General features: G+C 42.3%; 5 long non-coding RNA genes across 10 annotated transcripts; 3 read left to right on the top strand and 2 right to left on the bottom strand.

The window, feature by feature from the left end:
• Positions 1-9,934: 9,934 nt before the first annotated feature.
• On the bottom strand, positions 9,935-21,497 carry LOC310767199. The gene is made up of 2 exons (XR_014550717.1): positions 21,343-21,497; positions 9,935-10,219 (listed from the first exon to the last, which is right to left on the bottom strand). It is a non-coding gene; the product is annotated as an uncharacterized lncRNA (long non-coding RNA).
• Positions 21,498-21,577: 80 nt separating this feature from the next.
• Positions 21,578-147,379, top strand: LOC310767192. Of its 5 annotated transcripts, none has more exons than XR_014550704.1 (8): positions 21,601-21,655; positions 23,093-23,805; positions 24,198-24,348; positions 71,632-71,798; positions 139,686-139,763; positions 141,191-141,329; positions 143,669-143,747; positions 147,178-147,379. It is a non-coding gene; the product is annotated as an uncharacterized lncRNA (long non-coding RNA). The 5 variants fall into 5 exon arrangements; XR_014550705.1 differs by lacking the exon at positions 23,093-23,805 and adding an exon at positions 23,928-24,043 and having other exon boundaries at positions 21,606-21,655; XR_014550701.1 differs by lacking the exon at positions 23,093-23,805 and having other exon boundaries at positions 21,578-21,655.
• On the top strand, positions 128,502-134,047 carry LOC310767263. Of its 2 annotated transcripts, none has more exons than XR_014550815.1 (2): positions 128,502-131,003; positions 133,751-134,047. It is a non-coding gene; the product is annotated as an uncharacterized lncRNA (long non-coding RNA). The 2 variants fall into 2 exon arrangements; XR_014550816.1 differs by lacking the exon at positions 128,502-131,003 and adding an exon at positions 131,025-131,245.
• On the bottom strand, positions 143,769-154,136 carry LOC310767267. Its single transcript, XR_014550821.1, has 3 exons — positions 154,105-154,136; positions 146,010-146,076; positions 143,769-144,660 (listed from the first exon to the last, which is right to left on the bottom strand). It is a non-coding gene; the product is annotated as an uncharacterized lncRNA (long non-coding RNA).
• Positions 154,137-154,263: 127 nt separating this feature from the next.
• LOC310766361 lies at positions 154,264-157,637 on the top strand. Its single transcript, XR_014550094.1, has 3 exons — positions 154,264-154,415; positions 154,932-155,046; positions 157,529-157,637. It is a non-coding gene; the product is annotated as an uncharacterized lncRNA (long non-coding RNA).
• The last annotated feature ends 130,721 nt before the right edge of the window (positions 157,638-288,358 follow it).

The following is a 288,358-nucleotide window of genomic DNA, read 5'->3' on the forward strand; positions in this document are numbered from 1 at the left end:
TAACTAAAATGATAACATTCAAGGAAGGTATAATAGCAAATCTTGGAGTGTCTTAGACAAGGAGCGGACAGCGTTTTTTTCAGCCGAAGAGTCACATTTCCTCATGGCCAAACCTATGGGAGTCACATGCCTGTGCTGGATGGGGACAAAGCCAAAAAGTGGCTGGAGCAATTGATGTGACTCTAATCTTTGTATGGCTATATTCCAGCCATACCAAACTCAGACACAGATCCATCAAGGTAAGCAAGAGTTCAGGGACACATTCCAGACCATTAAAGCACCTGAAGAGAAGGCAGGGTTAGTCCAGTAAGGGACATGGCTTGGGAAGAATCCTGAGATTTACACAGACAGGTCTGGAGAAGTGCATTTGGTCCCCACACCTGAGGATCGCATCATTTCCTTAGCTTTAAGCCTTGCTCAACTCTTCAGTACCTACAGATACAGAGTATGGAAAGAGGATTCCAAAGAAGCAGCTGGCTAGCCTCACTGTCAGGCTTCGTGGAATCAGCTTCCTCCCCAGTGACCGTAAATGAGCAGATCAAACGAAAGGAAATTATTACCAGTAAGTTTCTTTAATAAATACAGCCAAGGACAAAGGAAAGCATCTAACCAGAATGGTAGTGCTCCCAATTAAGGTGACTCCCCCCTCCGCCCCTATTAATCCATGTCACTCCTATGTCTTGCAATCTGAGCTTGTAGCCTCTGTGCTTTCTGTTCTGACACTTTCGGAGCTCTCTTGTGACTTTGGAGAAGGGGGGGGGGTGGATGCTATCCAGATACTGCGAATCTGTTAACCCTCTCTCTTCCAGTGTTTCTTCTTCTAGCTGTTCGCCATCCGGTATTTCCCAGCTTCTGCCTTCTGAACTATTCCCCTCTGCAAACCACTCTTCCAAATCTATACTCTTCCTGTACCTGGGAAGATTCAGGAGCAGAGGTAGGGGGTGGCTCTCACCATTCTTTCTCAGTGAAGCCTTCCTCAGCACGGTCCCTGACACACATATTCCAGAACAGGGATGGGGATCTGGATCAAGTCAGCAGACCAGTTCTGATCTCCACAAGTATGACATGAGGCCACTCACCTGTCAAACACTTTATGTCCTGATGATATCAGGTGAGCCATTTTGCCTGCGTGGCTTGAAAACAAATTTCAAGAAATATGTGCAGTGCTTTCCAAGTGCCAACAATCAGCTGACTGTTGGTGTGGGTGCCAGGGAAATCCTAGGCAGACTCTCCCCAAATGATACCTGTGCTTGGGAAACACTGTGCATAAAGCTTCTTAGTGCTGATAATCAGTGACTGGCAGTGTCTCCAAAGCTGATTTTGTCCAAGCCCTGCCATTACCTGCTGCATACATGGCCTAACATATGACATCATTGCTTGGCTGAATTGGCCTGCAGGCCAAATGGGGAGGCCTGGTGGGTCCTAAGTGTAATGATCTTTGGCAGGCAGGCAAGCCCCAATAAGAAGCAATGACTCTGTGACAGTTTTATGGATGTTTATTTACAGAAAGACACATCCAGAGCACGGCTTCTCGCCTGCTCACATTTACGATAGTTGGTCAATCTGAATTTTCACCTCTCCAACACAAGAAAGGACTCCAAACTCCCGCTTTTCCCCTCTTGTCCTTCCTTTCCCATCTGATCTTTTCCAGACGCCTAGAATGGAGACTAAGAGGCTGGGCCTGCCCCCTCCCCACTTCCACTCGACACAGACTCAGACCTCTGCTTATCTGCTGATTGCCTAGCAACGCTCTGGCTGCCTTCCAACTCTTCCTCTTCTTGAGAGCTAACAGAGTCTTCCCCAAGAAGGGGGCTTGAACTACCCTTTCTCAACTCTGTCAGTCATCTGCAGAGTAGGTCCCTCATTCACTTAGTTCAATTTCTGAGTCTTACACTTCCCCTGTGCTCTGGGGGGCCATGTTCCTGACCCTAAGCATATATAGATGTGTGCACATAGGACCATTTTCATGGGAATGCAAACTCTGATCAACCAGAGTTTGTGTACTCATGAAGGATACCTTACATAGATGCATTTATATGTGCTAAACTCCTTCAGACTGATGCTGATGACATGATGGCCAAGGTGTGTGGCCATCAGAATGCACATTGACTTTGAGAGTGGACGAGACTAGACAGTTTTTTAGAAGCCCCTTTGTGCTGTCCGTGACTCCTTGGTACTGAAGACCTGACAGGGCTATGGTTTTAAAACTAATCTGGAATAAGGACAAATGTCTGTTTACATGTTATATATGCAATTTATCTCATGCAGAGTGCTTCATCTCTGTAGTGGACTGAGAAAGTGGAAAGCATAAGATAAAAGATAAGATAACAAAGGACTCCTGTCGGCCTGTTTAGATTGCTTTTTTTTTTTTTTTACATATAACCTAATTTTATGGTAATGGAAAATAGGGCAAAGGTTCTGCCTTGCATTAGATAACAGAATGATTTGATAACAAAATGATATGTTAATGACACTGTTGCAGCATTTAAAGTGTTAAACCTGAGAACAAGGGCTTTGAAAATGTGTTCATAGCTTTTTCCAGAAAGGACTTTGATATATTTTAGCCCCTCTTTTTTTACTGCATTATAAAACATTTTGTTTGTTTCAATGAGTCTAATTTCTATTTGTTCAATTTCCTGCTGTCCCAGGTTTTCTTTTGTATTTTGCGCTATTCATTCCTGTGCCTTTTCAGCAGTCCCTTGTTATTTTCCTTTTCATTTGCATGTTATCTTGTTGCATCCATACTTTTGATTTCAGTTTTATTTTCTCCCCAGCCTGGTTTCTTTTTGTTTATCTTGATGCCTTCTTTTATTTTACAAATTGTTCTCTCAGAGTCTTTTGTCTTTTGCTTTCTAGCTTTAAAGTGTGTTGCTTCTCCCTCTTCTAGTTTAATACACATCTGACCAGCTAGAACGCCATATGGCTGACTGATGTATTTCCAATAAAGTTACTGAAATATACTCAGAGTCGCAAAGTGATTTCATGCTCTTTATTCAGCTCATAGTGGTGAGGAGGAATGAATGAATGTCCCCTCAAAGTATCTGCTTTATATACATTATTTACACAATGGGCTGCACATGATTGGCTAATTCCGGAATTCTACTGTAAGCCAATCAGGTTGTGGATTCACTTCTATCTGGAGCATGATTGGGGGGTTCCTGCCAACCAATCATACTGCTGCATTGTTCTAGGACCAATCAGACTGCTGCATTCTGAATCCTATTGTTCAAGGACCAATCAGACTGCTGCAGTTTGGATCCTATTCAACTCAGTACATAACAGTTACTGTGTGCCTGTGTGTAAAATGGTAGGTACCCAGATATCATTTATCCTTTTCCTTTGTTTACAAAGCTATTGTACTACCAACCTTACTGTATGCACATGAAACATGGACCACTTATAAATGCCATCTCCAGCTCCTCAAAAGATTCCATCAAGGGTGTCTCTGATAAAATTTCACACAACACTTGGGAAGACAGGCAAACTAATGCCAGTGTACTGGGAGAAGCAAAGATCACCAGTGTCAAAGCAATGATTCTTCAACATCAACTTCGTTGGACTGATCATGTTGTTCAGATGCCTGATTATTGTCTTCCAAAGCAACTACTCTATCTGAACTTAAAAATGGAAAGCATAATGCTGGTGGTCAACAAAAGAGGTTTAAAGACTCTCTCAAGGCAAATCTAAAAAAATGTAGTATAAACACCAACAATTAGGAAATACTGGCCTGTGAGTGCTCCAATTAGAGAACAGCCTTTAGTAAAGGTATCATGGGCTTTGAAAACACTCAAACTGAGGAACTGAGGAGAAATGTTCCAAGAGTAAGGCACACTTGGCAAACGCCACCATGATCAACTCCCGCCCGGAAACTTATGTCCCCACTGTGGAAGGACATGTGGATTCAGAACTGGCCTCCACATTCGCTTAAGGACTCACTTTTAAAACCATGTTTATGGAAGACAATCTTACTCGGCTACAAGTGATCGCCAAATAAGAAGACTAAGTCTGCCATACTATAGATTGCGGCTTCATGCATTTTGTAGCTTGTTCAAGGTGCCAGCAAATTTTGCATGAGGAATAGAAGTGGCAAACCTAACCCCAATGAGCTCCAGGTTTTACTCGTGAATAGACATAGTTAGTGTTGCCCTGTGGGACTCTTGTGCCTCCTTTGCCAGCTGCCTTCAGTTGGACTCTGAGTGTTTGGTCACCTTCAGTACAAATGGCACTGGGAGCATGGAGGTCATATCTGCTCAATAAAGATAGCTGATACCAGGAGTCTCTCTCTTTCTCTTTGTGAAATAAAGATCTGATTGGGGGGTTCATCCACACTTCTGCTTGTGCCAGCTGTTTCCTGCTTGACTCACACTTTCTAGTTTAGCCTCTATGACATGGGTAGGCAAACTAAGGCCCGGGGCCCGGATTCGGCCCAATCGCCTTCTAAATCTGACCCGTGAACGGTCCGGGAATCAGTGTGTTTTTACATGAGTAGAATGTGTCCTTTAATTTAAAATGCATATCTGGGTTATTTGTAGGGGATAGGAATTCGTTCCTTTCCCCCCCCTTCAAAATATAGCCTGGCCCCCCACAAGATATGAGGGACAGTGGACCAGGCCACTGCTGAAAAAGTTGGCTGACCCCTGCTCTATGAGAACAGGATGCTGGAATTGATGGGCCTGAAGTTCTTACTCTGCCTGCTTTTTGGAAACCAGAAGAAGTGGTAAATGCAAAATGGTGCAACAATATTTTATATAATGCAGATGATCATTCATCTTGATGTGTTTGAGCCAAACATTGTCATCTGTGATTTATGATTCAATGGTCTTTCATAGTAAATAAAAAAGGGGGGGCGTTGTTCACAACTTGCAGGTAATTTCTGGCTTCAAATATGTTAGGATAAACAATCCCCATGTCATAGTCAATATTTTTGGACCTTTCTGATTTGATGCAGCACCTATTCTTTTGGACTACTTCTTCTGGTGCAAGAGACCATGGCAAAACCATATTGAGTGTTGTATGTATAATGTAATGCACACTTAAGTGGTATACTATCTCATCCTTTCATCTTGCCCTCTGACTCACATGAAAAAAGCTTGGCCAATTCTACTGATGTATGCCAAATATCTTCTTTGGGATTGACATCTCTAGAATGCACAGAAAGGAAACAGGGGTTTGCATCTAGGATTCCATTTGGATTCTTTTTTTCCCAGACTTAAAGCAAGACGCTCTCAACGCAATCATGTAGCATTAACTTATATAAATAACCTAGGCGTTTTACTGTGACACAATATTCTGCAGACACAAATTGTACATTCAATCATCTTGTCAGCCAAAGTAAAGAAAAACATATTTAATAGAGCCCAGAGCCTCAGGGACAGAAATAGATGCCCTTGCTAACCAAATTTGCCAGCAACAAGAATGTTTGTATAGAGTTTAAATTCAAAACAATTTTTCTCAGACAAGTTTTCTCCGATGCAGTATGCTGTGCCGTTGGAGTATGTAGTGCTCTATAGTATCTTAATATACAACTTCAATATAACTTTTAGTAAAGGTCTGTCTCTGCATCAGTTGTAGTACACTTTTCCATTTAATGTAGCCAAAGTGCTTGAAGTGTCAAGAATAAATGCTTAAAGTGTCAATAGAGGAATCAACTGTTATAAGGGGAAGAGAAAGATGCACCACCACACAGCAGTTTTGATTGCCTTTGTTCTCCTTGCTTGCTTATTCCCCAGAAGATGCTGATGTAGTCATTGGGATGATAGGCTGGTGGTTGAGTTCATGGCTAAGAATAGGGATGTGGGTGGCACTGTGGTCTAAACCACCGAGCCTCTTGGGCTTGCCGATCAGAAGGTCGGTAGTTCAAATCCCCATGACAGGGTGAGCTCCCATTGCTCTGTCCCAGCTCCTGCCAACCTAGCAGTTCAAAAGCACACCAGTGCAAGTAGATAAATAGGTACCACAGTGGTGGGAAGGTAAACGGCATTTCCGTGCGCCCTGGTTTCCGTCACGGTGTTCCATTGCGCCAGAAGCAGTTTAATCATGTTGGCCACATGACCCAGAAAGCTGTCTGTGGACAAACGCCAGCTCCCTCAGCCTGAAAGCGAGATGAGCACCGCAACCCCATAGTCACCTTTGACTGGGCTTAACCATCCAGGGGTCCTTTGCAATTAACTTTACTTCACGTCTGAGTGGAGATATGAAACTTGGTCTCTGAGGTCATAATCTGACACTCTAAATACTACATTTCCAGCATATGTTTTCTGTTCTCTGGTTGATGAATCTCAGAAGCCTGAAGTCTGTGCACCCTTGACCGACATCCTATTGATTTCAATGACAAAGGAATCCTTGGCTTTTTAACTAGCTGAAAGTAATGTTTTCGGGCAGGATGATGCTTCACTCCAACTCCCATCAACTCCAGCCAACTGCCAGTGGTCTGAGATGAAGGATGCAATAGTCCATCAATATCTGGAGGTCCATAGGTGTCCAGTCCCTGTTTGGGGAGAATTCTCCAATTTTGCCCTGTCACCTTTGATTTAGATATGACTTAAGTAAATGTTTTAGTTGACATTCCTGCATCACAGGGTCAGAAGGGGATGACCCTCGGGTCCCTTCCATCTTTAGAGATCTGTGATTCTTTGTTGCCATTGATTACTGAAGAAAGAGCAGTAGCAGGTGAGTCATGAATGCCAATGGATAAAAACTGAAGACAACCACATGTAGGCATGATTTAGTCTCTTCAGGAGAGGAGCAGATAATGTAGGACTAGGTTGAATATCACCCTATATAAAGTCTTACCTTGGAAGCAGAACAGAATCAGTTCCGGAAGTCCGTTTGAATTCTGAAACATTCGACTTCCAAAACATGGCTTCTGATTGGGGGGGGGGCCACTAGGGGTGCATTGGAAGATGACTGACAATAACATCTCTCCGACCCACACGAGGTAATTAAGAGGCTGTGATGGGAGTAAACAGCCTCCCCCCCCCAAGTGTGTGTGTGGGGGACTGCCCTTGCCTGCTGTGCCCTATACCACCCCCGAATGTAAGGGGGTGGGGGCCCTAGGCAGAAAGCCCTTGTGCGGACTTCAGCGCTCCTGGACGCTGTCTCTGATTCGCGCCTCTAGCTGCAGCAACTTCAAAAGAAACAATTAGGAGGAAGCGAATGCACATATTTCAAGGAAGAATGGGGAGTAAAGACTGCTAACCGAAGAGATCTCTGAGAAACAAGACGGGTCGGAGGAACAGGAATAAATCATGAGAAGACACACTAAGGCTCGGTATGTCCAGCAACGGGACTGGATGGGGGAGGGGAAAAACTTTCCTTTCTTTTCTCTATGTGATTAACCAAGAATCCCCCCCCACAAGTCACAAGTCAGAAATGCCATTTAAATGACTTAAGCTGAAGATTTAAGACTGTGTGGAGATAATTTTCTAACCAAAGCATGTTTTAAGGAGACCGTGGAAAGTATAAGAGCTTTGGAATGATGCAGCAAAAAATAGCGTCGCCATTTTGGCAAGTTCTGTCGAGAGACTTATGTCTGGGAGGAGGAATAGTTTTGTTTTCATACCGTGGGTGAGCCTCCTCAGAGGGACTAAAGAAGGCGACAGATCAGAGAGACTGATGATGGAAAGAGTGCTTTTATTTATTTATGAAAGTGATGATATACGGATACCATCTCAACATGATGATTAGATGAATGGAAAATTCACACAGGATTATAACTGGTGTTTACCTGCTTAAGGAGATTATTAGAAGAGATCATAAAGAAAAAAAGAAAAATATACGAACAAGATGAGACGTGAGAACAGCAAGATAGGACTGAATAGAATTATGAACATTATTGGACAGATTTGTGGATATTAACGCAGCAGCAAGAAGATGATTGGAATCCCCTTCGGAACTTGAAATATGGGTCCCCCCAACAAAAAATATAAAATTCGGCTTTGTAATTCGGAACTTATGTGATGTGATTTGATTTGATTGGTCGGTTAATAAAAATTATTTAAAAAAAAAAACATGGCTTCTGATTGGCTGCAGGGAGCTCCTGCAGCCAATTGGAAGCTGTGGAAGCCCCATTGGACGTTCGGCTTCCAGAAGAATGTTCAAAAACCGGAATACTCACCTGAGGTTTCTGATTGTCTGGGTGCTAAAATGTTTGACTCCCAAGACATTCAGGAGCTGAGGTACAACTGTATTTATATGCCTGTAATATTAAAGTCATACTTCATGGGTGGGGAAACTGAGGCCTGGGGGCCAGATCTGGCCCAAATCGCCTTCTAAATCCGGCCTGTGGACAGTCTGGGAATCAGCGTGTTTTTACATGGGGAGAACGTGTGCTTTTATGTAGAATGTATCTCTGGGTTATTTGTGGGGCATAGGAATTTGTTCATCCCCCCCAAAAAAAATTATAGTCCGGCCCCCCACAAGGTCTGAGGGACAGTGGACCGGCCCCCTGTTCAAAAAGTTTGCAGACCCCTGTCATACTTGAGGGTCAAACTTGATAGGCACTAAAATAAGCAGTAGATACCTGTGGGAAATTTTTCCTCAAAGGCTTCTATCCCCACACAGAAATGGAGGTGCAGGAGGAAATATCCATTCTAATGTTAGTAGATAAATTCCACCTTCACAGTGAGAATCAGAGTGCATTCAGCTATGCGGGTTATTGCATTAGTTTTCTTGGTCATAATGTTAGTGCTTCTTCCAGCTTCTAGTATTCCTTTTACACTGCATTACCTGTTGTATTATGAACCTTTTGTCAATATGCAGCCATTTGCACCGCATTTCACTCACATCAGTGGGCATGGCAGGACACAACAGCAGATATTATTGGACATGTTGACATCTTTTATTCCCCAGATTCTGGTCATGTAAAGTAATAAAGGCTTTCTGGGTGAAATGAAAAAAAAATGTTTAAAATGACCTTTGTTAAAAAAAAATCAGAAGTCCTTTTATTAGGAATTCTACGTACTGGCATCCCAAAGGAACAGAAAAGACTCTTTATGTAAGCAGCAACAGTAGCATGGATACTAGTAGCGCAGAGATGGAAAGAAGAAAGAGTCCCCACCAGAGAGGAATGGCAAGCCAAGCTGTTAGACTACACTGAAATAGCAAAACTGACCGGAAAGCTCAAGAACCAAGAAGACAAAAACTTCAATAAAGAATGGGGGGAAATTATAATTTACTTAGGAGACCACTGTAAGCAGATGAAAGCGTTAGCAGGATTTTAATTTCACTTGTGATGTAACAAATACTATGGTCAATATGGACAGATATAAAATATAGATTATGATATAATATGCAGTTGAAAATGTTGGCGTTAGGACCCATGGAGGGGATGGGGGTCTCGAGATTCAGAGAAATCTCTTTAAATGGATATGTATTTGGCTTTGCTAGAAATTTATATCTGTAAAATCAAATAAAAACGTTTTAAAAGGAATGCTGCCCCAAATTCCATGGTTAATGAGGTTACAAACAGAATTTCTTACTGGAACCAATTAACATGACAACAAGCACTACATTTCCACTGGATTCTGCTAGATTTCCAGACATGGCTTTTAAGCCATGTGAAAAAGCACATAAAACATGGAAATTATCAGGTAAAGAAACTTCAGGAAAATGGAATAAAATGTTGTCTGAACAGAGCCTCAGGGCTCCCTTTCTCCTGTAATTAGTTAAGGGGGAAAAACCTGAGCTGCCTGTTAGGCTCATATCTAGTTAGAGAAAGAAAAATAAGTGCCTAGTGAGAACAGAGAGCTACTGTATCATAATGACAAAGAACATTTGCACGGAACATAAACATTTTTAAAAGCGCAGAATGTTACATCCTATTACTTAATTTCGTTGACCTGTGACTTTGTTTAGCAGCAGCAGCACAATATCAGGGAAATGCAGAGTTTCAATTAATGAAATATTAAAACAAATGGTCCAATCAACAGCACAGTTGTTGCATTATTTAGAATAATATTTAATTCATCACAATTGCTCCTCTTTCCGAATTATGTTGATATTTTTATATGGTGCACTTGCTCGGGAAATTCACCTTCCTGCAGAAGGCTGCAGCAATGACGACGAGGTACCACTGCCTGAGTATGTTCGCACAATTGTCAATGAGAAGTGGGAAACTTCAGCCTTGGCAGAAGGTGGGTGGGATGGAGGACCCTCTGCCAGCTTCAGTGACAGCTCAAAGCATCGGAGATGAAGGGAGATACAGGGGAATCTCTGGCACCTCAAACAACAGAGTACATTTTGTCATGCAAGCTTCCACACAACGTGATCCTCAGCTCCCAACTTTTGTTTGACACTCAGAGAGAATAAATTACATAAGGCATATGTGTTTGCCCAGACAGGCACATCATGTGACCCATGAGAGCAGCAAAATAACCAGACTGTACAACGGTGGTGGGATAAAATCAGGCCAAATCTTTATCAACAGCTGCAGGCAGGGCAAGGCTTGGTATGGCATTGGGTCCCAGGATCAGTTCATCATTCAACATGCCTCATGTTGATGGAATGGATCCACTGGGTTTGGACCGCTGCAACTCTGTATGATGGGAGTTGGCCAGTGTTGAACCTTGCCATGGTGCAAGCCAAGCAAGCAAGGTCTCACAGGGGACCAGGGTGCAGATTCCAACCGGGCAGATATCAAACCCATGCTTGGGTTTGCCATGGCCAGTCCTCTCCTCAGGCCCCTATACAGTTTTACCTCGGGTTAAGAACTTAATTCGTTCTGGAGGTCAGTCCTTCACCTGAAACTGTTCTTAACCTGAGGTACCACTTTAGCTAATGGGGCCTCCCGCTGTGCTGCTGCCACACAATTTCTGTTCTCATCCTGAAGCAAAGTTCTTAACCTGAGGTACTATTTCTGGGTTAGCAGAGTCTGTAACCTGAAGCGTCTGTAACCCAAGGTACCACTGTAATATGTCGATCCTGACCAATGCCAGTTCCACCCATACAAACAATGTTCTTCTGCCTAACAGAGGAAAGCCATAATTTCATTGAGGGAAAGCGGGGGGGGGGGGGCAAACCAAGTGCCAATCAGGTTGAGGGGGGCAGGATTTTGTGTCAACCAGTGACACAAAATTGCTCAGTTGAAGGCTCTAACTTGAGGCTGAATGCGTGGGAAGCTCTCAAAGCAAAACGGTTGTGAATTCCAAGGGAAGCAGCTTTTTATAGCCTTTCCCCTCCCTCTTCTGCAAGGGCTCATGGGATAGTCCCCCCCCCCCATGAGGCCATCACAGAGAGAAGGTAGACCAACTGTCATCCTTGCCTCATGATGCTGTTTCAGTTTCTCTCAGACAGTATGTTTTGGCGTTACCATTTTCTTTATTATCCAGGCTTTGTCTGACATAGACATTAGGCCCTTGCTTCTCTGAAAGGAAAAAAATGCTGCAGAAGAATGGAGGAATATCCTAAACTGGGTGACTGAGGGGATATTCCCAGTCTGACAGGAGGACTGGTTTTTTTTAAAAAATCACCCCCACCCTCCACAACAGTCATCCTAGATGAATCAACAGCCATATGTTGTGTGGGGAGGGCACAGATGCCTAACAGCATCCCTGCTTTTTTCCACATACCCTCCACCTTTTGTTCTGATAAAAATATGTATGTCCCTTTCCATAATGATAATTTTACTACCGTATTTACTCAAATCTAATGCTCACCTCTTTGGGCCAAATTACGTTGCAAAAATTAAAGTGTGCATTAGATTGGATGGCACATTTATATTTGATAGCAAATACTTTTGTTTGTTTGTTTCAAGGTTCTGATTCAAGTAAATATGGTATTTCTACCCCACCCATCTGACTGGGTTGCCCCAGCCACTCTGGGCAGCTTCCAACAAATTTAAAAGCATAATAAAAATCAAATATATATATATATTTTAAAAAACCCCTTCCCTATACAGGGTTATCTTCAGACTACTTGCAGGGGGGGGGGGGGTCAGATAACTCTATACCCTCCAACATTTCTCCAATGAAAATGCGGACATCCTAAGGAAAAGCGAGACTTTCCAGGATCAAATCAGAAACCAGGACTGCTTCTCTAAATCAGGGACATCCCTGGAAAATAGGGAGACTTGGAGGGTCTGTTTTCAGTCCAGACAGGAATGGCTCTGCCCTTGTGAACTGAAGAAGGGAACCCTCCTAACGAAAGGGGGGAATAATGGCATCACCGTCTTTGCTTATTTTGGTCCTCCAAACCAAATCGGCCAGCACTCAAGCAGCAAAGAGTGAAGCCTGCAGAGTTAGTCACATGACAACCCAGGGCTCTCTAATGTCTAATTGGAATATAGTCAAACTACAATGCCCACACTATACTTTTAGAGCTCGTTTCCACCCTTGAGAATTCTGGGTATGGTAGTTTATCCCTCACAGTGTTACAATTCCTAGCAACCATTAACCATGGAGGATGGGGGTCAGTGCACAGGAACCAGAGCAGCAGGAGCCATCAGCATAGCCAGAGGGGACCCTGTCTTTATGAACATGGTGAGCTCTGAGGCATAGGGAGCAATGGGCAGAGAGCTCCAGGAGGCTGGGGTTGGCAAGAGCCCACAGCCCAGCTCCCTAGTTGGCCAGGTGGGGCTCGCTAGCTCTGAGAGGAAGTGTGTGATTCCTCAGCTGTGGTCGGCTTGGAACAGGTGAGAGTCACCTGCCTCATCAAGCCCAGATGCTGCAATCAGCAGGCAAAGTATAAAAAGGGCAGCACAGCTGAGGTCTGCTTAAATGCCCATGTTGAAGAATCTCAGCTCTGATACTTCATTATCTCTGTGGGACTGAGCTTTGCTTTGGACACCTGGATTGAGCCTGGAATGGGGACTTGATGTACTGACCAATTGCCAGGTAGGCCAGAGGTTTAGGCCAGCTGCTGAAAGACGCTCTTGTCCCATGGATTCTGTGTTTTCTTTCTTGGTCACACGCTAGCGTGACAAAATGCAGAGAGCTTGTTTTTTTAGATAAAGATCTTGCAAGGGACGGCTGAATATTCCTGCATGGCTGAGGATTGGCCTAGGTGGTCCTCAGAGTCTTTTCCAACTCTACAATTCTGTGATTCTAAGTGAAAAAATAGCATCCAAAAACATACTTCCTGCCTCTCATGTCTTCTTGTGCATGTGAATTTTGCTCCGTAACAAAATATATTGCTGTGGGTTGTTGGTTGGGGGAGGCTGTAGGCCCGAGTCCTCTCTGATTCCTGGATCTAACAAGGATCTGACTGCAGGAATAGCCAGACATGTTTCTTTGGAATGGCTCCCAAAGTATGGGCCACAAATGTAACAAAGGAAATAGCTCTGTGCCACAGAACAGATGGATGGGACCGCTGTCTCCCTGAACTGTCCGGTAGTTAAAGACAAAAGGCCAGAGTTGGGTGGGCTAGAAACTAGAAGCTGCAGGCTGGGCAGCTGAGAGACAGAGCCATGACTGATTTCTGTTTTGAATCTGAGGCTGTGGCTATGGTAGAATCAAGACCCTCTTGGTGTGTTAATGCTGTGAGCCCCTCCATTGTAGGCTCAGGTTGTTTGTGTGTGTGTGTGTGTATACAGTGGTACCTCAGGTTAAGTACTTAATTCCTTCCGGAGGTCCGTACTTAACCTGAAACTGTTCTTAACCTGAAGCACCACTTTAGCTAATGGGGCCTCCTGCTGCTGCTGCGCCGCCGGAGCACAATTTCTGTTCTCATCCTGAAGCAAAGTTCTTAACCTGAAGCACTATTTCTGGGTTAGCAGAGTCTGTAACCTGAAGCGTATGTAACCCGAGGTACCACTGTGTGTGTGTGTGTGTGTGTGCATGTATGTAAATAAACCCTATATCCTGAAGACACTATAGTCTCTGCTGTTCCTCATTCCAAGACAGTATGGAATTTGATACTGCTCAGAGATGCAACAATATGTATACAGCTCTATTCTCATGCGCTCTAAACATCTCTGCAGCTAGAATGGAGTTATATTGTTTTTATTTTCCCTAGCTCCCTATTTCTGATGTTTTTGTTTTGTTTTCATAACTCCTTTCAGGTTGATTTGTTCTATCATTTATCTTCTGACTATGCCAGAGGCAGAAAAGATGGAAAAGGAGTGAGTTTTGAGGGGGAAGCATTATGGAAATGTATATATAAAAAAATCGAGCTTAAAAAGATACTAGTTGAAGATTTCTGGAGTAAAGCTTTAATTCTCTCCTCTAGGCTGTATTGTGTTGTGAGTTATGTACCATATTTCTAGCAATAGATTTCCCTCTGATGGAGGGGGGGGGATGAACAAACAAATAACTTTACTAGTCCCTTGTACCATTCAAAAATAGTAAACTACTAAATATCTAAGGAATATTAAAACAAATATTTTATTGCTATGTTGTGCAAAGGGATGCGGAAATAGCAAGGAAAACAGTAGGGTAGAATAAATTAAAATAAGTTAGAGGCCACTGAGGCACCGTTATGTTTTGTTTAATTTAAACAAAATATGAAATTGTTATGGAAAGATTCTGATGTGATGAGTACCATCTGCTGTTATTTTGTTATATAACAATTTGCATAAAATCTATTAAGTTTGTGTATTGCATGCTTCAGGAATTTAATAACCTAGAATTATGTGCGACATGCATTACATGCCAACAAATTGGAACAGTGTGGATGGTCCTAAGTCAAAACACATCCAGGAAAGAGCGTTGGAGGTTGCTATAACTGGAACTCTCCCTGCTCCAGAAGTGGTACCTTTATCGGAGACTGGAGAGACTGAGGACTCATCTAAACTTTGCATTTAAAGCAGTATCATAGAATTGTAGCACTCGAAGGGATCTTGAGATTCATGTAGTCCAACCACTTTAAACAGTCATGGCTTCCCCCATAGAATTTTGGGAACTATAGCTTGAGAACTATAGTTTAAGGGTCCTGAGAATGGTGAGGAGATTTCTTTTCCTGTCCCAAGTTTTTTGGGAAGAGGGATTGACTGTTAAACCAGTGTTATAAGAATTCTAAGATCTCAAATATCAGTTAACACACATAAGTATATAAACCACGTGTCTGAAATAGTAGGCTGCAGGAGAGCAATCCTGAAGCCATTTTGACTCTCCCAAATTGACCTCAAATATTTCTCTGCAAGGAGGGAGGAGGTGGGAAAGCCTCCCCATTGCCCTTTTTGCTTGCAGATCCTGTCTTAAGGGCATATTTATGTATGAACAGGGTGAGCCTGTGACCTGGATTCAGGAACTAAAGTATTAACTATCAGAAAAAGAATGGTCAGGCTGCCCACGTAATGCAGTCAGTGACCATTATCAGGTATCCTGGCAGACAGGATTTCTATTGAAGACCGCCTTCTCTGCTGTAGACCGCCTCCTTCTGTGATGTATGTATGATTTTTAGAGGGGTAGTCTTGGGCTACAGGGTGGGCAATTTCAAAAGCCTATATAAGGACTTGTGCACCATTGTTCAGGGTTCTCTTCCCTCCTGCATGTGGTGAGTGGCGACCCTGTTGCAACAGTTTAATAAAGATCAGGCTTACTAGCCGCTTTGCTTCTCAATATACTCTAGTTGGCCTCTGTTATTTTCTCCTACCAATAGGGAACCCACTTAAGGACTCTATACGGGCTCTTGAATACGCCATTAGGGAAAAGGAGCAGTTTTTTCTTATAATACCTGTTTGAGAACTGTAGCTCTGTGTGGGGAATAGGGTTCTCCTAACAATCTTTGGCACCTTTAACAAACTAAAGTTTCCACGTTCTTTGAAGGAAGCCATGGCTGTTTAAGATCATCGGTGGTGTGAAATTTCTGAGTCTTTTTGCCCCCTACCCTGGTCACATCCTCTGAAGTGAGGAGGGCAGTGACTGGAGAAAGGGCCTTTTCAGTTATTTTCAGGGGGGGTTTATCAGCCGGAACTAGGCTTTCCTTTTGGGAATTATAGGGACAAAACCTCTCAAACTGTACAGAAACTTATTCATGTGTGCTACTACAGCAGCAAGAGCGTTACTTGCCCCAAAATGGAAAGAAGTCCTAGCAAAGGAAGAATGGATGCAAAAACTTATGGAATATGCAGAAATGGTGACAATTACTGGAAAAATAAGAAATCAAGATAACAAACTTTTTATAAAAGAATGGAGATCGTTTATTGAATATTTACAGATAGATTGTAAACAGATAAGAACATTGGCAGGATTATTGTAATAACCTGCAGTTCCATAAGAAAGTAGATGAATAAATGATTAAGTTAAGTTGGATATGCAGAAGATATTAAAAATAAATTTAAGGAACCACATAAAGAGGGGGAAAGATGTCAAGTTTTGAAATGGTAAATTAACTGTAAAATTATTGAAATGGATAAACCTGAAATATATAAACCTATGATTAGCCAGAACTCATCAGAACTCAATTCTGGCACATCTTAGGTATGCACCATTGTAAGAGCACCTGTTTTTCTAGAAAAATAGCACTGATTATCAGTGGCGTAGCGTGGGTTGTCAGCACCCGGGGCAAGGCAAGTAATTTGCGCCCCCTAACCCGTGGATTTGCGCCCCCTAACCCGTGGATTTGCGCCCCCTAACCCATGGATTTGCCCTAACCCCAGATGTTGCGCCCGGTGCGGCCCGCCCCCCCTGCACCCCCCACGCTACGCCACTGCTGATTATGTTAACTAATTTATAAGTGCCTTTGTATACATCTCTATAGTTGTGGTGTGCTGCATGTGGCATGTCCTCCTCAAGGAGGCTCACCCGGTGCTCTATTCAAAGTCTTTGTTGCACCAGGCGAAAACTTTTCCCTGTTGTTTTTTTTAAAAAATAAATAAAAATAACCTGACCTTTCAACACAATACTTAAGCTGGCTTGAAAACAACTGGTCCTATTCTTTTTTAATCACCTGGGTTTTTTCTTCTTCTTGCTAAACTATGTCAATATACAATATTATTATTATTTTAATTGATACAGCAAGGAAAAAAAAACACAAATACCAAATCACACACAGGAATAACCATAGACACATAATTTTCTTAACAAACAATAAAACAAAAATTGGTCTTAACTCTAAAGACCCAACCTCCTGTCTATTCCATATTTTGATTTCATATTACTTATTGCCAATATACTTTTATCATAATTAAACTTTTTCTTAATATATCTAATTTCTTATATCTACCTTGCAACTATTACTGAAGTTCCTCAAATGCGGCAACAGAATTTAAACTACTATATTTATTTTTCAAATATTCTTTGAAAACCTCCCATTTTGAGACAAATTCCTGTTTTGATTTATTCTTTACTTTTTCTGATAGACCGTCTAATTTGGCATATTCTGTCAGCTTTTGGATCCAATCTTGTATAGAGGGGATTTCATTACTCTTCCATTTTGCCGCAATCTGAACTCTCGCATATATAAAGGTACCCTTCCTCTTTTGCGGAATATCCAGATCTGTTGTTATACATTACACTATACATTATTTTAAATTAGCATTAGTTTTACTCATCAACCACTCTGGGGGCTTTGTTAAAAAGCGGACACCCTAAAACATTATAAAGAAAGAGAGACAGAATAGGGCTGGCACTAGGATAAAAGCAAGCTTTCTCCTCCCTTCCAACCTTTCTGCTTTTTTTCAATGTCAAGCCCCTATGTGCAGTTGAAGAGGAAGTGATCTCTGTCCTATGCATTCTCAAACCTGAGAGATGAAGTGTCCTATGATTCTAAGCACGTTCCCTCAGAAGCAAGTCACACCGAGCTCAATGTTACTTTCTCCCCACTAAGTGTGCTGAAAACTGTAATCCTATGCACATTTTCTAGGGAGGGTTTCCCATTAGACCCAGTGGGACTTACTTTTCGGTAAATATAGATAAGTGGTTGGCGTGTTGTTTTAGTTTCATATACTTGGCGGAGAGAAAGAGAGAAAACATCTGATAGGCTCCCCTATTCATCCTTTCTTTTTGTTTGTTTATAACGCAGCAATGCTACTTTTGTCATATTGGATTTTGTGCAATGTGCAGACACGAAACAAGCAACACCCTAAAATGTAGTAGTCGAATAATAATCATAATCATAATAATTTATTATTATTTATTCCCCACCCATCTGACTGGGTTTCCCCAGCCACTTTGGGTGGCTTCCAACAAAAGATTAAAAGTACATTAAAACATCAGTCATTAAAAGCTTCCCTAAACAGGGCTGCCTTCAGATGACTTCTAAACATCAGATAGTTGTTTATTTCTTTGACATCTGATGGGAGGGTGTTCCACAGGTCAGGCACCACTATTGAGAAGGTCCTCTGCCTGGTTCACTGTAATCTCACTTCTCACAGTGAGGGAACCACCAGAAGCCCCTTGGAGCTGGACCTCAGTGTCCGGGCTGGATGATGGGGGTGGAGACGCTCCTTCAGGTATACTGGGCCAAGGCCGTTAAGGGCTTTAAAAGTCAGCACCAACACTTTGAATTGTGATTGAAAATGTACTGGGAGCCAATGTAGGTCTTTCAAGACCGGTGTTATGTGGTCTTGGCAGCTGTAAAAAACAGTAGATAACATCTTCGAAAAGGCAGAGAACTCTTTGATCTGAAAAGTGTTTTTGTCCGGTACACAAAGGATGACAATTCTAATTCTATTAGAGTTTAATTGCTTTTTAAAAAGACCATACTTTATGTTTTTAGCTTTTTGGATTTTGTTCTTGGTGTTTTAATTTGTGCAAGGCGCATGGAGTCTGGGGAAGTTGGTGCCAGGCAAACGCATTTGGAGAGGGCATCCCATAACTGGGTCAACGCTGCCATTTAAAAAGTCCTCTGGCTTGTTCAAGTCTACCTCACCTCTAATGGGAGAGGTGCTTGGAGAAGGGCGTCGGCAGATGTTATTATAATATGAGAAGTATACACTTCACACATCCAGTCACTTACTCTGTCTTCTAGACCAATGGTCTGGGCAAAGGAAAATGGCCTACAGATAAGTTAATGTTATTTTAAAATTTGTGAGAGCTGCCTGGGGTATTGTTTAGGGGGCGTTGTTGTTGTTGCTGCTGCTGCTACTAATTTTTTGTATCTTAAGATTTATGAGGAAAGTTTCTGATTTTGTTGTATACTTTTTGACGTTCATTTATTGTTTGACTACTTTTGTATGCCGCCTTGAGCGTGGCTACAACTTTGGAAAAGCGGCAACCTTAAATTCAGTTTTCCACATTTCCGCACCATTTTGTCACTTGTTTGTTTTTGTTTTTTTTAAAAAAAGGTCCTTATGTAATTCCATCAGGATTTCAGAGTGAATTTCCCCTAATAGACACATTGGGATGCAATGCTGCCTACCGTAAACATTTTTGCAACGCAGGCTCCCCCATTGTAAAGCATTTCTGCATAGTTTTTGCGAATATATGCCTGTTATGAACACTTTACCTCAGGTTGTACAAAAAGAAGAAGAACCACACTGCAAAATTTGGGAAAGGTGCAGATTTTGCTGGGTGGCTATGCTTTGTGTATGTTTTTCAGAAAGTGCTGACTAAGTAGGCTTGCCTTAAAATGTGATCTGAATCAGATTCCCCCCCCCCATCCCTTCCACAGGGAGAGAGACCGATCAAAAAAAGAATATTTCACTATACAACGTTGTACACGTCTATCAGTGTGTTTAATGTAGTTGTTTACAGCTAGCCCTTTCCGACTAAAATGGTTACATGATGTCTCATCCTGGCTTGGCAGTCTTACAGACAGGCAATTTTGTTTCAGGCTACATGTGAGCATTCCTCGGGAGCATATCTGTTTGTGGTTGTTATGAGGAAAAGTAACTGAAACACATGTTTTGGAACTGCACTTCTCTCCCACCTTCAATTTAAGCAAATACATTCAAGAACAGACCTTGGATTGTTGGTACAAATGACATTGCTCCTCCCCCCCCCCCACTGCGTTTTGACTACATATCATTATTTCTTAGGTGCACATATATTTTTGGTTGTCACGAAGAAATGCAATCACAATAAACATTCTACAATGCACTGTATTGTTGAAATTTAAATATTTTTTTCATCTATACATCTCTGATCCAGTGAATACTGTAGTTTTAAAAGTGTAAAATAAAGCTGGATTGAGGGACCAATTCTTCTTTTTTTAAAATGGATCTATTGCAATTAGCTTCCTTAATATATTAGTAATTAGTTTATTCTAATGGCCGAGAGACTCCATTCCACAGTTCCATATTTGGAGTACAGTAGAGTATAAAATGATATTAGATTTACTAGATTTTTTTTAATGACTGGACAATAGCCATGTTGCTGTTCATCTAAAAAAATAACCCCACGCCCAGAAAGCACAGCTTATTGAAACATAGTTATGGGGGAAGAGCTCTTCATGGGGAAAGATGTCACTTCATCCCCACAGTAATTCCAACAAGTGTGAATTTATAATTAATTGCAAAGAATTTGAGAAGTGAATATTTCAGTTTAAATTAGATGGATCAGGGATGTCAAACTTGTGGCCTTTGGGGCTCTGCAATCTGGCTCTCTTGGGTGATTTTGTTAATTAAGCACATATTTTCTTAAGGGGGAAAGAAGTGTTTTGCTTGCAGTCGCAGCCTGACTGTGCAAGAGAAGTGTTTTCATCACCCGCTTGCCACAGGGAAGCTGTAGGGAAGCTGCTTCGCTTTACTTTCCCCGAAGGCTCAGGGGGACAGTGTGATGATGTGAGCTACGAGTCCATCGAGCAACTGCCATCCCTGCCCTTGTACAGATGTTCAGCAGCTTCCAAGGAAACCAGCCTGTTGCATAAAAAGGAGAAGCAAGATGAGCATATGCAAACAAGGTGAGCTCAGTCCAGGCTTCTCTGTTAGCCGCAGTGAAAACAGGATGCTGGAACCTAGGGACATTTGGCGCGATCTCACAGGGATCCACCCCTATCGTTCACTGAGGTCCAGCTCTGAGGGCCTTCTGGCAGTTCCCTCACTGCGAGAAGTGAGATTACAGGGAACCAGGCAGAAGGCCTTCTCGGTAGTGGTGCCTGTGGAACGCCCTCCCATCAGATGTCAAGGAAATCAGCAACTATCTGACTTTTAGAAGACATCTGAAGGCGACCCTCTTTAGGGAAGTTTTTAATGTTTGATGTTTTATCATGTTTTTAATATTCTGTTGGCAGCCGCCCAGAGTGGCTGGGGAAACCCAGCCAGATGGGCGGGGTATAAATAATAAAGCACAGTAGTACCTCAGGTTATGGACGCTTCAGATTACAGACGCTTCAGGTTACAGACTGTTCTGGGAGATGGAGGGTCTGGAATGCTTTCAGCTGGGTGTTGTCCTGGCTCTCCCACGATTTCCCAGTTTCCCCCCTCATCTGCCTCTGAGCTGCTCAAACCCTTGTTGTAAATCTATACTGTCTTCCTCTTCCTCCTCCCTAGAAGAGTCACCATTCCTCCTCTGCTCAGTCCTTAACAATTAGTTTTCTTTAACAGTGGAAGCAGGTTTTCAGATTATACACAAGCTCTTCTTCAGACTTCGATTATGAGAGCAAAAATAATAATTAGTCTAACTAGAAACAACTGGGTAGTCGGGCTGATGGTTACTTGGTTGCAGAAGTTTACTGGCCATTGCTGTTGGCATGGAGATAGTCTAGGCTGAATGCAAACATGTCATTCTGATGTCATGTGTGATGTCACAAAGAGGATATGCTTTAAGTCTTGGTAAAGCCAGAAACAGTTAACAGTCAGACTGCATCTCAGCCCTGTCAAGATGGATCTCCATAACAGGTGATGAATATTTTTATTTGGGGGATATATTAACTTTTACTATTGGGAAAAAGTTTTATATTGGTTTGCCAGTTTGTAACCCATCAAGTTGAGGCCAATAGATATACATTCATAACCCCGTACCCATCAAATAATCAACTTTATGTGTGACTTTGGGACTGATTCATACAACCACATTTCCTTTCTCCACTTGATAGCAGCCTTTTCTCTGTATTTGAAAAAAATAACCAAGAAGGAGAAGATAAGGAACCAGGAATAAGATCTAGATAAGTATGGAAAGGATCTAAGCTTTACAAGTGAGGGGGCTAAGAAGATGGCTTTGTGGTCCAGCATGTCCTGCTTGGGATACTGGACCAGCAGATCCTTGACTCACTAATGCCTCCTGTTTAGTATACCTCCCATTTCCTCTCCCTATCTTCCCCACCTATCCTGACTCCATGCTAGACTGCCATTCCCAAATGCCAGTCCCAGTAGTGAGGACTAGTTGAAAAATGTGAGACCCAAACAAAGATTTCACATTTATTGTTGCAAGGAGAGGGGGCAAATGTCTTTTTTCCCTCTTGCACAAATGTTCTTCTTGATGCAATAAACATCTGAATGGGGCCATCACAGTTCTGATGCTGAATATAAGAAGAACAGGCTCTAATTCCCACATATAAGTCTCCCTATGCTCTTTAGGTAGAATGTAGGCTTATTAAATGCATACTTGACATGCAGCGGTAGTGGGAGGCCCCATTAACTAAAGTGGTACCTCAAGTTAAGAACAGTGTCAGGTTAAGAACGGACCTCCAGAATGAATTAAGTTCTTAACCCGAGGTACTACCACTGTATTAGTATTAGTATTAGTATTAGTATTAGTACCCTACCCATCTGACTGGGTTGCCCTAGCCACTCTGGGCAGATTCTGACATACCGTACTTTTCTGCGTATAAAAATAGGTTTTTTTCTTTAAAAATTAAGCTAAAAAGCGGGGGGGGGGGGGTCGTCTTATACATGGATAGTGCGTAGTGCAAATTTCTTAAATCTGAGTCTCCCAAAATAGGGGGCGTCTTATACATGGAGTGTCTTATATACAGAAAAATATGTTATATAAAAACATAATAAAACATTAAATGAGAAATGCTTCAAACCATAGAACCACCTCTTTTTGCCAGGCTTGAATGCACTCCTCTGCCTGGTTATACGGCATATTCTTTTCCTCTGCAGCAGCCTGTTTTCTGCTGGTTATAAAAAGCCAAGGGAGCGTTTGTTCTTTTTGGGTAAAGGGATTTGCAAAACATCTCCGGTTGGCAAGATGGTATCAACAGTTCAGAATATGCCTAAGCACTTGCGGGGTTTTGTGGGGGAATGGCAGGCTGTGCACTGCGTGGTGCTTTTACACACATTTGCAGGCGCTCATATGGGTGCGCACTAAGACAAGATGCATCCAACCCACAGAGATTTAACACTGAGTCCCCCGGCAGAAGCAAGTCAGCTGGATTCTGGATCGGAATGCTACCAGCTATCATGAAACATCGAAAGCCACCTTTCGAAGAAAAGAGGGGCAGGGAGACCAAGATTTTGACAGGGATAGGAGCTGCTGCTCAACAGGGATAGTCCCTGGTCAACAGGGATGGCTGGAACACATGCAACAGTTCTATTTGAAAGACAGATACAATATATTGATGCCAAGCCAGTAACTGCACATGTTGCCAAAATACATCTGAGCAGAATGTGAGGGAATTAAAGAGAGCAGGCAGCTGCCTGGCGGGGCACACCAGAAGGAACACCGCCTTACCTGGAAATGCCAGGGATTCAGCCTGAGACCTTCTGCAAGCAGAGTGGATACTCTCCCACTGACTCACAGCCCCTTCCCATCATGCCAGCAGCAGCTCTGGTGCTGTTTCTCACAAGGCCAGCTCCTGATGCGAACTGGGGCTTCGCTCCAGACATGGCAGGGGATGTGGGGCTGCACTGTCAAGGGCTGTCAGCACGATCAGGCCACCGTGCGCAGGTCAGAGGGAAGACGCAAGACTGAAATGCAGTTAAGTTCCTTCTTTAGAGGGTCTTGCACTTTTGGATCCTCATGCTGTTCCGCCAACCCAACACCACTTTGTGAGGCTGGAACGAGTGGTATCAAAGGGCTCGTGGCTGTTGTGTCCTTCTCACTAGTAAGTTTAAAAAATGATTGCTAACCCAGGGTTATTAAAGCATGACAGTACTTTTTCAGGAGGTGGGGGAAGTGGCTGGTGGAGCTTCCTGTGGGCCCCGGCCCTTTTGCACCTTGCCCCAGGCACGGCAACTGATGCTACACCACTGCCTACAAGTAACCTTCACAGGAGAGGCCGAACTCATACATTGCAACCAGGCTGTGAATTTCAGCATATGGAGAACATAAAGACTTTGTAGGTGTGTGTAAAATGTGCACCAAAATCCAAGTAGACTCAGTACCCTTTCACAAAAATAATTGATTGCTCAATTATTTGGTATACACTTGGTATGCATTAGCAAACAAGGAAGCTGAACTGCTGATTAATTGTGCGGCATTGTCTCAATTGTGCAGCTGCCAATTGTGGCCAAGAAAAGCAACCTGATACCTCATGAATTATACAGAATGAAAGGTCAGCCCTTAACACAAACAGCAGGAGGCAAATGAGCAGCCAGTCACAAGCTTGTAGGTGGGCTGGAAATTCTTCTGATTTGTTGGGTAACAGGTAAATATTTCTTTAGGCCTTATGCATTCCATATTTCCCATACAGCATCATCTCCCCCTCCAAGAAAGATGACTGCGCTGGCAATTTGCCAATTCATTTACAAGTCACCAATTCAAAGCTGGATTTCCTTCGCATATTCCTCTAGCAGAGGCCATACATAATGTAATCAAAGAACAAGTGGGAAATGCAACGAAGAATGTGGTGTGCTGCTGTTCACTATCAGCCAGTCCCACCCCCGTAACAGTCCATTCCACTCCAGGGATGTGGGTGGCACTGTGGTCTAAACCACTGAGCCTCTTGGGCTTGCCGATCGGAAGGTTGATGACTCGAATCCCCATGACGGGGTGAGCTCCAGTTGCTCTGTCCCAGCTCCTGCCAACCTAGCAGTTTGAAAGCATACCACTGAACGTACACAAACAGATACTGCTGTGGCTGGAAGGTAAACAACATTTCTGTGCGCTCTGGTTTCTGTCACGATGTTCCGTTGCACTAGGAGCGGTTTAGTCCTGCTGACCACATGACCTGGAAAGCTGTCTGTGGACAAACACCAGCTCACTTGGCCTAAAAGCGAGATGAGCGCCACAACCCCATAGTCGCCTTTGACTGGACTTAACTGTTCAGGGGTCTTTAACCTTTACCTATTCCATTCCACCCTTGCACATGATGACCCAACGCTCTGCACGGCACTGCCACCAAACGACCCATCAGCATTCTGTGTCTATAAATTGTGCTCAGTTCTTAGTGGGTTTTTTGAGGGGTTCACTGCATTTTGGGTTACCCCTTGAACATTCTTTCATATTTCCACAAACCTTGGGGTTTCTGAGTCTGTGGGTACTAGTGCTGTGACAAAAAACAAACAAAAACCTCCCACATTTGTTTTTTTTTTTTTTTTTACCATTATTCATCAGTAAATGAGACAAATTGAATTCAAAAATTATCAAGGGGTGTGTGGTAAATGGTGAACTTCTTGTTGGTGGGATGCTTACCTAACTTTTGTGGTGTTCTGAGTTTGTACCTCGATATGTGGTTTATTGTTTCCTCTCTACCCTAACAAAAGTTTGCTACCGCTTTAAGGTAAAGCAGCAATGCTGCCCCTTCCTGGAAACTTTGGAAAACTCTTTTCCTCTCCACTTATGATTTTTTTTTTTTGGGGGGGGGTGAGTTTTTATTTCACCCTGCTCTAGCCTACTCAATGCATTGTCACAAAAGACATTTCCACCACAGCTCTAATTTTACCTGCTTTCTCTGGCTTTGGAAAGCCATCGTTGTTTGCTATTGATTTGTTTCTTTTTCATGTTTGCTTTAAGGTGCCCTGAAGTTTTTTGTTTGTTTGTTTTCTAAGGTGGGGTATAAGGAGTGGAAATAAAAAATAAATAACTACTGCACTACTCTAGCCTTCTTTCTCTCTCCCTCCCTCCTTTCTGTGCATGTGTGTGTGCACACATATGCACAAACACACACCCTATCCTGCAGTGTGAGCTATGTTATCACCAATGCAGTTAAACACTGCTAATCCAGGCATGAATTGTTCTAAGGAGTGCTTTTCTTCAAAACAAGCATATATCATCCGACTTGAACTATCCATTGTCATCCTCCTTAGACATGAGATGCTACAGGCTTACTATGTCAGAGAGGCAATTTCTGCCTAACACAGCATCGTACTCCCGTCACCAAGAAAGACGGCTATAGAAATCCTTTGTGCACTCTTTGTGCCTTCGTATCTTTTCACCCGCACCCAGAGAAGTACTTCTGCGAGACAATTGACTGCTAAACATAGGGCCTTGTTTTGCAATTGCCCAAGAACTGCTTTAGCAACAGTCATAATGGGAAAACTTGAAAATGAACAGCAGACAGATTTGAAGGAATGAAAGTGTCGGCACAGAAGAAAAGAAGGAAGATACTAACCCGGGGAATATAACAAGGGTCAAGGGTCAGCAAATTATGCCCAGAGATGTAGCTACCCGCCTACAGAAATATATTAAAAGTGCCTCTGAACACATGCAGAGTCTTCTTTTTGCCAAACAAGCTTCACCTGCCCTTCCATTCCCACACAAAGAAGGGCTTAAAAGGCAGATGTTGTTTCTTCCCCCTAATTCTGAATCCCTGAACTTTTTGTCAGAAATTGAGTACAGTGGCACCTCGGGTTACAAACGCTTCGGGTTACAAACTCCGCTAACCCGGAATTAGTACCTCAGGTTGAGAACTTTGCCCCAGGATGAGAATGTAAATCATGCGCTGGCAACGGGAGGCCTCAATAGTGAAAGCGCGCCTCAGGTTAAGAACAGTTTTGGGTTAAGAACAGACCTCCGGAACGAATTAAGTTCACAACCCGAGGTACCACTGTAATTCTTCCACTTCCCTTGCAAGTATTCAAAACTAGAGAGCACTGGACTCCCCCACAAAAAAACCTCGGTCCTAATTCTTCCCCTACCTCACCAGCTCTGATCCAGCTGCTGTTTGCAGTTCGCAGACATTTCCCACGACTCTCTGGCTCTCTTGCTGCAGGCAGAGTCTTCGTTCTGTGCCAGAGCACATTGTAGTTGAAATATGTTTCCCTCCTAAAAGCCTTCTAGGTTAAATACAAATTAAATGCTTTTATAACAGCTAGTCCCCTAGAGATGCATGGAAAGGGAGAGTGGAACAAGGACGAGGCAGAGAAGGGACATCAGGACAGGACAGAGTGGAACCCATCAATAGTAGTGGCAGTGAGAGGGCAGACCCAGAGATTTGGGTGCTTGCCAGGAGACTTGAAATCAGGGACTGAGACTTGGAATTTCTGGGTGAAAGGAAGAAAGCTGGAAACCTATTAATTCATTGTAATTTCTATCCTGTTCTTCCTTTCGAAGGAGACCAGATTGGCATACAATAAAAATAGTAAAGGAAAAAGAGAGGGGGGGGGGGACTATAATATACAGTACAAATAGGGAATGTAGCGGCCAAAATATCTAGGACTCAAAAGGCTGATTAAAAACAAAAAGTTGTAACCAAGCTAAGCAATGAAAGCAACCCCAAAAAGGCACAACATCACCTTACAAATACCTTAGGGACAGGGAGAAGGGCCTCTGTGGAAGATTTTGATTCTCAAGAAGAATTGAATGAAGAAAGGTGGTATTTGGGGAAACTTGAAGCCATTTCTGTGAACCGCCCTCAGACCCCCCCAGGTATAGGGCAGTATATAAATTCAATTAATAATAAATAATAATAATTTTTGGGGTTTTATAGGCCAAAGCCAGCACTTAGAGAATTGCACCTGGGAACAAATAGATAGCCAATGGAGTCAGTATAAAACAGGGAGGGTTTGCGATGTGAGCCCTACATTTTACCCCTGAAAGTTCTTGGATTTAAAGGGATCTTGCCCAACATTGTGAAATAATTTCTTACACGACATCAGCAAAAAGTTCCACCCCACTTCCATGGGAGATGTGCTTCCTAGTGTGCAGTTCTGGGTGAGGGGTGCATTATTCTCCAACATTATTCTCTCTCATTAAAAAAATCTGCAATCATCTAGTTAATCCTATGCATATGTTGATTCCATGTAACATTTCAATATTGTGGAACTCTGGCTTATATTTCATTGCTAATTGGAATTAGTTTTATCTTATGGCATTTATTGTTTTTGTAACATGTTTTGAACATTTGGGAAGGTGAAAACCTTAAAACAGCATTTGGGAGTAAACAGAGAAAACCTTCAAATTTTGTAAGGCACATTACCAAATTCATTATGCCAATGGAGATTTCCAGTAAATCAGCACTGTTTTTGCCATTAACAGTGGCAAAACAGTGCAGGTGAGCTAATGATCACCTGTTTTCCTCGCCTCTTATTTAGGCAACAGTCTTTGAGTTTTTCCCTTTACACTGCAACCCTTTTACAATGAGGCAATAACATGAAATCCATTTGTAATGGCCCTTAAAGCTCCAACTAGGTACTCAGACAAAGTGATACACTTACAGTCATACACTCTGAACATTATAATGCCATTACGAATGCTACCGGTCCTATTTCTGGATGCATTGCCAACTATTGACATTTGTTGTAATCACGCATCCATGTTAAAATCCCAGAGAGAGAGAGAGAGAGCGCTGGGGGTGGGTGAAATTCACACTTCTCGCTACTTTTGTTTAAACATGGGATGTCATCTGTGCACAGGTTTTTGCAATCTGTTCACGTCTGGAAAAAAAAAAGTTTCTGGCATATGGACTAGATACTCTGCTCTTGCTTCTGCATTTGGTTTTAGTAGCAGAAGACAACAGCGAGCCACAGCCATTTGTAACTGTATTTCGCCCCCTCCTTCCTTCACAAATTGTCAAAACAGCATCCAATCTTGCAGGTTTGGTTAGTCATAACAGTGCTTCATCACTAGGGTTACAGTGGAACCTCAGTTTTCAAATGTAATCCGTTCCAGAAGACCATTTGACTTCCGAAACCAAAAACTGAAAGTGGAAGCCTCAATACAATAGCGAAACTCAAAATGGAAGCCGTGTGGCACGTTCAGCTTCTGAAAATAATTCAAAAACCAAAGCAGTTATTTCCCGGTTTTCGGCATTAGGGTTCTGAAACTTTCGTCAACGGAAACATTCGAGAACTGAGGTTCCACTGTACTACAAAATAATTTCTTCCCTGAACTTTCCCCCTTGTGGTTAGAGAAGTTCTGAAGTTCAGTATGATCTCCTTTTTCTTTTCACTTTTGATGATGAGCTATGAACTTGATCTATGAAGGGCATTCTGGTCCATGGTAACACTTAGATAGAATGATGGGTGAGTTATACTTACAGAATAAGGCAGGGGACCTGTGGAATTCCTGATGCTGTTCAACTCCCATCAGCCTTAGTCAGCATGGCCCAATGGTCAAGGATGATGGGAGTTGAGCAACATCTGGTGGTCCACCCCTCCATCTTCTGATACAGAAGGAACTTAAATGCACGTCATAGGTTGCCTGTAAAAGCTTGGCAGGAGGGGTACGGAAACTTGTTGGGACATCTTTATTGTCACCATCCAGTTCTGAACTTCTTGCTCTGCTCTTGAACTCCTGAATTATAACTCCTGAGCCCTGAGCCTGCTGTCAATTCAATACACCTTTTTCCTCAAAGGTCTCTTGCTTACTCATATGAACGTCTGTCTGCATGTGTTGGGCAGGAGCTAGGAGCGGGTCGCAGGCACTAATCTCTTATTGCGGCAATTGGAATGGACAAGAATTTTCATCTATGTGGCATCTTTCTTAAAAATAAAAATCCTATCTCTTCCATCCCCTATCCCGTTTGTGCCTTGACTGCTTGATTACAACCCACATTTTATTTAGTGTTTGTTTAGCATCAATAACTGAAGGGCATCTGCACACTTTCAGAGATGTCTGAAAGGCCACTGTGGAGGTTTTTAAGCAGAGGCTGGATGGCCACCTATCATGGATGCTTCAGTTGAGATTCTTACATCGCAGGGGCGTAGACTAGATGACCCTTGTGTGCCCTCCCAACTCTACAATTCTATGATTCTATATTCTTTAAGAAAGCAGTTTACGAAATTATTAAAATACATCCAAACAAAGGAAACACAGCAAACAATTATAAGGAATACTAAAACAACACCATCTTAGGATCAAGAACAGAGTTCCTAATGCATAAGTGCCCATTTGACAACTAATTCCTGTAATTCAGAACTCCAAAACCAGGGGAGGCATTCAGATGATAATTAGTCTGGAAGCATCCCTAGATGATAGGAACTTTATAAATAGCAATTAATGCTACTATGTGCACAGGTGAAGCTATTAAAGAATATTCTATTTTGGTAATAACTTGTTGCTGTAATTAAAAGAGAAACATCTATAGGGTAAAAAAAGTCGTGTGCTTTTTGATCTAACCCCCCCCCCCTTTACTGGTATGTTTAATTATATTTCATATATTTATCCATTTCCTCCCCTCCCATTTCAGTATGATACATTTTCAGTAGGAAGTTGCTATCTTTTTAATTGTGTACAGGGCACCCAAACACCCACACCCATGTGTGTGTGTGTGTGTATGTATATATATATGGGAAAGCTGTTAGCAAACTGGATACGTTTCCGAGCACAATTCAAAGTGTTGGTGCTGACCTTTAAAGCCCTAAACGGCCTCGGTCCAGTATACCTGAAGGAGCGTCTCCACCCCCATCATTCTGCCCGGACGCTGAGGTCCAGCGCCGAGGGCCTTCTGGCGGTTCCCTCATTGCGAGAAGCAAAGCTACAGGGAACCAGGCAGAGGGCCTTCTCGGTAGTGGCACCCGCCCTGTGGAACGCCCTTCCAGCAGATGTCAAAGCGATAAACAACTACGTGACATTCAGAAGACATCTTAAGGCAGCCCTGTTCAGGGAAGTTTTTAACGTGTGATATTTTATTGTATTTTTGGTTTTTATGGAAGCCGCCCAGAGTGGCTGGGGAGGCCCAGCCAGATGGGCGGGGTATAAATAATAAATTATTATTATTATTATTATTATATATATGAAAAATATCCAGTTTGCTAACAGTTTTCCTTTCTGTGATGCATCTCCGAATGACTGTTGCTAAGTGCTAAGTAATCTTTTTTGTCCTAAAGACAAGGGAAGTAATGTGATATATATATATATATATATATATAGATATAGATATATATATATGCATAAAGTAGGTTTTAACTTGGAGAGATTTTTTTTTTCTTCAAAAGTCCAGTGGTGCTGTTTCTAAAGGTCCTCAAGTGGTTTTACTCTTCAACAAAATATAGTACTATAGTGAAGGAAGTACATTACTATTACTATTTTATAGTCTAGTAATAGTAGGATGAGTAACAGCAGTAGTAAAATGTGCCTCCCACTTTTCCCCAAATAGACCTGTACCCAAAGTTCATTAAAAACTGTTTCCTTACAAGGAAGAATAAAAAGAAAGAGACAGGTGCAATGGATTAGTGCGGCAAACATTAATGTGCAGCTTTGTTGCAATGTGAAAAGATGTTAAACAAATGGAAGATGTGCGCTTGCTGACATTCATGAGTTTGATCCACTGAATCAAACCACATTTCCTACAGTGGCTATAGAAACAACATGTTGAATCCCTATTCAGATTAATTAATTCACATGATGTATGAAATGACTGAGAGATTAATCTGCCTTCAATACATTATCCATAACGGTGGTGAAATTAATTCATTGAAACTTTTGACCACCATTACAGATAATTGATTTAGGAGGCATTAACCTGCTGAACACTATGTCTCATTTTCTACATTGACATTGCTCATAAGGAAGAAGGTTGCTCCAGAGAAATCCAGTCACTTCAAACCATTATTGATGCCTGTTCATATTTTTGCTAGAATTAGTTCTACAGGTATTATGTTCTGTTCTCATATTGGATTGCAAAGCTGTGGCAGTGATATATTATACAGAAGTGCCAAAATGACATTGGATTGATAATTGCAATGTACAGTGTTCTCCTATAAAATGCAAAACAATGCATTTGGATTTCTGTGGGGATGAAATGAGTTCTGGAGTTATGTAACACTGTGGGAACAGACACAAATCTGAAATGAAATATTGGAAGCATCAATGAACCACAGAAAAAGAATAGCTGAGATTGAGTTATATATCTGATTAGATGTTATGATGTCCCAAATTTACAGCACAAACATATCCATTTCTACTCAGTAGTTCTACTGAGTTCAAAGGGGCTTACTCGCAGGTAAGTGAGTATTAAGCTAAGAGCCTTAAGTTTCACCACATTAATTGAAGGTGCGCATTTTATATATTCATCTTAGTTTGTGGCTCCGAAAGTTAAGATTAGTACTGATATATAGCACTATTAATTACATTTCACAGTAAATTAATTAAATTAGATCAACTACAGCATTAATGACATGTTTATTCTACCATACCGCTTCTCAAGCAGAATACATGCTTGCTCTGTCTCACCAGCTTCTGTATCCAAACCAAATAAAACCTTCCCTCGTCAGGAGAAATTAATTGCTAGTCCTACCTTCTCTGGTCTCACAGAGAGACAGCATATTTCTCCACCTCCAGTCAGCACATTTCCCCCTCTGCAGAGGCAGCAGACCAAGAAGGTGGTCTGCCTTCAGAGGCTGATGAATCCAATGGATTTCCAGATATCTCTGGGGGATTTTTTGGCTGATATGACTGGCGTGCCACTCAAAGCCCTGGCCAAACTCTGGAACATCCGAGCAGCTCAGACCATTGACATGATCATCCCTAGGTGCCCTCTCCCACTTTGTGCAGCCTGTTTGGCTCCCTGGTGACACAGGTGGCGCTGTGGTATAAACCACTGAGCCCCTTGGGCTTGCCAATCAGAAGGTCGGTGGTTTGAATCCATGTGATGGGGTGAGCTCCCGTTACGCTGTCCCAGCTCCTGCCAACATAGCAGTTCGAAAGCACGCTAGTGCAAGTGGATAAATAGGTACTGCTGTGGCAGGAAGGTAAACAGCATTTCCATGCACTCTAGTTTCTGTCACAGTACTCCGTTGAACGAGCAGCCGTTTAGTCATGCTGGCCACATGACCCGGAAAGCTGTCTGTGGATAATGCCTGCTCCCTCGGCTAGAAAGTGAGATGAGCGCCACAACCCCATAGTCGCCTTTGACTGGACTTAACCGTCCAGGGGTCCTTTATTTTTTTGCCTTATATCCCAGAGCTTCTGTCAAGGAAACAAGCTGAGAGATGAACTGTTAAGTCCTGTTATCCTGGATAGTAAGGCCATGGTGCTGGGATCGGTCCAGGTGAATACCTCACTCTTGCCCCTCTTGACTGATACAGAGTAGCAGGAAGGGGACAGCTGGCTGGGCCAGGGAAGAGACTGATGCCTCCTTATTAGTAGTGGCGGCTCCTGCCTGCTGGAAGAAGGCAGCAGTACAACCGCTTCTCAAGAAACCCTTCCTGAATTCAGAAAATCTAAGTAGCCACCAGTGGCAAATCTCTTCTTCTTGGGCAAGGTTCTTGAGCAGGTGTTCCTGAATCGGATCCAGGTCCTCTTGGAGGAAACTGGTTTTCTAGATCCATTTCAATTTAGGTTTTGGCCCTGTAACAACTTTGCATGCCCACTTTGATGACTTCTGTCAGGAGAAAGCTAGGGAAAATGTGTCCTTGTTAATTCTCCTCAGTCCCTCAACAGCTTTTATTACCATTGACCATGGTATCCTTCTGAAGCAACCATCTGTATTGGAGGCAGGTGGCATCAATTTGTGGTGGTTGCAGACCCACTTGGATAGTCATTTCCAGAGGGTGCTGCTTGCGGAGTGCTCTTTGGTCCTGTGGAGCCTTCTAAGTGGAGTTTCTCAAGGTTCGATTTTATTGAACTGTTTCAACACCTGCATGAAACTGCTGGGTGGAGGAAGGCTGCTTGCACACAGAGCTGTAAATTGTGGACTATGTCCCCTCTACAGTGGAGTAAGTGGGCATCCGTTTTTTTGGAAGAAAATAGAGGTGTGTCCAGTTACACGTTAAGAGTGGGACTGATCATGGAAGCTGTGTCAGTTTGCATTTCTTAGTGCAGAAAGTATTGATCTCATGTGTAAAGATCTTTCCTATTCTTCCCTATTCTGATTAATACAAGGAACTATTAGAGGCACCTCTGTGTGAGAGAAGCAGAGGCAGAAGGGTTAATGATTGTTTGGGTTATACCTTCTGGGAAGGTGCTTTGAACTACAGTGGTACCTCGGGTTAAGTACTTAATTCGTTCTGGAGGTCCGTTCTTAACCTGAAGCTGCTCTTAACCTGAAGCACCACTTTAGCTAATGGGGCCTCCCGCTGCCGCTGCACCACTGGAATATAATTTCTGTTCTCATCCTGAAGCAAAGTTCTTAACCCAAGGTAATATTTCTGGGTTAGCGGAGTCTGTAACCTGAAGTGTATGTAACCTGAAGTGTATGTAACCTGAAGTGTATGTAACCCGAGGTACCACTCTAGTTCTCTTATCTCTATTTTTCAGAGTCATGCTGACTATAAATATAGGCCAAAAGGAGCCTGGGTCTTACTTTTCTCTTTCTCTCTCTTCCTTCTGGTGTGGTGTTTCTGTACATAGGATGCTTAGTGCTAAGGTTTAGTCTTATTATGAGTTAAGTCTATGAATGCTGCAACTGGATTTTTGTGTGGACTGAGCCAATCCTGATTGTATTGGATTTGATAACCATTACACTACATTTGCCTTCAGCACAAGTAAACCTGTGCTGAATGAAGTACTATTGCCTCTGGTCTATTTTTGGGAACTCTGCTGAACTCTGCAACATGTTTAAGATTTTCCTCCACACATATGACAACATATGACAAGCTGTTACTGTTGAACCCAATGTATGGGCAGGATTCAACCCCTTCTCATTTACCCTTGATGCAGCCTATTGATCTACCTGGCAGCAGCTCTCTGGGGTCCTTTCTTTTCTTAGCCTCCTTTTCTAAGATCCTTTCAATGGAAATGCCAACTATTGGACCAGGGACTTTGCATGCACATGTGCACAAATGTGCTCTATCAGGGAGCTAGGCTTTCTCCCCACACACACCTCAAGAGGCATTCAGTAAACAGAGCCTAAACTGACTGCTTCCCTTCATTTTTAGATGCCACCCACTTTACATTTCAGAGGGAACGGCTAATCTGTAGCTGAAGAGATAGCATGGAATTGCCAGCCCTGTGAAGGAATGGTCAAACTGCCTTCATTTCTTCTCCCAAACTTCAATACGTATAATAGCCTTCAGCTCTCCTATTTAGACATAAAAGTCAATAAATATGACTACGGCTAATACAGTAATTCTGTACAGCACAAATCTATAATGTAGCCACTGACTCATACTGGGGAAAAAAGGAAGAAAATAACTGGCACACTGAAGGTATATGGAGACATGTCCGCGACTTTAATTATAGCTTTGATTTAAAGAAGTTAATGGAGTTGGCAATAGACTTCAGTTCTAATAAGTTTGAAGCATGGACCTATAACTTTTCCTAAGGCCAATTCTGGCTGCATGTAAGACACTACAAGAATAAAAATGATTACTGCACCATCTATGAGTTCCTATGACATAAATTGTAATGGGCAAAAACAGAGACTGCAGCCTGAATCCCAAAAGCCTCTTCAGTTGGCACAGAAGAAAGGAAAGGGGTGCATGTTCTGGTGGGGAGAATAGAAAGAGAATGAAGTAGGCGTTTGTGTTCAGCTCTTTCCTTCTCTGAAGCTGCAGTGCTGATTTGAGAACATGTGCCACTCTGAGCAATAATCAAATACTGTGCCTTGAACATGGTGCACACTAAACAGCAAGCAGATTTCTCTTCCCCGCCCTCCCCTGGCACATGCATGCACACAAACACAAATAAATGAAGCTTTGACTTAATCAAAGGGTTGGATAAGTCCTGTCATCCCTTAAATAGTCTTAAGGCCTAAAGAAAAGAATGTTTCAGGAGTTTCTCTAAAGCATCCGATGTGTTTATAGTACGCAGCAAAGCTGATCGGTTGTACGATGGGGTTAATGTGACCAGATCTACAGAACGACAAAGCTTGTGCACCCTGTCAATATGAGGAGATTTCTGCAGGCACAACTGTTCTCCCTCCTGTATGACAAGCTGTCAAATTGTCCTTTCCTACAAAACGATTAAAGGTATAGGAGCCTCTTCCCCCAGCATATCCAGACATTCTAAAAGGCATTATGTAAATCCTGTGGAATTTCAGAAACTTAAAAGGGCTCAAGGGACGATTTGGAAAGCTTGGCAGACAAGTGATCCAAAGCTTATCAGACACCCTCTCTTGGGGTAGTATCACAGGTTTTTGCCTCTGCACTGAGGCAGCAGCAGCAGCTATGTTGTTGCTGTGGTAAGAATTCACTTCTACAGCACCTTGTTCTAGCCCAGGTGAGGGAACAACTTTAAATATGCAGGCTGAGATCCTACCTGCCCACGGACTGTCTCGCCAGAGCGGTGCATGCTCTAGTTATCTCCCGCTTGGACTACTGCAATGCGCTCTACGTGGGGCTGCCTTTGAAGGTGACCCGGAAACTACAAATAATCCAGAATGCGGCAGCTAGACTGGTGACTGGGAGTGGCTGCCGAGACCATATAACACCAGACCTGAAAGACCTACATTGGCTCCCAGTACGTTTCTGAGCACAATTCAAAGTGTTGGCACTCACCTTTAAAGCCATAAACGGCCTCGGCCCCTTATACCAGAAGGAGCATCTCCACCCCCATCGTTCTGCCCGGACACTGAGGTCCAGCTCTGAGGGCCTTCTGGCGGTTCCGTCACTGAGAGAAGTGAGGTTACAGGGAACCAGGCAGAGGGTCTTCTTGGTAGTGGTGCCCACCCTGTGGAATGCCCTCCCATTAGATGTCAAGGGAATAAACAAATATCTGACTTTTAGAAGACACCTGAAGGCAACCCTGTTTAGGGTTTTTAATGTTTGATGTTTCATCGTGTTTTTAATATTCTGTTGGGAGCTGCCCAGGGCAGCTGGGGAAACACAATCAGATGGGTGGGGTATAAATAATAAGAGATCCAACAGTCTCAGCATCCTGTAGGAACCTGGTTTATTAGAGCTACTGCAATAGGGCAGCCTTCCCTAGCAGCTGCTATGCTGCTAGTTAGAAGGATTGCCCCTAGGTACATCAGAACAAAGCTTATATAGGTTACTAATACACAGCACACAAAGAGTAATCAAAGCATCTTTAAATGGTCAAACCAATAGTTCATTTAGTTCACGATAATTTACACTGACTGCAGTTGGCTCTCCAGGATTCCTATCCAGGTTCTTGCCCAGTCGTACCTGAAGATGTTGGGGACTGAAGTATAACACTGAATTATGGCCCTTCCCTGATTACAGCTTTCAAAGAACTGCAGTGTTGGAAGGGACCCCAAGGGTCTTCTAGTCCAACCCCCTGCAATGCATCCTCTGTGTAAACAGATATATTTACTTACTTGGAGAAAATCACATTTTTAAAAAAACAAAACTCTCAGCAAAGAACATCTGGTGAAGGGGAAAAAAATCCCAAGAGCTTTCTTGAATGTTTTTGATCTATTTCTCATTTTACTTATAGCTCTTGTCCTTGGGAAGAAGGATAAAAAGTTTAAAAACTTCATAAAATTTATGCTTCATACCATGTTAACCTTTTAAGTATGATGTGTTTTGATAGGCCAACCATTTTTTCCCTTTTATCTTTTGCTGGTTTCAAGCATTGTAAAAGCAAAGTACATGAGTGGGCACCCATTAATACAAAGAATACTGAAAAGGTCAGTATAGCTTTATAGAACAGGATTTTCACCTGCTGATCTATCTGTCTCTCTCTCTCTCTGCAGGTGTCTGTGTATTTCTGTATATATTTCAAAACCTTGCAATGATAGTAAATGGAAGAAAAACAAGCTTTTGTGCATGTAAGAGTGTAGTTGGGGCCAGTTGTCTGCAATCTGGACCAGCAGTCAGATTTGTGTGTGTGTAAAGCTAGCACTTTTGCATCGTTGCTAGAATTTGTTTTTAGTAAAATATAAATACAAGCACATTCTTTAGCTGTGCAACTTATACAACACTCTGAAAAGCTCAGCCTAAACTCTGTTCGTGCTTTGTGGCCTGGCCTACACTGAACACCTGGGCTCCCTTGCATCCTGGCTAATATATAATAAACCTTTTAATTTATTTTCTTTAATTTTCTTTATGCATTCTTGTATGCATTGCTGGAGAATTGCGTTGCAAAATTCAAAGGTTAGTTTTTCTTTGTCTCTTTCATTATTTTAGGAAGTGCAAATTAGGCAGGTTTGCCTTTAAATACAAACTGAATCTAATTCCCACCCCCCACCCCTTCTCAACTGAAAGATAAGTCCCACTGAGTTCCATGCAATTGCATGGGATTGCAGCCTTAGCTACAAAACATACCTTGGTTTCTTTGCCAATATGAAGACAGGGGAAGCTGAGTTTGAAATTTCAGTAATCAACACTGTACAAGAGAGGTCAGGTGCCCCACATTTGGATTTTATTGCTTCCCAAACCCTTGTCCTTGAGGCAGCATGTTGTAGCTGCCTCACAAGTGCATCCTATGTCCATTGGGATAAAACAACCAAAAAATGCAGTAGCCCTGCCCTTGATGGCGCTAACAATAAGGCACTGTCAGTTCAGCTTGTTAATTTGCAGTCCTTGCCAAGAACACATTTTGTATACAGTGGTACCTCAGTTTAAGAACTTAATTCATTCTGGAGGTCCGTTCTTAACCTGAAACTGTTCTTAACCTGAGGTACCACTTTAACTAATGGGATCTCCCGCTGCAGTCGCGCCGCCGCCGCACAATTTCTGTTCTCATCCTGAATCCAAGTTCTTAACCTGAGGTACTATTTCTGGGTTAGCGGAGTCTGTAACCTGAAGCGTCTATAACCTGAAGCGTCTGTAACCCGAGGTACCACTGTACAATTGTGGGTGCCACTGAACTTAGGTTCACGGCACCCAGGGATGTGCAGAAAGTGGTGTAAATAGCCAGCGAAAGGTGTTTCTACTAAGCTTCAGAATAACCAAGGAAACAAAGTTCTCTTGAGAAACATTTATGGAACAGAGAACCCTTCAAATGGAATTGTGGCATTTCATTATCAATCTTGTCAGATATGCACAATGAAGACCCTCACAAGGAATTGTTCTGCTAGGAATTTTGTCCTGAATGGATAAAAAACATTACCAGGATAAAGTTGCTGCTTCCATCGGTTATCAGTGAAGGATAGCTCAACTTTAGGTTGAGATGATATTTTCCAGAATTTCCCACTTGCTCGATTTAGATGGAACCAGAAGGTGATAAAGCAAGTTAAGGTTTTTATAGGACTCATAGTTTGGTAATTACAAACTGCAACCTTGGGGGACATATCCAGTATTTACTCTGGGAAGAGGTGGCCAAACTTAAGATAAATTCATTTGTTTGCTACCCATGGCCTCTTCCTGAAAGGCATACAACAGTACACAAGATCTCTGCTTCTTCTAATGTGCTGGGAAATCATTCTGAGCTGCCCTATTTTTCTTTACTGCAATTTCCTTCTGTTCCTTTTAGTTTCCCAGAGGTTGATGAGGAGAAAAATTGGACTTAATTAACGAGCCTATTGCATTTTACTTTGAATGCTTAGCTGCTATTGTAATTAAGGGGCTTTGATGGTATCAGCAGCTGTCCTGTTTCCTTTGATGGCCTCAGCCATTTGGCACAACGGCAGGATATCGGGAGAGGGAAAGTATGAGGGATGTAAGCCATTTTAATGCCAGCTTGTTCCAGCTCACCCCTGAAAGAGAACTCTCCTGCCAACTCCCCTGAAGAGCCATTTCAATCTGGGACCATAGCTTCCAGCCTAATCCAAAGAGATGGAGAGGTTCCCTGGCTGAGGACCAAGCTGGAAGAACATCCACAAACTCAGTGCAAAGGCCTAGCCTAACTTTCGATAATGGTGGGTGAATACAGATAGCCACTTACCCAGTACTAACACCGTGAAGGACATACTGAATCAGTGGGGACCTAGTTTCCTCACTGAAAATGATCCAAGGAGAGAGAAAACATCAGTGAAATTCTCATGTGGGGGGGGGCATAGGATTTTTCTCATATTTGCCTTGCTTTTGCAGTGGCTGGAGTGTTTGTCAGTGTCTTCCTGTCAATTTTTGAAATCATCTCACCAGTGATATGCACCGTTCAGTCTCCCTGGGTGCTTCCATTATAAAGTAGCTCCTCCCATGGGGATTTTCAGAGCAGGAAGCACAGGCACCTGGAGAGGCTGAATAAAAACACACACCCCACCCTTTACTATGTCTCAGCAACCAGGTAACCTCAAAACCCTACCCCAATGGAAAAGTCCTAAGAATGCAGCATGGGGGGGCGGGACCTTTGGAGAAATTTGAGGGTACAGAGCACTACCCACAATAAATAGAATCCATCAAATCACAGAAATTTTGCTTAAAAATCTCCAAGGAACGGAGAGTCCACAACCTCCCGAGGGAGAGTGTCATTGGTTCAAGTCTGACCTGATCCTGTTCAGATGGATCTTCAGGAGTGACTGCGGGAGCTGCTACACTGTGGAATGGGTGTAGACACTGGAACAACAATGGTAGACCAATAGGATGAGTGTTATCCAACCTTTCAGAATCTCTGCCGCCTTTCAGAAAGAAAAGATAGCTCCGCTTTGTGTATTGAGATTCCCACATCCAGCCTTATTACCAGGACTGGGGAATGCAGTGTTAAGAAGGGAAAGGGAGAAGAGAAAGAGAAAGAAGGGATTTCATAGAAAGGAAATGGGTGTTACCCTGCCCCACCCACTTTTGGCTTTGGCCCTGCTCATCACCAATGTTTGCCCTAGCAATTAGTGGCATGTGCCCTCTAAGAGACTTCCTTGTGTGAAGTTGTTGTTGTTGTTATATCCTACCCATCTGACTGGGTTGACCCAGCCACTCTGAGCAGCTTCCAACATATATAAAAACATAGTAAAACATTAAACATTTAAAAAGCCTCCCTGTACAGTGCTGCCTTCAGCCGTCTTCTAAAGGTTATAGAGTAAGGTTACCAGATTTTTTTCAGTGAATCTGGGGACACTTTCCAACTTCCTACTAAATAGATGGATTTTGTCAGGGGACTGATTTGTAAATCCGGAGACTGTCGCCAAGAAATGGGGACTCCTGGTAACCTTATTGTAGAGATGCTGTATCTCCTTGACAGCTGATGAGAGGGTGTTCCACAGGGCAGGTGCCACTACTGAGAAGGCCCTCTGCCTGGTTCCCTGTGACATCACTTCTCACAGTGAGGGGAAAGTGCCAGAAGGCCCTTGGTGTTGTATCTCAGTGTCCCGGCTGAACAATTTGGGTGAAGACGCTCCTTCGGGTATACTGGGCCGAGGCCATTTAGGGCTTTAATGGTCAGCATCAACACTTTGAATTGTGCTCAGAAACGTACTGGGAGCCAATGTAGGTCTTTCAGGACTGGTGTTATATGCAGGAATGCAATCCTTGACTTTAAAATAAGATTCGCCATTTCCTGCTCTGACATTTTTCCAGTAGCAATGGTAGGTTGGGGTGGAAACACAGATCTATCCACCATCTTTATATTCAAGACCACAATATGGTACATCTAGAGATTGTATGTAATGTGAAGATTATGCGTTGAAATATTTTAGTTGATATTTTAGAATGTAAAATGTTATTTTATTTATTGATTGGTCTTACCTTGTGGGCTTATAGCCGAATAAAGTATTATCTATCTATAAACACAGATCAGTGGTGGAGCCCATGCTTTCCATACAGAAGATGTATGGTTCAATCCATTATTTTTATTGTTTATTTGGTTATTTATTTTACCACAATAATAATAATGGTTCAATCCATGGCATCTTCAGTTAAAAGTATCAGATCATAGGTGATAGTAAAGGCACCTGCCTGGTTCAGGACTTTAAAAGTCTGAATTCACCTACTTTACTGACAGAGACAAAGACAGAATTACCTACGGTAACCATTTCTAATGATTATATAATCCGGTTAATCCTACTGCTCTTCATTCGAGAAGCAAAGACTGATGCTAGACTGATAAAAATAATTTTATCATTGGCCAGTAATAACTGTACCAGATTGTCAAAATGCTTTTACAAAGTGAGAGTTTCCTCCTATCATTCTGGAACAGCCACTCTCAGGGAACATGCTGATGGGAAGGAGTGAAGATAATAGTCAGCCATAGAGTTTAATTTATCAGCAAAACATTTGATTTCTCAAGCGTGCTTTTAACATACCTCATTAATTCACTTAATTTCTCCCTCTTAACACTGAGAAGTTACTTAATAATGTTAGCTGATGTTGTCTTAATGTAAGCAAGGAATGTGTGCCTCCAATTCGTAAGTCCCCCTGCCCAACCACAAACATGCAGAAATTCAACAGGAAAGGCTTTCTCCTTCCTACTTCATCTCCATGGCTGGAAAAAAGCAGCATCTGCTGGTATCATGCCTGTCATGCAGCTAAGATGGCTGACAGTTTGGGGGGGGGGAGAGAGAGAGAGTGAAAACCCTACTTGTTTTAGGCTTTCTTGTAACAGGGAATTGATTTGAGAGGGCAATGCTGTTCACTTGATGCAAAAAAGACTATATAAAATACACAGGGAATTTTATTAATCCTAAAAAAAAGCTGCATAAATCCCAATGCACCTGGGACTTCTGAGGCCTTCTTCAAAAGAATGACTTGGGAGGGGGAGATCAAATACTTATATTAAAACTAGAAATGAGTGAGTTTATCAAACTTCCCCTTAGATTAATTTGGAGATTATCTGAGATATTCTATCCCACCCCCCTCTTTCAGAGGCTAAGTCATGATGAATGCAAGCAACCTTACCCTCAAAGTATCTTGCATATGCAGCACAGCAAGTTACTGAGATTAAGCCCAATATACTGATTCTGCATTTGAAATCCTATTGCTGAAGCTGTGTTTGGCCAAAGAGGTGAAGAGATGCATGTATCTCATTGTATCAGTATATCTTCACCTCTGCAGTTAATAGCAGCTTTGGGATGGGGTAGGGGTTTGTTGTTTTGTACTGGGGCCCAAATACAACTTTCTTTCTTTTCTTTATAAATGCATTTATTTGGTTTTTCAAATTAACGTTTTACACTCACGTGGGAGGTGCTGTAGTCTAAACCACAGAGCCTAGGGCTTGCCGATCAGAATGTTGGTGGTTCAAATCCCCACGACAGGGTGAGCTCCCGTTGCTCGGTCCCTGCTCCTGCCAACCTAGCAGTTCCAAAGCACCTCAAAGTGCAAGTAGATAAATACGCACTGCTCCGGTGGGAAGGTAAAAGGTGTTTCCGTGTGCTGCTCTGGTTCGCCAGAAGCGGCTTAGTCATGCTGGCCACATGACCCAGAAGCTGTACACCGACTCCCTCGGCCCGTAAAGCGAGATGAGCGCTGCAACCCCAGAGTTGTCCACGACTGGACCTAACGGTCAGGGGTCCCTTTACCTTTACATCTAACATACATCATAAAATCAAGATTCCAAAGAATCTCCTGGACTTCCCTCCTCCTCTTTGTGGGTCCTATTGTGAGTCATTTCCTCCTGCATCTTTGATAATAACCCAAATCTTGTACATCTCCATTACATCCAAAATTCACCATTAAACTACAAGTGTTATTGCAATCCTACTTATGATTTTAACTGTTTACAATGATTTTAAAGACAAATTATACCCCCCCCCCATTCCTTATTAAAATTCTGGTCTTCCTGATTTCTTTCCCTTTTTTGCAATTTAATCTTTATTGATTTTACATATTGAATCCATTCACCACAAAAAGCACAAAAGAAGAAACAAAACACATCAAGTACAAAGAAAATGTTGAATATAAAATAAAACTCTTCCATACGTTGAGATTTCCTTCTTCCTCAGTACGGGGCCTTCATTTCCTTGTTGACTGCATATTATCTTTGTAGCATATAACATTGCAGAAGTTAATCAAAGCATGTCAAAGATTTCATATGTGAACAATGTTCTTCTTGATTTCTGATTCTTCCGGTCATTTTTGCCATTTTAGCATAATCCATCAACTTAATCTACCATTCTTCTGTGGTCAGGACCAAATACAACTTTCTGTCGCTTTATGCAAATGACGCAGGGAGCTCCAATCATGGAAATTCCAAGTCAAGTCTACATTTTCTCCCAGTTAAGCAGTTCACACATTCGACCAAAGGAGGACTAGGTAAGAGTGATTTGTCCAAAGTCACAACACAACCACACAGATGTCAATCCTGTAACCAGATCTGCATATTTCTACCCACTTCTCTAACACTTGAAGCCTCACAGTAGAATAAAACACCATAATTGAAGCTGCATCTTCATGCAGACCTTTGTCTGTTGCTTTGCTTGCTGCTTCTCCTCTATCTCTACATCTCTCCGTCTTTCTGCCATTCTAACTCTTCACGAGGCCATTTAAATAGTCTGTCCTCCTTTTTTGGCTCTCCTTCCAGAGCCAAGATGATCAAGGGTCCGGAAACCAAGCCTTATGAGGAGCAGTTGAAGGAGCTGGGTATGTTTAGCCTGGGGAAGAGGTAACTGTGAGGAGATATAATAGCCATCTTCAAATATCTTAAGGGCTGTCACATGGAAGAAGGAGCAAGCTTGTTTTCTCCTGCTCTGGAGGACAGGAGATGAACCAATGGTTTCAAGTTACAAGAAGGGGATTCTGACTTAACATCAGGAAAAGTCTTTCAGACGGTAAGAGATGTTTGACAGTGGAAGGGTTTCCCTTGGGAGATTGTGGGCTCTCTTAGGTTGTGGAGGTTTCAAAGCAGAGATTGGGTGACCATCCGTCATGGATGCTTTAGCTGATATTCCTACATTGCAGGGTGTTATGTACTGAGCTGAATCCTAGAACAATAGATCCAGAATGCAGCAGTCTGATTGGTCTGCAGGAGCCACCCAATCCAGCTCCAGGTGCAGGAGCAGCCAATCAGGCTTCTGGAGGAGGTGAATCCGCAACCTGATTGGCCTACATGAACAGCCCGGAATTAGCTAATCACGCGGGGGCCATTGTGCAAATAATGTATATATAGCTAGGCATTTTGAGGAAAGTTTCATTCATTGCTACTATGAGCTGAATAAAGAGCATGAAATTCACACTCAACTCCGAGTATATTTCACTGGTGACAAAGATGGGATTCCACTGAGCTGACTGCCATGCACAGCACCACAGCATTGCCGCCTGCCACACCTCTGCATCGCACCGTGCATCCAGGCTTCAGCTTTTGGACCCAAGGAACTCAGAATGGCAACCGACAGCAGCTTCTTGCCATTCAACCCAGCATCAGGAGACTAGAAGGGTACGCCACCCATTTCAACTTCTTCCTAGAAGCTAAAGAGATAACCAACGACGCCAAGAAGAAGGCAACATACTTCAGCGTCTGCGGAGAGAAGACGTTTGAAATCGCCCGGGCTCTCCTTGCACCTGAAGACCTCGCTACCGTTTCTTACAAAACAATAATGGAATGGCTGAAGGGGCACTTCTCACCGCAGCCCTCCGTGGTACCTTGCCAAAATGCCTTCTATGCAAAGCGGCAAGCCCCCAGGGAAACCATAACCGGATTTGTGACCTCCCTCAGCCAAGCCGCCTGGCACTGCAACTTCCCACGGGTTCCCTGACACCCTCGGCTCGGACAACAGAACTGCATTTACGTCAGAGGAATTCCAGATCTTCACATCCGCCACATCCGCTCGGCACCATTCCACCCCACCACCAATGGCCAAGCAGAGCACATGGTGCGGACCACCAAGGACACCCTCCGCCGCGTGACACAAGGGGACTGGGAGTACCGCCTCACCACATCCTTCTAGCACAACACAGCATCCCCAGCACAACGACTGGCCGGAGCCCAGGTGAACTACTAATAGGGGGTTGGACTTAGATGAGCCTTGGGGTCCCTCTCTACTCTTCAATTCTATGATTCTGAATGGCCACAACTGTGGTCTCTTGTCTCTTTTAAGTGACATCAGTAGCTCATAGCCAGCCCACTCAGCCCTCCATCAGTGAAGAACAGGATGGCCTGGCAATCCCTGGCAGGCTCTCATGTGTTTTGTGTGCCAAATATTTCTTGTGCGTTACCGTAGTAATATTTACAGTACTATCATGCTCCTATTGCACTTTAGGGAGGTAAGGCCAAAGGGCCAACTTGTGGGGCTACCTTTGGAGGTGACCCGGAAACTACAATTCATCCAGAATGCGGCAGCCAGACTGGTGACTGGGAGCAGCTGCCGAGACCATATAACACTGGTCCTGAAAGACCTACATTGGCTCCCAGTACGTTTCCGAGCACAATTCAGAGTGTTGGTGCTGACCTTTAAAGCCCTAAACAGCCTCAGCCCTGCATCTCCACGGCCATCATTCAGGCCGGACACTGAGGTCCAGCTCTGAGGGCCTTCTGCCTTCTGGTGGTTCCCTCCCCGTGATAAGTGACATTACAGGGAACCAGGCAGAGGGCCTTCTTGGTAGTGGCACCTGCCCTGTGGAAGGCCCTCCCATCAGATGTCAAGGAAATAAACAACTACTTGACTTTTAGAAGGCACCTGAAGGCAGCCCTGTTTAGGGAAGTTTTTAATGTTTGATGTTTTATCATGTTTTTAATATTGTGTTGGGAGCCACCCAGGGCGGCTGGGGAAAGCCAGCCAGATGGGCGGTGTATAAACAATAAATTATTATTCTTCTTACTTGCGAGTTTATAGCACAGGTAATACTTGGACCAGGGACACCATGGTTTCTTTCCAGTTCCGTCTGTTAGCCGCTGTAATACATAAGCCACAGTGGCCTGCTATGCCGCTCTGTATTAGCATCAGAATATCTGCCAGGAAGACGGTGTTTTCAAGTTTGAGCTGTAGCTATCTATAAAGGTGCACCATCAGCACAAGCAGCATTTGCAAAGGTAAGACTCATTTTGTTCTCTCTCAGCACCCAGCTTTTATCATTGTGAGCCTGCATGCACACACACTCAGGAAGTAGCTTCTATTCAAGATGGGTATGAAGCATGAGGGGATTTAGTCAGCTATCATTCCAAGAAGTAAAAGCAGTAGGATTTCATGTTTATGTATTGGAAATGTGTGTTCGAGAAAGACTGTTAGCTGAACATAATGTATTCCCGCTGACTGTGCAAGCCTGCAAATTTGAATTGTAGCCTTTTTGAGAACACACAGAAATAGACGTATTTGCATTTCTAGAATTCCTGTCATATCTAATTCACTGTTTGCCTCTGGGCCTATATTAATTAGGGAGCAAATCCAAAGGCTAGAGACAGGGAACCGTATTTTACTAACAACACACAGGTATTAAATATAAACTATATAAACTAACATTTTAATTAAATATAGTGTCTTGAACGTTAAAGCCACCTAATGCATGCTGAACTCAAGCCACTGAAAATAACCACCCCAGATGAACATCACAGTATTTTCACCAGAAACATCTGAATTTAGTTAAGAGCCTACAGTTTGTGGTAACAACATAGTCATTAGCGAAGGGTAAGCATTTGTGATCTGAAGAGTTTCAAAGGTTTCAACAATGCCATTTCAAAATAACTCAGCCCATTCTGAGCGAAAACCACCAGAATGCATTTCCTACCAGCTGCCTTGTCCTAAACAAGCAAACAATTTTTGAAGGTAGGGGAAGATTCGCTAGAGGTAACATAGAAAACATTGTCTTGCTTCTCCCAAACAAGAAATGATGCTCTTGAACAGTTACAAACCTACACACACACAAAGGGTAAAGGACTCCTGGACGATTAAGTCCAGTCGAAGGTGACTAAATAGTTGCGGCGCTCATCTTGCTTTCAGGCTGAGGAAGCCAGTGTTTGTCCACAGACAGCTTTCCGGGTCATGTGGTCAGCATGACTAAACTGTTTCTGGTGCACAGAAAACCTTGACAAATGCCAGAGCGCATGGAAACGTTGTTTACCTTCCCACTGCAGTGGTACCTATTTATCTACTTGCACTGGCATGCTTTTGAACTGCTAGGTTGGCAGGAGCTAGGACAAAGCAATGGGATCTCACCCTGTTATGGGGATTCGAACCTCTGACCTTCTGATCGGCAAGCCCAAGAGGCTCAGTGGTTTAGACCACAGTGCCACCTGTGTCACACACATGGGCTACCCCTCCCTGTTCTCAAAATGTTAGGCTTGCTTTTAAAAAAGGGAGAAGGCAGTCACACTATGGTCATTTGGTCCCCACCCCCAAGTATCACAAACAGATCCAACAAAAGTAGGTCCAAAAGCACTGATGGTTTTCAGGGTGAGCTGACAAACCATTGCTTCCACCTCCACACGACAGCTACAGCTTTCCACAGTTTACATTATTTACTTATTTTTTTAGTACATTTATAGGCCACCTTTATCTTCCAACGACTTTCATGGTTCTCCTCTTCCCCATTTCATCCTCACAATGACCTTGTGAAGTAGGTTAGGCTAAGAGATGGTGACTGGCCCAAGGTCACCCAGTGAGCTTCGTGGCTGATTGGTGATTCAAACCCTCCTCTCCCAAGCTCCTAGTTCAACACTGTAACAATTCTGCATATGCAAACCTGTACAAATCTAGTATGCATATTTCTTTCAGGTGGGGTTTAACTATAACTTCATTCCACTTCTGCATCAATCTTCAAATTAAATATTTCTCTCAAGACACATATTTCCAAACGTTTCCCATTTTTTTAAAAAATATATACACAAACTGTTGAGATGTGACTTTCTATGATCAAAGCAATAAGTGTGTCCCGGTGTTCATATTTATCTGATAGGTGAAGTTCAGAACATTTTTTTTTTATAGATATTCACAGAGATTGAATTCCTCAAGCACTACTGAGATTTCTGGAATTAAGACCCCCAGAGAGCCAAGTGCAATAGTATCTGCATTGTGGGAAGGGGGCAGGATAAAACAGGATGTCCTGTGGCAACTCAAGAACCAGCAAATGTCATTGTGGCAGAAGCTTTTGTGGACTAGAGCCCATTAGAGTCCCTGAAAACTTATGCCACAACAATTTTCTCTGTCTATAAGGTGTGACAAAGCTCTGTTGTTTTTGCTGTGACATATCAGCATGGTTACACCCTAAAAATATGATTTCCCTGAAAAAGAATATTCCGAATAGGGTGCAAGGGATCAGGCATCTGTGTGGATAAGTTAGTTGATACATTACTTTCCACATTCAGCGCAAGGATAAGGCTGCTTCATGTGGGGAATTTTTTAACATATGACCTTAATAAATCCTACATAAATCAGTGGCCTCAGTACAGGATGAAATTGTACTGTTTTAAAGGTATGAACCTGAGCTATGGATTGTAGCCCAAGTAATGATCAAAGCAGGGAAATGGAAGCATAAGAAACTCCTTAAAATGGATTAAAATTGAACAAGATTTTTTTTAAAACAAAACAAAACAAAACATTAAATACAAATGTTGACAAGAGGTGTTCTGCTAGGAATAAAATTGCCCAAGGATAATTGTCATCAGGACCAGAAGTCTACTTTCTCAAATAACCATTCATTGGTATTTTAGACAGATAGCACAAATTGCAAACTTGCTTTAGTTAAAAGATTAAAACACCAGATAAGTTTATAACGGATGACTATAAAATTAAACAGAAGTTAGTAATAAATGAAATGAAATAAGTGTAGTACATAACACAAATACCATAAACATGTTGCAATGGTCCGTATCCATCAAAGGAAATGCTGAGAGACATCTGAACATATAGAGAATAAACAGACAAACCACTTTCTAAAACATATAATCAATATTTTATATAATTTTTCAAAGGCCAGGGCAAAGAGGTATGTCTTCAGCATATGACATAGCTTTGGCATCTCAGAGTGAAAATACATACTTACAGTGCTTTTTCTCTTAAAAAATGTTTAGGGATACTCTCATTTTGACTCAAGAAAATCACCATTTTATAGTTCAAATTGGGGGGAAATAAACACTCAGGAAACACTGTGACAGGAAAAGAGGCTGCCATCGGGGGTTGCAACAGAACTGACAATTCACCATGCTAGAGAAGAAATTTTATTTTATTTTTTTTTAATTTAGTTTCTTCTCCTGTTAGATTCACAAAATGTTTAGGGGTATGTGTACCCCTGCGTCCGCCCAGAAAAAAGTATTGCGTACATTTGTACATACATAATTATATTTGTATGCCTCCTTTCCACAGTTCAAACTATGCTCAAGGCGGCTTGCAACAAGAAAGAATGCATAACTGTGATGGAACAAAAGTAGTCCAAAACAATTAACAAAACATAAAAAACTGAACAATTTCCACATAAATCACAAGATCTGAAATAAGGATTCAAGAAACCCAACAGCAACCCATCAAGAACATCCCAGCCCACGAGTCTCTTCAGTACACATACAACCCCAACCAACCAACCAATTTGTTCATGTTATTCGCAAGCCTTTACTTGTGGGTCTGCCTGTCAATGCGCAAGAAAGGTTAGCAAATATATTTAAGGACACCTCACAAGTTCTTTCAAAGCATTGCAAAAGAACTGAGAAATGTGTGTGCTTCAGGCTATCCAGCAAAGGTCTGGTGCTGAACTACATTTCAGTAAATCTGGAGTGAGAGGAATGTAAACATTGGAACCATTCCAGCTATTGACAATATATTTACTTGCACTGTACAATGAACACCTCCGCAAACACATTTTATTCCTGCCTGAATACTTTTGACCAGAAGGGTCTAATTAATTGCCTTCATGATTCTGTGTTTGGTCCATTATTTTTCACTTGCTCACTGCGCGGAACCCTTTTTAGTGGATGTTATTGATCCCTTGATACTGTTTTCTTATCTTTCCTTTATCTAACAGGGAGTGAGAGAGAGAGAGAAAAATGAGTAAGACGTATATATCAAATCAAACAAATCAGGTGTGGTTAGGAATATTGAAGGAATGACAAAGAAAACAACGGAGGGGGTTAGTTTTCCCCCCCAACTCCAAAAGCAGCTTTAAAAGGTACCAACCGCAATAGCCCCAGACCCATTCTTCTGCAATTAAGCGGACAATTTTCAGATCAATTGTCCACAAAACACTAGGGGAGATTAAGTGACTCCTGTTTCACACGCTCCAAAATGGTCACAGCTGTCTTTGCAGGCAAACCACTGCAACGACCCTTCTGAAATTTTGCAGGATTCATGCCTCAAAAGGGGTGACCTTGTCTGAAATGTACATATATCGGCCAGAGATAAGGCAGCTGTGGCTTCACCTGCCTGTTCTCTCTCTGCCCTTGTTATCCACCCCTCCTCCCCAACTTGCTATAATTGATCAAGCCTCCACTGTTGAGCTTCTGCAAGGGCAGCCTGGAATAGTTGGGAACACAGTAAACAGAGTCTGAGGGTCTGGTCCAAACTGGACCCCCTTCTTAAATGCTTTCTGAGGAAGAAAAGAACATGTAGCTTGCCATGTAGTAGAACTCTGACGTAAGAGAGAGCTGCACTAAATGCCAGTTTCCTCCTGGGTCAGGATCAAAGCAACTGTGTTACTACTCCACAGAGTCCTAAACAGTTCAGAACCAAAGTTCAAATCCTGCCAAAGAGAGCCTGATTCCTTAACCTCCACCTCGATCGCCGGGGTCCTCTGATGGGTCAGTTCTGGTGGTTCCACACACTCCTGAGATTTGGTTGGCCTTCACTGGGGACCGAATCTTTAGTGTGGCAGACCTTGCCAGCTGAGGTTTAGCAGAAACCACCCCTCCCTTCTTTCAGACACCTTTTTATTTTATTTTTTTTAGATAGGCCTTTACACACACAATTTATAATACACACAATTTCCTGGTAACTAATCAGTATTTATTGATGTTTTTTGGAATATTTTGGATTTTTTTAATTCTTAATTTATGATTTTCAATTTTATACATTTCAATAATTTTACAATCATTTTAACATTTTGAAACTCTACTTCCTCCCCCCTCTTTCTGTATATTTCAAATTATTTCAAATTAACTTAATCATTTATTCATCTACTTTAAATATATACTCTTATAAAACTGCAGGTTATTACAATAATCCTGCCAATGTTCTTATCTGTTTACAGTTTGTTTGTAAATATTCAATAAACCATTTCCTTTCTTTTATAAAAAGTTATATTGATTTCTTATTTTTCCAGTAAGCTTCACCATTTTTGTGTATTCTATAAGCTTTTGCATTCATTCTTCTTTCATCGGGACTTCTTCTTTCCATTTTTGGCTAAGAAACATTCTTGCCGCTGTAGTCACATACATGAAGAAATTTCTATACAATTTGGGTAGTTCCGTCCCTGTAATTTTTTTGTTGATATTATTCTATGCCTATGAAAGTGTGGATTACAAATTGATAAATTACTAACATGTAGTTTGTCACTTAAATCAAGGTACAGTCATACCTCGGGTTACAGATGCTTCAGGTTGAGTTTTTTTGGGTTATGGACCCGCTGAAACCCGGAAGTACCGGAACGGGTTGCTTTCGGGTTTTGGCGGTCGCGTATGCGCAGAAGCGCTGAATCGCACTTTGTGCATGTGCAGAAGCCCCGAATCGCAATCCACACATGCGCAGACGTGGCGCTGCTGGTTGTGAACGTGCCTCCCACACGGATCACGTTCGCAACCCGAGCGCCCACTGTAATTTAAACAACAAGAAAAAGGCCAATTAAAGTTAACCGTTTTTCTGATTTTTGGTTTTCTGAACAAGTGTTCCAAGAAAATACATTGGTTTGCAGCTAAATAGACTCCAGAAGGCTAATCCAAAATATCTGGTCATGTAGACCATATACATTTTCTCCCACAGAGTTTATCATGTATACAAATGGCAAACTCAAGTTTCTGAGTATTAGGTTTATTAGAGAAAAGAAGGGAGGTAGCAGAAGGCTTGGGGAAAACAAAAGGTTTGCAGAAATAAGAAGAAAAATATTTAGAAAAACAAAAGAAAGCTAGGGAGCATGCCCTGCCAAATAGCCCTGTGAAGACTGGGCATGCTCAGGGATTGCAAAATGCTGACTGACTGTGGAAAGTAAAAAATGAAGTCCTGGGGGGCAGAAGAATGTAAAAGAGCAACTAGAACCTTTCCCAGAACAATTCCAAACTGTAACATTTTATACAGTTTTTTAAATCCCTTGTTTAATTCAGTTTTTAACTATTATGAATGTAGACTTTAATAAGCTTGTTTGTATTAGGTCAAGTCCTTTTTCATTTTAAAGCAGGTTGTTTTTAAGGGATAAATAATATGATTCTTTTTAATAAAATTTTAAAACGTTATTCACATTCTTACAATCCTCAAAAATATTATTATTATTATTATTTATTCCGATCCATCCTACCCAGATAGCTTCAGGGGCAAGTTGGGATTTCAAACATTAGAGACATGTACTATTTCCGAGGGCTGAATATTTGGTTCATTTCCCCCTTTTTCCTTTTCACTCAGCTAACTTGAATAGAAAGCTATGAACTGCTTAAAAGACTTTACAAATCCACACAGCTGGTTATTCCCACCCCTCTTTGTATAATGGGGATGCTAACTTCTTTTGTCACCTCAGCATATACCTGACTGTCTCATATGACAACCACTTGGAAAAACTAACAGCTGTGCAGCGTATTATGCTTAAATTCTTCAGCAGGGAGCCATCAGTGCAGTGAGTTCAGAGCATCATTTCATGATCCTCCATTAGCTCATACAAGCAGCTGTCCCAAATGAAAAGGAGACATGATGATCTGGAACTAGTGACATTAGTTTACAACCTGCAGATACCAGCATGTTGCTGCTTGAGCAAAGCCACGCACGTCAAGTCAACAACTCAAATGCAATCTCTGTATCTATTCACCTAAAACAACATGCTCTAACCAGCTGAGCTATCATCCTGTTTATGGCTGATCGTCGAAGAATTGATGGGGTCACAAAGAGTCGGACACGACTAAACAACAACAAAGTCAGGGGAAACATTTTGCTGAAGATTCTCTGGCAGTGGATAAATGTTCTTAATGATTTCTTGCTCATCTTTATCAGCGACACGGCTTCTTTTCCTCCTACATTTTGTTGTTTCTGCTGCCGCTGTTGTGTGGCAAGGTCCCAGTCCCTCCCAGGAAGTGGAATAAAGACACATGAAACAGTATTTTAGGTTAATGGGTGAAAAAAGGCCACAGCTTTATTGGTTACAGAATGTGAGTGGTATTGGCTTAGGCACCGGAAACCACACGACTATATCTGACTCCTACCCATCTGCAGGAAGTCTTGGAAGGGTTAACCACCAGAAGGGGGAGCCCTGCTGATGGGAGAAAAGGAACATAACCTCGGCCGTCGGCAGTTTAAATAGCCCATGCCACGCCCCTGGACCGTCCGGATTGGACAGCCCTGGGATGACGTGGCTGAGAACCAACCAATGGCACAGGGGCTATCCCGCCCCATGCGCATGGGAAGGCCTTGCTCCCCACCCACAACGTGTAGTGTAGTGGTTAAGAGCGGTAGACTCGTAATCTGGTGAACCGGGTTCGCGTCCCCGCTCCTCCACATGCAGCTGCTGGGTGACCTTGGGCCAGTCACACTTCTCTGAAGTCTCTCAGCCTCACTTACCTCACAGAGTGTTTATTGTAGGGGAGGAAGGGAAAGGAGAATGTTAGCTGCTTTGAGACTCCTTCGGGTAGTGAGAAAGCGGGATATCAAATCCAAACTCTTCTCTTCTTCTTCTCCCTGGGGACGGGAAATGGCTCTCTTGCAACTGGCTTCAACTTCAGCAACTCTGACGACAACCTTGCCACTCCTTTGCATCCTCCACAATGCTTAGCACAGTTCCAGGGAACCGGGTGGAAGGAAGCAGAAACTACGGAGATCTTTTGGCAAAATGGCTTCTCTTTTTTGGAGGGGAGGAGAAAAGATTCAGAAGTCTATTTTCAGAGAAGTTTCAGCTTGGCTCTAATTTGCACTAATCAGCCACTTCTTTGACAGGAGTCTCTAGCACCATTTTCTATGTGAAGCAAAACCACCCCTCCTGTCATGAAACCCTTTATAAGGGAATAGCTGTTACCGTGTAGTCTCACATCAGGCACGTATGAAATTTCTGTAGCTAACCCTAAATCCTTTGGGACCGGAGGTGGTGATTAGAATCAAGGGGCTTGTAATAGAAATGTAATAGAAATCCTACACTGAAACAAGGCAGAGGAAAATTACATGGAGGGGGTAAGGAAAGCAATATATTTCAACAGCATGGATATGCATTGAACAAGTAGGTAAATGACAGATTACCTCAAATCTGCATTAATGTCATTCCCAGTTCTTCATTCAGTTGTTGAACTGGCTTGAGAAAACAGATATTTCTTGTAACCTCAGAGTAGCATAAATAGAAATTGGATTCTGCATGAGAAATAATGTGGGTAATATTTAAAACATGATTCTCATTAAGAGCATACCCATTTGGCTCAAGGAATGCAGTTTTGATGGGGAAGCTTTCCAATGTGGATTTGATCATCTGTCATTTCTCTGTATTTAAAATATTTTCTACCCACATGTTCCAAAGGCTGTTTCCTTATAGACATGCTTGTTTGCAGTGCAGTACCACCAGTATTTTTTCAAGGGCAACTGAATTATGGAAATTTGACACCACAAAATATGGCGGTGACCAGTAGATGAGATGGCTTTAAACTATAAGTGTTTTCGAGACTTCCGGAGGCGGCGCGAAACTGTAATGGCGGTCCTCTTCTAGTCTGAAGAGGGGCTCCGCAGGAAAGGGTCGTTTCGCTGCGGCACAGCGACGACCCATCAAGAAAAACCACGAGCAGAGTGAGCTCGTGGCCGTGGGACTCGGCGGGCACCTGGAGCGACCCCGAAATCGCGAAAGGAACCCCGTAAGGGGCTCCGGAGTGAAAGAGGGGTAGCGGTGCTGTGAGTTCATCGCTCTTTCTGCGGGAGTGAAGCCGCGCAGCTGTTGCAGATGAGCGCCGACCTTTCTTCCTTTAAAGATTCGACTGAAACAACAAACCCGTGAGTAAGGACGTTAAATTCGGCAGTAAATTCTTGAAAAAAATTTTGGCTGTAACCGGGAGACGTTAAAAAGGAAGTCCGCCTCCCGGAGCTGCTTACAAGATCAAAGCAAGGGATCAGAGAAGCGAAAAGCGGCTGAAAAGGGATGTTTTAAAGAGGGACTTTCATGCACTTTCAGAAGTGACTGTTAACGAGAAAAGATAGACTTATTTGTGAGCAATTTTTTAAAAGGAAAATTGGAGCGATCCTCCCCAGTAAGATCATTCAAAGCTAAATTCCAAATCGTCGGGCTGCTGGAGGGGAAACTGTTTAACTGCGGAACTGTTACAAATTGTTACAAACTTTTACAGACGTATGGATACCCTTGAGCTTTTGAGCTTTAACAAGCTGGACTGGATACAAATTGTAGGCACCTTTTTGAAACTTTGTTAAAAGTTTAAAGTACTCTGCAGGACTTGTTTATTACCATTTGGGACTATTGCATTTCTGTTTTTTAACATACAGGGGACTTTAATGGCGGAAAAGTTGCCTTCTTCTTTTTGAAACTTTGGTGGTACTCCCCCTAGAGGATTTTGGGAATATAAGGCCTGGGAACAGCTTTTTATGTTTACTCTCTCTCACTGGATTGTTTTTAAATTGGATCTGTCTTTCCCATGGGACAATAACAATTTGACCTTGAACATTGACTGATGAGTGGTACAGGAAAGACAAGAGCAGCCAAAGCCAAGGAAGCTAAGGAGAAGGAAAAGGAAAAAAAGCAGGCACAGCTTGTACAAACAACTTTGACTCAGGGACGCAGATCATCAGTTCCAGCTGTGCTGGGCGTACAAAAGGCAGAAGCCGAAAAGTCTAAAATTCCAGCAGAGGAAGATATGGCAGCAGGAGCATCTGAGGGAGTTCTGAAACAAATCTTGGAGCAGTTGGCAGCTTTAAATCAAAAGGTTGACAACCAATCATCAAAAATTGACCAAGCTACATCTTCGATCCAGAAATTGACAGATCAGGTTTCCCAGCATACACAAGCAATTGAAAAATTGCAAGGAGCTACACAAGAAAACCGTAATTTGGCTGGGGAAGCTGTTCAAATTGCAACGGCAGCTAGAAAAGAGGTCGAGGAAGTTAGAGGTGAAGTTAAACCTTTGCATAAACAAATTGGTGAACAACAAGCCTACCTCTCGATGGTGGAATTGAAAAATCGTGAGAATAACCTCAGATTAAGAGCAATCCCAGAAATTGAACAAGAAGATTTAATTGGATTTTTGACAACAGAATTTTCAAAATTCTGGGGCATTAAGGAAGAAACTGACTTTAAAATAGTGTCAGCTTTTCGGCTGGGAAGATTGGTAAGGAAGGACAGACCCAGAGATTGTTTGATAATTTTGAGATCAAGGGAAGAGAGAGACAAAATATTAGGCCTACATTTCGCAAATACATTGGTGATACAAGATAAAAGGGTGGAAATTTACCGAGACATCCCAAAACAGTTATTGGACTTGAGAACCACTTATTCAGAACTGGCAAGACTGCTGAGAATCAACACAATTCGTTATAGGTGGGAGTTTCCACAAGGGTTATCATTTACTTACAAGCAGAAGAAGGTAAAGATAAAAACACCAGAGGATTTACAAAAGTTCCTGCACGATCACGGTGAAGATCTCCAAAAAGAAGCAGCAGCACTTTGTCCTCTACCACAAGTTGGGATTCCGCCTGGAGGCGGAGCAGGCCCTACACCCTCGGGACCAGAAGATACACCACTCTAGGTGTAACAAAACAGTACAGGATGTCTCTGCAGCTACTTAGTTGGAATATAAATGGCGGAAATTCTCCGGAAAAAAGAAGGAAAATATTTCACATATTGAAGAAAGAACAATTGGACATTATTTGTTTACAAGAAACCCATGTGACCAGGCTTCACAGAAAAGTCTTAGTTAACAAAAGACTAGGCCAAGAATTTATTTCATCAGACAAGGTTAAGAAAAGAGGCGTGGTGATATATGCCAAGGAGAGCCTGGCACCAAAATTTGTATTTAAAGATGAGCAAGGAAGAATCTTGGCGATTGAAATCCAGACACAAGGAGAAAAAATTTTGATATTAGGAATATATGCGCCAAATGACGGGAAATCAGAATTTTTTAAGAAGCTGCATGAGACCATGCTGGACTATATGGACTACAACAACATCATAATGATGGGAGACATGAATGGAGTGGTATCTACACATATGGATAAGTCTCAAAATCAAAACTTAACATCAGATGGCAGACTGCCTAAAACTTTCTTTGAACTGATTGACAATTTGGATCTGATTGATATATGGAGGACAAAAGACCCCCTAGGTAAAGAAGGAACTTTCTTCTCTGAGGCCCACCTGTCATGGACAAGGATCGACCAAATCTGGACATCTAGAGGGCTGGCACCCAAGACTAGAAAGGTGGAAATCTGCCCAAAAACATGCTCCGACCACAATGCTTTGAAACTAGAACTTAGACTTACCCAAACCGGTTCCTTCAGATGGAGAATGAATGACACCTTATTAAGAGATCAAGAGATTGTGAAAAAGGCCCAAAAAACGTTAAAGGACTATTTTGAAATCAACCTGAACACTACAGTTGAAAAAAGAATGATCTGGGACGCAAGTAAAGCCGTTATGAGAGGGTTTCTGATACAACAAAATACAATCAAGAAAAAGCTCTGGAATGGAAAGAAGGATAAAATATTGGAGAAAATATATCAAGGTGAGAAGAAACTGAGAACCAATCCCAAGTCAAAGGAAGTGCTGAGAGAAATCAAATTCCATCAAGCACAATACTCTAAACTGATAAATCAAGAGATCGAATGGAAAATCAAACAGATGAAGCAAAGATCGTTTGAATCAGCAAACAAATGTGGAAAGCTGCTAGCTTGGCAGCTGAAAAAAAGACAAAAGTTAAATACAGTGACAAATCTAGAGATTGAAGGAAGAATGGTTCAGAAACCAGAAGAAATCAGGAAGTGCTTCCACAGATACTTCAAAGAACTTTATGCACAAGGGCCTCAGAAAGAGTTGGAGATAGATCAATTTTTAAGGATAAATGGACTACCAAAAATAACCCAAGATAAAAGATCAATCTTGAATTGTAAAATAACTCAACAGGAAATTGAAGGTGCCATTCAGAATATGCAACTTGGCAAATCTCCAGGCCCGGATGGGCTTACCTCCAAATACTACAAGACTTTGAAGGACTACTTGACACAGCCTTTGATGGAGGTATGCAACCAGATCATGGAGGGGAAGAGGGCACCGGAAACGTGGAAAGAAGCATTCATCACATTGATACCCAAGCTAGAATCTGAAAAGACCCAGCTTAAGAACTACCGTCCCATCTCACTCCTGAATGTGGATTACAAAATATTTGCAGACATTTTAGCAAGCAGACTTAAAAAGGTCTTAAATGAAGTAATTCACAAGGACCAAGCTGGCTTTCTCCCTGGTAGACATTTATATGGAAATACCAGAAACATCATTGACATTTTGGAACTATTGCAAACCAATAGGAACACAAGGGCGGTTTTAATCTTCATTGATGCGGAGAAAGCATTTGATAATATATCTTGGAAGTTTATGAAGAAAAATTTGGAAGGGATGGGAGTGGGACGGGGGTTTGAAAATGGAATAGAAGCAATCTATTCAGAACAGAAAGCTAAATTAATAGTGAACAATGTGGTGACGGAGGAATTTAAAATTGACAAAGGGACACGACAAGGGTGCCCTCTATCCCCTCTTTTATTCATTTCAGTCCTGGAGGTGCTATTGAACATGATTAGGGAGGACCGGTTGGTACAAGGGATAGAGGTCGGAGTGAAACAATATAAACTGAAAGCTTTTGCAGATGACTTAGTTTTGACATTACAGGAGCCAGAACCCAGTACAAAAAGAGTTTTAGAACTTATTCATGAGTTTGGTCGGGTTGCAGGATTTAAGTTGAACAAACAAAAGACTAAGGTTTTGGCCAAAAACTTGACATCTACAGAAACAGAGGGGTTTCAGAGAGAAACAGAATTAAATGTGGTTAAAAAGGTGAAATACCTAGGGATCTATTTGTCTTCCAAAAATTTGAACTTATTTAAAGACAATTATGAAAAATGTTGGTCGGAAATTAAGAAGGACTTAGAAATTTGGTCAAGATTGAAACTTTCCTTGTTGGGTCGAATAGCAGCTATAAAGATGAATGTATTGCCGAAAATGTTATTTTTGTTTCAGACCCTACAGATCGTGGACAGAGTGGAATGTTTTGGAAAATGGCAGAAGGATATATCTGGGTTTGTCTGGCAGGGCAAAAAGCCTCGAATAAAGTTTAAAATACTAACTGACTCGAAAGAAAGAGGAGGGTTTGCCCTGCCGGACTTGAGGTTATATTATGAATCTGCAGCCTTCTGCTGGTTGAAAGATTGGTTTTTGTTAGAAAACACTGATGTCCTGGATCTGGAAGGGTTTGATAATGCTTTTGGTTGGCATGCATATCTATGGTACGACAAGGTTAAGGTTCATAAACTGTTCAAAAATCATATTGTCAGAAAATCAATTTTTGCAGTCTGGATGAAATATAAGGACTTATTAGAGAGTAAAACCCCGAGGTGGCTATCACCAGTGGAGGCCAAGGCTCGAAAAAGACCCAATATGGAGGCCTATTGGCCGAAATATTGGGAAATAATCGAAAAAATTGGAGACAACTGGAAACTGCAGAGTAAGGATAAACTAAAAAATAAGGTGCGAGATTGGTTACACTATGCTCAAATTCAAGAGGTTTTTAAATTGGATAAAAAAGTTGGTTTCCAAGTGGAAAAATCGAAATTGGAGACAGAATTGTTAGAACCAAAAACTAAGGTATTATCGAGAATGTACAACTTGCTGCTTAAGTGGAATACACAGGATGAGACAGTTAAATCTGCCATGATAAAATGGGCACAGGATGTCGGACATAACATTATGTTTGAAGACTGGGAAAGGTTATGGAACAACGGGATAAAATTCACGGCATGTAGTGCCCTGAAAGAAAATATTATGAAAATGTTATACCGGTGGTACATGACCCCAGTCAAGCTAGCTAAGATATATCACCTGTCTGATAACAAATGTTGGAAATGTAAGGAGGCAGAAGGGACATTTTTTCATCTCTGGTGGACCTGCCCAAAAGTGAAGGCCTTCTGGGAAATGATTTACAATGAACTGAAAAAGGTATTTAAGTATACCTTTCCCAAGAAACCAGAGGCCTTCCTGCTGGGCATGGTAGACCAGAAAGTGTCAAAGAAAGATAGAACTTTGTTTATGTATGCTACCACAGCAGCAAGAATACTCATCGCAAAGAATTGGAAGACACAAGATTTACCCACGTTGGAGGAATGGCAGACGCAGTTGATGGACTATATGGAACTAGCTGAAATGACCGGCAGAATCCGAGATTTGGATGAAGAATCAGTCGAGGCGGATTGGAAAAAATTTAAAGACTATTTGCAAAAATACTATAAGCTGTATGAACTTTAAGACAGTGCATGTTTTTGGAAAGGTTACGCTTTAGCAAATATGATTAAGCAAATGGTAAAATTAATGACAAATGAGAAAAGAAGTCAATGTGAATCAAACATTTTATGTTTATTTTAAAAGGTAACAAAGTTAAGATACAATATACTGAATATGGGTACATAATAATGGAAAGTTCCAACAAGGTTTGAAATAAGGTAACAAATTGCTGATATTGCTACTACAAAGAACGCAGATCTGGAAGGTGTGGGGAAGTCCAATGGTTTTCTTTTTTGTTAAAAAAATCAAAAATTGTTTCTTGTATTTGGGTTTTTCTGTATTGTATTGAATTGTCAAAATTATGAAAAGAAACGTAATAAAAATTATTTAAAAAAAAAAAAAAAAATAAACTATAAGTGTTTTCTTTCAGTTTCCACATAATATATTCTATAATATATTCCAGTGAAGAAGAACCATTTTCCTTGTCTACCAGTTGAGGAGCTTATTGCTATAAGAAAAAAGCCTATAAGGGTGGAGCTTTGCCACAGCCCATAATATTAAGAGGCTCTAAATGTAACCTCTAAATGAGCAGATTACTACAGTATGCTTGAAGGTCTTTTATTATTGAAAAGTTGTACTCATTATCTCTGAAGCGGAATCTTGATTTCCAGGTATGAATTTGTAAACAACGGAGGACTTTGCAGGCATAAAAGCAACCCAATTTTCTCTTTAAACAGCCAAGCGTTTGTTTCCCTAAGAGAATGAATCCAAACAGAGGGGGAAATGTTTTAATGACTTCTTTGAAACAACACCGTTATCACTCAGTATGAATAAACTTATAAAACTGAGAAGAACATTGAAATGTAACCATCTCGCTTCCTAACCAAAGAGCCTGGAAGTAGTAAGAAGCCGGTGCAGCAATGCATGGGGGGTAAATTGGGGTGAGTTTTACTTCCACCACTAATTTTGACAAAACCAACCGGTCTTATTGCAGTTCACTTTAATGCACATTTAAAGATGAAAGCAATTTTCTTTCTTTCTTTTGTATATATTTTGTATTAAATTTTATGTTTTACAATTTAAAATACTCATTTTACATCCTTAAGATATCAATGACTTCCCTTCTTCTCTTTCCATGGTTCATTTTACATATCATAAATCCCTGCATATTTTACAAAAACTATACGATTCAGTATTCCATTATTACGTTCATCAAAACTTCATTACACTGTTGCCAGTGTTTTCAGCTGTACACAATTATTTCCCATATATTCTATAAACGCTTTTGCTTTAAATGTATGTTCTTCTTGTTCTCTTATTCTATATGTTAAATCTGCGAGTTGTGCATATACTGTCAACTTAAGTTGCCATTCTTCTTTAGTTGGGACCATTTTGGGGCTAACAAAACACAGGCCACAGTAGTAGCACACAGAAATAACCTACCATATTTTTCGCTCTATAAGACGTACTAGACCATAAGACACATCTAGTTTTTGGAGGAGGAAAACAAGAAAAAAAAATTCTGAATCCCAGAAGCCAGAACAGCAAAAGGGATTGCTGTGCAGCGAAAGCAGCGATCTGTCTTGCTGTTCTGGCTTCTGGGATAGCTGTGCAGCCTGCATTCGTTCCATAAGACGCATACACATTTCCCCTTACTTTTTAGGAGGGAAAAGGTGAGTCTTATAGAGCAAAAAATACGGTATTTTGACACCTGGGAATTTCAGTCTGAATTATCCCCAACAGAAGGGACTCTGGGTTTTAGGAGAAAGTACTTTCAAATATTTTTTTCAATTCATTATGGATCATTTCCCAATTCTTTTACCCTTTTACAAGTTCACCACATAAGAAAGAACATTCCCTCCACGTCTTTGCATCTCCAGCACTTACCTGATTCAGTCTTATACATCTTAGCAAGCATACTCGGAGTTAAATACCATCTGTAAATCATTTCCAAGTACGTCACCTTCAAAAAATAACGAGCAATTTTCCCATATTAAGCACTTGGTCAGTTGCTTGTCTGAATTTACCTTGTGTTTGTTATAGGTGCTGAAAATCACTGGAAAAGAGAGTCACTTTCCTCTTTGTTTCTTATAATTGGACTGGGTAACAAGGGACAAACAAAGGTCCATATACTTAAAACGATGGTTTTCCCAGTAGTGATGTATGGAAGTGAGAGCTGGACCATAAAGAAGGCTGATCGCCGAAGAATTGATGCTTTTGAATTACGGTGCTGGAGGAGACTCTTGAGAGTCCCATGGACGGCAAGAAGAACAAACCTATCCATTCTTAAGGAAATCAGCCCTGAGTGCTCACTGGAAGGACAGATCGTGAAGCTGAGGCTCCAATACTTTGGCCACCTCATGAGAAGAGAAGACTCCCTGGAAAAGACCCTGATGTTGGGAAAGATTGAGGGCACAAGGAGAAGGGGACGACAGAGGACCAGATGGTTGGATAGTGTTCTCGAAGCTACCAGCATAAGTTTGACCAAACTGTGGGAGGCAGTGGAAGACAGGAGTGCCTGGCGTGCCCTGGTCCATGGGGTCACGAAGAGTCGGACATGACTAAATGACTAAACAACAACAACATTTCAGCTTTAAAGGCTTTTTTTTTGGGGGGGAAGGGGTAGAATTTTGCATATTGGTACTATTTTTTGTAGCAACCAGTTTATAATATATACAATATATAGCCTTGGAAACGTAGAAGTGAGGAAATGGACAAACCAGAACTGTTTTTCATTCAAGAGTTTCTAAATGCAACTGCTGCATGTCACATTCAAGCCAATTTTACATAAATTACATTTCTTAAGATGGTGTGCTATAAATATTGGATAAAACTGCTTTCCTGCTTGTTGGTTTACAGTTCTAAAGATATCTCACTTATCAACAAAGTATATAAAAAACACTTTAAAAAGACTCAGGCACATCACACATGGAAAACCTCTCATTTTCTTCTGAATATTTTTGACAGCAAAGCCTTCTTCCATTGCTTTTGAAAAAGAAATGTTTGCCAATTGTATTTGCATTTTCTTAAAAGCTATAAAATGATATGTTTGGTATTCCTCTTAATTTGAAAAGTCATAAATAAAAAGTCTGAATCTTAACATTTAAATAGGTGCTTTCTTCTCAGATGAAGTACATCAAATTCATGCACGTCTACATTAGGATTTGGTACAGGAGAACTATGTTAAAATAAACAGGCATAGGTTCGATATGGGAAGATATAATCTTTACTTACTCTGGGTTGGATCCAAATTTAAGGGAGTAATCTTATACACAAGAAGATGGCGTAAAGCAAGCTGGTGTGAGTTAAGAAGGCCTCGCGGATCCAAACTCCATTCTGTATTGGGGCAGTAGTTGGATGAGCCAGCCTAAGTTACACCACCCTTTTGCCAGCTTAATTTGTGCTGGGCTGCCAGATCATGTGGCAAAGCTGAACAGGTTTAGGAACCAACTGAAGACCCTAATTTCAGCCGCAGCAATGCCCTTAGAATGCTGCTTTTTCAGGACTTAAGATCCACTGTGCTCAGCTCGGCCATCTGGGTCCTGGGATGTAGCAGATACCTCCCCATGTCTCCAGCTAAATCAAGCATGAAGGAGTTAAACCAGCATAGCCCGGTTGTGCGGAGAACCTCTCACCTCAGCCAGAGATCTGCTGAATCCTAACCCACTCATCCCAGCAGATCTTGTTATAGGATTGTTCCCAAAGGTAGGAATCCTGTACCTACTAACCTGAACATAAATCCGTTGAACTCAGTGGGACCAACACTGCAATCGTATACAGGTCTACTCAAAAAGTAAGTTGCATTAGTTCTCATTTAAACCTGTTGAATGTCATTCATGACTAGCTTGTCCCATTGATTTCTGCGGTATCTCAATTTAGCTAACCGTCTGGATCCAATTATCTGTCTGTAGCAGGATTGCCCAAACTTAGGTCTGCAGCTGTTTTTGGACTACAACTCTCATCATCTCTAGCTAACAGGACAGGTGGTCAGGGATGATGGGAAATGTAGTCCAAAAACAGCAGGAGGCCAAAGTTTGGGAAACCCTGGTCTATAGTAAGCCCAAGGCTGACTCCAATGAGGTAGCACCATACATGTTCTCTCACTGTGTGTGGTGCACGCAACAGTTTCTTTGGTTTGTGCTGGCCGAAAAATTGTTTGCACTGGTCAAAAAAAGTTGGCAATTCCTGGATTACAAAGATTGTTTGTGGGTTGCATTTGTCCTGGCGAGGCGATGTTGTGAGAGTGTGGGTTGTACTGACTGACACATTCCTTTATCCTGCAAACAAATGTAACATTGTTAACTGCCTAGATGACATTGTTAATTGGACAGCATAGACATGATATAAATAAATGCATAAATATATCTTTTTGCTTTTATTCAGTTGCTAGCTAAAGTGACTTGACTTAATTTCCCCTACTTGACTTACTTTCCTATCACACCATCTGCAATCCTTGTGCAAAGGCTAGAGTGGCAGAGGGAACAAAATAGGATATTATTATGCAACAGCAGGATAATAATAATAATAATAATACTGAATGAATGAATGAATGAATAATACTCCTCTGTCCATCTGACTGGGTTGCCACATCCAACAAAAATGCATGAAAAACAGCAACAACATCAAACATTAAAAGCTTCCAAAAAACAGGGCTGCCTTCAAATGTCTACAAAAAAAATCTCATTGCGTGTCGAGGTCCCCAGGCCACCCCAAATAACTCACACAACAAACAGAATTTTTGTTTAAGGTTTTTGGCATAATCTTCGCCACAACTTTATTAAAATACAAAAAATGTGAGTGGTTGCTTAGGCATTGGTTGCGACTATCTGCCCCCCAGTGTGGGACAGACTGACATTTCGCAAGCCTGTGAAAGTCAGAGAAGGGGAATACATTTTGAGGTAGCGACGGAGCAGGGAACCTGCCCTCAGCCTTCCCCAAACGCAACCAGGGACTTTTGCGTGGCCCTAGCCCCTTGACAGGGTTCGGACAAAAGCAATAGTGAGCCCCTGTATTCCTTTAATGAAATCCCTTGCAGCAACAACATTAGAAGGGCAGGCACAGCCAATCCATGCCCCTCAACCAACCAACCATAAGCCAATGCCTAACCACAACCTTACAAGTTGTGACGATTTGCTACGCACTAGGCAAAAAATCAAGTGGCCCCAGCCAATCAGCCAGATGGACAAAATTCCTACCGGGCCCCTGCCCCAAGAGCAGACGACCCCATGACAGGCATAGCAAGGTCAAAGCGAACAACCCTAAATATAGGGAGGGAGGGACGGGCAATCCAATGCAAGGAGTGAAAAGAGGAAGCTCTACACCTCGTGCAGGGAGTTTTAACATTTCTGGCTGTCAATCATCAAATGACAACATTAACATCTTCCTAACAACAAGGGAAGCCTGCCCCACAACTTTGGAGTGTCTTGTCGGCCCCCACCGCAACACGTGCTCTCCATGAAGGAGAACATGCTTTGTTGCTTAACTCTTTGACGTATGCTGGGAGAGCATTCTACAGAGTGGGTGCTACTACCCAAAAGGCCTTCAGTCTGGTTCCCTGTAGTTTCATTTCTTGCGATGAGGGAACCACCAGAAGGCCCCAGATCTGGACCTCAGTGTCCGGGCTGAATGATGAGGATGGAGATGCTTCTTCATGTGTGATTTAAAACAACAACAACAAGGTCTCTATGGCACATAATTTTGATTTTATTGTTCTGTCTTTTGTATGACCCTCTACTTACGGTCCTCAGCTTTCTTTCTGCTCCAGTGCTTTTAACAGTGGCATGACAAGCATAAATTCTGAAACATGATATTCCTGGCGAGAAGAGGCTGTGATGCGAAAAACTTCTTGACTTCTGGCTCTCAAGCTGCTGTTAAAGGCACAGGTGCCCTGCCAAAAAGAAAGTTGGCTGCCTTACGTGTGAGTAGAACGTTCATTACCATGACTTCATGCACTATTTGGCAATGCATTGCATTGAAAATGAAAAGCAACATGCTCCATTGCAGACTCAACAGTTCCGCCAAATGGCATGTTCCGTTGCTCTCTTGTCAGCAGAACATCTGACTGTTATTCAATCAATACGTTTCAGAAGTTACTATCTCCTTCCCTTCACAAAGCATCCGGTTAAGATTGAGAAGGTGAAATATTTGTGAAGGTTCTCTTCGGTGCAAGGAACAAAATAACACAAGGGTGATTGTGCTCCAAAAGAGAGCATAAAAGCACAGCTCCAGGTGGTTGAAATAAAATTCAAGAAGAAAACTGTGAAAGCCACGGCCAAATTGCAGTGAAAACAACTGCGGTCAACAGCTGAGCTAATTAGTACAATATTCTGTGGCCAATTAGGCTACAAAAACTCCTCTCCCAATTTGCGAGTGGTGAAAATGCTGCTGGATATTATCTGGGGGAGAGTAGCAGAATTCTCCCCAACCGTTTTGGGGCAGGTCGTTCTACAGAAAGGAAACATTCAGGAAATTATCCTCTGTTAAATTTTGGCTTAGTCAATACTGAATGTTAGGGTTAGTTCATACTGGGGAATGAAGGGAATGATGTGGTAAGGGAGGCAGATTGAAAGGAGTAGGAGCCACGTTTCTTCCTTCCATCAACAATATGAAAATGATACTAAACATTTAAAATGGATCCACAGATGCAACTGGAAGTCTCTGTCTTATTTATGGGTGGTAGAAGGCATATATTCTCTGTGGCGGCGGGAGTGGAGGCGCTGCAGAAATTCACCAACAATTCAGAGTTTCACCTGTTAGCATTATGTGATTTCCTTCCATGCAGAAAATCAGATGCCAAAGAGAATAGTTTTAGCCTAGCCTTCCCCTCATAACAATAGTTTTCTATTTTTTAAGTATGGAGGCAGATTTGTGACCTCACTAAGAATTAGACATTTCCCTCATCCTCAGAGCAATAATTAAACTAGCATACTTTACAGACGTGTTATGATGATCACCTAAATAAAGTACAGGTAACTCACATCTCATGTGGGGGTTACTTTCCCGGTTATCGTGTGTGTCTGCAAAATCACAAAAAGCCAGAACAACCACTAGAAAACCTTTAAAAAAATAGCTGGACTTACCAGTGAGGGATGACAGCAGCTTAGTCTTCCTCCTCCCCTCCATCAGGAGATGAAATTAAATTATTATTTGGCAACACACAGAAGTATAAGAATAAGATGTGAGTTACCTGTAAGTGAAATGTACATAATAAGCAGGTTATTTTCCTTTAAAAAAATGTTTAAGGGTGCTCTCATTTTGACTCAAGAAAATCACCATTTTATAGTTCAAAGCAGGAGAAATAAACATTAAGGAAACACCATGACAAGAAATAAGGCCGTCATCGGGGGTAGCAATGGAAGTGATGATTCACTGTGCTAAAGAAGAAACTAAAAAAATAATTTTTAACATTTCTTCTGTTAGATTCACATGTTTAGGGGTACGCATACCCCTGTGTACACATACCCCTGTGTACCCCCAGAAAAAAGCACTGATAATAAGTATTATCCTTAATTCTGTTTTCCGAAATAGCATGTTTAGATGCAAAGTGAAGAGGGTCTCATTCTTTGAAAGTTGTGTAGAAAAAAATAATAATTTTAAGTATGTGCAGCTTTTCTTCAAAGTTCTTGGTGACAAATGATGCTTCTTGAAATTTTCACTTCTCCACAACTAAAAGGTCCAGGGACTTTGTTGCTCTTTGCAGATGGTTACCTTGCATGCTAAGGCTGTCTTAACTCCTAGTCACTGGCATTTGTCCCATTCTTCATGGAATCAGATAATTCAGATGAGTTCCACCAGCACATCTGCTTCCAGCCAGTTCCATGTGTACATTGCGTGCAGTTGTGGAATTTTCCTTTTGCTGTTTAATTAAATCTGGTAAACATTTGTTTCATTTGATGCTAACCAGTGTTTGCAACTTTCAAAGGGCTGAAGCAGCTCTTTTCGTTGCCTTTCTTTCAAACCACCCTTTAGAAAACTCAACAGATTGCAGCGCTCTCCCATCAACGTACTGATTAGGACTGGGCAATATATTGATATATTGCCCCAAACCGGTTTGAAGTCCATATGGTGATGTTATGTTTCCATCGAGAGCAAGCAGGCAAATACCTCCCTGCTCAGCTGTAAAGCCTTGCTTTTGCTGCAAAATAAACTTTATCTGTCCAGAGCACCACTCTCCCGTGGCTGGCTCAATCACTGGCAGAATCTGTGAGTGGGCGGTTCTTAAACTTTCCCCAGCAAAGCAATTTCGTGACGCCCAGTCTGCGCCTCCCCTCTCTGCGTGGAAGCTTACTGCGCAAGGAGGGCAAGGGTAACGGAGGTCCCCTTTCCTCCCCGCTTTGCCCAGGCAAGGTGTCCTGGCACCACCTCACCTCCTCCGAGCCCTGCAGCTCCTCTCCACTGAAGGCGTGGTTACTCTCCTCCGTTGAAGAGGAGCTGCTTCCCACGATCCTTGGGAGGCTCTCTATAATCCGTTCGGCTTTTCCTCTCTCCCTCCTGAACCGATGGCAGTTCCCTGACAGGTGATATCAGTTTCATAATTTTTGAGCCAGCAATATTCTGTAAATCAGGGATGTTCAACTTACAAGAGACTATGATCTACTCCCACTTTAAAATACTGCCAGTGATCTACTCATTGGATTGACAAGAGTTGTTGAGCTTTCTTTGGGGGAGGGGGGATCTCACGATCAACCACGATCTACCATGGACCCACCGTGATCGACCAGTAGATCGCAACCCACCTATTGGACCTACTGTAAATCATGTGTGTATGTGTGCATACTACACATGCAAAAATCACCATGTGAGGGGAAACTGAAGCCAGCAAATGCCTCTACATAGCTCCATCCTTATTTGAGACACTCTGATACATTGGTATATCATGGTGTTTAGCTGGCGATACATCACGATGCTGAAAACCAGTTATCGCCCAGCCTAGTACTGATTTGATCATCAGTATCTTAATGACAGCAATGTGACTGGATCAGATTCTCCCAGGCTATTCATTCTTGTATCCTCTCACTTGCTCTACAGTTGCCAAATATTTTACTGTTAAGGCTCTTGTGTCATCAACAGCAGCTGGACACAGAGAAATCCAGCACATGAAGCTTTCCCAACTGGCTCTCTTGGTGCCAGAAAAATCTTCATCTGCTAAGGACCAAACTAAATGTTGTATTAATATCATATTTGTTGTGCAGAGTGTGTTTTTTAATTAAAAAATGCAGATAGCACTAAGTTGGCGAATGGGCTATTAATTATTATCCCTGTACTGTTCACCTTCAAGTCTGAGGTCAGTCAAAGAGGGCCTAATCCTCTTTTCACTTCTGTAAAAGATGCTAGGAAAGGGACAACATGGGACAGCCCCCACTTTTTTTTAGTGCTCCTCAACTCTGGAACTCCATTCCTAGAGAAATATGGTTTGTCCTTGCGGTGGATAGTTTTAGAAATGAGCAAAAATTTGTTTATTTTTTAATTCCTCCCAGGGCTTCATTAAATAATTTTTGCCTTTTTTTGTTCTCTGATCTCTTACCCTGTTGTTTGTTCTGTAAAGTTCTGGGGGTTTGGGGTTTGGTTTTTGGTATTTCATGTGTGTGTGTGTGTGTGTGTGTGTGTGTGTTTGTTTTTGTAAGCTGCCATGGGTGCCAAATTGAAGGAAAGACGATGAATAAGTATAACTAATGAATAACTAAATATCTGTGAAGCACCCTGGGATCTCTTGATAAAGGGTGGCATATTGAATTTAATAAAAAAAATAAAAAAATATTAAAATTGTAGGACTATCATTCCACTCTTCCCACCAATATCTTTAAAGAAACTCCTTTCTTGTTTTAAATCAGAGCAGGACAGCCAGCGGTGGAGTGCCCTGGTACTGACACCACAGAATAGTGATAGATGTGGATGAGGCTGTGGTCTAAACCACCGAGCCACTTGGGCTTGCAAATCAAAAGGTCGGCGGTTTGAATCTCCATTATGGGGTGAGCTCCCATTGCGATGTCTGAGCTCCTGCCAACCTAACAGTTTGAAAGCATGCCAGTGCAAGTAGATAAATAGGTACTGCTGCGGCGGGAAGGTAAACGGCGTTTCCGTGCACTCTAGCTTCCGTCACAGTGTCTATTGAACCAGAAGCGCTTTAGTCATGCTGGCCACATGACCCGGAAAGCTGTCTGTGGACAAATGCCGGTTCCCTCGGCCTGAAAGCAAGATGAGCGCCGCAACCCCATAGTCAAATTCAACTGGACTTAACCATCCAGGGGTCCTTTACCTTTTCCTTTTACCTAGTGATCTTTACAGCCCTGCCCTATGTGTGTTTAGTCAAAAGTCAGAACTGTTCAAACCAACAAGATATGCTAGGGCATTTCAAGTGTAAAGCTGTATCAAAACTCTTCTTGATACAGGTGGCCTGAAATGAATTTTCATTTACACCTGAAAAGTGTAGTGTGCATGGGGGAGGCAAGATCAATGGATGAAGGAAGGGATGCAGCAGAAATTTGTTCACACCACTGCCTAGATTTCCCTAATATGGAAGTAATGGGATTGTGACTTCTCTTCTAAACTCAGCAAGGTCTGGTAACTTTTCTCTAATGACAGCCATTTTGTGGCCAATGTGATAGTGATTTTAAGGCATTGTGTACTGTTTTTCTTGTAAGTTCAGAGTGTGCCGATGACAAATTTAAGTTGTATTTTTGTGGTTGGAAACTTTATATCTCATATTATATATTTGATCTCCTCCCTCCAATTGCTGTAGTCTATTTTGAACTGCAGTATGTGGGGCAATATGTTGCCTCTATTTGTGGGTGCCTATTATTATGGGTCATGTGTGCTCTGTTTTTAGAATAATTTCCATAACTATATAAAGAAAGATTTATGTCAGTAATTAAAAAATTACAAAATGTGACTTTGAATTCTGCCTGAGTTGGGTAGAAACATATTTTTGTGAGTCTGACTTAATTTATAGTGAACTTCATTTAATTTTAAACAGGTTTGGTTGTAGCTCTGCTGGAAAACCCATATGTATTTTTTAATCCACATATTTAGTGATTGTGGGGCTTGTGAGTGTGTTAGATCCTAATTTCTTACATTACTGTTGAGCATGTGAGATGTTTTCGTGCTGTGCAAGTGGAAAGAAGAGAAATATTAATTGGTCCCAGACTGGAAAATGGTTTTGGTTTCTTTGAAGAATAATTGTGTTGTGGGAAAAATCCTCATCTGGTTTTTTAAAAAATTATTATTATTGTTCTACTTATGGGCTTGTAAATAATAATAATAGAAAATACACGTTCAATAATGTATCACACACTGATGAAGGTTCTGCTTATGTGGTGTGTTCTCCATTTATGTTGCAGTAGTTCAGATTGTACTTGATTCTGGAATAATAGCAGCTAAAAAACATCCAGCAGTATTTACAATCTGGGTAGTCTTATTATGGGCTTGGGCATTGGCTAAGAATATGGTTTGGGTGCTCTGGTGAAGGTGAGCAGGGGTACACCTGGTCCCTTAGATGAGAGAGGCTGCAAACCCCATATAAGAACTTCGTGAAAGCGAAACACATGCAACACTTATTTATTTAAAAAGCACTTTCAAAATGTCCCCTGAAGACAATTCAGGGAGAGTGGCTTACCAGGAAACAGGTAGGGGGAAAAGGTTGAGCTGTGTCAAAATGTCTCAGAAGACATATTTGAGTAAATGTTGTTTTACAAACCCCTCTACAGAATTGGCACTATGCACAATCTTCTATTATTATTATTATTATTATTATTCAGTGGCCATCATTCTTTCCATCCCCATATGCCTTGGAATGGTGTTAGGTCCAGGTCACTATGGAAATCCAGTTGTGAAAGCCAGGGCTCTGAAACATTTCTGAGGTGTGACCCTCTGAGGAAGACATTCGAAACAGAACCTTACCCAGAAATCTGTCTGTTAGCAGCTTATCACATTCTTCAATATCGGCACCTCCCCACTGACCACTGACATGCGCACCATTTTTGGCATCAAAAGAGAGCATGGTGTAGCAGGCCGGAACTTGCTTGCACATGCCCCATTGATGTCTGCAGTGACCCAGAATGGAACCCCCACGTAAGCTGGGATTCCCCTGTAATACCATTGCAATAGTCCTAAATTATAGGTAGAGCTATGAAATATTCTTTGTGTGTGGTCTAAACCACTGAGCCTCTTGGGCTTGCCGATCGGAAGGTCAGCGGTTCGAATCCCCGCAACCGAGTGAGCTCCCATTGCTCCGTCCCAGCTCCTGCCAACCTAGCAGTTCAAAAGCATGCCAGTGCAAGTAGATAAATGGGTACCACTGTGGCGGGAAGGTAAACAGCGTTTCTGTGCGCTCTGGCTTCCATCATTGTGTTTCATCGCACCAGAAGCGGTTTAGTCATGCTGGCCACACAACCTGGAAAGCTGTCTGTGGACAAACACTGGCTCCCCTGGCCTGAAAGCAAAATGAGCACTGCAACCCATAGCCACCTTTGACTGGCGCTGTGGGTTAAACCACAGAGCCTAGGGCTTGCCAATCAGAAGGTTGGCGGTTCGAATCCCCATGACGGGGTGAGCTCCAATTGCTCTGTCCCAGCTCCTGCCAACCTAGCAGTTCGAAAGCACGTCAAAGTGCAAGTAGATAAATAGGTACCACTCTGGCAGGAAGGTAAATGGCATTTCCGTGCGCTGCTCTGGTTCACCAAAAGTGGCTTAGTCATGCTGGCCACTTGACCTGGAAGCTGTACGCCGACTCCGGCTCCCTCGGCCAATAAAGCAAGATGAGTGCCGCAACCCCAGAGTTGGTCACGACTGGACCTAATGGTCAGGGGTCCCTTTACTTTTAACCATCCAGGGGTCCTTTATCCCTTTTCATCTTTACCTTGTAAGCCTTGCTGAAATGTGCACTTTGCAGTTGGTAACTCCTCATCATCACTATATCATTGCCACAGTCATGTAGCTTTCAGCACTTTTTGCGGTTGCTATAAAGAAATGTGCCTTTGTATGCAATTTTGTGCTGCTCAACATCGTTTAGTAGGTACATAGACCAGTGGTTTCAAATTGTGCTCTTCAGCTGGATCCCAGAAGCTTACAAGGGATTTGTCATTAAAACAGGTAATGCCAATAAAGGGAGACAGGTTTTCCGGAGAGGGAGGGTGGAGGACAGCTTGGCTGTCACTGCTGATCTTGGGACATGCAGCCACAGCGGAAGCTGGGAGTGCTTTTTATTGCGTATTCTAAGGTTACAATGGCTTAGCCCAGGGGGTCTCTGCGATACCCTACAAGAACAGAGTACGCATCCTGGAACATGCTGTAGTATTCTCAGCAGTGCTCAGGACTCAGTTAGTTTTCACCCATAACTCTCTTTTTGCTTGCTGATTTTCTGTGCTACTCCCCTTCCCAACTCCACTGGAAAATTGGTTTCTGAGAGAAGAGACAAGGAGAGATAAACGATGGTTGGAGAAAGGGAACTGGGAGCTGTGTGTCTAGTTTCTATTGCCACAGGCCGTTGGAGATTTCAGAAATCTCAGCAGATACTCTCAGTTTTAATGTATAGCCAGGATCTCTGTCATTGATGGGGGACACTTCCCAGTGCTTTCCAAACTGAGATCTCCAGCTGTTTTTGAACTACAGTTCCCATCATCCCTGACCACTGGTCCTGCTTGCTAGGGTTGATGGGAGTTGTAGTCCAAAAACATCTGGAGACCCAAGTTTGGAAAGCACTGACTTAGCCTTTCAGATGTTGGTGGACTTCAACTCGCATCTGCCCCAGCCAGTATGGCCATAGGTCAGGAATTATGGGAGTCGTAGTCCAGCAACCTATCGAGGCCAACAAATTCTCCATCACGTAGACTCCATGGCGCAGGTCCCCTGATATTCTAAGTTGTTAATATGGAAGTCTGTTAAGTAAACTGCCCAATGGAGGAAATACCTACTCTGAAGTGTACAATTTTAGCAAGTGTAGCAGAATTGTCAACTGTTTAGGAACACTTGCAGCACATTCTCTTGTACCCTGGTGTTCCATAACAGGTGTTCACTTTAATTCTTCCTAATTTTAATGGTATCATTTTTCTGCCTCTTCTGAAAATTACCTTCTCCTTTCTGTAATTTGGGCCACTCGAGATCTCCCATGCTGTTCCAGTGGTGGTTGGAGTGATTGTTTTCTTTGAAGTGGGACCATTAGAGTGTCAGCTGGATGACGTTAATCATACTCCCAATTTAGGAGCATGGCTGCTTGTGTCTTAAAAAAAAGACCTGCTTGATAGTTGACGACAGAAGAGGCTGCCTTTTAGCATAGCTGATGTAGGCAACTAAGCAGGCCTTTGCAACTGCTTTAATCCTGATTAATCATCAGCTTCTGGTACCCTTCAAGAATGTCACCTGTATCCACAAGCTATGGTAACATCAGCACACACACAAACAAACAAACAATTTGGGTCTTGGAGTTCCACAGCATATCAGTGATTTTACTGCATCTGTTTGTTGATTTATAGCAACAGGGAATAGAAATGGGCTGGCCTGTGTTGTACTATTGTTCCCCATACAAAAATTTTCCCACCATAAATGGATGTGCAAAGCCTGTGCTTTTCTTTTCTTTTCTTTTCTTTTCTTTTCTTTTCTTTCTTTCTTTCTTTCTTTCTTTCTTTCTTTCTTTCTTTCTTTCTTTCTTTCTTTCTTTCTCTCTCTCTCTCTCTCTCTCTCTCTCTCTCTCTCTCTCTCTTTCTCTATCACACAAACAAAGAGAGAGAGAGAGAGAGAGCACAGTTGCAACTGGAGCCAGGATGAAAGAGATGAGATGCTTGAAACTGATTGAACCAGGGCCAGATTATATTAATAACATAAAGGTAAAAAAGGTAAAGGAAAAGGACTCCTGGACAGTTAAGTCCAGTCAAAGGTGACCATGGGGTTGTGGCACTCATCTCACTTTCAGGCCAAGGGAGCCGGCGTTTGTCCACAGACAGCTTTCCGGGTCATGTGGGCAGCATGACTAAGCCACCTCTGGCACAACGGAACACCATGATGGAAGCCAGAGCACATTTACCTTCCTACCTGACCTATTAATCTAATTGCAGGGATTCGAACCGCCGACCTTCCAATCAGCAAACCTAAGAGGCTCAGTGGTTTAGACCACAGCGCCACCCGCACCCCTCGTTTACCAGGTAGAAATGAGGAGTGCAAGGAGTTATTTCCGCCATCGACCTTGAGTTGAGCACAACCTTGTGCATGGGAAGGAGCACAATGAGGGTGGTCTTCTTGCCCCCACTCTCTCCTGGGACCCACAACACTGGGCAGGTGCAGTAGGGTGCCCTCAAGAATGGCCCCTACACCTAGAGCAGCTGGTTTCTAGAAATGCCCTTCACCTTCAAGGGTGCTTCACCTATTCCTCTCTCTGCCTTTCACTTCCATTGTGCCTTCCTGCCACAGGAGCTTGGCACACCTCCGTTTAGCTCAACCACCACCTCACCTCATGGAACACCATTATTGTAGGCTCCCCTGCAGGCTCAGCAATAAAATAAAATAAAATAATAAATGTCATTGCTCTGTCAGTGCTGAACCACTTAAGGGTCTGACACTGGAATTTGCGAAGATCAATTCATCAAGCATCCCTTGGCAAACTGTGGACAATCTGGTGTTCTAGGTAAGATAGGCAGGGGGTGATGGGACTTGTGGCAACCACAACAAAGGCACAGATACTGTATCCAATTTGAATTGAGTATTGACAATACTCAAGAATACAATAAACTGTGTCCTTAAATGTGGCAATGGAAAACTGGTAGTTAATACATAATGGTTGTCTTCCAGCACATCAGTTTTGCTTTTCAGAGCTGGCAATACTGGTGATGTGGCTGAGTATTTAAAAACAAAGGTATGTATCCCTATTAGGTGTTAAACTGGGCAGTGACGTCCACAGCAAGCTTGTTTCTACCAAGAAAGCCTCACACTTGGTTCCTGCCTTTGAAAGGGCAATGCATGTTCGTAACAGCCTCTCAGTGCTGTTCTCAGTGGCTTGGGAAATGCCTACATGATACACCTTGTGGGAACACTCAAATTTATTCTATTACTTTTTGCCTCTCCCGAATCTTAACAGGCTACTGTGATGAGGGTGGGAACAGGCTGGGGGGAAAAGATTACGTTTTATGTTGGTTGGAATATGCGGCGTGTTTTAATGCTGCTTTAGTGCCTGCCATGGAGACCATGTAGCAGAACGTCAGAAGTTCCCTCCAAGTTTCTCAATATGCTTTGCGCCCTGCTGGGAATGTTTGTAAGAATGGCATTATTAAATGGAGCATTCCAGTGATTTCTTGAATGAAACATTGAGGATGGCTGCTATATTTGTTGCCAGCATGGCAAACATGTATTATAATCTGATGCAGCAAATTTATGTGAGCTCCTTTATTTAACACAATATTAGTTGGCCAGACAATAACTATTTTGTTGAACTGTCAAACCGTGATAGCTGGAGGCTGTCAATAAGTGATGTCATGTGTTTCCCTACACCCCTCTGAGGATTACTTGCTAATGAATGACATTGTAGGAACAAAATTGGAGAGGGTGCTGCTGCTGAGAATTGGAACCTTCTCTGTATAAAGTCTGTATGGTCTTTTCAGCTTAAATTCCATTTCTGCTGGCATCCCTTTTAAAAAACGGCTGGTAGGAAGGTGGCGGGGAAATAACATTTCAAAGCAATTCTTTCTATACTCATATTTCTGTTGCCTTCTTTATCAGCTTCTCCACACCCCAAATCTCCAAATACAAGCAGGTGCCCTCGAGACATCATTAAATTTATTCCCTTTCACTTACATTTTTTAAGACAACACTTAATCTTCCTTTTTGGTTTAATGAATAATGAAGCACCTGGCCTTGCCATTGAAAAAGCAAATGTCAGAAGCTGCTTATCCTAAGATTTACGACCTGTAGAGGTGCCCAAGCTGTGCTGTTTTTGCAACAGCATGGTATGAATGTTGGTGAACAGACAGGCCCATGCTGCTAACCAAGGCTGCTGTAAACAGAAGAACCATCTTGCTAAGTCAGGCCCACCTTGTTTACTCATGGTTCCCCACATCACGAACCCTGTGAAACTTCCACTATTTTTATCTGAATATCTTTGGCTTTCCATTGGAGTCGATCAGATGTTCAGCCTAGGGACAACCATCCCTCACCTAGCCTGGGATTTTGTTAACAAGCAACTCTAAATAGCAGGCTGATAATTATTTGTCCTTCAAACCATGGTTCATGGATATGAACCTCATTTCCTGGCTCCTGCACAATATCTAGTGGACCACGCTGGCTTTTGGAGGGAGTCTAGCAAAGATTGCAAAATGAACAATCTTGTTTCCTGATCCTTAGCATTCTAAACTTCAGGCTGATTCTGAGCTTTCTAACTTGCAGAGATTTCTAAAACTGCCCAACCAGTTTTTTCAATCTGTTTAACACCAAAGCCAACGGAACCCAAAAGATGGCTAATGTATTCTGGGATATATTCACTGATACTGACATTTCATTTCACAGGTTCAACGGGATAGCTTTATATATGTATATTAAGTAAAGAGGGCAACAGGCTGACTTATCCGCATATGGTACTCTTGACAGTACTGCAATGCTGTAGGGTTGGCAGATGGTGCAATTACATCTTTCTGAGCTAGGAAGTAACCTTAAAAAAGAAAAATCACAGGGGGGGGGGATGGAATGTGCAGTATTTCAAAGAAATACCTTCTTGTATTACCAGTGTAGGTAGTGACTGTAGGAACAAAGACTTTTGAAATATAGCTACGTTTATTTTTGGAGTATGTAAGAATTATCCACCTGCAGTGTTTGTTTGTTTGTTTGTTTGGAGACTACTATCTCTGTCTTTTAGAGGGCTTTCTAGGGCAGAGAACCACATTGCCCCAGTGCAGGGTTTCCCAAACTTAGGTCTCCATATGTTTTTGGACTACAGCTCCCATCATCCCTAGTTAGAAGGACCAGTAGTCAGGGATGATGGGACTAGATCAGGGTCTCCCAAACTTGGGTCTCCAGTTGTTTTTTGGACTACAATTCCCATCATCCCTGACCACTGGTCCTGCTAGCTAGAGATGATGGGAGTTGTAGTCCAAAAACAGTTGGAGGCCTAAGCTTGGGAAACCCTGCTATAGACAGAGAATTGGATCCAGATAGTTAGCTAAATTTAAATACTGCTGAAATCAGTGGGACAGGCTAGTCATAAATTACATCCAATAGGTTTAAATGGGAACTAATGCTAACTAACTAGCTAGAGATGATGGGATTTGTAGTCCAAAAGCAGCCAGAGACCCATGTTTAGGAAACCTTGATCTAGCCCAACCTCCTGCAATGCAGGAATATGCAATTGTCCCATATGGAGATAGAACCTGCAACCTTGGCACCACACTCTTAACCAACTGAGCTATCTTCTGAATGTGTGAGAGAGTAGTACCCTCAATCTCATTGAGGCTGCCTTCTGAACAGACCTACATTGGAATTCTAATCTCAGGTAGCCATGGTGAAAATGGAAGCTGAGTGGTTTTTATTTCTGACTCCACTCAGAATGGACTCTGGCTAAACTGAGTGCTCACTGGAAGGACAGATCCTGAAGCTGAGGCTCCAATACTTTGGCCACCTCATGAGAAGAGAAGACTCCCTGGAAAAGACCCTGATGTTGGGAAAGATTGAGGGCACAAGGAGAAGGGGACGGCAGAGGATGAGATGGTTGGACAGTGTTCTCAAAGCTACCAGCATGAGTTTGACCAAACTGCGGGAGGCAGTGGAAGACAGGAGTGCCTGGCGTGCTCTGGTCCATGGGGTTATGAAGAGTCAGACACGACTTAATGACTAAACAACAACAAAACTCATTGAAAGCATGCAGCTTCCAACAAATATTCCCACCTGCCAGGGGAAAAGCTGTTGACAAAAGAAAAATTACCCACCTAATGGTGGTATCTTGGACTATCTGTCCACCTGATCCAGTTTTGTGTAATCCAATTGGCTGAAGCTCCTTCTTTAACTGCAGATGGGAGGGATCAAACCCTGGAACTTCCTGTAAGCAAAGCATGTCTTCAGTCACTGATCAAGGATTTCTCCTTTTACTCTGCCGTGTGTTGCCAAAGCATACTCTGGCTGTTACTGGGATGAGTGGGTGGGGGGGTTTTTTGTATGTTGTATGAAAACATTAATGCATTTATGTTTATGTTTTTAAATGTAAGTTGCTTGGGGATGTTTCAGGTGGCAACCGACTAAGTCTAATCAGTAGTGATAACAACAAGCAACGATAAATGATAAATTGGACGAGGATAAAGAAAGCCTTCGGAGAGAGTCCAGGATGCCTTTAAAAAGAGCAAAATGAAAGCAAAACAAACTACTACCAGATACTATACCAATCTTGGTCCAAGAGTCCTTTGAAAATGCATGTGTGTATTAAAATAGGTTTTTGAGAAAAGAATTAAAATAAAGAGTTGGGAAGCATCCTCACAGCTTGGCATGATTTGAAAATCGTTTGGTCTTCCTGTAGCGCCTTGTTTGTTTTTCCTGTGACAAGAAGGCTTAAAAGAAGCAGAAAATGTTTGCTTTAAAGGGTACTGTATAAATAGAGAACTCATCCGTTCTGTCTAAAGAGCCCTTATTAATGTGGCGGCTCCATAGCCGGAGTGCATGCATATGTCATATTATATGACAGGGCATTGTTTGCTATACAGCCTTCTGGGTTCAGACATATGTCATTTCAAATAACCAAGCTTAGAGGGCTAGCGCAAACAATTCCTTTCGACATTAGGTCTGTGGTCAGGAAGTCAGCCTATTAATGCACACTTGCAAATATTTTTCTTGTGATTTGCTATTCATGTGGGCCAATTCAAACCACCTTTTATAGATAAAATGAAGAAGTCCTCTCTTTTTCCAGCTGCTGTTGCACTAAAACCAACTTGCTTGTTTTTCTCCTGTGCCTGTCTTATACCGCTCTGCACATGAGGAAACACTGAACAGCACATGAATGTGCAGTGTGAGGTGTCTTGCCACTGCTTATCTCTGTAACTCCCTGTATGCCCCCCAAAAGTACAGTGGAATATCCACTCCCAGCTCTTTGGGGCAGATTTTTGGTGCATATCTTATTTCCCCATAAAAATAAACACAGGGCAATGGTTTACATTGACCATAGGGAACACCATATCCATATGATTTCACCTGCTTTTTTGGAATGGGGTTATTTTTTAGTAATGGGGAGGTGGGCACTTCTCAGGGTACCCACTTTCAGAAATAGGTATCCATTGTAGAGGTAAAAACTGAGGCATATTGCCTATTGGTATCCATAAATTATCTGGAAGACTTTGATACTATGAATTGTCTTTGTATGGGCTTACAACTGAGCTTTAATTGAATAAGGCATGTTTTAGAGTGATTTATAATTGCCCATTCAATGTAATCACATGCTATTTTCATGCAGAACATTTGTAGTGACACCTAGATAGTGTAATTTATAAGTACAGGTGCACATTTAGAAATAATTAATACAATTTTAATGGAAATGCAATGATCTAACCCTAGTGGGGAAGATACCAGGTGATTTGTGTGCCTGCTTAGTCTTCTGTTCAGGTGATGCTAAGTGCTGAAGTGTTTATATTGTTTCTTATCTTCAAATCAGGCTTCAACTGGATAGCTCTCAAGCAGAGGACACCTTCAAAGAGGGGGCTGTCAAAGAGAAGGCATTCTTTACCTAGTGTAGCCTGGAAGATAGGAAGTTACAGTCAGGTTTCGTTTTGAAAAAAGAATAAATATTGATTCTCATGAAAATTTCTCAGTATGCCATCATTCAGTTTACTATTTTATGTCCATCATTTGAATCCATGAACTGGCCATTAATTAATTGTTTAATGCATTTTTACCATGCTTTTCAGCTGAAAAGGCTCCAAGAGTGGATTACAGAACAAGGCATTATGACTTATAATGCCGTCTAAAGACACAGCACAAAAGAGGAACTGAACAAGGAGACAGTTGCTTCTAGGGAGTGATGAGCTGTGTGCTTCTGATAAGAATAGCTTTCCACATGCAAATTACTACTTGATATTGCAGCATCATGTGTCAAGCATACGTGTGTGAGCTTGTCCCTGAAAAAAATGATGACTTCTAATTTACAGTAGCACAGCCAGGAACAAATCTGGCTCATTATGATCCGCAATTCATTCTGAGAATTGCAAGAAACTGAAGGATTTATTTATGTCCTCTTGCTTCCTTTAGCAAGGTCCTTGTGTTTCTGGGCACCTGACGCATATTGACAGTGAGGCAAGGCCACACAGCATGCATGTATAGTAATTCCACAGGAATGGCAGTGCCATTTCGATAAGAGGTGGGCAGAAGTTCGATTAGAATCTACTGACAGATCTTTTGCTGCTTTGCAATAGAGTGCTAAGGGGTTCTTAAGTGAGAAGGGGACTCCCCTCCCTCTTTGCTTTTAAATGAAGAAGCTGAAATCAAGAAAGCTTGGGCTGGCTGGATGGGTGGAGAACTGGGAGTGGCCTGTTGTGTGAAAGGACTATGAAGTCGATTCTGCTACTGAGAATGAACTCCTGGACTAAACATGTTCTCAGGGGCACCCTGTTCCTTAATTCTGTGTCCCACTGAGCCATCATTTTGCCCCTAGCTGCAATCACTGGACCTTTAGAGCAATAGTATTAAACACACAAGCCTTGGATATGTTTTGGACATGATTTCTTGTCCCTGGGAGATAGCATCAGCTCTTCTAACCATACTGGAGACCAGAAACATAACTCATGTTGACTCACTCATGTTCTGGGGCCAGCAGATTCTGTCAGCGGCATAAGATCTCATTGTACCTGGGATCTTAAGTTTACTGTACCAGATTGCTGGTACAGCAATCCTACTACTGTACCTGGTACAGCAATCTCCTACTACCAAACTCATCCTGCTTTTGCCTAATAAATACCATCAGGAACCTAGGTTTTCCTGTACAAACACACATCCACACTAGCTTTCAGATATTTGCGTGTCAAGGTCCCACAAGCCACCCCCCAATAAATCACAATTCACACATAATTTTTGTTTAAGGTTTTTGGCATAATTTTGGCCACAACTTTATTAAAATACATAAAAGTGAGTGGTTGCTTAGGCATTGGTTCCGACTATCTGTCACCACCCTCGGGACAGGACTGACTTCTGGATTCCAGTGAAAGCCAGTCGGGGAAAGCAATATTGGGGAGAGCATGGAGCCAGGCACCAGACCCTCACCTCCCCCCGCATGCTCCCAGGGGCTTGCATGGGCCAAGCCCCAACCAGGGATTTGGACGAAAGGATGGGAAGCCCCTAGATTCCTTTAACGGAATTCCCTTGCAGCAGCAGCATTGGAGGGGCAGGCACCGCCAATCCATACCCCTCCACCAACCAATTCTTTAACCAATGCCTAACTGCAACCTTACAAGTTATGATGATTTGCTACTCCGTAGGCAAAAACCAGATGGCACCAGCCAATCAGTCAACTGGACAAAATTTTTACCAGGCTCCTGCCCCAAAAGCAGACGACCCTATGACAGGCATAGCAAGGTCAACGCAAAGACCAATACCTAGGGAGGGTGGGCGGGTGTTCAGATGCACGCAGCAAAGAGAACAGTCAGTGCTGCATATCTTACATTTAAAACCTTTTAGCCCTTCCCCTTCATTGGCAACATCAACATTTCCCTAGTAACAGGAAACTACCCAATCCTTGCTAATGGCTATCCAAACAATCCCGCCCAGCAACAAGGCGGTGGCATGCCAGACCCCACTGCAACATGTGCTCTCCAGGAAGGAGAACATGCTTTGTTTCCATGTATGTGCTAAATGTGTGGGAGAAGGCACAATGGAATTGTTTTTGTTTGCTTAGTCCTGGCATCATGTACCCCATGCCCATGCATCCTCTCTTTGTCTTAAAAAGGCAGCCTATGTGCATATAGTTCATTTTTAATGCAGTAAAATATATTTCATGTTAAAAGGTAAATCCTACAATCAATTCTTTCCCTTTAAAAGAACCTGTGTCAATCTCACATTCTGAGATGAGCCAAAAGAGTGAGGAACTGTAAATGCTTTATGTACTTAAGGTGTTTGCTGGCCTACAAACAAAAACACAAAGGTGAGAGCTGAAGTGTGTCTGTGCTCTTGTTGCAGAAAGCCTCAGCCATTCCTCCCTGGTGAGTTTGTAAACATGCATTTCCAGGTCACATTTTATGGCATTTGCGACTCTACACACAAGTGTCAACATGCCTGGAAACCTTGTTGTGGAAAGTGTGAAGTGGCACTTAGTTTTTGAACTGAATTTTACAGTGTTGAGCTTTGAGAACCCTTGTGCAAACAAGTGAGCCTTACGAAGGCAGCGCTTATAAACTCATCTTTCTGATAACAAGGCTTGCACTTCTGAGGAAGAAAATGGCTCCTGCTAGCAGGCTATTTCTGACAAGGGACTGACGGAAACCACCATGTTCTGCAAAACAGACTCTGAATACTGTTACTTCTGGCTAAAACTTTTAAGCAGCAGTCAGTTATGTCAAGCCCCTCTACGTGAAACAAATGTGAAGGGAAAGCATCAATTTGAGAAGATAATATGGATGTTCTGAAAATAGGGTTCTATTCTTTTTCATGCTACTTTTAAAGAGACCTTTAATCCTCAAGCAACCTTGTAAGATAGGTCAGTATTGTCTGCCATTTTGATTTTGCAGATTGGGCTGTGTGTATGAAGCTGATGGCAATCCAATGAGCTGTTGGGGAATTCCCATCACCATGTGAAGCCTAGTTAGTGGATGGTACCTGGAAGACACACTCAACCACTGAATTTGTTTACATTCATGTAGCATCTAGTAGAGTTTCTCTACCTGTGAGCAGTGACTTAAAAGTGGGTCGCGGCATCTGTGCAATTGGGAGGAGGAAAGACACAAAGCCCAGATAATCATTGCTTGTAATCCTTAACTAGTATGATGAACACCTCTTCCAATTCCAGACTTATACTTAAAATGCACAAAACTGATAGCTGCTGAAGACCTAAAGTCCAAAATCAAAATACCAAATTTTTGGTATTTTGGTAAGTGTTTCTATGAGAGATAATCAATTCCAGGTGATATGGCCAGTGAGGCACACCGTGTGTGTGTGTGTGTGTGTGTGTGTGTAATTTATTGATATTTTTCTTATTTTTTCTTAACCAAGGTAGCTATAGGAATAAGGTAGCTAATGAAAAACTTATTTTCCTTGGCCTGGGAAAGAGGCCCACTACATCACAATATTAACACTGAATTGTGGCATAGCTGCCTTGTTTTTGGTATTTATTTATTTTTAATTTTGCATAATATTGACCAGGTGTAGTACATCAAGAGCAGTATAATTACACACATTTTATTTTATTTATACCCCATCATTTCTCACACAGTTCAAGGAAGTGTCAAAAATGTAATAAAAGAAATTACTGCTTTGCCTACTAACACACCATCATCATCATGAACAGGGCTATAGAAGTGATGTTTCTAAAGTGCTTAAGAAAGTGAAGTGTTTGGAGTGCTGCGGAATTAAATTTCTTTTTAGCATTTTTTGGCAGCTTACCAGACAATGGTGGGGAAATATATGGTTGCTAAAACTCCACTGAAGTGTTGGAGATCACTGTTAAGGAGAAGGTGGTCAAAGGTATCTTTTCTATGCCACTCCAGAATGTTGACTTGGGACGACGACAGCATATTTCTGTTTTCATTTATATTTGCATTGTATTTCTTTGTATAGTCACAGAGTGACTCAAGTAAAGGTCCAAGGACCTTTTTTTCAAAGGCAACATTGAATACAGGGGTGATTTTAGATGTCAGTACCATATGAAAGGAAGCTACTGGAATCTCTTTTTTAATAGCATTTTTAATTAATTTTTACATAACAAATTTAAATTCAAACACATCAATCACCTCCATTTAGGATTCTTTGAATCCCTTGACTTCCCTCCACCCTTCCATGGTTATCATTATCAATCCAATTTTCCATCGGCTTATATTATTTCCTCTATGTAAAAAGAATATTATCCATTTTCCCATTTTTTGTACATTACAAGCATTACTCAAATCCTGCCAAATTTTTTAGTTGTTTACAATGTTCTCTGAAGTACCTTACATTATAAATTTTTCCCATTCCTTCTTAAAATTCTTCTCTTCCTAGTTTCTGATTTTCTCAGTCATTTTCGCCATTTTGGCATGGTCCATCATCTTCATCAGCCATTCCTCTCTGGTTGGAACTTTGTCTTCTTTCCATCTCTGGGCCAGTAGTATCCTCGCTGGTGTCGTCACGTACATGAATAGTCTTTTTTGCTCTCTCAGAATTTGTGTACCTAAAACGCCTTACAAAAAAGCCTCTTTTTTCACGAATTTTATTTTAAACATTTTTTTCAACTCATTAGAAATCATTTCCCGAAAGCTACTGGAATCTCGGGGAATTAAAAGGAGTGGAAACACATTTCCAGAGGGGAAAAAAATAGCAGAGCAGAGCAACAGGGACACAACATGCCAATTGGTTTCCGCAGTACAAGCATGACCATCATTGAATCCATTGGCAGAGCTTCATGCTCCGGCACAGGGGGTGGTGGAGAGCAGGTGGGGGCGGGGCTGGTGTGCGTCCTGGGAGTTTGGTGTGCTGCCCACAGGGGCGTGGCGCACCACTCGTAGGGGCGTGGTGTGTGTCCTGGGGGCGTGGCGGTCAGTGCGAGCGGGGGGCAGCCGCGATGGCACTCCACCGAGATCACACTGCCAGGGGTGGTGCGCTCCCCTCACACTCCTCTTCCTCCTTCAGTGATTGAATCACAAAGATGGCTGTTCTCTAGGCTAGTCCTTTCTGTGATTTGTGCTGCATTCATGTTCTGAATTTCTGTGCCAGAACTGATTAGGAATTTGTTGGAAGGGGAATGGATTACTAAGATGTGGTCCAGGGGTAGAGCTGTGCATGCTTCCATATGCAGGAACAGCATAGCTGTCAACTTTTCCCTTATCTTGCAAGGAATCCTATTCAGAATAAGGGAATTTCCCTTTAAAAAAGGGAAACATTGACAGCTATGAAGAACAGATCAGGTATAGTGGTACCTTGGTTTTCAAATGCCTCTGTTGACGAACATTTCGATTTTCGAATGCCTTAAACCTGGAAGTAAATACTTCGGTTTTCGAACACACCTCGAAAGTCGAACATGTCAAGAGGCTTCCACTGATTGCAAGATCCTGAGGTCTAGCTGTTGGCTATTGAGTTTTCGGTGTTTGAACGTTTCAGAACTTGAGCAGTCTTCCGGAATGGGTTACGTTGGAAAACCAAGGTACCACTGTACAACCCAATGTCTTCTTGATAGTGTTGATTTGTGATAAGATTACCGTAGTTTTACTGCCTTGTCTATAAGGGCCGCATACCATCTTGCCGGTGAGCGGTGGTTGCAGCCCAATGTAGTGCCTCCTCTCTAGCCCGGATGGGCAGCACCATTTTAGAATGTTTTCTCATCCTCTCCAGCCGCCGTGAAGCTTCACAGGTTCCCACCAAACTCGTTCTTCAAATGAGCCAATCTGTGGTAGCCGGGCTGACCACTCAGCACAGCATGCTCATAGAGGTTACTTTTATTGGTTGTTTTTTAAAAGGTCCATGCATTCACATTTAATGCACTTCAATGTCTAAAATCCCTGGTAGAGGGCAAGGATCCTGAGATCACATTAAGGATAGCCAAATTCTGTGTGATTGCCATAACACTTAGGAAACAACCTGTGCTATCATAATGATTAAGGCCTTAAATGATAATTGTAGGTTATATGTTAGTGACTAAGTTTTAATTTATATATTTTTAAACTGTTGCTATATCTGTATTGTCCCTGTTATAGCTAACTGTAAATTCAAATATATCCCTATCATGTTTTATGACTTCCTTGATATTGTATGTGGGCTGGAACTGGTCTGTGACCGAAATAATAAAATTCATTCATTCATTTAAATGCATATTGAGGCATATTCTCTGACCCTACCCCTTTTGTTAGGAAACCCATGTAACAGATGTGAACAATATAGCAACAAATACAAGAGTTATCCCTACAGCTGGAAAGAATAACAGTGGCATTGCAAAAACTGTTGTTAACCTCAGCAGTTTAGAATCCTAGAATTGTAGAGTCGGAAGAGACCCCAAGGGTCATCTAAAGAATCCAACTTCTGCTTAAAAACCTCCAAGGAAGGAGAGTCCACCACCTTCTGAGAGAGTCTGTTCCACTGTCAAACAGCTCTTGCTGTCAGAAAGTTCTTCCTGATGTTTAGTTGGAATCCGCTTTATTGTAATTTGAAGCCATTGGTTTGAGTCCTACCTTCCAGAGCAGGAGAAAACATCCTTACATAATGTCCTTACAAGAACCTTGTAAATAGCCATTTCTGTGATCACCTGTCAGAAGTAAGCAAGTGCCTACATGTTACCAGGAGGAGGAGGAGTTTGGATTTGATATCCCGCTTTATCACTACCCGAAGGAGTCTCAAAGCGGCTAACATTCTCCTTTCCCTTCCTCCCCCACAACAAACACTCTGTGAGGTGAGTGAGGCTGAGAGACTTCAGAGAAGTGTGACTGGCCCAAGGTCACCCAGCAGCTGCATGTGGAGGAGCGGGGACGCGAACCCGGTTCACCAGATTACGAGTCTACCGCTCTTAACCACTACAACCACACTGGCTCTGAGAAGCTTAGGCCAGGTCACACATAGCTTTGTTAGAAGGCAGGCAATGGTTTTTTTTTTTAAGTGTTTATTTAGGGCTGCCATTATGTTCAGAATTTCCAAGACATATCCAGAATACTCCATTCACCAGCAGCGTCCGGGTGGAAATCATCCCTGACATATGGCAGCTCATGTCGGCAGTGCTGATTTCCCCTTAAAATAGCTCCTAAACATCAAATTGGTTTGTGGTTTTGCCCAAAAAACACACAAAAAACTCAACAACTTTTTTCTCCGGATTTTCACTGTTGGAAATATGGCAACCCTAGTTTATTTGCAAAGCTGCCAAATGTATTTCAAAAAGGGTTCTGCATCTGAAGCAGAGTTGACACTGTCTCTCATGCTATAGCTGAGGAACTATCCTGCTTCATGTATTTTCATGAAGTTGCCACACGATGCATGTGGGAGCTCATCTGTTGAGCTTCTTTCAGTGCATGTAATGTGCAGATCCTGTGGCAGTTGCTCATGGCATGGAGCTTGTGATCTGATGTTGTCCGTGCTATGGCTGTGTGGAGGAAATGCTTAGATTCCTGTGGTGAGATGAGATGCTGTTCGTGTGCGTATTGCCACGTGTTAACAATGCCCTGTTAATTGACTGTTGGTGACCATAGCATTGTAAACCATCCCTTGATAATGTTATGTATGATATTATGCGTGGAATAATACGGTGTTGGCACTGAATGAATTAAATCCAACTCTAGAGAATTCTGCAAGCTCCCTATGGCAAATAATAAATTGCTTATGGATACAAGAGCTGAACAAATAGTAGGCCAAGCTTATTTATCCTATTCAGAATAAAATGGAAGCTGGAATACTAGAAGTTTTCAGTGGTGGAGATGTTGGGGCTTTAGAAGCAACTATTGTGGTTGTGCTTTAGCCTTTGCTCATTCTGATATGCTCATTTCATAGTGGCTTGTAAGTGGTTAATTCAGAAATGCAATAACGTGCCTTGTCCGGTCAAAATTGCATTGTTTAAATCATATTCCTGGTAAATTTTCATTAGGAGCCTGTGACGATAGTTCAGTCAGCATAGCATTTCCAAACTGATTAACTACTCCAAAGTTAAAAAGAAAGAAAGCAAGTATAGGCCGCAGGTAACCTATTAAGGTTTAAATTGCATCTTTCTATCTTCTGCATGATATTTGCAAGTTGCAAATAAATTGGAACAAACATCAGAAGACTATCACGTAGGAATTTGTAACTTAGAAGTCTGTATTGCTAACAATTGATGCTCGTACGATAAATTCTTCCAAGTTGCTTACCTTCCATAGGTTAATGATGAACCCTGTGGTGGAAGGTCTACATCTCTGCTGTAATTTGCAACATGGCTTTTCATCATGGGATAGAATTAGAAAGCTGTGTCAGAACATATAGCCAGAGGGATCGCTGAAGATATAAAGGCAGTCTGCTTTCTTCCTTTCCATAAACAAGCCAATTGTCTGCCCTGTATAAGAGCCTGTTATGTGCCATAGACTTTGTAGTACTTTCTTACAATATGGTATTTGAATTCTGGTGAACTTGGGAAATGACTATATTAAAATATCAGCAATAGTTGCCTTCCTTCCTTTTGTAAGCAGAGCTATGTGACCTTGTCTAGCCTTGCTAAAGAGGATAGGTCCTTCTTGGTGGGAGGTGTGGTAGGAATGCCTCTGTATTAATGTTGTTTGAATAATATGCTTAATTGCACCAAATTAGTGACTTTTGACAGAAACACATGTATTAGGGGAAAGTATGCATACAATTAGTGAACATAACATACTAAAACGTATTCTGTTAGGGGAAATAGCTCATAAAAATGTATAACAAGAGAAATCTGCACCCAAAGGGCAGATAATTTTGTGTGTGGAGTATTGTTGTTGTTGCAAACTGACGGGGAAATGTGGATAACTGAACCGATATCTGGAAAAATGAGAAACTGGAAAAACAACAACCCAGAATTGTCAGATTAATCTATCCCTAGATGAAGCTCTACTTGCTTTTATGTCGTCATCCCCCCCTTCCAAGTTGCCTTTTTCTTTAATATGATGAAGCGATTAATTGGAATAAGTCATAATGTCCTGCCTCACATTGCCTCACAAGTTTCTTAGTTACTGAAATCTAAATTAGTTTCCCTACCCAGCTGTCACAATTTATTCCCCCTATCACAATATTTTCTTAGTCATTAATTTTAGCAAGCATTTGCGAGGCTCCGGCTTAGGGAATCTGAAGTGGAATTACAGTGTATTTGTATGGATAGTAATATCATCTTAGAGGAGCACTGTGACACCAGTATCAAAAGATACCAAATTCAATTCTGCAATCCCCAAATGGAGTTGGAAAAGACTCCAATCTTAAATGTAGAATACAGACATTTAGTGTAGACATTACTGAACTAGATGGGCTGGTGGGTTGACTCAGACAGATTCCTATGTTCCTGGCCCCAAATATAAGCATTTTTGAAACCAGATTAGTGGCTAGCAATTGCGTGTCAAGGTCCCCAGGGCCACCCCAATAACTCACACATTACACAGAAATTTTTGTTTAAGGTTTTTGGCATAATTTTGGCCTCAACTTTATTAAAATACAAAAACGTGAGTGGTTGCTTAGGCATTGGTTGCGACTATCTGCCCCCCCCCCCATGGGGGACAGACTGACATTCCACATGCCTGTGAAAGTCAGAAAAGGGGAATACACTTGGGGTAGCGACGGAGCAGGGAACCTGCCCTCAGCCCTCCCCAAATGCAGCCAGGAGCTCTTGCAATGGCCCGAGCCCCCTTGACAGTGTGAACAAGCAATAGTGAGCCCCTGTATTCCTTTAACGGAATCCCTTGCAGCAGCAGCATTAGAGGGGCAGGCACAGCCAATCCATGCCCCTCAACCAACCAAACCATAAACCAATGCCTAACCGCAACCTTACAAGTTGTGATGATTTGCTATGCAGTAGGCAAAAATCCAAATGGCCCCAGCCAATCAGCCAGATGGACAAAATTCCTACCGGGCCCCTGCCCCAAGAGCAGATGACCCCATGACAGGCACAGCAAGGTAAAAGTGAACAACCCTAAATATGGGGGGGGGGGGGGACGGGCAATCCGATGCACGGGCGAAAAGAGGAAGCCCTAGCCTCGTGCAAGGAGTTTTAGCATTTCTGGCTGTCAATCAACAAATGGCAACATTAACTTCTTCCCAACAACAAGGGAAGCCCAATCGCATCAGTGGCCAACGATCAATTAGCCCGCCCCACAACTTTGGAGTGTCCTGGCGGCCCCCACCGCAACACGTGCTCTCCATGAAGGAGAACACGCCATCTTGGAGCTCTTAAATGGACAATTCTCCCAGTGGAGTTCCCCAAGAACTGGTATTGGGACCAACATTTTAAAAGTTGTTCATAAATGACTTAGAGTGGGGGATGAGCAATGTATCCCAATTTGCTGATGGTAACAAATTGTTTAGGCAGTGTGCAGTGGCCGGGGGTGGGGTGGTGCAGAGGCTGGGCACCCACAGGGAAAAAAATTGTGGGTGCCCAGGGACCCTTGGAGTTGGCATTGCTGTTGCTCAATGTAGGAAAATTGTGGGTATAGCAAGTGTGTGCAGTCTCCCTCTCAACTTTATTATTTTCAATATAAGAAGACTGCAAAATTGGAAAGCACTTCTCCTGGAAGTTTTTAACCACAAAAGGAAACCTACAAGAGCAATGTTAGACATGTCTACACAGAGAGAAGGGCCATTGAGTTTGCTGGAGCTTACTTTTAGGTAAATGGCCATACTTTTGCAGCTTGTCAGTGCAATCCTCTGCATGTGTATTCAGAGAGAGAGAGAGAGAGAGAGAGAGAGAGAGAGAGAGAGAGAGAGAGAGAGAGAAGTTCTGATTTCAATGGGACTTATTGCCCTGTAATGTGCATAGGATTGTGGTCTGCATTGCACTGCTGTTCTCTCTCCAAATTTGTCTGGATCTTGCTCTGTGTGCATTCAAATCACCTTAGACCTATTTGCAAAATGAGAACACACCAGCTGCAGAAATCTGAACGTACAGCCATCTCCTATTTGATCTGTACGGCAGCAGCTCGCTTTAAAAGTAACCTAGTTTAATTTCCAACTTTGCTGTGTTAGAATTTTCTTCCTTTCAGGGGGAAGAGTATGCTTTGACATAATTGCAAATGACATCAGAGTGACAAACATGGAGCCAGTTACTGTATGCTTGGGTTGCCAGGCAGGAAAGAGGCACAAAACAATAGTTCGTTGTTAGTGCTGAAAGGAATCTGCTTTTCAAGTCCTTGTATACTCAAATTCCAAGGCATGCTCCTTGAGAACTGAACTTTGAACAAGCTGAGCTTTAGGCTACATTTTGTGCCAACTTTGTTGTTAGCTTTGTTCAGTTCCTTTCCTTTCAGGCAAGAGAATAAATAAATCTTCTCCTGCACCTTACCCTCTGTGGTCTAGTAAGCAGCATTTGAGATATAAAATATAGATGCCAGGAATCAGCTCAGTTTTGAAGGGGACACGGAGAAAACCACATGTATAAGGTGGGCAGAGCTATCTTGACATAACAAAGCACTTCTATCGAAGTGCACAGAACAAAGAAAGACAAGTGGGTTGAGAAATGATTGACAAGGACAATGCCATCGTACAGAACAATGCTGTATCCTTGAACAGGTATACACTGGATTCAAAACTGAAAAGATAAACAGATGAATGCTTTCTAGTAAGGACTCCATTAACCTATTAAGAGATAAATACTCATGAGCCTACACTATGGTTCTTAAATGAGCTCATGTTCTTTGGTTGATGCTGCATAGCAGAGATGAAGAAACCATAGCCTTCCAAATATTATCGGACTACAACTCCTGGCATTTCTAACCATTGGCTGTGCTGGGACCAAGAGAATCCAACAATACATGGAGGGCCACAGGTCTCTATCCCTACTCTTCAGAACAATATTGTTGTGAGTTTGGGGGATTCCATTGTTGAAGCAGCCAGGCCAGGTTTTTGATAATGGCCCCAGGTACAGGTCCTTAGTATAAGAGAGGAGTTTGCTTTGTGCCGGAGAGCAAATGGGTGGGCTGCCTCCCTCACCTGGCTGGTAGTAGCTGAACTAGAAGCAGGCTTCAGGCAGAAATCTGAGGGTGAGAGCCATGATTGATTTCTGCTTGAATCCAAGGCTGTGGCTTTGGGAGAAGCAAGACCTTCTGGGGTGTTGTGAGCCCCTCCATAATAGTCTCAGGTTGCACATATGTGTAAATAAACTATGCAGTAATACCTCGGGTTGAATATACTTCATGTTGAGCGTGTTCGAGTTGCGCTCCGCGGCAACCCAGAAGTAACGGAGCGCGTTACTTCTGGGTTTCACTGCTCGCGCATGCGCAGACGCTCAAAATGACGTCACGTGCATGCGCAGAAGCGGTCAAAAGCGACGTGTGCGCAGACGTGCCGTCACTAGTTACGTTTGCTTCTGGATGTGAACGGGGCTCCGGAACGGATCCCGTTCGCATCCCGAGGTACCACTGTATGTCATAAAAACTGCACTCTCCCTCATTCAGGGAAGCAGACCCCTGGGTAAGTGCCCAGAACCCCTGGTTAAAAAAAAAAGAAAAAAGAAAAAAGGTAAAGGACACCTGGACGGTTCAGTCCAATAAAAGGCAACTATGGGGTTGCGGCGCTCATCTCGCTTTCAGGCCGAGGGAGCTGGCATTTGTCCACAGACAGCTTTCCGGGTCATGTGGCCAGCATGACTAAACTGCTTCTGGTGCAACGGAACACTGTGATGGAAACCAGAGCTCATGTAAACACTGTTTACCTTCCCGCCACAGTGGTACCTATTTATCTACTTGCACTGGCATCCTTTTGAACTGCTAGGTTGGCAGGAGCTGGGACAGAGGAATGTTAGCTCTCTCCGTTGCAGGGACTCGAACCGCCGACCTTCTGATAGGCAAGCCCAAGAGGCTCAGTGCCACCTGTGTCCCATGAATCCCTGGAGTCTTGCATCACACAGAGATTGAGGTGGTGTACAACAATATAATATATAATTATAAAAGGAGATGAAACCATTATGTTATAAAACAAGTAAAACCATTATAAATGGAACAGAACGGTTTGGCCAATTCTATTCAGTCCCAAAATATGGAGTCTTTCTCATAAGCACCACCTCTGTCTTGCAGTCTACTATTGGTCCACTCTCCTCAAAACGGGGGCTGTGTCACTGCCAACACCTTCAACAAAGATGGTGCATGGTTGATGGAAGGACCCTGAGTGAGAGGCAGGGTATTGAAGATATCCCAGGGAGACCTGGGAGGGTCCACCATTTTCTGTGGGTGACAAGGGTTAAGAGCTACCTTGGAGAGAGGACTCTGTGTTTTCTCTTTCTCTGTTTTTATTCAGATTAGTTTCTTTTATCTTATTGCTTCAATAAATCTTATAAACGAAGTCTTTCCTTGGCTCAGAAGGACTATAGACCTGAGGGTTTTGTAGTAGTAGATTGTGGGGCGGACAGGGGAGATGATAGTCCGTGGAAATAGTTGAGCTAATGGAAGGGGTCTTATAATTTCCATAGATGTCTATACAGAATAAGTGAAAGAGAAGGTGTAGTTGGTGGGGATCAATTCCATGGTGCATTAGGAAAATGGAAGAATAATGTAACAATGTGAAAGGGAAAATGGATTATGGCCAGGAGCCAGACCATAATGAACACTTTTCCACTCCGATCCACCACCCAGGCCCCGCTCCCTAGCTTGCCCCTGATAGGGCAGTTTAAATTTGTGGGTGGTGGGCTATCCCGAGTGGCCAGCCAGGAAATGCACAAGTGGACGGCCACTATGGAAGAGATTTTCACCCTCCAGAATTATGAGGGGCCACCATGCTGGGCTGCAACCGCTGCCCACCCCCTCTGGACTGGGTGAGCGGTCATTCCATGGTGCATTATCTAACAGTGTGGAAGGGAAAGTGGAATCGGATGAGACGTTTTCAGTATAAGTGAATTTTGGAGGGGCTGGAAGAAGATAAATCTGTGTTTCCTACCTGAAGTGCAACAATGCATTGGATCTGCCTTGGTTTATTTGCCCTTATCTCTAGAACATTTTGCACGGTATGGTGTTTATATATGCGTATATGATTTTTGTTTCGTTTTGTCTTGTCTCGTTTTCATTTGCTTTATTGCCGTTTTAGCTTTTTGTGTGCTTGAACCCTGCTGAAGGGAGAGGCATGAAATCTATTTGATGAATAAATAAATAAATAAATAAATAATCCAGATCATAGGCCTACAAAATCAAAGGATGAATGATGGAAAACAAGAACAGAGAGCTGAATGAGGAAACCTTGAAAAGCTTCAGGCCTTGACTTATTCCCTGGGGCTCATGATGTTTCCTTCCCAATGTGCTAAGGGAGGTTTCCAGCCCTATTCTGTGCATGCTGATTCAAAATAAAAGTCCCACATATTACAGTGAGGCTTGTTCCCAAGGGAATGTACATTGGTTACAGTAAAGGTGACACACTCTTAAGAAGAATAAGAACAAGTTGCAGCACTCTAGGCAAATGCTATATTTGTCATTCCCATACAGTGGTATCTCGGGTTAAGAACTTAATTTGTTCCGGAGGTCCGTTCTTAACCTGAAACTGTTCTTAACCTGAAGCACCACTTTAGCTAATGGGGCCTCCCGCTGCTGCCGCACGATTTCTGTTCTCACCCTGAAGCAAAGTTCTTAACCTGAGGTACTATTTCTGGGTTAGCAGAGTCTGTAGCCTGAAACGTCTGTAACCAGAGGTACCACTGTACATCTAAATTGGACTTACATTGGAAATGTATGAATCTTTCCACATATACAGTGGTTTGAAAAATGCTTTGATTGTGATTCGCAACAAAATCCTCTAGTTTTGATGCACTTTTTTAATGCACAATGATATGTCAGTGAAAACAGTATCAGATGAAATACTACATGTGGTATATTAATTATGCATTTTTGGTGTATTAACCTAATTGTTCCAGCTGTTACAATGCTTTTTGCCTTGCCAGTACTAAATAGCCTCTAATGTTGGTGTCAAAAATGCTGTTCCTGACAGATGTTTTCTCATGACTTCTAAAAGCTATCTGCATTTGTAGCGCAAGTATTTGTCTTATCAAAGACACCAACATGAAATAGCTTTATATTTTGTAATGCTGCAGAATGTTAATGCAAATAACAAGAGAGGCAACATCTTTCATTGGACATCTTTAAATGAAATACTGGGACTCAGCTAGAAAAAGTGTTTTATATGCGCTGTATGTGCAATATAACACTGTGACACCAGATGGCGCTGTGGAGTCCCATCTTTCCCAACTGGATTTCCCTGTATGAGTTTACAACACATTTAACTGAAACACTTGTATGATGTGTCTAGATCCAGCCCAGGCTTTTTTCTTCAGGTATAGGTAATAATGAGCATTCCCCGCATTAAACGGGGGGCGCCCTTTGCGTGGTCACGCACAGCACCTGGGACCCTATGTGGCACCATTAGCACAAGCTTGGCTTCGCCTTCCCCAGGTGGGATACCTGGAGGTCTCTGCCTACCTCAGCCAGTTGCCCAATCCCACCTGGGGAGGCGTTGTCCAGGTGATCAGGCCAGGTAGGGGGAGGGACCAGCCTGCCCACACAATAGGGGGAGGATCTTACCTAGGAATTGTCAGTTGGCTCCAGAGCTTTTCCCACCCTGCCCTCCCTCAGTTAAGACTTCTTTTGCAGGTTAACCTTTTCTCCACAGGTACACAGGCACTGCTACATCAAGGTCGCTGTTGAAGGGCCGGAAAGGAATTCTCCTGAATTGGAAGGTTTGCCTTTCCCATAGCAAAACATCACAGCTTTGGCGGTATCAGGCCTTGGGTGGAATCCTTTAGTCTATCTTCCCTAAATGGGGGGAGGCGTGTAGTGGTGACCCACGCCCCCCTTCTCATTGCGGCGGCAATACCAGGGTTCCCCGTTAAAGGGGTTGTCTAGAGGGGAGGCTTTGGCCGTACGCCTAGAGGTTGTGATTGCTCTCCCCTGTGATGGTGGCGTAACGGGGGCAGGCTCTCTCTGCTTGAACATATGTTCTCCAGAACCAGCCCATCCCCACCCCACTGGATAACCTTGATGTTTTCCAGATCCCCAGCAGGGGACGGGGAGGGATGAACGCCCAATGCCTGAGCCAAGGTCTACCCACATCTGAAACATAATAAAGTTGTGGCCAATTTTAATCCCATAGCACGTTGTTTTGAATAGTTATTCCACATGGGGCCACCCAGGGTTTGGGGGACTCCACCTGTCCATGCAAAATAAAATAAAGAAATATCCAACCAATAACTAATGAGTTGCAGATGCTTATTGGCCACTGCAGTTGGCATGGAGACAGTGTAGGATGAATGCAAAAAAATTACACTCTGATACCATGTATGATGTCACAAACAGGATAAGGTTCAAGTCTTGGCAGAGTGAGAAACAGTTAACAGCCTGTCTGGCTGTTACACAGTCAGGATGTACATTATTTGGGGGCTATATCAGAGGGACAGTTTACACTGAGGTCCAGCTCCGAGGGCCTTCTGGTGGCTCCCTCCCTGCGAGAAGTGAGGTTACAGGGAACCAGGCAGAGGGCCTTCTTGGTAGTAGCGCCTGCCCTTTGGAACGCCCTCCCATCAGATGTCAAGGAAATCAACAACTATCTGACTTTTAGAAGACATCTGAAGGCAGCCCTGGTTAGGGAAGTTTTTAATGTTTGGTGTTTTATTGTGTTTTTAATATTCTGTTGAGAGCCGCCCAGAGTGGCTGGGGAAACCTAATCAGATGGGTGGGGTATTCTTATTCTTATTCTTCTTATTTCAATTCATGACGTACCAAAAATTAGGACAATTAATACACATTATAAACATTTTGTCCATCAAAGAGTCAACCTTGTATGTGACTTTTGGAGTTGTTTCACAAAACCTTGTAGGAGATCTAAATTATCTGTATTGTAATATTTCCGCCCTGGTTCTGGACAGCCAACCCCACATGACAACATATTTTTCAAATACGGTAACTAGAAATATTATCATACACTGGCACATTCACAATAACTTTTTTCAAAGTGGTTGTACCTAGGTGAAAATTAGAGTTAAGCGAAGATGGCTGTCCTAATGTGAGCAGTGGGGCAATTTGCTGCATATCTTGGTGGTATACGTATACAGCAAATTGAGAAAGTTTAGCTCACTTAATCTACGATATATTATGGAGAATGGTTTGTCGGTTTGTTTGTTTGTTCTCTCTAGGTTCAGCTGCCTCTTGAGATATCACTGGCAAACTTGACACAAGGGTTCCTGAGCTAGGTATGGTGATTTTTGTTGATGTATGGATGCTGGCCACCATTTTGAATTAAGATAGCGACCACCAAAATGCCACTTTGGTGTGACTTCACTCATTTGCTTTGCTGCTTCTTGTCACCAAATTTGGCGTAATGCTTCCTAGGGTGGGGGTGGCAGACTTTGTAACTCTTTGGATGCTAGGCACCATTTTGAATCAAGATGGCTGACCAAAATGTGACATTACTCAACTTTAGGCATGAAGGATCCAACGCATAGATTACACTATCCATTTAAAAAACAGAATACTTTGTGGTTTCTAAAAATTCCTGGCCAGTGCTGCGCATTCCTCATGAGTATTGAATAAAACTCCGTTGTTTAGTTTGCCTTGTACAACAAAAGCAAAGAACTCAGAAAGGAGGACAGAAAGAATTATGGGCCAAGGATCTTGACTACTTAAAAAAAAATATTATTATTAAACAATGTTAAATATAGAAAAAAACTGTTCTATTCATGGATAGTGAACATTTGTGCTCTCTCCTATTGAAAACCATCTCAAATGGTTCTAGGAATGATCTTTACAGACCTCACACAAAGTAATAAAAGGAATGTGGCTGCTTATTGTGAGACACTTCAACATGATTGTGGGTCTAACACAATGCATTCACATGCAATAACAGCATTTCCTCTTTGAATTTTATTCAGTTTACATTTAAAGATGATCTTAATTATTATGCACGTTCCAATACAATACATGAACTGAAACACAGAAATCCTTTGAAATTCAGTTTTCCAAATTTTGCAATGTTGTTCTCCCGTCAATTAATGTGTACAAAAATGCATATACTAGAATAAAGTCCTCCTAATTATGCATAAATTAGTGAAAATGATGTTACCCTTAGATGGACTTGTTTTACATAAATTTGTATAGCAGGAGAAATTTGATATAAAATGCTGAGGAAATTCCTGAGGACTTATATAAAATCCACAAATTGCTGTAGAGAACTGAACTGTTTAGAAAATGAGAAATTGAGAGAAACCCAAATTGAAAGTTTCATCCATTCCTATTGCTTTAAAAAGTACCTCTCATACCACACACAGAGAGATAACTTTACATCAGAGGATTTGTCCCCAGTTTTTACCATGCAAAATAGGAAATATTAGGTTTGAATTTGCAGCTTCTCCATTTTCCTGTGCCTGCACTTCTCTACCTCTGTTTCTTCAGCTTTTGGTCATACTCCAATCAATGAATCAAGCTAGCAGCCCTGTAGCATCATCTGGGGTGTTACCAAGTACTTAAAAAATTTGAGACATGGGCCATCGACACAAATTTGCATGTGCTAATTTAAATATATACATGCAAATTAAAATGCCATGGAAAGCAAGCCAACTGGTTTCCCAGACAAATCACCCTGATTAACACTTCAATTAATTTGTACCTCGGCTCAGATGACCCCCAAATCAGATTCTCTTCAATTAATTTAAACCAATTACTTTCCCAGCAGATCCTGCTCCAAATAACTTCAGTGCCCTTCAGTTACCCCCAATAGTAATTTTCAATTATTTCCCCAAATTAAAATACTACCCAGTAACCCTGATCACTTCCCCATTCAGTTTCCCCCAAAATTCATTACCAACCCAAAATCACTCAGGGCACTTGTGTGCCATGACACCCAAGCCACAACGTTCCCATAAAACACACTGATATGGAATATTTTGGTTTATGGGTTCAAATAGGCCACAACTTTATTGGTTACAGATGTGAGCAGTTTAGCTTAGGCATTGGGGTGAAACCAGGCTGTATCATGACTCCAGATCATCTGCTGGGAGTCCATGGAAGGGTAAACCACCAATAGTGCCCTTACATCAAATAGGGGCACCCAGAGAGGTCCCGGTAGGGGCTGTGACATAGCCTTAGCCCACGCCCAGGCTTCAGACAGTATTCACACCCTGGATCCCTTTAACAGGATACCCTTACTGAGGAGGGGGAGGCAAAGGCAAACAACCTCCCCTCCAAACAACCAAAAGCTTACCCAATGCCTAAGCTCACAAAAGTTGTGACAATTGCTAGAAGGTAGGCGAAAACCAAATGGCTGGTGTCAATTTGCCAAGTGGGGGAAAAATCCTACCCAGCCCCAACCATAGCTGTCAACTTTTACCTTTTTTTAAAAGGGAAATTTCCTTATTCTGAATAGGATTCCGCACAAGAAAAGGGAAAAGTTGACAGCTATGGCCCCAACATGGCGACCAACAATTGCAATACGCTTGGGTTGCGAACGTGATCCATGCGGGATGCACGTTCGCAACCCGCAGTGGCGCATCTGCACACACACGGGTTGTGATTCGGCGCTTCTGCGTATGTGCGACCCCTGAAACCCGGAAGTAACCCATTCCGGTACTTCTGGGTTTCGGCGGGTCTGTAACCCAAGAAAACGCAACCTGAAGCATCTGTAACCCAAGGTATGACTGTACCAAGTTCATTTCAGAGCAAAGCATGAAAAGAGGGCGGGTGATCTGACAAAGAGGCAAGAAGAGGGTGCCGGCTGGCCACACCACAATTAAATTACCTGCAGCCACACCCACCCTGCCAGCTGATTGACTGGGGCTGTCCCCCAGCACAGATGACGCAGCCAGCCATAACGTAGGGGGGAGGTGGCATACCTACACCCCTAAGCCGTAAAACTATTAAGGCATGGCTGCCTGGCCACAGTGCCACCCAGTGTGGAGTAGTGGTTAAGAGCGGTAGACTCGTAATCTAGTGAACCGGGTTCGCGTCTCCGCTCCTCCACATGCAGCTGCTGGGTGACCTTGGGCTAGTCACACTTCTCTGAAGTCTCCCAGCCCCACTCACCTCACAGAGTGTTTGTTGTGGGACAGGAAGGGAAAGGAGAATGTTAGCCGCTTTGAGACTCCTTAGGGGTAGTGATAAAGTGGGATATCAAATCCAAACTCTTCTTCTTCTTCTAAAAGGTGAGGTGACTTAGATAAAGATCTGGGGCATTCTCCCTATGGATCCACTCCAGCAACTCCCCTGTACATCACCAAGCCCTGCCTTCTGAAATCAGCGACTCCTGACTCTTGGTTCTCAGACTTTGTGAATTTTTTACCGAGAATCCTAACCCACCATTGAAAGTAAAGAGACATCTCCAAGAAGCATGTGTTCACAGCAATGTTTCAAGGACGTGTCTTAAATTAAGTTGTTTATTTACAATTTAGTACTGCATTCCCCTTAAAAATGGATGCAACAAGGAGGAGAAAGGGTCCATTAATTTATCTTTATGTTTTCTTTACAGCTTTTCCATCACCATGAATGCCCAAGGCAATGTATAGCAGTAATTTCTTTTTCTAAAAAAACAAACAACTTGTCATAAAAAGCAATTATCCCTAAAATCACAACTTTATATGTTTTGTGGTTTTATATTTTTATTTTGTTCTGTGAACCACACTGGGACCTCTGGGTATAGGGTGGAATATAAATTCAATAAATAAATAATAATAACTTTATCAATAAAATTGGCGTCTTTCCAATATTGACAACCAATCCTGATCAAGTTGCTGAATTCTGCATTTTATCTATAGTGATAAAGTTTTTAGGTTATGAAGACATGAGAGTGATGGTATTATGGGATCCCAATAAGGTAGGACATAACTGGGGTGGGAATGTGGCAGGAACAGTCACTAGCAAGTATTTCAAGACTGTTTTAAAGAAGAGAGGAGAACCTGTCCCATTGTATATCGGGGGGGGGGGGAGGGAGGCTGTGTGGAGAGAGTCTCCTCCTTTAAATTCCTGGGAGTTTACCTTGGTGAGGACCTCACTTGGAAAATCAGCATAACACAGGTGGTCAGAAAGGCCCAACAGAGATTCCATTTCCTCAGGGTCTTGCGAAAGAATAATGGTAAACAACAACTGATGAACTCCTTTTAGAAAGTTTCCTTTCATATTGTATCACAGTGTGGTATGCTGGCCTGACAGCCATGGACAGAAAGTCTCTACAGAGGGTGGTGAATACAGCACATGATATCATGGGCTGTCCCTTGAGTCCGCTAGATGACATGACAAGGGATCATTGCCTTAGGAGAGCGAGAAAAATTCTCAGGGATGACTCACACCCCAGCCATCACCTCTTTAATCTTTCTACCCTCAGGCAGTAGATATAGAAGTATAATCAGCCGTACCAACAGGCTAAAAAATAGCTTCTATCCGTGGGCTGTTAGGCTGCTGAACGGAAAATAACATCGTGTGTTGTTTGATAAGAGATTGAGTGTTGGGGGGGGGAGGATCATTTAATTTCATTGTACACAGGTTGCAAAATGACAGTAAATGTATATTATTATTATTATTATTATTATTATTATTATTATTATTATTAAATATGAAACATAAGGACACTTGATTCTGTTGAACAGGAGGTCAGGTAATTTATGTTTTTTAGTATGTAATCATTTTGTATCCATTGCTGCAGAACTAATAATTGCTTCCATTTTAAATGTGTAAATATTTTGTTTTGCTCCTTAGGCTCTAATCCTAAATGCCAGTGCTTTTTTTCTTTTAAAAAAAATGTTTAGGGGAACTCTCATTTTGACTCAGGAAAACCACCATTTTATTGTTTAAATCTGGAAAAATATGTACAGTAAATGGACAAAAGTACAAAGATTCACAAAATGTTTAGGGGTGTGCATACCCCTGTGTCCCCCCAGCAAAAAAAGTACTGCTAAACACATTTACTAAATAACAAGCCCCATTGAATAAAATGGGGTTTATGTCTGAGGAAGCGTATGTCGGATTACATAGTTAGACCTGTTAAATGTTATATTAATGGACAGCCATGTTGGATTTCATGTTCTCTTAGGTAAAGGTAAAGGGACCCCTGACCATTAGGTCCAGTCATGGATGACTCTGGGGTTGTGGCGCTCATCTTGCTTTACTGGCCAAGGGAGCCGGCGTACAGCTTCCAGGTCATGTGGCCAGCATGACTAAGCCGCTTCTGGCGAACCAGAGCAGCGCACGGAAACACCGTTTACCTTCCTGCCAGAGCGGTACCTATTTATCTACTTGCACTTTGACGTGCTTTCGAACTGCTAGGTTGGCAGGAGCAGGGACCGAACAACAGGAGCTCACCCTGTCGCAGGGATTCGAACTGCCAACCTTCTGATCGGCAAGCCTTAGGCTCAGTGGTTTAACCCACAGCCCCACCCACATTCTCTTACACACACATAAACAAGCAGTTTATTTTGCTTGCTCCCTAACTCATTTTTAAACTTGCACAGCTATCTCCAAAACACCACATGGACATTACTTAACTCAAAGCAGTGCTGATAAAGTCAGTTAATTACATCAATGGCAATTCAGCCATGATCCTACTCACACCAGCTCTGGATGATATGAATAGGGCGCCTGGTGAGAACTACAGTAATACGACAAAATTAATATGCAGCTTGACCTGTTTGTGACTGCACACACCTCATTACAAAATGTAGTCCAAATTGATTGGGTACAATGTCCAAAATGTTCAGGGAGCCATGCATTTGAAGAAACAATAATTTTTGTTTTGCATAGGCCTTCAACAACGTGATGCACCCTTTATGAATTTTGCAACATTTTACAAAGGATTTCAAGTAGAGGGGTCGTGATTTTGCCTTCTCTCGAACAGAAGTGTAAAAAGCAAGAGGACAAAATAGAAAATGAGCTTTTGAAGATGTACCCCTCCAAATTGTGGAATGCTGGCATCCAAAATGCATGTGTAAAGGGTTTGTTGCAAGAGCTGTAGAACTCTATGGCTTCTTCTTCTTTGGTGATCACTTGTAGCCAAGTAAGATTGTCTTCCATGAACATAGTCTTAACAGTGAGTCCGTAAGTGACTGTGGAGGCCAGTTCTGGATCCACACATCCTTCCACAGAGGGGACATAGGTTTCCAGGTAGGAGTTGATGACGGTGAGGGTTTGCCAAGCGTGCCTTCCTCTCAGAACATTTCTCCCTTTCCTCCTGAGTTTGAGCGTCTTCAAAGCCCATGACACCTTCGGTAAAAGCTGTTCTCCAATTGGAGTGCTCTCAGACCAGTGTTTCCCAGTGTTGGTATTTATACTACATCTTTTTCTGTGGCATCATACACTCTGTGGCAGTTTGGTTCAGCTGGTAGAACAGTCTTAACCAAGGCTCTTTTGAGCTGCAACTCTGCCTTCTCTTATAATAGCAATGGCTGCCATTGCCATTAGAAGAGAACAGGAGAGACAAGACATCCATGGTGAGTTCCGGCAACTCTTTTTCTACAAAAATAGCACTGGTTTTAACAGTTAGAGCAAAAGGCATGTTGTGTTGTGCTGCTGTCTGCCTCAGAGTATCAGTCTTTAAATGTTAGTCTGTCTTAGATATATATGTAAGTTCCCAATATTCAAGAGTGGCTGGGGAAACCCAGCCAGATGGACGGGGTGCAAATAAATTATTGTTATTGTTATAGCACCTTAAACATCCGCCTGCATTGTAGATTTTAATCTGCAAGTGCAAGCACACTAAGTAAAAGTTATATGTTATTTAAACGTTAAAAGAGAGTGTTTTGTGTCGTTTTTAAAGAAGGTGCCATTTTGTGGCAAGGGATCTTCAGAAAATTGTAGGTGGATGCAGCAGGAGATGTTGTGGTAGGCCTCTGCGTGAGCTCTCCACTTAAGTTGTCTGTAAGGCGCTACTAGAGACATTCCAAAGCTATCTGCTGTCACATGCAAGTTCCCAGAAAACTTGCCACCAAAGGTAGAGTGTCTCATCCCAAGTCCCTTTAATGTTCTCAGTGTCACACAGTTCATCTTGCCCTACCCCAGAAGGTGTACAGATTATCCCAGAAGGAGTACAATTTGCCCCCCCCACCAGAGGTACTACCCCTCTTCTAACACCCTAAATGGAAGGTATATAGTTCTGGTTTTGTGTTGATTTGGGTTTACTGGTTTCACACTTTGAATGGTTTTTAAAATGTTATTGCTGCCTTGGAAACTCAGGGATAAATAATATTTGTATTGGAGTAAAAAAAGACAAATGTCCTTTTTAATCCACTGAAATGCACACACATACGAATGCTTCTAATCTAACATGAAAAATAATTGAGCTGTTAGAACTCTTTCTCCATATTAATACTGTGTTTCAATTTATACTTTTATGTTCTATATGTAGTTCTCCTTGCATCTTCCTGCTGTTGCTTTTATCCAAGCTGGGCTGAATACTGTTCCTTCCAAGGGACCATTTCATTCCCTGCAAAAGTGGGGGTATATGTGACTTCTGATGGGCAAAATTAATGAAGTTTCCGTGGGTGGGCTTGCCTTTAAAGATGAGTTGTTTCATTTTTGAAAAAGCAAAAAAAGAAAGAAACTTTGCCACTACTTTAGGCTGTTGTTTGAATGCCTTTAGCAAACAGATAGTGTTCACTTTCTAACTTTAAATATAATGTGCCTACTTTTCTCCTTGCAAAAAATAATATATCAGTAATAAACCTTGTTGTTGTTGTTTAGTCGTTTAGTCGTGTCCGACTCTTCGTGACCCCATGGACCAGAGCACGCCAGGCACTTCTGTCTTCCACTGCCTCCCGCAGTTTGGTCAAACTCATGCTGGTAGCTTCAAGAACACCATCCAACCATCTCATCCTCTGTCGTCCCCTTCTCCTTGTGCCCTCAATCTTTCCCAACATCAGGGTCCTTTCCAGGGAGTTTTCTCTTCTCATGAGGTGGCCAAAGTATTGTAGGCTCAGCTTCAGGATCTGTAATAAACCTAGTCCAGTATATATATTTTACTTCGTTTAATGGCTGGCAAACTGGTACAGAAAGTGGGAGGAGGGGAGAGCAACACAGTCTCAGAGAAGAGCAACAAATAGATTTCAAAGGCATGTGTTGGACTGTTCGGGTTAAAATACACGCAGCTGATTGCTTGAGCAGATCCTGTGCACCTTTCAATGCATTTCTGAGGGACTCCAGATTGGCTTGAACTTTAACTTGCAACTTCAAGTCCATCCAGAAAAGTAGAAAATAAAATCAAAATGGCGTTTCAGAGGGATCCACTGCCCTCTATAAACAACTCCTATTGGAATTTATTCTTAAAAAAATGTTTTGTGTTTACATTTGGGGTGGGGCCATATGAATGATTGTGATTGGCTGTGCTATCTGGAAAAAAGATGGTCCAGATAAATTATTGTAATATATGATATAATATAATATAATATAATATAATATAATATAATATAATATAATGGGCAGTTGTGGTAGCAGATCAAGGAATGCAACAGAAATATCACAGACGTAAGGATGGGAAGTCTAAATAAATAAATAAATATTGAAAGTGAATTGAATATTGCGTGTCAAAGCCCCAAGCCACCCCCATGAGAATAAAGACACAAGGACACAGAATTTTAGGTTAATGTTAATGGGCAAAATTTAGGCCACAACTTTATTGTAAGGTTACCAGATTTTTTTTCAATGAATCCGGGGACACTTTTCAGCTTCAATGGATTTTGTATGGCGACTGATTTCTAAATCCGGGGACTGTCCCTGAGAAAAGGGGACGTCTGGTAACCTTACTTTATTGGTTACAGAATGTGAGCGGTATTGGCTTAGGCGTTGGCATCAACAGATTATATACGACTTCTGCCCGCCTTTCAGGGAGTCTGGTAATGGTAAACCACCAGTAGGGGGAGCCCCGCCGGTGTGGATCAACTCGAGCACCCTCTGGGTTCCCGCTAGGGTCGTGGCATGGCCCTAGCCCCTTCCTGGGCTTTGGACGAGATCCACAGCCCTGGATTCCTTTAACGGAATACCCTTGAGCACGGAGGGGCAGGTGATGGCTGCACCTTGCCTCCCCCCACACTATTCCAATGCCTAACCACACCACAAAGGAGCTGGCACCATGTGGAAGGTGTCGGAATCTCCGCTGTGACCGAGCTGATAAAGCTCATCTTCCGGAATTGCCCTCCGACGTGATTAACGACCTGAGCCTTTGATGAGGCTCCAGGCACATTCCCATTCAGCAGAGAATCAAAGCAGCACGCGGAAGTGATGAGATTTATGGCTACATCGCTATGCTTTATTTTCTAGCTACGCAAACAGAAAAGAAATCATCCTCTCTCTGTGAAAGGCAGAGAGCAACTGAAAAACAAAGGAACAGGAAACCAGTAACATCACATCCATTTCCCGTGAGACTTCCAACAGCCTGGAATGTCTCTGGATTGTAAACAGAGTCTTGTGACTCCAAAACACTGCACAGTGGCAAACAGAAACTAACAGAAGGAAGTAAAGAGGAAGGGGCTGAAGCTGCAGATCCATGGCGCGAGACTGAAAAGGGGTGATTCAGCATTGTGCCATGGTTTAAACTGACCCCAGCCATGCCCCCAAGCTGCCTGATTGGCTGCTTGGCAAATTGGCATGGCCAGGCTTCCCCAACGTAACGTGGGACACAGTCCCACCACCCACACTGAGGGGGAAGGCTCGGCAGCTCACCCCCAACGCGTCCCCACAAAGAGGTGGAGCCAATATGTCAAATTTTATGGGGGGGGGAACGACAAACCTAGTAAAAATTATATATATGAAACAGAAAAGATTGTCCAGTACCAGAGATTGACAGAAGCAAGTCCAAAAAAATTCATTTCCTCCTTTTGCTGATGGATAATTGTCCACCCTGCCCACTGTTTAAGAGCATGGTTTTGGTGGGCTCCATGTAGTAGATACAACATTAAAATCAGCCCATAGTCAGATTTGCTTTTGTATCACATATTCCATCACCTTTTATTTCAGTTCTAATAGCGTATTCTCAGATTTAGTGCCGGCTGCTCTAACTTGTATGTGTCTTAATATATATACTGATATAAAACACTTCTGAATGGCACAGTGCTGGCTAGAACCTTTTAAAAAAAATATTTATGCCCCCTTCAGATTTTTTTTTTTAAAGCTTTTAAGTTTGTTATATAGCTTTGCCATTTCTGCCACAGTGTTATACCGTTTCTAGAAATCATTGCAGTAAAACTTCATGTTAACGTCACTGAGATATTAAAAGTGAGATATAAAATGTCTCGTGATATTTGATATGTGTGTGTATACCAAAATAATTCTATGAAATGTTTGCAACACTTTTTGTCCCTGCTGAATGGAACTTTTAAAGTTAGGCTTTTGGAGAAAAGTACTTTTAAGTGAAAATATGAATTGTGTGCATTGTGTTACTAATTAAGTAGTGCTTAAGTCCCCAAGAAAAATTAATTGCTTCTAGGCAAAACTACACGGTACGTTATAAGTAACCAAATTAGGGACACCCCTTTTGTTTTAGGAAAAGTTCCTTCACGATGGGGTGATTTAGAAGAAAATAGTGACCGGGGGAGGGATTATCAAACTCCATCCCACCCCCATCATCCTCCACTTCAAATAGCCCTCTCAGAAAACCCTTTGTTAAAAAACCAAAAGCACTGTCAGAACTTCATTATATGCATTTCTATGTAAGTTATAGTTAGCCCCTTAGACATCTTATAAACTAAAGTATGAACTGAGTCTTTGCCATGCTGTGAATTCTTTTTAAGTAAACAATTTGCCAACTGAGATTTGTTGACCAGATTGATATATTGGTGGAGAAGTAAATTTGGGGAATGATTGGATGAATGCAGGAATGTAGAATTTTAAGAGTTCATATGAACGAAGAAGATACCGTCCTCTCATCTGAGTAGCTGAGAACTATCTGGAAACTCACAGGGGGGTGGGAAACAATTTCACCATAATTGAAAAGTTGAGGCGAGATGCATATGCAATATCTGAGGTATCACAGAAACTCACACTATTTGTGTGAGTTCCACTGACCACACTGTGACTCTCTTTTTTGTAAATAACTGGCTTATTTTGTTTCACTTATAGAATTTTTTGAAATGGGTGGAGATGACAAAATATTGTTTTAATTATTATTTTTTTGCCACACTTCCTGTAGCAGATGTCTGCAGGAAACCCACAAGCAGAACCCGGGTACCAGAGTACTCTTCCTTCCTGCAGTTTCTAGCAACTGATACTCAGAAGCACAACTGCCTCTGACAATGGAGAAAGCCCACTAGAAACTGCTTTGCATGTTGCTAGGGTCGATTAAGGTTCCCAAAACAAAATCTTAAATCTTCCTGTAGAATATGCAGCCTCTCCAAACCATTTGATCCTACTTTCTGTGAATTGACTTATCAGCCAAATTCAAATGAGCTTCCATGTGAAAGGAGGTTGTGTTTGGAGCACTGCAGATTGGATCAATATCTAGGCGAAAAATTCCCCTTTGTTTACTATGAGTCCAAAAGCTATTTAATTCAAATCTCTCCAGCAGGACATTAATCTCTGGGACATTAATTGCCTATTTAATAACTCTACATTGCTAATTAGGCTACTAGAGTGATAGCTGGTATTTCTGCAGTTTGGTTTCTAGTGAAGTGTGTTCATCAAGGGAAATTTGGAAATTTTCATTCCATTCCTTGCTTGAAAGAATATGGATCTACTACTTAGTATAGTTTTGTATAACTCAGCCCTCTTTAGATATTACAGCTGCAAAGGGCAACAAGAGTAGAAAAGAGCTACAGAACTGCACTTTTCATCCTCCCTTCTCCTCCCATGTTCAGCCTCCCCATACCCATCTGTAACTCCTACAGTGGAGACCCTTTTCTACTTTTGGGGGCTCCATGTGTTCTTGATGAAGGACCTTGATCTCTCAGGCTTCAAAAAAACAAAACAAATGGGGAACCTCCCTGCTGCAGAAATTGCACCAAGCACAGAGAAGCTAGAAGGAGCCATGCAACGATGAGGCAGGACTTGATGTGGGGACCCATGGCCATTTTCTACTTGTGTTGTCCTTAACATCTATGAGGGCTGAAGCAGCTGAAAAAGAGAGGCGGTTTTGAATGCAAAGCTGCAGGGGGTGTTCCAGGCACCACTCCATGGTGGGAGTCCTCATCCTACTTAAACTCTGAGGCAGTAAATGCCGTATTTACAACCTCACATCTGAGATGAATAGCTAAACCCCCGCAGCTAGTGAGCAAGAATAAGTAAATCCATAAATAAAACATCTTGAATGGAAAGGTTTTGGTTCGTCCTTTAATTTGTGTTTCTAGGATTTATAAACAAAGTGGAATTTCCAAATTCAGAACTGTGAATGCAAAATCCTTTGAAGTTGTCTGCTTATGTTAATTGTAATCTAAACTTGATTAAACAAATTCTACTAAGCAGAACTTTCTCTCCATCTACCTACTAGTTGCACTCCAAAGGAAGCCTAAAGTTAAATTCTCTTCAACATGGGGTAAGGGGATAGCTTTTATGTGTCTTCTTAATCCAAATATTCATGGGTAAGATCAATTTGTGGCATTCACTTCTTCTTTTTTAAAAAAGAAATGTTAGGTAACAATCAGATTCAATACACATGCTTAAAATACATTTGGAAGTGAAGTCTGTTTTCATTGATGTAGCAGATGGGTTTCTGGAAAAGATAAGAGGAACTCGGTTGGAGGTAGACCAGAGGCTATTTTTGACATCTTGTTAGAGGGACAGATGATGCAACAGTAACTTAAATAAAATTTTTGTAGCCTTGAGTCATGTTTAGCAGAAATCAATTCAGAGTTCAAATGAGTTGAAAATGCTTCATGTGTGTTTTCAAGGTTGAAATTGTCTTTTACATTGTGAAAATTCCTTGAAGTTTCCTGCCGTACAGTGGGATTTAGCATTCTTGTTTACCCTTCACTCATCCAAATTAAAAGCACAAATGCAATGCTATGTTTTCAGAATAGCAATTTGGTAACCAAACTTATATTTATGTTTTCTGCTCCAAAGTATTGTCCAAGGTCTGCAGACATGTGAATAATAAAGTTTTGTTGTTGTTGTTTTTTAAAAAAAGGTGAAGACATTCTTGCTCCTGGCTGCCTGTGGGATATGTGGATAATTGGGCTGGTTTAAAATTAGAACTCTTAACAGGGGTTGACATGTACACAGACTGGGGAAGTCTATCTATATGATTGAAAGAAACCTCTTATTTTCTAGAGTTCATTATCACATGGCAAGAGCCCTGCATTATGCACACACTTGTAGTATATACAGTGGTACCTCAGGTTACAGACGCTTCAGGTTACAGATGCTTCAGGTTACAGACTCCACTAACCGAGAAATAGTACCTTGGGTAAAGAACTTTGCTTCAAGATGAGAACAGAAATGGTGTGGCGGCAGCGGGAGGCCCCATTAGCTAAAGTGGTACCTCAGGTTAAGAACAGTTTCAGGTTAAGAACAGACCTCCAGAATGAATTAAGTTCTTAACCCGAGGTACCACTGTATAGACATGTTCTGTGAAATCAGGGTGTAGATCAGGGGTGTAGATGATGTGCACATATCCTCTCACCTGCCTGCCATGTGTTCAGTGATACTTTGAACTTTCCATTGCACATTGATACGAATGTTGCATCTTGTGGTTTATTTACCTGTGGTTTCACCTACACAGATTTTCCTGTCACTCTTGTGTCATCAGCTGATGGACTTGCATGTGTGAACATGCATACTTTCCTTACGGATACCATTCTTGTTTCTTGTATGGGATTGGAGGAAGGCTACCCAGTTCTTTATTTCTTTCATAATTTTCTGTCCTTCCCTTCCTCCCACAGGAGCCCTGAGTGGCAGATAAACTATTTAAAAGGCAAATAAAATGAAATAAAGACATTGAAAAACAATAGGGAGTCCTAAAAACAGTCACATACCCTTATTAATAATAATACCAAGGTTGCCAACAACAGTTTCTTTAAACCATCAAATACCTGGTAACCAGGGTGAACATTTTTCCTGAATGAAGGAGACACAGGCACAAGATGGTTTCTATTGGAGGGGGTAGTACTCTTTTGGGTACTTGGACCCCAGATCTTTTAGGACTTTATGTCCTAGTCCTGACACCTTGAATCAAATCTGGTAGCTACCTTGCTGACAGCCAATGTGCTGCTTTCAGGTTTAGTGACACATAGTCCCATCAGGTTGCTCCTATCACCAACCTAGAGATGATATTGTGCACTAGCTGCAGCCTTCGGACCATTTTCAAGGGTAGCCCCATATACAGCATGTTGTATTAGTCCAAAAGGGAGGTCACTAGAGTATGCACAGCTGAAGCCAGGCTGTTGTGGTCCAGGAATGGACATAGGTGGCAAACTACCCAAAGCTGGGCTTAGGCACTCCAGTGGGACTCCAAACACAGATTGGATCCTCCAGTACTCCCATACTATAAACCAGTTCCTGCAGAACGAGTGCAACTCCTTCCAGAACAGATTGCACTGGTCCTGATACCAAAATTAGAAGTGTGGCCACAAATGTCTAGACCAGCTTTTCCCCGTCCTGGTGCTGTGCAATTTACAAATCCCATCATGTTATTGGAGTTGTAGTCCAAAGCCTCTGGAAGATATCAGGTTGAGAATACAGGTCTTCACTGCTCTGAACCAGTTAATGACAAAAATGGGGAACTATGCCATGAATTGGGGCCAAAGGAATTTTCCCCCTTCCACTCACATTTACTAGTGAATGTGACAACTGTGAAACCCAGCTGTGGTCACCTGATCATGTGAAACAATATGTTTTGAAACCAATTGGATCTGCTTAAGTTGTTGGAGTTTTCTCTTCAGGATTTATGACAACTCCCCAATCAATCAACCGCCAGTGTTGAAATCAATGCCACCTTCTACTGTGATGTTTGGACAATGGATTTATGAAGTGGAGTGGACTTCAAAATAGCCACTTGCTAAATCATCTGTGATGAGTAAAACAGTGCTTTTGGTGAACAGGCATAAAAGGAAAACATATAAGATTGTTGTTACCTCAGCTCCCACCAGCTTGAAATGACTAACATATGCAGCTATGACCCAAACCCATAAATCCTCATACAAACCTCCATACCTACCTAAGTGCAAACAGCAGTGGGGAATGGATTCATTCCCATCCTCTCAGAACAGATGATTAGGCCCAAGTCAATATTCCTAAATGTCTTGCTTAATAAACTCTCAGGTATGAATCCTCAAGCGCAGGTCGACTCTAGTCCTTCTGATGTGTCAGGTTCCAGAAGCTTGATTCTTTGAACACTTGTGCTATCATACAACTGACTTATACTCCTGTCAGCATCCCCTGTGACCATTTGAAGAGCTGGGTAATGTGCAGGTTTTGCCCTGTCTCACATTAATTAGATTGCTCTACAGAGGCTACTTTTTTTCCTGGAGGGCTGCCTAATGACATTGTAAAGAGCAGAAGTGGTGGCGCAACCATTTAACTCCTGCATGGTTAATTAATGATACAGAGGCAGCAGAGCTTGAAATAATAATAATAAAAATAGCCCCTTCACTTCGCTGCAAAGCCAGAACAAGCTGAGGTGAAATGGGCAGCTGGAAACCCAAACTGTAATTATTTGCTGTGTTTGCAATTGGTGCAGATTTTGTTCACACAGGGCGTGTTTGGGTCTTTTATCTGAGGGCAGGGAGAAGGGAGCCTCTTAAAGCTGCTGTCTTGTTCCCTCACTTTATTCGCACTCTGGTACTCCCCTTAATGAGTGCAAGAGGGGATTCATCGTGTGGAATAATAATCTGAGTATTTGGTAGTTGAGAGCAGCTTCCCATGACAACTGTGTACATGATCATGAAACATAATTGCTGTTGCTTCTCCACTCTGAATCTGTTTGTTTGATTTTCAAGGCATTTTGTACAGCTTTGAAAAGCAATGTTCTCTCTCTCTCTCTCTCTCCCTCACTCTCTTGCTTTTGCTTCTCCCCGCAACCCCCGTTAATGCCATGTTTTTGACAGCTATTCTTATATTGCTCTTCCATGGATCCATTTCATGCTGCCTTCAGGTGGCATGGAAAGAAACTGCATTGGTATCGTCTCCCAAGCCATCTCAGCCATTCTACAGGTACTGGGGCAAAGTAGGAAATGGGCAGGTGGGGGCTGCCATTTTCAGGCTTCTCAGAAGAGAGGCTCTAAGTCCACTTGCTAGTTGTGGATCATAACAGAGGCCATGGAGCATTCATGGAGAAAGCCGTTTAGGTTCAGTGATGTGTTTTGGTGAATTCAACCATTTAAGGAGGGGCTGGAATCCTTACTGTGCTCATTCAGCTCCCATCAATACTAGCCAGCATGGTCAACAGTCAGTGAAGAGAGAAGTTGTAGTCTAGCAACTTGGGTGGGGATGAGGGGAGTGGCATTCTGGCAATTCAGCCAGAGGCCATACACCTTGTCCAGCATGAAGGAGGGACAACAGCAATATCTTATCAATTTTTGTAGAATTTTTACTTGTTCTCTGCCTTGTCTTGCTTACATACACTCTTTCCCTTTCTTTTGAGGAGCATACTCAGAAGATATATACATTAACTGGACCCTTGTCTGTTGCTTAAAAAAAACCACCAAGCTCACATATAAACTTATTGGCAGAAATATCAAGGAGATTTAAGGTTTATGTAGTAACCCAAAAGATTAAAGCATTGAATCAATAATGATTTATATTAGTTGCATCTTCTTCTTCTTTGGCGAGCACTCGTAGCCAAATAAGATTGTCTTCCATGATCACGGTCTTAACAGTGAGTCCGTAAGTGGCTGTGGAGGCCAATTCTGGATCCACATGTCCTTCCACAGTGGGGACAGAGGTTTCCAAGCTGGAGTTGATCATGGTGAGGGTTTGCCAAATGTGCCTTCCTCTTAGAACGTTTCTCCTTTCTTTCTGAGTTTGAGCGTCTTCAAAGTCTATGGCACCTTTGGTAAAGGCTGTTCTCCAGTTGGAGCACTTGCAGGCTACTGTTTCCCTATTGTCAGTGTTTATACTGCATTTTTAAAATATTTGCCTTGAGGAAGTCTTTTAAACTCTTTTGTTGACCACCAGCATTACACTTTCCATTTTTAAGTTTAGAATAGAGTAGTTGCTTTGGAAGATGATAATCAGGTATCCGAACCACATGACCAGTCCAACAAAGTTGATGTTGAAGAATCATTGCTTCGAGACTGATGATCTTTGCTTCTTCCAGTAAACTGGCCTTAGTTCACCTGTCTTCCCAAGTGATATGTATAATTTTTGGGAGACACCATTGATGGAATCTTCCGAGGAGTTGGAGATGGCGTTTATAAGTGGTCCATGTTTCACAAGCATACAGTAAGGTTGGTAGTACAATAGCTTTGTAAACAAGCATTTTGGTTTCCCTGTGAATGTCCTAGTCCTCAAACACACTGCACTTCATTGGGGAGAAAGCTGCACTCACAGAACTCAGGTGATGCTGGATTTCAGCATCAGTGTCGGCCCTTGTGGAAAGATAGGAGAAGTGACCAACACTTTCCAATGTTGCACCATTGAGTTGGATTTGTGGCGCTGCAGAGGGGTTGTTTTTGTGCTTGTTGGTGCAGCACTTTGGGGGTTTTTTGGATGTTGAGGGATAGACCAAGCTTTTCATAAGCTTCTGCGAAGATATTTAGGATGGCTTGGACGTCATCTTCTGAGTGTGCACACACTACATTGTCATCAGCATATAGAAATATGGCAGTAGTTTAAGTACTAGCCAGTGCTACCCTTGTGGATACATCTAAGTGGGGAATATTTCTATTTGCTCTTTTAAAATAATCCAGCACCATTGTGAATTTGAATTCCTGGTCATAGATTTTGATGGTGTACTTCAAATGTGGGATTAGATGAATTCAACATTTAAGCAAGTCACTGTCTCTCTCACCGTAACTCTCTCAGGGGAGCCACCCGACTGTCATGCACAATATGACGAAAATTATAATACTGGCCTACTCCACAGGGTTATGGTGAGGATTATAGAGATAATATATATAACTTTAAACCACATGGGGAAATGCCCACATAAATGCTAAAGTTTATTTCCTTGCTGCTTGCTTTTCTGAACTTTGACTATCTATATTATACTGTGCTCTGTTATGCAAGGTGTCTATCCTGGGAGATTTTTTTTTCCTGCAGCCTTGCATGGATCAGGATTTACACCAATGTGAATGAGAGTAAAATTGGGCCTTTAATTATCTTTCTCAAAGATAAAAAGGTCTGTTGACTTGGAAACCGTGGATAAAAGCATAAAGCAATTAGTGGAGACAACATGGAGGTAATTCCTAGCAATGTCTCTAGGGGGAAAAATGTTTGGCTTCAATGCACAAATTGTTTATGTACATTGCCCTGAAGTTTCTACTTCTGTAGCAAGAGAAGACTGATAATAAAAGCTGTAAAAAAATTCAACCCCCCCTCCAAAAAAGGCCTCAAAAATTGGCAAAGAACAAGCAGACATACATAAAGTATTAGTCTTGTGTATTAACAGACCTCTACATCTCATGTGTATGGTTGGGTAGACATGATAATCTCACTTTTAAGATCACACAGATTAGCAGGGGAAGTCGTTTGCAGGAATGTGTGACTACTTTCTACAGATATTTCTGCTTTACCAAAAATATTTCATATTCAGGGCATTTATCCACAAAAGTGAATGCATAATTTTCAGAAGGGTGGCATTTTTCAAAGGTTTTTCTCAGTTCATATCCTATCGTAAGATCAGCCCCTTTCAAAATATTAATTGGTTTTCTCTGTGTTCCTACCTTCCCTTGTCCAAATGTTGTCTGTCTTGCTGCTGCAGATGACATAAGACTGTTACTAAAAGAGCACTTTTGTGTTCTGTTGACTTATTTTTTCCCTTCCCCCCACCCCCCCATGGATCCACAACAACAGTTTGGAAACATGCAGTTTTATTTGGGATGCTAATCTGTAGTTGTAAATATCTTTATTCCAAAAATTGAACCCTAGAGGTACTCATGGCATCTGCATCCCTAGACATTTGGGAATAGAAGAAGGAGAAAGTTGGTTTGTTGAAAACCAGATGCTTGTGAAATGTTGTACAAAGTCACTGGTTCTCATTGGTGGAGAGGGAGCCTGGCTTAAGATTGAATCGGGTGTCTTCCGATAATTGGGCAAGTTGTGTAACTGTCACTTCTCTATTCAATGTATTGAATAGGGTTGCCGGACTGTGGCAGCCAACATATGAGTGTCATTTATCAATGGTCATCTGAACTGGCTCTGAAAACTTTGCTATCTATAATGCACTTCACATTATGTTGTGTTCTTGGCTTTATATAAAAACTGGTTAAATTGAAGGCCTGGAAAATGCAGCCATATTTTTCTCAGCGGGTGGCATTCTGGATTGAGATACATGCAGGATGAGTTAGAGTGGGTTAAATTTAGCCCCCTCCCCATTGATTATAATGAAACCAAATGTAACAAAATGCAAAGCTCACTCTTTGACTGTTGCAAGTAAATCCTATCACAATCCCACATTGAGGCTACTAGCCTTTACTCACTCACCTGGAAATAATCCCTACTAAACTCAGTGGGTCTTATTTCTTGTAGAAAGCAGTAGAGGTATGGGGATGTTCCAGAGTACAGTGGTACCATGATTTAAGACCATAATCCATTCCGGAAGTCCTGTCTTAAAACAAAGCGGACTTAAAACAAGGCATGCTTTCCTATAGAAAGTAATTGAAAATGGATTGATCCTTTCTAGACAATGAAAAACACCCCCTAAAACAGCAATTTAGCACGAATTTTACTGTCTAACGAGACCACTGATCCATAAAATGACAGAGATGGGTTGTCAAGAGGAGATTTTTGGATTTGTGAGACACTGGGGAACATTCTGGGACAAGCTGGACCTGTACAAAAGTGACAGACTTCTCATTAGCCAGGATGGAATTGGACTACTGATGGTTTACATAAAGAAGACCGCAAAGCAACTTTTAAGCTGATTGTAGGATGAATATATTTCTTTCTTATGACGATCTTAAACAATGGGGCATGCCTCATACAATAAATTAAATATACCCAAAGTGTTCAGGTTACTGGATGTGTACAGTGGAGTTTTACAACATTCTCTGTTTTCACATGCATTGTTGACAAAGTTCATAAGGAAAATCTATTTTGTAACAGAAAGAAAAAATACAGAAGTGCATTAACAATGTTTGCGCTAAATGTAAGAATGAACAGTCGTGTCGTTTTACCCAGCTACAGTTCATATGACAAATTCCATAATAGATTATGAATCAATGAGAAGATCTAAACTACTATCTGGCAGAGCTCTTTTAATGGCTAATAAAAGATGCTTTTTGAGTCGAAGTATGTAAAGAACTGTAGACTCAAGCGTGAGACTGCAATTGTTCATAATGAAATAAATTGGTACGCTAAGCTCTGCAGGGCCAGTGGAACCATTTATGCTGTAAAAAAGAAGAGGAAAAGAGGTGAATTACTCTGTTTTCAGTGTACTACTTTACTGCTCTGTGAGGTAGTGGGAAAGCATAAAGGAACCTGGAGTGTGAAGGTTATAAAGCTTTTCAATTTCTTCATTGAATTCTGACTACATCTAATATGTAATTCATTTGTTACCATTTTGCTTGAGACACATGTTTATGTGCCATGGGTGGGGCACCTGCCAGGCATATTGCCAAGCTTTTCAAAGCCAAGGGCTTTCAATGCCCCTTGCTCTGTGGGTCCCAAGCTTGGGAACCCCATGCAAAGGATTTTGACAGGTGGGCATGGCAATGCACCTGTCTGTCATGTGATGTTATTATGACATCATAAATATCTGGATTAAAAAAAAACCTTTTAAACCAGGCCTTTGGTTGATTTGATTGACATCCTATGCCCTTTTAAAATGTGGTGGGTTTTTTTTGGGGGGGGGGTTATTGGGTTTTTATTTTTATTATATATTTTGTGGTTTTATATTTTGATTTTATTCTGTAAACCACCCTGAAATCTCCAGGTATTATCATCATCATTATCATCATTATCATCATCATCATCATCATTATAATGTATATACAGCCCTATATCCAGGGGTCTCAGGCCGGTTCACAGAACAGGGTGGTATAGAAATTTAATAAATAAAATAAAATAATCCAGAAATAATGCTGACGTTGATTCAGTTGCAAAGGGCACACATTGCTCTGAAGACCAGTTGTTGGAAAGGTAGGATGAAAAATGTTTTAAATAAATAAATCTTCCATTGGGGCACAAATAAAAGATAAAAACTGTATGGGTCATACCCAGCGTTAGTCAAACTCTAAGTATATGCACCAAAATCAAATTTAATCCACTTATGTTGATGTGTTTGCTTTGAGTATGACAGTTGGAAATCAACCTATGAGTGTCAGGGGTGTCCATCTGAATTTGTATCACTATCTGCAGGATTCATTAATACATTTTTGGAATTAGGTGACTAATACATAATTCAGGACCGATGACTTTTGTGAGCAAGCCATTACAGATCAAACACCAGATGTGCACATTCTGAACAGTGCAAAGACTGGTCCCTTGTTACTCCAGAGGGCAGGGCTAGACATACTGGATTTAAAATACCTGGGATAGATTTCAGTTGAGCAATGGTAAAGCACTCTGACAATGAGACCAACTGCATACACGGTCAGTGGCTGTGCTGAAGGTTTTTCAAGCAGAGGCTGGATAACCTGTTGGGGGATGCTGAAATTGTGGGTTTTTTGTTTTGTTTTTAAGTTAGCAGAAGGATTAGATTAGAGGAGTAGACCTTCAGGGTCCTCTGCAACCCTAAGATATCAGCGCAATCAGTTGAGTAATTCAGTTGCAAGGTGCAATCAATTAGTGGGCATTCAAATGATGAGAAATCACGTGACATACATGCATCTGCAAACTACCCCTTTGTCTGAAACTAATTAGTAAAGTATCTGATAATAAAGGCGGGATGATTTATTTTGAAATCTCTCTCTCGATAGTCAACTGTGCATTTGAACGTCACAATGTTACGTTTTAAGAACATGAAAGAAACAATCACACCCAGTGCTTATAAAGTAAGTTGAAAAACAATGCAAGATGGAGAAACCCAACCAAAATCGGTCCTTTAAAATTCAGAACATTTCAAAGCTGTACTGCATCTTTTGGAGAAGAAAGTTCTTTTGACAATGCTCAAGAAAGGGGATCCAATTTGGTACAAAACTATTTCAACTTTGTCCTGAATCTTTTGATGTCAGAAAAATGTGTCAGCTTAGACTTTGAAGTGAATTCCCAAATTTTATCTATTCATCCATTCATTAATAATGGGTGTTACATGAAACCTCCATTTCCTTGCCAACAGCATTCCTCCTGCTGCTACTATGCATGAAAATAGTTTTTTTGTGTTCTTTCCTTATTGAGTCATCAGCATAATTTCATAATAATAGTAGAGGATCATATGGGATTTCATAACCTAATATACCAAATTGCACTTCCACAGCATGCAATAATAGTATCTTCCAATATATCCAACATTTAGTTCTTATTTATTTTACTTAGTATTTCTGGAGTTATATATCACCTTAGCATTGCTTTAGAACAATTTCCCCTTATATTCATATTTAAAGAAGACCTTTGTGCCCTTCCAAGTCTTCATATGTACAGTATATTATTTGCTACGTCTTGTTCCCACGTAGTCATGGTCCCATTTTCTGGCACTTCTTCAATGGCCACTGCTTTATTTGTTGGGAAAACTCACAATAATGCCTCATCACACATTTTGCATTTCCAGATGTTACCAAAAGAGAGAGCAGAAGATACCATGAGCTAGCTGTTGCATGCCTCTAACATTGAGTTATTTAAGGAAAAGAATGGGCTTCTTATCTATAGATGTTATATGCCTAGTGTCATATTACAATAAAGATTATATTGTTGTTAATAGTACTTGTTTAGTGCCTACACTGCTAGCCACTGCAAATCAATAAAGCACAATAAAACAAACAACTCTGTCATTTGTTAACTGCACTTACAGTTTTATAATAGATAAATAATAGATAAAATTATTAAAGAAGAGAAAGAGGAAGGACAAAGAAAAATGGTAGATTAATTGATGGTGAAGAGGAAAAATAAATGAGCCAGAAACAGAGAGGAAACTTCAGAATGTATCTCAAAAAAATAATTAATAGTAATAGAATATGCTCAGGCATGAAATGAATGTTGAACCAATGAGTTTTGAAGTGTTTTTAAGATATAAAGTAGGGCAGGTGCATGTCGCGGGTAGAATTCCTGAAACAACCATTTCCATTCTAAATGTCAAAAAAGCAAAGTTGTGTTCAGTGTATTAAATTATCAGTCTAAGTTGTTAAATGTATTGACCATGAAGGATAGAATGACCAGCAGAATTCTAAGATGGCAGCTTGCTAGCCAGCAGCCAAACTACATTAATCATTTGAGGCTGCTGGTGGTGAAAGGTTTCCACGCCTAGTGCAGCATAAATGTCTGTAGGGAATCCATGGTATCCCAATACACCCCCAAACACCCGCCTCCAGAGGAGGTTGAAATTGGCTGTCACATTGAGCCTCATTTACCTTACAGGATTGTTGTAAAGAATAAATGTGCGATGGGAGGGATCATGTTCAACACCTTCAACAAAAAAATGGAATGAAGTAATATTTCAGCTATAATCTATCTTGAGTCCCTGTCAAGGAAAAAGGCAGGAAATAATAATAATAATAATAATAATAATAATAATAATAATAATAATAATAATAAAATTATTTATACCCTGCCCATCTGGCTGAGTCTCCCCAGCCACTCTGGGCAGCTCCCAATCAAGTGTTAAAAACAGTACAGCGTTAAATATTAAAAATTTCCCTGAACAGGGCTGCCTTTAGATGTCTTTTAAAGATAGGATAGCTGCTTATTTCCTTCACATCTGAAGGGAGGGTGTTCCACAGGGTGGGCACCACTACCGAGAAGGCCCTCTGTCTGGTTCCCTGTAACCTCACTTCTCACAATGAGGGAACCGCCAGAAGGCCCTCGGCGCTGGATCTCAGTGTCCGGGCTGAACGATGGGGGTGGAGACGCTCCTTCAGGTATACAGGATATACAGTGGACCCTCTGGATACGAACTTAATTTGTCCTGGGGGTCTGTACTTACTCTGAAAAGTCTGTATCTGGAAGTGCTGCTTCTGTGCATGTGCGGAGAGTGCAAAGCACTTCTGCACACACACGCATGGCGAAACCCGGAATTATACACTTCCGGGTTTGCCGCGTCTATAACTTTAAATTACATTACCCGAAGGTAACGTAACCTGAAGTACCACTGTAATGATAAAAACAATGATAAAAATAAATTAAAAAATAATGTAATTGGCTCAAGGTGACAGGTATATGATGCATTTGTGTGCCAGGAGATCATACGTGAGAGGGACACGAGTGGCACTGTGGTCTAAACCACTCAGCCTCTTGGGCTTGCCAATCGGAAGGTCGGCGATTCGAGTTCCCATGACAGGGTGAGCTCCCATTGCTCTGTCCCAGCTCCTGCCAACCTAGCAGTTTGAAAGAACACCAGTGCAAGTAGATAAATAGGTACTGCTGTGGCGGGAAGATAAACGGCGTTTCCGTGCGCTCTAGTTTCCATCACAGTGTTCCGTTGCACCAGAAGCAGTTTAGTCATGCTGGCCAAATGACCCAGAAAGCTGTCTGTGGACAAACATCAGATTCCCTCGCTCTGAAAGCGAGATGAGCGCCGCAACCCCATAGTCACCTTTGACTGGACTTAACCATCCAGGGGTCCTTTACCTTTACGTTTACATGGGAGAAGCTTCTTGATGTAGAATAGGATGTTCCTATTTTCATTGGAGAATTGTTGGAGGGTATGTGACCCATCTCCATACTAGAGACTTTTCTTTTTTGTTACAAGTGACCAGGCAAGCTTTCATATGTTATCATTTTGTTATTGTGATTATCATTATTATCTACAGAAATGAGCTCCCTATAAGTTCTTGTTTGTGGTTATGTATCTGCATACGAAATCTCTCCTCGCTGTTTGCAGTTCTGAACAGTTTCTCAAAAGCAGAAAGGCTTTTAATATAGTATCCTGCTGCTCAAAATGCTAAATATGGAATTTCCCCCTCCATTAGTTTAGAAGTTAGCTTGTGTGCAAGTGCTTAGAAGTTGTTGTGGCCAGGCCATTTGTGTACTTCGCTTTAGTGTCTTTGTGTGTGTTCTCAAGCTTTTCCCGCAAGCTCACAATTGATCATGGCTGAGATGTCAAATACCTTGAGAGGACGAGGGAGGGAGAGATTGTTTAAAGATAGGAAATAAACTGCTGCACAAAGTGCACAGCAGGAGGCAAAAAGGGAAATTGAGTTCTAAAGCTGCTTAGAAACTCTAGCTTAACTGGGAAGAATGAGTTGGTTTGTGGTAAGATGAAGGGGTGCTGAACAGTGTAGAATCACATTTATTCCTGTGGGCTGGGAAGCCTTCATTAAAAAGGAATATGTGAATTAAATTGTAAACAATTATGGAAGGACAAATGTCATAAGGCTGTGAAGAACAGGGTAGCTTTGTGCATGCATGTACAAGGGCAGAAATGATAGAAGGTCACTCTCAACCAAGTCCCATTGAAATGCTTCCCTGATTCCCTCAGATGTAAGACTTACAGAAAATACTGTTTTGCCACCAGGGCAGAACTGTGGTGCAGAAGTCCAGGACCCCACTCCACAAAGTGAGCAGCCTAGCTCCCGAAGAAAGCAGCATTGGCTTATTACATTGTAAGGCAAGTTAACATATTGTTAATTAAGTTACATAATGCATATTACTTTTTGAATTGGGGAGGGGTGGCAGCAGGGAGGCTAAGACTATTAAAAGTCCAGAGTAAAAAAAACAAAAAATCACCAGAATCTCCTGGTCTTGGTTTCCTGATGGGAAAGTGGTTGAACTTCGCCAGTCCTAAAAGAGATACTGTTTTGGAATGCATCAATAATACAAGATCATTGCAGTGTTAAGTCTGGAAGGAAGAAGCACAGTTATAATTTTAGCAGTGCTGTTTTCTAACATCTTGTCATCTCATAACTGCCGCAAAGCTGCATTAAGTTTGAGATGACATCCGCTCGCGCCCTTCTGCATTAATCATTCAAAGTGATGTCACCTTCTTGTTTATAGCTGTAAATCACACAGTCAGATTGTGACTGTTCTTAATCTAAAAAATCTACCAGGCATTTCCCTAAAGACATATTAACAGCCTGGCGGGGTACTGGGAGGTGGTATTGCATGTTTGCTTGCCTACAGGGTTATTTAGCATGTGCACAGTGAGTGGAGTTACCAATTCTGTTCTTTAGTCATTTAGTTGTGTCCAACCCTTTGTGACCCCATGGACCAGAGCACGACAGGCACTCCTTCCTTCCACTGCCTCCCGCAGTTTGGTCAGACTCATGTTTGTAGTTTCGAGAACACTGTCCAACCATCTCGTCCTTCTGTCGTCCCCTTCTTCTTGTGCCCTCCATCTTTCCCAACATCAGGGTCTTTTCCAGGGAGTCTTCTCTTCTCATGAGGTGGCCAAAGTATTGGAGCCTCAGCTTCAGGATCTGTCCTTCCAGTGAGCACTCAGGGCTGATTTCCTTAAGAATGGATAGGTTTGATCTTCTTGCAGTCCATGGGACTCTCAAGAGTCTCCTCCAGCACCATAATTCAAAAGCATCAATTCTAGGGTGCTCCAAAACTTTCTCAAAAAGTTTTCTTTCCCAACAAAAAGGCTTCTGCTTCTCTGTCTCTTCCAGTGGGTGTGACACTGGGATGACTGGAAGTGGGGGTGGGGCTGTATAGTCTTTCTTTCCATTAAGCATACATCCATTGAGAGCCAGTGTGGTGTAGTGATTAAGAGCGGTAGAATCGTAATCTGGGGAACCGGGTTCGCGTCTCCGCTCCTCCACATGCAGCTGTTGGGCCAGTCACACTTCTCTGAAGTCTCTCAGCCCCACTCACCTCACAGAGTGTTTGTTGTGGGGGAGGAAGGGAAAGGAGAATGTTAGCCGCTTTGAGACTCCTTCAGGTAGTGATAAAGCGGGATATCAAATCCAAACTCTTCTTCATTGCTCTGAGGCCTCCATGGCCGCCCCTGTTTTTTGACCTGAGGAAGTCCCAAGAGAGGAATTACTTCATGATGTCTTCCCTGGGTTTAACTGAAGCATAGGAAGACAGCAATGAAAGGCCTAAGATCTGTGGCAGAAGAATAGCACATTGGAAAGCCTTTGATTCAAACCATTGTCATCTCCTGGAAGCAGTGCTACTTTTCTACAAACAAACAAACAAACAAACAAACAAACAAATGAGGTACCGGTACTGTGTACTGTTGTGTTATGCCAGGAAAAAACCAAAAAGCGCACTGCTTATAGAAAACCCCAGCAAGGATGTCATTTGGTTTTCAGTAAATGTGCATATCCAGGAAGGCTGTAGAATGCAGTTCATAAGGGAGATGATTTGCTGAATGGGAAAAGGTGACTTATTAAATTCCTCTGCTACCTCAAAAGTAAAGTAAGTTGAACACACACACATCCCACGTATGAGAAATTCAGTGAAATTTCCCCTCCCCTTTGATAATTTTAAAAGGCAGTATTTTTATACAAATATGTATAATGTGCTGAGAACTACAATAAACTACACCAGGCTTCCTCAACCTCGGCCCTCCAGATGTTTTAAGACTACAATTCCCAGCATTCCTGACCACTGGTCCTGCTAGCTAGGGATCATGGGAGTTGTAGGCCAAAAACATTTGGAGGGCTGAGGCTGAGGAAGCCTGAACTACACTTACAAAACAGAAATATTAATAACAAAGAACACTCCAGGTCTGACAGCTGAGCTAATAAAATATTATTTCTCATTGTGGAGTTAATATTCAAGAAAACATATTCTCATATTTGTCAAACAAAGGAAGTTAAGGCATCATGGAAAATGTTATCTGATGATAATTTCAAGATACTTGAATCAATTATTATTATTTTTCCAAATCATTGTATTGGGCTAGATGTGTCCTTGTACTGACAGACTTACCAATCTTGGGGAGGGGAACCCTAAATCATACTGCAAAAATAAAAAATAAAAATGGTTTTGCTTGTCCCTTAGTGATGCGGATTTTATGCATGCAATTCTCAATGCAATTTTCCAAAGTTCCCCTCAAATCTATTGTAAAAGTCCTATTGCTCTTCCATGATTGTGTTCTTATTGGTCTGGAAGCAACTGGCGTGAATCTAACCAACTCCTTAAATAGTACATTCCCCACCCCCCACCTCCCAAAAAACCACCAGTAATAGCAGTATTGATTTTGACATTTTGACAGTGCCCAGATACAGTATGGCATTCATCTTTTTGAGTATCTCATCTCAAAATCTTACTACTATACTTGTAGACACTCCCGCCACAGATGAATATAAGTGCCCTGTTGGCTGCAACCCCTCCAGCAGCTCTAGAGACATTTTAGCCATCATGTGTATCAGTCTCACTGGGATATAATACCATTTGTGGATTGTTTGCAGATACACATCGCAGCGGCTTCACATTTCACATGCTGTCCCAGTTTCTTTTAGTATCATTAATTGATGGAGAATGGTAAAAAAAAAAATCAGCACAGCCGTTGTTACTCACCCACACTAGTAATTAGCTTGAAGAGTCTGCTGTAATTGGTCCAAACTCTTCCTGAACTTCCTAATATGCATTTAGACAAATTGGCGAAGATAATTGCTAAAGCAGTATAAATTACAAACAACAATTAGTAAAATATTTACCAGGCTTCTGCAATAAAAAAATGCAAAAATAGAAAAGAGTGTGCCTGCCTCCTTGACTTAAATAAAATATTCATTCCATTTTTTCTCTCTTCCACCAACATTTATTTCAAGAAATCAAGCTAATTAAATTTAAGAGACTGAATAGAGGGAAATCTTTCTCACTTCTCAACAGGTTAAAACTTGAGGTCACAGGAACTTAAGGGCTATTCACACCACTTTTTGTCTCATTGCTTTCCCCTGGGGAAAACTGCTCTTTAGTGCTCAATCAGAGCAAACAGCAACAGGTTTCCCACATATTGTCCTTTATTCCACTTTAGAGCTAAAGAGCAGGTTTTCACCCCAAATGTTGCAGGGCAAGGTGTACTCCTCTCAGACCTGTGCCTAGAAAGTACAGGTCAAACACAAAACCACTCAAAACAATGCTTCCTGGGCATGGGACAAGTTTTACAGAGGATCTAGCACAGTGCAGATTCCAAAGCAGACCCCCCAGACCAATCCACACATTGCTAGGGAATGTGATTGAGTGATGCCTTTGCTTCAAAGTTGCCTTTTGTCAGATCCCTCCCTATCTCTAATGGCACAGCAAAAAAACCCTACTGTATGAAATGGTCCAGATTTAGGCTGGAGGTAAAGTTAGGTGGGTGGGATGCAGGTGGCGCTGTGGTCTAAACCACAGAGCCTAGGGCTTGCAGATCAGAAAGTTGGTGATTCGAATCCCCGCGGCAGGGTGAGCTCCTGTTGCTTGTTCCTTGCTCCTGCCCACCTAGCCGTTCAAAAGCACGTCAAAAGTGCAAGTAGTTAAATAGGTACCGTTCCGGCGGGAAGGTAAACGGCGTTTCCATGCACTGCTCTCATTCACCAGAAGTGGTTTAGTCATGCTGGCCACATGACCCGGAAGCTGTCTGCGGCCAAACACCGGCTCCCTTGGCCTATAGAGCGAGATGAGCGCACAACCCCAGAGTCGTCTGCGACTGGACCTAACGGTCAGGGGTACCTTTACCTTTAAGGTTAGTTGAAGCTATTGAAACCCTGCTTCCAAGCAACATATGGTGAATTAGTAAAAAAAAATAAGATTGTTTAAAATACATACTACTGGATATGTAAATTAAAAGATCTACAAATCTAAATGAACTTCTTTGGGGATGTGTTGGATAAATCCCGCTGTTCTATACAAATGTTTTAAAATTGCTGCTGAAGTACAGTTAAATGAAGCTGTTATGTGTACTACAGCCTATATTTGCATATTTGACAGCATCATTACCATGTGCTGAAGACAGTTGGATGGGATTAGAATGTATTGGCATTCTAGTATTACATATTCTTCTGGTAAAATTTTATTAGTAATGTTGCTTCTTCTTTTGGGATGCCCCAGCTGCACACTGGAGTGTTACATTTCTGATGTTAATGGAGTTTTTATAGAGCTAATTTCAGGCTGTCAATCCCAAATCAGGAGCTAACCCATGAAAAATAAGCAAATTGGCTTAAAAGTGATCAGATTTCTCAATTTCAATATAGCGTCTTTAGTCTGCCTCGGCACAGTGACATGAAAGCACGCTGTAGTTGTTTTCATGTCTCTGCCATTATTTTTATATGCCATTATCACAATAGTTTATAATGAAAGACTTAAGAAGGCTACAGTGGCTTGATGTGCCATTAAGTCACACAAGCCAACAATATTGTATTGCCCTTTTGTGTTGGCTCAAAAATTCAGCAACAAATGCATATACAGTGGTACCTCGAGTTAAGGACTTAATTCGTTCTGGAGGTCCGTTCTTAACCTGAAACTGTTCTTAACCTGAGACACCACTTTAGCTAATGGGGCCTGCCGCCGCTGCTGCGCAATTTCTGTTCTCATCCTGAAGCAAAGTTCTTAACCCAAGGTCCTATTTCTGGGTTAGCGGAGTCTGCAACCTGAAGTGTCTGTAACCCGAGGTACCACTGTAGTATGGCATGCTCATCTCTCCCTATAAAGGGACGCGGGTGGCACTGTGGTCTGAACCACTGAGCCTCTTGGGCTTGCTGATCAGAAGGTCGGCAGTTCGAATCCATGTGACAGGGTGAGCTCCATTGCTCTGCCAAACTAGCAGTTTGAAAGCACTCCAGTGCAAGTAGATCAATAGGTACCGCTGTGGCAGGAAGGTAAACGGCGTTTCTGTGCGCCCTGGCTTCCATCACGGTGTTCCGTTGCACCAGTAGCAGTTTACTCCTGTTGGCCACCTGACCTGGAAAGCTGTCTGTGGACAAACGCCGTCTCCCTTGGCCTGAAGTGAGATGAGCACCGCAACCCCATAGTCACTTTTAACTGGACTTAACCATTCAGGAGTCCTTTACCTTTACCTTTTATCTCCCTATAGGAATTCTCTTTTTGTGAGCAACCTTGATTCTGGGTTCTGGGGAAAAGAATAATCACCATCACCATATATTCTTACCTTGTGTATTTGACCAAATGTATGTCATGTCCTCCATGCCAGGGATGTAAATCTGATGGCACGAAAGAGCAAAGAGCAACAGGATTTTAAGTCTGTCAGATGGACTGATGCTAAGTGTTGTTTTTTGTGCGTGTGTGTGATCGCTATATCAGGGCTGCAACACTTTAAACAAAGCTTCATTAAACACAGGAGTCAGCCTGAAATAAACTGTTTGTATGAACACAGCCTTTATTTATTTTTCATATTTGTTAGCCGCTTTTCTTGCCAAGAAACTCACTGCACCTTTCCTTAACACTCAGACTGATTTTCGTTAAAAGCTTTCATCTGAAACCAGTCTGGGAGATATACTGTTACATGAAACTGTATGATAAATATTGGCAGAAGGGGGAAAAACTTCATAGTCAAAAGTAGGCCACTAACATTTTGGGAGACGACACTGCAATAAATATGACATTAATGGCCGTGTCTTAAAACTTGGCTGTCTGAGCAGATAAGTACTTAAAATGGGGGGGTTGCTGACCACTGTGTCATTGCAATGTCACAAACCATGAAGTTACACTAGCAATGAAGGCAGACAATGTCAGCGCAAATGTCATCAATCAGGGTGGCGGCTGTACTGCTGAGGAGCTGACAAACCTACTGACAAGGCATTTAGAAGGATGGCACATTAAGATTTCACTTAGGAAAGGAGGAGGAAATAGTTCAAAATTTGATTGTGCAAACCTTGTTTGTAGTCTGGCCTGAAACTGTGCTGTAAAAAGGAAGCTGTATCCATTCTGATAGCTATTCACTCGGGTTCATGGGCCATCTCAGAATGTTATTTAATTCTGTTTGGCAGCTGACACCTGCTGCGTCATTGTGAGTGACTCAGGTGAGTGGGCACATATGATCAAGATTAATACCAGCTGCTGCCCACTATGACTGATGCCTCGTCTGTTTTGAAATGCTTTTTTAACCTTTATTCATAAAGAGGGTTAACTTCACCTTCTTATGACGATTCTCTGATGAATTTTTTGTTGGCGTCTGTCTGTCTTGAGAGACCATGGAATCTGCCTCCAGGGGTGAAGCCAAACCACTGGAGAATCGCAACACCCGCAGTGGCTGCAGAAACTGGTAACTGCTGCCTCCCACGTTGTTTTTGCTGCATTAGCATCAATGTGATCTTTCAAGGGGTGCAAGCCTGGGCTGTGTGTATGGGCTGCCCAGATGACAACACCTCCCACCCGGCCTCACTAATGTGGTCCAAAGGAAAGCAGAGCAGTACGTTTGACACCAGCTTGGCTGTGGGAGTTGCTGGAAGGAGGAGTACAATAACCTGACTAAATGCATGAGTTAAAACAAGCAAGCAGCTGAGTTGAGGCTGAAAAAGCCCACAGAGCCATACAAGTTGTCTGTTCTTGGCTACGAATTTTGGAGATCTAAAAATCCCTTTGTTCATTTCCCTCTAGCTAACGGATTCATTGCTTAAGATTCATCCTTTGAGTTGTTAACATATGAGAAAAGCTGATGGGCTCTTCATATTGTATCTGATTTGTTCAGAAGGGACCTTATTAAAATGTGCACCTAAACTGAGATAACTCCCACTGTCTGAATATATTGAGTGTTTTGAAGTTCATCAGGTTTCCTGAAGTCATCCATATTGCTGGTTCTCAGGCAGTACCGCATAGGTACTAGTAAATTCCAGGCCATTTAAATTCTGTAGCAAACTTGCACACTTCTGATGCACAGAGTTAAACCCAATTCTCTGTATATGGCAACTGACATGGGGCTGGACAAACTACATATTTTCTGCTGACTTTCCTAGGATAGTTCAGTGAGCTGTGTTCATCTTGGTAGGTTAGAATTGTGTAAGGGTGCTCTCATAGGAATGAAAAGAGGAGAGTCATGAAGTGCCATAAAAATTTCATAGACAGGGTAGGCTGCTGAGAGTGGGTTTGGGACCCGGCGAAAAAAGAAAAGTAAACCCCACCCAGCAAGGGTGAACCAGCTAAAAATCCTTACTCTGGGATATAAAATAAACGTGTGATCTCATTTTTATGTTAATAATAAGATAGTATTTGTACCTGTTGGGGATATTAAGATCCCAATGGTGAATATCAATAATACAGTGGAACCTCGGTTTTCGAACATAATCCATTCCAGAAGACCGTTTAACTTCTGAAACATTCAAAAACTGAGGATCAATGGGTGGTCTGCAAAATCCATTGAAAAATGCAGAAATACTCCTTGGAAGCCATTCAACTTCCGAGCCACGTTCAAAAACAGAAGCAATTACTTCCGGGTTTTCAGCGTTTGTTATCCAAATCATTCGGCTTCTCAGACGCTCAAAAACTGAGGTTCCATAAGCACCCAGATAATCGTTGCTGAACTAACTGTACACTTCAAACTTGTATGTGTAGCACCACAATAATGTCTACCATTCAACAACTTTGTTGCAGTCACATGGTGTTCACTTGCTAAAACGTACAAAGATGATAAGACGACACTGCAATGTTGTACTGTCAAAGTGCAAAAGCGAATGTTTGTGTAGAGTTGTGAATTCTCGGAAATGCTCGGCGCATGCCATAAGCTTGCAAACCGTTATTCAGAATTGTATGTGCATTGAACATGAAAGACATATTTTGTAAAGAATTACATGAAATAGTTGCAAGATAATTGGTCGCTGGGGCCCCACTCAGAGACCAAACCCCAGTAATTTATACCAGCTCTCCCACCCCATCTTGTCAGGCCTGTATATTTTAAATGCCATACATTGTTTATTCAGCTTAAGAGGAACAGTTTCTCCTGGTGCCTAAAAATAGGTCATAAAGGCATCATACAAGTCTCCCTGAGGAGAGCATTGCACAAATGGGAAGCCACCACAGAAAAGGCCTGTTCTTGTGTTGTTAACCTCCAGACTATCAGCCCCGTGCCACTCAATGCTGTTCTAATTTGCCATCCATTTACTTTGCCCATTGAGCTTGCCGGAAGCCACCAAGAACCCGAATAAACATTGGCATTGTTTTCGCCGTCCCTCGTCCCCCTTGCATCCATTTGCACTTATCAATGTGGATTATCATTGGATAAAGGTAAAGGTAAAGGGACCCCTGACCATTAGGTCCAGTCGTGGCCGACTCTGGGGTTACGGCGCTCATCTCGCTGTATTGGCCAAGGGAGCCGGTGTACAGCTTCCGGGTCATGTGGCCAGCATGACTAAGCCACTTCTGGTGAACCAGAGCAGCGCACGGAAACACCGTTTACCTTCCCGCTGGAGCGGTACCTATTTATCTACTTGCACTTTAACGTGCTTTCGAACTGCTAGGTTGGCAGGAGCAGGGACTGAACAATGGGAGCTCACCCCGTCGCGGGGATTCGAACTTCTGACCTTCTGATTGGCAAGTCCTAGGCTCTGTGGTTTAACCCACAGTGCCACCCGATACTGGAGAGAAAATGCTGGTCCCAGTATGTGCTTATTAATCACCTCTCCCTTTAAAGATGTGTCTGTATAAAAATAGCAGTGATAAGAACTCAGAGGAGTGACAAGAGCAAGGGCTATTACTCCAGTGAATAGTGTTATGCTGTTAGACATCCTTTGGCTTCTGAAAATGTGATGTGATTTATCTCCCTTTGTTTTTGCAGACCTTTTAAAAGTGAAAGCATTCCTATCACATAATGTCCATGTTCCAGGAGCCCAGGAATCCATTTTCACCTAAATAGGACCATATGTAGTCCAGAGGCACATTTTCTGAACCTGTTAATGCGCTGTCTGACAGAAGAGAGGCTAGAGGAGTGTGGATTCCAATATCTGCTTTTCGATTTCTGCACTATTGTTCTACAGAAATTAGTATTGCCTCTTTTTAGCTTCTCGGGGGAGAGGGGGGAGTTATGTCCAACTGTCAAGCTGTTCGCAAGGAATAAAACATCCCTTGTGCTTGATTCAGACCTGAATGCATGATCTAAAAAACCCAAAAAACCCCAACCTCCAACAACTCTCTTAAATGAGAGTATTCTGCATACAGTTTCAGTCCTCTTACGTCCAAGGTGTGCTCGATTCCCCCTTGCACTACAATGTATTCTTTGAGATGAAATGTTTCACCAAGTTATGTCTAGGGACAGATACAGCATCTCCCCCCCTAAAATAGATACTTTCTGAATTTGTTTTTCTTGTCGGTGATCATAAATTTGTATATACATCCAAGGAAACTCTGAAAGTAATGTTAAGCTAATGACAAGAGAGACGAAACACCTTTATGGACTGAAAAAAAATGACTTCCAGAATGCCAAAGGAAAGGTTTATCTTGCTTATTGAGGTTATTGAGCCATAGCTTTGTGACTACAATGCATCAAATTGTTTTGAGCACATGAAACAAACAAATCACTTAGAGAGACTAAAGCAAACCCAGTATTGCCGCAAGCCACGCCTGGAGTGCTCTCTGAGACCACCCTCCATAGCCCTGCTGTGGGTTTCTTAAACTTTAATGCAGGCATAGGCAAACTTGGCCCTCCAGATGTTTTGGGACCACAACTCCCATCATCCCTAGCTAACAGGACCAGTGGTCAGTGATGATGGGAATTGTAGTCTCAAAACATCTGGAGGGCCAAGTTTGCATATGCCTGCTTTAATGTATTTTTCTACCTCGATTTCCCCCCTTCGTCTTAAAATAGCAGGAATCAAGTTACTTTGCAAAACATTAGAGCTTCCTCGTGCTGTCTTTTATCTTTCTAATATGTTGTTGGTCCACGAGAGCAATGTAACATCTGATACGAGGCAAGTAACAGAAGACCTAGTGGAAGAATGATTGACAGGAGTAGAGTGGGGTGCTGGGTGGAGGTGGAGGCAGAGTTAGAGCGTTTCAGTTGTGGAATGGTTACTACTTCAAATGACACATTATGAACAAATGCAGGCTGTTTGTCTTACTCTGGAAAGAAAGAATTTGGATTCCTGCCCGGAAGAGTGGAGCAAGTTGCATGAAAGACTGTGACCTCTTGGAGTTTGGGAAAGGCCACTTGCCAAGTTTAATGTGACATGCCCACCATAGGCATGAAATGTTTGTATGACCATATGGCCAATAGTGTAAATACTGGCTATGTATGAATCAACAGATGGTCTGCAAAGCCTTTAAAGCTGATGCATGCTACGTTTTGTGCCCAAATTAAGTATTTTGGGCTGACTTTCATGTTTAAAAATTAAACCTTCCCCTGAATTCATTCACATACTAGTATGCAATGAGTGTGGGGGAGATGATCTCTCAAGAGCAACGGTTTTTTATGTGACAGAAATGAAGTTGAGACTTATTTCCCTGAATTGCCGGAATTTGATGGGGGCAGGAAAATGCACCAGAGATTTCAAGGAGAGCGGCAACAGCTAATTGCTCCCAGTTATGTGTCAGAAGAGGGCCTTTTAACTTTCAATAAGTTTCCTATCAAAACCTCAAAACAATTAGAACTGGCCTCCTTTTTTTTGTCCTTTAATTATTATTGAACTCGGCTTCTAAATCCCATCAATCAATGGCAAGGAAGGCTATGCATAAAGGGAATGCATGCCTTGCATTTGCAATGATGCACAAGTGCTTTTTGGAAATCATCTCAAAACTTAGAAAGTATTATATCAGGTTAAATTTTGAATCATTCTTGGCTACAAGGTAAATCTATACACCAATTATTCTTGTACAAAACTCCTGGGAGGGCGGAAACACCATTTTCTTTAAACACCTATGCACAATAAGTTTGTATCTCTTTAACATTCGCAGAGGTGAGTTGCGGTAGGAAAGCTGGCAGTTTGGTAAACCCTTCTAATTAAAGGACTTTGACCTATAGCAGAAATTGTCGTGGATAAAGTTACCCAATTCCTCTCTTCTGAAATGAAGTTGGCAGTATGGTTGTGGATAAAGTCAGGTGTCCCCAGGGGATGAGGAAGGGGAGTGCGGTGGGGGCGGGACGCACCGGGTGTCTTCTCTGAGGGGGGTGACATTTGGCGTGCCGCCCTCTCATGACTCCTAAGCCTACCTTGAGCAGCAACATTCCTTTTGCTGGAGGCATTCCCCTCTTCCCCCTTCATTTTGATAGCTCGGGGGAGGCTTGGGAGTCATGGGTGGGTGGCGTGCTGAATGTCTGCCGTCGGTGGCTTGGTCCGCCCCCATGGGTGGCTCGCTCTGCCCCCTGGCTGCAGGGTGCGCATGCCGCTCTATGCACCCAAGCAGTTATCCGGTGCCCAGGCGGGCACCCTCCGCCTCCCCCTTTGGGAGCACACCTGCCCTGGGCAGCGTGGGCATATGCTCCACTGCTGGGTGTCTCCAGCATGTATTGGCCCAAGGAGCAAAAGACCAAGGTAGTAAGTATCATGGCAGCTGCCATCTTCTAGATCACTTACAAATGAACAATTTTGAAATCTCTGCCTGGGCTGGGAAACGCTGCTCATCCTCCCCCTAGAACACATCTCGAGGTAACTATCTTTCTAGTAAGCACTGTGCAAAACTATTTTAGATGCTTTCATCTCTGCCGTTGCTTTGCCCTTGGCGGCAGCAAATTGAGAACGAGCCAAATTAATCAAACCATCCCTAAGCCCATGTCTGAATGCTGCACAAGCCAGTGCGGAAGGAGTTCTATATTAAATCCCTGCAGCAGCTCCAAGGCTGTATAAACTCCAAGGCTTTAATCCGCATGTCTTTACACTGATAAATAGGAGCCATTGTATCAGCAGAAGACTTGGGCTGCTTGACCTCAAGGTGCAATTGTGAGCTAAGGGAATAATAAGGTCAGCAGCATAGGCTGGATTGATTTGATACAGTGCCTTGTATGTAAAAAGAGCAATTTTAGGCTCACCAGGTCAGAACTTATTATTCTGGGCATCTACAAAGGGAATAGAGCACAGTGGTGTTGATAGTGCATAATCAGGGCAAGACTTATGGTTGCAAAGGTTCTCAACAAAGTGAAATGTGTAACGGACTTCTTAAAGTGAGATCTATTTTGCCTTTGTTTCATCAGCTTGCAAGACCATTGGAAACCCAAAATGGTGAATATACTGGGAATATCTATACATTTTAGGGCATTTAAAAAGATCTAGCACATATTGTTGTATTGATGCCTGGGGGTGCAATGGAAATAGCCACCATTTTTGTCTCCTTATTTAATCTTATTTAAATTACTTTGTATTCTTTCAAAATTGCTTGGATGTTCAGCCCCAATACCCATGTTCCAAATGCATCTTGAAATTTTGCTTTAGGTGGAATCTGGCAGCAGCCTGGAGGTGTGTAAAACCTCCCAGGGAAATGTTACTTGTCTTATTAAAACATTTAGCTCACCCTCTCTCAGCTACCACCATCTGGGTTTGAGTCAGTGGAGTATGCTGTGGATCACCAGTGGAAACAAAACATGGCAGATCCCTGTATTTTTCACCAGTAAGCACCAGAGCTTGCCTCCTTTTTGATTGGCTCATTATGGTACTTTCCCCACTCTACCTGCTTGCTACTTTTCAGTACTGGAAGTCCTCCCAAAGGAGTTCATAATCCCTCTAGTCTAGACCATCAAAACTACATTGCTGCTGGGAAGTGTGATGGGCACACGCATTGGCAGCCATGGCTAATGGGCTTGATCCCCTTCTCACTTGTGAATTTATGCACATTGCGTTGCCAACAGCATCTGGCTGAAAATATACATTTCTGGGAGAAACGTTTGACTCCATAACAAAGAGACAGATACTCTAGGGGTGGTGCCTTGTTTGTCTACCAAAGTGTTAAATCTTCATGGAACATTTTCTTTTGATAACAACAGTTTTTTAACGGTGAGCCTTATAATTCACCAGCTGCTATCTGATCTCCTATCACACCTCTAATTAACAGTTAGAAAGGAATATTACTTCATATTAATGACATGCACAGAATATGAAGCACATGTGAACAGCAAAAATACATTTGTTTCTGTGATGCTTGATTAATAACAGTTAAATGTTCCTATCTGGACATGGCAGATCTCAAGAGGGCATATGCCTCATGTAATAACGAAGCACTCCTTTTGAAAATGCTGCACAAAATTATTGTGTGTGGGGAAGCCTTATGATGCTTCCTGCATTGCAGCAGAAATACCACAATAAGGCATGTTTTTGCATTGACATTTACATGTGAACTATATGGCACAGGTATCTAAATATCACAGGGCTACGTGAACAAAAGGGAAGTTAAGATGATACTTGATAACTTTCACCTTGAAGTCGAACAAATGCACCCAACATTAAAACAGTTATCTATCATAATAAGCAACAATTCCAATCAGCTGCTTTACTATGGGGACGTGGGTGGCGCTGTGGGTTAAACCACAGAGCCTAGGACTTGCCAGTCAGAAGGTTGGTGGTTTGAATCTTCACGACGGGGTGAGCTCCCGTTGCTCGGTCCCTGCTCCTGCCAACCTAGCAGTTCAAAAGCACATCAAAGTGCAAGTAGATAAATAGGTACCGCTCCGGCAGGAAGGTAAATGGTGTTTCCGTGCACTGCTCTGGTTCGCCAAAAGTGGGTTAGTCATGCTGGCCACATGACCCGGAAGCTGTAAAGCGAGATGAGCACTGCAACCCTAGAGTCGGTCACGACTGGACCTAATGGTCAGGGGTCCCTTTACCTTTACCTTGCTTTACTATGAGCAGTTTTAAAGGTGCAGTTAGGTGACTGTTTTATTCCAACAGACCATTAGGAAGTGACTGGTTGTTGTTTTTTAATGCAAAGGGCTTTTAATAAGACTTTGCTGTTTTTATTATCTGTATTTTAATAGATTTGATTTTTATATTGTTTTAATTCTATTACAATTCACGATTATCTTTTATGTTTAATCTTTTATGGAGCTCAACCACACTTCCCTTTGCCATGCTCCTCCTCCAACCCCTCAGAAAACCTGCTCTTCCATGCTGAACTGGAACAAATGGCAATTGGGCTTTCTATGGATTGCCATTGGTTCTGATTTAGCACTAAAGAGCAGGTCCTCCAGGGGAAAGCAGTGGGAAGAGCAAAACCGCTCAGACCCATGCCTAGAAAAGAGGATAAGTGGTTCAGGCCCGTGTTTTCTAGGCATGAGAAAAGCAGAAGTGTATACGAGCCTCTTGGGTAGGGTTGCCATATTTCAAAAAGTAAAAACCAGGAAACCACCAAAATTGTTGAGCTGTTTTTAGACAAACCCCAAAGCTGTTGAGCAGGACTTGGGTGCTGCCAATGCAGAAGTTTGACTTCACTGTAAGAGGCACACTTTATTGTCTCTTGAGGCAGATGGATGCCCACAGCTCTCCCTCTGATTGGCTAAAAGACTGAGGAGGGAAGTGAAGGGTGTGTGTTTGTGTTTGTGTAGCTGGAATACGGGAAAGGGGGAAGAGACTTGAAGTGTTGGAATTGAAGGGCTGCAAGGAAAAGAAAGGACTGGAACACTTTTAACAAATCTGGAATACTGGAAAGTGTCAGCAGGCATAGTTGAAGCTTGGCAGCAGAAAGGAGCAAGGGGAAAGCTGATGTACACAAATTTTGGGCAAGGTGCTCGGGAGAGTAGTGTTGATTCAGCTGCAGGTGCTCTGGAATTAAACTTATTTTTTGACTCATTTCAGTGTGGATTCAGGTTTCGCTTGGGGACAGAATTAACCTTGGTTGCCCTGATGGATTACGTTTTGCAGGAGGAAATCAAGGTAAGTGGTACCCTGTTGCTTCTGTTCACTCAGTGGCCTTTGATACCATCTCTGGTATCAATCATCTCTGGAGGTTGAAGGCATTGTTTTGTGGTGGTTTCATTCCTAATTGCAGGATTGGTGCCAGAAAATATCATTGGGTGACTTGTCTAAGCTTCAGGCACAGGACTAATGAGAAGTTTCAACAGTGCCACATTGTCTTGTCCCTTGGCCTCCCTGAGACTCTGAGCGTTCTGATATTTGACCTTTTCACCTGCAATCTGAAAAGAGGTTTAATTACTCCACAATGAAAAGAAAACTCCATGAGTTTTAAAGTTACCTTAATAATGGCACCCTCTCTTTTTATTAGTTTTGTCCATCTTGCAGTTCTGCTCAGGTTGTAAGGCATGGTTAATTGGGAAATGGGGGGGGGGGAGAGTGAGTGGCACTGTGGTCTAAATCACTAAACCTCTTGGGCTTGCCAATCAGAAGGTTGGTGATTCTCATCCCATGGTTGGTGGTTCGCATCCCATGGCATCACTATAATTCTGGATAAATGTTGAATATGAATTGTTCTGATGCACACACAAAAAGCAGGCTCAGGTTATTTTTCTTGCTCCTGGTTAGTGGCTAAGTCTTGTACAGTGGTACCTTGGTTTACAAACTTCATCCGTTCTGGAAGTCCGTTCTTAAACCAAAGCGTTCTTAAACCAAGGCATGCTTTCCCATAGCAGCGGGGGACTCAATTTACACTCAACAGGAAGCGGAACATGTTCTGCTTCCAAGGCAATGTTCACAAACCAAAACACCTACTTCTGGGTTTGCAGCCTTCTTAATCCAAGTTGTTCATAAACAAAGCTGTTTTAAAACCAAGGTACCACTGTACTGTGTTAGTTTTGGCTAGGGGCATGAATCTCTATAAAATGGTGAACAGCAGTGTCATTAACTTTATACCTGCATAACTCCTTCATGATAGTCCTTTAGACTCCATTTGAAGTTCTCTCTATTGCCACAAAACTCATAAGATTTGAAATGGAAATGTAAGTGACAACAGTAATAAGAGAAGCAAACGACAAGCACAAGCTCAGATTATTTAATGTAGTCTCTGATTTATATGTTTTTGTTAGTTTTGTCTGAAATAGAAAATAGCATACATGAAAGCAACCTTGTGTTATGTGTGACCTTTTTCAAAAGTTCTAAGTGGATTGTTTAATTTTACACCCACTAGTTTGGAGTATATAGACATCTGATCTTTTACTTGTGTTTTAACTGACATATTTTATATGCCAAAGTCTATTAAATGTAGCACAGCTTTTGCAAATAAGGTTGCTTAGAATTTTAATCCCTCTCCCAATATGCCACTTAGCTAATTTTTTTTGTTCCGTCAAATCCTCCTTTTAGACATTTCCACAGACTTTTCTGAGAAATTCAATTTCTTCCTATTATAGGTTAATGCCCTTTTGGAAGAGAAGTGGGGCTTATTTCCACCCGCCCACCCAGAATTTGTCAGAGGAGTTCATGGCTATTAAACATTTCTGTCAGAGAGCAGGAATAACATTTTGAAAAGATCACTTACACATAAAAATGGTGAGCATTAAAAATGGTCAGTGAGCAGTTCCAGAGATAACCTTAGTGTCTGATTTCTTTAAATGGTTGGGGTGGGAAGAAAGCACATACTTTGTGCAGCCCAAGTGGTTTATGCCGCACAGGATTTTGGGTAGTGTAGCAGGCAGATGCAAAATTGAGAAGATCCGTAACTGAGAAGGTCCACTGGGGGACACCAACTTTTGGCCTCACTCAGGGTGCCATATTATGAAAGATTACCCAAGTCCACCCCTGAGTTTATGGGTGTATTGAGGTGAGAACCTGACACAAGAGAAGAGCCCTGGAGAGTGAAATTTGGGCATCAGAACCTGAAGTGCTCAGAAAGAATCCGTATCTCTAGCAATGTCAGAAGTTCAACTTCCAGTCTGCTAAGATTTTGTTTAAGGGTAAGTTGTAACTGTACATAAATGGTAGCAAGGTGTTCCGTGTTCAGAAAGGTGTTACTGACATTTCTTCTGTGCCTTGTTGTCCACTAGTAGGTCCCATTCATGGGTGAAACTTTTTTTTTTAAAAAGGGGGCATTTTTTAATATCCTTCAGTGGTCCATAGGACTCCACCAGGGGACTTGCACAAGGTGTTAACAGCCTTACAAAAGCTGACATCTGAGCTGCTGAATAGTGTCGTTAAAACTGTTGTCTTTTAAAGTTCTGTTCCTAGTGACTGTAACTCCTGAAATTAGAGTTTCTGACCTCAAAGCATTTTTGGTGGCTAAATATGTGTTTCTCATTTAGATAGGGTAGTCCTTGAGATGGATCTTTCATTCATTCTGAAGGTTAATTCCATAATCCAGTGTCATGGCACCCTGGGGTGCCTTGAATGATGGTCAGGGGTGCCGTGGGCAACACTGGCCACTGTCCCTCTTTCCTTCCCTCCCTTCCTCAGATGCCCTCTCATGGCTCTGCCTCCCAAAGGCTTGCACGACTATTTGTTGCAGCTGCCCTGGCTTCAAGTGCCCCAGGTGAATGGTGCCTCTGGGGCTGGCCAGGGGGTGTTTCCCAGGCCCCTGTGGGGCAGTGTGAGGAGGAACCTCTCTTTGGGGTGGGGGGAGGCAGCTGAGAGACCAGGGGCGACAGCAGCGACTGCCCAGAGGACTCCTAAGGAGAGAGGAGAAGAGAGGCAGCTGAGGGAACACTCCACAAGGGAGGGTGTTCAAAAAAGGGTGAGGGGCTGCCAGCTCTGCAGGCAAGGGGTGACATAACTGGGCTCCTGAGCCCCACAGGGGTGCCGCAGAAAGAATGTAGCTGGCCAAGAGAGCCATTGACTCAAAAAGGTTGAAAACCTCTACCATAACCCATAGACAGCATGAATTAATTTTGGTCCTTACATTCCCCTGAGAAAGAATGGCATGCTCTGGATGTGAAGTGAGCACTTAATGCATCCATCAACAGGATTAGTTGATTCATTTTTGGTTTCATTTCACCCAAATTCTCTTTAGGAAGAAAGTGACTAGTTCATCCTTGGCAAGTTGGATTTGGGATTGCACACAGCTTGCTTCTGGAAAATTTCACTTGCTCGTTCCTTAACGTGTTACAGCATGTTCTACTAGGTCTGTGGCAACATTTGCTTCCAATGCTCCTCTGCAAGAGGTGTGTGTCAGCAGCTGTGTGGGAAAACCCATTGACATTTATCCAACATGACAGAAGTATGCCTCAGCAGAGGCAGCGTTTGGGTAACAGATATCACAACAAGTTCTTTAGCAGTGGCCAGCTGTTCCCACCCAGTAGGTTCCATAGCTATACTGTAATTCACCATGATATGTGTTCATCACCTCCAGAGAAGGAACAGTTGGCTCTCACCTGAACTTTGTTTCTCAGAGTTGCTGAATACATGGAATGGGCCTACCCAGTCAGCCATTCTTCCATTTTTTTTTTCTATAAGCATGTTTTAAAATATGTTTCTCTCCCCCCCCTCCAAGTTTTCAGTAGATAGGTTGTTGCTGGTTTATTTATTTTCCAAATATTAGTTTCCTTACATGAGTTCAAAGCTACTTAGCCTGTTCATGTAGCTTGTCATTCAGTGGACTGAGATGATGGGAGCATGTCATCTGGACAAAGGCCAGTCTGTGTTTCCCATCTTTTGATGCAAAAAAAGCAGCAATGAAACGCAAAACAAACAAATAAATAAACAAATACCCATCGTGCCATGCGCTCAACACCTCATCTGTTCCTTTTGTCAGATTTTAAGACTTATTTCTTCCCCTACGGGCTATCAGCTTCCACAAAAGTAACTAGACTCCATGGACTCAAGACTCTCTTGAGACCCATTAAGTTCTCCTAACCCTGCTCCACAGCATGATAGAGCTACACTTGGTTTCCTTGCAGATGGACGAATGAACGTGGAAATGTGAGGGGGGGAAACAAGACATGATGAAGAATGTTGACAAAAAGAGCCTTTGACAAGGTGAGTTGCTAAAATGTGATGTTTTATTGAGTGCAATTTGGCTGTGATGTACAATGTATGCAGTAGTTGCTGGGGAATATATATGGTCTGTAATGTAAAGAGTGCCCAAAATGAAGCATCTGTTGAAAGATTTCTCTCTCTCTCCAAAGTACACATTTCAGTGTGAACATATTTTGTTTTGGCATGGGATAATTTATCCCTGTGTCTGGTTTTTCTCAGCTGTTAGCTTCCTATTACAATATTAGCTAAAGTACAGTAATTCAGAACTGTGAGGAGTGTGCTCATTTTCCCGCAGAAAGCTCCCACCTCGCTTTCATGTGTCTGTAGTACCTTTTATGCACCTTAGAGTAATGCTACACATTTTCCTCAACGGTACTTTAACGACTCTCAGGAATTACACATAGGTTGTTCTGCTTTATACTTTTCTTCTTGTTTTCCTTCCCCCTGTAAATTAGGGAACAGAAAAGACCTAGAGTCTCTGAACTGCAATATCTCTTCCTTTGTCCTTTAATTTATTTTGTTGCCCCTTCCCACCCTACAGTACTATTTCCAAATACTGGACCTATATTAACGCATTCCATAATATCACACTATTATATTGCTACTAAGTTTATAAATTTTGCAATATATTTTGTCAGAAATCTTCTTTCTCCAGTGCCAGTTTTGTGTTTTAGGAAGCTGACATTTTAATGCATCAGTCTTGTTTTGGTTAAGCGACACTGAAAATGCACATCAAAAACCCATACCTGCACTTTGACTGCTGTTCGCTTTCTCATCCAATATTAGACCGTCAGTGCACTTCGTAAGGGCTATGTCACTTTTTATTCTATAGAAAGCATTGTAAGCTGGAGATCTGCAAATATTCATTAAACTGGAACAGGCTCATGCACTCATCTGGCCAAGAATCATTGTTCTATGGGGAGATTGTTGTTACACACACAAACACACACACACACAAACACACACACACACACATTTTCCAGGCATTCCGCCTGGAGGCTTGTATGTTTGGAGTCTGGCTTGCATGGTTCTGAACTGTGCCATTGATGACTATTACATACTCCTACATTTCTCCGATGAAAATAGGGACATCCTATTTAATCATTATTGTCAGGGAACTGCCATCGGAACTAGAGGAGGCGGCGAGGCTCCACAGCGATCCTGGAGAGGGGCCAAGCAGGGAGAGAGGCAGGTCTCCTGTTGGGGAAGAAAATCAGCGCAACACCAGGGATAGAGGGGGGCCAATGGGGGAAGCAGAGAGCAGGCTCCGGGACTCTTCACTGGACACCAGCGGGGAGAGCACAGGTCCTCCGCTACCCATGCCCTCCCTGCGCAGAAGACTTCCACGCAGGGAGAGTAGGAGGAGACTGGGCGTCAAACAACTTTTATGTTGGAAAAGGTTTAAGAAACGCCCACTGACGGATTCTGCCAGCGACTGAACAGCCACGGAGTGGATGGCTGTCCAGCGAGAAATGGTTTAACCAGCCAACCTAGCCCAGAGTGGCGGCTATTTACGCACATGCAACCCCTAAAGCCATTACAATTATCTTCTTCTTCTTCTTCTTCTTCTTCTTCTTCTTCTTCTTCTTCTTCTTCTTCTTCGGCTGAGTAAGATTGTCTCCCAATATGATCTTAGCAGTGTGTTGGTAAGTGACTGTAGAGGCCAATTCTGGCTCCACACATCCTTCCACAGTGGGGACAAAGGTTTCCAGGTGGGAGTTGATCATGGTGAGGATTTGCCAAACATGCTTTCCTCTTGTTTCTCCCTTTCATCCTGAGTTCCTGCTTCTTCAAAGTCGATGACACCTTTGGTAAAGGCTGGAGCCCAATTTTTCCCAATTTTCCGTACTTATACTGCATTTCTTTAGATTAGCCTTGACAGCACATTTAAACCTCTTTTGTTGTCCACCGGTATTTTGCTTTCCATTCCTAAGTTGGGAATAGAGTAGTTGCTTTGGAAGGTATCCGAACCACATGACCAGTCCTATGAAGTTGGTGTTTAAGCATCATTGCTTTGACATTAGTGATCTTTGCCACTTCCAGTACACTGACATTAGTTCACCTGTCTTCCCAAGTGAAATAATAATAATAATAATAATAATAATAATAATAATACCCACTCATCTGACTGGGTTGCCCCAACTACTCTGGGTGGCTTCCAATATATATAAAAACATAATAAAACTTTAAATATTTTTTGGAAAAAACTTCCCTATACAGGGCTGCCTTCAGATGTCTTCTAAAGGATGTATAGTTACTTACCTCCTTGGCTCGGGGGTCGCTTAAACTCCACCCCTTCCAACATTTCTCCAATAAAAAAAGGGGCATCCTAAGGAAAAGCAGGACATTCCAGGATCAAATTAGAAACTGCAAATTTGGAACTGTCCTTGGAAAATAGGGACACTTGAAGGGTCTTCATATTAGCTAAATAGACACATTCAAAGGTTCTTCCCACTATGTCTTTTATTTTCATTTTTCTTTCTACAACTGCCTTACAAAGTAGAGATTAAGCACTGTGTTTTATTGCAACATAGATATAGATAGAAATTAGGGTTACAGTATGTTTAGTAACTATAGCATCCACATTTGCATGTATGCATGAGTTTTGGGTGTTCTGGCACCCCAGAGTGCATCTTGGAACTAACCTCCTCATCTTATGTCAGGGGTCAGCAACCTTTTTCAGCCATGGGCCGGTCCACCGTCAATCAGACCATGTGGTGGGCCCAACTATATTATTTTGGGTAAAGTGAACGAATTCCTATGCCCCACAAATAACCCAGAGATGCATTTTAAATAAAAGCACACATTCTACTCATGTAAAAACATGCTGATTCCCAGACTGTCCACGGGCCAGATTGAGAAGGCGATTGGGCCGCATCTGGCCCACAGGCCTTAGGTTGCCTACCCCTGTCTTATGTTTTGTGGTGAATTAATGAGTGGTAGCTGGTTCTACAAATTGAAATTTTTATTCATAAGTTATCATACTGTACATTATACTGACATGACTGCTTCCAGACAATGCCACCAACATTAGCTATCATGGCAGCAAATCACCTGTACTTGGTCAACTACTTAGTTATGCAGAGTCCCATTCTCCCAAGAAAAGGAAGTGTACCAGAATATCTACTTCACAATGGAAACTGGTTTGACAGGTGGTGGTTTTTTTGAGTTTTTGCCACAATCCTCTTCCTCTTGAGCAGCAAGCTTTATGAACTGTAGGGGGGGGGATCATTTGCTGCTTGGTGGGGGTGGGGGATGGAGGACCAGCAAAATCCAATTTTTGCATGTAGCACTGGACAGATGGAGGGGGAAAAACTGGTCTGTATGCAGGATGATGACTTATGGAACTGCACATCCCTAGATGTGAGAAGAGTCTAAATCTGCTCCAACTTGTTTATCCCACTGAACCCAAGTATTTCTGTCTTGACAGGGGTGTGTTTACCATCTTCTTGCTGGGAATGAGAGTGTCCCAGTGGTTAAACTAGAAACCTGCCTTACCCACTTCAAAGCCTCCAGGGCAGGTAGGTAAAGAAAAAACCAGTCAACCAACCAACCACTTCTTCCGTGCTCCACATGGCTCATTTGATTACCTGAACCCTTTTGAAGCCTGCCAGAAAGTAGCACAGAGAGTGGATCTGAGAGCCAGTGTGGTGTAGTGGTTAAGAGCGGTGGACTCATAATCTGGTGAACCAGGTTCACTTCCCGGCTCCTCCACATGCAGCTGCTGGGTGACCTTGGGCTAGTCACACTTCTTTGAAGTCTCTCAGCTCCACTCACCTCACAGAGTGTTTGTTGTGGGGGAGGAAGGGAAAGGAGAATGTTAGCCACTTTGAGACTCCTTCGGGTAGTGATAAAGCAGGGTATCAAATCCAAACTCTTCTTCTTCTTCAGAAAAGTTTCCACTCCTGCCAAATGCTGTGACTCTCAGATAAATTCTGTTATTGGCAGTGGGGGAAATGTGGCTGCATTTGGTGTATTCAGTTGACTCTCTTGTTGCCTTGTAACCACAGAAACTTTGATTCTCCATTCTGTGCTTCCCTTTCTTTGCAACCTCCTCACAGCAGTATTAAGGTGCTGATGATAAGTAGAATTTTCACCATGAATATGTAGTGACTCAATCTACACTTTGAACTGAACTGATGATTAATGAAAGAAGTCACTTACTAATGCTGGAGAAATTCTGGAAAAGTAACACTACAGTCACTTGTGACCCTAGTCTATTGAAAATGTTGTTCCCTTAGTGTTTAGGATCAGTTAATCATGCCATGATGTCATCTAGCCGTGAATTTTTCTTTTGTGTGGGATAACTCATTTGATGGCTTCACAACATGGGGGGAGGGATTGTAGATATGTCATGGGGGTAGTGTTGAGCCCAACACTTCAGAGGCAAACTTTGGTAATCTTTGGTGATATGATGCCCTGAGCGAGCCCAAAATATGGTGCCCCCAAATGGATCTTCTCACTTATGGATCTTCTCAATTTTGCACCCCCTTGGCTTGGCACCCTGCACAAGGCAACCAACCACACCGTCCTAAATCTGACACAGGGCTATTAAAAACAATGTCTATCTCTTGTCTCACGCAACATGTAACTCTGACCTGCTGTGAGGCACCCTCTTTAGAACACTTGTCTCTTCCTGTGTTCCTTTGCATTGCTTTCCTCCTTAGAATAATAGCCAGATAGCTACAGACATACATTCTCGGAAGTGATTAAATGCATCTGATAGTTCTATCTCTCCCATGAAGAAATATGCTAATCTTGAGCATACAGACTCAGAAAAAACTAATTGTGGCTTCCCTGGGTTGGCTTTTGGGTTAGCTTATTCCCTCACCCCCACCCTGCTCCCTGTGCCTGTTTAATCTATCAATAATATAGCAACTGGATGATGTGCTTGTCGTAAAAAGGCACGAGGATGCTCCCTTCTCAGCAGGCCTACAGATTGCTTTGTTGGAGCTCTTAGCCTCAAACTCTTATTACTGCAGTCTGTGGAGAGAGGAAGGCACTTGCTTAACCCTAAAATGCCAAAAGCGTGCCTCCCCAAAGAGTGTTTTGAATGTTATTCATGCTGGCAATAATTATGCATATGCCAAAGTACCCTTGGAGCTACAGATAACTTGCTTAACGCTGAGCCTTTATCTAAGGGATTTTAAGATTGCAAATAGGTACCCTGAGAATGATTTTCCATCATGAAAGCATTACAGCTGCATGCACTGATTCCCCTCCCCATATTGAAGATATTTATGATCACTTATTGAACATATTTATGACTGCATGTCGATCGTTCAATGCCCAGATATGTAGCTTGCTTAACAGCGTGTCCTCCAAAGCTCATTGTGGTTATTGATTTATCTACTCATTAAAGATGACTTAACAGCTGAGTCAGAATGAAACAGTACTGCAAAATACTTGCTGCTACTCCTAATTTTGTTTGCATTAATGGTTTAGACAAAGGTTTAATAGTGATGCAATAAATAAAAAAATATTTCTGTTTTCACAGTATATGGGAACAGATGAAGCTGTCTCATACCAGATCAGATCACTGGTCCATCTGTTGGCATCCATCTGTTTCGAGAGACAATGGAGTACGCCTCTGGGGATGGAGTCAAACCACTGTGTTAGCAGCACTGAAGTGACCTCCCTTAGATGGAAGACTGGGCAGTGTGTATGGAGGTCCTGGACTTCCCAGAAGACAAGACCTTGCTATTGGCCTTGCTGATCTGATCCAAAGGAAAGCAGAGCAATACGTTTGGCATCAGAAGCTGCTGGAAGAAGGTGTACAAGGTGCAAGCCAACTGTCTTAGAAACTGCACTCTGGATTTATGTAGGGTTTACTCCAGGCATAGGCAAACTCCAGCCCTCCAGATGTTTGGGACTACAATTCCCATCATCCCTAGCTAACAGGACCAGTGGTCAGGGATGATGGGAATTGTAGTCCCAAACCTCTGGAGGGCCAGAGTTTACTTATGCCTGGTTTAATCCTTAGCCTTTTCTTCTCCCAAAGATATCCCTCAAGGCAATGGAGGTTTAGGATCAGTTTTTCTTCTCCTAAGTGGGCTCCCTTCCCAAATTAGTGATCCCCATCTGCTCCTCACTTCCCTCTACAGCACATGCAGAAACCGTCTTCTTGTCTGTAGGATCCACTATTAGTCCCGTACACTCAATTCTCCAGAGCCTGTCTTCACATGCAGAGGGAAGTCCCTAACTCACTGAGGGTTGGAGACCCATCAACTACCCTCACCTGGTTTAGCTGGCCAGTTGAAGCCATCTCCAGGGGTGTGGCCACTGTCATATGCTGACAGCTTCTGGGAGCGACAGTTGAGAACTAAGTGCAGGAGGGTATCTAAGGTGGTCAAACTACCCTAGAAGAAGGTTGTGTTTCCCACCAGAGTACTACCCCTCCCATAACACCCCATGCATGTCATCTAGCTCAATATTAACTATGGCAGGAGTAGCCAGTGTGGTGCACTTCATATGTCGCAGGACTGCAATTCCCATCAACCCCAGCCAGTGTGGCCAGTGGTCAGGTATGATGGGACCTTATACAGCAAAGCCATTCCCTAAAAAAAAAGGACCACCACAAAAACCCTTAAGTCATAACTTCTAACTTTGTCAGAGCCCGGAATTAAACACCCAGGCTGAGGGGGTACCAGCATGGCAGGTTCCACCACCATCTTGCCTCATTGCCACCACTCCTGCTCCTCCTGACCATCCCAAGTGCCTCCCCTCTTTCCTCTGTTCTGCAAGAGGCCAGCACCAAACGCATAGCACAAGATGGTGGCCAAGGGCCTGCTCAGCTAGTTGGTGCCAGTGGAGGTGAAGTACCAGGGCTGCAAGGAGAGGTCAGTTGCCTGGCATGGCTTCCCTGAGTGCAGAAAGGGGGCCTTGTGTGGACTTTCCTCTCTCACTTCATAATGGGATACATACTGGCGCATGTGGTGTTTCCTATTATAGGCCAGTTTCACCTGCTGAACAGCAGCCTGAAGGGAGAGAAGACAGAGTGATGCCACCTGCAACTGATCAGCCTTCAAGGACTCAGAGGAGAAGGTACTAACGAGATGCAACTGGCTTCAGCCGTCTTAAGCAGAGTTTCCAGCAGCAGTCAGATGCTAGTAAGAGCGCTTGTAGTTCCTGGCCCTACCTTGCTGCTTCCTTTTGTTTTGACCCTATGATCATCAGATTCCCTGACCCTTGGACCATCTGACCATGTGGATTGTTGTTCACCCACCCCTAGGACTGGACCTGACTTCAGATGCCGAATCTTCCTCCAGGCAAGTACACCTCAGAGACTCTTCTAGTTGGTTGCTCTCTCACTCCACTGAGCCCTGCATGTTGTTGCTCAGCAACGAGACTATGACATTTGCCCCCCTCCATTGCTTGAGCTGCCCTCTCTCTGTCTCATGTCCTGCTTTAGGCCACACTCTGTCACCCCAGCAGGCAGGTGGTTGGCTGGTCCCCAGAAAGGCCCAGGAGAGAGAGGATACCTTGAGATGTGGCCAGTGACCATCCCCCCACTTTTCCAGCCAAGTTTCCCCACACAAGACCCTCAACAACTTTTAAAACTGGAAAGCTGCAAGTTTCTGTAGTGTGACTGGTTGTTGGTGTTTTGGGTTTTTTTGTACCCTACCCCTTTACTAAACTTTTGTGTGGTCTTTTAAAAGACTGGCATAGACGCCATCGGGCCGGTGTTGTGAATAAGTGTGTTAAGCTTTTGGATTAACCCCTTTTGAGGTTGCAAATAAATGTTTGTGTTAGGCTCTAGAAGCAATGCAAGGCTTTGAATGCGAGGGCACTGCAACAGACTCGGAAGCATGTGTGTGAGAGTGCTGTCCATCTGAGTTCAGTTGCTAGGAGGCAGGCATCGTACCAGAGCCGTCGGCATGTTGCCTGTGTTAATCCCCATCCAGTGTGTGAATATGTATGTCACCATCATGTATATAGATATATGCAAAGCTAACCTTGAGCATATAGACTGGTACTGCCCCTCCAGCAGAGTAGATGTATGACAGGCAGAAATTCAGCAGCTCAGAACCAAAATTTTGAGTCTTATTCCTTGGAAGCCTATAGGATCTAAATCCCCACTTTTAACAGTTTAAAGGGGTCGCAGATCCCTTTGTGTGCTCACTGACTTGAACGAGAGTGTGTGTGTATAAGATTTCAGACTTGAACAAACTTGTCTTTGAACTTGGCGGAGCCTACAGATTGGACCATGCTCATTTTGAACCATGTGTGTTTGCTTAAAAGTAAGTCCCACTGGGGTAGCTCAGCCAGCCCCACCCTTTTCCTGTATTCTATCAGTAGTGTGCTTTTTTGGAAGGTAAATGGGAGGACAGTGATGTAGAATAGAACCACCGTGTTTTCATCTGAGGAATGTTGGAGGGTGTACAACATATAGCCAAAGTAGGCAAGGCAAGAATATGCAGGAGTGATGTTCAAAAAGTTTCCTTTGTCCTTTTAATAAACAAGAGGTAAGGAACAGAAGTGGTAAAAAATAATGATTCAGACTGTCAACTTATGCTCCCATGCATGTGAAACAGACATTTGACCTTCAGCGTGTGGAAGGTTGGAAAAAAGTCTCCATTTACAGTGGTGCCCCGCAAGACGAATGCCTCGCAAAACGAAAAACGCGCAAGACGAAAGGGTTTTTCGGTTTTTGCGTCGCTTCGCTAGACGATTTTCCCTATGGGCTTGCTTCGCAAGACGAAACGTCTTGCGAGTTCTTGCGAGTTTGTTTCCTTTGTTCCTTTGTTTTCCTTGTTTTCTTAAAGCCGCTAAGCCGCTAAGCTGTTAATAGCCGCTAATAGCCGCTAAGCCGCTAATAGCCGCTAAACCGCTAATAGCCGTGCTTCGCAAGACAAAAACACCGCAAGACGAAGAGACTTGCGGAACGGATTAATTTTGTCTTGTGAGGCACCACTGTATGTACCACATGGGACAGGGCTTGGCAATGCACACTGGTTCCCTCCGTGCAATGAAAACCACACGTGCAAAATGGATTCACAAACAAAGTTCTCAAAAGTCCCATGCCTACCTTCCTTCTCAATTTGCAGTTTTGATTGAAAGCTGTCTCACTGTGGGGTAAGTAGTTTTTGATGCTGTTCCAGTCTGAAGGCCTGTACTTACCGGTAACTGTGGTATTGGACTTCGCAAACTGAAAACGGAAAAAAACTTTCCCTGTGTGTGTGTGTGTGTGTGTGTTTTTAATATTGGCTTGATTGACAGAATTTCAGTAAGTGAAATTTTTTAGGGCATGGAGTTATGTATGGTAAATTGTGTAATAGCTGTAGACATGTGCCTAGGGAACGGTCAGCAAAGGGCACTTCTATACTGTTTTGCCATATCTCTGGTTTCTACAATTGCTCCAAATGAGCATGAATTAGTTACAAAATCCATGTCTCACAGCAAAAGCTTTTTCTGTGTGTAAACATGACTTTAATCTAAGTGGAAACCATTTTAGTCGCAACACATCATTCCAGACAAGGCAAAAGATCAAAGTCCAAATTGAAAGTCGAAATTGCATCCTTGCTTACTATCTGCGTTTATCAAAGTATTTCAATGCTTTTCTAAGCCTTGGTGCTCACAAACAACTTCCTGAACTCTTCTTACCACTGGAATTGCTTAGATAATGTGCTTACTATGATTTTCCTTGTAAAGATTTGGTTCTCTTTGACACTTGTCTGCCTTACAATATGTCAGGAGCAGACCAGAGGAAGAGGAGTGGTGGAGACCACCTCCCCATCCTGACCCTTCCAGGGAGGAGGAAGAGCAGGACAGTATGGATTTACAACAGGGGTTTGGGGGAAGTCACAGCTCAGAGACAGAGGAGGGGGCAAGATGGGAAATGATGGGAGAGGAGGAGCAGGAAAAGGCAGAGCAGCAGCTGCCTGACACGTTGTCACTAGAAAGCATTCCAGACCCTCCATCTTCCAGAATCTGACAAGCCTTAAAAGTATGAGAGCAAAGAGCTCAAAGTCTTATTCTTTGTGGAACAGGAATTCAATAATATGAAGCAGCACCCATGATTCCTATGCTAAACCACAAAGCCATCTTCCTAGCCCCCTCACTTGTAAAGTTTAGGTCCTCACCATACTCATCCAGAACTTATTCCTGGTTATTTATCTTCTCCTTCTTGGTTATTTTTTTCAAATACAGAGAAAAGGCTGCTATAGAGTAGAGAAAGGAAATGTGGTTGTATGAATCAGTCCCAAAGTCACACATAAAGTTGATTATTTGATGGGTACAGGGTTGTGACTGTATATCTATTGGCCTCAACTTGATGGGTTACCAACTGGCAAACCAACCTAAAACTTTCCCCCAATAGTAAAAGTTAATATATCCCCCAAAGAAAACTGTTCATCACCTGTTATGGAGATCCATCTTGATAGGGCTGAGATGCAGTCTGACTGTTAACTGTTTCTGGCTTTACCAAGACTTAAAGCATATCCTCTTTGTGACATCACACATGGCATCAGAATGGCATGTTTGCATTCAACCTAGACTATCTCCATGCCAACAGCAAGGGCAAGTAAACTTCTGCAACCAAGTAACCATCAGCCTGATTACCCAGTTGTTTCTATCTAGACTATTTGATGTTCATTTTTTGCTCTCATAATCAAAGCCTGAAAAAGAGCTTTGTATAATCTGAAAACCTGCTTCCACTGTTAAAGAAAAGTAATTGTCAGAGACTGGGCAGAGGAGGAATGGTGGAGACCTCCTCCCCATCCTGACCCTTCCAGGGATGAGGAAGAGGAAGATGGTATAGATTTACAACAGGTGTTTGCGGGCGGTCACAGCCCAGAGGCAGATGAGGGGGAAAGTTTGGAAATAATGGGAAAGAGGAGCAGGCAGAGCTGAAAGTCTTTATACTTTTCTGGGCAACCAACTGGGAGCAGCTGACAGCACCCTCACACAATATTTCTGCTTTTTCAGCTTGTGGTTCACTGTGGGGGAATCTACACACACACAAAAAAAAACACGGTGAAAATGTTTTGGGGTGTTGTTTTTTTAAAAAATATATATTGAATTTGCCCTAAGCTCACCATCTCCATCTGGTGTCACATTTCTATAATGCACTTAAAATGCAATATTTGCAGCTTTATAGCTGAGTCTTATGTTCAGTCTTTTCAGTGGCTTGACTGAGGAATCTTTGTTTCTACACATAGTTTGTTGTTTGTTTTTATATGTTAGTTTAAAACAGCATCTGACACAAGCATGAAAGATCTGCATGAGGGAAATCCAAACCATCATGTTGAGGTGTTCATGAAAGATCCTTGTTAATGGTTTCTGAAATCCCAGCTAAGATGTAATTGAGCAACTGCCTGGAGTTGACCCAGTGCTGTTTCATTTTCTAAAAATGTTTATGATTAAGATTAAGTTAAGGTGCCAGGTGTTGAGGCTACTGGAAAGGCTAGATTAGTGTCTGGAATTTGAAGGTCCATTGAAGCTGGTCTCCCCATACATCTGACCATTTATAATTCTCTGATTTCAAACATGAGAAGAAGAGTTATACTCATCAGAAATCTAAGAAGGGCAATGGGGAACAGCATGCTAAGTGTTGCTTTTTGACCTGCTTCGCAATTCATGGAAGGAAACTTGTCTAGATTCTGAACACCTTATAAGCTTGGTCATTGTGGATGAGGAAGCTTTGCAGTTTCTGATGCAGTCCAAGAGGGCAAAGTTCAGGGACATCTCTATGAACCTGCCTGAGGATGTTGCTGCAAGCACAAATTAATGATCTGTAGTTAGCGATGCTTGTGGTCTACTGCTTGCAACTACATCAACTAAATGTTTTGTTAGGTTAAAAAGCTACTAGCAGAACAGACTAGCCCAAGGTCAGTTGCAGCATTGTGAATTAAATCAACACAAATATGTTGGTTGTGTGTATTTATGATGATGGTTTTCTGTAGTACCATCAATATTTTGTGATGCTTTATGGCATACTATAAGCAAAGCAGCTAGGCTCCTGCCCCAACAACCTTACATTGCAAATATCCACGATGTGGAGAGAAACAACTTACATTGCAAATATCCACGATGTGGAGAGAAACAACTTAGAATATTGGCGAAGTTTTCCCAAGCCAGTCTTGAGTAATGAATGGATGTGAACCTGAAAAAGCTTCCAATCTTTCCTTCACCGCAGATTTTGATCCAAGCCTGGTGAGAATGCCTGAGTAGAAGGGGGAAATTCTGAAGGAGATATCAGTGCCCACTCTTGAAATCTCCCATAACAATCCATTTGTGCCATTCCTACTGGACCCAGTGAACTGAAGGTATTCCATTAGGCCAGCCTTCCCCAACCTGGTGCCCTGTAGATATTATTACACTACAACCCACACCATCCCAGTTCATTGGCTATGCTAGTTGAGGCTGATAAGAGTTGTAGCCCTGGAGAGCACTGTAACAATGAAGAAAAAAAATTGTACCCCATCCATCTGACTGGGTTGTCCCAGCCAATAGGCTGCAGAAGGCTGTTTTAGGTCCTCTTTGGAAGGGGCAAAAGAGGCTGCCGAGGCAATTTCCAACATCAGGAAGAGAGCAATTTCCACTGGTCATAAGTGCCATTTAAGGTCCCTTTCCCCAACTTTCTAGGCTTCCTTCCATTAGTTGATTGCCCCATATGGAACCATTAAAAAACGGTCCAGAGGGGCATAATTTTCAAAGCCCTCACTTCAGATTAGCTGCAAATAAATATCAGAGTTGGTCAGGGGTCCTTTTACATTTTAAATATGAGAGTTGCGATATTTTCCCCCTCCCCCAAAGAACAGGTAATTTCCAGGTTAATCTGAGGGGAGCCTTGGCATGCTTATCTATCTCTCAAAACAACAAAGTGAGCATGGAATGAGAAAAGACAAGGGTGGTGGCTTGAATATAAAGCATGCAGCATGAAAAGTAGCAAATGCATATGATGCCTCAAACATCAGTTATGGAACTTGAGTAAAGATATACTGCATGAGAAACCAGCCAGTTATATGTACAGCCGTACCTAGGAAGTTGAACGGAATCAGTTCCGGAAGTCCATTCCACTTCCAAAACATTCTGAAACCAAACCACAGCTTCTGATTGGCTGCTGGAAGCTCCCGCAGCCAATCAAAGCCGCAGATGCCCTGTCAGACATTCGGGTTCCAAAAGAACGTTTGCCAACCAGAAAAATCACTTCTGAGTTTGTGGCTTTCAGGAGCCAAAACATTTGAGTTCCAGGGCATTCGACAACCAAGGTACGACTGTAATGTCCTTCGATTTAGCTATTGATCTAGAGCACCTTAAGGTCCAGCTATGGGAGCCAGTATCACTGACATGGAAACTTTGCACATTTTTCTGCCCATCCCCTCCAGAAGTTCTTGTCTCAACATGAGATCCATCCATAGGCATTCTGGTATGACCTCAAACCTGTAGCATATGGATTGGGCCATAGAGCTCTTGGGATTTGCTTTAATCTTGGCAGAATATTGATACCTCTTAAACTGTGCTGTTTTTACTGTGTGCACTTTCCTACTGAGCTATTAACCATCCATAACAGCAGCATATAACCATATATGTTTATAGAAATCTGTTGGAAATTTTAAGCTGCATTTTTTAATGGCTTCTACTGGTGTTTTAAATACTGCAGTTAATCATGGAATGAGTCTCAAGTCTACTGGAGTGCAGAGTGATAGTGAATTTTAAAAGTATGACTAGGGAGAAAAAGGGAATGCTGTGCCCTTGGAATTAAAGTCCTAGCGTGGAATCTATGAAAGTAATTTTATAGGAAGAATCAATTTTGGGGATCCCTTTTCTTCTCTGTATAGGTTACACTGAAGGACCAAAAATGAGTGTCTCCAATGACCTACTGAGGAAAGCTCATAATGATGTCTTTGATTTTTCGGTTCTCCAGTGTCTAAAATTCTCCATATAAAATGAATCTGTTTCATAGCAAAGTGTTTATTGCCAGCTTTCCCAAACTTGCTTACTTGATTGCTTTGGGGTTTTGAGGAATCACACGGCAGGGAAAATTGCCCTTCTGGGTCTCATTACAAACACCATCATTAGCCAGTCTTTTTTGACAGGCCTGGTGGTTACGTAGTTTGATAAGCTTGGTGTGGTTTTCTGCTAATCAAAGTGTTGTTTGGCAGTCATAACCAGCAGACACACACAGGGGGTATTTGATTACGCAACTCTTATGGAAGACAGAAAGATGTCTCTCCCAGGGTGTATACAATCAGTCAATTATCCCCCACCCCAACTGGAACTGAACCAAGATTTGCTGAGATCAGGATGAACGCGAATTCTGAAAACAATGACTATTTGAGCTGCTGAACCTTCAAAACTGCATTAAAAAATCCAACAGGCTCCTTTATGTCTGCTTATAAATTCATTACATCTTTCATTAATTATAATTCTACCATTATTATTATTATTGAAATTCAGCTTGTATGCAACATAATACAGAACATGAGCCAATTCATGCCACATGCAGCTCATGAATTAAACTTTGACTGCATGGAGAATTCCTTCTTCCAAAATGTGTGGCTTTCTAGTCCAATTTCTGTAAATCTAGAGGTTGCTCAGATGATGATGATGATCAAATTAGCATACCACTTTTTAATCCAAAGATCACAGGGTGGTTCACAGCATAAAAATACAAAATTGATTGATTGATTGAATTTATATACTGCCCTGTACCCAGAGGTCTCAAAAGAAAATACATTATAGAACAAGAACCAAAAAAGAAAGCAAGATCTTCACACCCACAAACGTATTTAAAAAGCCACAGAATATTCTTCAGAATATTCTTACTGAAATACAATATGAGGAAATGTTAAATGAGGTAATAAAAAAGAGAAAAAGAAAGATATGAAAGAAATGTGTAAAAAGGTCTTACAGCTATCCATCTGCCAGTTATGTATACAGTAATTCTTCAAATTCGTCAAATGTTTAATCTAGATTAATATTCAGCTGTTCCTCCCTCTGCTGAACATACTTTTCCAATCTTCATAGAATCTCTGTGACCAGGCCTTGGGCTGATTGAATAAACACTTTTGCCTGGCACCTAAAGATATGTAATGAAAGATCAGGCAAGCACTCTTGGGGAGAGCATTCCACAAATGGCAGCCTCATAAGACTTGACAGCTTCCTTGAATTTCTTTCACAGGAATAAACTGGAGGATTTGTGTGCAAGCACATGCTTCTGTACTAGCTTTTCAAATTGCCAGCTCCTGGATGCAATAGAAATGCAACTTTTTCTATAGCTTCTCATTTTTAAAAATAATAATTAAATGTTAAAAGTAATTTTCCCACCTCTGGGTATTTTGGTCTACAATTCCAATTAGCATTGCTTAATACACAGAAATGATGAGTGTCATACTACAAAATGCCCTGAGAGGTCACTGGGATGGGAGAGATTGCTATGATAATTTCAGGGCGGCAAGTTCTCTTGTTCAGGTTTGATTTTGCTGCAAACCTCCTCCTCTTCCTCCTCGCTTGATTTGTGGTCACCCATGCTCTGAATGCTACATGATAATTCTGTCTTTAAAGTACGGAGATGATTAAGCCAGTAATCTGTGATGGAGATAAGATATTGGATGAAGCATCCTGCCAAGTTTCTGAGAACTGCCGAAGGACCTCCTGCAAGCGTGGTGTACATTCCTTCGTTGTGATTTGTGGGAAGAAGCCATACCTATGGAGAACGATTGTTTTGGCACAGAATTCTGTCGGTGGTGATAGTGCATCCCTGCACATCGCTGCTCATTTCATGCTTTCATTTCTCGAGAGATGCAAAGTGGCAAGCAGAAATTAGCATATGTCAACCAAGAAAATCCGGTCTGAGGGGCAAACGAAGGCTTTGCCAGCATATTTCTGTACGTGGTAAAAGAAGGCAGTGCTGTGTTTGAAAGTGAAGGCGCATGATCTACTGCTGGTTCCGATGACAAGAAATAATGATTAAACTGGACTGGTGACCAATAAAGCACACACTGTCACATTATCCTTACATTAACAACTTCAATATGCCTCAGAGAAGCTGACACCATAAATGTAATGGTGTAGTCATATTTGGTATAATATGCTCAGTACTCAGAAATGATATCTTGGAGCTGGGGGGGGTTACAGAAAAGGATTTTAAAAAACCACTCAGAGGGTTGAATACTTTCCCTTTGACAAAACAGTAAGCCACCTCATACCCCTAGAGACACCCTGTATCAGAGGTCACTGTGAGGTCTAGAATAGGGATGGGGAACCTCAGGCCTGGGGGCTGAATGCATCCCTCTAGACTTCTTTTTTGAAAATGTTTATTATTTTACATTGATTTACATTCAGATCTTACATCAAAATCTATTTATCTTGGTGGCTTCTCATCCTTACATCTTTCTCCTCCCTGCTGCCTGTTCAACCTCTTAACCTTACCTATTTACCTAAATCCCATATTTTCTATTTTCTTGCAGTTGTTCATAAGTCAAAATCTGTTTGAAATTTCGTTTGGCTGTATTGCGTTCTTAGACTGAAAAGGGTCTCCATATATATATATTTCGTCTTTCTGATTCCTTATTTTAGCTATGACTTCTGCCATTTCTGAGTTCTCTGGTAGCTTGAGTGCTCATTCCTCCTTTGTTGGGATTTCTGGTGTTTTCCATTTTTGCGCATAGACTACTCTGGCTGCCATGGTGGCATATAAAAATAATTTTACCAGCTTTTAAAAAAATCTCTGCTCCACGTACTCCCAGAAGACAGACACACACACACACACACAGAGAGAGAGAGAGAGAGAGAGAGAGAGAGAGAGAGGGAGAGAGACTTCTCTGTATGGCCCTTTGGAATCTCCCTAACCAGAGACATGTTGTTTTCAAAAATTAAACTCAAATCAACTTGGAGGAAAAGCTCAAATCTCCATCCTATCCACTGTCCCACCTACTTTTTGCCTCTGGCATTTCACATCCGTGACATGTGCCCCCTTGGAAGTCATTTGGCCTTTGGGTGGAAAAGCTTCACCATCCCTAGTCTAGAAGAATCAACTTGCTCTCCTGTCTTTCTTCTGCTATAGGACATCCATCAGCAGTCTCCATGGCCAAATCAGGCATGAACCCAAACTTCTACTCAGTCTCATCTGCGCATGGCTGGAATTGTATGCCACCCATCCTTGTGAGCATGGGAACACGAACAGAACATTTGCAAATGACAGATAATTATTTAATGCTTTCCACGTCCAAAGTAAGCCTTAGAAGAGGTAGCAGTTCAACTGCTTCTCAGAAACTAAGTAGAACCACACCTTTCTCCAAGTGGCATTCATCTTCTCCTGGACCGAGCTGGTCAATCCCTTTCTGCTCAATGCAATGAGCCAAGGGGTGAAAAGGTTGAATTTACATGAAGTGGGTTTCACCTTGTCTGTGTCCTCAAGCTTCAATAATTCAAATTTATCCAACCACACAGGAACAGCCAGAGCTCTGGATGTGGCTATAGAGTGACCTGATGTGAGTGGTTTTATCTTTGAAATGTTTTGCAAATGTATCATAGCGGGCCTCCTTGATGTCACTAAGTGGGCCAGATTGCAGAAGAGGAACTGCTTAGAGAAGCTCCACAGGGCAGCAATGTGAGGGTGCAACTGCTGGCACCACAGCCACTGGATAGGCTCGGTAATTAACTCAGACTACCATGTAGTCACATTCACAGCAAATTGATAGACTTCCGAGAATCATCTGACTGTCTGCGTTGGCTAAAGATAGGCTTCAATCTTGCTATTGTGATTTCTGCTTCTAAGGATGCCTATATTCTTCAACTGTATGCTAAAACGTTTATATCTGCATATGTTACCATGCTGAATGCCTCTGCCTGTTCTCTGTGCGGTTGCTGTATTGTGTTAAACAATTGTGTTAAGGTTTGCAATGCACCCTGGACCACTGGTGATGCGAAAGCAAGGTTTTGGCCATCTGTGTTCATATTAAAATGGAGCCCTCTTACTATAAGCTTCGTTCTTTGATTTCCTTCCACGGTTTGATATCTTTTTGAGACATATTTAACTGCAGCGATTGCATAAATAAAAAATAGATGCAAATGGGCAAATGTTGCTTCAGAGCAGTAGTTTTAAACAGTATTGTGAATATTTGATTTTTCTGTTGAAGCAGAACATCTCAGAGTATTGCTGTAGATATTCAAAGTACTTTATGAGCCTAACACTGTTTCGATGAAGAGAGTCATTTGTTTTAAAACTGAGCGCCAATACGCACAATCTTGCTCATGTAGATCCACTTTCCTTTTCACTTCTGGCCATGGGTCAAATGTCTCGCTTAAAAACTCATATGTGTTTGATTTCAAAAAAGATGCAGACACTGTGGAATTCCCCTGTCCTGTGTATAAATAAACATCCTTTTGCAGAGAAGATCTGCATTAACTTATTCCTACATTAGCTCTAGGTAGACCAACCAGCTGAGCATGTCTACACACAAAGGCTACAGATGTCTACACTGAAGTCCTATTGAATTCCGTGGGGCTTGCTCCCTGGAAAGTGAGATTGGGGGTTGCTGCTATAAACTATTAAAACCGATAGGACTCAGCCAAAGCTGGTGCTAGCACCCAACATATTTGGGTAGTTTCCAGGACACCCAAAAGGCCCTCTGCTGATGCTTGCCCTGGGTTGTGGCCTTCAATTACTTTGAATATATATTCCCATTCCACAAATCTGGAATGGAATTCTAGAAACTGTACTTCTCTCTGGGAGGACTGGGGATCACTTATTGTGGGATTCTCAATACCCGTAAAGGTAAAGGGACCACTGACCATTAGGTCCAGTCGTGACCGACTCTGGGGTTGCGGCACTCATCTCACTTTATTGGCCGAGGGAGCCAGCGTTTGTCCACAGATAGCTTCCGGGTCATGTGGCCAGTATGAGTAAGCCGCTTCTGGCAAAACCAGAGCAGCACACGGAAACGCCGTTTACCTTCCCGCCGGAGCGGTACCTATTTATCTACTTGCACTTTGATGTGCTTTCGAACTGCTAGGTTGGCAGGAGCAGAGACCGAGCAACAGGAGCTCACCCGGTCACGGGGATTCGAACCACCGACCTTGGGATCAGCAAGTCCTAGGTTCTGTGGTTTAACCCACAGCACCACCCGTGTGCCCTTATCAACACCCTTATGAAATCGCAATTTCCAGATTCCTTGAAGAAGTAAACGGCATGAAACTGCTATGCCGGTAGATATCATCTCTGTCACAATGCATGGTCAGAATTTCTGCTCACCCACTTCCAAGAGGTGGGTGGGGTTTGCGACACCACGTGGGCTTACCTGGCTGGGTGACACCCACCTTGCAGGGTGGCCATTGCCTCGCCCCCATCTTGGTAGGACAATGGGCTGCTGGCTGGGGGTGGGGTGAGGGCCAGAAAAAGGGCCGATGCTTTTCGGCCCAGACTTACTTTGTTTCTTCCTGCTAGATGCACCCACCTGATCCGCTCCAAAAATATAACATGGTTTTCTTTTGCAGGCTAACTTCTTGCTTCCCTAGGTCATTGGGCACTTCTATGGTCATTAGATGGTTGCTGTATTCAGAACCGGGAAGGAATTTTCCCTGCATTGGTAGGCTTTGCCTTCCCCGTAGCAATTTGTCACAATTTTGGCGGTTTTGATCAGTATCCTATAGTCTATCTTCAAGATGGGGGGTAACATCCTCATGCACGCCCATGCGGCGGTGTTTGCAGGGCCTGTTAAAGGGCTGATTGTGGGAGTCACTGGTCCTAGAGCGGCAGCAAATAGGTCAAACTCCCGGCTTTGGTGAAGTGAGAGGGCACGCTGTGTAAGTTCACGCTTTACAGTCCCCTCCCACTGCACTTGACTACCCTGCACATCCTCAGCCCCTGTGGGGTTGAGAGTGGTACCTTCCAAGGCCTAAGCCCATACATGGTTGTTGTGTCTCATTTGGGGGGGGGGTGTAGGCTCCACGGACATGGTTTAGCACATGGCCTTGCAAACAGCCCTACAGCTGTGCATATGCATGTGTGTGTGATATGAATTCAATAGCCATGGGAGGAAAGGGTTGGGAATTAATTCAGCCACTTTTTGCAGACTACTGACTAGATCCAACACTCCCAAATGTGACTTCTGAATCAGAAGCACAACTCCCATTCTGACTGCACACTTTTCCGGATTCTGCAAATCGTGTCCTCCCTTAGAGGGCACATGTTTCATTGAGATCTGGCAACCAAACCCTGTGTTGTGGGTGGGTATGATTGACAGCCACAACACCCAATTGGTAGGTCACTGGATGCAGGGTTCAATCAGGCCAATGGGATACAGGCTAAATGGATCAAGAGACCTATATATACCTATGCATGTGACCCAGAGCTTCCTCTTTCGGTGCGTGCATGGGAACACCCGCCCACTTCTCCCTACTTTTAGGGCTTGTGTGCTTGACCTTGCTATGCCGTTGTGTGTTGTCTGTTGTTGGGACAGGAGCACGGCAGGAATTTTCCCCACTTGGCTGATTGGCTGTTGCCATTTGGGTTTCGCCTGCCACGTAGCAAATCGTCACAACTTCTAAGCTTGCGGATAGGCTCTGGTTCAGGTGATAGGGATGGGAGGACGGTCTCACCATCCCTATGTGAAGGGTATTCCATTAAAGGAATCCAGGGATTCGATGGTTTGGTCAACCCTGTGAGGGGTTGTGCCCGTGTCGGAGTCCAGGGGGACATCTGGGTAGTGGACATAGTCTGTTCCCGGCTTTCCGTCTTTCCAGGTGTTCACCCTAGGCTGACCTATGCTGGTGCCCTGGGTCAGTGCTACCTGCAACGGTGCAGCGAGCTAGTCAAACCAGAGCCTATGCAACCACTCACTTGCTGTAATCAATAAAGTTGTGGCCTAAATTTTGCCAAAAACCAAACCAAAATTTGTGTCTTGTGTGAAATTATTTAAGGGGAGTTTTAAAGGTCTGAACATGGAATGTAGTTTTGGTGCACAAAAAGTGCACACAAATGTAGACTTTTGTGTGTTCTTTCAAAAGAGCCACACAAAACGGAATGGGACAGACCTGTGATTGAGTGGAATCCAACTCCTAAGTGACGTATAAAATTATGGTGGATATTTTAATGGGGCTGTTCCTTCCAAAAGGAGAGACGTCTCCACCACCACAACTAGTGTGCATATTAACTGCAGTATTTATTAACCTGCGTCCCATGCTTTAGCATCTTTCAGCAAGCTGCTCTGATTATGGTGCAGAGAGAAATCCCTGCCATGATGATGTTTTCGTCATGCAGAGAAACGCATAAAGAGAAATGTAATGCTTCCATGCGCATGATGGCTGGCACTGTCCACTTTAATCAGCCTCATTGACAAAAATGCAGCCACTACACGGCCTTAACTAGTAATTTCATTACAGCATTGTAATGGGAATATTAAATGAGAAAATTGTGGGTGATCCTCTTAGCTACTGAGCAATGGTCTACTGTGTAACATCCAGACTGCTGTGTTTATAAGAATCTGCCATCGGAAAGAAGAATCCATAAGCATATGAATCATCAATTGTGCTCGGTGATGCTGGCGTCTTACTAATGGAACTCCTTTCAAACTAGACTAGTTTTAATCATTTGTAATATTAATATCCTGCATTCTTAGGGAATGCAACAAACAGCTGGATAAAGAATTACAAATTGACTTCATTTTTTTTTAAAGTGTATGTGTAATATAAACAGAACATTCACATTGTGAGGAGCTGCTGGGGGTGGGGGAATCTTTATTTATTCCAAATATACAGTCTATTCAAAGCAGAGAATAAAAAGAGAAGATTAGACAAGTTCTGATTACTGGGCTCTGAATGAAGCTGTCTTGAATGATTTTGTGACCTATGTGGTTAGGGGCAAGTTTCTTTTAAAGAAAATGCCCCACCAACTTGTCACTGATAGCCTTTGAAGAAATGAATGCTATTAAATTGTTCCTGCTTCCTAAAGGTTATTTTTTTGCCCACTGGGAACGAGGAGCACAGCTGCAAGGATGTGATGAGGGAGAATCAGCAGTTGCATAGATAATACCAAGGCTTTGAATTGCCAATATTGTCAATCAAGTGTGAGTGCTGGAAATCCATATGAAATAAAAATTCAGATTTAAATTCTTGCCTCTCTTCATTGCCCTTCAGTTACTCTACCTCATGTTCCTAAAATGCCACACATCAAACGATTTGAGGTCTGTATCGAGAATATTGAGTGAAGCTGCAACTTCCTTTAAAAAATAAAAATCGAAGGGAGGCGTTTCTGTTGGCCCATTCCTTTGTAATTTCTTTGTTGCCTTCTCGCCAGTAAAGGCCCAATTTTTAGCTATTTCTCCCCTCTTGCTTATCCATCAAATATATAAAATGTCATGTATTCATTGTGTAATTGCCGTTTACTTGACATTTTACTCCTCCCAGTGAAGGACATGGCAAGAATAAAACATCAGGAAGCTCTGACATTTCTTTTCCTGCCCTGTGTTTGAAGGGATGCAAATGCAGCCGCTACATCAAGGAAGACAACGGGACAGTGGCTGGGGAAATGGAGGTTAAAAAGTGTTTCGGCAGTGAACAGGGATGAAAGCAGGTGGTTTCAAGTTAACTAAGTGATTGGGAACAGATGGGCTGTATCTCCTAGCAGTTCTGAAACTGTTCCCCTTGACTCCCTCTCAAAAGATGCCCTAGGACAGGACAGAGGAACCTGGGGGCCCTCCAGATCTTTTTGACTACAATGCCCATCAGCCACAGGCAGCTTAGCCAATGGTCTGGTATGATGGGAGATGTAGTCCAATAGGTTCCCCACCCCTCTCTTAGAGCAGGAACAAGGGACCACTTGCCATTAAGGCATTTGAACCCTGCTTTCTATTTAGGAAACACTTCAAGAGTGGATCAGCAATAACTCACATGGCATCAGTGAAGCTGTCAGTGGACAAGCACCGGCTCCCTTGGGGTGAAAGCGAGATGAGTGCTGCACCCTATAGTCGCCTATAACTGGACTTAACTTTCCAGGGGTCCTTTACCTTTGCCTTTTAGATTTGAGGACTACTTGATTTTTTTGGCCATATTTATGCGGGTGGTGCTGTGGTCTAAACCACAGAGCCTAGGACTTGCCAATCAGAAGGTTGGTGGCTTGAATCCCTGCAATGGGGTGAGCCCCCGTTGCTCAGTCCCTGCTCCTGCCCACCTAGCAGTTCGAAAGCACATCAAAGTGCAAGTAGATAAATAGATACCGCTCCGGCGGGAAGGTAAACGGCATTTCCATGTGCAGCTCTGGTTTGCCAGCAGCGGCTTAGTCATGCTGGCCACATGACTCAGAAGCTGTACGCCTGCTCCCTTGGCCAGTAAAGCGAGAGCGCACAACCCCAGAGTTGTCCATGACTGGACCTAATGGTCAGGGGTCCTTTTACCTTTTTTTATGCTGGCAGTGCTCCTGCAACCTAATATTGGGGCCTCATCCATCAGCTGAAGACCAATAACTGTGTCTACCTCCCCACCAGAGTGGTACCTATTTATCTACTTGCACTTTGACGTGCTTTTGAACGCACATCAAAGGTAGTGGTAGTGGGTGCTCCTATGGGTATGTCCAGCTCCTCCCAGTTTTGTAGAGCCAACGGCAAGTGGGAGAGCATTTTGGGTAACTTTCTCAAAGTCATAACAATTTTGGAGTTGGTGGCCTATGACTCCATAGGGAACTGGCTCTAGAGTGTGTTATTTGCCCCTGAAAAAGTAGTTCCATGGAGCTTCATTGACAAAAATATTTTTTTAAAAAAAGACAACCCTGATACACAGAAGACTTTAGGAAGAACTGATGCTTGTAGCAAAATTCTGTATCCACGGTGGGAAAAGATACTGCTTCATGCATCTATGGGAATGTGCATCTATTTTTCTCCCTTCCTAAGCCCCACCCACCCAAAAAAAACATTAAACAACTCATATTTGCAAAGTTCAGGCTAGTGGTCTAGTGGTAAGTGTTCCATGGGTGCCTGCAGAATTGAGGCTGGCAGCTTGCTTGAGGCTGGCACTGCCTCCTTTGATTTTGCTTGTGTAGTCAATTACTCCTGCTTCAAATTCTCAACCCATCCCATATCCATTACAGCTGCACATTGAGCTAAGCTTTATTTTTCAGGAGTAATGCTAACCTTTAGGCTTCCCCTTGAATGCTAGAGTCATTAAGTAATTTTGAACCCTGCCCTGGAAAGAGTATTCATCAAAGGTAATTGAGGTAGTCTCCTCAGTGATGGATAGTGTAATAACCTACATTTTTGATGGCAACTATTCTTCGATGACCTCTGATCTCTTCTTTGTCAGTAAGTCACTCCAGGCAAGGTAGTGGATCTCCTTAATAGGAGAGAAAATAAATTAGGGACTTGCTATCAAGTCCGGTCATCTTCTTTTGTGTGTGCTTAAGTATTTCCAAGGCTAAGGGCACATCACACTGTTTGAGTATTTGGCCAAAGGTAACTACATTATGCACTATGGTTTGCTTTAAATGTCGCAAATGAAAATAACCTTTCAACAGGTGATAGAAACTGCTATCTTTTAAAATGTTGCTCACAGTAAACGGAAGCAAGCATTTTTCTCGCTTAATAGATTACAAGTGGGGGGTGAGAATTGCCCAGAATCATGTATTTTCTTAATACAGCGTGATCCTGGGATGCGGGTTTTTCATAGAAAGGGAGATGATGAAGAAAGTGTGTGTGTGTTAAAAATTGTTTTTTTAATTGGGGGGCAATCCACCCTCCCGCCTGGGGTTGTCTTTTTAAAAAAAACACACACAAAGCGAAGCCAATTTTTCTTCTTTTTGCAAACTGCTTGTTGTTCTTGTTTAGCCGTTTAGTTGTGTCCAACTCTTTGTGACCCCATGGACCAGAGCACGCCAGGCCCTCCTGTCTTCCACTGCCTCCCGCAGTTTGGTCAAACTCATGCTGGTAGCTTCGAGAACACTGTCCAACCATCTCGTCCTCTGTCGTCCCCTTCTCCTTGTGTGCCCTCAATCTTTCCCAACACCAGGGTCTTTTCCAGGGAGTCTTCTCTTCTCATGAGGTGGCCAAAGTATTGGAGCCTCAGCTTCAGGATCTGTCCTTCCAGTGAGCACTGAGGGCTGATTTCCTTAAGAATGGATAGGTTTGATCTTCTTGCAGTCCATGGGACTCTCAAGCGTCTCCTCCAGCACCTGCAAGTTCTTTGCAAGCTGCTAGGAACTGGCAAATTGATTGGCCGGGGAATGAACTTCCTTGGAAGGCTGTGGACCTCTTTCGTTGAAGGTTTTTAGGCATCTGCCTGGGATGCTTGAATGGAGATTCCTGCCTTGCAGGCGGTTTGACCAGATGATCCTTGGGGTCCCCAACTCTACATACAGCCCTAACTGTTCCCCTATGAAAAATTTCACAGCACACCACTGCTCAGAGCTGAATTTTGTGGTGCATGTTCATGGTGGTCTACAAAATGCCAGTATGGAAGATGGAACGAGACAGCAGAGAAGGCTTAGATAAGCTCTTTTCTTTGTGTATTATTGGAAAGGGCCAGAATAAGTAGGCAGTAACTTTTTTTAAGGCAAGAAGAATATCTGTAAGTAACAGCTAATATAAAAATAGTACAATCCTATGCATGTTCATGCAGAATTAATTCCAGGTGTTTTCGGTGGGGCTTACTCTTAGGAATGGTTGAATGACTGTTTCAGTTTCTCTTTTTCAGTCCTCCATTCCCTACATTTACATGCCGTTTTGTAACTAAAAAAACAAAAACAAAAGAAGTCAGCACTAAAGTTCTGGTAATGCACATTTCTGCAAGCAATTTCACCTAATGGAATGCCTTTTTGTATGTTATGTTCACTGACATACCCATTTTTATGCATACTTGCCCCTGATAAACACGTTTTTTCTCTGCAAATTTTGGAAGGATAGCTATGTTTAGGTCCATGTTTAATTTTGGGGTGTGGGAATAAGGTATATTTACTTTGAATTGCAATCCAAGCCAAATTTCTCCTCCATCCCTACTTGTGCCCATGCAGGTGTTTTTAGAATTGCAGGCATCTGAGAAAAGACTTAGGGCTTGTTCACAGTTCCACTTGTGCCATGTCTGAATGGTTTCCCACTTGCCCTTTGCTTGCTAATCATGGTTCCAAGGGATTTTCCATTTGCCCCACCACTTTCCCTGGGGAAAACCCGCTGAATCAGAGCAAATGTCAATCCATGGAAAACCACAGGATTTTCCTGGAAGAAACCAATGGGACAAGTAAAAGTCTAGAGGAGTCAGTAATAGAAGCAACCAAAATTGAAGCAAACCAAATACTACTTGTGTAGATTGGCCACGACATCTTAATACCATCTCTCCTTTGGGCTTGGTTTCTTGGTGTGACACCAGAAAACAACCAGAAGAGACTGACCAATGCGTTTATTTTGTTTGCGTGCTCCACCGAAAATAAAACAGGCTGCCAATATAATGGGGGACTGCAGGGGGTAGGAATAGACCTCTAGACCTGTTCTCAGAGAAATAAAGCTGGTCTTGCTGGTTTTAAGTGCCCTCATTTACTGTAAAAAATAAACACTTCCATCAGCAACTATGTACCATGCTGTGCTCCTCTGATTTCATTTCAACTCCTGCTATGTCTACTTCCAATAGTGTGGCAGTGATGGGTTGCTGTAAGTCTGGCCTGCTCTCTACGTACCGGTGTGTATCCCCCCCCCCACAAACCTCCCTAGCATTGTTTCCTAGTTTCAGTGTGGACATCCACACTTCAGTTACTGCAGAGTTACTTGGATTTAATCCAATATTGCTCCCAAATGCAATCAATGCTATCTGGATTGAATAAGCAGTGGACTTGATCAACATATGTGGAGGAACTCCACCTGAGATAAAAGAGATGGTGCTATACTTTCAGGTCCTTCAAAAAGATAGGGAAGAGCTCTGAAAATTTGGAAAACGCTTCCAGTGGCGTAACATGGGGGAACCACTGGGGCTGTTGTCCCGGGCACAAAACCGCTAGGGACATAAAATGTTGATACCCAGTGTTGCCTCAATACAGCTGCACACTTCCGTTGCTGGAGTCTGTTGAAAATGGCTTCTCCATGTGAATCAGGAAGTGACTTCTCCAGGCAATGGAACAACTCTTCTTTTCTTGTCTCTGCAGCTGCAATCTTCTGGGTGAGGTGGGCACCGTTAGGCAATTTAATGTGCATGCATACTCTGTCTGTTTACCTCCCTCCCAGTCGCATTCCGTCCAGCCCTAGGTGCTGGCAACCCATGCTACACCACTGCTTCCACCTACCTGCCAAATGTCCTAGCAGCAGGGACTATTAACAGGGCCCTAATTTGTGTTTTTATCTCATATTTTTATACTGTGAACTGTCCTGAGATCTTCAGATGAAGGGCAGTATACAGATTTAATAAAACAAACAAATAAATAAATTTGGCCTGCAAGGCCATTTCCCCCTGCCCATGCCCCTCATCTCACTCCTGGTGTTGCATGTGACCCCAGGGGAAAGACGCAAATGTAAGGCATCAGTTGGGAGCTTAAAGTGTGATTCTGGCAGTTCTCTGGCAAGTGGGGCTTGCTGACAGCAACCGTCAACTGATCAACACTGACCACAAAACCCCTTGAAGTTGTCTATTTTGCAGGGGCAGCTTAGGTGTGCATGTCTTCACAGAATTCTGCTGCCATCGTCATCAGTTGTCCACCCTTCCACCTCATGTCTAAAGGTGGGTTACAACAATTTTAAATGCAACGTTAAAGGCAATATTAAAAATTACAAAGAAAGCAATCACAAGAAGTAGGGTGGGTACTAAAAGTATAAATCTCTGGTATCAAATGCCAGGGTAAAGAGGTGTGTCTTCATAATAAAAGTTGCTTTTTTAGTGGTACTCTGCCTTTTAGAGGTCTACTTTTTAAAAAGTAGTTCTACTTAAGTAAAAAAGAAGAAGAGAACTTGAGCCACTTTTCATATGTCTTCCTACCTTTCAAACTTAAGAGCAATAAATGGATTTTGCAGAATATGGATCCTGAACAATGGTCCCTTTGCTTCCATTTGCACCCTCACCTGCTAATATCTTTGGGGGGGTCTGCAGTTTTTCATGAACTTAAAGCCACAGATATGTTTGCATCCTTCTTAATATACACTCCAAGGGCATTCTTTCTTTTATACTACTTCAATTTCATGATGCCAATGGTTCTGTATTTCATAGTGCAGGGAGCAGGATGAGATTACAGTGCTCTCAGACTTCAGCAAATATCTGCTTGATGTGATTCAGGACTGGCACTCTGAGGAGAATGCTTTCTGTAAATCTGGCTTTTCTGGAAAAGTCCATCTGAAGAGTATGATTTGTGACATGTGGGACCTTATGCAGCAAGAAGAGAATTTCTCCTCCTGCCCAACACCTAAGGAGCGGTACAGTACCAGGGCTACTGAATTGTGAGGTTCCTACTCAAGCAATATTTAAGCGCTAATGTGAAATGGCCTATCTGTTGTGGTTTTTAAAAGCTGGGATAATTTATGTTGATGTCACTCACTGTAATGTTGAATTCAGTGGACTGGCAAGATTGGAGATAAAATGAGGCCAAAGAGAAACAATAAGCTGTTGCTGGCACGCAACAGTTTACAGAAGTATGACAAAACTTGTGCTGGAGGCAGTGGTGTAGCATGGGTTGCTGGTGCCCAGGATGGGGCAAGTGTTGGGTACCCTGATGGACTGAGCAACTGGGGTGGAGGCATGCACTGGGGGGACCATCCCAACTTGGGCGCTTTCCCACCTTCCTTTCCCTCCCTTCTCCTTTCCTCAAAGGGTGTCAGGCGTGGAGAATCCTCTCCTCCCCTGGTAACATCAAAGGCAAGAAGAACAAACAAGTTTGTATCTATGGGTTTTATTCAGTCATCTGGGTGCAAGACAAAGAATCCATGTCTCCACGCAAGGGAGACGTTGCCTACTCATAGATTCCCTCCTCTTCCAACCCCAACAACATTCTGAGCCCCTATGGAAAGTCGCAGGAGTCTCATGCCTCTGCATTCTCTGTTCTTGAATGCAGAGTGACTGAGGAGCCCTTGGAAAAGGAGGCTCTCCCAGGCTCTCCCAGGAGGTCTCTGCTGGCTGCTCTCTCACCCCCCACTCCTCCCCTACTATCTCATAACTTGGCAGATCTTCATTGAGCTGCGATTCATCCCTGTCTCCTTCCCCGCTTGAAACAAGGGGGGGGGGAATCTTCCCACTCTCCCTCCTCTTCTGAGAGGAGTCGTGGAGACAGAGGGAACACTTCCCAGCCTTCCTGTTCCATCCAGTCCCTGACAGCCGGCAGCAGTGGTGAGGTGCGAAGGTGGGGGGCACACCGATGGGCACTCATGCTGGGAGAGCTTTGGGCTGCCTTCACAGGCCCCCACCATTGCCCACTGTCTATGCCCCACCAAGCTGTTGCTGTGAAACACCAGGGCGCACACTGGGGAAGAGAGGGGAGCAGTTGGATTTGAGCAGAGGCAGCTGGGCAGACGGCCAGGTAATTTGCTTGCACTCCTGCAATGGCAGTGGCTTCTGGCATGTCTGCAGAGCTGCCACGTTTCCTCCTTCCCTTGCTTGGGACCAAGCAGTCCAGGCCAGGGGCGGGGCATGCACAGGTGTTCCTTCACTGGCGCCAAGGAAAAGGAGGTTCCTCTCTGGTCCCAAAGGCCCGGCCCAGTGCAGCTTGGCTCCCTGTGGCTCCAGAAGGCGGGTGGAGCTCAGCCACACAACTTGACTGAGGGAGCCTCTCATGGGGTTTCCTGGTTGTGCACCTCTCAGAATTCTGCACTTGGGGTCCCTATGGCTTCCACGTGATTCCACTGTAGGGAGAAAGACCACAAAGGCCATGAATGATTCAGTTGAGATTCCTGCATTGGAGATGATCTTCTTCTCTACAATCCTATGATTCTATAAACACATTGACTTCCAGGTTGCAATCCTATGCATGCTGTCCCACAGATATGCTTGAGCTTGGTAGTACTTAATTCTGACTGGACATGCAACCCTTGAAATGATGTGGTAAACTAGACCAGCATTATTATCACCATACCATATCGCTGTGGGACTAAGGCTCAGAGTAACACCTTGCTTAAAGTCACCCAGCTCCATCGGCACTGACATCTGAACAAGGGCTTCCATCTCACATATTTAATAATGGAAATGCCTTCAATTTCACAGAAAACTTAATGAGACAGAATGGAAAATATCTGGTACATTTATTGATTGATTGTGTATATATATTTAAGCACGGGTTACCTTTCAAAATTGGGCAGGTAGCATTCAGAAACATGTGATCACTTTAACTAAAAATGCAAATGCCTTCAATTAATCCAGATAGCGGCTTTATTCTTGAAGCTTTTAGCACTCAAATAGAAAATGCATTGATTAGCAGGGGACTACTGACTATTGTAAGAATGCAGAAACGTAAGCTCTGCCTTTAGCCTAAATTCATTTCTCCATAGCAATCACTTGAATTGTAATTTCAAGGTACGTCTTTAAAGGTGTAGTGCAGGTTAGGTGAAGGATTGCAAGATCATCAGAAAGAGAAAAGCTAGGCATTAAGTCTGTCATGTTAAATGTCCATTTTCCATTAAGTAGTATTATTTGTTCACAACCAGAGGTCATCACAAAATGCATTTACAGAACAATTTCCAAAAAAGGAAAATAACCATCATTTCCATTAAGAGAGGGGGGAAAACACCCAGCAACTTCTCTCCCAGGATGGAAAATCAAAAAGTGAGATCTGAATAAACAAGGTGACAACTTCTTTTTCCCTTATATAGCTTCAAAATTATTCTAAAAGTCACCTCAATGACCCCGGCTTGGCTGACTTTATAAACAAAGGGCAAGTATCTGTCAGAATGGGTAGTTAAACATGCTGATCAGCCAAGAGTTTGTCTAAACAACATTACTTGCTGCAGTATTGACCACATATGTTTTAAAAGAATCATTACATATCTTCTTGGCTCTGAGGCTCAGAATGAGGAACCATAGTAATGTTGATGGTTTTACTACTCACTTAGAATGCTAATTTCCAGTTCATGGACAAAGAGAGCAAAAAAAATAGCATAGAATCTGTGCCAATGTAGCAGGATGGATGTGGCCTCATTTTCTGCATTAACTTTGGGAAGCAATGGGGTTGAAGACATGAGTGCTCTGGTCCATGGGGTCACGAATAGTCGGACACGACTAGACAACAACAATGGGGTTAATTGTCTGATGGCAACCCTACCTCTTCAGGTTACAAATATATAAAAGGATTGCATGGGTGATTAGCTTTTACTATTTACTTCACAAATTTCTATAGTAATAAGAATAATAATTTTATTATTTGTACCCTGCCCATCTGACTGGGTTGCCCCTAAATGTTCCCTTGGTGCCTCCTTCACAAAGCCTGGGAAGCTTCTGCCCATCTTAGGGAGGAAGACACGACGCTCATGTGTGCAACATCAGGGCGTCACAATGTCACATGCATGACATCAACCCCCCCCCCACACTTTGGAAGATAGCACGTCTAGCCCAACTGTTCTCCTATGAAAAATTTCACCACATACCACTGTTCCTTAACTCCTCCTATTTCCTTTGATCAACCTAGATTGTCAGCTGAATCCACCAGAGATGGTGAATGAACACAGCATTCCTTTGTGTGGTGCCATTTAGACTCTGCAAGTCTTCTCAAAACTCTGTACCTGGCATGCCCCCCCCCCCGAATTTCAGTTCTTTTTTGCAAATAGGCACATCCAAATTTGCATCTTTGAATTTTGCTTCAGAGTGAAATATGGTGACCAAGCTAATCCTATATGCCCTGTTCTATGCCCAATAAGCACGGGATGCCTCAGCTTGGCGGCGCTGTGGCCCATAGATTGCAGCAAAATACTGGGCAAGGTTTTTGCCCAGTATCTTCTCAGTGTGATGGGCTCATGGGAAAAAGCTGTCCCATGAGCCCTTGCTGCAGAGGGGATGGGAAAAGTCTATATAAGGCTGCTTCCCCTGGAGCTCACAGCCATTTTGCTTTGAGATCTTGCCGCCTGCTCACCCTCGGGTTAGAGCCTTCACTAAGCAATTTTTGGTCATTGGTTTGAGAGGGCCAGAAAGGATTCTTTTCTCTCAAACTGATTGGCATTTGGTTGGGTTTTTTTTTTCACCTTTCCCTCAGTGAAATTATGGCTTTCCTTTGGGAGGCGGAAGAACATTTTTTTATGAGGGTGGAAATGGCATTGGGCAGGATCAACATAATATGGGGGGGGGCATAAGGGGCCTGAGGGGAGGACTGACCATGGCAAACCCAAGTGGGTTCAGTATCTGCCTGGATGCAATTTGCACCCTGATCCCCCTGTGAGGCCTTGCTTGCTTGGCTTGCACCACGGCAAGGTTCAACACAGGCCAACTCCCATGGAACAGATTTGGGATGCTCCAAACCTGACAGATTAACCATCAGCATGGGACTTGTGGAATGATGAACTGATCCTGGGACCCAATGCCATGCCAACTCTTGCCCTGCCTGCTGCTATCAATAAAGATTTGGCCTGATTTTATCCCATCACCGTTGTACATTCTGGTTATTTTGCTGCTCTCACATAATGCGCCTGCCTGGGCAAATTATTCGTTTCTTTGCATGTGCAATTTCTTTACCAACCGTAGACTGCCAACATAAACCCACAATTATGCTTTCTGTGGGTCCTAGCTTTGGATGTGTGAAATCCTCCTCAAAAATGTCCCTGGTTATATCAAAACTCTTTGTGAACAGGCCACTGTATCTCAAACAGGGCGGCGGGGGGGGGGGGGGAGCTACCTGAAATTATTCTTAGCTGATGGTAAGCATTTTGTTGTTGTTATTACTATTTTGATTATGTAAAATGCACAGGGAAGACTTAGTACAAAGGGAATTAGTTCAGACATTGGGAATAAGGCCCACCGAACTGTGTGGGGATTTACTTCTGAGTAAACAAGTCATAGGATTTTCACTGATGACACTAGCAAATTTTTGTCCCTTCTCACCTCAAATACTGTGGGACTAAAATCCCTAATGTGAATGCAGCTATTGTTGTGTAAAATATGCAAGTTTAAATGGGACAACCAAAGGATTTCAGTTTGAATGATAAATTGCATTGAATTAACAACAGAAGAGATAGCTAAAGCATGGGAGGAAATAAGTGCATTATTTATTATGAGGGAAAACTGAGCTATAAAACAGGATTTCCTTTACAGGGAGGAGACTTTCTCTGATACTAATTTAAAGCAAAGGGCTTGATTTACATAAAGACAGACTGGGCTTTAAAATATTGCACAAGTTCTCCTAACTCCCCTCCTCCCCCCATTATTATTTTTTAAAGCAGTTTTCCAATGAACTAAGCTGCTTTGAGACAAATTGCAGATACAGAGCTTGCTAGGCAGGAGGAAGTACTTCACTAAATGTAGGAGATTTTGGGCAGAACTAAGAAGAAGAAGAAAATGGGGAACTTATGCCTCACAAGTTGTTCACCTTTGTTCTAGGATGTTTTCGAGAGATAAACAATGGAGCAAGTACGGATAGGATTAGAGTTGCTGTTAGAATTCTGTACATATGAGGGTTCCAGCACAGGATTCTGGGACCAAATGGACTATGGAGAGCCATTGTGGTGTAGTGGTTAAGAGTGGTAGTCTCATAATCTGGGGAACCGGGTTCGCGTCTCCACTCCTCCACATGCAGCTGCTGGGTGACCTTGGGCTAGTCATACTTCTCTGAAGTCTCTCAGCCCCACTCACCTCACAGAATGTTTGTTGTGGGGGAGGAAGGGAAAGGAGAATGTTAGCCTCTTTGAGACTACTTCAGGTAGTGATAAAGTGGGATATCAAATCCAAACTCCTCTTCATCTTCTATGGGGGGATAGTAATAGAAATCCTGAGGATGGGCCCAGGAAGCACCTAAAAATTCCTCCATTTTCCTTTGGCAGACCCAGCCAGGATTTCACCGAGACCTTGTGGGACAACTTGAGCTGACATTATAAGCCCTTCAAGCCTGGATCTAGGGATGTCCCTTTGCTGCTACTATTCCGCATGTCCCCTTGTCCCACAGCAGTGTCTGTAGAGCAGACTGGTTCCCACAAGGTCTGGGTCAAAGCCTGGTGCACTGATTGGGTTGCTATTGTCAATTAATATGTGTCAATATGCTATGCTGGGGCACACATTGCTGTATTAGGATTTTGCAATGAGGTTTGCTAATTTAGGAGTCTGCTATAAATGCAGCAGCCATACCGGACTACTACTTCTTCTTCTATTATTATTATTGTTGTTGTTGTTGTTACTATTCTATTTCAAAGTTACTTGTGTTTCTGTTTAGCTTAGTTTTCCTGTTCACTTTTCAATAGGAAGATGAAATGAGGATTTCCATTATAGTTGCTGTAGTAGACCCACTCTAATAATTGCAATTAGTGTACACTTAATGCTTTTCGTTTTCTGCTGAGCAAGACTGAATTTGCCTCTAAATAATCTAACACTGATGCTCTCTCTAATACTCCTCTTACAAGAGTGTGCTGTTGGCTTATTCCTAATGCCCTCCAGATATTTTGGACTACACCTCCAATCATCCCCAAAATGTCTAGAGGGCACCGGACTGAACTAAGGCAAAGGCTGATTTAAGGAAATTAATGACTTCGTATTACTCTGAGAGAAAACAGTGTTGTTCTCATAGTGGTGTATACCTACCTGGGGAACTGTGCCATAAAAAGTGGATGTGAAGCAGTGAAGGAAGCCTCAACCTCTTTCTTATTTCAATGGTGTGCAGGGAGAAAACAGTTCAACATGCAGAAATATTTTCCCCATTTATGGCAAACAAGAAACTGTAAATCCCTGATTGCTTTGGCATTTCAGAAGTTGAGATAATTGTTAAAGCTCAAATGTTTTTTTTTTTCCTTATCACCATGTTTATACGGCAGTCAAAATATTTATATGCCTGTTTTTAAAAGTGTTAATTTTTTGTGCTAAGAACTGGGTGGGAATTTGGACCAGCTTTCCAATATTTTTGAAATGGACATTGTGAGATTGTAAGTGTATTTCAGGCTGGCACGTCTCCATGTTCTGAAGCATATCCCTTTTTTTTTGGGGGGGGGGGTTAGATCTTACGTCCTCAAAAGAGCTGGAAAAGCAGCCTTCAATTTTGTGTATGGAACTAAAGCAGAACGTGTCATCTAAATTTACAGAAATAGCTGTTTTTAAAAGGGTCTGTTTTATAGGAGCCACAGCAGAACCCCCTTTCTTGCATTCAATTTGCTGCTGCCGTTTGCTAACTGACTTTCAGGTGCAGAAGTCAGGACTTCCTGCAGCATGCAGTCCAGCTCTCTGCAATGCAGAATCTCATCTAAAGTCTCTTCAACTATTTCTCTGATTTGGTTCATCTCTTTACATTTTGTGATGTTGCGTTGAGCAATGCTTCTCGAATGTTTGTTAGGTGAGGCACACGGCCGTCTTACACCCAAAGAGGGCCTATTACAACAGTATGCAAGGGAGCGATCCCATGCCTTGGGAGCTGGCGTCAATAAAGCTGGCATAAAGTTACACCAGATGCAAAACTCTTCTGCAGCACGAGGGAAAACAAGCCTTTAAAATAGTGTTCCATGCTCCGCTCAGCCAACTGAACAAATTATGGAGGCATGTCTTCGACTGAGCCAGGGTTGGGGATTTAGTGCTGGCCGAGCTAGAGATCAACTGCATTCTAAGCTGCTCATCCTGGCAGATCTTGCCATAAGAATGATCAACCATCAGAGGAACCCACCTCCTGTGTTTCTGCATGGGAATGATTGAATAAGCCGCTTACACCCTGGAGTCTTAAATTCTTGAAATTTATCTAGCAGCCCTGGGGCACGGTTTGGGGTTTACTACTATCCTAGAGGCAGAAGACAGTCTGCAGGCCTCATCCAAAATCTTGACACAAACAACACCTCATGAGAGGAATGCTTTAGTAATAACAGGTGTCATATTGTGATGTTGTGGGTGAAATTGCATGCATCACCATCACAGCCAACAAGTGTTGTGCTGTCAAGGAACTAGGAAGAAGAAGAAGAAGAAGAAGAAGAAGTTGTTGTTGTTGTTTGGATTTGATATCCCGATTTATCACTACCCTAAGGAGTCTCAAAGCAGCTAACAATCTCCTTTCCCTTTCTCCCCCACAACAAACAACCTCACCGCACTGGCTCTGCTGCTGTGGAATTTCTCCCAGGTCCCCAGTAGGTTAAATATAAAGTCTTGGTGATTTCTAAGAGCTAAGGATACTTGAAGAATCTGATGAATTTCTGTATAATCCACAAATGTAGTTTGAGAGGGTTTGGTCAGCCATTTGGCTTTCGGATTTCATAATTCCCCCCTCCCTTTTCTGTGGTGTTACCACCCATTATGGGAAAGGTGAAGGCAAGTTATTTTTCCAGCAGTTTTCAGAAGCCACCACTTTTCTCTAAGGATGAATTGAGAGGACCTTTGGGGCTCATTTCTGTCCTGACGGAGTCAACCCTGAAAGGAAAGTTATGAACTGTTTATATGATTTCTTTACTTTCCTTGAGTCTACAGGTTGCAATTTACCATGTCACAGTTTCAAGGTTCTGGCAATAAAGAATCCGGAAACATGTTGAAACAATCTCAGGCTATTTCACTCAGGGTGACTATACCAAGTTAAGAATGAGCTGGGAATGGTGTGAATGATATATGTTTGAAGAGGAAGTCTATGGACCTTTGGAAAAGTCTGTAAATTATCACATTCCAAATCCTGTTTCTGCAGATGAGGAACAGATATACCCCCTTTTTTTGCTACACATCTGATGAAGTGTGCATTGTGAGGGTACCATATGTATTGATATGTGCCTGATTTGTATTATCTCCTTTTGGTGTGTGGGAGAATCACGTAAATCAGGTTTGCATACATTATTACCATCTTCACAAAGCTATTGTAGTTGCTGAACAACATAGCATATATGAGTTTCCCCCGGTTTGTTCATTTGTTTATTATTTAATGTATATACCATCCTATGTCTGCAGGTCTCAAGGAGGTTCACAGAATAAAATCAGAATAATAAACCACAAAATACATAATAAAAATAAAAATGTTTGCTGCCTAAAAGTTGAACCAGTTTTGAGATGAGAGGGCGAGGCTCTGTTAGTTTGGTCCTGGATCTATGAGCGAGAGAGACATGAAGCAAGGCTTTCTCAGTGGTGACACCCCCACTATGAAACTCCCTCCCTTTTATTTATTGAATTTATATACTGTCCTATACATGGAGGTCTCAGGGCAGTTCACAGAACAAAATCAAAATATGAAACCATAAAATACATAATCAAAATAAAACAATAACCCCCCCCAAAAACCCACATTTTAAAAGGACATAGGAGATAGCAAAGGTCACCCCAAATCTTGCATATGGCCCTCATGGTTACAGTATTGTCTGTCTCAACCTTTCTATGCACTTTCTATATGCCAGTAGACAGTACAGTGGTACCTAAGGTTACATATGCTTCAGGTTACATACACTTCAGGTTACATACTCCGCTAACCCAGAAATAGTGCTTCAGGTTAAGAACTTTGCTTCAGGTTGAGAACAGAAATCGTGCTCCGGCGGCGCGGCAGCAGCAGGAGGCCCCATTAGCTAAAGTGGTGCTTCAGGTTAAGAACAGTTTCAGGTTAAGTACGGACCTCCAGAATGAATTAAGTACTTAACCCGAGGTACCACTGTACTGAGATCAGGCTGCCCCCCCCTTTGTTCCTGCAGGCCTTTGTAACACAACAAAAGTGGCATCATTGGTATAATTTAATAACCATTATTTACATTGAACTATACATTGAGTTTTGCTTTGTATATAGCTTAATTGTGCTTTTAATTATGCAGTTTTTTTTAGCCACCCTGGGATCTTGTGGAAGGATGAGCCAGGATATAAGAAAACAAGAATAATTAAAACGCCACTCCATGTGAAATTAAAAAGCCCCATGCACAGCAACCACTGTGCCACATAGGGCTATGGTAAGAGTGCATGATTTCTATATCCGAGATACCAGACTCAGTCTCCCGGAAGCATCATCAGAGAGAAGCAACCAGTCACACTTCCTAGAATAGCTTTAGGTAAGCAGCAGACTTACCTGCCCACTCCAAGATTTGAGTAACCATCTTCCTACCCGAGAAAAATCATGAGAATGTTGCATCCCATTTTCGTGGGGCTGAAAGAGTTTTGCAAAAAGAACAAGAGGATTTTGGCCCAGCTCTGCTCTTAAGCCCTCTGGGGTGCCTAACATGTCGATGCTAAATAAGTAATTAGGATGGGGAGAAATCGAGAGCCTCTTGTCACATAACGGGGAGAGGGGTGCATAATAAGCTTTCAATGGGATCGTTTGCAGATGACAAATCTGACACCGGCACCAAGGTCAGAAAGGTGTGCTGCCCTGGGAATCTTGATACGTAGAATCTGATTGCACCTACTTAGTGTGAAATCATTTTAATGGGGGAATTTAGCACACACCTTGTACTTCAGAATATTCTCCAAGGATATAGCTGAGAGCTGAAGGGTTTTTACGTAGTCTCATTTCCTTTAAAGCTTCAAAAGGTATGAGCATTCCCCCACCCCGGACTGCTAATAGATTTTGCTCTGCAGATTGTTCTCCCTTCCCTGAATGCAGCACAGTTGATTCCAGGGAAGCAGAATTACTTCTAAGCCTGAATTTTCAAAACTCATGGGAATGTGGGATTAGCAAGGCATATGAATGCCTTGAGCATTAAGTTCCTCTGAATCTGTAACCCTGTGGCACTGAATCTTCACTTTATTGCCGCACAGTCAATGAAAGGAGGCTATAGAGTAGCCCTCTAGCGCTTTATCTTTTAAAGCCCGGTTTTAACAAGCTTACTTCTTAGCAGATTTGCACTAAAATCAACGCAAAGCACTTTTAGGAGCATTTACGTTTGAGGGGGAGGGCAGGAATGAATGCAGCTGTTTTCCTCTTTGGTGCATTTTAAGGCACATTAAGGCATAGCTTTCTAGAAGGTAGATAAACCTATAGAACGAAGAGAAGTTACATAACGGGCAGAGCACACAGGCACAGCGTGCGGCACTGAAACTGGGGAGAGAGGCCTGCCGTGATTTTTCCAAAAACAGTAGGGGGTTGGGGAGACCACCCTGCTTCTCTCCATAGGCCCAAACATCCTTGGTAAAGCAGGATGACTTAAGTCCTATTCACCCTTCTTCACCTATAGGCCATCTATCTGAAGAGGAATGGTATGTGTGACAACCACATTCTGGTTCCCTGGCTACCCATGGAGCCAAAACAAATCAGAATTGGATAAATATGACCATTTAGCCCTAGTCCAGATAGTCCTTGGACACTTGTGGCGCTCTTGCACATGGGTAGCACTTTTGGACGTGGGTAGTGCTGTGGTCTAAAACACTGAGCCTCTTGGGCTTGCCGATCAGAAGGTCGGCGGTTTGAATCCCCATGACAGAGTGAGCTCCCGCTGCTCGGTCCCAGCTCCTGCCCACCTAGCAGTTCAAAAGCACACCAAAAAGTGCAAGTAGATAAACAGGTATTGCTCCGGCAGGAAGGTAAATAGCATTTCCATGCGCTGCTCTGGTTTCGGTGTTCTATTGCGCCAGAAGCAGCTTAGACATGCTGGCCACATGACCTGGAAAAACTGTCTGCGGACAAACACCGGCTTCCTTGACCTGTAAAGCGAGATGAGCGCCGCAACCCCAGAGTCGTCTGCGACTGGATTTAACTGTCAGGGGTCCTTTACCTTTACCTTTTAGATAGTCCTTAATTGTACAAGCTCTCAGCAGGATTCCTTGCTCCCAAGGAGGCCTTTTCCTTGACACCTCCTTCACAGGCTCCCCAAACCTCTTATCCCGTGGATATCCTGGCCTCCTGGTTGTCTGTTTTCATAGACTTTGCTTGTCAGCCATGCGCCTCTCCCCTCAGACTATTAATCATGTTTTCAGCTTTTAAATTTCCCACCCTCAGGTGAGGGTTGTGCAATCCTGCACATACGCTAGTTAACCCTAATAATCCTCACATGACTAGTTAACCCTAATAATCCTCACATGAACAAACCCGAATGGTACACAACCCCTTGCCAGGGGCAGGAAGACCTGAAGCAAGATTTAAATTACCATAATATAAGCAAGAATATGCACAAGCAGTCCACCGGGCCACCCCATCCTCTTAATGATAGCATGATCTCCACAAAGAGGTGCCTACATCTGACCACCTATGGGTGCAGCATGCAGTTGAGATGGGAAGCACATGGATCAGCCATGTATTTGACATTGGGGCAGGGGCAGCAGTATGATCCAGGTCCCCCACCCACAAAAAAACTCACTAGTTAGCCCTGTGCACAGTTAGATGGTATGAAAGTCCAACATTTCATGAGACTTGGCATTCACATGTGTTGACAATCGAAGGTGATATTTGTGACTGTCCCAAACCACAAATGATACACCTGTGGTGCTGTGGTCTAAACCACTGAGCCTCTTGGACTTGCCAATCAGAAGGTTGACGGTTCGAATCCCTGCGATGGGGTGAGATCCCTTTGCTCTGTCCCAGCTCTTGCCAACCTAGCAGTTCAGAAGCATGCCAGTGTGAGTAGATAAATAGGTACCGCTGTGGTGGGAAGGTAAATGGCGTTTCCATGTGCTCCATCATGGTGTTCTGCTGTGCCAGAAGCAGTTTAGTCCTGCTGGCCACATGACCCGTAAAGCTATCTGCAGACAAATGCCGGCTCCCTTGGCCTGAAAGCGAGATGAGCTCTGCAACCCCTTTACTGGACTTAACCATCCAGGGGTCCCTTACTTTTTTTTTTTTTTTTTACACCTGTCAGCACTGACCCTCACCTACAGGAGATAGCCAACATTACCAGCATATGTCTGATAAGAAGAGAGTATGCTAGTCAATGCCAAGATTCCTGAAATGGATACAGGACTGCCAAAATTCACCAAACTGTAGACATTTGCTGTAACATAGGTGTACTCCCCCCTTTATATCATGATGACATCCTGCAAGCATACAATTTAAATAAGCTATATCATAACACTGCACTTTGCTAATGGTAAATCCTTGTTCTGGTACAAAATGTTTATTCATGTGGCCTCAAGAAGTGTTTATGAAAGCTGATGATGATGATGCCAACAACATACAACTGCAAAGTGTTCCATATACTAGGCTGGATCCAGAGAAACACATGTGTATAATAGGGCTAGTGAAAACTGACTTCCTTGTTTCTTCCCCTCCCCTGACAACCACCCCAAAATGGGGACCTCTGATGGTTGGTGAATGGGGTGAGCAGTACAAAGGAAGCTATCTTATACAGTGGTACCTCTGGTTATGAACTTAATTCGTTCCAAAGGTCCGTTCTTAATCTGAAACCATTTTTAACCTGAGGTACCACATTAGCTAATGGGGCCTCCTGCTGCCGCCACGCAATTTCTATTCTCATCCTGAGGTAAAGTTCTTAACCCGAGGTACTACTTCCAAGTTAGCGGAGTCTGTAACCTAAAGCGTTTGTAACCCAAGGTGTTTGTAACCCAAGGTACCACTGTACTGAGTCAGACCATTGGCCATTTTTGCTCATACACTGGCTGGCATCTTCTTCTTTGGTGGTCACTCATAGCCAAGTAAAATTGCCTTCCATAAACACAGTTTTAACAATGAGTCCGTAAGTGACTGTGGAGGCCAATTCTGGATCCACATGTCCTTCCACAGTGGGGACATTGGTTTCTGGGCAGGAGTTGATCACTGTGTGGATTTGGCAAGCGTGCCTTCCTCTTAGCACATTTCTCCCTTGTGTCCTGAGTTTGAGTGTCTTCAAAGCCCATGACACCTTTGGTAAAGGCTGTTCTCCAACTGGAGGACTTGTAGGCCAGTATAAGCTTGCCACGGCTTCAGACAGGAGCCTCTCCCAGTCCTATCAGGAGGGGCCAGGGACTGAACCCTCTGCATGCAGAGCGGAAGCTCTACCAGTAAGTTACTGCCCTTCCCTACACTACAGTAGTGTAGGTAGCTGAGAGGAAAGGGAAAACCCCAGAAAATCAGGTAGAGGCAGCCTCAGCAAATGGACACAAAGACTGTGTCAATCTAGTTTTCAGAGGTTCCATCTTTCTCCTCTTAGGGGCTGTGGTGGGGAGGGAAGTCGGTTTCTGCCAGCTCGGTTATGTACATGCTTCTCTGAATCCATCTCACTGTTTTTGTTTGTTTTGTAATGTGAAATTGGTGGTGGGAGTCTGTGTGTGCCTCCACAGAGCATCCAAATAAGTCCCTGTAACCAGGGACAACCTTTACTTTCAGCACACATAACAATCATTATAACCTTATTATTTTTATTTTAAGGGGTGGGGAGGAAACCATATCCTTTTAGCACTAGCTAGTTTGGCATTTGCTACTGCATTTGAATGCCACATCTTTAAAGAGGTGATATATTTAAGTAAAACTATGCCATTTTAACTTTGAGATTATATCGACACTTTCAGCTTTTAGGCTAATGAGACGAAACACATCATAGGCACTTAACGTAAGAATATCTACTGCTATAGAAGCCAAGTTGGTCAGGGAGCATGTTGTCATAATTTGGGTGATCTTTTGGACTGCATTAGTAAATGTCCCCTGGTGTGAATGATAGGAATCTGCAGATGTTATAATTGCCTCGCTATAATTTCCTTGGCACAATTTCTCTTGAGCATTCCTATTGGCCGGTAGTCACTACTGAATACATTTTTTTTTACTACAATGCTAGGTGAACTATGTATATTTTATGCATGGGTGAGGTTGTCTTATGGTCTATGCCTCTGATTGCAGGCTGACTGAAATTCATCAATTCTGCCAGAAGATAAAGCGAGAAAAAAGAAAGACCTGTATAAGAATTTTAAATTTAGTTGTGTTTTAGAATATACAGAAGTAGGGACGACTAGTCATGATGATGATATGCTATCTCAGAGGTTAGCAACTGATGGAGGAGAGGCATGGAAAACTTACAATATGAGAAACGTGGTTGCATGATGAGTAGGTTCACATTTGACAGACTTGCCTACCACGAGGAGATTGGTTTTCATGACATCCTGTGTCTACTGCAACCTGGGGCCTTCCAGATATTTTGGACTACCTCTCCCAGCTGATGGGAGTGGTAGCCCAAAACATCTGGAGAACAATAGGTTTGACAAGGCTGGTCTACTGTAATGGGTGCTCTGCCTCTGAGATACTATACAGGATCATGGTAAAATTAAATTTGATTGAGTCAAGGGCTGGTTCATACATTCACGCACCTCCCTTAATTTATTTACCCCTGTTGGGTATACACTGGGATGTGGTTCGCAATACACTTTTATCAACTGCAAACGGAAACAGGCCTTGACTGTATGAATGGGCTAACGCAGATCTAACCCCACAGAAATAATTTTTATATTGTAATATCGCAGGTACATTGCTATTCTATACAGTTGGTTCATCTGCTTCTCCGCTAGTGTAGAGAAATCAGTTGTCTTCTTAAAAAAAATAAATTATTTGGTTTTTCAAATTACAGTTTTACAATCACATACAACATAAAAACAAGATTCCAAAGAATCTCCTGGACTTCCCTCCTCCCCTTTGTGGGTCCTATTGTTAATCATCTTTTATAATAATCCAAATCTTTTACATCTCCATTATTTCCAAAATTCACCATTAAACTACAAGTGTTAATCTCGCCCTACTAACAATTTTAACTGTTTACAATGGTTTTTAAGATAAATTGTAAATTTCCCCCATTCTTTATTAAAATTTTGTTCTTCCTGATTTCTGATTTTTTGCGGTCATTTTTGCCGTTTTGGCATAATCCATCAACTTAATCTGCCATTCTTCTCTGGCAGGGACTTCTTTCCATCTTCCATCTTCTTTCCATCTCTGGGCCAATAACATCCGAGCAGCCATGAACACATACATAAATAATCTTTTCTGCTCCATTGGGGATTTTTGGCACCTAAAATTCCTAAAAGAAAGGCTTCGGATTTTTTTTTTTTTTTTAGAAAAAGTTATTTTAAACATTTTCTCCCAATTCATTGTATATCATTTCCCAGAATTCTTTTACTACCTTACATGTCCACCACATAGGATAGAAGGTGCCAGTTGTCTTCTTGTATGTGTGAACCAGGCCTTGATGCCTGGCAGCTGAGTGTGGGACATGTTCATGGTGAAATGAAACTTCAGCTTGTAGTGGTAGAGATCAGTGATGGAATAACAAGAAGAATCACACAGATGTAAGTCCTTATACCAGTGGTGTCCAAACTTTTTTCAAAGAGGGCCAGATTTGATGAAGTGGAGCACCGTGAGGGCTGATCAAAGTTGTTTAGGATTGAAGCTGTTGAGCTTTTTTATGATTTTACCTCAAAGTTGTTGAGCTTTTCTAGGGTTGAAGTTGTTGGGGTTCTACCCCAGGAAATAAACTGCCACAAGGGCCAGATTACACCCCCATAATGGACTTTAGACATGCCTGCCTTATGCAGTCATTCTAACACCAGAGCTTATGGACATCCAGTCAAGGTGAACATTGAAGATGAAGGACAGATAAAATGAAGTATTTCTTCACACTCTGCATAGTTAACATATGGAACCCGTTTACACAGGAGGCAGTGGTGGCCATCAACTTGCAGGGCTTTCAAGGAGAGTTAGACAAATTCATGGAAAATAAGACTATCAGTGGGTACCAGCCATAATGGCTCGACTCGGCCTCTGCAGTTGGGGACAGTACTGCTTCTGGGTACCAGTTGCTGCAAACAGGAGGGGAGAGTGCTCTAGTGATTGGGTCCTGCTCACAGGTTTCCCACAGCCATTGGCCTGATCCAGTAGATTCTTCTTATGCTTTTATATGATTAGCATGCAGGTGTCTTTCAGTTCCCGTTATCCACCCAGCCTAACTATTCCAATGAGCCAGTCCTAATAAAGTTTGTACAGTCATACCTCATGTTACGTTTGCTTCAGGTTGTGTCCCGCAGTGACCCAGAAGTACCAGAAAGTGTTACTTCCGGGTTTCGCCGTTCATGCAGACGTGCAAAATGACGTCATGCACATGTGCAGAAGTGATGAATTGTGACCTGCACGTGCACAGATGCGGGTTGCATTCTTTTCAGGTTGTGAACGGGCCTCCGGAATGGATCCGTTCACAGCCAGAGGTACCTCTGTATTTACACCACAACGGGGCATACAAAAAGTTTAGATTCAAGAGCAGGTATTGCAAAAAGAAAGAAAGAAAGAAAGAAAGGGTAGTCTCTCCCCTCCCTTGCCTGCTTTTATAAATACATTATTACTTTCAAAGTGTAATGCCTACATTTTCAGATCCTTGTTTTCTTATTTATTTGCTTCATGGTGGATTATAAAATATGCATCACTTTACCTGTGAAGACTGAACACAGCTCGTGCATATTTAGGCAGCTAGTTTTTTTTTGAAATGCGTGCCCTGAGGAACAGAACAGCTCAGGAAAAGCTTTTACACTCTGTCAATTAAATGCATATTTATCAAATACATGTATTATACATTTTTATAAACAATAGAGCCATGCAAAATCATTCTCATGCAAATTGTTTTATTACTGGCACCGAACAGTCATCTAATTTATAAGCTTGTGTTTGTCTTAAAATCATCTCGGGGTATGCTCTTTGCTGTGGTTTTTCTGTGTAATCGCAGGAACGGGGAAGCAAGACACTCAGAAGCCCAAGGCTTGTTCATACAACAGGCATAACACTAAGCTATAGTTCACTGTTGTGTCCAAGGAACATAGCCAGTGTTTAAAATCTTCAGAGTGGACAATTCCCAGAGTAGTTTAACCATCAATTCTTCTTCCCAGAGAGTTCTGCGAATTGTAGCTCTGTGAGGGGAATAGCTCCCAGAATTCTTGGGGGGAAAGTTATGGCTGTTTATAGTGGTATCATAGTGCATTAAACGTATGGTATGAATGTGGCTTTAAGTATCACCAAAATTTGCCTCAAAGGACATAGACAAATAACAATCAACTGAAGGAAGTGGTTCTCTCATTCCTGGAAGCAATTCCCCATCAACATGAAGGGTGGTTCTCGGTTGTAATATAAACAGCCATTCTAGCTATTTATCACAGGACGGTAAAAATAGCACTGACAATAGGCATAAACGGAATTCAGATTTTGTTGTTTGTGATTTAATAATTAGAAAACTAATTTAATTTATGGAGGCTGACAAACTAGATAATGAAAACTGCTATTACCAATGCACTAGAAATAATCTATTCATCCTGTGGTAGAGGAATTAGCGTTTTTGATTTGATTAACATAAACTTTAAAGAGTGATCTGCAAGATCTATAGTATCTCAGAATGCCACAGTCATAAATTAACCTTTCACTGTAAGTTAAACAGTCCGCCTTTGTATTGAAAGAAAACCGTCAAAAGTTTTCACATAATACCATTTTTCCAAGTGTAAATTATTATTATTATTATTATTATTATTATTATTATTATTATTACATTAATTAATTAATACCCCACCCATTTGGCTGGGTTTCCCCAGCCACTCTAGGTGGCTTCCAGCAAAATATAAAAAATAATGAAATGTCAACATTTAAAAGAAAGAAATCTTCGTTTCTTGACTCAGAATTCGGAGTGCAGCATTCACTGAGGAAAAAAGTTCCATTAATTTGCTCTTGTCACCAATTCGTGTTTGATGAAGGTGGCATCCAGGTCACTATGAATGTGCAGAAAATTTGTCTGATGGCCACCATGTTGAGTTTCTGGTTCAGTGGGTTTTGTAATAGTTGGTATTTAGGTGAAGCAAGCTAGCTTTGCTATTTTCTATGCTGCACTCAAATTCCCAGATGTGTCTTTACACTGATGGCCTTATTCTTAATTGTATTTTTATTGGCAATGGGTTTCTGCATCTGTGCTTATAAAATATTGCATTTATCCTCATGTGGCTCCTTGGAGTAAGCTTGGCTTTAAATCTCGTATCTGGCTGCTTGGTGCTGTGCAACTGGGTGATGGAAGGGGGTGTTTTTAGAGTATTTGAGTAGGCACCCTCCCTACCTTAACCCCCGTTCTTTCTTCACACCAAGTAATTTTGGGTTCTGTCAAAGGCATTCATAAATGTTTCATCTCCGTGTTCTGCAAGGTGGGTAGATGTAATTAATCAACGATTATAACAAGAGGGATAACACAACTGAAACAAATAAGATGAGATCTGTAAATGTATTGAAATTCTATCAGCAGTTGCAGAAACAATTTCGAGCAACATGCTTGCTTTACTGAAGAATAGCTCATAAAAGCAAGTTTATTTATTGGTTATCATAGGTGGAATTTGGTGTTTCACTGTGATGAATGAAACATTCTGCTTGTCAGATGGAACAATCTCCCTTTCCTCCTCCTGTGTGCCATTCTGGGGGTTTGCCTAAGCCCCACAGCTATTTTTTTTGGGGGGGGTGGAACCAGGGGCATACGGCAGGATGAGTGAGCGAAAGGCCCCATTGCTTACGGGGCTGTTTTGGTGAATCCTGCCCCATATTTTCTATTCATCCGGGGTTCAGTTCAATATCTTTGAAAATGAATGTTATGGAATAGCAAAGTGATGTCAATACATATCAAAGCATAATATTTTACGCAAACCTGTACAACTGTTAGCTCCCGGCTTGTGGAATGCTCTCCCCAAGGAGGCAACAGGCTAGAACACCCCTCTTCTCCCAGAACTTTGGATAATTAAACAATCTATTGCCTTTTAAATTGTGTGTTGTGGGTGGGGGATTATATCATGGTAAGTATTTTTTGTGTTTTGTATTGTAAACTGCCCTGTGATCCTTGGATGAAGGGCCTTATAGCATAGTAAACAATAGCCAGCCAGATGGGCGGGGTATAAATAATAAATTATCATCATCATCATCATCATCATCATTATATTGTTCAGGTAGGTAGGGTGATTTGATTGTTTTTTATATTGGTCATTTTAGTCACCAAGTTGAATAAAATGGTATCACCCAAGTACGATTCGATGTGTCAGATATTAAGTAGATAGATGATAGATTGATTTCTGCTATTACTTCCAAAATGTCCCTTTAAATGAGATGGTTTAGCTACCATAAGTGAAATGCAGAAATTGCTTTCAGTGGCAGATAGCACATTTTTTACTGGGCGCTTACGTATGTATGGATGCCAAACAACCACGAACAAAAACGGGATAATAGTTATCTCAGTAATATGCAAATTTTGCCTAAATGAACAGACATTGCAGCAATATTTCCCGGTGCCAACTGTTAAAAGGAATGAATGGAGTGGCTTCAACACTGAAGGGAGAGGTTAATTGGAACAAATTTGAAGCTGAAAAGAATAACTAAAGGGAAGGGGGAAAAACTTTTCATCTCCTTTTTAATCTTACAGCCACCGCAACTATTAAAACTAATTACACATTGGAGTGTACGTAAATTAACATTATAAACTTAATGAAGTGGCTGTAGTCACTGAATAGTCTAATTTGAAATTAGCTCTTTATGCTAAACCCAGTATTTGAATCCCTTCTGTGATTAGGTGGGGAGGCTAATTTAGACAGAGTGACAGTAGGTAAAATGAAAGAAATTGCAAAGGGGATTTTGTGCTGGGTCGACTGTGGCTGAATCTTGAATGCAATTCACTTTTGACCCCAGCTTTACTCTCTAAGAAAGAAGTTGTTTAATCGGTGCCATGACTTGTAATTTTTTCTATGTCTTGGATACTTTCCTCAATATAGATTAGATAGATAGATGATAGATAGATAAATATAGATACAGATATAGATAGATATAGATATAGATAGAGATATAGATAGATACACACACAGACACACACAGAGAGAGAGAGAGACAGAGAGAGGGAAAGAGACATCACAATAGCTCCACATTTTCCCCCTTAAGTTTGGGAGTATATATATATTAAATAATCACTAAAGGGTTTTTTAATGGTATTTTTTAAGGAATGTGTTTCCCCTGCGGCAACACCCATGGAGACTGATAATATTTTTGGTGACTTAAAATGGTTCTGGTTGCGCTTCAAGGTCCCCAAGACACCCCAAATAAAAACACAATTGACAATTTTTGTTTAAATTTTTTTTGGCATAATTTTGGCCACAACTTTATTCAAATACAGCAATGTGAGTGGTTGCTTAAGCATTGGTAGCACTAACTGACCCCTCACAGGGACAGCTCTGACATTCGCACCCCCCGCGAAGTCAGGAAGGGTAAGTCACCTGGGGAGAGAGATGGGCCTGGGAACCATGCCTCACCTCTCCCCAGCATGCTCCCAGGGGCTTGCGTGGCCCTAGCCCCTTGCCAGGGGGTTTCGGACAAAAGCATGGGAGCCCCTGGGTTCCTTTAACGGAAAACCCTTGAAGCAGCAGCAGCATTTTGGAGAGGCAGGCACAGCCAAAATCCATACCCCTCCATCAACCAATTCCCAAACCAATGCCTAACCGCAACCTTACAAGTTGTGACGATTTGCTACGCAGTAGGCAAAAAACCAAATGGCACCAGCCAATCAGCCAAATGGACAAAATTCCTACCAGGCCCCTGCCCCCAACGGCAGACGACCCCATGACAGGCATAGCAAGACCAAGCAAACAGCCTAACATTAGGGAAGGGAGGGCGGGTGATCCGAAGCACGCAGCGAAAAGAGGAGGATCGTCGCTGTGTGGAATGTATTTAACAAATAGGGCTGTCAATCAATAAATGACAACATATAAATTTACCCAGTAACAGCTCGCCCCTGCTTAACAGAATGGCCAAATCTTTTGCCTAGCAACAGTGAGGTGTCTCGTCGGCCCCCACCGCAACACGTGTTCTCCATGAGGGAGAACATGCTTTCCTGCCACTGACTGCTCAGCTGTTGGAATTGGAGGGAAGGCAGTAGAATGGATTCCTTGATCTGTCAGTGCCTTTACCATCTTGTCTCTCTTAACCCTTTCCCCAACATTTTGCTCCTATAAAACATTAGGCATCTGGAATAAAAAGGGACTTGTGTTAGAAAAGAGAAAATGCTATTCTCTTTTTGGTATCTGGCTGCAGCACCTTGATCTGAGCTGTCCCAGCCGTATTGATGTGAAAGCCTTTTTGTCCTTGTTCAGAACAACTGCATGGGAACTTCATTGCATCATCACTGCAAAACACGAGACTAGATCAGTAATTGGTCAGCTTCATAAGGCTCTTCTTATGTTTTATTATGTTTCAGAAGTATGTTGTATTTCATTAATTTGGGCTTACTCCCAGTGGATTGCAGACTATTCTTTACAAAACAGTTAATTCCAAAGAGATGCTCTAGTTCATCTCTTATGTACTTTTAAATATGTTTATCAGAACTTAGGGGCAAACAGCAGGAAAAGCCTGTTGCCATCATTATCTGCTTGTGGGTTTCCCAGGAGTACCTAGAAAACCTAACCAGAAACTGGGAAAGTCTTCTTCTTCTTCTTCTTCTTCTTCGGCGATCACTCATAGCCGAGTAAGATTCACTTCCATAAACACAGTCTTAAAAGTGACTGTGGAGGCCAATTCTGGACCCACACATCCTTCCACATTGGTTTCTGGGCAGGAGTTGATCACGGTGTGGATTTGCCAAACAGGCCTTCCTCTTCGCACATTTCTTCCTTGCATCCTGAATTCCAACACAAAGTCCCATTGAGTTTAATAGGGTTTACTCTTATGTAAGTGGGTATAGGATTGCAGACTGAATTGACTTTTTAAAAGCAGGGGCTTTTAAAATATTCTTTCCCTCAGTTTTCTATCTTAATTGACTACTTTGTTTTTAAAAAGCCATAGTCATCTGCTATGGCAAAAATCATTATGACAAAAGCAGCCGGCTATAGAGCATAGAAACAATAAATAATTCAGAGATAACTTCACATTGTATAAAGACGTTAACTGAGCACATTGTGTCCCAGTAGACTAAATATATTTGATCTAAGTAATTTTCTCTTGCATTGCAGTGTGTAAAGTTGATTAAGGGTTCTATCCTCTCTATTAGAACGGGAAATATCCAAGTGTCCTGATCGTGAACCGCAAAACACCAGAAGAAAAATGGGACTATGAAAGCATTAAGCCCCGGGGCATTTTTTTTCACTGCTCTCTTAAAAATCACAACACAATGAGGAAATTTTCTGACTTAAGGTTGAGGAAGCCTGAATTAGATTGTTATACGATGTACATTTTTTCTTCAGCTTGTAAACTGGCTTGAGTATTGTAAGAAAGACGGTATACAAATTAAAAATGATGATGATGATGATGTCTATTTTTCTGCTTCGTCACTCATAATTTCTAAATCGGACCTTGAATTTAAAATGTTATTTATACAATATAGTTCCCACGCCTAGGTACAATTCTAAATAATAATAAAATAATTACATAAGCAGTTGCATTATATTATCTTACATATAGTAGTATTTTAGTATTCAAAGCTCTTCACTTATGCTGGTTTAGGCATTGCTACAGCAATCCTGCTAGGTGTTGTGTATGTTCTGCATGTATGTTGAGCTTCAGTCAAGCGATTAAGCTCACCACATGAAACAGTTGTTTAGCACAGCTGTATTTTACTTAGCACACACAAACATGTACTTCATGTACACACACTCTGTATACAGTTGTTACAAGTAGATGTCTCTCTAATCCCAGAGAGGGCTCTTTGTTTCAAAGTTCTTGCTGCCCCAAATTCCACAGCAAGTCCCATGTTCAACTGGTTTCAATGTCCTTGCAACTCTTAGCAAAGTGTTCAGTTTTCTTCCACAGTTCCAATCTGCCGGCACTGCTCAGCTCTCTCACATATTCCCACTGTAACTTTATCACATAACTCATGTAAAATTAAACCATTAAACACTTTCCTTAACACTAGGTAGGCTGGTATTGTTATCCCCCATATTGCACATGGAGTAACAGTAGTACTGAGAATATATATCTAAAAGACTAGCTTGCTTAAAAAGAGGTGTCAAGAGATAACCAAAATTAAACAGTATTTTAAGTGTGGACTTCCTGATAGCTATGGAGGGGCAAATCTGTCAATTTCAGTTTATTAGTTTCTGATGTTTCCAATCTTAATGTCAGTTCTTAACATTTTTAAATCAGGGTAAGGCTTGGACTTAATAAAAGTCATTGTGAAGATTCATTGGTTTTGTTATATGCAAATTTGCTAATTCCAGAGCAATTTTCCATAACTTAATTCATTTTAATGTTATTTTCACCACTACATGAATTTTTGCACACACTTTACCCTAACATACACATTTTTGTATACATAATTTGGCCAAGAAAACTGCATTGAAAAATTCGGAAAACTCCAGATTTTTCAGGATACCTGAACTTCAATTGATGTATTGTTTTGGACAATGGGAATTTTGTAGGTTCAACTTTAAATGTGAACTGAACTGTATTCTCCCCATCCCTATACAGCCACTAAACTATGTAATAGATCTAGACTGCAATTGGTTTGTTAATGGGCCCATTAACACCTCGAAAGGTTCATCCAAAATGGGCCATATGTTTTCTTCCTTCCATCAGGAGAATGTGCATCTTCCCTCTTCAGCTGAGACTTGGAAACACAGGAAGCAGAAAATATTTTGTGCTTTCCAAAATGCCTTTTCCATTGAACACCTGAAGTGGCTTTTAAATGTGGCAAACTGATGGACATTTTGCTTTCATAAAAGCACATGCGGATTTCTGTGAACTGAATGCTACACTAAAGCAAATGGACAGGTTATTATAACTGTTATGTATATAAGCCTGACAGATTATTAGGAGATGGTTTAGTTTTAGAGCACCCAGATTTCATAAAACATGACATTGTAGCTTGACCCTGGATTGCAGAGAAGGGAACTGCAGTTGCCTCAGGTATCCTTGATATTATCTATCATTTAGGTTATTCCGGAAGCCACTTAACCACATTACTCAGTCTCCACCAAAGTCTTCAAGAAACTATTGTAGAGATTCTCAAGAACCTTAATCTCTGTCTCTGCAAAACAAAATCATTCACAATGGACAGCTTGGAGATGTGAAATTTATTTTTAATTTGCTTTCTTTCTATGCAGAAATTAGACTTCAGCAAAGCCTTTTCAAATGCCATCTCATATTAACAAAAGCTGACTGCTGTTTATGATTGCTGTGAAAGAGAATAGGTCATTGATGAAAAAAGGCGAGTTGTGGATTGTGTGTATATGTAGTTAATGGTCATAGGCCCCTACCCGAAACATTTGGGTTAGTGCTGTGCCTTCCTTTCACCTGTAAATACTTTGCACCCTGAAAAATATGTGCTCTATTTTCCTGTCTTTCTGACAGGACATAACAACAACAACTAAATACTTTATTTATACCCCATGTGTCTAGCTGGGTTTCCCCAGCCACTGGGCAGCTCCCAACAGAAATAATAATAAATTAATAATAATAATAATAATAATAATAATAATAATAATAATAATAATAAAGTAATAGAACATCAGACATTAAAAACTTCCCTTCAGATGTCTTCTAAAAGAGACAAGAAAACTTTACCCCCCACCTTCATACATACAAAAACTTCCTATGGGGAGAGTAGTGGGGTTGCATTTCACTTATCACAAGATAGGGTTGCCATATTTCAAAAAGTAAAACCCAGGACACCCTGAATTTTTTTGATTGATTTAGGACAAAGTGCCACCTTTCAGAAATTCCCCCCAGATGTCAATGAAATCCCGATAATGTGTGGGAAAATCTGGATGTATGGCAGCCCTATCCTAATAGCAAGGTAGCCAGCAGGTCTGTTAGGTCTTTTTATTTACAGTATTTAGGAAAGCTGATTCCAATTGGCACTGCAGTCCCTTCTATTGCCATGTGATCGCACAGTGCATTACGGTCACATAACCACACTCAGAAAAGATCTCAAACTGGAATGCAGTCCGGCTAAAGCCCCGTGCTGCTGTAAGCGAGCATGAGGTGTTCCTAAAATATGAAGATCTTTTCCCCCTCTTAAAAAATTAGGAAGTGAAATCAGCTTATGGACCAGCGGCTTAGCTAAGAAGAAAAATGAGGCTAGCCGGGTCTTCAAAGACAAGGAAGAAACCATGGAGCAGACAGGATTGGGTAGCAGGCAGTGATTCATTGGGAAATGGGAGAAGCTTGGTGAGGCTCTCCTCCTTCCTTTGTGCTTCTTTCTAAGCTCCGTCTCCTACTGTTGCTGCTGCTTCTTCTTCCTCTTCCTCTTCTCCTGGGATAATGAGGTTTGAGCCTCAACCAGGGATGGAGAAGAAATTTGGTTCAGTTTACATTTAAATGCAAACTTACACTTCCTGAAACAATATGTGAACCCAGTGGAGCTGCCCTCTCATATTCACAATTCTCCAAATTTTGCATTGCACTTCTCCAGCCGTATACTGTGTTTAAAAATACATTTACTTGAGTTGAGTGCATGTATTGTTGACAGCAGTCTACAAAATGCATTATGTTAGAGGAAATCGCTTGCCAAATGCACACATTAGGCAACATTCCAACGTTGGGGGAAATTCACACCAAAATTCTGATGAATTTTTATGAGCACTTAAAAGAAATCATGAACTGATGTGGAAATGTCAAAAACCAACTTCAAAACTGGGGGGGGGGGGAGAAACTATGACAAACTAAAATTGATCAATTCACGCATTCCTAGCCCAAATCAGTTGCAAATACAGTGGTACCTCGGGTTAAGTACTTAATTTGTTCTGGAGGTCTGTACTTAACCTGAAAATGTTCTTAACCTGAAGCACCACTTTAGCTAATGGGGCCTCCTACTGCTGCTGTGCCGCTGGAGCACAGCAGCATTTCTGTTCTCATCCTGAAGCAAAGTTCTTAACCTGAAGCACTATTTCTGGGTTAGCGGAGTCTGTAACCTGAAGCGTATGTAACCTGAAGCGTATGTAACCCGAGGTACTACTGTACCTGTAGCAGCTCTTGGAAGCAGCTGTTGTGGCAGACAAACTGAAATACAGTACGTGTGGTTCCACCTTAAAGGTTATCGTTTAACTTTTACTAAATAGTTATTCTTTTATCAGGCAACAGGACCACAGTTTTTTATAGGTGAGCCCTGATAAGTAATGACAGCACTGATGCTGGTCTGGATACAGGAAAAAGGTGCTGTTGTTGCACAATGACTGTAAGAAGAGAAGGAACAAGGAACTGTTGAATTGTTGTTCACCGGTGATATAACAAGAAGTTGAGAGCACAGAGGTGCAATTCCCCTTTGAAGTTAAGTGTGAAGTGAAACAGTGATATGGCTTCTAAGTCTACTGAAAACCCTTCTGACACATTTACCCACCAAACTGCATGTGAAGCTTTCACTTAGTATATGTACCTTATTCTGCACTTCCCCACCCCTTTGTTATACAACTTCATCAATGAAAACAAAGTGTGACACAGAGAAATTTAACCCAGAGCCCTTGCAAAACTATCAGTTCATTGAAGAATGTGAAAATCAGAGGTATTGACTTTCTAGGCAGATAAAATATCAAAGAGAATGAGTTCTTTTACAGTAACCTCCCTGGCTTTGGACTTAATCTTATTTTTCCTGTCTGTGAGGAATCAAAAAGAATAAATACCTCTTGATTACCAGCATTAGTTCATCCCGTGTTGCTGAGCTTTATATCTCCTTCCCACAATAGCTAACAGGCAAACAATTCGACAGAGGTCACATATGTGAGAAAAAAGCCAATTGCAGAGTTCTCTGTCTGGAGTTCCCAGCTTATTTACAATAATTGATGGGGTTCCCTCATCCTTCTGTAGTGTTCATTGCTACCATGCAATAGGATGAAAGAGGCTTGTCATACGTCAGGAAAAAATTTTTGGTGTAAAAATGTCATCGGGGGGAATGTTGCCAAACTGCCAAAATGTCCGGGGAAAACCAGATGTATGGCAACACGATGGAAAAAGCAGCAGAAACAGCTCCAAAGTTTAAAATCACTATTTTGGTGGGAGGTTTCCTTTTTGGGGGGTTTGTTCCACAAAAAACTCACCAATTTTGGTCTTTTTCTAAAAAAAAGATTCACAACTTTGCGGGTGTCAGGAATTTTACTTTTTGAAACATGGCAACCCTAGGCTTAAGTAGCGTATGTGATTCCAAGTTTTGGAGTTTTCTTTCTGGCTGGGTATACTCTGGGACATATAGAGTTTGGCACAAAATCACCTCACCTAAACCTCACCCTCTTGAATGTAGGGCTGCCCTTTAAGACTGTTCAGAAATGTATCTGGTCCAGTTGTTTGTTGTTTAGTCGTTTAGTCGTGTCCGACTCTTCATGACCCCATGGACCAGAGCACGCCAGGCACTCCTGTCTTCCACTGCCTCCCACAGTTTGGTCAGACTCATGTTTATAGCTTCGAGAACACTGTCTAACCATCTCATCCTCTGTCGTCCCCTTCTTCTTGTGCCCTCAATCTTTCCCAACATCAGGGACTTTTCCAGACAGTCTTCTCTTCTCATGAGGTGGCCAAAGTATTGGAGCCTCAGCTTCACGATCTGTCCTTCCAGTGAGCACTCAGGGCTGATTTCCTTAAAAATGGATCGGTTTGATCTTCTTGCAGTCCATGGGACTCTCAAGAGTCTCCTCCAGCACCATAATACTGGTCCAGTAGAAGGTGGCAAAACTCTTGTTGCGGCCACATCCATGATACATATTACACCATATTGGGAGATCCCCATCACTTAACAGCTGGCCACTTTCCAAACATATATATGCTGTTTTAAACATTTAAAGCTCCAGGTCTGAGATATCTGAGATAGCATCTATGCGGGTATGAACCTTCCTTATACACATGCCCACATTGCAAGTTTTGATAAGGCGTCTTGCACATATTCCGTCACAGGTGAGGACTGGGAAACTTCTTCCCCAATCAGCCATATCACGCATTTCAAGAGGTCCGAAGGTTCAAAAGAACCTTGTATTTGAATGTTTGAATAGGTTATGTTTTATATGTATAAATTGATCAAAAGCTTAATAAAATTATTTTTTAAAAATATCATGTGTTTCAATATGTTTGCCTTTTGTCAGGCCTTTAAGAAACAGGCTATTGGTTCATGAACTAATGTTACCATCTGTTTTTGTTTTTTTGGTTTGTTTTGTTTTTACGTTTCTTTGATTTCTGGGGTGAGGGCTGTAATTTTGAATTAAGTTTTGTTATTTTTAGCCTGCAGTCCTACACACATTTATTTTGATGGTAAAAACCATCAAACACAGTTGGACTTCCTTCTGAGTAAACAAGTCTAGGAATTCACTGTTAATTGGCTAGACCATGGGTAGGCAAACTAAGGCCCGGGGGCTGGATCCGGCCCAATCGCCTTCTAAATCCACCGTGTGGATGGTCCCGGAATCAGCATTTTTTTTACATGAATAGAATGTGTCCTTTTATTTAAAATGCATCTCTGGGTTATTTGTGGGGCACAGGAATTCATTCTCCTCCCCCCCCCCAAAAAAATATAGTCCGCCCCCCCCCCCAAGGTCTGAGGGACAGCGGACCGGCCCCCTTCTGAAAAAGTTTGCTGACCCCTGGGCTAGACAGTTTGTGTACCTGTAAGCATTAGCAGCGAGTGGGACAGCATGGGTAGGGCTGCTCTCCTCTCCTGCCTTTCAAACAGAACACCAGAACACATCGCTGCTCTCTCTTGACACCTTCAGCAAAGGAGGGAATGGCAAATTCCCCAATCTTCTGGTGGAAATGAGTCTTGGACTTTTTCCAATTGGTCCAGGGGAAATGCATCCCCAGCAAATCATTCAGATCATCTGGCAGTCTGTTGCTCAGAGAATTCAAAGCCTTGTTTCCAGTAAACACAACTGTGTCATATTGTTCTCGCTTGGCTATTGTTTGTGTTTTCTCTCCCCTATACGCCCCTTTCTTCCTGAACAATAATCTTTTGATCTCCTGTACTTTAATTAATTGATTAATGACCTCAGTGTAGCCATGCATTATTTCTTTGATTATATGCAGTATCTGCTACATAAACAGTGTGACACAGGAAAAAAAAAGTGTTTCAAGTATCTTTGTGAAAGCAGGTCTCCCTAAAATATGGAATAAAGCAGCAATCTTAAACCAATTTACTAATACCCCACTTCACCCGACTTCACCCTATGAAGATTATTTTGACCTTTATCTTACAATCACATACTTCCCAAATTTATCAAGGTTTATTCCTAGTTCTGCCAACTTTGCATGACCTTTTTAGCCAGTTCAAACTAATTCTGAATTGTCAGCATCTGTTTAAGACACAACCTGGATATTATTATTATTATTATTATTATTATTATTATTATTATTATACTACACCTGTCTGTGTTCCTGTTAAAGGTAATGGGACAAAGGTGGTGCTGTGGTCTGAACCACTGAGCCCATTGGGCTTGCTGATCAGAAGGTCGGAGGCTCGAATCCCTGCAATGGAGTGAGCTTCCGTTGCTCTGTCCCAGATCCTGCCAACCTAGCAGCTTGAAAGCACACAGTGAGAGTAGATAAATAGGTACCACTGCGGTGTAAAGCTAAACAGCGTTTCTGTGCGCTCTGGTTTCCGTCACGGTGTTCTGTTGCACCAGAAGCAGTTTAGTCCTGCTGGCCACATGACCTAGAGAGCTGTCTGTGGACAAACACCGGCTCCCTCAGCCTGAAAGGGAGATGAGCGCCATAGTTGCCTTTGACTAGACTTAATCATCCAGGGGTCCTTTACCTATACCTTACTCCTGCTACAATAAGAAAGAAACTTCACACAAATTGCTCATAACAGGCTGGCATGGCTAGAGCATCACAGCCTTTTTGCCCACTCCCATCTCTGACACTTGAATCTACCTTAAGCAACCATTTCTACTTTCATTGAAGGTTGTCTGTCTCCAGCTGCTCCCTCAGACACTTCAACAAAGCCATTATGAGCATTTGCACACAGAACCAAACTAAAAAACAACAACAAACGAGTTTTCCTTCTCTAATCCTGCTTTACTCTTGCTTAAATGCCAGACTTCTCACATCTCCTCCTGTGCATTGCTACGGCATCTTCTCAAGGTTCACTACATGTGAGATCCAGAGGTCACCATCCTTGAATCAGAAGCATACAGAAGCTGCTGGTAGAGCTTTGAAAAGAAATAATCCAACCTGTCCTTAGCAAAGCCGTGAATCAACAGAATTGCTTTCAAAGGAAGGGGGAGGCGGCGAACAGAGGCTAGCTTAATGTTCACATTGATTTCTTGGTTGGAATTTGCACATTTTATCTCAACGAAAACAAAGACTGGTTTATCCCCACCCCCCCTTCTGCCATTTTGTCTGGGTTTCCCCCCGTCTCCTAACAAATCTTTAAAATCACAAATTTTCCTCCTTGACATGCTTTTGAATAAACTATTTTAATTCTGACCACAGTCAAATATATTTGCTTAGGGATTAGCTTGTTCTTTGTCCACAACTCTCCAAACAGAGCAGAGGGCCGACATTTCTCACTCTTAATCTTCAGCAAATAATGTACCATATTGAAATCAGCAAACCTGTTCCGATAGTCTCTCATAATTTTCTCAGATCTTGTAGTCTATCCAAAAGGAATAGTGTGGTGCTCTCACATAATCACTCCTTCTAATAGGGCTCTCAGGTGGTTTGAGACTCTGCCCATCCAGAAATGAAATGGAGCCATCCAAAAGTAGGGAAGGTATGTAAAAATAGAAACATTTCCAAATTAGAAGAGGGCTGGGCGTGTATTGTGAGGCTACAAACCTTCCCATCTTGTACTATACGGGGAAGTTGTAGGATAAATAAAAGGGAAAAGACACCGTTTTCCTTTTCTCACTCTCCAGAGCATTTTTCACCCTCCATGCCAGCCACTATATAGCAATACTACGCTGATTTTGGGGGTGGTAGCCAACTTCAAATCTGAATTCTCTAGCAATTCATAGCACAACAGTGGAAGGCCTCAAGGTGCAAAATGTGTGTGTTTGTGTGTGTCATTTTCCCTTCCTTAGCCTGAAAATTTCAGTCCTGCCCACACTTGCTACTTAGACACCAGATGGAATTTTTCTTGCCACATAAGCCTGTCTGAATATTAATATCAGTGGGGTTTTTTGTGTGCAATCCTCATTGTTACAGAGTACCGTCCCCTCTTCAGCAGCACCGGGTATATGGGGCTCAAGGGGTATCAGCCCCCTCAATATTTTGAGGCATGGGGTGCAGCTCCCCCAATATAGAGGCGAACACCGGTGCACCAGGTGGGAGACCTGGAGGGAGATTTTCACCCTCCAGGCTCCCTGCCATGATCGCCAGAGTGCTGGGCTCAGTGAGAGGACCAGAGGACAATTTCTGCCCTCCGTGCCACCCCCCACAATAGCCAGAGTGTCTCAGCAGGCACAGCCCAAATTGGGTGTGTGTCTGTGTGTGTGTGTGTGACGCATGTGATGTCATACACATGTGACAGCACCTCCATGTGGTGCCCAGCACACCTGCCCCTCTTTATTTTTTGTTGCCCATGACAGCTATTTTGTGCCAGCACCCATGACACATTTATGAAGATAGGGGAACCTCGTTTTCTTATATTTTTCTAAAAAAACAAAAACTTATTCAGAGCATAACAGAAAGCTCTTCTCTGAGTCTCTTCAAAAGTGGTGCTTGCCTGGTCCCAAATCTGATGTCTTTTGTTTCCCCAGGCCTTCTGACATGTCATCTTTGCTGTTGTTGTTGGTTTTTGATGATGATGATGGTTATTATCTTTTTATAGCTGCACTCATTTTATTATTCTTAGGGAAAATGGCTTATTTTATATATTTATTGGTGTTTTGATATTGTAGTGACATTCATTGTCACCAAAGTGGCTTCACTGGTTGCAAGCTACTCTAGAAATTGAAGGCAACATATAAAATAACTACCGTTCTAATCTGAATATATGGCCTTTTAAAATTTTCAAATTTCACATTCTACCTTTTTCTTAAGTCCTTCTACTTATCAGTAGGTAATGACCACTTTATGCTTTCCATCGGTCAAGTATGGCTTCACCTTTCATCTGCCGGACAATGCTTCTCTTCAATGGGGCATAATTTTGTGTCTGTGTTACCAACTTTGCAGACTCCGCTGATCTGATCCTTTGTTAATAGCCCTAATAATGAAGTTGTGACTTGCTTAGATCCCGTTGTGTCCCTGTGGTCTGCATTCCGCCTCCACCTGCAAAGGCCCTTTGCATGAACACAATTGAAGTAAATGGGGAAGATTTAGGGCTCTTCCAGACATCCTCCTCCTCCTCCTCCTCCTCCTCCTCCTCCTCCTTCTTCTTCTTCAGGATGATTTGTGCTCATGACAGTATCAGCGTGGCTTGTACACAATAGTTTTTCTGCCTGCAAAGTTTTGGGGCATTTGCACTGCTTCACTTCCAGTAGGGCACAACAGGCTGAATGGTAATGTTTGTAACAAATTTCTTTACTGGTTACTTCCTAACACAGGAATCAAGTCCAGGATGTACACCATATACAATCCTTAAGCAAGGTATATAACCTACTTAATTAAATCCAACGGAGATATGTTTCTTCCTTTCTTAATACATTCTTGTTTGAGTTCATATATTACACAGTCCTAGTTGTAACTATTGCATCTGCGTAACAAGGTATTGTATTTGTTTTCACTTCCAGTATGTCCATGTTCTGTAACCTCAGACCCTCCAAGTGTTCTTATTTTCCAGGGACAGTTCTGGGTTCACAGAACCCATCCTAGTTTCTGATTTGACCTCAAAGTGTCCCACTTTTCCTTAGGACAGTCCTGTTTTCATCAGATAAATGCTGGAGAGTATGGAGTTATGTGACCCCCGAGCCAAGGAGATAACTGTGCAACCTTTAGAAAACATCTGAAGGCAGCCCTGTATAGAGAAGTTTTTAAATGTTTAATGTTTTATTAGGTTTTTAGATAAGTTGGAAGCTGCCCACAGGGACTAGAACAAACCAGTCAGAAGGGCGGAGTACAAATAACAAAAATATGATGATGGAATACAACATCCCTGTTTTCATCAGAGAAATGCTGGACAGTATACAACCTTCCTGTTGAAATCCTGTTTCAGAATACACCTGCAGAAAACCATGGGTCTGTAGAGGCCCTGCATGGGTAAGGGAGATTCTACACTCAAAGAGCATTGTTTTACTAAAGTAAATGTAAATAGGATCCAGGGGTGAGACATCTTTTTGCCCACTGAAGTCCATGGGACATAAGCATGCCTGTCTGCTTGAATCAGGACTGGAGTTGAGCCTTCCATCTCAGAAATGTTTGCCTCTCCTTTCAGTGCCATGCAAGCTTTTCCATAACACCCTATTACAGTATGATTTCTCAAAATGCTGATTTTGTTATTACTCAACTGTTCCAGTTCCCACTGAGCTCACACGTAAGCAATCTATAAAATGATACTTTGCCGCGTGTATTGTGAAGAAAGCTCCATCTGACCAGACTATGAAAATAAAAAAATAGCAGGCAGCAAAATTCTGCATCTTATTACATGGTCTGCGTTCACCGAAACAATACATATTTAACAAAAAAATATTTTTATGGACTCCGAAGAATTTTATTTTTTTTTAAAAAAACCACACAAAAATACCCACATATTTATCTCACCAATATTTTTGCAGTCGCAGCATCACTCTAAATCTTCTTTCCAAAGGTGTGGGAGTGAGATGGTCTGGGGAAGAAGCAATACTGAGCTTGAAAAATCTAAGTGTCTTAATTGGAGTTAGCTAGCCAAAATTATTACATTTAAAATATATGTTAACTTCTACATTTCCAGCCTTTATAAAAAAATTGGGGAGGATTGAAATGTTTAATGATTTCAGAAGAGGCAGACAGAGCCATCCTAAATATAGGATTATACTTAAAAGTGGAATAAGTTACCCCTATGCCAGACTCCATTCAGAGCAGGGCTATGGTTGGTTGAGTCAGTCAGAGCCTGAGAGTGGAGGGGAACCTTTAAAATTGGGTTTGACTTACACTACCCTTGTCGTCAGTGCAAATTCCACCAGATTGTCAGGTCATGTAACTGTACTGAATGAGGTTTCTGCCAGCTGAAGTCTGCTGGCTGAGCCAGCATAGTCCAAGTTCAACCAGGTTGAGGGAGATGCACTGACATAACCTTGGCTCAATGGCACAGCCCAAGATCCATCTCTTCTAAACTTGCTCAGCTTAGCAGATCTTGGTTTGAGATTGTGCTGTTAAGGGTTTTCAATACAACAGAGCTGTTCTATGCCAGTGGTTCTCTTGCTGCAATCTAGAGAGGGCAGTAACGGGGGAGAAGATGGCTTGGAAGGCAACTTACCCATCTATGCTTATCCTCCCCTTCCATACATTAAACCTGGGACTAGCTAGCTAGCTAGCTTTACACGGGACAGTGGTGTTTCCTTTTATTACTGGATCCACAAGCTCTACCAACCTGAACCTGGTGCTGAACGAAAAGAACTAAGACATTCTAACAGGGATTTATTTTGAGTACTGGAACTGAACTGAGCTCACAGCCCTTCCACACACAAATCCACTCTTGGTCACTCATCCTCCAGCACTCATGAGAAGCTGCTACAGATTAGCCACCTATGGTTTAAGGCAAGGACGGGGAATCTGGTGACTTCCTAATGTTGCTGGACTCTGACTCCCATCATCCCTTACTATTAGCCATCCCAGCTAGGTCTCATGGGAGCTGGGAGTCCTATAACGTAGGTTACAGGACTCCAAAGGTTCTTTGGCCCAAATATCAGGGAAATGACCTATATCCTTGTGCATCAATCCACTGTACAGTGGTACCTCTGGTTGCGAACAGGATCCGTTCCGAAGGCCCATTCGCAACATGAGCAGAATACAACTTGCGTCTGCGCTTGCGCTGGTCACAATCCACTGCTTCTGCACATACGCATGATGTCATTTTGAGTGTCTGCACATGCATGAGTGGCAAAACCCGGAAGTAACCCTTTCCGGTACTTCCAGGTCGCCGCGGGATGCAACCTGAAAACGCTCAACCTGAAGCAAATGTAACATGAGGTATGACTGTATATTCAATATTCAAAGCTTAAATGCAGAAGACTTGAGTGTTGTAGTTGGAACAATGGGTCTCAAATCATTGTTTTGAGAAGGACCCAGAAATGGGCTTCTCTCAATGAAGAATTGTTTCCAGACAGTCATACCTAAAAATTCTGGGATGGTTGTTGTTTTAGCAAAGTATAGAATGATTTACAGCACAAGAAATGACTGATCATTTGCCTTTTAGTGAAAAAGAACAATTTGATTTACCACACACAGTCAGGCTTTCACATATATTAACCTTGTGACACACATTATGTTGATTAAGATGGTAGTTTTTCATAGGATTGTGTGAGGCAGTAGGCTATTTGAGTTGTCTCTGAAATACTACCTATAGTGAAGTTCAAGAAAGGGTGTTGGTTACACCTCAGGTGAATCATCTGAGGAATTTTAAGGGAAGTTGATATTGTTTCAATAACAGATCCATAGCATGAATGGGAAATCTGTGGACTAGAATTGCCATAACCTTTAATCATTAGCCATGTTGCCAGAGGCTGATGGGAATTCAACAACATCTGAAAAGTCACAGCTTGTTTGTTCCTGGTCAATGACCAGAGAAGGGCAACTGAAATTCAAAAACCTCTAGATTGGGCTGTTGCAGGCATAGGCAACCTTCGACCCTCCAGATGTTTTGGATTACAGTTCCCATCATACCTGGCCACTGGTCTTGTTAGCTAGGGATCATGGGAGTTGTAGGCCAAAACATCTGGAGGGCCGAAGGTTGCCTATGCCTGGGCTACTGTAATACACTCTCCATGGGGCTGCCCGTGAATAGTGTTCAGTAGCTGCAATTGGTGCAAAATGTGGCCATTATGGGGCCAGCTGGCCAGATTCATATAGTGGCATTTGGGCTATAAATATAAACAAACAAACAAACGAATAAATGAATGTCCAAATAGTCCCATTAATATTAGCTCTCTGACTGTCACCTTTCCCTCTGATAGCCCAAAGTGCCAAGATAAGATCGACCTTTCTGGTGGTGCTAGGAATTTTCTTTCCTTTGCAAGTTTTAGCAGAAGCTGAAATAGGATATTCTCAAGTTGTACTGACATGTGCATGTCCCCTTCAAGTTCATTATAGGAAACACAATTTCTGTCTATAAACTGTGAAGTCACTGTGAAGTTTAATGACCTTAGAGCACATGTTTTCCTAGTCTATGACACATATGCTTTAGATATTTTATGTTTGTGAGTTCCTAGTCCTTAGACTGCGGACCAGAATTTAGCTCTCTGTCTGATTTTGTCCTTCTTTGAAGGTTGTGATTCAACTCCTTTAAGTTTACAAATATATTTATTTGCATATGTGTTTGGAAAGAAAATAAATATTAGATATGTATTGAACTGTGTATTTATTTTGCACATGTAAATGCTTATTTTGAGAGTTTTATTATAATAATAATAGCTGCAGCTTACTGTGAAAACAGATCAAAAGACAATTATGAGTCAAAATATGCAAAAGTGGTGCAGACTAGAAATACACAGATTTGCTCTATGCATGTGTTTAGTGTACACTAAGTGCTGGCAAATAACAAAAGAGGTGCTTGTGAGTTTGGTTCACATATGCATTTTCATTGTTTAATGATGACCACAACACCAAGAGATGCTTTGACTATATGGTCCTCAGACACGTAAAGGCTCCCCTCTCCCTTTTAACTAGACTAGGAATGCAAGGGAAGCCTGGGGCTTGGATACTTTTGTGAGCTTGTAATGTTCACCTCAAAGAATAGAAGAGTCTTAGGAACCACAAATTTTCTTTCTTGAAACATAGAATGTTTGGGAAGGAAGGGTGGACAACTAGATTTTCCCCAATCTTTAATTCATTTCTACAGCAAACTGCAAAATTTCTTTCTCCTAATAAAATAATAATAATAATAATAATAATAATAATAATAATAATAATAATAAATTTATTTATACACCGACCGTCTGGCTGGGTTTCCCCAGCCACTCTGGGCTGCTTCCAACAGAATAATAATACTAAAGTGATAAAACATCAAACATTACAAAATTCCCTATTCAGAGTTGCCTTCAGATGTCTTCTAAAACTCAGATAGTTATTTCCTTGATATTTGATGGGAGAGTGTTCCACAGGGTGGGTGCCACTACCGAGAAGGCCCTCTGCCAGGTTCCCTGTAGCTTCGCTTCTCGCAGGGAGGGAACTGCCAGAAGGCCCTCGGCGCTGGACCTCAGGGTCTGGGCAGAACGATGGGGGTCGATATGCTCCTTCAGGTATTCTGGGCCAAGGCCGTTTTTGTGTGGGTGCATCTTTGACAAATATATGACTTTTGCACACAATTTCTCCCAATGCAATATTTTTTTTTTGTATCTTATTTTCATGAATGTTTGCATTTTGGGGCCACTTTACTCTAATATATGCATTTTTATACGTATTACTTGGCTTGGGAACTACATTGCAAAATTCAGAGAAACGTGAATTTTGAAGGATGGGTGTGATTTCACAGAATCACAGAACTGTAGGGTTGGAAGGGACAGTTGGTGTATTGTTCTGGAAAGTGTGAATTAGGTAAGTTTGCCTCTCAATGTGAACTGAATTAAATTTCTCCTCATCTCTAATTGGAGAAAGGTGATTTAATGTCTAAATTTGGGAAGGCTCAGAAATGTGCAAAGCCATTTCTCTCTCTCAGTGTATTTGGAAAATGGATCAGTTTATTTCTGATATACTTCAAAACAATCCATGAGTGGCCAACCCATCTCTACCTTTTTAACAGAATGCATTTCAATGGAGTCAGTCCTCATAACCAGCTTTCAATCAAGATGGCTAGAGAAATTGAAGTGAAGTGCATGTGTGAACCAGCCCACGTTTAGAGCTTCATCCTAACCACATTTACTTTATGTCCTGTTCCTTTAAGTTTGACTTACTTCCAGCTGAGTACGCTTAGGACTTTGTGAACACCCCTTTGAGAATAACACCTTCCCCCCCAAACCTCATAGAAATTCAAAAACAGCAATGCATATTAACACTACAGGCTTAATATTCTCTCTCTCTCTCTCTCTCTGTGTGTGTGTGTGTGTGTGTGTTCTGGCTCATTGGAAATATATTTAACTGTGCTGTAGGCTTTTCACTTTCCTCCTTTCTCACAGTGAATGAATGAATGAATGAATGAATAAATAAACAAATAAACTCAATGCTTGTCTTATTGTTTGTGGCTTTGAAAAGGAAGATGTTGCATATTAATGAGGAAATAGCTCCTTGCAATTGCTAAGCAGAAGAAAACAAGCTCTGGTGCTTAAAATAGAAAATGATTTTCAAATATTGCAAAGCTAGAGGAGGGAATAATCAAATTATAACATGCCTAAAATACCCTAATTGGAAATCAGCTCTCTCTCTCTCTCTATTGTTGGGCAACTAGCCTTTTTCTGGCTCTTAATTCCCCTATATAAGAACTTATATATGGTCAACCACATGCCTATGGGAAGCCTGTGAGCAAGACTTGAGCATGGCAGCAGTCTCTACACCTGCAGCTGGTGTTCAGAGCTATATGGCCTCTGGCAACTGAGGCAGAGCATTGCCATAATGGCTCATAGCCACTGATAAAGTGTGAAGTTCTCTTCCCACAGTGGTGTGCCTACTATAATTGTTGTATAGCTTTTGCCGTATGCTGAAGATGTTAATGCAGAAGGGTTTAAGCATGCAGAGAAAAGGGACAAGAAGGGGTTAATATCGGTGTGCTGTTTAATTTGGGTGTGTATCGTCCTGCACCTGCAGCTAGTTAAGCATGTGGTAATGACTCAGCACAGGCGACAGTATAGATGCTGTTGTGTTTAAGGCAAGCTTGTCTTGGACCCTATATATATATATATATATATATATATAATGCTGTGAAAATGCTTTTATAAAAACGTTTTGAAAAATATGTTGCATTTTGCATAGCTCACTGTCACCATCTAGTGTCACGTTTGTATACTGCACTTTCCGACACCTGTTTTTGGCCTTTGACACCTGATCTATATCCAGGGCTATTTTTTCTAGAAAAAGAGGTGCCAGAACTCACCAACAATGTCTCCATTGTTCTCTTATAATGGCAATGGGGCCCACCTGAGAGGTGCCAGAACTGAGTTGTGGTGAGTTCCGGAAGAAAAAAAAGCCCTGTCTAGATCTATATGTATCTCCTCACCTTATTCTTCTGAATGTAAGTTGCTTTAGCTGATTTTGACCTTGCATTTTTATATTGCTGTCTTCTGCCCAAGGACCTTATGGCGAAGGATGGTAAGAAATATTATTAATACAGTGGTACCTTGGGTTACAGACGCTTCAGGTAACATACGCTTCAGGTTACAGACTCCGCTAACCCAAAAATTGTACCTCGGGCTAAGAACTTTGCTTCAGGATGAAAACAGAAATCATTCTCTGGCGGCATGGCGGCAGCAGGAGGCCCCATTAGCTGAAGTGGTACCTCAGGTTAAGAACAGTTTCAGGTTAACAGACCTCCAGAACGAATTAAGTTCTTAACCCAAGGTACCACTGTATTAATAATACTAATCCAATGTTTTCCATAGCAAGGCCTCAATGATGCCAACCCTGTGGCTAGCCCTATGAGACTAACTCCATCCACAAATTCTCCATGCTTTGAAATGTGAATTATTATTATTATTATTATTATTATTATTATTATTATTATACCCCACCCATCTGGCTGGGTTTCCCCAGCCACTTGAAAGTGTAGTGAAAGTCTTAGTTCTCGCCCACTACAATGCAATAGGCCCCTCCCCATTTACAGCAATGTATATAGCATTTTAAGATTGATGGGGTCTCTCAGTTTGTGCTGGCTATCTGAGAGCAGGCGATTTACCAGGAAAAAATAATAATAATCAGCATTGCTTGCCATCTGGCAACTGCATTTACCAAACATACTCCCAATTTTCTCTTAAAGTTGCGTTTGTGAGGGTCCAGAATAAAGAACTTTGGAGCTGTCAAGATTAATATAACAGCAGGCCTTAAGGGCTAATAAAGGTATATAAATCACAGTATTTTTTTACTTGTCTCATGAGGAACATGTATTTTCCTGGTGTGTGTTTATACCTGATAATACTGCTTTTGTACTGGTGGTTGTTTTTACACGGCTCTCTTGTAATAGTAACCTTTATTGACAATGTTCTAAAAGCACTCTTGCTATGATCCATCTTGTTTAGACTGACATTCTCATTCATTAACTTACCAAGGCAGTAAATTATCACAAAGACAGATTGCTATCGGAAAAAGGTCACAGGCTGTATCTAGCATGACATTTTTTTTTGTGGGTTCTTTTCTTCTTGTCACCAGCTTCAGTGCCTTACTAGTATGATGTATGGGATTCCTAGGGCATAATTTTTGTGTAGTGGCAGGACAGGATAAAATCCTTTGGCTGTTGAGTGGTTGCAATGAACACCAAGTGCTCAGTCTGTATTTCAATATTTTGCACCTATGTATACAGGCATCTCCCCACATGTGTTCAGCACATGTGCAATCACTGATACATGTGCAGTTTGGGGGGCTGAAATGGGGTGGGGGCAGAATGGGATGAACTTGTGCATGTCCCATTGTCATGTGTGACAGCCAGTTATGGAATACCCTGTAAGCGGGGATTCCCCTTTATAGGTGTGTGTGATCTTGATTTCTCTGTCTGTCTCTCTGGGTGTATGTCTCTATCTATATCATCTATCTATCTATCATCTATCGTGTGTGTGTGTGAATAAATAAAACAAAAAAACAAAAAATAGTCTAGTAGCACCTTAGAGACCAACTAAGTTTGTTCTGGGTTTAAGCTTTTGTGTGCATGCACACTTCTTCAGATACACTGAAACAGAAGTCACCAGACCTCTGTGTGTGTGTGTGTGTGTGTGTGTGTGTGTGTGTGTGTGTGTTGATTCTTCAACAACAACTTCATTGGACTGGTCATGTTGTACGGATGCCTGATTATCATCTTCCTCTATTCTGAACTTGAAAATGGAAAGCATAATTGGGTGGTCAACAAAAGAGGTTCAAAGATTTTCTCAAGGCAAATCTAAAAAAATGTAGTATAAACACCGACAACTGGGAAACACTGGCTTGCGAGCACTCCAATTGGAGAACAGCCTTTACCAAAGGTGTCATGGATTTTGAAGACACTCGAACTCAAGACTAAGGGGAGAAACGTGCGAAGAGGAAGGCATGCTTGGCAAAGCCTCACCGTGATCAAGTCCCACCCGGAAACCTATGTCCCCACTGTGGAAGGACATGTGAATCCAGAATTGGCCTCCACAGTCACTTAAGGACTCACTGTTAAAACCATGTTTATGGAAGATAATCTTACTTGGCTACAAGTGATCGCCAAAGAAGAAGAAGAAGAAGAGAGAGAGAGAGAGAGAGAGAGAGAGAGAGAGAGAGAGAGAGAGTGCAATATTGTGTAAACAATATTTGTGTGTGTGTAGCTCAGTTCTGAAAATAAAATTAAAGTGATCTGTTTTGTGCAGGTTAGCGTGCTTTCACAAAAGGAACACCTGTCTCTCACACTGTCTGCCCCTCCCCCGCTTTAACACCTGTGAATGCTGCTGATATATACTGAAAGTGAGGATTTTGTAACACATTTCAAGGTGTCGCCTAAGGTGCAGGAAGCTCTCCTGAGAGATTTTCCTCATCAATTTTGAATCAGGCTTTCATTTAGACAGAACTCAGCGGCAACCCATGTACATAGGCAGGAAACCAGGAGCGATCAGCATTTGGGAGTGGTGGGCCTTACCTGCACGGTGGGAGTGCCCATTTAGTTCTGTAAAAAGATTGCCCTTTATTGCACTGATATGACTACCTTCCTTTCATTCCAAGCTGAAAAGAAACTATTACTTACAGCTTAAAGTTGAAGGAAATATCTAACTCTTATTCCTTAGAACACCTCTAGGGAAATGAAGGTTCTTTTTAACTGGTTAAATTCTAACAAATTGAATATTGAAAGAAACTTTTTTACTACAAAATTTCTACGAAAACTTTCCAAAGGTGCTTCAGAATCCCTCATTAAGAGTTATCTTGGTCCTTTCTCCATCACACCTTTAATTAATTAAAGTTGTGTAATTCTTTATCTCCCTGACATCTGATGGGAGGGCGTTCCACAGGGAGGGTGCCACTCCCGAGAAGGCCCTCTGCATTGTGCTAACCTCCCTGCTGCCTCCCCCTACTTATAAGCCCTCTGAACTCTCCTGAAGGAAACTTTCCTGAGGACTTACATTAATCTTATTGGGTTGCTTTCGCAGAGCAATCTTAAATGGGATGGAGGGCGAGGGATGCAGTGGGTGATCTGATGAAGGCTGCAGGCTTGCATTCACCAGGGCAGGGAGTGGTTTCTTCGTTCTAGCAGTTATTGGTGTGTATTTGTTTGTTTGTGTGTTTTAATTTTGCCCACTCACTCTAGACTAGTGTAGTTGGGAGTCCCGCATTATGTAACTTCTCAGTGCAATAAAGCGACTTTTAATCCATCAGATCGTAAAGTACCTGTGTCCCAATCTGAAATACCCCATTTCAGGGTCTATGTCCATTGTAAATAAATGCCCACGGAGATTACCATGCGCATACCAGCCAGAATATAGGTACCCTCCCTCCACATACTTGTGGTGGTCCTCCCTTCCCGTAGATGGGCACTGCCAACACATCTTAGACCCCTCTAGCCAACAGATATGGAGGTTAGGATTGTTCCTTCAAGATTTCATGTTGTATCCAAGGATGATGCAAACTCCATGTTTACTTTAATTATAATTTGAAACAATCATCAGGTCAAGTCTGCTGTTAGTATCTGCGATTGTTTGATGCTTTCAAATTGTTACATCTCTACAATCTCCTAATATGCTGCTTGAATGGGAAAGAGCACTTCTGCAGAGACAAGTGGTATCCTCACAGAGAAAGATCTGCTATGTTTTGTTAATTGCTACATTTGCATGACCTCATGCTATTAATAATTGGCTGGCTTCATCATGGAATCCCCTTTGAGAAGCATCTCTTTCTGCTATGCAGCTTTTGTTTACATAGAGTTGTCCCTCTCATAAGTGGTACAAAGGAGTCTAATAGAATATGTGAAACAAATTTTTAATTTGTCTTCAATCTCAGCAGAGGCTCTGATTCAGCAGCCTTTATGGGAGATCGATGTCTTAGACAATTTATTCCATTTAAAATACTCTCAGCTGTGTATCATTTCCAGCGTTGACTGCCAAATATTCCTAAGAAAGAGAGAGTGCCAGGAGATTTAATGCTAAGGACTTTTGCTCAGTACACAGCCAAATCAATTTCCTCTGAAACATCCAGTATTGGCTGCTATCAGAGAGAGGATGCTAGCAACGTAGAGAATTGAGTTGACGTTGGTTTGACAGTTGCTTTGAGCGTGCCTTGGGTTTTATGAGTTTAGGGAAAGCTCTGAAGGTAAATATAAGTGGATATGGATAGGTAAGCATTTTTAATGAAAGACTGCCTGGCTGTAGGTCCCCATCTTCCATGCAGAATATATTGTTAGTGAAGTTAGAAAGTGGTCTTAAATAGTGTCCTTATAATGTTCCCAGGAGGCAAAATAGAGTCTAGACTTTTTGACTTAACCAAAAACAAAAACTCCATTGAAATCTTTTTAAAATTCCAGTTATATGATGTTTACTGAATCACCCCTCTTGCCAATTTTTTTAAAAAAAAACACACAAAAAATAGCAAAGGTTGGTGAGACAGAAGATACCTTTGGAGAAGCCATGTTGCTTGTTTCTAAGCACAAAAGTTGACAAAAGAAAAAGTTTTAACAATGATGGAGAGTAATATTATTTTTGGTGTAGAATGGAGTACGTGGACCAGGAGTGGTTTTTCTCCTCTTGTATTTAATAGTATCTGTGACATCCAATAGAATTGGTGGTAGATTCAGGAAAGAAAGAAAAAGAGCCCTTCTTTGCACAACACATCATCTATGGAATTCACTGCCACAAGACGTAATAATAATAATATTTATACCCCGCCAATCTGGCTGGGTTTCCCCAGCCATTTTGAGTGGCTTGCAGCATATTTAAAAACATAATAAAAACATCAAGCATTAAAAAACCTCCCGATACAGGGTTGCCTTCAGATGTCTTCTAAGGGTTGTGCAATTCTTTATCTCCTTGACATCTGAAGAGAGAACACAGCCCCCGGGATGAGACAGATACCTCTCCAGGCATGTTCCTGATGAAGCGCAGCCCGGGACGTTCACAAATCTTCAGTCCCGGTGCGCACTAGCGACACATATCAAAAGACATGTGCACGCTCACTCAGCAGAGTATAGCAGAAACGATTGTGGAGCATGAGTGTGTGGATTCTAAGTGATTTATTAAGCAGTATATACAGGACAAAGCAATCATGGCGTCCTTGTCAGCATCGCCCTTGAGCCAGTGTCACCAACTGGACTCATCCACTTCAGCCCCGACTGGGCTAGGCGAGCTGGGTAGCACTTCCAGAGACCACCTTCTGCTCAGGAACAGGTCAAAGTACTATGGACTCACAGCTTAGAGTTGTGAGCACCGGATTCACTCCCACAAGAAGACAGTTGTCGCACAGCAGAGTATAGCAGAGTCTAGCAGAGTATAAACGACTCGGAGAGCAGCTCTGTAGAATATCTTCTTTATTCTATCTACAACTATTATACAAATTATATACAGAGCTAAATGGAGTCTAAGCATAAATGAATGCTGAACTGCACTGAGTGTCTGCAGCTGCTCTTAGCAGCAACCTTATCTATACACACAATCTCTAACACTCAGTCTCTCTCTCTCTGACACACTGACTGACTGACTGACTGATGTGGTGCTGGAGCTGAATAAGTAGAGAGCAGAACACGCCCCCTCCTCTCTGGAGAATCAGCAGACTCATCAGGAGATTCTTGGATATGGGAGGGGTGAAATCTCCTCAGTCCTCTCACATCTTCTCCGAGAGAGAGAGAGAGAAAAGTACAAAAGTATAGTACAGCGGAAGAGAGATAAGACTTCCATTCTCACACTTTCCAAGCCTAGAAAGTAAACACTGACATGTGATTTAACAATCACACATCCAGCAACGGAGGAGTGGAATGCTAACAGGGTGCCACTACCAAGAAGGCCCTCTGCCATGTAGTGATGATCACTAGCCTAGATGGCTTTAAACAAATTCATGAATAAGGCTACCAATGGCTATTAGTCACAATGACTGTGTACTACGACATCCAGAATCGGAGGCACTGTGCATTTGAACACAAGATGCTGGGAAACAGCAGCAGAAAAGGTCTATTGTTCTTATGTCCTGCTTATGGGTGTCTAAAAAGCATCCAGTTTGTCACGGAGTGAAACCGACTGCTGAGTTAGATGGTCCCAGCAGGTCCCGTCTTATTTCACACCCAACCATAGGAACAGGCACATAGACATATGTATTCCAGAAGTTGATAAATAGTTCTGAAATCCTATGGTCAGGCTTGAGGCTTCTGATCCACAGCAGCTTAAAAATCAAAATAAAAGAGTGTGCTATATTTAATTTTCCCTGGAGTCAAGCATAAGCATTCTATAAACGCAGTATCAGAAATGATGGCAACTGGGTCAACACGCCTCACCATGAGAAGTTTGTTTCTGTATGTTTGTTTTCATCGGTCTCGAAGACATTTGTAAGCAGCTTCTAAAAATAGTGGGACCTTGAGCCATCAGTTGTGAGGCAGTGCAAATATGAATTTCAGATGACATATGGTTGTTCATGACTGTCCAGTCAAAAGCTGTTCTGTCCTACTTTAGACTTATTTTTAATGATGCTGCAAAATTCACCAGAGGGGGAAGCAGTGTGTTCAAATTAGATATTAAAACAACATACAATGAAGAAGAGAGATGTGTTGGCATTTTGGGTTGGCGTGGAATCATTGGTCTCTGTTGGGATTTCTGTATATAGAATATTCACCATCAGCAAGCTGGGTTTTTTGTGTTCTCTGGAACTACAGTATGTTAGAACAGCCTCGATTAACTTTTGTTTGTGTAGAAGCATCTCAAGGAAAAACTAGGGGGGCAGTTTACCAGGAACTAAATGGACAATTGCCTAGTTTGGACAATTATGTCTTAGCTGAAAGATTAACAGACCTTTTGTTCACTTCTCCATGAAAGTCATAATCAAATGAACTCTCCAATTAAGCCTAGTTTCTTGGTCCCGCTAAACCAGGAAACTATGGTTACTGGCTTTGGAACAAACCAGGATATTAACTCGTTGTTTGAAGCTGGTGTAAGATCTTGGCTTGTTCTGATACTAGAAAATATAGTTGCCTGGTTCAGACAAAACAGAAAGACTTCCTGGTTTGGTTGGTGCGCACTGCAAAAGGAGCATTGAAGGTGTTGCTTTGTGGGCAAAAAGTCCTGCTAATACCTCCGTTTAATAAGCCAGTGTATGATCTTCTGAATGCGGTCACGGTATCATGAACCCCTTGTTTGCACAAAATACTTCAAACTGATTTCAAAAGCCATCTGCAATAAATATTTCTTCATATTCTCTATTGTAATCTTGATAGGATAGGAAGTTGCCTGTATTATGTTGGTTAGCAACCTTGTTTGCCTGTTATTTTTGGAAAGTGTGTCTTAAGGCTATGAAAACACCTGTGCTATAAGTATAAAGGTAAACACATGACAGGTGGTTAATTTAGATGGAAAATGGTTTCCTGGAGAATAGATTCCAACCCTCAGTCCTGTTAAGCCTCTCTAATATTTTGAAGTAGGTCCCATGGATTTCCATGGTAGTTAATTCCCACTAAGTGTGTTTTCTGCTGGGTGTCAAAAAAAGCACTAAGAATTGCTCCAAGGTTATCAAAGGAAGTTAAAGATTAATAACTCTGCTAAAAGCTACCTGTCCCTCGCCCAGTTTGATGGGCAGATGTCTTTCTAAACAAGGAAGGGAAGGGAAGCAGATCCACATGGTCTCACAGATTTAGAAACCCAATATAGTGGGTCTACTTGCTTCTGCTGTAGAAAAAACACAAAAACGAAACAAAACAAAAGAACTGGATTTTTGAGCTGGATTCCCATCAAACCTTCCTCCCTATGTCTTTTTCTTGTTTTTATTACAGCATGAGAAGTCCTACTCTGAGCACTCCTTGCACATGAGATAACTTTGCCCAGTGGCACAAGGGTTCAGAGCACATTGATGGAGGTGAGGTTACACCTCTCCTCACTATGTTCTTGCAGGATCCCACAGGAAGGTGGAATGTCACATGGGATCATGTGAGAGGAAAGGGGGGCTAAGGCCTTAAAAGGCCTTATACATGAGGATTCAAGGCTATTTTGCCTCCCCCCAAAAAAAACTTCCCACCCACCCTCATTGTAAGTACATCACTGGGCTACTTTGGTTGCTGGTTGATAGGGCCAGATGGCCTTTGGTTGGTGGGACGGGGGTCGCCTTTCCCTCAGTGAAATGCTTCATTTATTCAGGCCATTACGAGAGTTTTGTCACAACTTTGGGCTGAAATGGCATTGGGCAGGTTCAGCATAGTAAACATGGGCCCCATTAGGAAACTGGAGGGGGATTGGCTCAAGGCACATCCTAACCTCAAGTAGGTAAATAAGGTAAAGGAGCCCTGGATGGTTCAGTCAAAGGCAATTATGGGGTTGCAGTGCTCATCCCTACTTTCAGGCCAAAGGAGCTGGCATTTGTCCGCAGACAGTTTTCCGAGTCATGTGGCCAGCATGACTAAACTGCTTCTGGTGCAATGGAACACCATGATGGAAACCAGAGCACCTTCCCACTGCAGTGGGAGAGAGCCAGTGTGGTGTAGTGGTTAAGAGCGGTAGTCTCACAATCTGGGGAACCGGGTTCGTGTCTCCGCTCCTCCACATGCAGCTGCTGGGTGACCTTGGGCCAGTCACACTTCTTTGAAGTCTCTCAGCCCCACTCCCCTCACAGAGTGTTTGTTGTGGGGGAGGAAGGGAAAGGAGATTGTTAGCCGCTTTGAGACTCCTGAAGGGGAGTGAAAGCTGGGATATCAAGTCCAAACTCCTCCTCCTCCTCCTCTTCTTCTTCTTCTTCTTCTTCTTCTTCTTCTTCTTCTTCAGTGGTACCTATTTATCTACTTGCACTTATGTGCTTTCAAACTGCTAGGTTGGCAGGAGCAATGGGAGCTCTGTTGAGGGGATTCGAACAGCTGACCTTCTGATCAGTAACCCCAAGAGGCTCAGTGGTTTGGACCATAGTTCCACCTGTGCCCCATGCACCTCAGGTAGGGCCCCTGCCTGGCTGGAATATCTTCCCCCTGTTCCCCAGTGGGATCGTCACTGCTTGACTTTATCACACCAGACTTCAGCCCTGACCAAATCCCCTGGTGGAGGCTCAGTTGCTTCCCAACCCCAAGTAGAATGTTATTTCATCAGCAAGAGCTGAGAGGAATAAAGAATTAATCCTCGCCCTGCTGCCATGCCAACCCCACTTAACTGCTGTTTAAGCAATAATGTTGTGGCCTCATTTTCCCCAACATTGGTGTCCAGTTTGATATTTCCATCATGGGTAATGTATAAAGTGGAAGAGGGAATTCTGTTTTGCCCGAAAGTGGGAAAGCAAACTCTCAATGCAGCCTTATGAACCTGGAGAAAAACATGGTGGTTCATGAATGATTGAATTAAAGAAGACGAATTTGCTTAAGCCAAGTCAAAGTTCATAAATATTGCTGTAGGAGATTGCGTGGTCAGAGGGCCCATCAGCAATAGACTTTGAGGCAGAGGTCAAGTATTCAATTCAGCAGAATGAGTAAGAGGCCCCAAAAATTCAGCGTATCTGGCTTACACTATTATTTAAAGAACCCCCTCCTCTGATTAGAGGAGGTAAGTGAATTAATTCAATTTACCCTCTAAAGTGGTCCTGCATAAGATGATTAAATCCGGAGTGGGACCCTGGTAAGCCCAACATGTAAAATTACCTAAATGTACAATGGTGCATGGCATAGGGAAAAGGGGGGAAAAGATCACACAGCTATGTTTTTCTCTCTTGCATATTACCAAATCTTTACAACCAGGGCAGAAAGAAGCATCAGAAATCAAGCAAATGGGTTTCCGTTGATACTGTTTTCACTGGAGTCCTTAAAACTGAATCTGTTCGCACCCAAAAGTGTTTCAAATTAACATATAACCAGGTGCAATTTGAATCAATTTAATCAATCTCTCATGATAACAATTCAACTTGAAATATAAGTTTCATCTGCTAAGGTCATTAATGAAGTGAGCCTCATCACTGCTCATTAGAATGTGCCCCCCTCCCCCGGGTTCTGAAATAACCCTTTAACATGAAATGGACGATTAGACTCCAGTGGAAGATATTACCTGGCGAAGAGTCATTATGATTCATTTCCCTTCCCATCTCATCATTATGCCTTCTGTCCACTAATATCTGAGAGGTTACTTTTCTGATTAATTTCCTTTCCATTGTACAGAGTCCGCAGAATATTAAGGGCATGGGCACTTGTTGAAAGCAAAAGAAAGATAAGAAAAGGCCCTTCCCATCTCCATTATCTCAGGTAAAAAAAAAAAAAAAAAAGCTGTTGTCCACATAGCGCAAACCCAATTACATAGTTAATATTAATGAAGGCAGTTAAGGTTATCAGTCAATCACACTCATGCCGTATTGTGAAACAGGTTTTGCAGGTAGAATGGGGCTATCTCCCTTCCCTCTGCTGCCTTTCTGATGGTCCTGTTTCATAAAGGCCTCATGCCAATCCAACCGCAAGGTCCTCAAGGAATAATGTAATCATTCAGACTCATGACGACCTCAATAGCGCTGAACTTCATAATAGAAATAAAGGCCAACGTTGAATTTTAAATAGTCGCTCACAGTTCCGCTGACTATGCCATTGACAGGCAGGAATCACTTACATCTCTTTTTGCTGACAACTGAAGTCTAGGCAGTGTCTTCCTTCTCCTACTGTACTGCAAATTTAAAGCTAAGCAAAGGCAGAGATGCTTCTCAAAAGTTGGAATAGGACTAATTTTGCAGAAATAATTAAATCCAAGGGAATTTTCAGAGTTCAGTAATCTTTAGTGGACTTGCCTCAGAACGAGTCTACACAAGTGCACTAGATGTTTGCTTGGTTTTTTTTTATGTATGTAAAATAATAATAATAATACTTGGTGATTTTGATCATTGGCTGCTTAAGTGTGCATAAAGCTGGCAATTTGTGGGTGCTTTCCCTTTAAGTCCTTGTCTCAATGGAAGCCATATTTTTAGTTAATGTACTTAAATTATATGTATATGTATGCTGAGACTCAAATATGTTTTCAACGTGCATATCCCTTTCACACTTCACTAGTGAGGAGCGGGCATTTCTCTGTTAATATAGTGGAGCTGCTGGGAGCAGGGAAAATTGCCCTAAGAGTCAATGGACTGCCAAAGTTTAGTTAGTTCTCCCAACCCTCAGGAGCTCCATGTGTTCTGAGAGTGGAGGAGAAGTGGACTGCAAACTTGCCTTCTGTGAACTTTATTTAATTAACCTTCCATAGGATCCAGGCTGTTGTGTGTAATTAATCATCAACACTGGTAGTTTGACTATTCTTACCCAGAAATTGACCAAGTCATGTCATCTTTGATATAGCAGGATTCCTTCTTTTTCCAATTCAAGATCTCTGATGCCCATAGTGATGTATCCAAAGACACACAACCCATGCACTCAAGAGGGATATTGTAGCAGACTAGTGGTAACCCTAAGATTTTCAGGGGTTCAAAAAGCCTTTAGGGTAAACAATCTAAAGGACGGGGGGTCGTGAACTTTCCAAAATAGCCATGAGATCTTTGTGTGCTCCTTCCAACCTAGCAGTTTGAAAGCACGAAGTGCAAGTAGATAAATAGGTACCACTCCGGCGGGAAGGTAAAGGGCGTTTCCGTGCGCTGCTCTGGTTCACCAGAAGCAACTTAGTCATGCTGGCCACATGACCCAGAAGCTGTACACTGGCTCCTTCGGCCAGTAAAGCGAGATGAGCGCCGCAACCCCAGAGTCATCCGCGACTGGACCTAATGGTCAGGGGTCCCTTTACCTTTACCTAATGTTAACTGACTTGGTGGATGGGAGCTTGGGGAACGGATTGGAATGGCTGGAAAAGGACAATAGAGGAGACACGTACATAGAAATTGTGGCAGGAACCATACCCTGGCTGACACCTTGAAATGTCCCCAGGGACCGACTTGAAAGCCGTCCACAGAAAGCAATGGAAAAACCCCAAGATTTAATGGATGGAACTGGGCTCTGGCACAACCCACTCCCCTGAAAATGGAGGAACGTCCCTTACAAAGCCCAATGAGGACTGACCATGCTCAGTGGGTGCAGAATACTGGCTGACTGTTGGAAAGAAACAAAAGGTTGGGGTGGTGAAAAGAGGCTTTGCATACTGCAACTTTTTGTTGCAGGACCCTACATTTCTATATTATAATCCTGCAGTGGAAACTACTTTGTAACATTAAAAGTTTTCTACACTTGAAAATATGCCTGAAGAATAGGTTAGGTTGGCGTCTTGGGAGAGAATGGAGGAATGAATATTTTGGGGTGAAGTCAGATTGTTGGAAGGTTACAGAGCCTGCTGTGGCCGATACGGGAGAGACATGTTTTGTTGAAGATGGGGCAGATGAAAGCATCTGGTTGTGCTGCAGATTCACCATGGTGTTTCTTCTCTCTGTGCTCCTGCAAGCAGCCATTCCTCCTCTGGTCACAGCTATGGATGCACAATCTTATCTGTCTCCAGGCACTGTGATCATCTGCAAGGGATTCTCACACAACAGGGTTGATGTTGCCCAGCCTCCATGTCATGTTTGCAGACATCTTTGTAGTGCCAACAGGCCTGGTGCCTGAAGCCAGCTGCCCATAGAGCACATCCTTGGGGATCCTGCCGTCTTGGCGCTGGAAATGTAGAGTGGTTAGATTCTTGACTGCTATTCCTCATTAGCAGGGAAATGCTTTCATGTTTCAGACCTTGTGTTTTGATGCTGAGACCTGTAATTTGAGGGAGGGGAGGTTAAAGCTTTGGCTCTTGTTGTTGTTGAGTTGTTTAGTCATGTCCGACTCTTTGTGACCCCATGGACCAGAGCACGCCAGGCACTCCTGTCTTTCACTGCCTCCCACAGTTTGGTCAAACTCTTGCTGGTAGCTTCGAGAACACTGTCCAACCATCTTGTCCTCTGCCATCCCTTTCTCCTTGTGCCCTCAATCTTTCCCAACATCAGGGGCTTTTCCAGGGAGTCTTCTCTTCTCATGAGGTGGCCAAAGTATTGGAGCCTCAGCTTCAGGATCTGTCCTTCCAGTGAGCACTCAGGGCTGATTTCCTTCAGAATGGATAGGTTTGATCTTCTTGCAGTCCATGGGACTCTCAAGAGTCTCCTCCAGCACCAGAATTCAAAAGCATCAATTCTTCAGTGATCAGCCTTCTTTATGGTCCAGCTCTCACATCCATACATCACTACTGGGCAAACCATAGCTTTAACTATACAGGCCTTTGTTGGCAAGGTGATGTCTCTGCTTTTTAAGATGCTGTCTAGGTTTTTCATTGCTTTTCTCCCAAGAAGCAGGCGTCTTAAGTTGGCTCTTGTACCATGTGCCAACTTAATCCTGCTGATGTTGCAGAGAGTATATGGTTTTAGTTAGTGCGATGTACACCACTTCCAGCCAGGACACAATGTACATTGCGTCATAAGGTCTCCGCGGACAGCCAAAACTCTGAGATGATGGAATGGAAATGATGACAGATTCCTGGGGAAATAGCTGTGAAACCAGTAGATACATGTTATGAGCACAGAGCATGAGATCGAAAGCTTGAGGTGCCTCTCAACATTGTCAGTGTCAATGTGCTACTGTACCACTACAAGGAGGGAGCCACACTGACACATTCTGGCAAGAAGAAAATAAAAGCAAATGTTTATTGCAAAACAGCAACAATAAGAAATTGGGCGGAGAAGCCAGGTTCCCAATGGGTATGAGGCAACTCTCATTATTTTTGGTCACAGTACCCAACAGTCAGGAATGCTAGTCTACTGCTGAATTGTGGGTCTTTTTGGTGACAGGTGAAGACCTTTGTAGTTGTTCAGGCCTAGGATTATTTAAATATTGTATGAATATAGCTGAGTTTAGTTGGTGTTCAGAGTACGGAGGTGGGCGTTGACCTCTTTGCAGGATTTTTCTAATGTCTTCCCACGGTATGCATTGATTCTTTCAAGCTTTGGTTTCCCCTTGCTGACAACTGACCACATATGTTGTTGCATTTGCACCCGATCAATTTTGCTATGGGTGCGCTTGCAGCAGAGAAAGCTACTCGTGAATCAGTTGTGCTCTGATTCTCCTCTCTCCTCAGCACTCTTCTATGTCTTTCTCTTTAAAAATAAAAATAAAAAATTCAGCCTGATGCTGCCTCTGATCCTGTTCTGTTCACCTATTCCCTGTTTCATATGTTATGTCCCAATGGCACTCTCTTCTTTTAATTGGCTGTTCTCTTGAGTTTCCATCACCTGCTACTATTCAACTATGGCTTGATGCGCAGTAATTGCATATTTGGGTACCTCAGAATGGCTTGGGAGGTGCACTGCCCCATTTTCTGCCATTGTCTCCATGGAAAGAACATTGCCAGACACTTCAACAGGACTTTGCTCCCTGCTGTGCTAATTAAATGCTTAGTTATGACAACATTTTATGTGCAGCAGTGTGGGCGGGCAAGGAAGAAGAAAAAGGATGTGCATTCTCGATGGAAAGGGATAAAAAGGTCTGCCAAAAACTCAGGATAGGGCTCTGATGGCCTCTTCCTAAGAAACAACCACTGGACTTTTCTGCAGGCTCACAAGCAATGACAGTTAATTTATGTGCACCACAATCTGGCTTCAGATGATCTATTGGGAATATTTAGTCATATTGGAGTGGGTGAAGGACAGCAGGCAGTTTGGGCAATGGAGAAGTCTGAATAATATCTTTACTCAAATAAGACTTCATGCTATGTGTGATTCACACCATAGGCTAATATCTCATAATTGTTTTCATGCTGAAATGTTGGACTGTAAGGATAACTGCTAGGAGATTTAGTTATATCACGAAGGATTTACAGAAGGGGAAATTGAATGCATTGTATTTTGTCCCTTCATTCATGGCCTGAAGACACAGGATGCTACCATTTTGCTGAAGCTAAACAGGTCCAAATCTGGTCAGTGCTTGGCTGGAACTTCATCTGGAACCCTGTGAATGTTGCCTTGGGTTACAAGATAGAAAAGAAGTTGGTTATAAATATATTATATTAATTAATTGAGGAGATTCCATCGGGTGGCTAGCCATTGCTGCCTCTGAGTTCTCTGGGGAGAAATTTGATTTCATTTGCATTTTAATGAGAAACAACCAATTAGCACTTCTTGGAGCAATATGCAAAGGGAAGCACAATGATCCTTCAAAATTTGCACTTTTCCAAATTTTGCAATGGAGTTCTCCAACCAATGTGTACAAAAATGCATGCATTTGGGGGAAAGGGTGTGCAAAGTGTATGCAATAGTGAAAATGACAGAAAAATGCATTATATGAGCAATGGTTGCTTGCAAAAAAGTGTATATTTTGAGAAATGTGCTCTGAAACATGGACAAACGTTCACGAACAATTTTTTAAATAAATAAATAAATCACAAATTGCTATAGGAATGTGGAGGATGGAATTTAAGACTGGGAACCTGAGAAAAAGCGAAATTGACACATTTCTACCTCCCAAGCCTTAGGTGATAAACTTATAAGCTCTGCCATTTCAGAATGCATGGCAGGAGCTCCCATGAGGAGGCTCTCTTTCTCAAAAGAAACAAACCAATCCCAACCACTGTTCACAAAAATGCTGCACGTTATGGATACCTAAAGCCTTTCTTTCTGACAAACTAATTGTATGTGTGAATAGATTTTATTTATTTATTTATTTATTTATTTATTTATGTATGTATTTATTTATTTATTTTTGTACGGAGGAGCATTCACTTAGGAGAACCCCACCTACACTCTGAAGTGGTACAGTCCACACTTATTTAACCATCTCAGTTATATCTAGGCTGCAGAAAGAGAAGCCATGCACTTATAATTTGGCTCCAATTTCCATAGTGAACTGTTCATCACCCTTAAGTGCTCCTGAAACAATAAATAGACCCTCCTTTAACCACTGTGACTGTGAGGAAAGCAGGATGTTTTAAAAGAGCATTGGGTAACTTAAAACAGATATTTTCAATATCATTTTAAGCCCCCCACCCCCAGCCTTAAGCACTATTTTCTATTAGATTAAAGAGTAGCTTCCCCTCAGGTTCATTTAAGCATAATAGTTATTGTGAGCATGAAAGCTCCATCCTGAAGCTGGGGAAAGATTAAATGAGGAGAGCTGTGGAGTTTGAAGGAATGTTGGGTCTGAAGCTCAACATAAAAAAAAAAAAACCTAAGTTCATGGCCACTGCTCCCATCACCTCCTGGCAAATAGAAGGGGAAGAAATGGAGGCAGTGAGAGATTTTACTTTCTTGGGCTCCATGATCACTGCAGATGGTGACAGCAGTCACGAAATTAAAAGACGCCTGCTTCTTGGGAGAAAAGCAATGAAAAACCTAGACAGCATCTTAAAAAGCAGAGACATCACTTTGCTGACAAAGGTCCGTATAGTTAAAGCTATGGTTTTCCCAGTAGTGATGTATGGATGTGAAAGCTGGACCATAAAGAAAGCTGATCGCCAAAGAATTGATGCTTTTGAATTATGGTGCTGGAGGAGACTCTTGAGAGTCCCATGGACTGCAAGAAGATTAAGCCTATCCATTCTTAAGGAAATCAGCCCTGAGTGCTCACTGGAAGGACAGATCCTGAAGCTGAGGCTCCAATACTTTGGCCACCTCATGAGAAGACAAGACTCCCTGAAAAAGACCCTGGTGTTGGGAAAGATGGAGGGCACCAGGAGAAGGGGATGACAGAGAACGAGATGGTTGGACAGTGTTTTCAAAGCTACTAACATGAGTTTGACCAAACTGTGGGAGGCAGTGGAAGACAGGAGTGCCTGGTGTGCTCTGGTCCATGGGGTCATGAAGAGTTGGACACGACTAAATGACTAAACAACAACAAGGGGAAGCAACAAATGCCACCGATATATATTTCTAAAACAACAACCCGGAATTGTTCCCATTGTCAAAATATTCTCATTCTTTAAATGGATGTTGTCCCATCATCCACTGCCCCAATCTGAGCCAGTATAAGGAATGCTCCTGACTGGAGAAGTTAACTTCCCAACATATTGAAGGCAACAATGACAACAATATAGAGGTTATTGTGCTAATAGGGTCATCCTTGCTCATTGTGTAATGCTAGAATGCCTGAAGTGGTCTTAGCTAAAGGATGTGACTTTTGAACACTGCTGAAGCCAGGATGCTGTGAAGTCAGTTGGTCTCCACTGCTAAATGTTAAATACATGGTCTTCCAAAGACAAAACTATCACAAAATCATTAGAAATGCTTTCAGTAATTAGTGCAATATGATCGGTTTGCTGCCAAAGCATTCCACATCTATGCATATATTCTACATAGAACATGTATAGGATCAGACCATAATATACCTCTGTTTACAGAAACTTATATATATATATGTGTGTGTGTGTGTGTGTGTGTGTGTATGTGTGTGTGTGTGTAAAGGTAAAGGTACCCCTGCCTGTACGGGCCAGTCTTGACAGACTCTAGGGTTGTGCGCTCATCTCACTCTAGAGGCCAGGAGCCAGCGCTGTCCACAGACACTTCCGGGTCACGTGGCCAGTGTGACGAAGCTGCTCCGGCGACTGGCACCAGAGCAGCACACGGAACGCCGTTTACCTTCCCGCTATAAAGCGGTACCTATTTATCTACTTGCACTTAAGGGTGCTTTCGAACTGCTATGTGGGCAGGAGCTGGGACCGAAAGACAGGAGCTCACCCCGCCGCAGGGATTCGAACCGCTGACCATGCGATCAGCAAGTCCTAGGCGCAGAGGTTTTACCCACAGCGCCACCCGCATCCCTTTTACACACACACACACACACACACATATATCCTGTGAGATTTATACCCTGTGAGGTTTGAAGATGCTGTGGTTATACCCAGTGCTTTTTTCTTTTAAAAAAATCATGTATAGGGGTACTCTCATTTTCCTACTCGTATTGAAATACTGCCCCCCAATGAGGCCAAACTTAGATTCATGAAATGCGTCCCCCCAGAAAAAAAACCACTAGCTATACCTTCTGGATGTAACAGGAGCAGGAGATACACCCATCATGCCTTATGATGTACAATATAATCATTTTTAACCCTAAGTGAAAACAAAAATCCATTCCATAGGAAAAATGTGTGATAGAAGTAGCAGCCCCCAGGACACAGCTGATTTTAACACCAGTACATGTGATTTTGTCTTTTGATGGGGGAATCCCCCTCATTATGTTCACCTTGAATTTGGGGCACTTTGCCACAAAGGCTATATTCGCTGTTGCTTTGTATTTGCTTACAGCAGAAGAAAAATAACAAGAGAAATATTGACAGATCTGAAGTGGCACAAGTGGTTAGCTGAATTGAATTAATATTGGAAAGGTTTATTTATTCATGGATCTTAGAAGCATACCCAGAGGATATCAGCAAGTATATGTAATTCTCTCTCAACTTTCAGAAAGGGCTATGGTTATGGGAGCCACTGGAGTTCAGACGGTGGCTCAGAAGTCCCTCATTCAAAGGGAGAGTGGAAACAAAGAATTATTATAGCATCATATAATTGTAGTATTGGAAGGGAGCCCAAGGGTCATCTTAATTATGTACTTGATTTTTTACTGGTTGCAGAAAATGTCTCTCAATGTGAATAATTCCCACCTCCCAGCAGGGTGGTAAAGAATTCTATCCTAATTTGCTCTTCTGGTGGAGATTGGGGTTTGAATTTACCAACCCAGTTCCCTGTTCTACAAAGCACTCACCTCATATAGTTTGGATGCACTTGGAAGAATGGCAGATGAAAGTGATAGACTATATGGGACTGGCAGAAATGACCGGCAGAATCCGAGACCAGGGAAAAGAGACGGTGGAAGAAGATTGGAAGAAATTGAAGGACTATCTTAAGAAACATTGCAAAATTATTGAAGGCTAGAACGATGTTGATTCAGAAATTAAGGAGTTAAAAGCTGTAACGATTATGTGATTAAGAAAAGAAAGGTTAAAAGTACATAGAAATTAGGGAAAGGATTTGTTGAATTGACTTAATTAGAGAATGGAATACAGAAAGGGGAGGTATGAGGAGGTCGGGAAAGTAAGTTTTATGAATATAAGGGATGGAAACTATACCTGTTTTGTATGTGTGTGTTTTTTTGGATTGTATGTATTGTTTTTGTTTTTGTTGTTCTGTTTATTCTGTTTTATATAAATTCCTAAACTTTAATAAATATATTATAAATATATATATATATATAGTTTGGATGCAAACTAGGGATGGTGAGCTTCTGTCCCTATAATTGCTGTTGCACTAGAACTCTTATCATCCCAAACCATTTGCCATGGTGGCTAAGGTTGTTGGGAGTTGGAGTCTAACATCTGGAGGGTCACAGGTTCCGTGTTCCCTGTTCCCAATTTAAAGGAATTGGAACATCAGTAACTCAAGGTTTTGTTTTCTAACTATGATCATTAAGAATCAGTCTTACACTTATAGCATCTTTGGTCATTTCACCTTGTTAAATACATACAGACTGAAGTTTGAAAGACTGAAAGGCAGAATGAAGACAGAGCATGACTGACTGAAAAAATGTGAGCACATCTAAGATGAAAATAACTTTATTTTTGAGGAACACTGATCACGACATTTTCTACTACTTCAAAAAATTTAATTGCCTGCTCATACAGCTCTGAAATCGTCAGCAACATGCTCAATGATCTCATTCAGTGAGGTTCCTTGAGATCATCCTTTTATGGGCAATCAATTTATCAAGCTTCTTGTAATTCTACATTCTATTGCTTTTATTCCATTGGGTTTGATCCGTAGAAAACGGCTTATTTTCCATGTATGCCCACAATGACAGTCCTATGTATATTTACTTGGATGTAATACCTAATGGATACAATGGGACTTCCAGGCAAAGGTGCATTTGCTAGCTTTTTGTTTTGCGTGAGTCAAGAAATGCAGGTATAAAAGCCAATGTCACAATGATTTCATTATTTCACTTTTCTCCTGCATAGATTCCCGCCCTGCCCCCCGCCGTAATCATGCATTAGGGCATTTCTACATCATACAGAAGGAAGGTCTGCATGGCCTACATATATTTAAGAGAGGTGTTGTGAATATAGTGTGAAAAATGTTAGGTAGCGGACACCTTTGCAGGTTTTTCTGGTTGCTATCATGGTCATTGGCTCTGATCTCCACTTAAGTTCAGAGGACAACCAGGATGAAGTGCCACTTCCCCCACCTCCCTATTAGGGCTTGCCGATCAGAAGGTCGGCGGTTCGAATCCCCGTGACTGGACCTAATGGTCAGGGCCCCCTTTACCTTTACCTAGCCCATAATATGTGGATTTTACAGACTCATCAGACACTCTCCTGGCATAGTATCCATCACCCCTTTATCATTAGAACTAAAGACTATTGAAAAAGGCAAATAAGACCATTGAAGAGCCCTGTTAGCTTCCCAGCAGAAATACAACCAATAGCGCTGTCTGATTATCAACCATAGGTGCCAATTCCTAGGGGCTGAGGTCCCTTTGCCCCCCCTAAAATATTTGAGGGGACTGCCCCCCCCCAAGTTGATGAGCATTGCCATTCCAGTGGTGTGTGTGCCACATCATGGACCAATTATACATGGTGGGGCTTACCTGGGCTCCCCAATATTTTATTCAAGTTTTAACTCCTGTGACCAACCTCTTTATCCCTAGCCAGGGCAGAATAAAACTGCTGCAAAAAGTTACATTTAAATTACAGTGCCCAGGTTTGAAATTTGGTTTCTTTTTTTAAAAAGAAAACTATATACTAATATTAGCTAAGGATTAGTTTAGCTGAAATGCTAAAATCCTAATTTAATTAGCACAGCCGACCTTAACATAATTCCTCCAATTCTCCACTGATTTTAGGCACTGCCTTCTCTTGTTTGCATTAATGATCTGATTCTGATAACCAGACTGGGTTCAGACAACTACACGTTTGCCCTCATTCAGCTATTGCTAAAAGTAGAAAAACGCACACACAGAGATTGTTCTTCCCAAACTTAAATTTGAAATACACTAGGAAGAAGGAAGATAGGAGTTGTAGTCCAAAACATCTTGTAGGCACAGGGACTGAGACTGTGTGTTCTATGATGGCGGGACTCATGTCTGAAGAGTGTGAAGTCCAAATATGAATAAAATTAAGCATGGCAGCACACAGTAGCCAAAATCTGATGGGGCCAGTTATATTTTCTGTAGGAGTCTGCAATCCTGGGGCGGGAAAGTAAGTTGATTTCATTCTGGAACTCCCTCGACCATTTACATACACTCCAGTTTATGGCAAGAATTGGCTCAAGGGCTTAAAAGTTGAACTCTCTTCTTTTTCTTGAGTTCACCCTACATCAAAAACATGGGTAGCTGTCTGAGCAAAGGGGAAATGTGTGAAAAACAAAGTGGAAAAGATACCTCATATTATTAGATGCCAGTAAACTGCCATTTTCTAGCCCTGCTGCAGTCATGTCTGGTGACATGTAGCTTTGGCTGTCTAGCTGTCTAGGGAACTGCAGCTCAGCAGGAAGGGTAAAACAGCCAGAAAGGCGGCTTCCTGGACAGTAGATCTGAAGATGGTTGGCAACGGAATATTGACTGGGAGGAGCATGGCAAATCAGAGCCAGAGGGGGAACAGAAGTGTTTTTGTGTGTGTGAAGAAGAAGGGCCAACAAAGGAGGGAGGATGCAAAAGGTAGCGAGGAGAACAATGTAAACAAGATGAAAAGACATCTTGGAGAAAGGCGAAGGCAACATCCTTTCGTTGTGGCTGATTAAAAACATAGCCTTTTATTTAAAAAAAGGAAGACCTAGATGTCAAGTTTCAGAAACAGAGTTTTAGAAAATTTATTTTAATTCAGCCTGTGTTTTTCCTCTAGCCCAAAGTTCAAGCAAGTGCTTTAGAAATGCTTAGAAATGTCACATAATGACATTCTTTTTCCTTTGCGCAATTCCATCCAGTTTTCTTTGACGAGAAATGCAATTAAAAACTGACACGTTTGCCTTCCATATCCTGCAAGGAACAATCCCATGCATTCCTTCTGTGGAGTAAATTTTTACCTTTGTTCTATCACACTTAGAAGACAATGTGAGCAGCACTGAGCTTGCTGTCTCGAGTCAAAAGTGTTAAGTGGTTGCATCAGCATATCATATCATGTTGATTCTAATGGAATTTGCTTCTAAATAAGCATTCTTACATAAAAAACTTTGCCCAAACTTCTCAGTTGGCATTGGGGGTTGGAAATATTCTGTCAAGAGAACTGTCCTCCCCCCTTACCCTGAGATGTGAATGGAGACTGGGGGTTTAGAAGGTTGCCAGGGTAACTGGGTGTGAGGTGACAGGAAGAGAATCCTGTGCAAGGGTGGCTGGGGAAAGAGGGGAAAGAAGGAATGAAATCCATCTTGGGCAGGCTGGCTGCAGAGTTGACTGAGAGAGATGACTTGGACTCCAGGACTGCACTGTTGTGGGGGATAAGCCTCCCTTGAAATGATCATGCTATAAGAGCTGGAGTCCCTCCTTGCAGACTGAAGGTGTAAATAGGGCAGCTGTCTACCAGCTCCATCTGGCACGCTGGCTGAGACCCTACCTGCCCGCAAACTGTCTCACCAGACTGGTCCATGCTCTAGTTCTCTCCTGCTTGGACAACTGCAATGTGCTCTATGTGCGGCTACCTTTGAAGGTGACCCGGAAAGTACAATTAATCCAGAATGTGACAGCTAGACTGGTGACTGGGAGTGGCCGCCGAGACCATATAACACCAGTTATACTGGCTCCCAGTACATTTCCGAGCACAATTCAAAGTGTTGGCCTTTAAAGCCCTAACCAGCCTCAGCCCAGTATACCTGAAGGAGCGTCTCCACCTCCCTCGTTCAGCCTGGACACTGAGGTCCAGCTCTGAGGGCCTTCTGGCAGTCCCTTCACTGAGAGAAGTGAGGTTACAGGGAACCAGGTGGAGGGCCTTCTCGGTAGTGGTGCCTGCCCTGTGGAACACCCTCCTATCAGATGTCAAGGAAATTAACAACTACCTGACTTTTAGAAGACATCTGAAGGCAGCCCTGTTTAGGGAAGTTTTTAATGTTTGATGTTTTATCATGTTTTAAATATTCTGTTGGGAGCCACCCAGAGTGGCTGGGGAAACCCAGCCAGATGGACAGGGTATAATTTATTATTATTATTATTATTATTATTATTAACCATATTTCTTAAAGCTATGACAGTCTCCATATGTCTCAATTCTGCAAAAGACCACAGACGCTTGGGGAGTGCCAGGAACCCCCTGAGTTCTTTCCACCACAAGGGAAACGCAACCAACTTTTCTACCCACATTTACCGTATTTTTTGCTCTATAAGACTCACTTTTTCCCTCCTAAAAAGTAAGGGGAAATGTGTGTGTGTCTTATGGAGCGAATGCAGGCTGCGCAGCTATCCCAGAATCCAGAACAGCAAGAGGGATTGCTGCTTTCACTGCGCAGCGATCCCTCTTGCTGTTCTGGCTTCTGAGATTCAAAGTATTTTTTTTCTTGTTTTCCTCCTCCAAAAACTAGGTGCGTCTTGCAGTCTGGTGCGTCTTATAGAGCGAAAAATACGGTATTGTTCCATCCACTTTTGCCATTGAACCTCCCCATCACTAGCAGGGTGCCCGGGATGAAAAGTGGCCCTCAGGCTGAAAACGTTCTCCATCTGTAATCTACCAGAGTGATTCATAATGAAAAGCCTTCATAGCCTCTTTTACACCTGAAGAAAGGAAGATTGGCATCTATAAGTTACCCTGAAGGGCAGGGTGGAAGATATAAAGAAAAGAGCTGAAATGAGATGCCTCAACTATTTAAATTTACCTTTTGCCGTAATACCAACATCTAGATTATGAGAGCCCCAAGGGTGTTCTTCCAGTCGTAGCTTCCCTCTCATCTGAATAGAGCAGCTGTTTCCATTTCCTGCTCATCTGTTGGGACGAGCGTCATTACTGCTCAGGTTGTCACAAGTCATTCTTCATCCCTCCTTCTCCCGCCTTGCCCCCATAACAATGGAAGTTTGCATGACGGGGGTAGGGGTGGGGAGACTGTAATTTGTTGCATATGCTCTGGTATCATAATGAACAAAAGGTGTCTTGCGTCACTTAGCTTCTCTGTCACAAAGCATGTTTATAGTTTCTGACAGTTACAAAGGGCTTTTAATTTCTGATAGCAATTTCCATCTGGTTCATACTAATCACTAAGGGCTCCGCTTCAGTTATAGTTTAAATAAAAGAGAAGGCATTCTTAGTTACATCTGTAAAACAAGCCAGTGCCTTTGTCTCTCGGAAAAAAACCCATCTCCAAATGTTCAGGTCTCTGGCATGAGCTCCGTGGGGCTTTCATGGAACATAGAGACATTGTCTTTATTTTAAAAAGAAATCTCTCCCAGTGTAATATGGATGTCAAGAAGTTCTGGTAGCAACGACCTTGAACTGCTGAATAAATTAATGCTATAATTCAGTTACACTACAAAAAAAGAAAAAGAAAAAATGAGTCAATCGGAGAAATTAAAAGCTCACTTCTTGTTACCTTGAACAAATGGCCTGGTTTCCCACAATTCTTTTCATACTTGAACAAACGAAGGGATTTGATTGGGCACAAAAGAAGCAGGAAGCAAGGAAAATATGCACGGCCTTAGTAACATTATTCCTTCTACAGAACAGCTTCCGTTCTGCAGTCTTAGGGCTCATCCACACCTCTTCTTGTCTAGCTAGATAGATTGGTATATTTCCAGGCTGCATGAGTTTTGCGTGTGTTGATTCATGAGACCATTGGATTGCATTTGCATATTCATCTGCTAAGACATTTGTTTTTTAAGTGTTTGAAAATTCACATTTAAATACTTGGAACATTTTCTCTCTCTCAGAATGTACATTTATCCTAAAGTATGCATTTCCAAATACATATATTGAATATAGAGAGAGCAAGAGAGCGAGAGAGATGTGCAGTTTAATATTCAGTTTGGTACATTTTCTGAGCTGCAGACTGCATTGAAAAATTCAGAGGAAAAATGAAATGTGAAGGGTTACTGTATTCCAGTCCTGAACATTAGTCCAGGAAGTGTACATCGGGTCACTTTGTATTAGAAAATGGAAATAATTATTTCCTCAAGCATCGTTAATGAGAGCAAGGTGAAGTGCAATTGCAGCATCTGATCCTTACTCCCTGTAGTGTACTTCCTGGTGCACACAGTACAGCTGCCCTGCATAATCCACTTTATTGCTGTGTGCTTTGTGAGATCACTGCCCATGTAGAGAACGATTCATGTGTAATGGCTTACTACATAGACTGGAGGGATTTTCTCTACATCAATGAAAACTCCACATGACGACCTGCTGAAATGCTATCTGAGATGCTAATCTTAGCACCTACTTCTCCTTTTGTGTGAGTTATTTGACAACAGAAATATAGGAGCCTCCATATTTTTAGATCACACCACTTTCCTAGTGTCAATCAAGATATATTTTGTTGCTGTCATGAACAAAGAATGTGCGCCGTCTAGCTGCTCTAGCATATGACTTTCTTATGTGACCATTTCACAATGGCATGGGAATCCTCTGGGGAGAACAGCGGGAAAAAGACAAAACTTTCTTAGCATGTGATTTCAAAAGACAGGGCATCTGGATGGAAGGAGGAACTAGGGAGAACTGGGTGAAGGGAGGATGCAGGGCCGTCTTACTCATAGGCGGTAGGGGTGCATGCCAAATCAAGGAGAGGGGGGAGAGTTTGGTGGATCAGGCTTAAATTGCCTGCCACTGCCTCTCTCCATTGGGCAAAATCAATTTTTTTCACTATTGTGATAAACAACCTTTCTTCTTCTTCCAGGGACAGGTGGGAAATTTGCCTCTCAAAAGGAGGGAATAGTAGTACCCTCCCCCAACCAGCTTTAGAGGGTTGGGGGAACCCTAGACAAAATTTGGGGAAAACATGGGGGGGGGGAGGTTGGGAGATCATTCCATTCCTTAAACAGAAGTCCTTGCACTGATGAGATGTTCATGTAGCACTACTTTGGATACAACCCCGTATCATATGTGAACAAAAAGTAATGGGGAAATGACAATTTCAGTTGAAGATCAGGATTTCTCTTACACAAAATGATGAGGACATCAGTGTAGTCTCTCATTTTTTACATGCTCATGTTACCATGGAGTAGCTGTTTCTCTGTAATTACATGGTGAGTACATAGTAATTAAGTATGCTTTGCTGCAGGTTTATTACCATTAACATTTGAAGTTAACCACTTCTGCAAAGTTTAATTGCATTTGTGACTTTCAGCTTCAGTATAATGCATTTCGGAAAGACGAAACAACATTATAGTTGAGCAAAGAATACATAATTGCTTTTTGTTTAGGAAGAAATGCTTTAGATGCTTTCAAACAAAAGGAAAACATTGAATGTAATCAAATTTGCATACTACTGAGATCTTCTATGGGTGGAGAAAAAACTTTTTGGGAAAAAGCAAATAGCTATTTAATTATTCTTTCCACTCAGCGGCATTGAATATCTGACAATTTATGTATTTACCATCTTAGATTTTACACATTTGACTTGCATCATGTTAGTAAATAATGAAAGCATTTTTTTATTTGCATTGGATTATTCATCTGCACACCAAAAAGGTTTGCAATCAATCAGGCAGATAGGATGGTGCTGGATGTTCATGCACATTTTGCAAATGAACAATATATACAATAGATTATTTGTTCAGGTAATCTGTTGCATGTTAGATGTTTTGGGGAGGGTAAGTTCATGAAGGGGACGGTTAAACCACAGAGCCTAGGGCTTGCCAATCAGAAGGTCGGTGGTTCAAATCCCCGCGACGGGGTGAGCTCCCGTTGCTCGGTCCCTGCTCCTGCCAACCTAGCAGTTTGAAAGCACGTCAAAGTGCAAGTAGATAAATAGGTACCGCTCTGGTTCACCAGAAGCGGCTTAGTCATGCTGGCCACATGACCCGGAAGCTGTACACTGGCTCCCTCGGCCAATAAAGCGAGATGAGCGCTGCAACCCCAGAGTCGGTCACGACTGGACCTAATGGTCAGGGGTCCCTTTACCTTTACCTAAGTTCATGAAGCTGCAATGCAGGACGAATCACCTGCTGAATCAGGACCATAGAAGATTCTTCAGGTTCAAGAAAGTTTCAGTGGGACGTGCTATGACGAATCATGCTTATTGTACAGAAACCCAAAGTTCACTTTCTCAGGATTGCAGAAATAATTTGGAAGGAGAAAAGTAGAGGAAGGGATTTCCGAAATCTGAGTGCTGTTGTAGGGATGGCAAGTGCTCTGGTCCCCTCCCAATATTTCAGACAGTGATGTGTGGCCAATGGACTAAGGGGACTAGGCTAGTCTTCTAAATGTTCTTGGTAAATTAAAGTATTATAGCCTGGCACCTCCTTTCCAAAGCCCAGGAAGCTTCTGCCCTTCTTAGGGAGACACACACACACACACACACACACACACACACACACTCCCTTTGCAAGCTGGCACCTCTTGTTCTAACTGTCCCCCTACGGAAAAAAATCACTGCACACCACTGATTTCAGACCACATGCAAAAGTGTTTCAGGAGCACCACTCATTATCAGGAAACACAAAAAGTAACCATAAGAAATATCCATAAAACATTCTGCTTTATGAAAACTTACTCTTTGCTATATCCAAGAGCAGACCTTTGAACCTTGGCGTTCATTCTCCTTCACACCTACAAAATCTAAAATGGCCCACCTGCCCTGACTAAGCTGTGCTATTGTGATTTGATATTAAATCGATAGCCCAAGGCTGCACCAAGTAGAAATGCAGAATTGCTTTAAGCATTTATCTAGATGAAGCATGAGGGTAGAGGAAGGAAATATGAGCAAGATGGGCTTCCTCCTTTCACCTACCTCTTGAACTCTGCCAGTGTGAATTGGGCCCAAATTTGCTATTTAAATTGGTGGTTCAGTCAATGGATCATGAACCAAATGAAAATAGAGCAACACTTCTGCTTCTCATTGAATGTGGCTTATGTGGGTGTCCTCCATTCTTCCTAACGCTTAATGCCCTGTACTTGCTTATGGTAGTTGTGAGCTGGAAGTGTAATTATAGGAACTAACAAAGTGGCTTTTGAAGCTGACTCAGATCATTACTTTATCTCAGTATTGTCAGCACTTTGATGCATAACTTAAAGGTAAAGGTAAAGGGACCTCTGACCATTAGGTCCAGTCATGGCCGACTCTGGAGTTGCGGCGCTCATCTCGCTTTAATGGCCAAGGAAGCTGGCATACAGCTTCCGGGTCATGTGGCCAGCATGACTAAGCCACTTCTGGCGAACCAGAGCAGTGCACAGAAATGCCGTTTACCTTCGTGCCGGAGTAGTACCTATTTATCTACTTGCACTTTGACATGCTTTCAAGCTGCTAGGTTGGCAGGAGCAGGGACCAAGCAATGGGAGCTCACTCCATCGCAGGGATTCGAACCACCAACCTTCTGATCAGCAAGTCCTAGGCTCTGTGGTTTAATCCAAATCGCCACCCGTGTCCCTGATGCATAACTTAGGGGTTGGCAAAACAGGACCCTGTTGGGGGCACAGACCTGGGGAGGCCCCCAAACCACCCATCAGTCAATGGAGTGTGTAACGTCTATGTGTGTGACCATGTACTGCTGCAACAAGATCAAACACTGAATAAGCTTCCTGTCCTCCTCACACTGCAGCACAAAGGTGTGCAATTCCCCCCCCCCCTTACCTGTAATGATCTCAGGCAGGCAACCAAGCCTCGATAAGAATTAATGATTCTTTGGCAGTTTTATGGTACTTTTATTTACAAAAACACATCTAGAGTGCAGCTTCTAGCCTGCTTGCATTGAAGGAGTTGGTCAGTCTGAACCTCCGCCCCTCTCACAGCAGGAAGGACACCAGATTCCTGCACTTCCCCTCTTGCCCTTCCATTGCCCTCTGATCTTATCCAGTCTCGGAGAACAGGGACTGAGAAGTTGGACTTTCTCTTCCCCTCTTCCACTATACACAGTCTTTGTCCTCTTCCTCTCTGTTGGTTGCCTAGTAACACTCTGACTGCCTCCTAACTCTCCCCTTGCTTGAGAGCTACCTGTGTCTGTGACTTTTTCGTGAAGGGGGGGTCGAGCTCCCCCTTCCCATTTCTATTAGCCAGCTTTCGTCTGCAGAGCCAGCCTCTCTCTCAACTGGCTCAATTACTGAGTTTGACTGTTCCCCTGTGCTCGGTTGAGCCACACCCTCCAGAAGCTTTGAGTACTTGTGTCATGTAAAATGTTGTAATTTCTAATGTGGTTATTGTGGTAAACTGATATTTTTAGTGGGGTTGGGGAGGGCCTCCTTGCCCTAGGGATGCCTCTTTCAACACTGACTGAGAGTGCTTTCCCAGGTTTCAGACATGAGTCTCTTTTAGCCCTTTCTGGAGATGCCAGGGATCAGACCTGGGACCTTCTACATGTAAGGCAAGTACTATACCATTGGGCTACACCTCTTTCCCACCATGTGTTTGGTTTTTTTTGTTTTTTTTGCGGGAGAAAGGATGTTGTTGAACCAGTGCAAAACTGCTCTGGGGGTTAGGGAAGAAGGTGTGTATGCATGGGTCTGAAAAGGAGGCTGAGGTTGTGGTTGTGGTTGTCACCTGCTTGTGGTTGTTGCTAGCCAATCAATACTATCAAAAATAGGGCAAATCACAGCCCCACTACACAACCTGGGGTCCAGATCCGGAGGACTTCTGCACCCGAATTCAGTCCTGAATCAATTCTGGGGTGGGGCTAATTTTAAAACAGGGGTTTTAAGTCTTGATTATGGTTGGGATGGAAGCAGGGCAGTGAAGGGGACACTGTGTCTCCTTGCCCCCCTCCCTCGCAAGATTTGGCCTGATTTGATTTGGGATTGAGCCGAATCTGGTGCACAGTCCTAGTCAAAGACCAGATTCTGCTGAACTCTGCACTGAACTCCACACTGGAGGAGAGAGAGGTCTAAATTAAACATTGTCAGTTCCAAAGATGTCTCACAATTGGTTCTATTGCTATATAAAGGTTATCCTGTCTATTTTCAATGTAAACTGGCCTATGGATTTGAATCCTCTTTGCATATTGAATATGTATCCTTCTCATTTTTCAATGTCCTCAGGGCTGCTTACAACACGAGTTATCCCATTTTATCCTCACAGGAATCATTTGAGTCCGCCAAGTGTCTTGCCTATGGCCTCCCACTGAGCATGATGGCTTTGATTGCAAAGATAAAAATTCACAACATTTTTTTTTAAAAGAAGAAGAAGGGAGGGAGAGAAAATAGAATGAATAAGCTACATCTTGAGTAATTTGGAAAGTGCCTTCAACACATTTATTATGTAAATTGCAAAAAATGGGTTTGCAGCAGGGGGCTAAAGAACCCACTGTGACTTCTGCTTTAATTGGGACTAAGGGTTAATGGAAAAGAGCAGTTTTCAAAACTCACTAGCCTTGTTGTGAATCTAAAACTAAGGGAGATTAGTCTTTGTGAACTCTCACTGTTCGACTTGATACCTGTCAGTAAAACATGACGTCAATCTTATTGTTATAAGCATGTGCTTTTAAATCTTGCCCAATATCTGATTAATAATATTAGCCAATGATTAGGTATTCTGTCAACCTAGGATCAAGGGCTTGGTGGAAAGCTATTGGAGGCCACATTTCAGTAGGGGGAAGGGCCAGACCCACCCACCCAGCCACAAAGACAAAATCATTTTCACAGAATCTGATTTCCCATGGAAACACAGAGATATATCTAGTTCTTAGTAGCTGTGCTCAAGTTTTACCTTCCATTTTCCACATAGAAACAACTGTAAACATTTCTTAATGTTGCCCAGCGTCCTTTATATGTCTCAGCAGAAGAATGCAAATAATGTCAATGCTTGACTGAACTGCAAGCCCTGTTTTATAGGTATTCAAACCCTCAAATTCCAAAATGCAAATGCATCCCGAGAATTGCGTGCATGCAGTTGGAAAATGCACAGACAGCTTTTTGCATATTTATGTGGAACACACCTACCTCTCTGCCGCGCTGCTTTCTCCTCTGATATATATTCTACTTGCAGATGAAGGAGCTGCAATTGCACACTTTGCACAACATCAACGCCCCATTCCTTGCTCCTCCTAGTGAACAGCTGATGGGTGGGAAGGAACCTACAATGTTGACTATAATTTGGCTGGGAGCCAACTGCACCCAGTCCCTGAAGTGTCCCCATCAACACTATTTCTCAGCAGCCCTGTAGGGATTCAGACTTTCACAGCTATGCATGGATATGCTGGGGATTGAACCTTGGGCATTCTGTATGCAGCACATGTGCTCTTCCACTGAGCTATGGATCTTGGCTAGCATTGCTAGTTTTCCAGTGGAATGTACTGAAATTAAGGACCATGATCTGAAATTCAGTTTAACATATGTAGTGTAATCCGAGGCTCTGATTTTGTCAAAATGTCTACCAGCAAAACTTCATTCCCCCCCCCCCCCATGGAGATGTTCATTTATTTCACACTCAGCATCTGGGCATATCAGATGTTTTGTGCTACAAACCATATATCTTTAAGTCTTATCTGATCTCCCCATATGCTCTGGCCATCTGGAGTGTTGCCTCATGCCCAGTATAAGTGAGAACAGCCTGGAAGCCTCACTCAAACGTTCACATTTTGTTATGTACAGACACTTCTATGGAATTAGTCACTGCAGAGTTTTGCAACCCTCTCCAGATATTATTAGCACACACTTACATGACTATCTTGTACAATTTCAGTTGCCTAGGTGTGCTGTAGAGCATTCTTCGGCTGTACTGGTGCTGCTCTGCTGACAACATGTCCCATGATCGTTTATTTCTTAAAACGTTTTCATTTTAATTATAGGAACATCCTAAGAGCCTGCAAGATCATACTGGTGCTCCATTTAGGCCAGCATCCTGTGCTCACTATGGTTGACCAAATGTCTATGGGAAGCCCGAAACCAGGATGTGAGCACAACAGCACTGTGCACCTCAAATTCCCAACAACTGATATTCAGAGAGCACAACCATTGATAACTTTATTATCCATGAATTTGTCTGATCCTCATTTTAAGCCATCCAAGTTGGTGGCCATTACTACATCTTCAGGGAGCGAATTCCATATGTGGTTCTATTATATGTGGGAAAGGAGCCAAATATATTATTTCCTGGGCCCAGATATACAAGCTTCAGATGATTGTGCTTGTCTCACAAAGTAAGTATTGCAAACCTATAATCCTTATTGGATTAAAGTCTTTGCTTCCCTGGCAGTGGCGTAGCGTGGGTTGTCAGCACCCGGGGCAAGGCAAGTAATTTGCGCCCCCTAACCCTAACCGAGCCAGGTAGGGGCAGAGAGCTGCGAGTGCGAGCGCGCCCCCCCCCCCGATGTTGCGCCCGGTGCGGACGGCCCCCCCTGCACCCCCACGCTACGCCACTGTTCCCTGGGCAGTGCTACATTGAAGCCATCTCCTTCCACTCATTTGCCCTTAAGGTAGAGGTTTTCAACCATTTTGAATCCATGACTCCCTTGACCAACTACATTCTTTCTGTGGCACCTCTATGGGGCTCAGGACTCCAGTTAGGTCAAGCCTTGCCTGCAGAGCTGGCAGCCCTTCACCCTTTTTTGAACACTTTCCCTTGTGGAGCCAGTGTGGTGCAGTGGTTAAGAGAGGTAGTCTCGTAATCTGGTGAACCGGGTTCGCGTTTCCACTCCTCCACATGCAGCTGCTGGAATATACTGAAATTAAGGACCATGATCTGAAACCTTGGGCTAGTCACACTTCTTTGAAGTCTCTCAGCCTCACTCACCTCACAGAGTGTTTGTTGTGGGGGAGGAAGGGAAAGGAGAATGTTAGCCCTTTGAGATTCCTTAGGGTAGTGATAAAGTGGGACCTGGGAAGCACCCCCTGGCCAGCCTCAGAGGCACCATTCGCCTGCGGAGCTTGTAGCCAGGGCTGCTGCAACAAACAGTTGTGCAAGCCTTTGGGAGGCAGAGACACAAGAGGGCATTAGAGGAGGAAGGGAAGGAAAGAGGAATAGAAACCAGTGTTGCCCACGGCACCCCTGACCATCATTCAAGGCACCCTAAGGTACCACAGCACACTGGATGAAAACCACTGCCTTAAGGAACAGCTGAGGACAAGCAGCCTCATAATTACAGTGGAACCTCGGGTTGCAAACACTTCGGGGTACAGACTCCGCTAACCCAGAAGTAGTACCTTGGGTTAAGATCAGGATCAGAACAGAAATTGTGCAGCAGCAGAAGGAGGCCCCATTAGCTAAAGTGGTACATCAGGTTAAGAATAGTTTCAGGTTAAGAACGGACCTTGGGAATGAATTAAGTATGTAACCAGAGGTACCACTGTATATTTCCCCTGAGCTCATCTCCCATTTCTTAAGGTGAGCTGAATATCTATAAACAGCACTTGGCTTGTGACTGGGTCTATAAAATTACAAGTAGCCGCTGGCTGACAGTTAAGGTTTCCTCTAGGAACTAGGTAACCTCCAGTTTCCCCAACTTTCTACCGCTGGGTTAGGACCAAGTGCCCCTTGCTTCCAGCGAAGGGAAAGAGAGATTCTCCTTTGATCCCTCCAACTTGCCATTCACCTGGGAGTCACCAAGCCAGGCTGAATGTCTGTAGCCACACTTCTTTTCCCTTGCTGCAGACCCAACCTTTTTCTGTTCTTCAGGCTGTAAATTTCTTCCAAGGTTTACATGGCCTGAGGTCAGCCAATGACACGCCTCTCCTCACTCAATGCTTCCTCAGACTCTAGCCATGTGTTGGAGGGAAGGGAGATGCACATACTCTCAGTGCCCACTTGTGATATCAGGAACAGGTGCCAGCACTTGCACCTACCCCAATATTTTGCAGAATCAGCAGAGGAAGGAAGAATCAGAAAGCTCTAGCAGTTCCTTAGATCATGCCAGATAAGAGTTCTCCACCATTCTCCCCATGCACTCACAAACTCTCTGTCTATCTACTCTCATTATCAGTCAAAAACCATCCCATTTCTCTCCCATTTCCTAATCTGACTGTTACTGTTGCTCCAGTAGTAAGAGGAAGGAAAGGGGGAGACCCTGCTATCATCTTGGGGACTGATATTCAGTGCAAGGCACAAGTAGTCTTAGGAAAATTACATTGCCTCGTTCAAGTATGCTTGGGGGACCAAGTGTCAGAGGATGAAGGAGGGTGAACAATGTTCCTTCACACGTAGCTGCTAAAGCAGCAGGAAGATGTACAGATGGGGATCCTTGGAAATGTACGTGTTTCAGAATTTTGCAATGCAGTTCTCCAACCCAAAAATGTGTGCAACAAAAAGCATATAATGGGTTTTTACATAAGTGCTTACATAATGAAAATAACATTCAAGAAAGCATCGGATTAGATTGCTTGCAACAATATGCATATGAGACCAAATTGCATATAAAACATATTGGTGTGCATATCAGGAAAATGCACACTAAAATGCTGATGGGTTTGCATTGGGAATTATTATTATTTTTAAATGCAAATTGATATGGAAATGAAGCAAGTGGAATGTATCGCAGGAAAAATGAGAATCTGAAATCGACAGATTCATTCAGCCCTATTTGGAGAGAATGATGAGGACCTTTTCCCCACAATGTTTAGATTTTTCTGAGTTTTTGCAAAGAAAAAAATGCACAGCCTTGAATAAGAAGATCTGCGTCATAAATTAGGTATCAGAGTGAATAAGGAAAGCAGGCTGCAAAAAGCAATAGAATTAGACAAAGGGTAAGAGAACGTAGGATAAGATTAACTGTTATAAATAAGGGAGGTTAAAAAAAGCATTGCCCTTTCTTCTATTATTAGACAATTTCAAAAGTGGAAAAATAATCAAGGCTGCGTATGCCCTGGTCTTCATCCCAGCAGGCACTGGGTGAGATCAGTCTGAAAGAAGGTGCAAGGATCAGTAATTTTACTGATGGCCAGGGGCATCTGATCTCCGAATAAACATTTGCAATTGTTTTTAGATAAAAGTTTACACAATAATGAAAAATACAGCAATGTCTTGCAATGATGGTGCTGGGGCACAGCAGGAGAGGAAACTACATAGTCATTATGAAAACTGCCACACTACAACAATAGTTAGGGAGCTTTTGCAAAAGGAATATCATGGGAACCAAGCTTGATGTGTTGCACAAATGACTCTCGCAGCTTCCTTGAATTCCTAAATATTGAAATGCGAATGTGAGCTTTGGAGCATTTGCTATCTGGCAATAGAAGTAATGTTGCAATGTCATTACAGGCTTTGTGTGCTTAATGTGGATGCTTTTCAATTAAAATTAGCTAGATGTGAATGCATCCCATCATACAACAAAAATGCAGAAAGTCCCCTGCGATGATATCTTTTCACAGTTATGCACAACACAGACCTCCAGTAACTGATGCTTTTCATCTCACAAAGAGCTGAATCACAAGGTACAATCCTAGCTGAACCATGTTTGCAGGAGTGGGAATAAGTCCCTCCTATTAACAATATATTATTATTATTATTATTATTATTATTATTATTATTATTATTATTATATTTAGAAAATAAGCATGGGGTGACTAGGTTTTCAACACCGACTTCTTCCTGTTACTTTTCTATATACAGAAGCTTGGCTGTTTTAGATGTGGGGAAGCTATCAGGTATATGAACCCCCACCTGCTCTCTGGTGTCCCAGGAAAGGGATGCAATATTTCACTGTCCTGGGACTCAAATATAACATTTAAAGTGTGTTTTAAGTGCGTTATGCAAATGTGACACCAGACGGCGATGGGGAGCTTAATGGCGAATTAAAAATATTTTTTTAACACTTTTTTTTTTTTAACTGATGAAGCCCAGGACAACGAAACAAGGCCAATATTCCAGAAATCCTTGTCTAGACTCTATAAAAGGATTTTGTGGAACTGTAACAAACTTTCATGTGGATTGTTTGGACTTTACGAACAGACAGGTGCAATAGACACCATTACACGGATGGACCTTATGCATGAACTGACTAGAAAATGATCTGATCCACTGGGTCTTCTGCTTTGTTTGTTTGTTGAACTTTATGAGTTACTTCTGTTGAAATTTGATACAATGAAAAGCATACCTTATTTATCTAAGTACACAGCCGGTTACGTCTCGTGTGTTTATTGAGGATGCTTTACGTGACCATACGTTTGTTTGTTGTTGTTCTGTCAGTTCTGAAGCCTGAGGCAGAAGTGTATGGATGTGACAGTTTTAAAGTCTCAAGACCTAGAATGCCTCATTCCTGATTTAGCTATTTGTATGTTGTGGAGGACACAACAGCTCTGGCCCTTGTCTAGCATGGTTTTGAAGATCTCAACTTTTTAGCTGCTGCACAAAATAATGGCAACCTGCCGTTTGGCAGAGGTGATCTACTAGAACATATTGCAAAGTTCCTCTACGCTGGTTCCATTTTTCCTTTCGGGTCCAGAGTTCACATTTGCACTAAAATCTATCCTTCCTTAAGTTCTGTCACAACCCTGAGGATTCTCTTGACCACACAAACCATTGACAAGGTCACATGATAACGACAAAGAGAGAATTGTTCTTAGCATTCTTGTTCCCCTTGGAGGTTCATGGAAGTTAGAGCTTGAGTAATTTCTAGAACCAAACACTAAGATATTATGTGAGCTGGCTTTTACTCATCGAAGTTAGCCAGAAACAGTCAGTTTAAGGTATTATAGGGTGCATTACTGAACGGCTATTTTAACCATAGTTGTGAAACCCAAAGAGAGGGTGGGCTGGGGTGGGTTGGAGCTCTAAACTAACAATGGTGGTTAATAGCAGACCACCGAGACCACATAACTCCAGTCCTGAAATACCTACATTGGCTCCCAATATGTTTCTGAGCACAATTCAAAGTGTTGGTGCTGACCTTTAAAGCCCTAAACGGCCTCGGCCCAGTATACCTGAAGGAACGTCTCCACCCCCATCGTTCAGCACAGACACTGAGGTCCAGCGCTGAGGGCCTTCTAGCAGTTCCCTCCCTGAGAGAAGTGAAGCTACAGGGAACCAGGCAGAGGGCTTTCTCGGTAGTGGCACCCACCCTGTGGAACACCCTCCCATCAGATGTCAAGGAAATAAACAACTATCTGACTTATAGAAGACATCTGAAGGCAATCTGTTTAGGGAAGTTTTTAATCTTTGATGTTGTTGCTTGATGATGATGATGATGATGATGATGATGATGGAAGCCGCTCAGAGTGGCTGGGGAAACCCAGCCAGGGGGGCGTGGTATAAATATTATTATTATTATTATTATTATTATTATTATTATTATTAAGCAACTAATAATGACAATGCTGTTTTGTTGCTTCTTTGTCTCTCCCTACCTCCCCATATAACACTTCTTGCAACATTCCTGAGAAGGATCACTCCATGTACGGCATGCAAATCTTATTACTATTTCTATCATCTGTGTTTCATGTTAACAAGCCCCAAAGCTGCCTGGGAGTCTCATGGGAAGTTATATAAAATCCACAAACACAAGTTTTCAATGGTGTGATATGATTCAGGAACCCAGAAAAGCCTATCAACAGGAATGGAGTACAACCCAAGGCATGGCTGCTAGCGCTTCTCCTAACAAATTATATCTAGGATGAGACTATCCCCTAGAGTTTGTCTTGCTATTCCTTTGCCATCTGAAATTAAGTTGGAAAAGAGCCCTTTTTGGCAAGATGAACTATTCCTCTGACAGAATTGTTTGGGGGATATTTTTCTTAATGAATTCCTCAATATCCTTTTTTCCCTCCCTCTTAAAAATATGTTTTGATCAAGATGAAAAGTAAAGTTTTTGATCAAAGTCTGTTGCGATTTTTTTTAAAAAAAATGTCTACGATGAAATGCAAATTCCTTCTTTTAATCAATCATTTAAATAAAAAGGACTTGCTGTCTGTCACATGCTCATTTTTTATTGATCATTAAAACAAAGGTTGCGAATAGATTCATGATTTAGCTGTTTTAGAACTTAATTGACGTACAGTTTTTGTAGAAAATAAAGTTAACATTTTTAATAGTGTGGTTGTACATTTAGAACAACAGTGCTGTTGGCTTAGGCGTTCACTTGCATACTGTGTCACAAACAGAACACAGGATTAAATAGGTGCTTGTGGATGACTCAAACAATCAAGTCATGCTGCAAATAATATTGCCCCAACCCAGTATTATCCCGCCCCCCCCCCCCGGAAATACCTTCCAGGGTTTTTTTAACCAACAGCAACTGGGAATGCATTCCTTCATGGCACCCATTACAGTGGTACCTTGGTTCTCAAACTTAATCCATTCCAGAAGTTCGTTCCAAAACCAAAGCATTCCAAAACCAAGGCATGCTTTCCCATAGAAAGCAATGCAAAATAGATTAATCTGTTCCAGACTTTTAAAAAGAACCCCTAAAACAGCAATTTAACATGATTTTTACTATCTAACGAGACCAATGATCCATAAAATGAAAGCAATAATCAATATACTGTACTATTTTTTTTTCCTTCCCTGCACTGATGATAGTCATTGTTTGGAGGGGGGGGCTTTTATACATTTCCGCAGTCACACAATCAATCGATCAGTAGCTAAATTGGGTTCCACACAGTTACAAAAACAAATTAACTGAAAAAGCCTCAAAAACACAAAATAAATAGCAAAAACAAAAGCACCAAACTTAATCTGTTCCAGAAGTCTGTTTGACTTCCGAAATGTTCAAAAACCAAGGCACAGCTTCTGATTGGGGCAGGTGCCCCGGAAACAATAGCCAACAACCGCATCGGATGTTCAGCTTCCGAAAAACGTTCGAAAATCAGAACACTTACTTCCAGTTTTTTGACGTTTGAGAACCAAGGCATTTGAGAACCAGGATACCACTGTATATTTCTGGCTTTTTAAATGTATTTCCTTTCGTATAGAGCCGATGAAGAAAGCCTACCTTCAGTAGAAAAGAGGACTAATGGTTATTTTCAAAGAACTGGGCTAATTCAAGGAGGACAAGACTATCAACATCAATTTGCTCAAATAGTTGGAATGATCCATCCTCATTGTTAATCCGTCAATTAACTTGTAACCGGTAGAGACACAGAGCGAATGATAAACTGAGTGCTAGATTAGTATTCAGTCCCGTCGATGCTTTCTTAAGTATCTAGATCGGGATGCTGTTGGAGGAAAAAGGCACAGTTCTTGAGAATGAACTGTGTCTCAACCGGCAGCACATGCATACTGAACTGAATCTTATGCTGATCTCATGCTCCAGCTCCATTAATTGTGGTGCTTGCGGAAGGTATTTCTCATCCATTATTCAAAAGAGGGAAAATGTTCAGGTCTTTCTTTTAAATAAAAAATAATAATGCTTTCCAGAAAATGAAGACAGTAACATGACAGTAATTATTATGTCCGGTATGAATCGTGTGATGAACACTAGATGCACACATTTGGTACAATGGATAACAAACACAATTTCTAACATTGTTCTTTTGCATCATTTCTTTTCCGGTTATTCTCTTTTGCTCCCTGCAACAGAATTTTAACATACACTGAAAGAGCAGACCAAACAGTATCAAACTTGTTTTATTACTTTCTTGTATTTTAATAATAATAATAATAATAATAATAATAATAATAATAATAATAAATTTTATTTATATCCCGCCCTCCCCAGCCGAAGCCGGGCTCAGGGCGGCTAACAACACTAAAACAGTGCAACATTATAAAAACATTATAAAAATTAATTAAAATCAAAATTGATGGCAACCATAAACTAAAGTTTTGTAAAGATTGCCAAAGGAGGGAGTCAGGCTGCGCCCTGACCAAAGGCCTGGTGGAACAGCTCAGTCTTGCAGGCCCTGCGGAAAGATGTCAAGTCCTGCAGGGCCCTTGTCTCTTGTGACAGAGTGTTCCACCAGGTTGGAGCCGCAGCCGAAAAAGCCCTGGCTCTAGTTGAGGCCAGCCTAACCTCTCTGTGGCCTGGGACCTTCAAGTTGTTTTTATTTGAAGACCGTAAGTTCCTCTGTGGGGCATACCAGGAGTGGCGGTCCCGTAGGTACGAGGGTCCTAGGCCGTATAGGGCTTTGAAGGTTAAAACCAGCACCTTAAACCTGATCCTGTACTCCACCGGGAGCCAGTGCAGCTGGTATAGCACCGGATGAATGTGATCTCGCAGCGAAGACCCCGTAAGGAGTCTTGCTGCGGCATTCTGCACCCGCTGGAGTTTCTGGGTCAGTCTGACCTATTCTGATGGCTGACCTATTCATAGTCTGATCTGCCAAGTGGCAGAGCAGTGCTTTGTGACATTCATGTTTGGTTTAGATCCTGATTTTGCTTTCCATGAATGGGGACTATTTCCATCTGTGAAAGGTTTTTGATCCATTGTGGTGAAAGGAGGGAAGAAGAGGGAAGAAGAGATATTTGTCGATTCCTTCCTCCATCTGAAACCCTCTATGACCTCAATATGTCTGCTCCTGAGGTTCAGGAGACCTTTCAGAACAGCATAGGTTCAAGGGGTTGTAGGGGAAAACTGGCAAGCATTTATTTCCTCCTCTCCCCCCCTGCCACTGAGAGCATCTTGAGCAGAATTTCATTTTAAGGGAGGGGAAGTCTTTGGTGCAACCCAGTGTCTCTGGTCTTGAAATGGATTCCTTTTGTCCATTGTGCCCCAATAGTTATTGACACTGTGATGAAACTAGACATCATAGAGCCTGACAGGGAATGGTCTGAAGACGAGGACTGGGGAATGCATTCTATGGTCGACCAGCTTCTCTCTGATGGAGAGCTGGATGGGGAAGAATCACCCACCTTGTGCACAGCGTGTTCAGAAGCAGAGAGAGAGAGAGAAGTTGAACAGCTTAGGGAGGAGTTACCCAGTTTTGAGATAATGACAAGAGAACCAGAAGGGAGGGGACAGCTAGTTGAGATGTCTCTTGAGAGTGTGGGGGGACCCCCCCTCACCATGGATTTGGAGGTCCTAATATATCAGAGAGCAAAGGATTCAGAGGGAGGGAGGAGCTTCCCATTGGCACCCAAAATGTTGCGGAAGTCAGAAGGATTATTAGACTGGCCAACTGCCCTCCTTGCGGAGAGCTTTGTATTTGTGCTCACAACATGATGCTGTAATAAAAGGACTATAAATCTATCAACTGCTCGTTAATTCTTATCTGTGAAGTTACTGAAGGGAGGGGAGGACTCTCCACGCCTGACAAGTGGAAACAGCTGCCATTAAAAATGACAGCCCAATTTCTCACACTTACTCTTTCCTCAGTAACAACTAATAAAATATCTGTTGATAAGAGTGCAAGAAGAGCTCTTTTGTATGAGATGCAAACACCCTGTACTCACAGTGGCCAACCAGATCTCTATGGGGAGACTGTAAGCAGGACCTGGGTGCAAGAGACAGAAGATATCTATCATGACCATTAGCAAGTGATAGATGACACAGAGTTAATATTGTATGGTGGTAGTCAGTCCCATTTCTGGCTAGTGGTACCCTGACTATTTGAAGTTGAATGTTACAAATCAGCAAGAGTGTGGCCAGTTGCAAAGTTGTCTTCATATTTCTCTGCAAGGTTGCCAATCAGGTTTTGCTGCAAATCAGATTGGGTGTTTTGAAGAAGCCTTCAGAATTTAATTTTCCGCTCAGAAGAGATTATCTATCCTACTTATTTCTTCACCACAGGACACTGGAGCAAATGACATTTTTATATTCTAGATGGCAGAAGGTGGGTTCAAATATTATTTGGCAAGCATGATAAAAAAATTGATTTGATTTATGTGGTCCATCCATCTAGGGAGTCAGACACTGGACAAATACTTCAAGATAATGTTTTGAGGTGTCAAATTCACTGTAAAAGCAAACAGAGAGGTTGCAACTGTTGAATAGGGTAGTTCACCTATGGGAGAAACGTTTCTCCAGATGGTGATATGTTATGATACAAAATGCCCTGACAAATACTGCAAACTGAAAAGAAAAGAAAAGCAGAATGTGGTAGAATTCGGTACAGTATATTCTAACAGAAAACAAAAGCCAATGTAGATTTTTCTTGTGAAAGAAAATATTTAATTGACAGGAAATAACATCTTGTTTTAAGATAAAGTTTAGGGTTGCCATATTTTAAAGAGCAAAAAAGAGGACACATTTGCCCACTTCTACTTTTAACTATAGGGATGCGGGTGGCGCTGTGGGTTAAACCACTGAGCCTAGGGCTTGCCGATCAGAAGGTTGGCGGTTCGAATCCCCGCGATGGGGTGAGCTCCCATTGCTCGGTCCCTGCTCCTGCCAACCTAGCAGTTCGAAAGCACGCCAAAGTGCAAGCAGATAAATAGGTACCACCCCGGCAAGGAGGTAAACAGTGTTTCCATGCACTGCTCTGGTTCTCCAGAAGCGACTTAGTCATGTTGGCCACATGACCCAGAAGCTGTACACCGGCTCCCTCAGCCAATAAAGCGAGATGAGCACCGCAACCCCAGAATCGGTCACGACTGGACCTAATGGTCAGGGGTCCCTTTATCTTTACCTTTTACTTTTAACTATGGATCACTATGTCGACTCTCATTTTACATACCCATGAGAAAGAGAATGTGTCCTGGGGAAAAAGGAAATATGGCAAGCCTAACAATGTTTGACTTTTAAATAACTGGGTCAACTGTTAGAATGTATTGGCTGAGTATTTAAAAGCTTTTTTGTTTTTTAAAACTTTTCTGGAATGAGTAAGAGAGAGGGTTTTTTTCTTTTCTTTTCAATATGTGTGGATCTCAGGAATAAGGGGGGAAAGATAGCAAGTGCCTACCTATTTATTCTTCCTTGTTGCTAATAGCATGAATTGGGGTTTGTTTATGAAACGTTCATATCCCTATGGAGAGCTCAGGAAAAAAGCCAGCAATCATCAAGTGCTATAGGGCCATAAACTGTCTCAAGCTTTGTGCAAGCCTAACTATAATCTAAAATAAATTTCCCATGACCAATAAGTGCTGTCTCCAAATTGTGCCTGTATCCAAATGAGCCAGCAAAACTAATAAGCCAAAATATAGCTATTTTTGTTTCTGTTAGAATAATGAATGATGCCCATACTGTGTTTATGTCTTGTGCTTCTCCCGTGTATAAAATCAGGGATGAATTAAAGCCTCAAGATAAATATTTTATCGATCGGATAACCAAGCTTTGCAAATGTTGTTTCTGCTATAATCTGGCTACATTATCACATGTGTAATTTGAGAACTGAAGATCCAGAAATACTCAACCCCTTCCCTTTTGTAAAATTTTCTGTGCTCACCCCTTTTTTTCATCCTCTCACTTTCACTTCTCCCGCATGTATCTCTCTTTTATGCACACGGGTCAGATTTAGGTTTGATGAGGCCCTAAGCTACTGAAGGTAATGGGGCCCTTTACTGTATATGTCCAGCTGTCCTTTATCAACAACAAATTGTTGCTGTATTTTGTGTTAAATATATGCTATATGGTAATTTATGGACCTAATAGGTATCTAAAGCCATTTGCACATGTTGCCATGCAACCAGTCCATGCAGAATGTAGGCACCCTATATATAGAAATGAGCAAACCAGTGATATTTTCGGGAGCAGACTAGCAGGCGGGGCCCATTACTTACATCATAGGAGCCTACACAGCATAAAACACTGTTGCTGTATGTAGGTTTTATTTTATTTGTTTTTTATATTATATTTTGGAAATGTACATCCAGGTTTTTTTCCTTTAATTTTTTGGGGGGCCTCCGAGAGAGTGGGGCCCTAAGCTATAGCTTGTTTAGCTTATACATAAATCTGGCACTGTGCACACCCTTCACACATTAAGTCAAGCAATTTCAGTGTGATGTTGCAGGCTACTCCCTTCTTTGCAAACCATCCACAAACAACTCCATCTGGTTTCTAAATCTAATGTGTTGGCAGATTTCTCTAAAAATGTATGAGCGGCAGCAATGTTTGCAAACATTCCATAGCACCTCAGCAGCTGAGCCAGTGGCTAGGGAGGGTTCACTGCAAAAGACAGAAGAGAGAGCGCTGATAACCAATCGATATAGAAGCATCCAAGAATGCTGACTGTATTTAGCTCAATTCACTTCTCTTATATATTTATTTGACTTTTGAACTAAGTTCTTCTGCATATCTACATAGTACATATTTATTTATTTATTTATTTATTTATTTATTTATTTATTTATTTATTTTGCAAAACAGTTTACATAAAACAGCACAGACAAAAAAAAGAACAGTACATCAATAACAAACACACACACACACACTAACAACAAATCTTCTAACTTCATACACACTTTTGACTTCCTATTCACCTTATTGTGCTTTCTACATATTCTTAGCCTATACGCACTTCCTGTTATATCTATTGCATATCACAAAGAATTTTTTTAAGTTTCTAGCATTCCTTAATATTCAAGATTTGATCTAAACCTGTCAGGAGATCTGCATTTTCACAATATTGTTTTATATATTCTTTAAATACTATCCATTCTTTACTCACTTTCCGATTATGTTCCCTCTTACTCTCCCAGTCATTTTTGCAAGTTCCAAGTACAGTGGTACCTCAGGTTAGACGCTTCAGGTTACAGATGCCTCAGGTTACAGACTCCGCTAACTCAGAAATAGTACCTCGGGTTAAGAACTTTGCTTCAGGATGAGAACAGAAATCGCGCAGCAGCGGCGCGGCGGCAGTGGGAGGCCACATTAGCTAAAGAGGTGCTTCAGGTTAAGAACAGTTTCAGGTTAAGAACGGACCTCCGGAACGAATTAAGTTCTTAACTCGAGGTACACTGTACATAGTACATATTTTAATTTGATTCATCTGTGGCAGACCCCGATTTGTGGAATCTCCTCTATATGAAAGTGGATCTAGCCAGAGGTGTAGCATGGAGGGGCTGTTACCCTGGGCACAGTTTTTTTTTTGGGGGGGGACACATTCCTCACAAAGCCCTGCCAGCCTGCAGGGTGAGTTAGGGGAAGTCCCTAAGTCATCAAGGGTTTGAGACTCATCAACTACCTTTAGCTGGTTTAGCTGGTCAGTCAAAGCAGTTTCCCAGGGTGTGGCTACTGTTGAATGCTGACAGCTTCTAGGAGCCAAAAATGAGAGCTGAGCACAGGGTGAGACACTCAGTATTGCCCCTCCCCTAACGCCTAACAACATTATGTTTGTGTGTGCGCCACAATATTGCATAAAATGAGCAAAACTGCAGAGAAACAAGTAATTTTCAGCAGTACAGATGGGTACGGTACTGCCATTCCAAATGAACATCCGTCTTTCCTTTCGTTGTAGATGGATTCTACCACATCAGGCTTTTTGTAAAAGCTGTATTCTGCAGCGCTCTGGAAAATCTTTGGTTAGGTGCATCCCTTGCTAATTTGCCGTTAGTGCAGATAAAAGAAAGAAATGAATAGTATACGGCAGTAACATCTAGCTCTCTTCATTCTCCCTCTATGGTTCTTTAGGCTTGGGGAAATTACACTTTAGTTATCTTGTGACTCCATCTGCTTCTAGTGTAGTGATGTAGCTTGAATTACTGTTTTGAAAAAGGTTTCTTTACCTGTTCAAAGTGAAATGGATATCTTGCCAGAGTAAATGAGTCAATTCTGTACTGGACAGTCTTCAAGGCAGCCAAAAATGCCTGTCCGATGATGACAATTTGTAAGCGCTATCCTGAAGTTTTTTATTTATTTTTCTCTGCAAAGGGTAGGAAACTGGTTGCTCCAACCCTTAATTTTTTGCAGGTGAAGGTTGTTCCCTCCATGCTATAGGGCAGGGACGTCCAACTCCCAAAATACTGCAATCTACTCCCGGGAAAAAGAACTGGCAGTGATCTACCCATGGGGGGAGGGGCAGACCAAAGTTGTTGTTGTTGAGCTTTTTTAAGAACTTTTAGAAGTTGTTTATTTTTTTAAAAACAGTAAGTGTGCAGAATAATTTTAAATCGCTCACCAACAACACTATGGCTAACAAACAGACGCAGCCCTACAGCAGACAACAATGGAACACACACTAAACACGATGCAGGGAAAGACAGAAGGGGAGCGGAAACATGGTACTGAGCAATGAGAGCCACAAGGTGACTGCGATCAACCGCGGTCATCCAGGGATCAACCTGTCGATCACTTTTTGGACACCCCTAAAATAGATTATTTGTTCAGGTAATCTGTTGCATGTTAAATGTTTTGCGGAGGGTAAGCTCATGAAGCTTCACTACAAGACTAACCACCTGCTGAATCAGGACCATCGAAGATTCTTCAGGTTCAGTGGGACATGCTATGACGAATCGTGCTTATTGTACAGAAACCCAAAGTTCACTTTTTTTAGGATTGCAGAAATAAATTGGAAGGAGAAAAGTAGAGGAAGGGATTTCTGAAATCTGAGTGCTGTTGTAGGGATGAGAAGTGGTCTGGTCCCCTCCCAATATTTCAGACAGTCAATGTGCGGACAATGGACTAGGGACCCCTGCTATAGTGTGTAGAGCTTTAGGTTCTCAGCTGATCATTAGTTCAGAAATTGATGAGGGTTCAAAATTCCTCTCTAAATAAATAATTGGCCTTGCTTGCTGTTATTCCTACTGCGTATGTCTGTTCAGAAGTATGTTGGTCTTCTGTCCAAATTAGAATACACAGTGCTTTTTTCTGGGGGGACGCAGGGGAACGCATACCCCTAAACATTTTGTGAATCTTTGTATTTTGTCCATTTACTGTATTTATTTTTCCCAATTTGAACTATAAAATGGTGATTTTATTGAGTCAAAATGATAGTACCCCCTAAGCATATTTTTAAGAGGGGGAAAAAAGCACTGAGAATACAATTCCAGCTCTTAAAATTACATAATGGAATGCTAACTCCGCCATCTTCGTGTTTGGTTCCTATAGCTTATGGCTCACTTTTCCATAGCAAGTCACTGATTTATATACACCTGTTAGAGAATGTGATAGTAGCTGACTGTGATCCAATCAATGTCTTAATTGCAGTCAAAATTTCCTGCGTATGAGACAGCTTCTGTGACCAACATGTTAAGTATCCATTCTAGAAGATTTCGTAGGTTGTACCCACTTATTAGGACAGCCCATCAGAAAGCTATCTAGTCAATTATTTTGGCTGCACATAGAATTGCTCTTAAAAAATAAAGACTTAATGTTATGCTCTCTGCCTTTCTGGGTGACTGTTATTAAAAAACCCCAACTATCCTTGCAACAGCATTTCTGTGTGTTTAGTAAAATAGCTATAGAGAATATTGTCCACATTATTAACCAGTGTCCTTTATATAAAGATCCTCATGAAAATACCTACCGGTACTTGAGTTTAGCACAGGAATGATTTTGTTTAAACGAAATGAGTTTTGTGTGCTTTTTGCTATTAGACAAGGAGAATTATGTCACCTGCATGTTTCTCTATTTGCACAGGCAGCTAGAAAGTTGAGAGCCAAATTTGTAGCTCAGCTCTGATGGTCTTCTACCTTTGTCATGGCTTATAGCTAAGAAAATAAATTTGCAGCTACCACTACTCTTGTTTGGCTCACTGGGGAGGGGTGTGTGAGTGTGCGTTGAAACCAGCCTACTCTGTACAAAGGCAACCTGCATATTCATTGCTGCATCCATTCTCGCCTCTTTCCCTGCCCACCACTGTTATGCACCCCTCCCCCCCCAGAAATTTTCCCAGAAGGGAATGTGGCCCTTTGACTGAAAAATGCTCCCTATACTTGCCTTACATGCATTAAAACAACACCTTAACATAATTATTAATATTTATTGTTGGTGATAGGACCTTTCCAACAGAATTTAGGAGTTGGCCACACAGTCTTTGTGACATGCTGGTGGGGTGGATGTGCATATCTGAAGGAGTGTCTCCACCCCCATTGTTCTACCCGGACACTGAGGTCCAGCGCGGGGGGGGGGGGGGGCTTCTGGCAGTTCCCTCACTGTGAGAAGCCAAGTTACAGGGAACCAGGCAGAGGGCCTTCTCAGTAGTGGCACCCGCCCTGTGGAACACCCTCCCACCAGATGTCAAAGAGAAGAACAACTACCAGACTTTTAGAAGACATCTGAAGGCAGCCCTGTTTAGGGAAGCTTTTAATGTTTAACAGACCGCTGTATTTTAATATTTTGTTGGAAGCCGCCTAGAGTGGCTAGGGAAACCCAGCCAGATGGGCGGGGTATAAATAATATATTATTATTATTATTATTATTATTATTATTATTATTAGGCATGGAGGGAGACTTGTGGTGTAGTGTGGTGTAGTGGTTAAGAGCGGTAGTCTCGTAATCTGGGGAACCGGGTTCGCGTCTCCGCTCCTCCACATGCAGCTGCTGGGTGACCTTGGGCCAGTCACACTTCTTTGAAGTCTCTCAGCCCCACTCACCTCACAGAGTGTTTGTTGTGGGGGAGGAAGGGAAAGGAGAATGTTAGCCACTTTGAGACTCCTGAAGGGGAGTGAAAGGCGGGGTATCAAATCCAAACTCTTCTTCTTCTTCTTGCATAGGATGCAACAGGATGGACAAGCACCCTTCCAATTGGTCCAGTCGCATGACTGTTGCTTCCTCCTGATGTTGCCCTGCCAGCATGGGCTGGAAAAGTCACTTGAGGAGGCAGCATGGCAGATATTTGCCCTTCCAATCAGTCTGAGTGGAAGCATTCATGCCTGTTGTGGCCTCCTCATGCTCTGCCAGCCCCATGCTGCTTGGCGAGGCTGGGATGTGGGACTGGATTCACAATGCAGCTTAGGGCTGGCAGGGGTGGCGTGAGGAACAAAATGTGCCCTTGGAAAAACTGTGCCCGGGACAACGGCCCCCCTCACCTTGCCCATTCTACGCCTCAGCATTTTGATGTTGTGGAGCGTGAGCAACCAACTCTGTCCCAAAGAGTTTAATATTCAGCCACATTTTGCTTCTTGTTCCCCCCCACCCCAAAGTCGGAGTGCTGAAATAAAACATCTAAACCAACGTGGGGTTGGGGACATCAATTGTAAGGAAGCTTGTGATCTAGGAAGTGAGTTGCACATTAGAAGTATTCTAAACCATGCAGGGAGAAAAGGAAAGACCTCTGACACACAGATTATAGGCAAGAACTAAAGGCTACAGGAACTCTTGGAATATTCAGCATAATGCCAACAAACTGTGACTTCAAACATGTTCCTTTGACATGCAGAAAGCTAATCTCTCTTTCTTAAAAAATAAAATAAAATCCTCATTTCTTTTCTATAACAAACAGCAAGCAAAGAGATCATGTTCTTCAGTTTTGCATAGGTGGGAAGTGCAATAATGATGGCCTGAGCCCTAAGAGGATTATACCTGCATAAAAATCCATGGCGATTCTCTTATTTTGAACAGCTGGCTTCTTTTCTGTTTGCCAGGAAGAATAGTCAAGACCACCAAATGTAGATAAACAGATTATATTGATTAAGTATAACAACTTAAAGATCAGCAAAACAAATTAACTAGTCAGATTCAACCAATGTAACCAAAGGCAATTTAGTTTGGGCAGGTGTTCATAATACATGGGGTAATTTATATCCCAGTCATTAGGGCAAGTTAACAGCCACACTCTGTGTGCATGCAACAGGGTTTCCTAAAATTCCCTCGTCCCCTCTGCATACACCTTGGGTGTAAGAGTCCAACAGATAAACTGTGGCCCCTTTAGTCAACGTTCATCCCAATGTGTCCATCAGGCTAAAGGGAACCCCCAGCTCCGGCAGACCATGACTGAAGACAGTGACTAAGGGATGCCCACAATTCAACACTGCTTCAGGTAAGGGTTCCATTCTTCCTGCAATCTTCTCACCTCCCTAGACTACATGCTGGTTAGCCAGACTGAAGGAACAGCACTCAGACAGACAAACATCACCCAACTGCGTGCAGTAGGAGAAAAGATCCAACACCAAGCGGGGTCTCCCAAAGGAATGCCTACTTAGCCCCTTGAAAACTGACAACTAGCTTGTAGGCCCATACTGTGAAAGAGTTTGGAGCCAAATAAGGGGGTAGAGTCAGCTTAAATAGCCTGTCACCATATCTCCGCCTTGGATGAAATCACCCTCAGGCCATAATGTTCTCTCTTAGGGAGATACCATCTTTCCTCGACTTCCAAGGAAAAAGAGGTGTGTGAAATTCATCTATCCCCCCTTCCCCATAAACGGAGAGGATGACATTGTTGCAATCACACGTATTTTCTCATTGTAGTACATCATGCTGCACCAGACTGAGAGCTCACTGGGGGTTCTGCATATAGTCCCCGGAAATGATTGCACTGGGACCACCAGCTCTAATGATGGGCCCTATGAATTTGAAAACTGACCATGCAATTCTGCACACATCTACTCAGAAGTCAATTGCGTTCAGGGGTGCCAACTTGAATGAAATATTGGGGGGGAGTAAGTCTCACCCCACATAATCAGTCACAAGACATGCCCCATTTGAATGGCAATGCCCATTATATTAGTGGGGGCAGGCCTATTTTGTTGAGGGGTTGAAGAGACCTCAGACCTAGGAGTTGGCTCCTATGATTGAACTGAGTTCAGTGGGTGTTACTTTCAGTTAAGTGTGTCCAGGATTGCATCCCAAAGCTGCAGTGCAATGTACACTCACTTGGGAGAGTTAAGACCCAGGAATGCACTGTGTTGCATTCCTCTCTCTGAGACAATGGTGGAATGTACACACATATGGCTGCTTAATGTGTGCTCTTTAAGCAAAGCAAGCACTTGCACTGCACTTCATACCTGCAACATAAAGCGAATAGGGTTTCACCTTTATTGATTTCTATGGGATTAGGTACACTTAACTATGGATGGGCCATAATGCACAAAGCAGCACGAAATATTTGCAAGGTAATGCACTGTTCCTTGACCTGTGCATTGAAGCCCCCTTCATAATGTTTGCATGCAAACTGGCGTCATGGGATTAAAGGGACAGTGGGAGCACACCTCTGGCAACATCTTTGAGGTCATGTGGTTTTCTTCACCTTCGGGATCCATGCATAAGGTGTTCCTGTTTGAGCTGCAGTGGCCTCCAAGTCTAAACTTGTCCAGGAGATGGAACCTTGATTATCTAGGGTCACAGCTCCAGGGTATGCATGCACATAGACTTCTCCAGCTCTGGCCTCCATGCCTAATGTGTGGACATCAAGAGCAGAACAAAGGGAAGCCAGAGAACACAATGCCTTCAACCACATGAAGCTTAGCAGAGTGATATGGTAATATTAATTGGGCTATGGTCTATGGCAGAGCTAAGTGCCTCATAAGCTTCTTGGGGTTTCCTAGGATTTTATGCCTGGCTCCTGAATTGCAAAATGAATGAATAAATAGGAATCATTCTGTTTACTCTGGGGAATAGCTGTCCATTACAAGCAATGTTTGTAAGAGTGCCCTGACGTATTATCTTTTAAAGCTAAAGTGATTCATCCAGGAGTATGCATAAATGATAATTGTGCCCTTCTCTCCAATCCAGTTTATATTAGAAAGCGCAGTGTAGTGCGGGAAAATTGTGCAAGTGAATAATTAATTAGTTGGCATACTTTGTTCTGTTCCCTTCAATTTTATATTTTATACACCTTCCTGACCAGCGTAACTTATCTCAGTTTATTAAGCTGAGAAATGCACAAGCATTATGCCTTGTGCAACCATTTCACTTCTCATTTCTTGGCGTGCTGCAGCTGAAGATTTATAGGGCTAATTAACCATGGTTTCTCATTACACTCAAATGGGGAAACTATGGTTATGAGAATTGGGGCAAACCAGGGTCTGAAAACACAGTGTAAAGAGTTTCATCTACATGGGACATTCTGAACTTCCTTCTTAGAAAGTCCCAAGTGAGTGATCTAACAGGCCCTATACAATACAATAGGTTGGTTTCCTACTAATTTAGGTGGATTGGTTCCTTTTTCTGCTAAATTGCAAATATATAAATAAATAAGGCTGTGCTCAATGACTTTTAAATGGTCATGTGACTGAATGGATAATTTTGATTGGATGGCTTCCAGGTTTTGAGCTTTTTTTGAAGTTTAGATATTTTGCCAAGGAACAGAAGATATTAAAAAATAAGTTAGGTTTGGTAGGGGAAGAGGTGCTCATTTTTTATTTCAATCCTGACTGTTTGCCTATACTTTCCAGAATTTTAGAACATATTTTTTCCTGTTGGGTGCCCACCATTTCCTTGAGTTATTTCTACCTTGGTAAAAATATTGCTAAAGCTAGTTTCTCATTCTGGATTTCTGGTGGGGTGCGGGTGGGGAACTAGCATACAAACATTTGCAAAAACCAATGGTATTCATCAGCTCAGCCAGAACATCAATCAAGGCAGGCATTTGTAAAAATAATATAGCTATGCATATATGCTCTTGTAATTGATTTATATGCTTCCATCTCACATGGCTCTCTACACTTGTATTTCCACTGCACTTACCTGCTGGTCTCTCACAGATGAATCGTGACTATGTCTGTTTTGACAAATGTAGTTGTGGCATATTAAAGTAGATTCCGGAATATAAATACAGTAACTTGGCTCAGGCGGGCCCCTTTGCCTCTAAGAGTAGCTTCCCACCAACAATGAATCACTAGCTGGTTCTCTGTGGGTTCTGCTGAGTCTTTAAAATTGTGTGTCACAAAAAGATGGTGATTTCGTCCCTCAGCACAAGTCCGCTCACCCTTTTGGGTGTGGCGGCATTGCGGGACGGCAGGGGCTCATCGCATGGGCTTAGTTTTACTTAATTGAAGGTTACAGCTTCTTCCTTAAACATTCAAACAAACTGTGTCTTTCTCTCTTTCCAGTCCTCTCTCTCAGCCTTCTGTACATGACCCAGCCAGACCATGCAGCTCCTTCTGAGAGGTTTCCACATTCTCCTTCTGGCAGTCTTCTCCTGACTGCTTCTTTGGGAGAACATCAACTTCTGTACTTCTTTCTGCCACTTACATTCACAGAGAATCATTAGCTCACCTCTCCTCTATTGTTTAGAGTGAGATGTTAGTTTCTGTCAGCCACTGAGCAGCTGCTTGGAGTCACAGGACTCTGTTTACATTCCAGAGACCATCCAGTCTCACAGGAAAGGGAGATGAGATGTGACGTTAGTGGTTTCCTGTTTCCTTTGTTCAGTTGCTCTCTGCTTTCATAGAGAGAGGATGTATTTTTCTTTGCTCTCTGCCTAGCTTAGAAATAAAGCATAGCATGTAGCCAAACCTCTCGTCTCTTCCCTGTGCTGGATACTCTGCTGGAGAATGTGCCTTGGAGCCTCATCAAAGGCTCAAGGTTGTTAATTATTCGTCGGAGGCGATTCCGGAGACTCGGCCGGAAAATGGAGCTTTATCAGGTTGGCAAAGTGGGGATTCCGACAAGAGAGTTATCTAGCACTTTCTCTTCTTCAGTGTTTGTGGAGATGCAGCCATTGCAGTGAAGTCCCTCACACACAAAACAATATGGAGAATGTAATGAGATGCCTCTCATGTGACCCAAATTAACCAATCACATGAGAGATACTGGGGAACATTCCAGAATTAAACACAGTAATGCATTTGAACATTCCCAATTTCAGTAAATGAAGTCACTACACTTAACTGGCTAATCGTCAGAGATTGGTAGGAATTACAGTCTAATGGCATCTGGCGGACCACCAGGTTCAGGAAGGCTGGACTAATTTGATAGGCACATGGGCAAAGGCATTTTAACGAGATAGAACCTGAGATTTTCTCCATGATCCAGCCCTGAATTAGATCTCTTTCCCACAAACAACCAAGCACTGGAGATGCACTGAGTATGAGCAGCCAGAAGGCATGCCAAAGCATGCAAAGATGCTCTCTCTCTCCCCTTGCCAATCAACGTCATGCTGTTTTACTCTCCCCCTGCAACTGATCTTACAAGCTAAGGGGTCAGGAAGGTGAAGTTTGAGCAGCTCCTGTCAGCTATCCTGGACTCCCCCCTTTACGAGTTGCAACTCCCCACATGATTTATCATGCTTGAATAGGGCCCTAAATATTCCACACTATTAAGGAGGCAAATGATAATAGGCTAGTCACTGGCGGTGAATGTCAAGCCGAGTGGAGCGTGGCTGTCAGTGATGTCAATCTACCCCCTCACCACATGCTCCCTGCTTTGCCATTAAGCTGGGATTCCCTGCCTTGACATGTCAATTCAGACTGCATTAATAGCAGTGTTGGAGCTCCCTTAAATTGCCTGCCCTGGCACCAAGCAGATAAATTCCAAGGGCAAAATAACCTGCCACTGGACCAATTCTGTGAGTCTGAAAGATAACCACTATCATAGGGATGAAAACAGGGTATAAAAACAGTTTAACATTCTCGGGAAACTGCACCTGTTTTCTCCTTTTTAGCCTTGAGGGAGCCATATATTTGCATGTGTGCATTGTGCTTAGACTACCAGCAACTTTTACCCTTTCAAACTAGTTCTGTCAGTAATATGGTAGCGGATTATGTATTTTGTTCCACAATTTATTCATCCTGCTTCCACTGAAACAGCATTCCACAACTTAGGGCCTGTAGATCAGGGGTCAGCAACCTTTTTCAGCCGTGGGCTGTCCCTCAGACCATGTGGGGAGCCAGACTATATTTTGAAAAAAATAATAATGAATGAATTCCTATGCTCCACAAATAACCCAGAGATGCATTTTAAATACAGTGGTACCTTGGGTTAAGAACTTAATTCGTTCTGGAGGTCCGTTCTTAACCTATAACTGTTCTTACCTAAGGTACCACTTTAGCTAATGGGGCTTCCCGCTGTTGCTGCGCAATTTTTGTCTCATCCTGAAGCAAAGTTCTTAACCTGAGGTACTATTTCTGGGTTAGCAGAGTCTGTAACCTGAAGCGTCTGTAACCCTAGGTACCAGTGTAAAAGGACACATTCTACTCATGTAAAAACACCAGGCAGGCCCCCCAAATAACCCAGAGATGCATTTTAAATAAAAGGACACATTCTACTCATGTAAAAACATGCTGATTCACGGACTGTCCGTGGGCCGGATTTAGAAGGTGATTGGGCTGCATCTAGCCCCCTGGGCCTTAGGTTGCCTGCCCCTGTTTTAGATAGCTGGTACTGCAACTCCCATCCTCCCTGACTATTGGGCCATGTGGCTGGGAGGGTACCAGGTTAGATAGGGCTGCATTAAATGCACCAGAAAATGTCAGTTGCATATCACCCATTCAGATGAATGAGCAGTATAGGCTGGTTATTGTCCCACTAAGTTCAGTTTGCCAACCCACACCTGCTTGCCTTCCTCCTCCTCCTAAACAGTGTTGCCCTTGTAGAACTCTCTATATCAGATTTAACACCAATTCCCCATATCTCAGCCCTGTAGAGCATTTGATTTTAGAGATAAAGATCACAATAGCTGGGTTGATTAACTGCCTGCCCTTTGAATGGAAGAACATATATAGCTGCCCAGTAGAACCACCAGATATTAGCTTGCTTCCAGATGGGGTTTCCATGATAACTTTCCATAATCCTAGATATTTAAATCTGGGTACTTCCTCTAGGGTGTGACTGTCTAGAGTCCAACTGGACTTGGTAGTCCTCTTGCCAAATACAGTACCTTGGTTACCTTGAAGAACTCAACAAGGAAGACGAAATAGTTGATTCTGCCCATCATTGGCTTTTCATACCCTCCTTCCACCCTACTAGCCCCAATGGGCACCGGCCATCACTGTCAGTAAGCCATTTTAGTTTGGACTAATAACAGAACTGATTGATATCATTTATTATTATTATTATTATTATTATTATTATTATTATTATTAAGCAGCAAAACATCAACATCACAGGAAGGCACAAGACATGTGAATTTGGGCCTGGAAGGCACAAATTCACAGCTCCAGGCCATTACCATTCGTTTGGAGGGAGGAATTTTGGTTGGCTTGCATATGTTACATATTTTGTGTTCTCATTTTGTATTTTTATGTCATGAAACACTCTGTGATCTTCAGATGAAGGGCGGTATACAAAATAAAGAATTAAATAAATGCCTCAATTTGTCTAAGGGGTCGTTCATAAAATAGAGGGAAAATAGCATGTCAGAACTGGCTTTCAGTGCTCAGCAGATAACAAACATAAGGAGCTGCTCTCCATCCTCAGACATGCTTCAGGTGCTATAGGAAATGAGGCTTGGATGCATGTTATATCTGCCTATTTGCGTTTCATTATTCCCCTAGTTGGAGAAGGAAATGTGTGAGCTCCAAATCTTGGCAGACCCCCCATCACACCAGAAGAAGGAAAAATGGTTTTTGCGCTGTGTGTCCTGAGAAGCAAAAGTTGCCTGCAAATAGTCTTTAAACAGAAGCCGCTGGCAAAATGATACTTTTTAAAAGGGGTGTGTGTGAATTCTAGATTCTATTCTGAGGATTAGCACTACAGATTGGTAGTGAAAACAGATATGTGCCATTGGTGTATATAGATATGTTTTAAGGTGCATGCTTCCAAGTAGTACTTTTTTCTGAGGCAGTGGAAAATTGATTTTGAATCTGCTCCAGGGAAGCCAGATGGCATCGCAGCATGAATCCTGTGCCTTAGTAGAAGACTATGGTACAATCCCAAATCATTGACATCTACTGTGAAGGGGGTGTTAAAACTGGGTCAGTATAAGATGCTGCTACATTTTCTTTTTAATGGCTCTCCTCTCACATTGTGCTTTAAAGGACGGCCTGAACTTATCCTTGCATTCCCATCATTATTACAAAGAGTGTTTTCTGAACCTTTGATAGACTCTCCTTGCCCACAGCCATGAGAGCTAGCAACCTGAACCTGAGGTTTTCATGGTTCTTGACTCTGTACATCCATATGCTGAAAACTTAGTTTTGTATATAAAGGTGGTGGAACTAGTACAATCAATATAACAGCGCTTGCCATTTTTAGGGAAAACATGGGTAGGGCATAGGTTGTTTTGGAAGATCCGGATATCTGCAACTGGGGTATTGCCAGCCATTCCTGAAATCATTGCTGTCCATTGTAATTTGCTGTTTTAATTGATGCATTAAAGTGAGATTTAATTAAGTTTACACGGCATGCACTGAACAACAATTAGGAAGTGAGAATCAAGTTTGAATGAGAAAAACCCAGGAGGTTCTTGATGTACTGTTTTCACATTTTAGAATGCAATGCATTGGAATGCTGTGCAGATGACAGAATTGGCCTGGTTTCAAAGTACAAACCATTAGTGCAATTATGGGATAGATGAGACTGGAGACATCTAGACCTCTCTCTTGGATGTGCTTGGGACTTTATTATGAATTTAGTTTATGAGCTTAGAATAAGTGCTTGTGGCTTAAGTGCTGTTTTATTTTAAGTATCAAAATCCTGTTTGATGTTTAGCCTGTATGCACTTACTGCCGTTAAGGATCTACTTAGCATACATACAACTTCTTAAAACCATTTTCATTTTTTTTCTCCCAAATGCAGGTATTTTGGCTTATGGTGTTTGCTACACATTTTGTGAATTAATTCAACAGAGCATATTCTGTGCTCCTCCCACTTTAATATTGGAGATATTGTCAGCATCAGGCATTAATAAGCATAAGAAAGCAAATGTAAGGGGAACCCGCTAGCTAGTAGAGCTGTGCGTGCTCCCTTGCCTTGATCCTATTTGCAATCTGATCTGGTGATCCACCCTGATATGATTTGGAGTTGACCCAACCTAACTCAGATCCAGACGCTAAACAGAATGGGGAATTTGCAAAGTCATGCAATGCGGTGCGGCGGGTAAAAGGGAGAGAAGGAGACATGCCCCTCCTTTTCTCACCTCCCAACCATAGGTTAAGTTAGGGTTTGAAATGCCAGTTACGAAAAAGGAGCAATGCTGCAGCTGAGTGCTCCAGATGGCTGGAAAGCCAAACAGGATGTTGATGTTTTGGGACTGTACCGTGGGAACAAGGGACAGTCTGTTCTGTGCACTGAGCACCGGATGTTAGCTCAGAGTGTCACATGACCCTGTACTGGAAGTACATGGGAGGAGTTATTCTCTCTCTGCTGTTGGTGTTAAGAGAGTGCAGACACGTTTTCTCTGTACTGCTGGAAAGACAGAAATAAAGGCATGTAAATATATTTCTGTCTGTCTCTCTCCCCTCCCTGGGAATGAGGGGGGAGGAGGGATGGTGTGTTCTTCTCACGTTTGAGGAGGATCGCCGAGATCTCGCCTTGTCTTGCCGGGAGCTGCTGACGGGGGAGATCAACAAGGAAGCAAGCCGGGCACCTGGAGAGTGGCCAGTTCCTCTGACTAAGGCTTGAATTCCGACACCAACTACATGTTTAATCAGGGTTTAATATTCTGGTTCAGCATCCTCACCTCTTTCGACAGCCCTGGATTGCTGCAGGTGGGCACAATTCAGCCTGGGGAAATCCATGGCTGCCTCAACCCAATCTGCCTGAAACCCAGGTTGACCTGAATTTCATTCAGCATATTGTTTCTAGCCAGATGCAGTGCACAGCCTTACTAACTAAACCTGTCCCTACCAATGGCATGAGGGGCAGCCAGAACCTTTGGTGGCCATGCACTTTTGCATTTAGGGCTCCTTCACTGTTGGTGGTGTGGGGCAGGGACCCCCTCCTGTATGCTCTTAGTGCATTGAGGGGGTTGTGTGAACCTCCCTACTGTCGAGCCCTAACTGCCTGAAGCCCTCCAGTGTTCCTGATCATTCGGATTCCTGCTGCTCAAGATGCTGGGAATTGAGACACAAACAATGTACTCAACCAAGTTACAGCTAATGCTCCCAGCTGGACCAGTGTTTTAGAAAACTTCAACTTCATTCCACAGAATCATCTTAGCACAATCTGTGCATGAGCCATTCTAAGAAAGAAAGAAAGGAAGGAAGAAAGAAAGAACCTTTTCATGTGCATTGGAAGAAGTTTTGTTACAAAAGCAAGTCCATGCACCACGTTAGAACTGACCTCCAATTTTACCCCCAAACTATGCAGAAGTCACTTTGCTAAAACCATCAACAAAGTAGCAATAATAAATGTGTTGCATGCAAATGCACAAAATAGATTACACAGAAAATAATATTGTTCTCATTATTCCTTTTTCTTCATCCCAGGAAGGATGCCCAGTTGCTAGATCTGACTCAGTTAAACAGGTGAGAATGGCTTTTGTGCCAAAGATTTGCAGGGAAATGTAGTCAGGTTTAGAAATCCCCTTAGAGAATCCTTAGCTCCTCCCTCCTCCTTTAGATTAAGTATGTGATATAGTTATCCCCAACCTCAGTTTGAGGTTTTGCTTTAGGAAAATGACACGACTTAAGCATGTGTGTTAATCTCCTTTCCCCTTCCTCTCCCCTATCTGCCCCGATTTCAACTCTGATTTGGTATGTCCTGTGGAACTAAGAGCTAAAGTTCACATGACATTGGCCATGCTGCATAAGGTTGCATGCAACCCTTGTAAAATGTAAATAGCACCTAGCTGATCCCCGTATCATGTCTGGAACCACAATACAGACAGTGACTTTATCATTTTCCCCCCTTTTGCCATGATGAAAATCCCCCATCCCACCATATCTGGTTTCTATTTCATATGTGAGGGAAGTTCTCTTTGGTGCCAGAGGGGGTTGTCACCAGTACCATTGCACAGGAGGAAAGGATTAGTCATCCTTCCCCACCTCCAAGTTATACAATGGCCAACCAGCAGGTTAAGGAAGGATTTTCATTGGGACCACAATGGAGGCGGAAGATGTTAAGGCCTCCTTCATACTGTCATTCCAATCTGAATTGGGTGATATTTATACTTATAAAAAGATTCATTCACATCTTTAAATGACTCCTCGCTGTGGTCAGATATGATTAAGAATTAAATTTAAAACTTTGCAATGCATTGCAGTCTAAAGAGTTGGATCAGGCTTATCAAGCTTATCATTACTGAATAAATTGTCCATAGATGTTAGTAAAATATTTTCTTTTTGCTGCCTTTTTAACTGTGTGAGACAGGTTGTGTAGAAATGGGCAAAGGAATTGTTTTAGACTTTCATTTGTTCCTTATTAAATAGGCCACAGGAAGCCTCGAAGATACAGAAAAAGTGTTTTGAATGCTAATTTGACTTTCCTTTCCCATGGCACATTGGAGCTAAGGGTCAAGGCAGGAAAAAATATCTAAACCCAAATATTTTATCATACAAACAGCTGTAAATGGATAATTTATGGCATGTGGTTTGACCCACTCAGCTAATAATGATGATTGCCAAATGATTTAGCTGAAAGAACTCTTCCCATCTGCTCAGTCAACAGATGTGACTTGGGTGTGTTGGCACCTGGACTGAATGAGTAATAGTTAAAAACTCTCTCATTTGTCCCAATAAGAAGAGATGAGCAAGTTGATGACATTGAAAGTGTATCGGAAGGACTCAACCCGTACAGATGTGCTTGGCAGCATTTCACAGAAGTTGGTAAAGATCATACTATCTGGCCTGCTTGGCTGAAGATGGTGCCAGGTGGGATAAAATCAGAACTCTGGGCTCTTTTCTTTGCAGAACAGCTCAAGGAGGTTGGAATACATTCAGGCAAAGTACGAAGCTAATTATGGCCATTTTTCAACTGCACTGAAAAATGTGAGGAAGGGGTAGAGACATTTTTAAGCTTGTCCTTTGTAGATGCGTGCACTGATTCCAGCAAGAGCATGTGAAATGACTTCCCTGGTACTTCCTCCTCTGCTATGGTTCATGCAAATTCTTCCATAATTCTGCAGAAGGTTTCAGTCGGCTCTAGACAGACTTAAGACATCATTATAACCTTGGAGTTGTCCGTAGTCCTGTTCGTATCTGCCTTCTACTTTTTTAAAGTTTATTTTTATTAAAGATTTTCTTGGTTTACAAAAGTCCATGTCTTGTCTCTTTTTTCCAGGTTGTACACTCTTACAAATGAGTTACATTTCTTGTGAGACATTGGTGTTGAATACAGTATAAAGTTGAGGAATAAGAGGGGGTAGGGGCGGTGGCAAGGCTTATATTCTTTTATATAGTGCAGGCACCCCCAAACTCAGCCCTCCAGCTATTTTGGGACTACAATTCCCACCATCCTTGACCACTGGTCCTGTTAGCTAGGGATGATGGGAGTTGTATTCCGAAAACAGCTGGAGGGCTGAGTTTGGGGATGCCTGATATAGCGTATGTGTTGGGTTTTGTGTCAGCATCAACTTGGTAGGTTCTCTTTCTATTTGTTTATTACATTTCCTTGGTAGCGAGATGTATCAGGGGGTAGAATATGGTTGGTTGTCTGTGGTTGGCTACAGTGGGGTTTGTTTGCATTTGTGGGGGAAGGCCTTGTTGGGTCAGGTAAACCAGATTGATTTGTATGCTGTTGGTGGATTCTTGTCATCATCTTGTCAGGCTGTGTATGTGATAAAGAGGAACCATACTGGAGTGAAGGCATCCTCTTCTATTTGTCCCCAAGTCAGTTTCAGTTTATTGGTTAGCTTTTCTAGGAAGGTCGTTTCCCATACAATTTGATACCATTGGCTCGTGTTTACTCCTGACAGGTCCCTCCAGTGTCTGGCTATGAGGCTTCTGGCTGCTGAGAGTAGGTGGATTCTAAGCTCTCTATGATGTGAGTGGACATTATGATCTTGAAAGATGTTCAGTAGGGCCAATTCTACGGTGACTTTTAATACCCATTTATTTATTTTGCATATCTCTTGTAGGACTGCTATCCAAAAGGGTTGGGTTTTAGGGCATTCCCACCACATGTGGAGATATGTTGCTTGTGGACTTGACCTGACTTTGACTCACCTTCACCAGACATTGCCTGTTATCCGTGAGAGCCCCCAGCTCTGAAGGAAATGAATAGGAACACAGGAAGCTGCCTTATACTGTGTCAGATCATTGGTGAATCTAGCTTAGTATTGCCTACATTGAGTGGCAACAGCTCTCCAGGAATTCCAGAAAGAGTCTCTCTCAGCCCTACCTATAGATTCCAGGGATTGTTCCTAGGACCTTCTGCTTCTAAGGCAGATTCTCTGCCAATGAACTATGGTCCTTCCTCTATAAACTAGTAGGGGCCGCATAGTATCTTGTGGATAGGCATGGAAAACCACCACCTTGATGGAATCCAAAACAGGAGCATTTGATCATTGCAACTGAACTGTTGATATTTATTATGGGCATTTAGTAGACAGAAACATTATTGATCGTAAAATCCTATGCATATTTACTCAGAAATGACAACCAATACAAGCTTTTTCTCTGAGAAGCATACATAAAATTGCACCCCCAATCATTTTTTCCTAATGACATATTTTATAGATTCTGAGCCTAAAAACTGGTAGGTACAGACTACATATATTTCAGGCATGTCCAATGAGTTGATCAGGATTGATCAGTCGATTGCGTCCCTCCCTCTTCCAGAGACGTGCCTAAGGGGCTGTTTCAATGCCACACACGCATGCACACCCAGTCGGGGAAACAGCCAGCCTTGGAGAAAGCAGGCGCCATGTGTGCCCCCCCACCCCCACCCTGCACCCATCCCTGGGTGACAGATCACTGCCAGTTTTCATATTAGATCATTGATCACATCCCTACTTCAAGTTGGACATGCCTGATATATTTGGTCCAGGGATGCAGCCGCAAAAGGGAGACAGGAACAGTTGTTGTGAAGAGGAAGAAAATGTCATTTGTGTTTTAGACTGATGCCTATGCCTGTGTCATGCTTAGCAAGAGAGAAGGATTGCACTTCTTCCTTCCCATTTTTGTGTTAATTGAAAAAAATTAGGATTTTCACTGTGCCTTATGTAGGAAAGAACTAAAATGTATTGTAATTGATATGGGCATTTTAATGCATGGAGTGTTGTTTAGACTGTGCTGAGTTTATTATATGGCAAGGCCCCCAGACCAGCCCCTCTTTAAATAAATTCACACGGACACAGAATATTTAGTTTAAGGTTATTGGCAAAAAAAATTAGGCCTCAACTTTATTGAATTACAGAAATGTGAGTGGTATTAGGTTAGGCATTGGCAAAGGACTATATTGGACTCCTGCCCCCTTTGCAGGAAGTCAATAAGGGTAAACCACCCAAAGAGGAAGCCACATCGGGGGAACCCGCCTGCAGCTTTCCTCGGTGTCCCCAGAGGCCTGGCATGGCCCTAGCCCCTCAAGCGGACTTCGGACAGGAACCAGGCCCTGGATTCCGTTAACGGAATACCCTTGGTCACTGGAGGGAGGTGATGGCTGACCTCCCCTCCCCCAGAAATCACTTGAGCCAATGCCTAACCGCCAAACCTTACAAAGTTGTGACAATTGCTAAGAGGTAGGCGAAAACCAAGTGGCCAGTGCCAATTTGCCAAATGGAAAAAAAATCCTACCTGGCCCCCAACCAACATCCAAAAGCAAGGCCAGAGAACACATAAAATTACAGGGCGGGAGGGTGGGTGTTCGGCAGCACGAAGCAGGTGCTCAGCACACGTCGCGCTGCCGCTTTTAACCCCGCCCCCAATCACCCAGCTCAAAATGATTGGCCAATAGACCTGGGGTGATCATGGTGCCACCCTGGCATGAAAGCTTTATTCCGCCCACAACCAGGACCATTCTAAAGATGATCCCACTTCAAGGAAATAGGTTTATATGGAATTGCCATTGTTCCAAAGGTTTCGTAATTATTCCAATCATACTTTTTGGAACGTGGCCTCTGATGACAATTTTTTACTTAAATAGAAACTCTCTAAGGGTTTGGTGTGGTTTTTAAAGGGTGGGTGGATGGGGTGTTTTATTCATCCTCACCCTTGCAACCTATATGCATAAAATGCATTTCCAAATATAGCTTCCCATATCTGCAGATATATTTAATGCATTCTGAAAGGGACAAAAAGAATAGATTTTTGAAGAGATAAATATAACAGGAGGCAGATGCAATGGAAAATAATTTGATTAAGTGAGAGCTGAAGAGTCACACTTTTTAAAACATGTGCATCGCTGGGAAAGTCTCAGTTGTACAGAAGCCACATGTGCAAATGACGGCATGATCTTAAGGAGTAAAGTAACAGCTCTGATTCATAATAAATCTTCCCAAAGGTACATCTGTGCATCTGTTATGTGCTAAATCAGATTTAGAAACACACTTTTGTATGTATGGTTGGATGTGAGTACCAATATCAAATCTGATAAAGCCACTACATAAAAATAGCTTTGTGAAGGAGGTGTAGCACATAATAATGCTTGTTTGAATTTTATTATAATATCCATAAATGCCCCATCTAAGCAAATTGTTGAAAGCTATATATTTTCACTTTATGTGTTTGCCTGCCAGAGGATCTTGAGGCCCCCTTGGGCTTAGAAAAAGCAACAGTTGTTTAACAGATTTGTGCACCAGATTTGGCCAAATCATAAACCAAATTGACCAAGTCTGTGTACTGTCTAGGTCAAGTTGAAGTGGATATAATTTCCTACAGAGCAGATGGAGTAGCCCCAAATCGATTTGTGGAGACTTCTGCCAATCTGTAGCTCAATGCAGGCTCTCAGAAAGCCAGACAGAGTGTCTCTAAAATGTTGCATTTAATAATTATAACGTCATTTCGTTATTATTTAAAGCAACGGTGGTTGCGTGTCGAGGTCCCCAGGTCCACCCCAATAACTCACACATCACACAGAATTTTTTGTTTAAGATTTTTGGCATAATTTTGGCCACAATGCTTAGGCATTGGTTGCGACTATCTGCCCCCACCATGGGGGACAGACTGACATTCCGCACGATGCGAAAGTCAGAATGGGGGAATACACTTGGGGGTTACGCGGAGCAGGGAACCTGCCCTCACCCCAAATGCAACCAGGAGCTCATTGCTATGGCCCAAGCCCCCTTGACAGAGTGGACAAGCAATAGTTAGCCCCCAATTCCTTTAACGGAATCCCTTGCAGAAGCAGCATTAGAGGGGCAGGAACAGCCAATCCATGCCCCTCAACCAACCAAACCATAAACCAATGCCTAACCGCAACCTTACAAGTTGTGACGATTTGCTACGCAGTAGGCAAAAACCAAATGGCCCCAGCCAATCAGCCAGATGGACAAAATTCCTACCAGGCCCCCGCTCCAAAGCAGACGACCCCATGACAGGCATAGCAAGGTCAAAGCGAACAACCCTATTCTAGGGAGGGGGGGACGGGCAATCCGATGCACGGGCGAAAAGAGGAAGCCCTAGCCTCGTGCAAGGAGTTTTAGTATTTCTGGCTGTCAATCAATAAATGGCAACATTAACTTCTTCCCAACAACAAGGGAAGCCCCAATCGCATCAGTGGCCAACGATCAGTTAGCCCGCCCCCAACTTTGGAGTGTCCTGGCGGCCCCCACCGCAACACGTGCTCTCCATGAAGGAGAACACGCTTTTTGTTAAGAAGAGATCTTGCACAAAGCCGCTATATTAAAAATATAAGTAAACATTCTACTTGAATGTAAGTGAGGTGGGAGAGGAAGGAAGCAGTGAGCTTTTATGCAAGTGACTCCAAGTCCATGCTAAGCTTGGAGCAACACACAAATATTTTTACTGCTGCTCTGTGAAAATCTGGTATACAGTGGTACCTCGGGTTAAGTACTTAATTTGTTCCGGAGGTCCGTTCTTAACCTGAAACTGTTCTTAACCTGAAGCACCACTTTAGCTAATGGAGCCTCCTGCTGCTGCCGCGCCGCCGGAGCACGATTTCTGTTCTCATCCTGAAGCAAAGTTCTTAACCCGAGATACTATTTCTGGGTTAGCGGAGTCTGTAACCTGAAGCCTATGTAACCTGAAGCATATGTAACCCGAGGTACCACTGTACTGAAAAACATGCATATAATAATAATAATAATAATAATAATAATAATAATAATAATAATAATGTGCTTGTATACAAATAAACAAATTCTTGCATAAATGTCCATAATGGACCTGATGTTTCTGGAGCTTTTTTTTGTCGACAGGAAACACCAAAATTGAAAGTGCTCATTTATGAAGGCACAGTAATCACTTTTGCCTGAATGCTCTGGTGTGGACAAAGCTGTCAATTAGTGGAATTTCCAAGGCAGTTTACAAAAACAAAGATGCAATGCATTAATAAGATTTAATAAATATCATCTTTACAATTGAGAAGCTTCTCTATATAGCATTTCTGCCCCAGGACTCAAAGCAAAATAATAGGAAAAGAAAAGAAGATCAAAAAGGGCCATAATACTACCTGATTTTCCCCGCACCTTTGGTTCTCTGAAGGATATCCTGTGTGACTGTATACAAAGAACCCTCAACTCTGCTCTTAATCATTCTCTTTCAATCCTGATTTAATTTTCCGCAATATTGTTTGGAGAAGGAGAAGGAAGTCATAAATACACACACTGCATTCCTTCATTGACAGGACCATTCACAATCTGCTAAACTGCTTAGCTGATTATATCATGAAGTTTTCTTTCTGGCAACCAAAGTAATAAAGCATGTCCAAACAGTAATTGTTTCTCACGAAATGCAATTGTTTATGTGCCCCTTAATTAGATAAAAATAATCAGATAACCATAATTACAAGCAAATTGCACACTGAACACAGGTTAAGTATATCTCACGTTAATTAATATATTTCTCTTCTGATAAAACTGGGGTGGCTTGTTTTGCGGGAAACTTTGGAACCTGATAACAGGCAGCAGGGAAATCATAAGAACATCTAATGATGTAACAACAGCAGCAGCAACAGATGATGATGGTGGTGGTGGTGGTGATGTTGGTGATGATGGAACAATGGCCCAGCAAGACCTTTGGTAAACTGAAGAGATATATCGCCATTGTTATTTGTTGACATCAAACTGGATCTGAAATACTAGCACAGTTAGTGGACTTTGGACAACTTGCCATGACCTTGGCCATCGCATTATTATTATTATTATTTCATTTATGAATCACTTTCTTCAGAAGTAATTTCACAATGTAATAAAAAACCATTAAGAAACAGTAGATCACTTCATGCATTAATCTAGTTAACCATATCCAAATGGGGTAGGAGCCACATTGCTGGGGAGTGTCCTGGGCATTTGGGACAGGCATGTGGGAAGAAGCCGATCACCACTGAAATTATCCATTTTCTCCCGTTTAGGACTTGGACGAGAAAACAGCAAACTGTAAGAAATGTTAATGCAAATTGCCTGTGATTTCCGAACAAAGCCCCAAAGAACTATAGACTCCTGAGGTATGACTAAAATAGATGGTGTTTTCAGTTTACCTTTCTTTTGTAGGCTGTTCAACTCTAGATCTCTAAGGCCTCTACTGTTTACAGAATGACAGGTAATTTGTCATAGATGAGCAAACATTAGCATTGCTGGTACTCAAGGGTTGTTTCTTAGGTCGGCTACATTTGCTTCTTACTAGTAGTGAATCTTTTCTCTTTTTTTCATATGTTTGTACAGACTTTCAAGTAACTGCTCTGGTTACATAGACTTGTCTTTCCTTTCAATCCTGCTTTCACTTTAAGGTGTGTGAAAGAGGGGAGGGTGGGTTTCAGCAATGCAATAGAAAAGAGTTTGGGACGAGAATTACGACGGAATTATTGGAGATGTTTCTTCGGCGTCATTCACAGGAGCGCATGACTTGTCTGAGAGGAGTTCTACTTACCCAGGCTGCGTGTAGCAGAACACTTCAACTCCCATCTTGATCATTGTAGCTGTATGGTAGTTAAAAGTTACATCAAGCATTTCCCCGAAGCAATTATTGTTGGAACCCTTTAACACATCCATCTTCAGCCCTGGCGCTTGCAAAATCTGGTTGTGTATTAGACAGAAACCTCCTGTAGGGCAGCCAGATGTTTTCCACTGGGGCAAGCTTCCCATATGTACTCCATTTTAGCCAAGTAAACTGATATGATGTTTGTTTATTCCTGCTGACAGGAGCCTGTTTGAAACTGTCTGTCTTGGGAACGGCTGATGGAAGTGGGGCACAGGAGATTATGAATATTAATCTTGTTCCCCTTGAGTCATTTACACATTGCCATCCTTCATTTGTGTGCGTAAGAGGACGAGATTCTGTCCCACTCTCCCAATATTTTGTTACACTGTAGAGTGACCAAGAAACAGGAGCCAGGGTAGGCCTATGCTGATGAATTTGTGAGATATATACCTGTATAGAGACAGACCACATCTTAATTGTTGTGTAAAACATGTTTCCTAAATCAAGGTTGTTACCAAGTGCACTCCGTTATTTTCACTTATATAAAGACTCCACCCCTATCTCTCTCTCTCTCTATATATATATATATATATGTTTGTAACTGGATTAGATCTGAAATTGCTTTAGTTGATTTTATACATAACATTGTTTTAATTGCTTGTATATATGAGATTGTATTTTATATCCATTATTATTTTTATGATTGATGTTCTTAATGTTAAATCACTTTGAGATATTTTATAGGAAGTGATTCCTAAAAGAAACAATTAAATTAATAAATACACATGTGAAACTTGAGATGGAATAGTCTGCATAGGAGGACTGTACCACTTCAATTATACATGTTCCAATAAACCTTTGTGTGACAGAGCTAAGCTAAGGGGTTTGTTAGCTTTTTTTTTTTTTACCTGAAATTCTGAAGTGTAAATGCAGTGAGGTTGTTTGAAAAACATATTTTTTATAAAGGCACTTTGGAAACAATCCTATAACAAGTTATGTCCGGATGAGTGGTTAAGATCCACTGGATCCCCAGCTGTTATTTAAGGGAGCACAAAAACTGACTTAAAGCAAAGTGGTGCAAAATGGGAAATGAGCCATTAAAATAGTGTTTGGTTTGCACCCCCTTTTTGCACTAAAGCAAAGATTCACACTGGTGCTGAGGATATGAAAGCTGCACTGGTAATCTCCCAGCTAGGCCACAGATCTGCTGGATTTTAATCCGATGGTCCTTGTGGATCTTTCAGTAGGATTGCTCCCTTGCTTTTCCCTCTGTCGTGTTTAGGCTGGCTCAGTCAGCAACAGCTCTGCTGCCAAACTGAGTTTGGATCAGGTGTAACCTTATGCCAGTTTAATTTACACTGCCATGTTTTGCACTAGCTTCTTCTGCACACCAATATTCCTTTATTAGAGAGCCAGGACTTGCTGGAGAGGGGGAATAAATTCAATCCAGTTTGCATTTAAAGGTAAACCTACCTAATTCACACTTTCTAAACAATATGTGAAGTGAAACACAGATGTCCTTTAAAATTTACACTTCTGCAAGTTTTGCTGTGCGGTTTTCCAGCCCAGTAATGTTTGCAAAAACGTGTGTATTTGCCGATGTGTGCTTTAAAAATATATTAGTGATAATAGCCTGCAAAATGCATTATCCACTCGTATCTTGGAAGCCAAATGCCTTGGTTCCCAAACAAATCGGCTCCCAAACGATCGAAACCCGAAAGTGAGTGTTCTGGTGTTTGAATGATTTTTGGAAGCTGAATGTCTGGCATGGCTCCTGCGGCTTCCAATTGGCTGCAAGATGCTCCTGCAGCCAATCGGAAGCCACACTTTGGTTTTTGAACAGTTCCAGGAGTCGAACGGACTCCCGGAACACATTATGTTTGAAAACCAAGGCACCACTGTATAAGGAAAGTCGCTTTGCAAAAATGGCTCCATTAGGCAAATATGCCTACAATGCGAGAAGTGCAGTAAAAAATACTGTTGAATTTTCATGAGGACTTGCTGGTTTTATTTTTTAAAAATACCAAATCTAATGTGAAAATGTGAAAAACTGCAGTGTGGGGAGGGATGAGAAACTGAGAAAAATTGATAGATTTGTCTATCAGTAGCTGTGACTCCCTATATGAGTGGGCATTGAGTGGCAAATCTGAGTATTTTGTCCCTCTTAGGGTCACATGTTGCAAAACAAAAACCCTGTGATTTTTCGATTGACTTACCTAAGATCCAGGACAAGGCACCACCTTTCGGAAATTCTCCCCTTCTGACTCACTTGGCAGAAGCCTGTAGCTTGATATTCTTCTTTATATTCCAGATAGTGAACTGGAAGGGGAATTTTCCTTTCCTTTCCTTTATGTTTATCTGTCAAGTGGGATGTGGAGTGCAGTGACTTTAGAGGAGAATTGCTTCCTTTTGTGGTACCATGCCGCTCAACTGCTGCTTGAAATGAAGAGGGAATGGGGGGTGTGTGTGTGTGTGTGTGTGAAAACCATGAAAATAAAGCTCTTGGCATTCAAAAGCCTGCAAAAATTAACTTGAAGTCAGCTTGAAGAGACGAGCCTTACTCTCTGAAAAATAATAAGAATGCTCAAGATGTGCTGCAAAAGTCTTTCTTGAAGCTCTAAATTGGACAGTTCCCTGAGTATAATGAAAGCTGAGCAAGCAGTCAAGTTTGTAATGCCCCGAATTTTAATGAAAATGGGAGAAAATGATGTGAAGAGGGGTTGGAGAGAAGTGGGGGCGAGGTTTATGGCATTTATCTTCCTTCTTTGCTAAAAATGTAACAAGAAATAGTTTCAGATGAGAAGCTTCAAAGAATGTTGCTTGCACAAGCCCACCAATACTTAGATGGACAAGAATGAAGTGTTAGGCAAGGATGATTCATTTGTGCCATTTCTATTGTGTCCCTCTTCCAGGCAGCCTTTTTTTTGGGGGGGAGGGGGGTCACACATCCATGTTCATACCTTGTTTCATATGAAGTGATTGTCTGCATTCATGAATGAATCAGAACAGACCTATAATTACAAATGTTGGCATCTGTTTGTCTCAGGAGACAATGGAGTGTGAGCCTTTGGGGGTGAAGTCAGTGTCAGCTACAGCCGTATAGACTAATATGGGAGAGAATGATTCAGATGCAAGATAGCAGTTTTTCTCTCTGTATTCTTCATGTGGTCATTCCTCCTTTAGTCACTGTTATGGGTGCAAGACCTGATTGTCTGTCTCAGTATCATCACAGCAATACGATTCTCAAGACCACTGGTAGTTAAGTCAAATTCAGACCAATCTAGTTTAGTAGCACAGAAGTGACTCCAGAAATCCTAAAGCTTGCATATTCAGCATGCAGACAGAGACAGATCCGATCAAGGCATTGCAATACCTATTTTCTCTGTTGTGTTTCTTTGGCACAATTCGGCAACTGCTCTTTTCTTGCCAAAAACATTGAGTTGGGTTCCTTGATGTAGTTGACTAAAAAGAGTAATTTCAGCTAGAAGCAGCATGAAGACCCATGGGTGATAAATGAGACAAAATATTGCTGCTATTTACAGAATCTGCTCATTAAGTCTGAAGCAACGAGGGCTTAATGGTCCTACCTTGGCATGTGCCTAGGTGAACCAGCTGCCTGGAAAGCCTCAGCATTGTGCACCTGTTCAGAAATGATTATGCCTCCTCCAAAGTCTTGTCAGAGTTTATTGGCTTTATATTGATATTCTCTCTTTATCAAAGCACAGTAAAAAATAAAGTGTAATGTAAATGACCTGGGTCCATGAAGAAAACTTGGAACAAAAGGTCATGCTTGTGGTGTATTCTCCTCCCTCTCTTGTAATCGGTACCATGTTAACCCATGTTATAATGTGTTATATTAAGTGTTCTCTACCGTGTATCCACATCAATGGTTGGGGAAATTATCGATAGCATTACCGGGGAGCAAATGTGCTAGCAGAGAGGAGTAGAACTTGGCACTGTTCTACATGATCATAGAAATAAATAGCCAAAATCGTTGTGCCATGATTGCTAGCACAAGAGTGAGCTTGTTTTTCGATATCTGAATATTTTGTATCATGTAGCCTTGGGGTTGTTGTTGTTTAGTCGCTTAGTCGTGTCCGACTCTTCGTGACGCCATGGACCAGCGCACACCAGGCACTCCTGTCTTCCACTGCCTCCCGCAGTTTGGTCAGACTCATGTTTGTAGCTTCGAGAACCCTGTCCAACCACCTCGTCCTCTGTCGTCCCCTTCTCCTTGTGCCTTCAGTCTTTCCCAACATCAGGGTCTTTTCCAGGGAGTCTTCTCTTCTCATGAGGTGGCCAAAGTATTGGAGCCTCAGCTTCACGATCTGTCCTTCCAGTGAGCACTCAGGGCTGATTGCCTTCAGAATGGATAGGTTTGATCTTCTTGCAGTCCATGGGACTCTCAAGAGTCTCCTCCAGCACCATAATTCAAAAGCATCAATTCTTCGGCAGTCAGCATTCTTTATGGTCCAGCTCTCACTTCCATACATCACTACTGGGAAAACCATAGCTTTAACTATACGGACCTTTGTCAGCAAGGTGATATCTCTGCTTTTTACCAGTATCCCTGCCAAGAAAACATCATGGGCAAAAACAACAGCCTTGGGGGTACTAACATATTTTCCCATTGCATAATTCTGTGATAGACTGTGGAGCTTGAAATGTATTTAATTATTAAGAAATTTATACCCTACCTTTCCATTAAGATGTGTAAGTGTCGTGCTCCAACACCTTTTTGGCAGGGCCATCCCAGAGAAGAACTTGGTTGCTGGTCCCAGTGCTGAGCAAGTACTAGGGGAGTCGGCAGAAAGCAATAATCATCCCAGGAAAATCACCCAGGAAGATACCTTGCTTGAAGAAGGCACATATTTTGAGAAAACATTGCATCATGGGTCATCTCATTCCCTTCTCTATATAACCAGCAGTTTACCCCTTCGATCAATTGCAGCATACCTAGCAATGGAGTCACATCTAGAAACCTTAAGTCAACTTCTCCGAGAAGGAAACTTGATTTTCAAGTGCTCCAGATAAGAGTTCTGATGACAGGCCAGGAAGGGGTGAAGCATTAATTATAAAGCTGATAATTGGAAACCTAACTACTGCTGAAGCAAAATCTATCTTGCAGTGCTCCTTATAACTCGTTGGACAGCTCCCCTGCTAATCCAAACATCCTTATAATAGGACATTTGTTGCTGTATAAAATAATGTAAAATAGGCAAAAACATAGCCCCAACTCTATATTCACACAGCATGTTATATATATCCTTTTGAAGCTGTTCAGAATTGGCATCCCACCCTCTATGATATGTAAAAACAGAACTAGGGCCTATATAAATCCATCATAATTCTAAGAATGAAACAAACACAATCAGAAATTTATCAGATGGTCCCCGCCCCCAATGAAGATTGAGACTACAATTCTAGACACATTACCTAAGAGTAAAGAGGACTTACTTCTGACTAAACATGCATAGGGCGTGCTCGCTTCGGCAGCACATATACTAAAATTGGAACGATACAGAGAAGATTAGCATGGCCCCTGCGCAAGGATGACACGCAAATTCGTGAAGCGTTCCATTTAAAAATAAATAAATAAATAAATAAACATGCATAGGGCATTAATGGGGAAGTTTTATCTGATCATTTCTAATGAATGCTGATTGGGTAAGGTAAAAGATGAAGGGAAACGGAAAGGACCCCTGGACAGTTAAGTCCAGTCAAAGGCGACTATGGGGTTGTGGTGCTCATCTCGCTTTCAGGCCGAGGGAGCTGGCGTTTGTCCACAGACAGCTTTCCGGGTCATGTGGCCAGTAGGACTAAACTGCTTCTGGCGCAACGGAACACCGTGACGGAAAACAGAGCGCACGGAAACACTGTTTGCCTTCCTGCCACAGTGGGACCTATTTATCTATTTACACTGGCATGGTTTCAAACTGCTAGGTTGGCAGAAACTGGGACAGAGCAATGGGAGCTCAACCCGTTGCACAGATCCAAACTGCTGACCTTCCGATTGGGAAGCCCAAGAGGCTCAGTGGTTCAGATCACAGCGCCACCCATGTCACTTGTTGATTGAGTATGGGGAAGAAAGATAGGAGAGTCATTCTTCAGGACAGCATGAGCCAAAATCTGTTCTTGCTATACAGGAGGGGAGAAGAAGGGGACTGGATGATACACAGAATAACCCTTCTCTCTCACACACACACAGCACCACTCAGGACAGTCCTCACTGCTCCATTTTGCTTTAGCTTCTTCTGGCCCTGTTCCTTCAACTTTTCAGCATGCTGCCATGTAAGGGAAAGGTGGAAGGAAGGTGGAATAAGAGGAAAATGCCCCTCTGACCTGTCAGCTAACAGCTGAAGCACAGAGGAGAGAAGAGAAAGATATTTTTTTACAGTAGTGGGGTGCTGAGCAGGGGAGCCAAATTGCTCCATTTCAAATTACTCGCCCAGTGCATTTTAAAGCCATCCAAGTTATTGGCAATCACTAAACCTTGTGGGAATGAATTCCATAGTTTAACTATACAGTGTCTGAAGAAGCAATGTATTTCATCTCTCCTGGATCTTTCAACATTCAGTTTTATTGTGTATCTCTAGGTTCCAATATTATGAGAGGAGAATAACTCCTTATTCGCTTTCTTCACATTGATCAGTACACAATGTTCTCTATGTGACAATTAACAATTTTCGCTAGCATTTAAAAGAATATGTCACATAGAAGAGGCATTTCAGATTCATGAGTTCCTTGTAGAAAAGGTGGACTAGAAATATTATAAAAGAATATAAATACAAAACATTGTTTCTCCTGCCTTGCTGTTCACTTTTAATTTCTCGTCTCTGCTGTGCCATTTTATATCGGGCAGTATCTCTCTGTTTGTTTCTGCACTTATTTTTCCTCACAAATAGACAAGCGGTGATATGGAGTTTTTGTAGATGTTGGTTAAATAATAAAAATAAAAAAGCAACCCATAAAATGGACGGGGAAGAAGCTTTTATAAGCACTCTATCTTTTCTGAAAAGGGATAAAGATTGAGATCTCAGTCTGAGGCTTCCACATTTTATGTCATGTGTAGTACAGAAAGATCTGGCTCTGCTGGTCTCCTAGAAATTTGAAATTCTTTGCATATTCAGTATTGTCCTGGTGGATGAAGTGAATTTTGCAAAGTGATTGGCCTACTGTAGTTAATGATCCTGACACCTATTAGAGTTGCACTTTTGAATTACAGGGATATTCCCAATACAGTTCTGTAAAACCTGACAACAGAATCATCCTCCAACCTCCTTTGGTCCTTTTGAGGTGCCCCAGTACCTTCTTGTAGCACCTTTATGGCACTCATGCAACATAGTTACAAGCTTTTGGGCAGAATTTGCCCCACCAAGAGGTAATTTCAGGGATTGGAATCAAGAAGTATGGTGGAGATTGCTTCCCATTTCTCCTGTAGCTGACAGGTAGGTCAGTTTGAATTACAGCTGAGCTATGAGGGAGATAACAAGGCAGAGACTGGTGAGCTGCCAAGTTATGAAGTGTTAGAAGAAGCATGGGGGAGGGAAAATAGTCCAGTCAGTAGACACTTCATTAGACAGCATAGATCAGGCACGTCCAACTCTATAGAGACTGCGATCTGCTCCCAGTATAATTAAACTGCAGTAATCTACCCATTGTCGTTGCCCAGAGTTGTTGAGCTTTTTTTTCCTTCCCCCACTCAGCCACCAATGGAGGGAATAAAAGCTTTCACAGTGGTGGCAGGAGCAGTGATGGGACATAGCTCCAGGAGCGGGGCACATCACGATCACTCAGGAGCAGCTGGGAATCTCTTTTTTTACTCTCGCAATCAACTGAGAGAACCCTGGAGTAGATGATCCACCATCTCCTAGAACGCAACGTTTGGTAAGGGTGCAAGAGCAACGAACGCCAAGACATTTGACCATGGGGGGCCTCCGTAGGGTCAGATACTGCTGGGAAAGAGGGAAGGGGGAAGAGCCAGAGTGAGCAAAGAATTGAATTCTTTGTCTTCTCTTCTAACGTATTGACTGAATAAATCTTAAGTCAGAGCTTTCTTGTTTCCTCCCTGATTCTGGAAATCATCGGGGGGAGGGAGATAATTCATCAAGCCTGACATGTGAAGATAATTCCCTGCTTCCTGGCATCCCCTGCAACATAACACCAAATATTTCTTGTTTATTTGATTTAACCTGACTGGTGTTAAATACCATCTCCAAACTAATTTCTAATAATTTTCTTTTATTCTTATAGACAAATATATATATTTCTTTAAGTTGCCTTAGCTCATTTTTGAGAAATGGCTCTAAGAAATTAATGATGATGATTATAATAACAGCACTGAGGTAAGCATAGTAATGTGATCCTGAACCCCCATCTATGTACAGGCAGTGCTTTTTTTCTAGAAAAAGAGGTGCAGGAACTCCCACCTTTTGAGACGGACAGCTCTAAGTTGTAGAGCTTTTGGGAGGGACGCCAAAGTTGTTCCGGTTTTTTTAGGGGAACCAAAGTTGTTGAACTTTTGGGGGGTGCTTTTGGGGGGCAGCAACCACCCACAGCCACTTTCTGTCACCCTACAACGCCATGCTAATCACAGCACTGCCCTGAGCGCAGCAACATGCTGAAACGCACCAAAGAGGTTCTGGAACTCAGTTGTGGGGGGTTCTGGCTGGAAAAAAGCCCTGTGTTCAGGTATGAGAGGGGTTCATGAGGTGCTCTGTTTGGCTCCACTGTCAGAGGCACCAAGATGTCTCCTGCTGTCTCAGTTTGTAGAGGTGAAGTAACTCCTGTGGGGAAGCTTCTGGTTGGGTACAGTGTCTTCTGCCTCTCCAAAGGCCTTTGTTTCTCTGAATATCTTCACTGTGTTTGATGCATTTGTAAAGAAATAAGACAAGTGCCAAGCTACCAAGATGCAGGAATTTTCCCTTGTCTTCTACTTCTGGAAGCAATTGCTGAAGTCTTGATGAGTTTAAAATAGTTTCACCTTTTACGGCTGGAGGCCGGTAAATAACTGCAAGCCATTAGTGACGAGAGAGTA

The sequence above is a fragment of the Podarcis filfolensis genome (genome assembly GCF_964270895.1).
Source record: "Podarcis filfolensis genome assembly, chromosome: 7".
In the NCBI taxonomy this organism is placed as follows: Eukaryota; Metazoa; Chordata; class Lepidosauria; order Squamata; family Lacertidae; genus Podarcis; species Podarcis filfolensis.